The sequence below is a fragment of the Castor canadensis genome, chromosome 16 (genome assembly GCF_047511655.1).
Source record: "Castor canadensis chromosome 16, mCasCan1.hap1v2, whole genome shotgun sequence".
NCBI classification, from domain to species: domain Eukaryota; kingdom Metazoa; phylum Chordata; class Mammalia; order Rodentia; family Castoridae; genus Castor; species Castor canadensis.
The window spans coordinates 33,415,647-33,704,004 of record NC_133401.1 but is presented as its reverse complement, the minus strand read 5'-3'; positions in this window follow the sequence as shown (position 1 = coordinate 33,704,004).

The following is a 288,358-nucleotide window of genomic DNA, read 5'->3' as shown; positions in this document are numbered from 1 at the left end:
AACTAACAGAGTTCTCATAGGTAAACAACATGCTAGAAGCTCCTGATGCTTTCTCAGATGCTTTTCCTGTGAGAGATACATATGTTTCCTCAACCTAGCTGAATAGGCCTATTTGCAAGAAAAGGTGCCTTCCTCCACCTTGAAACCTAAGATTTGGAGGAACTATTCCTTTCAAAAACTACATGAATTCTCAAAAAGAAACCAACTGCGACATGCTGCAACTTCTGTCATAGATGGTTTTCTTTTCAGAGATTTATAGTTTCATCTCCTCAGTTGAATAGGCCTGTCTGGAACCAATGAGCCTTTCTCCCCTTTAACAACTGTGATTAGCAGGAAGGATTTGTTTCAAAACCTAACTCAATTCTCACAGGGAAACAATGTGCTGGTTGCTCCTGCTTCTAACACACATGGTTTTCTTGCCAGAGATACATGTGGTTCAAAAACTCAGCCTAAGATGCCTATTTGAAACCAAAAGATCCTCTCTTCAACTACAAAAATCTGATTTGGAGGCAGTGTTTCAATCACAAACTACCTCAATGTTCACATGGAAACAAAGGGCTAGATGCTCCTTCTTCATTTACACACGGTTTTCTTTTGACAGATAAATGTGTTTCACCAACTTAGCTGAATAGGCCTGTTTGCAACAAAATGAACCTTTCTCAGTCTTGACAACTATGATTTCCAGGAAGCACTCCCTTCCAAACCGAACTGAGATCTCACAAAGGAACAACGTGTGACATTCTGCAAAGCCTAACACAGACGTTTGTTTTCTGAGACCTACATGTGTTTCTTCAACTTGTCTGAATAAGGCCTATTTGGAACAAAACGAGCATTTCTTCACCTTCTCAATTCAGATCGGAAGTAAGTATTCCTTTCAAAAGCTACCTTGATCCTCACAGGGAAACAATGTGCTAGTTGCTCCTGCTCCTGACACAGACGGTTTTCATTTCAGATATACATGTGTTTCTTCAACTAAGCTGCATAGGCCTCTTTGGAACAAAATGAGCCTTTCTCAAAATTGGAAGCTATGAATTCATGGATGCATTACTTTCAAAAACTAACTCACTTCTCACAGGGAATCCATGCCCTAGGTGTTGCAGCTTTGAACACAAATGGTTTTCTTTGGACAGATACAGGAGTTTGCCATCAAGCTGAATAAGTCTATTTACATCAAATTGCGCTTTTCTCCTCCTTGAAAATTCTGATTTGCCAGAATTATACCCTTGAAAGAAGATCTCACTTATCACTGGGGAACAATGTGCTGGATGCTGCAGATCATAACACCCATGGTTCTCTTTTAGTAAAACATGTTTCTTGGCCGTAGAAGATTTGGCCTATTTGGAACCAAAGGAGTGTTATTCCAACTAGAAAGCCATGGTTTTCAGCCAGTATTCCTTTCAAAAAGTACCTCAATTCTCATAAGTAAACAATGTCCTAGATGCTCCTGATTCTGCCACCGAGGGTTTAATTTCGAGAGATACAAGTGTTTAGTCAACTCACCAGAGTAGGCCTATTTGCAGCAAAAGGAGCCATTCTCCACCTGTTAAACTTTGATTTGCAGGAAGTACACCATCCAAAACTCATTGAATTACCACAGGGAAACAATGTGCTAGATGCTCCTGGTTCTAACACACATGCTTTTCTTTGAGAGATACATGTGTTTCTTACCTTACCTGAACAGGCCCATTTGGAACAAAATGAGCATTTCTTCACCTTGAAAACTCAGATAAGAAGAAAGTATTCCTTTCAAAAACCCATCCAATTCTCACAGGTAAACAATGTGCTAGTTGCTCCTGCTGATAACACACACAGTCTTCTTTGCAGAGAGACATGTGCTTCTTCAATTAAGCTGATGAAGCTTATTTGGAGCAAAATGAGCCTTTCTCCAACTTGAAAAGTAGGAATTGAAGGACATATTCCTTTCAAAAACTAACTCAATTATCACAGGGAAATAATATGCTAGATTCTGCAGCATCTAACACAGATGATTTCCTTCTGAGAGATACATGTGTTTCGTCATCTAAGCTGAGTAGGTCTATTTGCTGCAAATTTAGCCTTCTCCACCTTGAAAATTCCGATTTGCTAGAATTATACCCTTCAAAAACTAACACATTTCTCACAATGGATCAATGTAGTAGATGCTGCAGCAGCTAATATAGATGTCTCTCCTTGGAGACATACATGAGTTTCTTGACCATCACTGAATCGGCCCATTTGGAACAAAATGAACCTTATACCAATGCGAAAACTGTGATTGGCAACAAGTATTCCTTCCTAAAAGAACACAGTTCTCATAGCCAACAAGTATTCCTTCCTAAAAGAACACAGTTCTCATAGGTAAACAATGTGCTGGAATCTCTTGATTCTGCCACAGATGCATTTCCTAGGAGAAATATATATGTTTCCTCAACCTAGTTGACTAGGCCTATTTGCAACAAAATGTGCCTTTCTCCACCTTGAAAACTGTGTTTGCAGGAAGTATTCCTTTAAAAAATTAACTGAATTCTCACAAAGCAACCAGGTACCACCTGCTGCAGCTAATAATACAGCCGGTTTTCTTTTCAGAGATTTATGTGCTTCGTCCACTCAGCTGAATAGGCCTATGTGGAACGAACGAGCCTTACTCCAACTTCAAAACTGATTTGCAAAAGGTTTGTCTCTGAAAGCTAACTCAATTCTCACAGGGAAACAAGTTGCTGGTTGCTCTTGCTTCTAATACTGATGGTTTTCTTTCGAGAGATACTTGTGTTTCGTTGACTCAGCATATGATGCATCCAAATTCAAAATCTGATTTGCAGGAAGTGCTCCATTCAAAAACTGCCTCAATTTCCACACGGAAACAATGGGCTCGATACTCCTTCTTCTATTACACACAGTTTTGTCTGGAGAGATAATTGTGTATCATCAACTTAGTTGAATAGGCCTGTTTGTGACAAAATGAGCCATTCTCAACCTTGAAAACTAGGATTAGCAGGAAGTACTCCCTTCCAAAGCGAACTGAGATCTCACAAAGGAACAACGTCTAACACAGACGGTTTGTTTCCGAGACATACGTGTGTTTCTTCACGTTTACTGAGTAGGCCTATTTGGAACAGCAAAAACCTTTCTCCACCTTGAGAAGTTTGATTTGCAGAAATTATTTCTTTCAAAATCTAATCCAATTCCCATAGTTAAGCAATGTGCTAGATGCTCCTGATTCTGTGACAGGTGGTATAATTTCGATAGCTATGTGTGTTTCGCCAAGTCAGCAGAGTAGGTCCATTTGCAACAAACTCAGGCTAAGTCCACCTTGAAAATTCTAATTAGCAGGAAGATTTTCCTTTGACAGCTAACTCTATTCTCCCAGGGAAACAATGTGATCGATGTTGCAGTTTCTCACATAGCTGGTTTTCTATCGAGAGATACATGTGATATTTCAACTCTTCTGAATACGCCTACTTGGAGCAAACAGAGCCTATCTCCACCCTGGAAATTATGATTTGCAAGAAGTGTCCTATGAAAGATTTACTCAATTCTCACAGGGGAACAAAGTGCTTGTGTTCCTGCTGGGAACACAGAAAATTTTCAACCGAGAGAAACATCTGTGTATCACCTTCACAAAACAGTCCTATTTTGAACAAACTGAGTATCTGTTCAACATGAAAATTCAGATTTGAACTATGTATTCCTATCAAAAACTAACTCAATTCTCAAAGGGAAACAGCGTGCTAGTTGCTCCTGCTAATAACATGGACGGATTTTTTGCAGATAGAAATGTGTTTCTTCAACTAAGCTGAATAGGCTTATTTGGAACAAAAGGAGCCACTCTCCACCTTCAAAACTATGAATTGAAGGATATATTCCTTTCAAAAACTAATGCAATTACCACAGGGAAACAATGTGGTAGATGCCACAGCCTCTAACAAAGATGGTTTTCTTTGAAAACCTACATGTGTTTCATTGTTTAAGCTGAACAAGTCTACTTGCTACAAATTTAGACTTCTCCACCATGAAACTTCTGATTTGCCAGAAATACACCCTTCAAAAATTGACTCATTTCTCTCAAGGGAGCAATGTGGTAGGTGATGCAGCTTTAACATACATGCTTGTCTTTGGAGGAGAAGATATATTTGTTTCTTGACTATCGCAGAATAGGCCCATTTGGAACAAAAGGAGCCTTATTGCAACTAGAAAACTATGATTTGCAGTAAGTATTCCTTTCAAAAACTAACAGAGTTCTCATAGGTAAACAACATGCTAGAAGCTCCTGATGCTTTCTCAGATGCTTTTCCTGTGAGAGATACATATGTTTCCTCAACCTAGCTGAATAGGCCTATTTGCAAGAAAAGGTGCCTTCCTCCACCTTGAAACCTAAGATTTGGAGGAACTATTCCTTTCAAAAACTACATGAATTCTCAAAAAGAAACCAACTGCGACATGCTGCAACTTCTGTCATAGATGGTTTTCTTTTCAGAGATTTATAGTTTCATCTCCTCAGTTGAATAGGCCTGTCTGGAACCAATGAGCCTTTCTCCCCCTTAACAACTGTGATTAGCAGGAAGGATTTGTTTCAAAACCTAACTCAATTCTCACAGGGAAACAATGTGCTGGTTGCTCCTGCTTCTAACACACATGGTTTTCTTGCCAGAGATACATGTGGTTCAAAAACTCAGCCTAAGATGCCTATTTGAAACCAAAAGATCCTCTCTTCAACTACAAAAATCTGATTTGGAGGCAGTGTTTCAATCACAAACTACCTCAATGTTCACATGGAAACAAAGGGCTAGATGCTCCTTCTTCATTTACACACGGTTTTCTTTTGACAGATAAATGTGTTTCACCAACTTAGCTGAATAGGCCTGTTTGCAACAAAATGAACCTTTCTCAGTCTTGACAACTATGATTTCCAGGAAGCACTCCCTTCCAAACCGAACTGAGATCTCACAAAGGAACAACGTGTGACATTCTGCAAAGCCTAACACAGACGTTTGTTTTCTGAGACCTACATGTGTTTCTTCAACTTGTCTGAATAAGGCCTATTTGGAACAAAATGAGCATTTCTTCACCTTCTCAATTCAGATCGGAAGTAAGTATTCCTTTCAAAAGCTACCTTGATCCTCACAGGGAAACAATGTGCTAGTTGCTCCTGCTCCTGACACAGACGGTTTTCATTTCAGATATACATGTGTTTCTTCAACTAAGCTGCATAGGCCTCTTTGGAACAAAATGAGCCTTTCTCAAAATTGGAAGCTATGAATTCATGGATGCATTACTTTCAAAAACTAACTCACTTCTCACAGGGAATCCATGCCCTAGGTGTTGCAGCTTTGAACACAAATGGTTTTCTTTGGACAGATACAGGAGTTTGCCATCAAGCTGAATAAGTCTATTTACATCAAATTGCGCTTTTCTCCTCCTTGAAAATTCTGATTTGCCAGAATTATACCCTTGAAAGAAGATCTCACTTATCACTGGGGAACAATGTGCTGGATGCTGCAGATCATAACACCCATGGTTCTCTTTTAGTGAAACATGTTTCTTGGCCGTAGAAGATTTGGCCTATTTGGAACCAAAGGAGTGTTATTCCAACTAGAAAGCCATGGTTTTTAGCCAGTATTCCTTTCAAAAAGTACCTCAATTCTCATAAGTAAACAATGTCCTAGATGCTCCTGATTCTGCCACCGAGGGTTTAATTCCGAGAGATACAAGTGTTTAGTCAACTCACCAGAGTAGGCCTATTTGCAGCAAAAGGAGCCATTCTCCACCTGTTAAACTTTGATTTGCAGGAAGTACACCATCCAAAACTCATTGAATTACCACAGGGAAACAATGTGCTAGATGCTCCTGGTTCTAACACACATGCTTTTCTTTGAGAGATACATGTGTTTCTTACCTTACCTGAACAGGCCCATTTGGAACAAAATGAGCATTTCTTCACCTTGAAAACTCAGATAAGAAGAAAGTATTCCTTTCAAAAACCCATCCAATTCTCACAGGTAAACAATGTGCTAGTTGCTCCTGCTGATAACACACACAGTCTTCTTTGCAGAGAGACATGTGCTTCTTCAATTAAGCTGATGAAGCTTATTTGGAGCAAAATGAGCCTTTCTCCACCTTGAAAAGTAGGAATTGAAGGACATATTCCTTTCAAAAACTAACTCAATTATCACAGGGAAATAATATGCTAGATTCTGCAGCATCTAACACAGATGATTTCCTTCTGAGAGATACATGTGTTTCGTCATCTAAGCTGAGTAGGTCTATTTGCTGCAAATTTAGCCTTCTCCACCTTGAAAATTCCGATTTGCTAGAATTATACCCTTCAAAAACTAACACATTTCTCACAATGGATCAATGTAGTAGATGCTGCAGCAGCTAATATAGATGTCTCTCCTTGGAGACATACATGAGTTTCTTGACCATCACTGAATCGGCCCATTTGGAACAAAATGAACCTTATACCAATGCGAAAACTGTGATTGGCAACAAGTATTCCTTCCTAAAAGAACACAGTTCTCATAGCCAACAAGTATTCCTTCCTAAAAGAACACAGTTCTCATAGGTAAACAATGTGCTGGAATCTCTTGATTCTGCCACAGATGCATTTCCTAGGAGAAATATATATGTTTCCTCAACCTAGTTGACTAGGCCTATTTGCAACAAAATGTGCCTTTCTCCACCTTGAAAACTGTGTTTGCAGGAAGTATTCCTTTAAAAAATTAACTGAATTCTCACAAAGCAACCAGGTACCACCTGCTGCAGCTAATAATACAGCCGGTTTTCTTTTCAGAGATTTATGTGCTTCGTCCACTCAGCTGAATAGGCCTATGTGGAACGAACGAGCCTTACTCCAACTTCAAAACTGATTTGCAAAAGGTTTGTCTCTGAAAGCTAACTCAATTCTCACAGGGAAACAAGTTGCTGGTTGCTCTTGCTTCTAATACTGATGGTTTTCTTTCGAGAGATACTTGTGTTTCGTCGACTCAGAATATGATGCATCCAAATTCAAAATCTGATTTGCAGGAAGTGCTCCATTCAAAAACTGCCTCAATTTCCACACGGAAACAATGGGCTCGATACTCCTTCTTCTATTACACACAGTTTTGTCTGGAGAGATAATTGTGTATCATCAACTTAGTTGAATAGGCCTGTTTGTGACAAAATGAGCCATTCTCAACCTTGAAAACTAGGATTAGCAGGAAGTACTCCCTTCCAAAGCGAACTGAGATCTCACAAAGGAACAACGTCTAACACAGACGGTTTGTTTCCGAGACATACGTGTGTTTCTTCACGTTTACTGAGTAGGCCTATTTGGAACAGCAAAAACCTTTCTCCACCTTGAGAAGTTTGATTTGCAGAAATTATTTCTTTCAAAATCTAATCCAATTCCCATAGTTAAGCAATGTGCTAGATGCTCCTGATTCTGTGACAGGTGGTATAATTTCGATAGCTATGTGTGTTTCGCCAAGTCAGCAGAGTAGGTCCATTTGCAACAAACTCAGGCTAAGTCCACCTTGAAAATTCTAATTAGCAGGAAGATTTTCCTTTGACAGCTAACTCTATTCTCCCAGGGAAACAATGTGATCGATGTTGCAGTTTCTCACATAGCTGGTTTTCTATCGAGAGATACATGTGATATTTCAACTCTTCTGAATACGCCTACTTGGAGCAAACAGAGCCTATCTCCACCCTGGAAATTATGATTTGCAAGAAGTGTCCTATGAAAGATTTACTCAATTCTCACAGGGGAACAAAGTGCTTGTGTTCCTGCTGGGAACACAGAAAATTTTCAACCGAGAGAAACATCTGTGTATCACCTTCACAAAACAGTCCTATTTTGAACAAACTGAGTATCTGTTCAACATGAAAATTCAGATTTGAACTATGTATTCCTATCAAAAACTAACTCAATTCTCAAAGGGAAACAGCGTGCTAGTTGCTCCTGCTAATAACATGGACGGATTTTTTGCAGATAGAAATGTGTTTCTTCAACTAAGCTGAATAGGCTTATTTGGAACAAAAGGAGCCACTCTCCACCTTCAAAACTATGAATTGAAGGATATATTCCTTTCAAAAACTAATGCAATTACCACAGGGAAACAATGTGGTAGATGCCACAGCCTCTAACAAAGATGGTTTTCTTTGAAAACCTACATGTGTTTCATTGTTTAAGCTGAACAAGTCTACTTGCTACAAATTTAGACTTCTCCACCATGAAACTTCTGATTTGCCAGAAATACACCCTTCAAAAATTGACTCATTTCTCTCAAGGGAGCAATGTGGTAGGTGATGCAGCTTTAACATACATGCTTGTCTTTGGAGGAGAAGATATATTTGTTTCTTGACTATCGCAGAATAGGCCCATTTGGAACAAAAGGAGCCTTATTGCAACTAGAAAACTATGATTTGCAGTAAGTATTCCTTTCAAAAACTAACAGAGTTCTCATAGGTAAACAACATGCTAGAAGCTCCTGATGCTTTCTCAGATGCTTTTCCTGTGAGAGATACATATGTTTCCTCAACCTAGCTGAATAGGCCTATTTGCAAGAAAAGGTGCCTTCCTCCACCTTGAAACCTAAGATTTGGAGGAACTATTCCTTTCAAAAACTACATGAATTCTCAAAAAGAAACCAACTGCGACATGCTGCAACTTCTGTCATAGATGGTTTTCTTTTCAGAGATTTATAGTTTCATCTCCTCAGTTGAATAGGCCTGTCTGGAACCAATGAGCCTTTCTCCCCCTTAACAACTGTGATTAGCAGGAAGGATTTGTTTCAAAACCTAACTCAATTCTCACAGGGAAACAATGTGCTGGTTGCTCCTGCTTCTAACACACATGGTTTTCTTGCCAGAGATACATGTGGTTCAAAAACTCAGCCTAAGATGCCTATTTGAAACCAAAAGTTCCTCTCTTCAACTACAAAAATCTGATTTGGAGGCAGTGTTTCAATCACAAACTACCTCAATGTTCACATGGAAACAAAGGGCTAGATGCTCCTTCTTCATTTACACACGGTTTTCTTTTGACAGATAAATGTGTTTCACCAACTTAGCTGAATAGGCCTGTTTGCAACAAAATGAACCTTTCTCAGTCTTGACAACTATGATTTCCAGGAAGCACTCCCTTCCAAACCGAACTGAGATCTCACAAAGGAACAACGTGTGACATTCTGCAAAGCCTAACACAGACGTTTGTTTTCTGAGACCTACATGTGTTTCTTCAACTTGTCTGAATAAGGCCTATTTGGAACAAAATGAGCATTTCTTCACCTTCTCAATTCAGATCGGAAGTAAGTATTCCTTTCAAAAGCTACCTTGATCCTCACAGGGAAACAATGTGCTAGTTGCTCCTGCTCCTGACACAGACGGTTTTCATTTCAGATATACATGTGTTTCTTCAACTAAGCTGCATAGGCCTCTTTGGAACAAAATGAGCCTTTCTCAAAATTGGAAGCTATGAATTCATGGATGCATTACTTTCAAAAACTAACTCACTTCTCACAGGGAATCCATGCCCTAGGTGTTGCAGCTTTGAACACAAATGGTTTTCTTTGGACAGATACAGGAGTTTGCCATCAGGCTGAATAAGTCTATTTACATCAAATTGCGCTTTTCTCCTCCTTGAAAATTCTGATTTGCCAGAATTATACCCTTGAAAGAAGATCTCACTTATCACTGGGGAACAATGTGCTGGATGCTGCAGATCAAAACACCCATGGTTCTCTTTTAGTGAAACATGTTTCTTGGCCGTAGAAGATTTGGCCTATTTGGAACCAAAGGAGTGTTATTCCAACTAGAAAGCCATGGTTTTTAGCCAGTATTCCTTTCAAAAAGTACCTCAATTCTCATAAGTAAACAATGTCCTAGATGCTCCTGATTCTGCCACCGAGGGTTTAATTTCGAGAGATACAAGTGTTTAGTCAACTCACCAGAGTAGGCCTATTTGCAGCAAAAGGAGCCATTCTCCACCTGTTAAACTTTGATTTGCAGGAAGTACACCATCCAAAACTCATTGAATTACCACAGGGAAACAATGTGCTAGATGCTCCTGGTTCTAACACACATGCTTTTCTTTGAGAGATACATGTGTTTCTTACCTTACCTGAACAGGCCCATTTGGAACAAAATGAGCATTTCTTCACCTTGAAAACTCAGATAAGAAGAAAGTATTCCTTTCAAAAACCCATCCAATTCTCACAGGTAAACAATGTGCTAGTTGCTCCTGCTGATAACACACACAGTCTTCTTTGCAGAGAGACATGTGTTTCTTCAATTAAGCTGATGAAGCTTATTTGGAGCAAAATGAGCCTTTCTCCACCTTGAAAAGTAGGAATTGAAGGACATATTCCTTTCAAAAACTAACTCAATTATCACAGGGAAATAATATGCTAGATTCTGCAGCATCTAACACAGATGATTTCCTTCTGAGAGATACATGTGTTTCGTCATCTAAGCTGAGTAGGTCTATTTGCTGCAAATTTAGCCTTCTCCACCTTGAAAATTCCGATTTGCTAGAATTATACCCTTCAAAAACTAACACATTTCTCACAATGGATCAATGTAGTAGATGCTGCAGCAGCTAATATAGATGTCTCTCCTTGGAGACATACATGAGTTTCTTGACCATCACTGAATCGGCCCATTTGGAACAAAATGAACCTTATACCAATGCGAAAACTGTGATTGGCAACAAGTATTCCTTCCTAAAAGAACACAGTTCTCATAGCCAACAAGTATTCCTTCCTAAAAGAACACAGTTCTCATAGGTAAACAATGTGCTGGAATCTCTTGATTCTGCCACAGATGCATTTCCTAGGAGAAATATATATGTTTCCTCAACCTAGTTGACTAGGCCTATTTGCAACAAAATGTGCCTTTCTCCACCTTGAAAACTGTGTTTGCAGGAAGTATTCCTTTAAAAAATTAACTGAATTCTCACAAAGCAACCAGGTACCACCTGCTGCAGCTAATAATACAGCCGGTTTTCTTTTCAGAGATTTATGTGCTTCGTCCACTCAGCTGAATAGGCCTATGTGGAACGAACGAGCCTTACTCCAACTTCAAAACTGATTTGCAAAAGGTTTGTCTCTGAAAGCTAACTCAATTCTCACAGGGAAACAAGTTGCTGGTTGCTCTTGCTTCTAATACTGATGGTTTTCTTTCGAGAGATACTTGTGTTTCGTCGACTCAGAATATGATGCATCCAAATTCAAAATCTGATTTGCAGGAAGTGCTCCATTCAAAAACTGCCTCAATTTCCACACGGAAACAATGGGCTCGATACTCCTTCTTCTATTACACACAGTTTTGTCTGGAGAGATAATTGTGTATCATCAACTTAGTTGAATAGGCCTGTTTGTGACAAAATGAGCCATTCTCAACCTTGAAAACTAGGATTAGCAGGAAGTACTCCCTTCCAAAGCGAACTGAGATCTCACAAAGGAACAACGTCTAACACAGACGGTTTGTTTCCGAGACATACGTGTGTTTCTTCACGTTTACTGAGTAGGCCTATTTGGAACAGCAAAAACCTTTCTCCACCTTGAGAAGTTTGATTTGCAGAAATTATTTCTTTCAAAATCTAATCCAATTCCCATAGTTAAGCAATGTGCTAGATGCTCCTGATTCTGTGACAGGTGGTATAATTTCGATAGCTATGTGTGTTTCGCCAAGTCAGCAGAGTAGGTCCATTTGCAACAAACTCAGGCTAAGTCCACCTTGAAAATTCTAATTAGCAGGAAGATTTTCCTTTGACAGCTAACTCTATTCTCCCAGGGAAACAATGTGATCGATGTTGCAGTTTCTCACATAGCTGGTTTTCTATCGAGAGATACATGTGATATTTCAACTCTTCTGAATACGCCTACTTGGAGCAAACAGAGCCTATCTCCACCCTGGAAATTATGATTTGCAAGAAGTGTCCTATGAAAGATTTACTCAATTCTCACAGGGGAACAAAGTGCTTGTGTTCCTGCTGGGAACACAGAAAATTTTCAACCGAGAGAAACATCTGTGTATCACCTTCACAAAACAGTCCTATTTTGAACAAACTGAGTATCTGTTCAACATGAAAATTCAGATTTGAACTATGTATTCCTATCAAAAACTAACTCAATTCTCAAAGGGAAACAGCGTGCTAGTTGCTCCTGCTAATAACATGGACGGATTTTTTGCAGATAGAAATGTGTTTCTTCAACTAAGCTGAATAGGCTTATTTGGAACAAAAGGAGCCACTCTCCACCTTCAAAACTATGAATTGAAGGATATATTCCTTTCAAAAACTAATGCAATTACCACAGGGAAACAATGTGGTAGATGCCACAGCCTCTAACAAAGATGGTTTTCTTTGAAAACCTACATGTGTTTCATTGTTTAAGCTGAACAAGTCTACTTGCTACAAATTTAGACTTCTCCACCATGAAACTTCTGATTTGCCAGAAATACACCCTTCAAAAATTGACTCATTTCTCTCAAGGGAGCAATGTGGTAGGTGATGCAGCTTTAACATACATGCTTGTCTTTGGAGGAGAAGATATATTTGTTTCTTGACTATCGCAGAATAGGCCCATTTGGAACAAAAGGAGCCTTATTGCAACTAGAAAACTATGATTTGCAGTAAGTATTCCTTTCAAAAACTAACAGAGTTCTCATAGGTAAACAACATGCTAGAAGCTCCTGATGCTTTCTCAGATGCTTTTCCTGTGAGAGATACATATGTTTCCTCAACCTAGCTGAATAGGCCTATTTGCAAGAAAAGGTGCCTTCCTCCACCTTGAAACCTAAGATTTGGAGGAACTATTCCTTTCAAAAACTACATGAATTCTCAAAAAGAAACCAACTGCGACATGCTGCAACTTCTGTCATAGATGGTTTTCTTTTCAGAGATTTATAGTTTCATCTCCTCAGTTGAATAGGCCTGTCTGGAACCAATGAGCCTTTCTCCCCTTTAACAACTTTGATTAGCAGGAAGGATTTGTTTCAAAACCTAACTCAATTCTCACAGGGAAACAATGTGCTGGTTGCTCCTGCTTCTAACACACATGGTTTTCTTGCCAGAGATACATGTGGTTCAAAAACTCAGCCTAAGATGCCTATTTGAAACCAAAAGATCCTCTCTTCAACTACAAAAATCTGATTTGGAGGCAGTGTTTCAATCACAAACTACCTCAATGTTCACATGGAAACAAAGGGCTAGATGCTCCTTCTTCATTTACACACGGTTTTCTTTTGACAGATAAATGTGTTTCACCAACTTAGCTGAATAGGCCTGTTTGCAACAAAATGAACCTTTCTCAGTCTTGACAACTATGATTTCCAGGAAGCACTCCCTTCCAAACCGAACTGAGATCTCACAAAGGAACAACGTGTGACATTCTGCAAAGCCTAACACAGACGTTTGTTTTCTGAGACCTACATGTGTTTCTTCAACTTGTCTGAATAAGGCCTATTTGGAACAAAATGAGCATTTCTTCACCTTCTCAATTCAGATCGGAAGTAAGTATTCCTTTCAAAAGCTACCTTGATCCTCACAGGGAAACAATGTGCTAGTTGCTCCTGCTCCTGACACAGACGGTTTTCATTTCAGATATACATGTGTTTCTTCAACTAAGCTGCATAGGCCTCTTTGGAACAAAATGAGCCTTTCTCAAAATTGGAAGCTATGAATTCATGGATGCATTACTTTCAAAAACTAACTCACTTCTCACAGGGAATCCATGCCCTAGGTGTTGCAGCTTTGAACACAAATGGTTTTCTTTGGACAGATACAGGAGTTTGCCATCAGGCTGAATAAGTCTATTTACATCAAATTGCGCTTTTCTCCTCCTTGAAAATTCTGATTTGCCAGAATTATACCCTTGAAAGAAGATCTCACTTATCACTGGGGAACAATGTGCTGGATGCTGCAGATCAAAACACCCATGGTTCTCTTTTAGTGAAACATGTTTCTTGGCCGTAGAAGATTTGGCCTATTTGGAACCAAAGGAGTGTTATTCCAACTAGAAAGCCATGGTTTTTAGCCAGTATTCCTTTCAAAAAGTACCTCAATTCTCATAAGTAAACAATGTCCTAGATGCTCCTGATTCTGCCACCGAGGGTTTAATTTCGAGAGATACAAGTGTTTAGTCAACTCACCAGAGTAGGCCTATTTGCAGCAAAAGGAGCCATTCTCCACCTGTTAAACTTTGATTTGCAGGAAGTACACCATCCAAAACTCATTGAATTACCACAGGGAAACAATGTGCTAGATGCTCCTGGTTCTAACACACATGCTTTTCTTTGAGAGATACATGTGTTTCTTACCTTACCTGAACAGGCCCATTTGGAACAAAATGAGCATTTCTTCACCTGGAAAACTCAGATAAGAAGAAAGTATTCCTTTCAAAAACCCATCCAATTCTCACAGGTAAACAATGTGCTAGTTGCTCCTGCTGATAACACACACAGTCTTCTTTGCAGAGAGACATGTGTTTCTTCAATTAAGCTGATGAAGCTTATTTGGAGCAAAATGAGCCTTTCTCCACCTTGAAAAGTAGGAATTGAAGGACATATTCCTTTCAAAAACTAACTCAATTATCACAGGGAAATAATATGCTAGATTCTGCAGCATCTAACACAGATGATTTCCTTCTGAGAGATACATGTGTTTCGTCATCTAAGCTGAGTAGGTCTATTTGCTGCAAATTTAGCCTTCTCCACCTTGAAAATTCCGATTTGCTAGAATTATACCCTTCAAAAACTAACACATTTCTCACAATGGATCAATGTAGTAGATGCTGCAGCAGCTAATATAGATGTCTCTCCTTGGAGACATACATGAGTTTCTTGACCATCACTGAATCGGCCCATTTGGAACAAAATGAACCTTATACCAATGCGAAAACTGTGATTGGCAACAAGTATTCCTTCCTAAAACTAACACAGTTCTCATAGGTAAACAATGTGCTGGAATCTCTTGATTCTGCCACAGATGCATTTCCTAGGAGAAATATATATGTTTCCTCAACCTAGTTGACTAGGCCTATTTGCAACAAAATGTGCCTTTCTCCACCTTGAAAACTGTGTTTGCAGGAAGTATTCCTTTAAAAAATTAACTGAATTCTCACAAAGCAACCAGGTACCACCTGCTGCAGCTAATAATACAGCCGGTTTTCTTTTCAGAGATTTATGTGCTTCGTCCACTCAGCTGAATAGGCCTATGTGGAACGAACGAGCCTTACTCCAACTTCAAAACTGATTTGCAAAAGGTTTGTCTCTGAAAGCTAACTCAATTCTCACAGGGGAACAAGTTGCTGGTTGCTCTTGCTTCTAATACTGATGGTTTTCTTTCGAGAGATACTTGTGTTTCGTCGACTCAGCATATGATGCATCCAAATTCAAAATCTGATTTGCAGGAAGTGCTCCATTCAAAAACTGCCTCAATTTCCACACGGAAACAATGGGCTCGATACTCCTTCTTCTATTACACACAGTTTTGTCTGGAGAGATAATTGTGTATCATCAACTTAGTTGAATAGGCCTGTTTGTGACAAAATGAGCCATTCTCAACCTTGAAAACTAGGATTAGCAGGAAGTACTCCCTTCCAAAGCGAACTGAGATCTCACAAAGGAACAACGTCTAACACAGACGGTTTGTTTCCGAGACATACGTGTGTTTCTTCACGTTTACTGAGTAGGCCTATTTGGAACAGCAAAAACCTTTCTCCACCTTGAGAAGTTTGATTTGCAGAAATTATTTCTTTCAAAATCTAATCCAATTCCCATAGTTAAGCAATGTGCTAGATGCTCCTGATTCTGTGACAGGTGGTATAATTTCGATAGCTATGTGTGTTTCGCCAAGTCAGCAGAGTAGGTCCATTTGCAACAAACTCAGGCTAAGTCCACCTTGAAAATTCTAATTAGCAGGAAGATTTTCCTTTGACAGCTAACTCTATTCTCCCAGGGAAACAATGTGATCGATGTTGCAGTTTCTCACATAGCTGGTTTTCTATCGAGAGATACATGTGATATTTCAACTCTTCTGAATACGCCTACTTGGAGCAAACAGAGCCTATCTCCACCCTGGAAATTATGATTTGCAAGAAGTGTCCTATGAAAGATTTACTCAATTCTCACAGGGGAACAAAGTGCTTGTGTTCCTGCTGGGAACACAGAAAATTTTCAACCGAGAGAAACATCTGTGTATCACCTTCACAAAACAGTCCTATTTTGAACAAACTGAGTATCTGTTCAACATGAAAATTCAGATTTGAACTATGTATTCCTATCAAAAACTAACTCAATTCTCAAAGGGAAACAGCGTGCTAGTTGCTCCTGCTAATAACATGGACGGATTTTTTGCAGATAGAAATGTGTTTCTTCAACTAAGCTGAATAGGCTTATTTGGAACAAAAGGAGCCACTCTCCACCTTCAAAACTATGAATTGAAGTATATATTCCTTTCAAAAACTAATGCAATTACCACAGGGAAACAATGTGGTAGATGCCACAGCCTCTAACAAAGATGGTTTTCTTTGAAAACCTACATGTGTTTCATTGTTTAAGCTGAACAAGTCTACTTGCTACAAATTTAGACTTCTCCACCATGAAACTTCTGATTTGCCAGAAATACACCCTTCAAAAATTGACTCATTTCTCTCAAGGGAGCAATGTGGTAGGTGATGCAGCTTTAACATACATGCTTGTCTTTGGAGGAGAAGATATATTTGTTTCTTGACTATCGCAGAATAGGCCCATTTGGAACAAAAGGAGCCTTATTGCAACTAGAAAACTATGATTTGCAGTAAGTATTCCTTTCAAAAACTAACAGAGTTCTCATAGGTAAACAACATGCTAGAAGCTCCTGATGCTTTCTCAGATGCTTTTCCTGTGAGAGATACATATGTTTCCTCAACCTAGCTGAATAGGCCTATTTGCAAGAAAAGGTGCCTTCCTCCACCTTGAAACCTAAGATTTGGAGGAACTATTCCTTTCAAAAACTACATGAATTCTCAAAAAGAAACCAACTGCGACATGCTGCAACTTCTGTCATAGATGGTTTTCTTTTCAGAGATTTATAGTTTCATCTCCTCAGTTGAATAGGCCTGTCTGGAACCAATGAGCCTTTCTCCCCTTTAACAACTTTGATTAGCAGGAAGGATTTGTTTCAAAACCTAACTCAATTCTCACAGGGAAACAATGTGCTGGTTGCTCCTGCTTCTAACACACATGGTTTTCTTTCCAGAGATACATGTGGTTCAAAAACTCAGCCTAAGATGCCTATTTGAAACCAAAAGATCCTCTCTTCAACTACAAAAATCTGATTTGGAGGCAGTGTTTCAATCACAAACTACCTCAATGTTCACATGGAAACAAAGGGCTAGATGCTCCTTCTTCATTTACACACGGTTTTCTTTTGACAGATAAATGTGTTTCACCAACTTAGCTGAATAGGCCTGTTTGCAACAAAATGAACCTTTCTCAGTCTTGACAACTATGATTTCCAGGAAGCACTCCCTTCCAAACCGAACTGAGATCTCACAAAGGAACAACGTGTGACATTCTGCAAAGCCTAACACAGACGTTTGTTTTCTGAGACCTACATGTGTTTCTTCAACTTGTCTGAATAAGGCCTATTTGGAACAAAATGAGCATTTCTTCACCTTCTCAATTCAGATCGGAAGTAAGTATTCCTTTCAAAAGCTACCTTGATCCTCACAGGGAAACAATGTGCTAGTTGCTCCTGCTCCTGACACAGACGGTTTTCATTTCAGATATACATGTGTTTCTTCAACTAAGCTGCATAGGCCTCTTTGGAACAAAATGAGCCTTTCTCAAAATTGGAAGCTATGAATTCATGGATGCATTACTTTCAAAAACTAACTCACTTCTCACAGGGAATCCATGCCCTAGGTGTTGCAGCTTTGAACACAAATGGTTTTCTTTGGACAGATACAGGAGTTTGCCATCAGGCTGAATAAGTCTATTTACATCAAATTGCGCTTTTCTCCTCCTTGAAAATTCTGATTTGCCAGAATTATACCCTTGAAAGAAGATCTCACTTATCACTGGGGAACAATGTGCTGGATGCTGCAGATCAAAACACCCATGGTTCTCTTTTAGTGAAACATGTTTCTTGGCCGTAGAAGATTTGGCCTATTTGGAACCAAAGGAGTGTTATTCCAACTAGAAAGCCATGGTTTTTAGCCAGTATTCCTTTCAAAAAGTACCTCAATTCTCATAAGTAAACAATGTCCTAGATGCTCCTGATTCTGCCACCGAGGGTTTAATTTCGAGAGATACAAGTGTTTAGTCAACTCACCAGAGTAGGCCTATTTGCAGCAAAAGGAGCCATTCTCCACCTGTTAAACTTTGATTTGCAGGAAGTACACCATCCAAAACTCATTGAATTACCACAGGGAAACAATGTGCTAGATGCTCCTGGTTCTAACACACATGCTTTTCTTTGAGAGATACATGTGTTTCTTACCTTACCTGAACAGGCCCATTTGGAACAAAATGAGCATTTCTTCACCTGGAAAACTCAGATAAGAAGAAAGTATTCCTTTCAAAAACCCATCCAATTCTCACAGGTAAACAATGTGCTAGTTGCTCCTGCTGATAACACACACAGTCTTCTTTGCAGAGAGACATGTGTTTCTTCAATTAAGCTGATGAAGCTTATTTGGAGCAAAATGAGCCTTTCTCCACCTTGAAAAGTAGGAATTGAAGGACATATTCCTTTCAAAAACTAACTCAATTATCACAGGGAAATAATATGCTAGATTCTGCAGCATCTAACACAGATGATTTCCTTCTGAGAGATACATGTGTTTCGTCATCTAAGCTGAGTAGGTCTATTTGCTGCAAATTTAGCCTTCTCCACCTTGAAAATTCCGATTTGCTAGAATTATACCCTTCAAAAACTAACACATTTCTCACAATGGATCAATGTAGTAGATGCTGCAGCAGCTAATATAGATGTCTCTCCTTGGAGACATACATGAGTTTCTTGACCATCACTGAATCGGCCCATTTGGAACAAAATGAACCTTATACCAATGCGAAAACTGTGATTGGCAACAAGTATTCCTTCCTAAAACTAACACAGTTCTCATAGGTAAACAATGTGCTGGAATCTCTTGATTCTGCCACAGATGCATTTCCTAGGAGAAATATATATGTTTCCTCAACCTAGTTGACTAGGCCTATTTGCAACAAAATGTGCCTTTCTCCACCTTGAAAACTGTGTTTGCAGGAAGTATTCCTTTAAAAAATTAACTGAATTCTCACAAAGCAACCAGGTACCACCTGCTGCAGCTAATAATACAGCCGGTTTTCTTTTCAGAGATTTATGTGCTTCGTCCACTCAGCTGAATAGGCCTATGTGGAACGAACGAGCCTTACTCCAACTTCAAAACTGATTTGCAAAAGGTTTGTCTCTGAAAGCTAACTCAATTCTCACAGGGGAACAAGTTGCTGGTTGCTCTTGCTTCTAATACTGATGGTTTTCTTTCGAGAGATACTTGTGTTTCGTCGACTCAGCATATGATGCATCCAAATTCAAAATCTGATTTGCAGGAAGTGCTCCATTCAAAAACTGCCTCAATTTCCACACGGAAACAATGGGCTCGATACTCCTTCTTCTATTACACACAGTTTTGTCTGGAGAGATAATTGTGTATCATCAACTTAGTTGAATAGGCCTGTTTGTGACAAAATGAGCCATTCTCAACCTTGAAAACTAGGATTAGCAGGAAGTACTCCCTTCCAAAGCGAACTGAGATCTCACAAAGGAACAACGTCTAACACAGACGGTTTGTTTCCGAGACATACGTGTGTTTCTTCACGTTTACTGAGTAGGCCTATTTGGAACAGCAAAAACCTTTCTCCACCTTGAGAAGTTTGATTTGCAGAAATTATTTCTTTCAAAATCTAATCCAATTCCCATAGTTAAGCAATGTGCTAGATGCTCCTGATTCTGTGACAGGTGGTATAATTTCGATAGCTATGTGTGTTTCGCCAAGTCAGCAGAGTAGGTCCATTTGCAACAAACTCAGGCTAAGTCCACCTTGAAAATTCTAATTAGCAGGAAGATTTTCCTTTGACAGCTAACTCTATTCTCCCAGGGAAACAATGTGATCGATGTTGCAGTTTCTCACATAGCTGGTTTTCTATCGAGAGATACATGTGATATTTCAACTCTTCTGAATACGCCTACTTGGAGCAAACAGAGCCTATCTCCACCCTGGAAATTATGATTTGCAAGAAGTGTCCTATGAAAGATTTACTCAATTCTCACAGGGGAACAAAGTGCTTGTGTTCCTGCTGGGAACACAGAAAATTTTCAACCGAGAGAAACATCTGTGTATCACCTTCACAAAACAGTCCTATTTTGAACAAACTGAGTATCTGTTCAACATGAAAATTCAGATTTGAACTATGTATTCCTATCAAAAACTAACTCAATTCTCAAAGGGAAACAGCGTGCTAGTTGCTCCTGCTAATAACATGGACGGATTTTTTGCAGATAGAAATGTGTTTCTTCAACTAAGCTGAATAGGCTTATTTGGAACAAAAGGAGCCACTCTCCACCTTCAAAACTATGAATTGAAGGATATATTCCTTTCAAAAACTAATGCAATTACCACAGGGAAACAATGTGGTAGATGCCACAGCCTCTAACAAAGATGGTTTTCTTTGAAAACCTACATGTGTTTCATTGTTTAAGCTGAACAAGTCTACTTGCTACAAATTTAGACTTCTCCACCATGAAACTTCTGATTTGCCAGAAATACACCCTTCAAAAATTGACTCATTTCTCTCAAGGGAGCAATGTGGTAGGTGATGCAGCTTTAACATACATGCTTGTCTTTGGAGGAGAAGATATATTTGTTTCTTGACTATCGCAGAATAGGCCCATTTGGAACAAAAGGAGCCTTATTGCAACTAGAAAACTATGATTTGCAGTAAGTATTCCTTTCAAAAACTAACAGAGTTCTCATAGGTAAACAACATGCTAGAAGCTCCTGATGCTTTCTCAGATGCTTTTCCTGTGAGAGATACATATGTTTCCTCAACCTAGCTGAATAGGCCTATTTGCAAGAAAAGGTGCCTTCCTCCACCTTGAAACCTAAGATTTGGAGGAACTATTCCTTTCAAAAACTACATGAATTCTCAAAAAGAAACCAACTGCGACATGCTGCAACTTCTGTCATAGATGGTTTTCTTTTCAGAGATTTATAGTTTCATCTCCTCAGTTGAATAGGCCTGTCTGGAACCAATGAGCCTTTCTCCCCCTTAACAACTGTGATTAGCAGGAAGGATTTGTTTCAAAACCTAACTCAATTCTCACAGGGAAACAATGTGCTGGTTGCTCCTGCTTCTAACACACATGGTTTTCTTGCCAGAGATACATGTGGTTCAAAAACTCAGCCTAAGATGCCTATTTGAAACCAAAAGATCCTCTCTTCAACTACAAAAATCTGATTTGGAGGCAGTGTTTCAATCACAAACTACCTCAATGTTCACATGGAAACAAAGGGCTAGATGCTCCTTCTTCATTTACACACGGTTTTCTTTTGACAGATAAATGTGTTTCACCAACTTAGCTGAATAGGCCTGTTTGCAACAAAATGAACCTTTCTCAGTCTTGACAACTATGATTTCCAGGAAGCACTCCCTTCCAAACCGAACTGAGATCTCACAAAGGAACAACGTGTGACATTCTGCAAAGCCTAACACAGACGTTTGTTTTCTGAGACCTACATGTGTTTCTTCAACTTGTCTGAATAAGGCCTATTTGGAACAAAATGAGCATTTCTTCACCTTCTCAATTCAGATCGGAAGTAAGTATTCCTTTCAAAAGCTACCTTGATCCTCACAGGGAAACAATGTGCTAGTTGCTCCTGCTCCTGACACAGACGGTTTTCATTTCAGATATACATGTGTTTCTTCAACTAAGCTGCATAGGCCTCTTTGGAACAAAATGAGCCTTTCTCAAAATTGGAAGCTATGAATTCATGGATGCATTACTTTCAAAAACTAACTCACTTCTCACAGGGAATCCATGCCCTAGGTGTTGCAGCTTTGAACACAAATGGTTTTCTTTGGACAGATACAGGAGTTTGCCATCAGGCTGAATAAGTCTATTTACATCAAATTGCGCTTTTCTCCTCCTTGAAAATTCTGATTTGCCAGAATTATACCCTTGAAAGAAGATCTCACTTATCACTGGGGAACAATGTGCTGGATGCTGCAGATCATAACACCCATGGTTCTCTTTTAGTGAAACATGTTTCTTGGCCGTAGAAGATTTGGCCTATTTGGAACCAAAGGAGTGTTATTCCAACTAGAAAGCCATGGTTTTCAGCCAGTATTCCTTTCAAAAAGTACCTCAATTCTCATAAGTAAACAATGTCCTAGATGCTCCTGATTCTGCCACCGAGGGTTTAATTTCGAGAGATACAAGTGTTTAGTCAACTCACCAGAGTAGGCCTATTTGCAGCAAAAGGAGCCATTCTCCACCTGTTAAACTTTGATTTGCAGGAAGTACACCATCCAAAACTCATTGAATTACCACAGGGAAACAATGTGCTAGATGCTCCTGGTTCTAACACACATGCTTTTCTTTGAGAGATACATGTGTTTCTTACCTTACCTGAACAGGCCCATTTGGAACAAAATGAGCATTTCTTCACCTGGAAAACTCAGATAAGAAGAAAGTATTCCTTTCAAAAACCCATCCAATTCTCACAGGTAAACAATGTGCTAGTTGCTCCTGCTGATAACACACACAGTCTTCTTTGCAGAGAGACATGTGTTTCTTCAATTAAGCTGATGAAGCTTATTTGGAGCAAAATGAGCCTTTCTCCACCTTGAAAAGTAGGAATTGAAGGACATATTCCTTTCAAAAACTAACTCAATTATCACAGGGAAATAATATGCTAGATTCTGCAGCATCTAACACAGATGATTTCCTTCTGAGAGATACATGTGTTTCGTCATCTAAGCTGAGTAGGTCTATTTGCTGCAAATTTAGCCTTCTCCACCTTGAAAATTCCGATTTGCTAGAATTATACCCTTCAAAAACTAACACATTTCTCACAATGGATCAATGTAGTAGATGCTGCAGCAGCTAATATAGATGTCTCTCCTTGGAGACATACATGAGTTTCTTGACCATCACTGAATCGGCCCATTTGGAACAAAATGAACCTTATACCAATGCGAAAACTGTGATTGGCAACAAGTATTCCTTCCTAAAACTAACACAGTTCTCATAGGTAAACAATGTGCTGGAATCTCTTGATTCTGCCACAGATGCATTTCCTAGGAGAAATATATATGTTTCCTCAACCTAGTTGACTAGGCCTATTTGCAACAAAATGTGCCTTTCTCCACCTTGAAAACTGTGTTTGCAGGAAGTATTCCTTTAAAAAATTAACTGAATTCTCACAAAGCAACCAGGTACCACCTGCTGCAGCTAATAATACAGCCGGTTTTCTTTTCAGAGATTTATGTGCTTCGTCCACTCAGCTGAATAGGCCTATGTGGAACGAACGAGCCTTACTCCAACTTCAAAACTGATTTGCAAAAGGTTTGTCTCTGAAAGCTAACTCAATTCTCACAGGGGAACAAGTTGCTGGTTGCTCTTGCTTCTAATACTGATGGTTTTCTTTCGAGAGATACTTGTGTTTCGTCGACTCAGCATATGATGCATCCAAATTCAAAATCTGATTTGCAGGAAGTGCTCCATTCAAAAACTGCCTCAATTTCCACACGGAAACAATGGGCTCGATACTCCTTCTTCTATTACACACAGTTTTGTCTGGAGAGATAATTGTGTATCATCAACTTAGTTGAATAGGCCTGTTTGTGACAAAATGAGCCATTCTCAACCTTGAAAACTAGGATTAGCAGGAAGTACTCCCTTCCAAAGCGAACTGAGATCTCACAAAGGAACAACGTCTAACACAGACGGTTTGTTTCCGAGACATACGTGTGTTTCTTCACGTTTACTGAGTAGGCCTATTTGGAACAGCAAAAACCTTTCTCCACCTTGAGAAGTTTGATTTGCAGAAATTATTTCTTTCAAAATCTAATCCAATTCCCATAGTTAAGCAATGTGCTAGATGCTCCTGATTCTGTGACAGGTGGTATAATTTCGATAGCTATGTGTGTTTCGCCAAGTCAGCAGAGTAGGTCCATTTGCAACAAACTCAGGCTAAGTCCACCTTGAAAATTCTAATTAGCAGGAAGATTTTCCTTTGACAGCTAACTCTATTCTCCCAGGGAAACAATGTGATCGATGTTGCAGTTTCTCACATAGCTGGTTTTCTATCGAGAGATACATGTGATATTTCAACTCTTCTGAATACGCCTACTTGGAGCAAACAGAGCCTATCTCCACCCTGGAAATTATGATTTGCAAGAAGTGTCCTATGAAAGATTTACTCAATTCTCACAGGGGAACAAAGTGCTTGTGTTCCTGCTGGGAACACAGAAAATTTTCAACCGAGAGAAACATCTGTGTATCACCTTCACAAAACAGTCCTATTTTGAACAAACTGAGTATCTGTTCAACATGAAAATTCAGATTTGAACTATGTATTCCTATCAAAAACTAACTCAATTCTCAAAGGGAAACAGCGTGCTAGTTGCTCCTGCTAATAACATGGACGGATTTTTTGCAGATAGAAATGTGTTTCTTCAACTAAGCTGAATAGGCTTATTTGGAACAAAAGGAGCCACTCTCCACCTTCAAAACTATGAATTGAAGGATATATTCCTTTCAAAAACTAATGCAATTACCACAGGGAAACAATGTGGTAGATGCCACAGCCTCTAACAAAGATGGTTTTCTTTGAAAACCTACATGTGTTTCATTGTTTAAGCTGAACAAGTCTACTTGCTACAAATTTAGACTTCTCCACCATGAAACTTCTGATTTGCCAGAAATACACCCTTCAAAAATTGACTCATTTCTCTCAAGGGAGCAATGTGGTAGGTGATGCAGCTTTAACATACATGCTTGTCTTTGGAGGAGAAGATATATTTGTTTCTTGACTATCGCAGAATAGGCCCATTTGGAACAAAAGGAGCCTTATTGCAACTAGAAAACTATGATTTGCAGTAAGTATTCCTTTCAAAAACTAACAGAGTTCTCATAGGTAAACAACATGCTAGAAGCTCCTGATGCTTTCTCAGATGCTTTTCCTGTGAGAGATACATATGTTTCCTCAACCTAGCTGAATAGGCCTATTTGCAAGAAAAGGTGCCTTCCTCCACCTTGAAACCTAAGATTTGGAGGAACTATTCCTTTCAAAAACTACATGAATTCTCAAAAAGAAACCAACTGCGACATGCTGCAACTTCTGTCATAGATGGTTTTCTTTTCAGAGATTTATAGTTTCATCTCCTCAGTTGAATAGGCCTGTCTGGAACCAATGAGCCTTTCTCCCCCTTAACAACTGTGATTAGCAGGAAGGATTTGTTTCAAAACCTAACTCAATTCTCACAGGGAAACAATGTGCTGGTTGCTCCTGCTTCTAACACACATGGTTTTCTTGCCAGAGATACATGTGGTTCAAAAACTCAGCCTAAGATGCCTATTTGAAACCAAAAGATCCTCTCTTCAACTACAAAAATCTGATTTGGAGGCAGTGTTTCAATCACAAACTACCTCAATGTTCACATGGAAACAAAGGGCTAGATGCTCCTTCTTCATTTACACACGGTTTTCTTTTGACAGATAAATGTGTTTCACCAACTTAGCTGAATAGGCCTGTTTGCAACAAAATGAACCTTTCTCAGTCTTGACAACTATGATTTCCAGGAAGCACTCCCTTCCAAACCGAACTGAGATCTCACAAAGGAACAACGTGTGACATTCTGCAAAGCCTAACACAGACGTTTGTTTTCTGAGACCTACATGTGTTTCTTCAACTTGTCTGAATAAGGCCTATTTGGAACAAAATGAGCATTTCTTCACCTTCTCAATTCAGATCGGAAGTAAGTATTCCTTTCAAAAGCTACCTTGATCCTCACAGGGAAACAATGTGCTAGTTGCTCCTGCTCCTGACACAGACGGTTTTCATTTCAGATATACATGTGTTTCTTCAACTAAGCTGCATAGGCCTCTTTGGAACAAAATGAGCCTTTCTCAAAATTGGAAGCTATGAATTCATGGATGCATTACTTTCAAAAACTAACTCACTTCTCACAGGGAATCCATGCCCTAGGTGTTGCAGCTTTGAACACAAATGGTTTTCTTTGGACAGATACAGGAGTTTGCCATCAGGCTGAATAAGTCTATTTACATCAAATTGCGCTTTTCTCCTCCTTGAAAATTCTGATTTGCCAGAATTATACCCTTGAAAGAAGATCTCACTTATCACTGGGGAACAATGTGCTGGATGCTGCAGATCATAACACCCATGGTTCTCTTTTAGTGAAACATGTTTCTTGGCCGTAGAAGATTTGGCCTATTTGGAACCAAAGGAGTGTTATTCCAACTAGAAAGCCATGGTTTTTAGCCAGTATTCCTTTCAAAAAGTACCTCAATTCTCATAAGTAAACAATGTCCTAGATGCTCCTGATTCTGCCACCGAGGGTTTAATTTCGAGAGATACAAGTGTTTAGTCAACTCACCAGAGTAGGCCTATTTGCAGCAAAAGGAGCCATTCTCCACCTGTTAAACTTTGATTTGCAGGAAGTACACCATCCAAAACTCATTGAATTACCACAGGGAAACAATGTGCTAGATGCTCCTGGTTCTAACACACATGCTTTTCTTTGAGAGATACATGTGTTTCTTACCTTACCTGAACAGGCCCATTTGGAACAAAATGAGCATTTCTTCACCTGGAAAACTCAGATAAGAAGAAAGTATTCCTTTCAAAAACCCATCCAATTCTCACAGGTAAACAATGTGCTAGTTGCTCCTGCTGATAACACACACAGTCTTCTTTGCAGAGAGACATGTGTTTCTTCAATTAAGCTGATGAAGCTTATTTGGAGCAAAATGAGCCTTTCTCCACCTTGAAAAGTAGGAATTGAAGGACATATTCCTTTCAAAAACTAACTCAATTATCACAGGGAAATAATATGCTAGATTCTGCAGCATCTAACACAGATGATTTCCTTCTGAGAGATACATGTGTTTCGTCATCTAAGCTGAGTAGGTCTATTTGCTGCAAATTTAGCCTTCTCCACCTTGAAAATTCCGATTTGCTAGAATTATACCCTTCAAAAACTAACACATTTCTCACAATGGATCAATGTAGTAGATGCTGCAGCAGCTAATATAGATGTCTCTCCTTGGAGACATACATGAGTTTCTTGACCATCACTGAATCGGCCCATTTGGAACAAAATGAACCTTATACCAATGCGAAAACTGTGATTGGCAACAAGTATTCCTTCCTAAAACTAACACAGTTCTCATAGGTAAACAATGTGCTGGAATCTCTTGATTCTGCCACAGATGCATTTCCTAGGAGAAATATATATGTTTCCTCAACCTAGTTGACTAGGCCTATTTGCAACAAAATGTGCCTTTCTCCACCTTGAAAACTGTGTTTGCAGGAAGTATTCCTTTAAAAAATTAACTGAATTCTCACAAAGCAACCAGGTACCACCTGCTGCAGCTAATAATACAGCCGGTTTTCTTTTCAGAGATTTATGTGCTTCGTCCACTCAGCTGAATAGGCCTATGTGGAACGAACGAGCCTTACTCCAACTTCAAAACTGATTTGCAAAAGGTTTGTCTCTGAAAGCTAACTCAATTCTCACAGGGGAACAAGTTGCTGGTTGCTCTTGCTTCTAATACTGATGGTTTTCTTTCGAGAGATACTTGTGTTTCGTCGACTCAGCATATGATGCATCCAAATTCAAAATCTGATTTGCAGGAAGTGCTCCATTCAAAAACTGCCTCAATTTCCACACGGAAACAATGGGCTCGATACTCCTTCTTCTATTACACACAGTTTTGTCTGGAGAGATAATTGTGTATCATCAACTTAGTTGAATAGGCCTGTTTGTGACAAAATGAGCCATTCTCAACCTTGAAAACTAGGATTAGCAGGAAGTACTCCCTTCCAAAGCGAACTGAGATCTCACAAAGGAACAACGTCTAACACAGACGGTTTGTTTCCGAGACATACGTGTGTTTCTTCACGTTTACTGAGTAGGCCTATTTGGAACAGCAAAAACCTTTCTCCACCTTGAGAAGTTTGATTTGCAGAAATTATTTCTTTCAAAATCTAATCCAATTCCCATAGTTAAGCAATGTGCTAGATGCTCCTGATTCTGTGACAGGTGGTATAATTTCGATAGCTATGTGTGTTTCGCCAAGTCAGCAGAGTAGGTCCATTTGCAACAAACTCAGGCTAAGTCCACCTTGAAAATTCTAATTAGCAGGAAGATTTTCCTTTGACAGCTAACTCTATTCTCCCAGGGAAACAATGTGATCGATGTTGCAGTTTCTCACATAGCTGGTTTTCTATCGAGAGATACATGTGATATTTCAACTCTTCTGAATACGCCTACTTGGAGCAAACAGAGCCTATCTCCACCCTGGAAATTATGATTTGCAAGAAGTGTCCTATGAAAGATTTACTCAATTCTCACAGGGGAACAAAGTGCTTGTGTTCCTGCTGGGAACACAGAAAATTTTCAACCGAGAGAAACATCTGTGTATCACCTTCACAAAACAGTCCTATTTTGAACAAACTGAGTATCTGTTCAACATGAAAATTCAGATTTGAACTATGTATTCCTATCAAAAACTAACTCAATTCTCAAAGGGAAACAGCGTGCTAGTTGCTCCTGCTAATAACATGGACGGATTTTTTGCAGATAGAAATGTGTTTCTTCAACTAAGCTGAATAGGCTTATTTGGAACAAAAGGAGCCACTCTCCACCTTCAAAACTATGAATTGAAGTATATATTCCTTTCAAAAACTAATGCAATTACCACAGGGAAACAATGTGGTAGATGCCACAGCCTCTAACAAAGATGGTTTTCTTTGAAAACCTACATGTGTTTCATTGTTTAAGCTGAACAAGTCTACTTGCTACAAATTTAGACTTCTCCACCATGAAACTTCTGATTTGCCAGAAATACACCCTTCAAAAATTGACTCATTTCTCTCAAGGGAGCAATGTGGTAGGTGATGCAGCTTTAACATACATGCTTGTCTTTGGAGGAGAAGATATATTTGTTTCTTGACTATCGCAGAATAGGCCCATTTGGAACAAAAGGAGCCTTATTGCAACTAGAAAACTATGATTTGCAGTAAGTATTCCTTTCAAAAACTAACAGAGTTCTCATAGGTAAACAACATGCTAGAAGCTCCTGATGCTTTCTCAGATGCTTTTCCTGTGAGAGATACATATGTTTCCTCAACCTAGCTGAATAGGCCTATTTGCAAGAAAAGGTGCCTTCCTCCACCTTGAAACCTAAGATTTGGAGGAACTATTCCTTTCAAAAACTACATGAATTCTCAAAAAGAAACCAACTGCGACATGCTGCAACTTCTGTCATAGATGGTTTTCTTTTCAGAGATTTATAGTTTCATCTCCTCAGTTGAATAGGCCTGTCTGGAACCAATGAGCCTTTCTCCCCCTTAACAACTGTGATTAGCAGGAAGGATTTGTTTCAAAACCTAACTCAATTCTCACAGGGAAACAATGTGCTGGTTGCTCCTGCTTCTAACACACATGGTTTTCTTGCCAGAGATACATGTGGTTCAAAAACTCAGCCTAAGATGCCTATTTGAAACCAAAAGATCCTCTCTTCAACTACAAAAATCTGATTTGGAGGCAGTGTTTCAATCACAAACTACCTCAATGTTCACATGGAAACAAAGGGCTAGATGCTCCTTCTTCATTTACACACGGTTTTCTTTTGACAGATAAATGTGTTTCACCAACTTAGCTGAATAGGCCTGTTTGCAACAAAATGAACCTTTCTCAGTCTTGACAACTATGATTTCCAGGAAGCACTCCCTTCCAAACCGAACTGAGATCTCACAAAGGAACAACGTGTGACATTCTGCAAAGCCTAACACAGACGTTTGTTTTCTGAGACCTACATGTGTTTCTTCAACTTGTCTGAATAAGGCCTATTTGGAACAAAATGAGCATTTCTTCACCTTCTCAATTCAGATCGGAAGTAAGTATTCCTTTCAAAAGCTACCTTGATCCTCACAGGGAAACAATGTGCTAGTTGCTCCTGCTCCTGACACAGACGGTTTTCATTTCAGATATACATGTGTTTCTTCAACTAAGCTGCATAGGCCTCTTTGGAACAAAATGAGCCTTTCTCAAAATTGGAAGCTATGAATTCATGGATGCATTACTTTCAAAAACTAACTCACTTCTCACAGGGAATCCATGCCCTAGGTGTTGCAGCTTTGAACACAAATGGTTTTCTTTGGACAGATACAGGAGTTTGCCATCAGGCTGAATAAGTCTATTTACATCAAATTGCGCTTTTCTCCTCCTTGAAAATTCTGATTTGCCAGAATTATACCCTTGAAAGAAGATCTCACTTATCACTGGGGAACAATGTGCTGGATGCTGCAGATCATAACACCCATGGTTCTCTTTTAGTGAAACATGTTTCTTGGCCGTAGAAGATTTGGCCTATTTGGAACCAAAGGAGTGTTATTCCAACTAGAAAGCCATGGTTTTCAGCCAGTATTCCTTTCAAAAAGTACCTCAATTCTCATAAGTAAACAATGTCCTAGATGCTCCTGATTCTGCCACCGAGGGTTTAATTTCGAGAGATACAAGTGTTTAGTCAACTCACCAGAGTAGGCCTATTTGCAGCAAAAGGAGCCATTCTCCACCTGTTAAACTTTGATTTGCAGGAAGTACACCATCCAAAACTCATTGAATTACCACAGGGAAACAATGTGCTAGATGCTCCTGGTTCTAACACACATGCTTTTCTTTGAGAGATACATGTGTTTCTTACCTTACCTGAACAGGCCCATTTGGAACAAAATGAGCATTTCTTCACCTGGAAAACTCAGATAAGAAGAAAGTATTCCTTTCAAAAACCCATCCAATTCTCACAGGTAAACAATGTGCTAGTTGCTCCTGCTGATAACACACACAGTCTTCTTTGCAGAGAGACATGTGTTTCTTCAATTAAGCTGATGAAGCTTATTTGGAGCAAAATGAGCCTTTCTCCACCTTGAAAAGTAGGAATTGAAGGACATATTCCTTTCAAAAACTAACTCAATTATCACAGGGAAATAATATGCTAGATTCTGCAGCATCTAACACAGATGATTTCCTTCTGAGAGATACATGTGTTTCGTCATCTAAGCTGAGTAGGTCTATTTGCTGCAAATTTAGCCTTCTCCACCTTGAAAATTCCGATTTGCTAGAATTATACCCTTCAAAAACTAACACATTTCTCACAATGGATCAATGTAGTAGATGCTGCAGCAGCTAATATAGATGTCTCTCCTTGGAGACATACATGAGTTTCTTGACCATCACTGAATCGGCCCATTTGGAACAAAATGAACCTTATACCAATGCGAAAACTGTGATTGGCAACAAGTATTCCTTCCTAAAACTAACACAGTTCTCATAGGTAAACAATGTGCTGGAATCTCTTGATTCTGCCACAGATGCATTTCCTAGGAGAAATATATATGTTTCCTCAACCTAGTTGACTAGGCCTATTTGCAACAAAATGTGCCTTTCTCCACCTTGAAAACTGTGTTTGCAGGAAGTATTCCTTTAAAAAATTAACTGAATTCTCACAAAGCAACCAGGTACCACCTGCTGCAGCTAATAATACAGCCGGTTTTCTTTTCAGAGATTTATGTGCTTCGTCCACTCAGCTGAATAGGCCTATGTGGAACGAACGAGCCTTACTCCAACTTCAAAACTGATTTGCAAAAGGTTTGTCTCTGAAAGCTAACTCAATTCTCACAGGGGAACAAGTTGCTGGTTGCTCTTGCTTCTAATACTGATGGTTTTCTTTCGAGAGATACTTGTGTTTCGTCGACTCAGCATATGATGCATCCAAATTCAAAATCTGATTTGCAGGAAGTGCTCCATTCAAAAACTGCCTCAATTTCCACACGGAAACAATGGGCTCGATACTCCTTCTTCTATTACACACAGTTTTGTCTGGAGAGATAATTGTGTATCATCAACTTAGTTGAATAGGCCTGTTTGTGACAAAATGAGCCATTCTCAACCTTGAAAACTAGGATTAGCAGGAAGTACTCCCTTCCAAAGCGAACTGAGATCTCACAAAGGAACAACGTCTAACACAGACGGTTTGTTTCCGAGACATACGTGTGTTTCTTCACGTTTACTGAGTAGGCCTATTTGGAACAGCAAAAACCTTTCTCCACCTTGAGAAGTTTGATTTGCAGAAATTATTTCTTTCAAAATCTAATCCAATTCCCATAGTTAAGCAATGTGCTAGATGCTCCTGATTCTGTGACAGGTGGTATAATTTCGATAGCTATGTGTGTTTCGCCAAGTCAGCAGAGTAGGTCCATTTGCAACAAACTCAGGCTAAGTCCACCTTGAAAATTCTAATTAGCAGGAAGATTTTCCTTTGACAGCTAACTCTATTCTCCCAGGGAAACAATGTGATCGATGTTGCAGTTTCTCACATAGCTGGTTTTCTATCGAGAGATACATGTGATATTTCAACTCTTCTGAATACGCCTACTTGGAGCAAACAGAGCCTATCTCCACCCTGGAAATTATGATTTGCAAGAAGTGTCCTATGAAAGATTTACTCAATTCTCACAGGGGAACAAAGTGCTTGTGTTCCTGCTGGGAACACAGAAAATTTTCAACCGAGAGAAACATCTGTGTATCACCTTCACAAAACAGTCCTATTTTGAACAAACTGAGTATCTGTTCAACATGAAAATTCAGATTTGAACTATGTATTCCTATCAAAAACTAACTCAATTCTCAAAGGGAAACAGCGTGCTAGTTGCTCCTGCTAATAACATGGACGGATTTTTTGCAGATAGAAATGTGTTTCTTCAACTAAGCTGAATAGGCTTATTTGGAACAAAAGGAGCCACTCTCCACCTTCAAAACTATGAATTGAAGGATATATTCCTTTCAAAAACTAATGCAATTACCACAGGGAAACAATGTGGTAGATGCCACAGCCTCTAACAAAGATGGTTTTCTTTGAAAACCTACATGTGTTTCATTGTTTAAGCTGAACAAGTCTACTTGCTACAAATTTAGACTTCTCCACCATGAAACTTCTGATTTGCCAGAAATACACCCTTCAAAAATTGACTCATTTCTCTCAAGGGAGCAATGTGGTAGGTGATGCAGCTTTAACATACATGCTTGTCTTTGGAGGAGAAGATATATTTGTTTCTTGACTATCGCAGAATAGGCCCATTTGGAACAAAAGGAGCCTTATTGCAACTAGAAAACTATGATTTGCAGTAAGTATTCCTTTCAAAAACTAACAGAGTTATCATAGGTAAACAACATGCTAGAAGCTCCTGATGCTTTCTCAGATGCTTTTCCTGTGAGAGATACATATGTTTCCTCAACCTAGCTGAATAGGCCTATTTGCAAGAAAAGGTGCCTTCCTCCACCTTGAAACCTAAGATTTGGAGGAACTATTCCTTTCAAAAACTACATGAATTCTCAAAAAGAAACCAACTGCGACATGCTGCAACTTCTGTCATAGATGGTTTTCTTTTCAGAGATTTATAGTTTCATCTCCTCAGTTGAATAGGCCTGTCTGGAACCAATGAGCCTTTCTCCCCCTTAACAACTGTGATTAGCAGGAAGGATTTGTTTCAAAACCTAACTCAATTCTCACAGGGAAACAATGTGCTGGTTGCTCCTGCTTCTAACACACATGGTTTTCTTTCCAGAGATACATGTGGTTCAAAAACTCAGCCTAAGATGCCTATTTGAAACCAAAAGATCCTCTCTTCAACTACAAAAATCTGATTTGGAGGCAGTGTTTCAATCACAAACTACCTCAATGTTCACATGGAAACAAAGGGCTAGATGCTCCTTCTTCATTTACACACGGTTTTCTTTTGACAGATAAATGTGTTTCACCAACTTAGCTGAATAGGCCTGTTTGCAACAAAATGAACCTTTCTCAGTCTTGACAACTATGATTTCCAGGAAGCACTCCCTTCCAAACCGAACTGAGATCTCACAAAGGAACAACGTGTGACATTCTGCAAAGCCTAACACAGACGTTTGTTTTCTGAGACCTACATGTGTTTCTTCAACTTGTCTGAATAAGGCCTATTTGGAACAAAATGAGCATTTCTTCACCTTCTCAATTCAGATCGGAAGTAAGTATTCCTTTCAAAAGCTACCTTGATCCTCACAGGGAAACAATGTGCTAGTTGCTCCTGCTCCTGACACAGACGGTTTTCATTTCAGATATACATGTGTTTCTTCAACTAAGCTGCATAGGCCTCTTTGGAACAAAATGAGCCTTTCTCAAAATTGGAAGCTATGAATTCATGGATGCATTACTTTCAAAAACTAACTCACTTCTCACAGGGAATCCATGCCCTAGGTGTTGCAGCTTTGAACACAAATGGTTTTCTTTGGACAGATACAGGAGTTTGCCATCAAGCTGAATAAGTCTATTTACATCAAATTGCGCTTTTCTCCTCCTTGAAAATTCTGATTTGCCAGAATTATACCCTTGAAAGAAGATCTCACTTATCACTGGGGAACAATGTGCTGGATGCTGCAGATCATAACACCCATGGTTCTCTTTTAGTGAAACATGTTTCTTGGCCGTAGAAGATTTGGCCTATTTGGAACCAAAGGAGTGTTATTCCAACTAGAAAGCCATGGTTTTCAGCCAGTATTCCTTTCAAAAAGTACCTCAATTCTCATAAGTAAACAATGTCCTAGATGCTCCTGATTCTGCCACCGAGGGTTTAATTCCGAGAGATACAAGTGTTTAGTCAACTCACCAGAGTAGGCCTATTTGCAGCAAAAGGAGCCATTCTCCACCTGTTAAACTTTGATTTGCAGGAAGTACACCATCCAAAACTCATTGAATTACCACAGGGAAACAATGTGCTAGATGCTCCTGGTTCTAACACACATGCTTTTCTTTGAGAGATACATGTGTTTCTTACCTTACCTGAACAGGCCCATTTGGAACAAAATGAGCATTTCTTCACCTTGAAAACTCAGATAAGAAGAAAGTATTCCTTTCAAAAACCCATCCAATTCTCACAGGTAAACAATGTGCTAGTTGCTCCTGCTGATAACACACACAGTCTTCTTTGCAGAGAGACATGTGCTTCTTCAATTAAGCTGATGAAGCTTATTTGGAGCAAAATGAGCCTTTCTCCACCTTGAAAAGTAGGAATTGAAGGACATATTCCTTTCAAAAACTAACTCAATTATCACAGGGAAATAATATGCTAGATTCTGCAGCATCTAACACAGATGATTTCCTTCTGAGAGATACATGTGTTTCGTCATCTAAGCTGAGTAGGTCTATTTGCTGCAAATTTAGCCTTCTCCACCTTGAAAATTCCGATTTGCTAGAATTATACCCTTCAAAAACTAACACATTTCTCACAATGGATCAATGTAGTAGATGCTGCAGCAGCTAATATAGATGTCTCTCCTTGGAGACATACATGAGTTTCTTGACCATCACTGAATCGGCCCATTTGGAACAAAATGAACCTTATACCAATGCGAAAACTGTGATTGGCAACAAGTATTCCTTCCTAAAAGAACACAGTTCTCATAGCCAACAAGTATTCCTTCCTAAAAGAACACAGTTCTCATAGGTAAACAATGTGCTGGAATCTCTTGATTCTGCCACAGATGCATTTCCTAGGAGAAATATATATGTTTCCTCAACCTAGTTGACTAGGCCTATTTGCAACAAAATGTGCCTTTCTCCACCTTGAAAACTGTGTTTGCAGGAAGTATTCCTTTAAAAAATTAACTGAATTCTCACAAAGCAACCAGGTACCACCTGCTGCAGCTAATAATACAGCCGGTTTTCTTTTCAGAGATTTATGTGCTTCGTCCACTCAGCTGAATAGGCCTATGTGGAACGAACGAGCCTTACTCCAACTTCAAAACTGATTTGCAAAAGGTTTGTCTCTGAAAGCTAACTCAATTCTCACAGGGAAACAAGTTGCTGGTTGCTCTTGCTTCTAATACTGATGGTTTTCTTTCGAGAGATACTTGTGTTTCGTCGACTCAGCATATGATGCATCCAAATTCAAAATCTGATTTGCAGGAAGTGCTCCATTCAAAAACTGCCTCAATTTCCACACGGAAACAATGGGCTCGATACTCCTTCTTCTATTACACACAGTTTTGTCTGGAGAGATAATTGTGTATCATCAACTTAGTTGAATAGGCCTGTTTGTGACAAAATGAGCCATTCTCAACCTTGAAAACTAGGATTAGCAGGAAGTACTCCCTTCCAAAGCGAACTGAGATCTCACAAAGGAACAACGTCTAACACAGACGGTTTGTTTCCGAGACATACGTGTGTTTCTTCACGTTTACTGAGTAGGCCTATTTGGAACAGCAAAAACCTTTCTCCACCTTGAGAAGTTTGATTTGCAGAAATTATTTCTTTCAAAATCTAATCCAATTCCCATAGTTAAGCAATGTGCTAGATGCTCCTGATTCTGTGACAGGTGGTATAATTTCGATAGCTATGTGTGTTTCGCCAAGTCAGCAGAGTAGGTCCATTTGCAACAAACTCAGGCTAAGTCCACCTTGAAAATTCTAATTAGCAGGAAGATTTTCCTTTGACAGCTAACTCTATTCTCCCAGGGAAACAATGTGATCGATGTTGCAGTTTCTCACATAGCTGGTTTTCTATCGAGAGATACATGTGATATTTCAACTCTTCTGAATACGCCTACTTGGAGCAAACAGAGCCTATCTCCACCCTGGAAATTATGATTTGCAAGAAGTGTCCTATGAAAGATTTACTCAATTCTCACAGGGGAACAAAGTGCTTGTGTTCCTGCTGGGAACACAGAAAATTTTCAACCGAGAGAAACATCTGTGTATCACCTTCACAAAACAGTCCTATTTTGAACAAACTGAGTATCTGTTCAACATGAAAATTCAGATTTGAACTATGTATTCCTATCAAAAACTAACTCAATTCTCAAAGGGAAACAGCGTGCTAGTTGCTCCTGCTAATAACATGGACGGATTTTTTGCAGATAGAAATGTGTTTCTTCAACTAAGCTGAATAGGCTTATTTGGAACAAAAGGAGCCACTCTCCACCTTCAAAACTATGAATTGAAGGATATATTCCTTTCAAAAACTAATGCAATTACCACAGGGAAACAATGTGGTAGATGCCACAGCCTCTAACAAAGATGGTTTTCTTTGAAAACCTACATGTGTTTCATTGTTTAAGCTGAACAAGTCTACTTGCTACAAATTTAGACTTCTCCACCATGAAACTTCTGATTTGCCAGAAATACACCCTTCAAAAATTGACTCATTTCTCTCAAGGGAGCAATGTGGTAGGTGATGCAGCTTTAACATACATGCTTGTCTTTGGAGGAGAAGATATATTTGTTTCTTGACTATCGCAGAATAGGCCCATTTGGAACAAAAGGAGCCTTATTGCAACTAGAAAACTATGATTTGCAGTAAGTATTCCTTTCAAAAACTAACAGAGTTCTCATAGGTAAACAACATGCTAGAAGCTCCTGATGCTTTCTCAGATGCTTTTCCTGTGAGAGATACATATGTTTCCTCAACCTAGCTGAATAGGCCTATTTGCAAGAAAAGGTGCCTTCCTCCACCTTGAAACCTAAGATTTGGAGGAACTATTCCTTTCAAAAACTACATGAATTCTCAAAAAGAAACCAACTGCGACATGCTGCAACTTCTGTCATAGATGGTTTTCTTTTCAGAGATTTATAGTTTCATCTCCTCAGTTGAATAGGCCTGTCTGGAACCAATGAGCCTTTCTCCCCCTTAACAACTGTGATTAGCAGGAAGGATTTGTTTCAAAACCTAACTCAATTCTCACAGGGAAACAATGTGCTGGTTGCTCCTGCTTCTAACACACATGGTTTTCTTGCCAGAGATACATGTGGTTCAAAAACTCAGCCTAAGATGCCTATTTGAAACCAAAAGATCCTCTCTTCAACTACAAAAATCTGATTTGGAGGCAGTGTTTCAATCACAAACTACCTCAATGTTCACATGGAAACAAAGGGCTAGATGCTCCTTCTTCATTTACACACGGTTTTCTTTTGACAGATAAATGTGTTTCACCAACTTAGCTGAATAGGCCTGTTTGCAACAAAATGAACCTTTCTCAGTCTTGACAACTATGATTTCCAGGAAGCACTCCCTTCCAAACCGAACTGAGATCTCACAAAGGAACAACGTGTGACATTCTGCAAAGCCTAACACAGACGTTTGTTTTCTGAGACCTACATGTGTTTCTTCAACTTGTCTGAATAAGGCCTATTTGGAACAAAATGAGCATTTCTTCACCTTCTCAATTCAGATCGGAAGTAAGTATTCCTTTCAAAAGCTACCTTGATCCTCACAGGGAAACAATGTGCTAGTTGCTCCTGCTCCTGACACAGACGGTTTTCATTTCAGATATACATGTGTTTCTTCAACTAAGCTGCATAGGCCTCTTTGGAACAAAATGAGCCTTTCTCAAAATTGGAAGCTATGAATTCATGGATGCATTACTTTCAAAAACTAACTCACTTCTCACAGGGAATCCATGCCCTAGGTGTTGCAGCTTTGAACACAAATGGTTTTCTTTGGACAGATACAGGAGTTTGCCATCAAGCTGAATAAGTCTATTTACATCAAATTGCACTTTTCTCCTCCTTGAAAATTCTGATTTGCCAGAATTATACCCTTGAAAGAAGATCTCACTTATCACTGGGGAACAATGTGCTGGATGCTGCAGATCATAACACCCATGGTTCTCTTTTAGTGAAACATGTTTCTTGGCCGTAGAAGATTTGGCCTATTTGGAACCAAAGGAGTGTTATTCCAACTAGAAAGCCATGGTTTTCAGCCAGTATTCCTTTCAAAAAGTACCTCAATTCTCATAAGTAAACAATGTCCTAGATGCTCCTGATTCTGCCACCGAGGGTTTAATTCCGAGAGATACAAGTGTTTAGTCAACTCACCAGAGTAGGCCTATTTGCAGCAAAAGGAGCCATTCTCCACCTGTTAAACTTTGATTTGCAGGAAGTACACCATCCAAAACTCATTGAATTACCACAGGGAAACAATGTGCTAGATGCTCCTGGTTCTAACACACATGCTTTTCTTTGAGAGATACATGTGTTTCTTACCTTACCTGAACAGGCCCATTTGGAACAAAATGAGCATTTCTTCACCTTGAAAACTCAGATAAGAAGAAAGTATTCCTTTCAAAAACCCATCCAATTCTCACAGGTAAACAATGTGCTAGTTGCTCCTGCTGATAACACACACAGTCTTCTTTGCAGAGAGACATGTGCTTCTTCAATTAAGCTGATGAAGCTTATTTGGAGCAAAATGAGCCTTTCTCCACCTTGAAAAGTAGGAATTGAAGGACATATTCCTTTCAAAAACTAACTCAATTATCACAGGGAAATAATATGCTAGATTCTGCAGCATCTAACACAGATGATTTCCTTCTGAGAGATACATGTGTTTCGTCATCTAAGCTGAGTAGGTCTATTTGCTGCAAATTTAGCCTTCTCCACCTTGAAAATTCCGATGTGCTAGAATTATACCCTTCAAAAACTAACACATTTCTCACAATGGATCAATGTAGTAGATGCTGCAGCAGCTAATATAGATGTCTCTCCTTGGAGACATACATGAGTTTCTTGACCATCACTGAATCGGCCCATTTGGAACAAAATGAACCTTATACCAATGCGAAAACTGTGATTGGCAACAAGTATTCCTTCCTAAAAGAACACAGTTCTCATAGCCAACAAGTATTCCTTCCTAAAAGAACACAGTTCTCATAGGTAAACAATGTGCTGGAATCTCTTGATTCTGCCACAGATGCATTTCCTAGGAGAAATATATATGTTTCCTCAACCTAGTTGACTAGGCCTATTTGCAACAAAATGTGCCTTTCTCCACCTTGAAAACTGTGTTTGCAGGAAGTATTCCTTTAAAAAATTAACTGAATTCTCACAAAGCAACCAGGTACCACCTGCTGCAGCTAATAATACAGCCGGTTTTCTTTTCAGAGATTTATGTGCTTCGTCCACTCAGCTGAATAGGCCTATGTGGAACGAACGAGCCTTACTCCAACTTCAAAACTGATTTGCAAAAGGTTTGTCTCTGAAAGCTAACTCAATTCTCACAGGGAAACAAGTTGCTGGTTGCTCTTGCTTCTAATACTGATGGTTTTCTTTCGAGAGATACTTGTGTTTCGTCGACTCAGCATATGATGCATCCAAATTCAAAATCTGATTTGCAGGAAGTGCTCCATTCAAAAACTGCCTCAATTTCCACACGGAAACAATGGGCTCGATACTCCTTCTTCTATTTCACACAGTTTTGTCTGGAGAGATAATTGTGTATCATCAACTTAGTTGAATAGGCCTGTTTGTGACAAAATGAGCCATTCTCAACCTTGAAAACTAGGATTAGCAGGAAGTACTCCCTTCCAAAGCGAACTGAGATCTCACAAAGGAACAACGTCTAACACAGACGGTTTGTTTCCGAGACATACGTGTGTTTCTTCACGTTTACTGAGTAGGCCTATTTGGAACAGCAAAAACCTTTCTCCACCTTGAGAAGTTTGATTTGCAGAAATTATTTCTTTCAAAATCTAATCCAATTCCCATAGTTAAGCAATGTGCTAGATGCTCCTGATTCTGTGACAGGTGGTATAATTTCGATAGCTATGTGTGTTTCGCCAAGTCAGCAGAGTAGGTCCATTTGCAACAAACTCAGGCTAAGTCCACCTTGAAAATTCTAATTAGCAGGAAGATTTTCCTTTGACAGCTAACTCTATTCTCCCAGGGAAACAATGTGATCGATGTTGCAGTTTCTCACATAGCTGGTTTTCTATCGAGAGATACATGTGATATTTCAACTCTTCTGAATACGCCTACTTGGAGCAAACAGAGCCTATCTCCACCCTGGAAATTATGATTTGCAAGAAGTGTCCTATGAAAGATTTACTCAATTCTCACAGGGGAACAAAGTGCTTGTGTTCCTGCTGGGAACACAGAAAATTTTCAACCGAGAGAAACATCTGTGTATCACCTTCACAAAACAGTCCTATTTTGAACAAACTGAGTATCTGTTCAACATGAAAATTCAGATTTGAACTATGTATTCCTATCAAAAACTAACTCAATTCTCAAAGGGAAACAGCGTGCTAGTTGCTCCTGCTAATAACATGGACGGATTTTTTGCAGATAGAAATGTGTTTCTTCAACTAAGCTGAATAGGCTTATTTGGAACAAAAGGAGCCACTCTCCACCTTCAAAACTATGAATTGAAGGATATATTCCTTTCAAAAACTAATGCAATTACCACAGGGAAACAATGTGGTAGATGCCACAGCCTCTAACAAAGATGGTTTTCTTTGAAAACCTACATGTGTTTCATTGTTTAAGCTGAACAAGTCTACTTGCTACAAATTTAGACTTCTCCACCATGAAACTTCTGATTTGCCAGAAATACACCCTTCAAAAATTGACTCATTTCTCTCAAGGGAGCAATGTGGTAGGTGATGCAGCTTTAACATACATGCTTGTCTTTGGAGGAGAAGATATATTTGTTTCTTGACTATCGCAGAATAGGCCCATTTGGAACAAAAGGAGCCTTATTGCAACTAGAAAACTATGATTTGCAGTAAGTATTCCTTTCAAAAACTAACAGAGTTCTCATAGGTAAACAACATGCTAGAAGCTCCTGATGCTTTCTCAGATGCTTTTCCTGTGAGAGATACATATGTTTCCTCAACCTAGCTGAATAGGCCTATTTGCAAGAAAAGGTGCCTTCCTCCACCTTGAAACCTAAGATTTGGAGGAACTATTCCTTTCAAAAACTACATGAATTCTCAAAAAGAAACCAACTGCGACATGCTGCAACTTCTGTCATAGATGGTTTTCTTTTCAGAGATTTATAGTTTCATCTCCTCAGTTGAATAGGCCTGTCTGGAACCAATGAGCCTTTCTCCCCCTTAACAACTGTGATTAGCAGGAAGGATTTGTTTCAAAACCTAACTCAATTCTCACAGGGAAACAATGTGCTGGTTGCTCCTGCTTCTAACACACATGGTTTTCTTTCCAGAGATACATGTGGTTCAAAAACTCAGCCTAAGATGCCTATTTGAAACCAAAAGATCCTCTCTTCAACTACAAAAATCTGATTTGGAGGCAGTGTTTCAATCACAAACTACCTCAATGTTCACATGGAAACAAAGGGCTAGATGCTCCTTCTTCATTTACACACGGTTTTCTTTTGACAGATAAATGTGTTTCACCAACTTAGCTGAATAGGCCTGTTTGCAACAAAATGAACCTTTCTCAGTCTTGACAACTATGATTTCCAGGAAGCACTCCCTTCCAAACCGAACTGAGATCTCACAAAGGAACAACGTGTGACATTCTGCAAAGCCTAACACAGACGTTTGTTTTCTGAGACCTACATGTGTTTCTTCAACTTGTCTGAATAAGGCCTATTTGGAACAAAATGAGCATTTCTTCACCTTCTCAATTCAGATCGGAAGTAAGTATTCCTTTCAAAAGCTACCTTGATCCTCACAGGGAAACAATGTGCTAGTTGCTCCTGCTCCTGACACAGACGGTTTTCATTTCAGATATACATGTGTTTCTTCAACTAAGCTGCATAGGCCTCTTTGGAACAAAATGAGCCTTTCTCAAAATTGGAAGCTATGAATTCATGGATGCATTACTTTCAAAAACTAACTCACTTCTCACAGGGAATCCATGCCCTAGGTGTTGCAGCTTTGAACACAAATGGTTTTCTTTGGACAGATACAGGAGTTTGCCATCAAGCTGAATAAGTCTATTTACATCAAATTGCGCTTTTCTCCTCCTTGAAAATTCTGATTTGCCAGAATTATACCCTTGAAAGAAGATCTCACTTATCACTGGGGAACAATGTGCTGGATGCTGCAGATCATAACACCCATGGTTCTCTTTTAGTGAAACATGTTTCTTGGCCGTAGAAGATTTGGCCTATTTGGAACCAAAGGAGTGTTATTCCAACTAGAAAGCCATGGTTTTCAGCCAGTATTCCTTTCAAAAAGTACCTCAATTCTCATAAGTAAACAATGTCCTAGATGCTCCTGATTCTGCCACCGAGGGTTTAATTCCGAGAGATACAAGTGTTTAGTCAACTCACCAGAGTAGGCCTATTTGCAGCAAAAGGAGCCATTCTCCACCTGTTAAACTTTGATTTGCAGGAAGTACACCATCCAAAACTCATTGAATTACCACAGGGAAACAATGTGCTAGATGCTCCTGGTTCTAACACACATGCTTTTCTTTGAGAGATACATGTGTTTCTTACCTTACCTGAACAGGCCCATTTGGAACAAAATGAGCATTTCTTCACCTTGAAAACTCAGATAAGAAGAAAGTATTCCTTTCAAAAACCCATCCAATTCTCACAGGTAAACAATGTGCTAGTTGCTCCTGCTGATAACACACACAGTCTTCTTTGCAGAGAGACATGTGCTTCTTCAATTAAGCTGATGAAGCTTATTTGGAGCAAAATGAGCCTTTCTCCACCTTGAAAAGTAGGAATTGAAGGACATATTCCTTTCAAAAACTAACTCAATTATCACAGGGAAATAATATGCTAGATTCTGCAGCATCTAACACAGATGATTTCCTTCTGAGAGATACATGTGTTTCGTCATCTAAGCTGAGTAGGTCTATTTGCTGCAAATTTAGCCTTCTCCACCTTGAAAATTCCGATTTGCTAGAATTATACCCTTCAAAAACTAACACATTTCTCACAATGGATCAATGTAGTAGATGCTGCAGCAGCTAATATAGATGTCTCTCCTTGGAGACATACATGAGTTTCTTGACCATCACTGAATCGGCCCATTTGGAACAAAATGAACCTTATACCAATGCGAAAACTGTGATTGGCAACAAGTATTCCTTCCTAAAAGAACACAGTTCTCATAGCCAACAAGTATTCCTTCCTAAAAGAACACAGTTCTCATAGGTAAACAATGTGCTGGAATCTCTTGATTCTGCCACAGATGCATTTCCTAGGAGAAATATATATGTTTCCTCAACCTAGTTGACTAGGCCTATTTGCAACAAAATGTGCCTTTCTCCACCTTGAAAACTGTGTTTGCAGGAAGTATTCCTTTAAAAAATTAACTGAATTCTCACAAAGCAACCAGGTACCACCTGCTGCAGCTAATAATACAGCCGGTTTTCTTTTCAGAGATTTATGTGCTTCGTCCACTCAGCTGAATAGGCCTATGTGGAACGAACGAGCCTTACTCCAACTTCAAAACTGATTTGCAAAAGGTTTGTCTCTGAAAGCTAACTCAATTCTCACAGGGAAACAAGTTGCTGGTTGCTCTTGCTTCTAATACTGATGGTTTTCTTTCGAGAGATACTTGTGTTTCGTCGACTCAGCATATGATGCATCCAAATTCAAAATCTGATTTGCAGGAAGTGCTCCATTCAAAAACTGCCTCAATTTCCACACGGAAACAATGGGCTCGATACTCCTTCTTCTATTACACACAGTTTTGTCTGGAGAGATAATTGTGTATCATCAACTTAGTTGAATAGGCCTGTTTGTGACAAAATGAGCCATTCTCAACCTTGAAAACTAGGATTAGCAGGAAGTACTCCCTTCCAAAGCGAACTGAGATCTCACAAAGGAACAACGTCTAACACAGACGGTTTGTTTCCGAGACATACGTGTGTTTCTTCACGTTTACTGAGTAGGCCTATTTGGAACAGCAAAAACCTTTCTCCACCTTGAGAAGTTTGATTTGCAGAAATTATTGCTTTCAAAATCTAATCCAATTCCCATAGTTAAGCAATGTGCTAGATGCTCCTGATTCTGTGACAGGTGGTATAATTTCGATAGCTATGTGTGTTTCGCCAAGTCAGCAGAGTAGGTCCATTTGCAACAAACTCAGGCTAAGTCCACCTTGAAAATTCTAATTAGCAGGAAGATTTTCCTTTGACAGCTAACTCTATTCTCCCAGGGAAACAATGTGATCGATGTTGCAGTTTCTCACATAGCTGGTTTTCTATCGAGAGATACATGTGATATTTCAACTCTTCTGAATACGCCTACTTGGAGCAAACAGAGCCTATCTCCACCCTGGAAATTATGATTTGCAAGAAGTGTCCTATGAAAGATTTACTCAATTCTCACAGGGGAACAAAGTGCTTGTGTTCCTGCTGGGAACACAGAAAATTTTCAACCGAGAGAAACATCTGTGTATCACCTTCACAAAACAGTCCTATTTTGAACAAACTGAGTATCTGTTCAACATGAAAATTCAGATTTGAACTATGTATTCCTATCAAAAACTAACTCAATTCTCAAAGGGAAACAGCGTGCTAGTTGCTCCTGCTAATAACATGGACGGATTTTTTGCAGATAGAAATGTGTTTCTTCAACTAAGCTGAATAGGCTTATTTGGAACAAAAGGAGCCACTCTCCACCTTCAAAACTATGAATTGAAGGATATATTCCTTTCAAAAACTAATGCAATTACCACAGGGAAACAATGTGGTAGATGCCACAGCCTCTAACAAAGATGGTTTTCTTTGAAAACCTACATGTGTTTCATTGTTTAAGCTGAACAAGTCTACTTGCTACAAATTTAGACTTCTCCACCATGAAACTTCTGATTTGCCAGAAATACACCCTTCAAAAATTGACTCATTTCTCTCAAGGGAGCAATGTGGTAGGTGATGCAGCTTTAACATACATGCTTGTCTTTGGAGGAGAAGATATATTTGTTTCTTGACTATCGCAGAATAGGCCCATTTGGAACAAAAGGAGCCTTATTGCAACTAGAAAACTATGATTTGCAGTAAGTATTCCTTTCAAAAACTAACAGAGTTCTCATAGGTAAACAACATGCTAGAAGCTCCTGATGCTTTCTCAGATGCTTTTCCTGTGAGAGATACATATGTTTCCTCAACCTAGCTGAATAGGCCTATTTGCAAGAAAAGGTGCCTTCCTCCACCTTGAAACCTAAGATTTGGAGGAACTATTCCTTTCAAAAACTACATGAATTCTCAAAAAGAAACCAACTGCGACATGCTGCAACTTCTGTCATAGATGGTTTTCTTTTCAGAGATTTATAGTTTCATCTCCTCAGTTGAATAGGCCTGTCTGGAACCAATGAGCCTTTCTCCCCCTTAACAACTGTGATTAGCAGGAAGGATTTGTTTCAAAACCTAACTCAATTCTCACAGGGAAACAATGTGCTGGTTGCTCCTGCTTCTAACACACATGGTTTTCTTTCCAGAGATACATGTGGTTCAAAAACTCAGCCTAAGATGCCTATTTGAAACCAAAAGATCCTCTCTTCAACTACAAAAATCTGATTTGGAGGCAGTGTTTCAATCACAAACTACCTCAATGTTCACATGGAAACAAAGGGCTAGATGCTCCTTCTTCATTTACACACGGTTTTCTTTTGACAGATAAATGTGTTTCACCAACTTAGCTGAATAGGCCTGTTTGCAACAAAATGAACCTTTCTCAGTCTTGACAACTATGATTTCCAGGAAGCACTCCCTTCCAAACCGAACTGAGATCTCACAAAGGAACAACGTGTGACATTCTGCAAAGCCTAACACAGACGTTTGTTTTCTGAGACCTACATGTGTTTCTTCAACTTGTCTGAATAAGGCCTATTTGGAACAAAATGAGCATTTCTTCACCTTCTCAATTCAGATCGGAAGTAAGTATTCCTTTCAAAAGCTACCTTGATCCTCACAGGGAAACAATGTGCTAGTTGCTCCTGCTCCTGACACAGACGGTTTTCATTTCAGATATACATGTGTTTCTTCAACTAAGCTGCATAGGCCTCTTTGGAACAAAATGAGCCTTTCTCAAAATTGGAAGCTATGAATTCATGGATGCATTACTTTCAAAAACTAACTCACTTCTCACAGGGAATCCATGCCCTAGGTGTTGCAGCTTTGAACACAAATGGTTTTCTTTGGACAGATACAGGAGTTTGCCATCAGGCTGAATAAGTCTATTTACATCAAATTGCGCTTTTCTCCTCCTTGAAAATTCTGATTTGCCAGAATTATACCCTTGAAAGAAGATCTCACTTATCACTGGGGAACAATGTGCTGGATGCTGCAGATCATAACACCCATGGTTCTCTTTTAGTGAAACATGTTTCTTGGCCGTAGAAGATTTGGCCTATTTGGAACCAAAGGAGTGTTATTCCAACTAGAAAGCCATGGTTTTCAGCCAGTATTCCTTTCAAAAAGTACCTCAATTCTCATAAGTAAACAATGTCCTAGATGCTCCTGATTCTGCCACCGAGGGTTTAATTCCGAGAGATACAAGTGTTTAGTCAACTCACCAGAGTAGGCCTATTTGCAGCAAAAGGAGCCATTCTCCACCTGTTAAACTTTGATTTGCAGGAAGTACACCATCCAAAACTCATTGAATTACCACAGGGAAACAATGTGCTAGATGCTCCTGGTTCTAACACACATGCTTTTCTTTGAGAGATACATGTGTTTCTTACCTTACCTGAACAGGCCCATTTGGAACAAAATGAGCATTTCTTCACCTTGAAAACTCAGATAAGAAGAAAGTATTCCTTTCAAAAACCCATCCAATTCTCACAGGTAAACAATGTGCTAGTTGCTCCTGCTGATAACACACACAGTCTTCTTTGCAGAGAGACATGTGCTTCTTCAATTAAGCTGATGAAGCTTATTTGGAGCAAAATGAGCCTTTCTCCACCTTGAAAAGTAGGAATTGAAGGACATATTCCTTTCAAAAACTAACTCAATTATCACAGGGAAATAATATGCTAGATTCTGCAGCATCTAACACAGATGATTTCCTTCTGAGAGATACATGTGTTTCGTCATCTAAGCTGAGTAGGTCTATTTGCTGCAAATTTAGCCTTCTCCACCTTGAAAATTCCGATTTGCTAGAATTATACCCTTCAAAAACTAACACATTTCTCACAATGGATCAATGTAGTAGATGCTGCAGCAGCTAATATAGATGTCTCTCCTTGGAGACATACATGAGTTTCTTGACCATCACTGAATCGGCCCATTTGGAACAAAATGAACCTTATACCAATGCGAAAACTGTGATTGGCAACAAGTATTCCTTCCTAAAAGAACACAGTTCTCATAGCCAACAAGTATTCCTTCCTAAAAGAACACAGTTCTCATAGGTAAACAATGTGCTGGAATCTCTTGATTCTGCCACAGATGCATTTCCTAGGAGAAATATATATGTTTCCTCAACCTAGTTGACTAGGCCTATTTGCAACAAAATGTGCCTTTCTCCACCTTGAAAACTGTGTTTGCAGGAAGTATTCCTTTAAAAAATTAACTGAATTCTCACAAAGCAACCAGGTACCACCTGCTGCAGCTAATAATACAGCCGGTTTTCTTTTCAGAGATTTATGTGCTTCGTCCACTCAGCTGAATAGGCCTATGTGGAACGAACGAGCCTTACTCCAACTTCAAAACTGATTTGCAAAAGGTTTGTCTCTGAAAGCTAACTCAATTCTCACAGGGAAACAAGTTGCTGGTTGCTCTTGCTTCTAATACTGATGGTTTTCTTTCGAGAGATACTTGTGTTTCGTCGACTCAGCATATGATGCATCCAAATTCAAAATCTGATTTGCAGGAAGTGCTCCATTCAAAAACTGCCTCAATTTCCACACGGAAACAATGGGCTCGATACTCCTTCTTCTATTACACACAGTTTTGTCTGGAGAGATAATTGTGTATCATCAACTTAGTTGAATAGGCCTGTTTGTGACAAAATGAGCCATTCTCAACCTTGAAAACTAGGATTAGCAGGAAGTACTCCCTTCCAAAGCGAACTGAGATCTCACAAAGGAACAACGTCTAACACAGACGGTTTGTTTCCGAGACATACGTGTGTTTCTTCACGTTTACTGAGTAGGCCTATTTGGAACAGCAAAAACCTTTCTCCACCTTGAGAAGTTTGATTTGCAGAAATTATTGCTTTCAAAATCTAATCCAATTCCCATAGTTAAGCAATGTGCTAGATGCTCCTGATTCTGTGACAGGTGGTATAATTTCGATAGCTATGTGTGTTTCGCCAAGTCAGCAGAGTAGGTCCATTTGCAACAAACTCAGGCTAAGTCCACCTTGAAAATTCTAATTAGCAGGAAGATTTTCCTTTGACAGCTAACTCTATTCTCCCAGGGAAACAATGTGATCGATGTTGCAGTTTCTCACATAGCTGGTTTTCTATCGAGAGATACATGTGATATTTCAACTCTTCTGAATACGCCTACTTGGAGCAAACAGAGCCTATCTCCACCCTGGAAATTATGATTTGCAAGAAGTGTCCTATGAAAGATTTACTCAATTCTCACAGGGGAACAAAGTGCTTGTGTTCCTGCTGGGAACACAGAAAATTTTCAACCGAGAGAAACATCTGTGTATCACCTTCACAAAACAGTCCTATTTTGAACAAACTGAGTATCTGTTCAACATGAAAATTCAGATTTGAACTATGTATTCCTATCAAAAACTAACTCAATTCTCAAAGGGAAACAGCGTGCTAGTTGCTCCTGCTAATAACATGGACGGATTTTTTGCAGATAGAAATGTGTTTCTTCAACTAAGCTGAATAGGCTTATTTGGAACAAAAGGAGCCACTCTCCACCTTCAAAACTATGAATTGAAGGATATATTCCTTTCAAAAACTAATGCAATTACCACAGGGAAACAATGTGGTAGATGCCACAGCCTCTAACAAAGATGGTTTTCTTTGAAAACCTACATGTGTTTCATTGTTTAAGCTGAACAAGTCTACTTGCTACAAATTTAGACTTCTCCACCATGAAACTTCTGATTTGCCAGAAATACACCCTTCAAAAATTGACTCATTTCTCTCAAGGGAGCAATGTGGTAGGTGATGCAGCTTTAACATACATGCTTGTCTTTGGAGGAGAAGATATATTTGTTTCTTGACTATCGCAGAATAGGCCCATTTGGAACAAAAGGAGCCTTATTGCAACTAGAAAACTATGATTTGCAGTAAGTATTCCTTTCAAAAACTAACAGAGTTCTCATAGGTAAACAACATGCTAGAAGCTCCTGATGCTTTCTCAGATGCTTTTCCTGTGAGAGATACATATGTTTCCTCAACCTAGCTGAATAGGCCTATTTGCAAGAAAAGGTGCCTTCCTCCACCTTGAAACCTAAGATTTGGAGGAACTATTCCTTTCAAAAACTACATGAATTCTCAAAAAGAAACCAACTGCGACATGCTGCAACTTCTGTCATAGATGGTTTTCTTTTCAGAGATTTATAGTTTCATCTCCTCAGTTGAATAGGCCTGTCTGGAACCAATGAGCCTTTCTCCCCCTTAACAACTGTGATTAGCAGGAAGGATTTGTTTCAAAACCTAACTCAATTCTCACAGGGAAACAATGTGCGGGTTGCTCCTGCTTCTAACACACATGGTTTTCTTTCCAGAGATACATGTGGTTCAAAAACTCAGCCTAAGATGCCTATTTGAAACCAAAAGATCCTCTCTTCAACTACAAAAATCTGATTTGGAGGCAGTGTTTCAATCACAAACTACCTCAATGTTCACATGGAAACAAAGGGCTAGATGCTCCTTCTTCATTTACACACGGTTTTCTTTTGACAGATAAATGTGTTTCACCAACTTAGCTGAATAGGCCTGTTTGCAACAAAATGAACCTTTCTCAGTCTTGACAACTATGATTTCCAGGAAGCACTCCCTTCCAAACCGAACTGAGATCTCACAAAGGAACAACGTGTGACATTCTGCAAAGCCTAACACAGACGTTTGTTTTCTGAGACCTACATGTGTTTCTTCAACTTGTCTGAATAAGGCCTATTTGGAACAAAATGAGCATTTCTTCACCTTCTCAATTCAGATCGGAAGTAAGTATTCCTTTCAAAAGCTACCTTGATCCTCACAGGGAAACAATGTGCTAGTTGCTCCTGCTCCTGACACAGACGGTTTTCATTTCAGATATACATGTGTTTCTTCAACTAAGCTGCATAGGCCTCTTTGGAACAAAATGAGCCTTTCTCAAAATTGGAAGCTATGAATTCATGGATGCATTACTTTCAAAAACTAACTCACTTCTCACAGGGAATCCATGCCCTAGGTGTTGCAGCTTTGAACACAAATGGTTTTCTTTGGACAGATACAGGAGTTTGCCATCAGGCTGAATAAGTCTATTTACATCAAATTGCGCTTTTCTCCTCCTTGAAAATTCTGATTTGCCAGAATTATACCCTTGAAAGAAGATCTCACTTATCACTGGGGAACAATGTGCTGGATGCTGCAGATCATAACACCCATGGTTCTCTTTTAGTGAAACATGTTTCTTGGCCGTAGAAGATTTGGCCTATTTGGAACCAAAGGAGTGTTATTCCAACTAGAAAGCCATGGTTTTCAGCCAGTATTCCTTTCAAAAAGTACCTCAATTCTCATAAGTAAACAATGTCCTAGATGCTCCTGATTCTGCCACCGAGGGTTTAATTCCGAGAGATACAAGTGTTTAGTCAACGAACCAGAGTAGGCCTATTTGCAGCAAAAGGAGCCATTCTCCACCTGTTAAACTTTGATTTGCAGGAAGTACACCATCCAAAACTCATTGAATTACCACAGGGAAACAATGTGCTAGATGCTCCTGGTTCTAACACACATGCTTTTCTTTGAGAGATACATGTGTTTCTTACCTTACCTGAACAGGCCCATTTGGAACAAAATGAGCATTTCTTCACCTTGAAAACTCAGATAAGAAGAAAGTATTCCTTTCAAAAACCCATCCAATTCTCACAGGTAAACAATGTGCTAGTTGCTCCTGCTGATAACACACACAGTCTTCTTTGCAGAGAGACATGTGCTTCTTCAATTAAGCTGATGAAGCTTATTTGGAGCAAAATGAGCCTTTCTCCACCTTGAAAAGTAGGAATTGAAGGACATATTCCTTTCAAAAACTAACTCAATTATCACAGGGAAATAATATGCTAGATTCTGCAGCATCTAACACAGATGATTTCCTTCTGAGAGATACATGTGTTTCGTCATCTAAGCTGAGTAGGTCTATTTGCTGCAAATTTAGCCTTCTCCACCTTGAAAATTCCGATTTGCTAGAATTATACCCTTCAAAAACTAACACATTTCTCACAATGGATCAATGTAGTAGATGCTGCAGCAGCTAATATAGATGTCTCTCCTTGGAGACATACATGAGTTTCTTGACCATCACTGAATCGGCCCATTTGGAACAAAATGAACCTTATACCAATGCGAAAACTGTGATTGGCAACAAGTATTCCTTCCTAAAAGAACACAGTTCTCATAGCCAACAAGTATTCCTTCCTAAAAGAACACAGTTCTCATAGGTAAACAATGTGCTGGAATCTCTTGATTCTGCCACAGATGCATTTCCTAGGAGAAATATATATGTTTCCTCAACCTAGTTGACTAGGCCTATTTGCAACAAAATGTGCCTTTCTCCACCTTGAAAACTGTGTTTGCAGGAAGTATTCCTTTAAAAAATTAACTGAATTCTCACAAAGCAACCAGGTACCACCTGCTGCAGCTAATAATACAGCCGGTTTTCTTTTCAGAGATTTATGTGCTTCGTCCACTCAGCTGAATAGGCCTATGTGGAACGAACGAGCCTTACTCCAACTTCAAAACTGATTTGCAAAAGGTTTGTCTCTGAAAGCTAACTCAATTCTCACAGGGAAACAAGTTGCTGGTTGCTCTTGCTTCTAATACTGATGGTTTTCTTTCGAGAGATACTTGTGTTTCGTCGACTCAGCATATGATGCATCCAAATTCAAAATCTGATTTGCAGGAAGTGCTCCATTCAAAAACTGCCTCAATTTCCACACGGAAACAATGGGCTCGATACTCCTTCTTCTATTACACACAGTTTTGTCTGGAGAGATAATTGTGTATCATCAACTTAGTTGAATAGGCCTGTTTGTGACAAAATGAGCCATTCTCAACCTTGAAAACTAGGATTAGCAGGAAGTACTCCCTTCCAAAGCGAACTGAGATCTCACAAAGGAACAACGTCTAACACAGACGGTTTGTTTCCGAGACATACGTGTGTTTCTTCACGTTTACTGAGTAGGCCTATTTGGAACAGCAAAAACCTTTCTCCACCTTGAGAAGTTTGATTTGCAGAAATTATTTCTTTCAAAATCTAATCCAATTCCCATAGTTAAGCAATGTGCTAGATGCTCCTGATTCTGTGACAGGTGGTATAATTTCGATAGCTATGTGTGTTTCGCCAAGTCAGCAGAGTAGGTCCATTTGCAACAAACTCAGGCTAAGTCCACCTTGAAAATTCTAATTAGCAGGAAGATTTTCCTTTGACAGCTAACTCTATTCTCCCAGGGAAACAATGTGATCGATGTTGCAGTTTCTCACATAGCTGGTTTTCTATCGAGAGATACATGTGATATTTCAACTCTTCTGAATACGCCTACTTGGAGCAAACAGAGCCTATCTCCACCCTGGAAATTATGATTTGCAAGAAGTGTCCTATGAAAGATTTACTCAATTCTCACAGGGGAACAAAGTGCTTGTGTTCCTGCTGGGAACACAGAAAATTTTCAACCGAGAGAAACATCTGTGTATCACCTTCACAAAACAGTCCTATTTTGAACAAACTGAGTATCTGTTCAACATGAAAATTCAGATTTGAACTATGTATTCCTATCAAAAACTAACTCAATTCTCAAAGGGAAACAGCGTGCTAGTTGCTCCTGCTAATAACATGGACGGATTTTTTGCAGATAGAAATGTGTTTCTTCAACTAAGCTGAATAGGCTTATTTGGAACAAAAGGAGCCACTCTCCACCTTCAAAACTATGAATTGAAGGATATATTCCTTTCAAAAACTAATGCAATTACCACAGGGAAACAATGTGGTAGATGCCACAGCCTCTAACAAAGATGGTTTTCTTTGAAAACCTACATGTGTTTCATTGTTTAAGCTGAACAAGTCTACTTGCTACAAATTTAGACTTCTCCACCATGAAACTTCTGATTTGCCAGAAATACACCCTTCAAAAATTGACTCATTTCTCTCAAGGGAGCAATGTGGTAGGTGATGCAGCTTTAACATACATGCTTGTCTTTGGAGGAGAAGATATATTTGTTTCTTGACTATCGCAGAATAGGCCCATTTGGAACAAAAGGAGCCTTATTGCAACTAGAAAACTATGATTTGCAGTAAGTATTCCTTTCAAAAACTAACAGAGTTCTCATAGGTAAACAACATGCTAGAAGCTCCTGATGCTTTCTCAGATGCTTTTCCTGTGAGAGATACATATGTTTCCTCAACCTAGCTGAATAGGCCTATTTGCAAGAAAAGGTGCCTTCCTCCACCTTGAAACCTAAGATTTGGAGGAACTATTCCTTTCAAAAACTACATGAATTCTCAAAAAGAAACCAACTGCGACATGCTGCAACTTCTGTCATAGATGGTTTTCTTTTCAGAGATTTATAGTTTCATCTCCTCAGTTGAATAGGCCTGTCTGGAACCAATGAGCCTTTCTCCCCCTTAACAACTGTGATTAGCAGGAAGGATTTGTTTCAAAACCTAACTCAATTCTCACAGGGAAACAATGTGCTGGTTGCTCCTGCTTCTAACACACATGGTTTTCTTGCCAGAGATACATGTGGTTCAAAAACTCAGCCTAAGATGCCTATTTGAAACCAAAAGATCCTCTCTTCAACTACAAAAATCTGATTTGGAGGCAGTGTTTCAATCACAAACTACCTCAATGTTCACATGGAAACAAAGGGCTAGATGCTCCTTCTTCATTTACACACGGTTTTCTTTTGACAGATAAATGTGTTTCACCAACTTAGCTGAATAGGCCTGTTTGCAACAAAATGAACCTTTCTCAGTCTTGACAACTATGATTTCCAGGAAGCACTCCCTTCCAAACCGAACTGAGATCTCACAAAGGAACAACGTGTGACATTCTGCAAAGCCTAACACAGACGTTTGTTTTCTGAGACCTACATGTGTTTCTTCAACTTGTCTGAATAAGGCCTATTTGGAACAAAATGAGCATTTCTTCACCTTCTCAATTCAGATCGGAAGTAAGTATTCCTTTCAAAAGCTACCTTGATCCTCACAGGGAAACAATGTGCTAGTTGCTCCTGCTCCTGACACAGACGGTTTTCATTTCAGATATACATGTGTTTCTTCAACTAAGCTGCATAGGCCTCTTTGGAACAAAATGAGCCTTTCTCAAAATTGGAAGCTATGAATTCATGGATGCATTACTTTCAAAAACTAACTCACTTCTCACAGGGAATCCATGCCCTAGGTGTTGCAGCTTTGAACACAAATGGTTTTCTTTGGACAGATACAGGAGTTTGCCATCAAGCTGAATAAGTCTATTTACATCAAATTGCGCTTTTCTCCTCCTTGAAAATTCTGATTTGCCAGAATTATACCCTTGAAAGAAGATCTCACTTATCACTGGGGAACAATGTGCTGGATGCTGCAGATCATAACACCCATGGTTCTCTTTTAGTGAAACATGTTTCTTGGCCGTAGAAGATTTGGCCTATTTGGAACCAAAGGAGTGTTATTCCAACTAGAAAGCCATGGTTTTCAGCCAGTATTCCTTTCAAAAAGTACCTCAATTCTCATAAGTAAACAATGTCCTAGATGCTCCTGATTCTGCCACCGAGGGTTTAATTCCGAGAGATACAAGTGTTTAGTCAACGAACCAGAGTAGGCCTATTTGCAGCAAAAGGAGCCATTCTCCACCTGTTAAACTTTGATTTGCAGGAAGTACACCATCCAAAACTCATTGAATTACCACAGGGAAACAATGTGCTAGATGCTCCTGGTTCTAACACACATGCTTTTCTTTGAGAGATACATGTGTTTCTTACCTTACCTGAACAGGCCCATTTGGAACAAAATGAGCATTTCTTCACCTTGAAAACTCAGATAAGAAGAAAGTATTCCTTTCAAAAACCCATCCAATTCTCACAGGTAAACAATGTGCTAGTTGCTCCTGCTGATAACACACACAGTCTTCTTTGCAGAGAGACATGTGCTTCTTCAATTAAGCTGATGAAGCTTATTTGGAGCAAAATGAGCCTTTCTCCACCTTGAAAAGTAGGAATTGAAGGACATATTCCTTTCAAAAACTAACTCAATTATCACAGGGAAATAATATGCTAGATTCTGCAGCATCTAACACAGATGATTTCCTTCTGAGAGATACATGTGTTTCGTCATCTAAGCTGAGTAGGTCTATTTGCTGCAAATTTAGCCTTCTCCACCTTGAAAATTCCGATTTGCTAGAATTATACCCTTCAAAAACTAACACATTTCTCACAATGGATCAATGTAGTAGATGCTGCAGCAGCTAATATAGATGTCTCTCCTTGGAGACATACATGAGTTTCTTGACCATCACTGAATCGGCCCATTTGGAACAAAATGAACCTTATACCAATGCGAAAACTGTGATTGGCAACAAGTATTCCTTCCTAAAAGAACACAGTTCTCATAGCCAACAAGTATTCCTTCCTAAAAGAACACAGTTCTCATAGGTAAACAATGTGCTGGAATCTCTTGATTCTGCCACAGATGCATTTCCTAGGAGAAATATATATGTTTCCTCAACCTAGTTGACTAGGCCTATTTGCAACAAAATGTGCCTTTCTCCACCTTGAAAACTGTGTTTGCAGGAAGTATTCCTTTAAAAAATTAACTGAATTCTCACAAAGCAACCAGGTACCACCTGCTGCAGCTAATAATACAGCCGGTTTTCTTTTCAGAGATTTATGTGCTTCGTCCACTCAGCTGAATAGGCCTATGTGGAACGAACGAGCCTTACTCCAACTTCAAAACTGATTTGCAAAAGGTTTGTCTCTGAAAGCTAACTCAATTCTCACAGGGAAACAAGTTGCTGGTTGCTCTTGCTTCTAATACTGATGGTTTTCTTTCGAGAGATACTTGTGTTTCGTCGACTCAGCATATGATGCATCCAAATTCAAAATCTGATTTGCAGGAAGTGCTCCATTCAAAAACTGCCTCAATTTCCACACGGAAACAATGGGCTCGATACTCCTTCTTCTATTACACACAGTTTTGTCTGGAGAGATAATTGTGTATCATCAACTTAGTTGAATAGGCCTGTTTGTGACAAAATGAGCCATTCTCAACCTTGAAAACTAGGATTAGCAGGAAGTACTCCCTTCCAAAGCGAACTGAGATCTCACAAAGGAACAACGTCTAACACAGACGGTTTGTTTCCGAGACATACGTGTGTTTCTTCACGTTTACTGAGTAGGCCTATTTGGAACAGCAAAAACCTTTCTCCACCTTGAGAAGTTTGATTTGCAGAAATTATTTCTTTCAAAATCTAATCCAATTCCCATAGTTAAGCAATGTGCTAGATGCTCCTGATTCTGTGACAGGTGGTATAATTTCGATAGCTATGTGTGTTTCGCCAAGTCAGCAGAGTAGGTCCATTTGCAACAAACTCAGGCTAAGTCCACCTTGAAAATTCTAATTAGCAGGAAGATTTTCCTTTGACAGCTAACTCTATTCTCCCAGGGAAACAATGTGATCGATGTTGCAGTTTCTCACATAGCTGGTTTTCTATCGAGAGATACATGTGATATTTCAACTCTTCTGAATACGCCTACTTGGAGCAAACAGAGCCTATCTCCACCCTGGAAATTATGATTTGCAAGAAGTGTCCTATGAAAGATTTACTCAATTCTCACAGGGGAACAAAGTGCTTGTGTTCCTGCTGGGAACACAGAAAATTTTCAACCGAGAGAAACATCTGTGTATCACCTTCACAAAACAGTCCTATTTTGAACAAACTGAGTATCTGTTCAACATGAAAATTCAGATTTGAACTATGTATTCCTATCAAAAACTAACTCAATTCTCAAAGGGAAACAGCGTGCTAGTTGCTCCTGCTAATAACATGGACGGATTTTTTGCAGATAGAAATGTGTTTCTTCAACTAAGCTGAATAGGCTTATTTGGAACAAAAGGAGCCACTCTCCACCTTCAAAACTATGAATTGAAGGATATATTCCTTTCAAAAACTAATGCAATTACCACAGGGAAACAATGTGGTAGATGCCACAGCCTCTAACAAAGATGGTTTTCTTTGAAAACCTACATGTGTTTCATTGTTTAAGCTGAACAAGTCTACTTGCTACAAATTTAGACTTCTCCACCATGAAACTTCTGATTTGCCAGAAATACACCCTTCAAAAATTGACTCATTTCTCTCAAGGGAGCAATGTGGTAGGTGATGCAGCTTTAACATACATGCTTGTCTTTGGAGGAGAAGATATATTTGTTTCTTGACTATCGCAGAATAGGCCCATTTGGAACAAAAGGAGCCTTATTGCAACTAGAAAACTATGATTTGCAGTAAGTATTCCTTTCAAAACTAACAGAGTTCTCATAGGTAAACAACATGCTAGAAGCTCCTGATGCTTTCTCAGATGCTTTTCCTGTGAGAGATACATATGTTTCCTCAACCTAGCTGAATAGGCCTATTTGCAAGAAAAGGTGCCTTCCTCCACCTTGAAACCTAAGATTTGGAGGAACTATTCCTTTCAAAAACTACATGAATTCTCAAAAAGAAACCAACTGCGACATGCTGCAACTTCTGTCATAGATGGTTTTCTTTTCAGAGATTTATAGTTTCATCTCCTCAGTTGAATAGGCCTGTCTGGAACCAATGAGCCTTTCTCCCCCTTAACAACTGTGATTAGCAGGAAGGATTTGTTTCAAAACCTAACTCAATTCTCACAGGGAAACAATGTGCTGGTTGCTCCTGCTTCTAACACACATGGTTTTCTTTCCAGAGATACATGTGGTTCAAAAACTCAGCCTAAGATGCCTATTTGAAACCAAAAGATCCTCTCTTCAACTACAAAAATCTGATTTGGAGGCAGTGTTTCAATCACAAACTACCTCAATGTTCACATGGAAACAAAGGGCTAGATGCTCCTTCTTCATTTACACACGGTTTTCTTTTGACAGATAAATGTGTTTCACCAACTTAGCTGAATAGGCCTGTTTGCAACAAAATGAACCTTTCTCAGTCTTGACAACTATGATTTCCAGGAAGCACTCCCTTCCAAACCGAACTGAGATCTCACAAAGGAACAACGTGTGACATTCTGCAAAGCCTAACACAGACGTTTGTTTTCTGAGACCTACATGTGTTTCTTCAACTTGTCTGAATAAGGCCTATTTGGAACAAAATGAGCATTTCTTCACCTTCTCAATTCAGATCGGAAGTAAGTATTCCTTTCAAAAGCTACCTTGATCCTCACAGGGAAACAATGTGCTAGTTGCTCCTGCTCCTGACACAGACGGTTTTCATTTCAGATATACATGTGTTTCTTCAACTAAGCTGCATAGGCCTCCTTGGAACAAAATGAGCCTTTCTCAAAATTGGAAGCTATGAATTCATGGATGCATTACTTTCAAAAACTAACTCACTTCTCACAGGGAATCCATGCCCTAGGTGTTGCAGCTTTGAACACAAATGGTTTTCTTTGGACAGATACAGGAGTTTGCCATCAAGCTGAATAAGTCTATTTACATCAAATTGCGCTTTTCTCCTCCTTGAAAATTCTGATTTGCCAGAATTATACCCTTGAAAGAAGATCTCACTTATCACTGGGGAACAATGTGCTGGATGCTGCAGATCATAACACCCATGGTTCTCTTTTAGTGAAACATGTTTCTTGGCCGTAGAAGATTTGGCCTATTTTGAACCAAAGGAGTGTTATTCCAACTAGAAAGCCATGGTTTTCAGCCAGTATTCCTTTCAAAAAGTACCTCAATTCTCATAAGTAAACAATGTCCTAGATGCTCCTGATTCTGCCACCGAGGGTTTAATTTCGAGAGATACAAGTGTTTAGTCAACTCACCAGAGTAGGCCTATTTGCAGCAAAAGGAGCCATTCTCCACCTGTTAAACTTTGATTTGCAGGAAGTACACCATCCAAAACTCATTGAATTACCACAGGGAAACAATGTGCTAGATGCTCCTGGTTCTAACACACATGCTTTTCTTTGAGAGATACATGTGTTTCTTACCTTACCTGAACAGGCCCATTTGGAACAAAATGAGCATTTCTTCACCTTGAAAACTCAGATAAGAAGAAAGTATTCCTTTCAAAAACCCATCCAATTCTCACAGGTAAACAATGTGCTAGTTGCTCCTGCTGATAACACACACAGTCTTCTTTGCAGAGAGACATGTGCTTCTTCAATTAAGCTGATGAAGCTTATTTGGAGCAAAATGAGCCTTTCTCCACCTTGAAAAGTAGGAATTGAAGGACATATTCCTTTCAAAAACTAACTCAATTATCACAGGGAAATAATATGCTAGATTCTGCAGCATCTAACACAGATGATTTCCTTCTGAGAGATACATGTGTTTCGTCATCTAAGCTGAGTAGGTCTATTTGCTGCAAATTTAGCCTTCTCCACCTTGAAAATTCCGATTTGCTAGAATTATACCCTTCAAAAACTAACACATTTCTCACAATGGATCAATGTAGTAGATGCTGCAGCAGCTAATATAGATGTCTCTCCTTGGAGACATACATGAGTTTCTTGACCATCACTGAATCGGCCCATTTGGAACAAAATGAACCTTATACCAATGCGAAAACTGTGATTGGCAACAAGTATTCCTTCCTAAAAGAACACAGTTCTCATAGCCAACAAGTATTCCTTCCTAAAAGAACACAGTTCTCATAGGTAAACAATGTGCTGGAATCTCTTGATTCTGCCACAGATGCATTTCCTAGGAGAAATATATATGTTTCCTCAACCTAGTTGACTAGGCCTATTTGCAACAAAATGTGCCTTTCTCCACCTTGAAAACTGTGTTTGCAGGAAGTATTCCTTTAAAAAATTAACTGAATTCTCACAAAGCAACCAGGTACCACCTGCTGCAGCTAATAATACAGCCGGTTTTCTTTTCAGAGATTTATGTGCTTCGTCCACTCAGCTGAATAGGCCTATGTGGAACGAACGAGCCTTACTCCAACTTCAAAACTGATTTGCAAAAGGTTTGTCTCTGAAAGCTAACTCAATTCTCACAGGGAAACAAGTTGCTGGTTGCTCTTGCTTCTAATACTGATGGTTTTCTTTCGAGAGATACTTGTGTTTCGTCGACTCAGCATATGATGCATCCAAATTCAAAATCTGATTTGCAGGAAGTGCTCCATTCAAAAACTGCCTCAATTTCCACACGGAAACAATGGGCTCGATACTCCTTCTTCTATTACACACAGTTTTGTCTGGAGAGATAATTGTGTATCATCAACTTAGTTGAATAGGCCTGTTTGTGACAAAATGAGCCATTCTCAACCTTGAAAACTAGGATTAGCAGGAAGTACTGCCTTCCAAAGCGAACTGAGATCTCACAAAGGAACAACGTCTAACACAGACGGTTTGTTTCCGAGACATACGTGTGTTTCTTCACGTTTACTGAGTAGGCCTATTTGGAACAGCAAAAACCTTTCTCCACCTTGAGAAGTTTGATTTGCAGAAATTATTTCTTTCAAAATCTAATCCAATTCCCATAGTTAAGCAATGTGCTAGATGCTCCTGATTCTGTGACAGGTGGTATAATTTCGATAGCTATGTGTGTTTCGCCAAGTCAGCAGAGTAGGTCCATTTGCAACAAACTCAGGCTAAGTCCACCTTGAAAATTCTAATTAGCAGGAAGATTTTCCTTTGACAGCTAACTCTATTCTCCCAGGGAAACAATGTGATCGATGTTGCAGTTTCTCACATAGCTGGTTTTCTATCGAGAGATACATGTGATATTTCAACTCTTCTGAATACGCCTACTTGGAGCAAACAGAGCCTATCTCCACCCTGGAAATTATGATTTGCAAGAAGTGTCCTATGAAAGATTTACTCAATTCTCACAGGGGAACAAAGTGCTTGTGTTCCTGCTGGGAACACAGAAAATTTTCAACCGAGAGAAACATCTGTGTATCACCTTCACAAAACAGTCCTATTTTGAACAAACTGAGTATCTGTTCAACATGAAAATTCAGATTTGAACTATGTATTCCTATCAAAAACTAACTCAATTCTCAAAGGGAAACAGCGTGCTAGTTGCTCCTGCTAATAACATGGACGGATTTTTTGCAGATAGAAATGTGTTTCTTCAACTAAGCTGAATAGGCTTATTTGGAACAAAAGGAGCCACTCTCCACCTTCAAAACTATGAATTGAAGGATATATTCCTTTCAAAAACTAATGCAATTACCACAGGGAAACAATGTGGTAGATGCCACAGCCTCTAACAAAGATGGTTTTCTTTGAAAACCTACATGTGTTTCATTGTTTAAGCTGAACAAGTCTACTTGCTACAAATTTAGACTTCTCCACCATGAAACTTCTGATTTGCCAGAAATACACCCTTCAAAAATTGACTCATTTCTCTCAAGGGAGCAATGTGGTAGGTGATGCAGCTTTAACATACATGCTTGTCTTTGGAGGAGAAGATATATTTGTTTCTTGACTATCGCAGAATAGGCCCATTTGGAACAAAAGGAGCCTTATTGCAACTAGAAAACTATGATTTGCAGTAAGTATTCCTTTCAAAAACTAACAGAGTTCTCATAGGTAAACAACATGCTAGAAGCTCCTGATGCTTTCTCAGATGCTTTTCCTGTGAGAGATACATATGTTTCCTCAACCTAGCTGAATAGGCCTATTTGCAAGAAAAGGTGCCTTCCTCCACCTTGAAACCTAAGATTTGGAGGAACTATTCCTTTCAAAAACTACATGAATTCTCAAAAAGAAACCAACTGCGACATGCTGCAACTTCTGTCATAGATGGTTTTCTTTTCAGAGATTTATAGTTTCATCTCCTCAGTTGAATAGGCCTGTCTGGAACCAATGAGCCTTTCTCCCCCTTAACAACTGTGATTAGCAGGAAGGATTTGTTTCAAAACCTAACTCAATTCTCACAGGGAAACAATGTGCTGGTTGCTCCTGCTTCTAACACACATGGTTTTCTTGCCAGAGATACATGTGGTTCAAAAACTCAGCCTAAGATGCCTATTTGAAACCAAAAGATCCTCTCTTCAACTACAAAAATCTGATTTGGAGGCAGTGTTTCAATCACAAACTACCTCAATGTTCACATGGAAACAAAGGGCTAGATGCTCCTTCTTCATTTACACACGGTTTTCTTTTGACAGATAAATGTGTTTCACCAACTTAGCTGAATAGGCCTGTTTGCAACAAAATGAACCTTTCTCAGTCTTGACAACTATGATTTCCAGGAAGCACTCCCTTCCAAACCGAACTGAGATCTCACAAAGGAACAACGTGTGACATTCTGCAAAGCCTAACACAGACGTTTGTTTTCTGAGACCTACATGTGTTTCTTCAACTTGTCTGAATAAGGCCTATTTGGAACAAAATGAGCATTTCTTCACCTTCTCAATTCAGATCGGAAGTAAGTATTCCTTTCAAAAGCTACCTTGATCCTCACAGGGAAACAATGTGCTAGTTGCTCCTGCTCCTGACACAGACGGTTTTCATTTCAGATATACATGTGTTTCTTCAACTAAGCTGCATAGGCCTCTTTGGAACAAAATGAGCCTTTCTCAAAATTGGAAGCTATGAATTCATGGATGCATTACTTTCAAAAACTAACTCACTTCTCACAGGGAATCCATGCCCTAGGTGTTGCAGCTTTGAACACAAATGGTTTTCTTTGGACAGATACAGGAGTTTGCCATCAGGCTGAATAAGTCTATTTACATCAAATTGCGCTTTTCTCCTCCTTGAAAATTCTGATTTGCCAGAATTATACCCTTGAAAGAAGATCTCACTTATCACTGGGGAACAATGTGCTGGATGCTGCAGATCAAAACACCCATGGTTCTCTTTTAGTGAAACATGTTTCTTGGCCGTAGAAGATTTGGCCTATTTGGAACCAAAGGAGTGTTATTCCAACTAGAAAGCCATGGTTTTCAGCCAGTATTCCTTTCAAAAAGTACCTCAATTCTCATAAGTAAACAATGTCCTAGATGCTCCTGATTCTGCCACCGAGGGTTTAATTTCGAGAGATACAAGTGTTTAGTCAACTCACCAGAGTAGGCCTATTTGCAGCAAAAGGAGCCATTCTCCACCTGTTAAACTTTGATTTGCAGGAAGTACACCATCCAAAACTCATTGAATTACCACAGGGAAACAATGTGCTAGATGCTCCTGGTTCTAACACACATGCTTTTCTTTGAGAGATACATGTGTTTCTTACCTTACCTGAACAGGCCCATTTGGAACAAAATGAGCATTTCTTCACCTGGAAAACTCAGATAAGAAGAAAGTATTCCTTTCAAAAACCCATCCAATTCTCACAGGTAAACAATGTGCTAGTTGCTCCTGCTGATAACACACACAGTCTTCTTTGCAGAGAGACATGTGTTTCTTCAATTAAGCTGATGAAGCTTATTTGGAGCAAAATGAGCCTTTCTCCACCTTGAAAAGTAGGAATTGAAGGACATATTCCTTTCAAAAACTAACTCAATTATCACAGGGAAATAATATGCTAGATTCTGCAGCATCTAACACAGATGATTTCCTTCTGAGAGATACATGTGTTTCGTCATCTAAGCTGAGTAGGTCTATTTGCTGCAAATTTAGCCTTCTCCACCTTGAAAATTCCGATTTGCTAGAATTATACCCTTCAAAAACTAACACATTTCTCACAATGGATCAATGTAGTAGATGCTGCAGCAGCTAATATAGATGTCTCTCCTTGGAGACATACATGAGTTTCTTGACCATCACTGAATCGGCCCATTTGGAACAAAATGAACCTTATACCAATGCGAAAACTGTGATTGGCAACAAGTATTCCTTCCTAAAACTAACACAGTTCTCATAGGTAAACAATGTGCTGGAATCTCTTGATTCTGCCACAGATGCATTTCCTAGGAGAAATATATATGTTTCCTCAACCTAGTTGACTAGGCCTATTTGCAACAAAATGTGCCTTTCTCCACCTTGAAAACTGTGTTTGCAGGAAGTATTCCTTTAAAAAATTAACTGAATTCTCACAAAGCAACCAGGTACCACCTGCTGCAGCTAATAATACAGCCGGTTTTCTTTTCAGAGATTTATGTGCTTCGTCCACTCAGCTGAATAGGCCTATGTGGAACGAACGAGCCTTACTCCAACTTCAAAACTGATTTGCAAAAGGTTTGTCTCTGAAAGCTAACTCAATTCTCACAGGGGAACAAGTTGCTGGTTGCTCTTGCTTCTAATACTGATGGTTTTCTTTCGAGAGATACTTGTGTTTCGTCGACTCAGCATATGATGCATCCAAATTCAAAATCTGATTTGCAGGAAGTGCTCCATTCAAAAACTGCCTCAATTTCCACACGGAAACAATGGGCTCGATACTCCTTCTTCTATTACACACAGTTTTGTCTGGAGAGATAATTGTGTATCATCAACTTAGTTGAATAGGCCTGTTTGTGACAAAATGAGCCATTCTCAACCTTGAAAACTAGGATTAGCAGGAAGTACTCCCTTCCAAAGCGAACTGAGATCTCACAAAGGAACAACGTCTAACACAGGCGGTTTGTTTCCGAGACATACGTGTGTTTCTTCACGTTTACTGAGTAGGCCTATTTGGAACAGCAAAAACCTTTCTCCACCTTGAGAAGTTTGATTTGCAGAAATTATTTCTTTCAAAATCTAATCCAATTCCCATAGTTAAGCAATGTGCTAGATGCTCCTGATTCTGTGACAGGTGGTATAATTTCGATAGCTATGTGTGTTTCGCCAAGTCAGCAGAGTAGGTCCATTTGCAACAAACTCAGGCTAAGTCCACCTTGAAAATTCTAATTAGCAGGAAGATTTTCCTTTGACAGCTAACTCTATTCTCCCAGGGAAACAATGTGATCGATGTTGCAGTTTCTCACATAGCTGGTTTTCTATCGAGAGATACATGTGATATTTCAACTCTTCTGAATACGCCTACTTGGAGCAAACAGAGCCTATCTCCACCCTGGAAATTATGATTTGCAAGAAGTGTCCTATGAAAGATTTACTCAATTCTCACAGGGGAACAAAGTGCTTGTGTTCCTGCTGGGAACACAGAAAATTTTCAACCGAGAGAAACATCTGTGTATCACCTTCACAAAACAGTCCTATTTTGAACAAACTGAGTATCTGTTCAACATGAAAATTCAGATTTGAACTATGTATTCCTATCAAAAACTAACTCAATTCTCAAAGGGAAACAGCGTGCTAGTTGCTCCTGCTAATAACATGGACGGATTTTTTGCAGATAGAAATGTGTTTCTTCAACTAAGCTGAATAGGCTTATTTGGAACAAAAGGAGCCACTCTCCACCTTCAAAACTATGAATTGAAGGATATATTCCTTTCAAAAACTAATGCAATTACCACAGGGAAACAATGTGGTAGATGCCACAGCCTCTAACAAAGATGGTTTTCTTTGAAAACCTACATGTGTTTCATTGTTTAAGCTGAACAAGTCTACTTGCTACAAATTTAGACTTCTCCACCATGAAACTTCTGATTTGCCAGAAATACACCCTTCAAAAATTGACTCATTTCTCTCAAGGGAGCAATGTGGTAGGTGATGCAGCTTTAACATACATGCTTGTCTTTGGAGGAGAAGATATATTTGTTTCTTGACTATCGCAGAATAGGCCCATTTGGAACAAAAGGAGCCTTATTGCAACTAGAAAACTATGATTTGCAGTAAGTATTCCTTTCAAAAACTAACAGAGTTCTCATAGGTAAACAACATGCTAGAAGCTCCTGATGCTTTCTCAGATGCTTTTCCTGTGAGAGATACATATGTTTCCTCAACCTAGCTGAATAGGCCTATTTGCAAGAAAAGGTGCCTTCCTCCACCTTGAAACCTAAGATTTGGAGGAACTATTCCTTTCAAAAACTACATGAATTCTCAAAAAGAAACCAACTGCGACATGCTGCAACTTCTGTCATAGATGGTTTTCTTTTCAGAGATTTATAGTTTCATCTCCTCAGTTGAATAGGCCTGTCTGGAACCAATGAGCCTTTCTCCCCCTTAACAACTGTGATTAGCAGGAAGGATTTGTTTCAAAACCTAACTCAATTCTCACAAGGAAACAATGTGCTGATTGCTCCTGCTTCTAACACACATGGTTTTCTTGCCAGAGATACATGTGGTTCAAAAACTCAGCCTAAGATGCCTATTTGAAACCAAAAGATCCTCTCTTCAACTACAAAAATCTGATTTGGAGGCAGTGTTTCAATCACAAACTACCTCAATGTTCACATGGAAACAAAGGGCTAGATGCTCCTTCTTCATTTACACACGGTTTTCTTTTGACAGATAAATGTGTTTCACCAACTTAGCTGAATAGGCCTGTTTGCAACAAAATGAACCTTTCTCAGTCTTGACAACTATGATTTCCAGGAAGCACTCCCTTCCAAACCGAACTGAGATCTCACAAAGGAACAACGTGTGACATTCTGCAAAGCCTAACACAGACGTTTGTTTTCTGAGACCTACATGTGTTTCTTCAACTTGTCTGAATAAGGCCTATTTGGAACAAAATGAGCATTTCTTCACCTTCTCAATTCAGATCGGAAGTAAGTATTCCTTTCAAAAGCTACCTTGATCCTCACAGGGAAACAATGTGCTAGTTGCTCCTGCTCCTGACACAGACGGTTTTCATTTCAGATATACATGTGTTTCTTCAACTAAGCTGCATAGGCCTCTTTGGAACAAAATGAGCCTTTCTCAAAATTGGAAGCTATGAATTCATGGATGCATTACTTTCAAAAACTAACTCACTTCTCACAGGGAATCCATGCCCTAGGTGTTGCAGCTTTGAACACAAATGGTTTTCTTTGGACAGATACAGGAGTTTGCCATCAGGCTGAATAAGTCTATTTACATCAAATTGCGCTTTTCTCCTCCTTGAAAATTCTGATTTGCCAGAATTATACCCTTGAAAGAAGATCTCACTTATCACTGGGGAACAATGTGCTGGATGCTGCAGATCAAAACACCCATGGTTCTCTTTTAGTGAAACATGTTTCTTGGCCGTAGAAGATTTGGCCTATTTGGAACCAAAGGAGTGTTATTCCAACTAGAAAGCCATGGTTTTTAGCCAGTATTCCTTTCAAAAAGTACCTCAATTCTCATAAGTAAACAATGTCCTAGATGCTCCTGATTCTGCCACCGAGGGTTTAATTTCGAGAGATACAAGTGTTTAGTCAACTCACCAGAGTAGGCCTATTTGCAGCAAAAGGAGCCATTCTCCACCTGTTAAACTTTGATTTGCAGGAAGTACACCATCCAAAACTCATTGAATTACCACAGGGAAACAATGTGCTAGATGCTCCTGGTTCTAACACACATGCTTTTCTTTGAGAGATACATGTGTTTCTTACCTTACCTGAACAGGCCCATTTGGAACAAAATGAGCATTTCTTCACCTGGAAAACTCAGATAAGAAGAAAGTATTCCTTTCAAAAACCCATCCAATTCTCACAGGTAAACAATGTGCTAGTTGCTCCTGCTGATAACACACACAGTCTTCTTTGCAGAGAGACATGTGTTTCTTCAATTAAGCTGATGAAGCTTATTTGGAGCAAAATGAGCCTTTCTCCACCTTGAAAAGTAGGAATTGAAGGACATATTCCTTTCAAAAACTAACTCAATTATCACAGGGAAATAATATGCTAGATTCTGCAGCATCTAACACAGATGATTTCCTTCTGAGAGATACATGTGTTTCGTCATCTAAGCTGAGTAGGTCTATTTGCTGCAAATTTAGCCTTCTCCACCTTGAAAATTCCGATTTGCTAGAATTATACCCTTCAAAAACTAACACATTTCTCACAATGGATCAATGTAGTAGATGCTGCAGCAGCTAATATAGATGTCTCTCCTTGGAGACATACATGAGTTTCTTGACCATCACTGAATCGGCCCATTTGGAACAAAATGAACCTTATACCAATGCGAAAACTGTGATTGGCAACAAGTATTCCTTCCTAAAACTAACACAGTTCTCATAGGTAAACAATGTGCTGGAATCTCTTGATTCTGCCACAGATGCATTTCCTAGGAGAAATATATATGTTTCCTCAACCTAGTTGACTAGGCCTATTTGCAACAAAATGTGCCTTTCTCCACCTTGAAAACTGTGTTTGCAGGAAGTATTCCTTTAAAAAATTAACTGAATTCTCACAAAGCAACCAGGTACCACCTGCTGCAGCTAATAATACAGCCGGTTTTCTTTTCAGAGATTTATGTGCTTCGTCCACTCAGCTGAATAGGCCTATGTGGAACGAACGAGCCTTACTCCAACTTCAAAACTGATTTGCAAAAGGTTTGTCTCTGAAAGCTAACTCAATTCTCACAGGGGAACAAGTTGCTGGTTGCTCTTGCTTCTAATACTGATGGTTTTCTTTCGAGAGATACTTGTGTTTCGTCGACTCAGCATATGATGCATCCAAATTCAAAATCTGATTTGCAGGAAGTGCTCCATTCAAAAACTGCCTCAATTTCCACACGGAAACAATGGGCTCGATACTCCTTCTTCTATTACACACAGTTTTGTCTGGAGAGATAATTGTGTATCATCAACTTAGTTGAATAGGCCTGTTTGTGACAAAATGAGCCATTCTCAACCTTGAAAACTAGGATTAGCAGGAAGTACTCCCTTCCAAAGCGAACTGAGATCTCACAAAGGAACAACGTCTAACACAGGCGGTTTGTTTCCGAGACATACGTGTGTTTCTTCACGTTTACTGAGTAGGCCTATTTGGAACAGCAAAAACCTTTCTCCACCTTGAGAAGTTTGATTTGCAGAAATTATTTCTTTCAAAATCTAATCCAATTCCCATAGTTAAGCAATGTGCTAGATGCTCCTGATTCTGTGACAGGTGGTATAATTTCGATAGCTATGTGTGTTTCGCCAAGTCAGCAGAGTAGGTCCATTTGCAACAAACTCAGGCTAAGTCCACCTTGAAAATTCTAATTAGCAGGAAGATTTTCCTTTGACAGCTAACTCTATTCTCCCAGGGAAACAATGTGATCGATGTTGCAGTTTCTCACATAGCTGGTTTTCTATCGAGAGATACATGTGATATTTCAACTCTTCTGAATACGCCTACTTGGAGCAAACAGAGCCTATCTCCACCCTGGAAATTATGATTTGCAAGAAGTGTCCTATGAAAGATTTACTCAATTCTCACAGGGGAACAAAGTGCTTGTGTTCCTGCTGGGAACACAGAAAATTTTCAACCGAGAGAAACATCTGTGTATCACCTTCACAAAACAGTCCTATTTTGAACAAACTGAGTATCTGTTCAACATGAAAATTCAGATTTGAACTATGTATTCCTATCAAAAACTAACTCAATTCTCAAAGGGAAACAGCGTGCTAGTTGCTCCTGCTAATAACATGGACGGATTTTTTGCAGATAGAAATGTGTTTCTTCAACTAAGCTGAATAGGCTTATTTGGAACAAAAGGAGCCACTCTCCACCTTCAAAACTATGAATTGAAGGATATATTCCTTTCAAAAACTAATGCAATTACCACAGGGAAACAATGTGGTAGATGCCACAGCCTCTAACAAAGATGGTTTTCTTTGAAAACCTACATGTGTTTCATTGTTTAAGCTGAACAAGTCTACTTGCTACAAATTTAGACTTCTCCACCATGAAACTTCTGATTTGCCAGAAATACACCCTTCAAAAATTGACTCATTTCTCTCAAGGGAGCAATGTGGTAGGTGATGCAGCTTTAACATACATGCTTGTCTTTGGAGGAGAAGATATATTTGTTTCTTGACTATCGCAGAATAGGCCCATTTGGAACAAAAGGAGCCTTATTGCAACTAGAAAACTATGATTTGCAGTAAGTATTCCTTTCAAAAACTAACAGAGTTCTCATAGGTAAACAACATGCTAGAAGCTCCTGATGCTTTCTCAGATGCTTTTCCTGTGAGAGATACATATGTTTCCTCAACCTAGCTGAATAGGCCTATTTGCAAGAAAAGGTGCCTTCCTCCACCTTGAAACCTAAGATTTGGAGGAACTATTCCTTTCAAAAACTACATGAATTCTCAAAAAGAAACCAACTGCGACATGCTGCAACTTCTGTCATAGATGGTTTTCTTTTCAGAGATTTATAGTTTCATCTCCTCAGTTGAATAGGCCTGTCTGGAACCAATGAGCCTTTCTCCCCCTTAACAACTGTGATTAGCAGGAAGGATTTGTTTCAAAACCTAACTCAATTCTCACAGGGAAACAATGTGCTGGTTGCTCCTGCTTCTAACACACATGGTTTTCTTGCCAGAGATACATGTGGTTCAAAAACTCAGCCTAAGATGCCTATTTGAAACCAAAAGATCCTCTCTTCAACTACAAAAATCTGATTTGGAGGCAGTGTTTCAATCACAAACTACCTCAATGTTCACATGGAAACAAAGGGCTAGATGCTCCTTCTTCATTTACACACGGTTTTCTTTTGACAGATAAATGTGTTTCACCAACTTAGCTGAATAGGCCTGTTTGCAACAAAATGAACCTTTCTCAGTCTTGACAACTATGATTTCCAGGAAGCACTCCCTTCCAAACCGAACTGAGATCTCACAAAGGAACAACGTGTGACATTCTGCAAAGCCTAACACAGACGTTTGTTTTCTGAGACCTACATGTGTTTCTTCAACTTGTCTGAATAAGGCCTATTTGGAACAAAATGAGCATTTCTTCACCTTCTCAATTCAGATCGGAAGTAAGTATTCCTTTCAAAAGCTACCTTGATCCTCACAGGGAAACAATGTGCTAGTTGCTCCTGCTCCTGACACAGACGGTTTTCATTTCAGATATACATGTGTTTCTTCAACTAAGCTGCATAGGCCTCTTTGGAACAAAATGAGCCTTTCTCAAAATTGGAAGCTATGAATTCATGGATGCATTACTTTCAAAAACTAACTCACTTCTCACAGGGAATCCATGCCCTAGGTGTTGCAGCTTTGAACACAAATGGTTTTCTTTGGACAGATACAGGAGTTTGCCATCAGGCTGAATAAGTCTATTTACATCAAATTGCGCTTTTCTCCTCCTTGAAAATTCTGATTTGCCAGAATTATACCCTTGAAAGAAGATCTCACTTATCACTGGGGAACAATGTGCTGGATGCTGCAGATCATAACACCCATGGTTCTCTTTTAGTGAAACATGTTTCTTGGCCGTAGAAGATTTGGCCTATTTGGAACCAAAGGAGTGTTATTCCAACTAGAAAGCCATGGTTTTTAGCCAGTATTCCTTTCAAAAAGTACCTCAATTCTCATAAGTAAACAATGTCCTAGATGCTCCTGATTCTGCCACCGAGGGTTTAATTTCGAGAGATACAAGTGTTTAGTCAACTCACCAGAGTAGGCCTATTTGCAGCAAAAGGAGCCATTCTCCACCTGTTAAACTTTGATTTGCAGGAAGTACACCATCCAAAACTCATTGAATTACCACAGGGAAACAATGTGCTAGATGCTCCTGGTTCTAACACACATGCTTTTCTTTGAGAGATACATGTGTTTCTTACCTTACCTGAACAGGCCCATTTGGAACAAAATGAGCATTTCTTCACCTGGAAAACTCAGATAAGAAGAAAGTATTCCTTTCAAAAACCCATCCAATTCTCACAGGTAAACAATGTGCTAGTTGCTCCTGCTGATAACACACACAGTCTTCTTTGCAGAGAGACATGTGTTTCTTCAATTAAGCTGATGAAGCTTATTTGGAGCAAAATGAGCCTTTCTCCACCTTGAAAAGTAGGAATTGAAGGACATATTCCTTTCAAAAACTAACTCAATTATCACAGGGAAATAATATGCTAGATTCTGCAGCATCTAACACAGATGATTTCCTTCTGAGAGATACATGTGTTTCGTCATCTAAGCTGAGTAGGTCTATTTGCTGCAAATTTAGCCTTCTCCACCTTGAAAATTCCGATTTGCTAGAATTATACCCTTCAAAAACTAACACATTTCTCACAATGGATCAATGTAGTAGATGCTGCAGCAGCTAATATAGATGTCTCTCCTTGGAGACATACATGAGTTTCTTGACCATCACTGAATCGGCCCATTTGGAACAAAATGAACCTTATACCAATGCGAAAACTGTGATTGGCAACAAGTATTCCTTCCTAAAACTAACACAGTTCTCATAGGTAAACAATGTGCTGGAATCTCTTGATTCTGCCACAGATGCATTTCCTAGGAGAAATATATATGTTTCCTCAACCTAGTTGACTAGGCCTATTTGCAACAAAATGTGCCTTTCTCCACCTTGAAAACTGTGTTTGCAGGAAGTATTCCTTTAAAAAATTAACTGAATTCTCACAAAGCAACCAGGTACCACCTGCTGCAGCTAATAATACAGCCGGTTTTCTTTTCAGAGATTTATGTGCTTCGTCCACTCAGCTGAATAGGCCTATGTGGAACGAACGAGCCTTACTCCAACTTCAAAACTGATTTGCAAAAGGTTTGTCTCTGAAAGCTAACTCAATTCTCACAGGGGAACAAGTTGCTGGTTGCTCTTGCTTCTAATACTGATGGTTTTCTTTCGAGAGATACTTGTGTTTCGTCGACTCAGCATATGATGCATCCAAATTCAAAATCTGATTTGCAGGAAGTGCTCCATTCAAAAACTGCCTCAATTTCCACACGGAAACAATGGGCTCGATACTCCTTCTTCTATTACACACAGTTTTGTCTGGAGAGATAATTGTGTATCATCAACTTAGTTGAATAGGCCTGTTTGTGACAAAATGAGCCATTCTCAACCTTGAAAACTAGGATTAGCAGGAAGTACTCCCTTCCAAAGCGAACTGAGATCTCACAAAGGAACAACGTCTAACACAGACGGTTTGTTTCCGAGACATACGTGTGTTTCTTCACGTTTACTGAGTAGGCCTATTTGGAACAGCAAAAACCTTTCTCCACCTTGAGAAGTTTGATTTGCAGAAATTATTTCTTTCAAAATCTAATCCAATTCCCATAGTTAAGCAATGTGCTAGATGCTCCTGATTCTGTGACAGGTGGTATAATTTCGATAGCTATGTGTGTTTCGCCAAGTCAGCAGAGTAGGTCCATTTGCAACAAACTCAGGCTAAGTCCACCTTGAAAATTCTAATTAGCAGGAAGATTTTCCTTTGACAGCTAACTCTATTCTCCCAGGGAAACAATGTGATCGATGTTGCAGTTTCTCACATAGCTGGTTTTCTATCGAGAGATACATGTGATATTTCAACTCTTCTGAATACGCCTACTTGGAGCAAACAGAGCCTATCTCCACCCTGGAAATTATGATTTGCAAGAAGTGTCCTATGAAAGATTTACTCAATTCTCACAGGGGAACAAAGTGCTTGTGTTCCTGCTGGGAACACAGAAAATTTTCAACCGAGAGAAACATCTGTGTATCACCTTCACAAAACAGTCCTATTTTGAACAAACTGAGTATCTGTTCAACATGAAAATTCAGATTTGAACTATGTATTCCTATCAAAAACTAACTCAATTCTCAAAGGGAAACAGCGTGCTAGTTGCTCCTGCTAATAACATGGACGGATTTTTTGCAGATAGAAATGTGTTTCTTCAACTAAGCTGAATAGGCTTATTTGGAACAAAAGGAGCCACTCTCCACCTTCAAAACTATGAATTGAAGGATATATTCCTTTCAAAAACTAATGCAATTACCACAGGGAAACAATGTGGTAGATGCCACAGCCTCTAACAAAGATGGTTTTCTTTGAAAACCTACATGTGTTTCATTGTTTAAGCTGAACAAGTCTACTTGCTACAAATTTAGACTTCTCCACCATGAAACTTCTGATTTGCCAGAAATACACCCTTCAAAAATTGACTCATTTCTCTCAAGGGAGCAATGTGGTAGGTGATGCAGCTTTAACATACATGCTTGTCTTTGGAGGAGAAGATATATTTGTTTCTTGACTATCGCAGAATAGGCCCATTTGGAACAAAAGGAGCCTTATTGCAACTAGAAAACTATGATTTGCAGTAAGTATTCCTTTCAAAAACTAACAGAGTTCTCATAGGTAAACAACATGCTAGAAGCTCCTGATGCTTTCTCAGATGCTTTTCCTGTGAGAGATACATATGTTTCCTCAACCTAGCTGAATAGGCCTATTTGCAAGAAAAGGTGCCTTCCTCCACCTTGAAACCTAAGATTTGGAGGAACTATTCCTTTCAAAAACTACATGAATTCTCAAAAAGAAACCAACTGCGACATGCTGCAACTTCTGTCATAGATGGTTTTCTTTTCAGAGATTTATAGTTTCATCTCCTCAGTTGAATAGGCCTGTCTGGAACCAATGAGCCTTTCTCCCCCTTAACAACTGTGATTAGCAGGAAGGATTTGTTTCAAAACCTAACTCAATTCTCACAGGGAAACAATGTGCTGGTTGCTCCTGCTTCTAACACACATGGTTTTCTTGCCAGAGATACATGTGGTTCAAAAACTCAGCCTAAGATGCCTATTTGAAACCAAAAGATCCTCTCTTCAACTACAAAAATCTGATTTGGAGGCAGTGTTTCAATCACAAACTACCTCAATGTTCACATGGAAACAAAGGGCTAGATGCTCCTTCTTCATTTACACACGGTTTTCTTTTGACAGATAAATGTGTTTCACCAACTTAGCTGAATAGGCCTGTTTGCAACAAAATGAACCTTTCTCAGTCTTGACAACTATGATTTCCAGGAAGCACTCCCTTCCAAACCGAACTGAGATCTCACAAAGGAACAACGTGTGACATTCTGCAAAGCCTAACACAGACGTTTGTTTTCTGAGACCTACATGTGTTTCTTCAACTTGTCTGAATAAGGCCTATTTGGAACAAAATGAGCATTTCTTCACCTTCTCAATTCAGATCGGAAGTAAGTATTCCTTTCAAAAGCTACCTTGATCCTCACAGGGAAACAATGTGCTAGTTGCTCCTGCTCCTGACACAGACGGTTTTCATTTCAGATATACATGTGTTTCTTCAACTAAGCTGCATAGGCCTCTTTGGAACAAAATGAGCCTTTCTCAAAATTGGAAGCTATGAATTCATGGATGCATTACTTTCAAAAACTAACTCACTTCTCACAGGGAATCCATGCCCTAGGTGTTGCAGCTTTGAACACGAATGGTTTTCTTTGGACAGATACAGGAGTTTGCCATCAGGCTGAATAAGTCTATTTACATCAAATTGCGCTTTTCTCCTCCTTGAAAATTCTGATTTGCCAGAATTATACCCTTGAAAGAAGATCTCACTTATCACTGGGGAACAATGTGCTGGATGCTGCAGATCATAACACCCATGGTTCTCTTTTAGTGAAACATGTTTCTTGGCCGTAGAAGATTTGGCCTATTTGGAACCAAAGGAGTGTTATTCCAACTAGAAAGCCATGGTTTTTAGCCAGTATTCCTTTCAAAAAGTACCTCAATTCTCATAAGTAAACAATGTCCTAGATGCTCCTGATTCTGCCACCGAGGGTTTAATTTCGAGAGATACAAGTGTTTAGTCAACTCACCAGAGTAGGCCTATTTGCAGCAAAAGGAGCCATTCTCCACCTGTTAAACTTTGATTTGCAGGAAGTACACCATCCAAAACTCATTGAATTACCACAGGGAAACAATGTGCTAGATGCTCCTGGTTCTAACACACATGCTTTTCTTTGAGAGATACATGTGTTTCTTACCTTACCTGAACAGGCCCATTTGGAACAAAATGAGCATTTCTTCACCTGGAAAACTCAGATAAGAAGAAAGTATTCCTTTCAAAAACCCATCCAATTCTCACAGGTAAACAATGTGCTAGTTGCTCCTGCTGATAACACACACAGTCTTCTTTGCAGAGAGACATGTGTTTCTTCAATTAAGCTGATGAAGCTTATTTGGAGCAAAATGAGCCTTTCTCCACCTTGAAAAGTAGGAATTGAAGGACATATTCCTTTCAAAAACTAACTCAATTATCACAGGGAAATAATATGCTAGATTCTGCAGCATCTAACACAGATGATTTCCTTCTGAGAGATACATGTGTTTCGTCATCTAAGCTGAGTAGGTCTATTTGCTGCAAATTTAGCCTTCTCCACCTTGAAAATTCCGATTTGCTAGAATTATACCCTTCAAAAACTAACACATTTCTCACAATGGATCAATGTAGTAGATGCTGCAGCAGCTAATATAGATGTCTCTCCTTGGAGACATACATGAGTTTCTTGACCATCACTGAATCGGCCCATTTGGAACAAAATGAACCTTATACCAATGCGAAAACTGTGATTGGCAACAAGTATTCCTTCCTAAAACTAACACAGTTCTCATAGGTAAACAATGTGCTGGAATCTCTTGATTCTGCCACAGATGCATTTCCTAGGAGAAATATATATGTTTCCTCAACCTAGTTGACTAGGCCTATTTGCAACAAAATGTGCCTTTCTCCACCTTGAAAACTGTGTTTGCAGGAAGTATTCCTTTAAAAAATTAACTGAATTCTCACAAAGCAACCAGGTACCACCTGCTGCAGCTAATAATACAGCCGGTTTTCTTTTCAGAGATTTATGTGCTTCGTCCACTCAGCTGAATAGGCCTATGTGGAACGAACGAGCCTTACTCCAACTTCAAAACTGATTTGCAAAAGGTTTGTCTCTGAAAGCTAACTCAATTCTCACAGGGGAACAAGTTGCTGGTTGCTCTTGCTTCTAATACTGATGGTTTTCTTTCGAGAGATACTTGTGTTTCGTCGACTCAGCATATGATGCATCCAAATTCAAAATCTGATTTGCAGGAAGTGCTCCATTCAAAAACTGCCTCAATTTCCACACGGAAACAATGGGCTCGATACTCCTTCTTCTATTACACACAGTTTTGTCTGGAGAGATAATTGTGTATCATCAACTTAGTTGAATAGGCCTGTTTGTGACAAAATGAGCCATTCTCAACCTTGAAAACTAGGATTAGCAGGAAGTACTCCCTTCCAAAGCGAACTGAGATCTCACAAAGGAACAACGTCTAACACAGACGGTTTGTTTCCGAGACATACGTGTGTTTCTTCACGTTTACTGAGTAGGCCTATTTGGAACAGCAAAAACCTTTCTCCACCTTGAGAAGTTTGATTTGCAGAAATTATTTCTTTCAAAATCTAATCCAATTCCCATAGTTAAGCAATGTGCTAGATGCTCCTGATTCTGTGACAGGTGGTATAATTTCGATAGCTATGTGTGTTTCGCCAAGTCAGCAGAGTAGGTCCATTTGCAACAAACTCAGGCTAAGTCCACCTTGAAAATTCTAATTAGCAGGAAGATTTTCCTTTGACAGCTAACTCTATTCTCCCAGGGAAACAATGTGATCGATGTTGCAGTTTCTCACATAGCTGGTTTTCTATCGAGAGATACATGTGATATTTCAACTCTTCTGAATACGCCTACTTGGAGCAAACAGAGCCTATCTCCACCCTGGAAATTATGATTTGCAAGAAGTGTCCTATGAAAGATTTACTCAATTCTCACAGGGGAACAAAGTGCTTGTGTTCCTGCTGGGAACACAGAAAATTTTCAACCGAGAGAAACATCTGTGTATCACCTTCACAAAACAGTCCTATTTTGAACAAACTGAGTATCTGTTCAACATGAAAATTCAGATTTGAACTATGTATTCCTATCAAAAACTAACTCAATTCTCAAAGGGAAACAGCGTGCTAGTTGCTCCTGCTAATAACATGGACGGATTTTTTGCAGATAGAAATGTGTTTCTTCAACTAAGCTGAATAGGCTTATTTGGAACAAAAGGAGCCACTCTCCACCTTCAAAACTATGAATTGAAGGATATATTCCTTTCAAAAACTAATGCAATTACCACAGGGAAACAATGTGGTAGATGCCACAGCCTCTAACAAAGATGGTTTTCTTTGAAAACCTACATGTGTTTCATTGTTTAAGCTGAACAAGTCTACTTGCTACAAATTTAGACTTCTCCACCATGAAACTTCTGATTTGCCAGAAATACACCCTTCAAAAATTGACTCATTTCTCTCAAGGGAGCAATGTGGTAGGTGATGCAGCTTTAACATACATGCTTGTCTTTGGAGGAGAAGATATATTTGTTTCTTGACTATCGCAGAATAGGCCCATTTGGAACAAAAGGAGCCTTATTGCAACTAGAAAACTATGATTTGCAGTAAGTATTCCTTTCAAAAACTAACAGAGTTCTCATAGGTAAACAACATGCTAGAAGCTCCTGATGCTTTCTCAGATGCTTTTCCTGTGAGAGATACATATGTTTCCTCAACCTAGCTGAATAGGCCTATTTGCAAGAAAAGGTGCCTTCCTCCACCTTGAAACCTAAGATTTGGAGGAACTATTCCTTTCAAAAACTACATGAATTCTCAAAAAGAAACCAACTGCGACATGCTGCAACTTCTGTCATAGATGGTTTTCTTTTCAGAGATTTATAGTTTCATCTCCTCAGTTGAATAGGCCTGTCTGGAACCAATGAGCCTTTCTCCCCCTTAACAACTGTGATTAGCAGGAAGGATTTGTTTCAAAACCTAACTCAATTCTCACAGGGAAACAATGTGCTGGTTGCTCCTGCTTCTAACACACATGGTTTTCTTGCCAGAGATACATGTGGTTCAAAAACTCAGCCTAAGATGCCTATTTGAAACCAAAAGATCCTCTCTTCAACTACAAAAATCTGATTTGGAGGCAGTGTTTCAATCACAAACTACCTCAATGTTCACATGGAAACAAAGGGCTAGATGCTCCTTCTTCATTTACACACGGTTTTCTTTTGACAGATAAATGTGTTTCACCAACTTAGCTGAATAGGCCTGTTTGCAACAAAATGAACCTTTCTCAGTCTTGACAACTATGATTTCCAGGAAGCACTCCCTTCCAAACCGAACTGAGATCTCACAAAGGAACAACGTGTGACATTCTGCAAAGCCTAACACAGACGTTTGTTTTCTGAGACCTACATGTGTTTCTTCAACTTGTCTGAATAAGGCCTATTTGGAACAAAATGAGCATTTCTTCACCTTCTCAATTCAGATCGGAAGTAAGTATTCCTTTCAAAAGCTACCTTGATCCTCACAGGGAAACAATGTGCTAGTTGCTCCTGCTCCTGACACAGACGGTTTTCATTTCAGATATACATGTGTTTCTTCAACTAAGCTGCATAGGCCTCTTTGGAACAAAATGAGCCTTTCTCAAAATTGGAAGCTATGAATTCATGGATGCATTACTTTCAAAAACTAACTCACTTCTCACAGGGAATCCATGCCCTAGGTGTTGCAGCTTTGAACACAAATGGTTTTCTTTGGACAGATACAGGAGTTTGCCATCAGGCTGAATAAGTCTATTTACATCAAATTGCGCTTTTCTCCTCCTTGAAAATTCTGATTTGCCAGAATTATACCCTTGAAAGAAGATCTCACTTATCACTGGGGAACAATGTGCTGGATGCTGCAGATCATAACACCCATGGTTCTCTTTTAGTGAAACATGTTTCTTGGCCGTAGAAGATTTGGCCTATTTGGAACCAAAGGAGTGTTATTCCAACTAGAAAGCCATGGTTTTTAGCCAGTATTCCTTTCAAAAAGTACCTCAATTCTCATAAGTAAACAATGTCCTAGATGCTCCTGATTCTGCCACCGAGGGTTTAATTTCGAGAGATACAAGTGTTTAGTCAACTCACCAGAGTAGGCCTATTTGCAGCAAAAGGAGCCATTCTCCACCTGTTAAACTTTGATTTGCAGGAAGTACACCATCCAAAACTCATTGAATTACCACAGGGAAACAATGTGCTAGATGCTCCTGGTTCTAACACACATGCTTTTCTTTGAGAGATACATGTGTTTCTTACCTTACCTGAACAGGCCCATTTGGAACAAAATGAGCATTTCTTCACCTGGAAAACTCAGATAAGAAGAAAGTATTCCTTTCAAAAACCCATCCAATTCTCACAGGTAAACAATGTGCTAGTTGCTCCTGCTGATAACACACACAGTCTTCTTTGCAGAGAGACATGTGTTTCTTCAATTAAGCTGATGAAGCTTATTTGGAGCAAAATGAGCCTTTCTCCACCTTGAAAAGTAGGAATTGAAGGACATATTCCTTTCAAAAACTAACTCAATTATCACAGGGAAATAATATGCTAGATTCTGCAGCATCTAACACAGATGATTTCCTTCTGAGAGATACATGTGTTTCGTCATCTAAGCTGAGTAGGTCTATTTGCTGCAAATTTAGCCTTCTCCACCTTGAAAATTCCGATGTGCTAGAATTATACCCTTCAAAAACTAACACATTTCTCACAATGGATCAATGTAGTAGATGCTGCAGCAGCTAATATAGATGTCTCTCCTTGGAGACATACATGAGTTTCTTGACCATCACTGAATCGGCCCATTTGGAACAAAATGAACCTTATACCAATGCGAAAACTGTGATTGGCAACAAGTATTCCTTCCTAAAACTAACACAGTTCTCATAGGTAAACAATGTGCTGGAATCTCTTGATTCTGCCACAGATGCATTTCCTAGGAGAAATATATATGTTTCCTCAACCTAGTTGACTAGGCCTATTTGCAACAAAATGTGCCTTTCTCCACCTTGAAAACTGTGTTTGCAGGAAGTATTCCTTTAAAAAATTAACTGAATTCTCACAAAGCAACCAGGTACCACCTGCTGCAGCTAATAATACAGCCGGTTTTCTTTTCAGAGATTTATGTGCTTCGTCCACTCAGCTGAATAGGCCTATGTGGAACGAACGAGCCTTACTCCAACTTCAAAACTGATTTGCAAAAGGTTTGTCTCTGAAAGCTAACTCAATTCTCACAGGGGAACAAGTTGCTGGTTGCTCTTGCTTCTAATACTGATGGTTTTCTTTCGAGAGATACTTGTGTTTCGTCGACTCAGCATATGATGCATCCAAATTCAAAATCTGATTTGCAGGAAGTGCTCCATTCAAAAACTGCCTCAATTTCCACACGGAAACAATGGGCTCGATACTCCTTCTTCTATTACACACAGTTTTGTCTGGAGAGATAATTGTGTATCATCAACTTAGTTGAATAGGCCTGTTTGTGACAAAATGAGCCATTCTCAACCTTGAAAACTAGGATTAGCAGGAAGTACTCCCTTCCAAAGCGAACTGAGATCTCACAAAGGAACAACGTCTAACACAGACGGTTTGTTTCCGAGACATACGTGTGTTTCTTCACGTTTACTGAGTAGGCCTATTTGGAACAGCAAAAACCTTTCTCCACCTTGAGAAGTTTGATTTGCAGAAATTATTGCTTTCAAAATCTAATCCAATTCCCATAGTTAAGCAATGTGCTAGATGCTCCTGATTCTGTGACAGGTGGTATAATTTCGATAGCTATGTGTGTTTCGCCAAGTCAGCAGAGTAGGTCCATTTGCAACAAACTCAGGCTAAGTCCACCTTGAAAATTCTAATTAGCAGGAAGATTTTCCTTTGACAGCTAACTCTATTCTCCCAGGGAAACAATGTGATCGATGTTGCAGTTTCTCACATAGCTGGTTTTCTATCGAGAGATACATGTGATATTTCAACTCTTCTGAATACGCCTACTTGGAGCAAACAGAGCCTATCTCCACCCTGGAAATTATGATTTGCAAGAAGTGTCCTATGAAAGATTTACTCAATTCTCACAGGGGAACAAAGTGCTTGTGTTCCTGCTGGGAACACAGAAAATTTTCAACCGAGAGAAACATCTGTGTATCACCTTCACAAAACAGTCCTATTTTGAACAAACTGAGTATCTGTTCAACATGAAAATTCAGATTTGAACTATGTATTCCTATCAAAAACTAACTCAATTCTCAAAGGGAAACAGCGTGCTAGTTGCTCCTGCTAATAACATGGACGGATTTTTTGCAGATAGAAATGTGTTTCTTCAACTAAGCTGAATAGGCTTATTTGGAACAAAAGGAGCCACTCTCCACCTTCAAAACTATGAATTGAAGGATATATTCCTTTCAAAAACTAATGCAATTACCACAGGGAAACAATGTGGTAGATGCCACAGCCTCTAACAAAGATGGTTTTCTTTGAAAACCTACATGTGTTTCATTGTTTAAGCTGAACAAGTCTACTTGCTACAAATTTAGACTTCTCCACCATGAAACTTCTGATTTGCCAGAAATACACCCTTCAAAAATTGACTCATTTCTCTCAAGGGAGCAATGTGGTAGGTGATGCAGCTTTAACATACATGCTTGTCTTTGGAGGAGAAGATATATTTGTTTCTTGACTATCGCAGAATAGGCCCATTTGGAACAAAAGGAGCCTTATTGCAACTAGAAAACTATGATTTGCAGTAAGTATTCCTTTCAAAAACTAACAGAGTTCTCATAGGTAAACAACATGCTAGAAGCTCCTGATGCTTTCTCAGATGCTTTTCCTGTGAGAGATACATATGTTTCCTCAACCTAGCTGAATAGGCCTATTTGCAAGAAAAGGTGCCTTCCTCCACCTTGAAACCTAAGATTTGGAGGAACTATTCCTTTCAAAAACTACATGAATTCTCAAAAAGAAACCAACTGCGACATGCTGCAACTTCTGTCATAGATGGTTTTCTTTTCAGAGATTTATAGTTTCATCTCCTCAGTTGAATAGGCCTGTCTGGAACCAATGAGCCTTTCTCCCCCTTAACAACTGTGATTAGCAGGAAGGATTTGTTTCAAAACCTAACTCAATTCTCACAGGGAAACAATGTGCTGGTTGCTCCTGCTTCTAACACACATGGTTTTCTTGCCAGAGATACATGTGGTTCAAAAACTCAGCCTAAGATGCCTATTTGAAACCAAAAGATCCTCTCTTCAACTACAAAAATCTGATTTGGAGGCAGTGTTTCAATCACAAACTACCTCAATGTTCACATGGAAACAAAGGGCTAGATGCTCCTTCTTCATTTACACACGGTTTTCTTTTGACAGATAAATGTGTTTCACCAACTTAGCTGAATAGGCCTGTTTGCAACAAAATGAACCTTTCTCAGTCTTGACAACTATGATTTCCAGGAAGCACTCCCTTCCAAACCGAACTGAGATCTCACAAAGGAACAACGTGTGACATTCTGCAAAGCCTAACACAGACGTTTGTTTTCTGAGACCTACATGTGTTTCTTCAACTTGTCTGAATAAGGCCTATTTGGAACAAAATGAGCATTTCTTCACCTTCTCAATTCAGATCGGAAGTAAGTATTCCTTTCAAAAGCTACCTTGATCCTCACAGGGAAACAATGTGCTAGTTGCTCCTGCTCCTGACACAGACGGTTTTCATTTCAGATATACATGTGTTTCTTCAACTAAGCTGCATAGGCCTCTTTGGAACAAAATGAGCCTTTCTCAAAATTGGAAGCTATGAATTCATGGATGCATTACTTTCAAAAACTAACTCACTTCTCACAGGGAATCCATGCCCTAGGTGTTGCAGCTTTGAACACAAATGGTTTTCTTTGGACAGATACAGGAGTTTGCCATCAGGCTGAATAAGTCTATTTACATCAAATTGCGCTTTTCTCCTCCTTGAAAATTCTGATTTGCCAGAATTATACCCTTGAAAGAAGATCTCACTTATCACTGGGGAACAATGTGCTGGATGCTGCAGATCATAACACCCATGGTTCTCTTTTAGTGAAACATGTTTCTTGGCCGTAGAAGATTTGGCCTATTTGGAACCAAAGGAGTGTTATTCCAACTAGAAAGCCATGGTTTTTAGCCAGTATTCCTTTCAAAAAGTACCTCAATTCTCATAAGTAAACAATGTCCTAGATGCTCCTGATTCTGCCACCGAGGGTTTAATTTCGAGAGATACAAGTGTTTAGTCAACTCACCAGAGTAGGCCTATTTGCAGCAAAAGGAGCCATTCTCCACCTGTTAAACTTTGATTTGCAGGAAGTACACCATCCAAAACTCATTGAATTACCACAGGGAAACAATGTGCTAGATGCTCCTGGTTCTAACACACATGCTTTTCTTTGAGAGATACATGTGTTTCTTACCTTACCTGAACAGGCCCATTTGGAACAAAACGAGCATTTCTTCACCTGGAAAACTCAGATAAGAAGAAAGTATTCCTTTCAAAAACCTATCCAATTCTCACAGGTAAACAATGTGCTAGTTGCTCCTGCTGATAACACACACAGTCTTCTTTGCAGAGAGACATGTGTTTCTTCAATTAAGCTGATGAAGCTTATTTGGAGCAAAATGAGCCTTTCTCCACCTTGAAAAGTAGGAATTGAAGGACATATTCCTTTCAAAAACTAACTCAATTATCACAGGGAAATAATATGCTAGATTCTGCAGCATCTAACACAGATGATTTCCTTCTGAGAGATACATGTGTTTCGTCATCTAAGCTGAGTAGGTCTATTTGCTGCAAATTTAGCCTTCTCCACCTTGAAAATTCCGATTTGCTAGAATTATACCCTTCAAAAACTAACACATTTCTCACAATGGATCAATGTAGTAGATGCTGCAGCAGCTAATATAGATGTCTCTCCTTGGAGACATACATGAGTTTCTTGACCATCACTGAATCGGCCCATTTGGAACAAAATGAACCTTATACCAATGCGAAAACTGTGATTGGCAACAAGTATTCCTTCCTAAAACTAACACAGTTCTCATAGGTAAACAATGTGCTGGAATCTCTTGATTCTGCCACAGATGCATTTCCTAGGAGAAATATATATGTTTCCTCAACCTAGTTGACTAGGCCTATTTGCAACAAAATGTGCCTTTCTCCACCTTGAAAACTGTGTTTGCAGGAAGTATTCCTTTAAAAAATTAACTGAATTCTCACAAAGCAACCAGGTACCACCTGCTGCAGCTAATAATACAGCCGGTTTTCTTTTCAGAGATTTATGTGCTTCGTCCACTCAGCTGAATAGGCCTATGTGGAACGAACGAGCCTTACTCCAACTTCAAAACTGATTTGCAAAAGGTTTGTCTCTGAAAGCTAACTCAATTCTCACAGGGGAACAAGTTGCTGGTTGCTCTTGCTTCTAATACTGATGGTTTTCTTTCGAGAGATACTTGTGTTTCGTCGACTCAGCATATGATGCATCCAAATTCAAAATCTGATTTGCAGGAAGTGCTCCATTCAAAAACTGCCTCAATTTCCACACGGAAACAATGGGCTCGATACTCCTTCTTCTATTACACACAGTTTTGTCTGGAGAGATAATTGTGTATCATCAACTTAGTTGAATAGGCCTGTTTGTGACAAAATGAGCCATTCTCAACCTTGAAAACTAGGATTAGCAGGAAGTACTCCCTTCCAAAGCGAACTGAGATCTCACAAAGGAACAACGTCTAACACAGACGGTTTGTTTCCGAGACATACGTGTGTTTCTTCACGTTTACTGAGTAGGCCTATTTGGAACAGCAAAAACCTTTCTCCACCTTGAGAAGTTTGATTTGCAGAAATTATTTCTTTCAAAATCTAATCCAATTCCCATAGTTAAGCAATGTGCTAGATGCTCCTGATTCTGTGACAGGTGGTATAATTTCGATAGCTATGTGTGTTTCGCCAAGTCAGCAGAGTAGGTCCATTTGCAACAAACTCAGGCTAAGTCCACCTTGAAAATTCTAATTAGCAGGAAGATTTTCCTTTGACAGCTAACTCTATTCTCCCAGGGAAACAATGTGATCGATGTTGCAGTTTCTCACATAGCTGGTTTTCTATCGAGAGATACATGTGATATTTCAACTCTTCTGAATACGCCTACTTGGAGCAAACAGAGCCTATCTCCACCCTGGAAATTATGATTTGCAAGAAGTGTCCTATGAAAGATTTACTCAATTCTCACAGGGGAACAAAGTGCTTGTGTTCCTGCTGGGAACACAGAAAATTTTCAACCGAGAGAAACATCTGTGTATCACCTTCACAAAACAGTCCTATTTTGAACAAACTGAGTATCTGTTCAACATGAAAATTCAGATTTGAACTATGTATTCCTATCAAAAACTAACTCAATTCTCAAAGGGAAACAGCGTGCTAGTTGCTCCTGCTAATAACATGGACGGATTTTTTGCAGATAGAAATGTGTTTCTTCAACTAAGCTGAATAGGCTTATTTGGAACAAAAGGAGCCACTCTCCACCTTCAAAACTATGAATTGAAGGATATATTCCTTTCAAAAACTAATGCAATTACCACAGGGAAACAATGTGGTAGATGCCACAGCCTCTAACAAAGATGGTTTTCTTTGAAAACCTACATGTGTTTCATTGTTTAAGCTGAACAAGTCTACTTGCTACAAATTTAGACTTCTCCACCATGAAACTTCTGATTTGCCAGAAATACACCCTTCAAAAATTGACTCATTTCTCTCAAGGGAGCAATGTGGTAGGTGATGCAGCTTTAACATACATGCTTGTCTTTGGAGGAGAAGATATATTTGTTTCTTGACTATCGCAGAATAGGCCCATTTGGAACAAAAGGAGCCTTATTGCAACTAGAAAACTATGATTTGCAGTAAGTATTCCTTTCAAAAACTAACAGAGTTCTCATAGGTAAACAACATGCTAGAAGCTCCTGATGCTTTCTCAGATGCTTTTCCTGTGAGAGATACATATGTTTCCTCAACCTAGCTGAATAGGCCTATTTGCAAGAAAAGGTGCCTTCCTCCACCTTGAAACCTAAGATTTGGAGGAACTATTCCTTTCAAAAACTACATGAATTCTCAAAAAGAAACCAACTGCGACATGCTGCAACTTCTGTCATAGATGGTTTTCTTTTCAGAGATTTATAGTTTCATCTCCTCAGTTGAATAGGCCTGTCTGGAACCAATGAGCCTTTCTCCCCCTTAACAACTGTGATTAGCAGGAAGGATTTGTTTCAAAACCTAACTCAATTCTCACAGGGAAACAATGTGCTGGTTGCTCCTGCTTCTAACACACATGGTTTTCTTGCCAGAGATACATGTGGTTCAAAAACTCAGCCTAAGATGCCTATTTGAAACCAAAAGATCCTCTCTTCAACTACAAAAATCTGATTTGGAGGCAGTGTTTCAATCACAAACTACCTCAATGTTCACATGGAAACAAAGGGCTAGATGCTCCTTCTTCATTTACACACGGTTTTCTTTTGACAGATAAATGTGTTTCACCAACTTAGCTGAATAGGCCTGTTTGCAACAAAATGAACCTTTCTCAGTCTTGACAACTATGATTTCCAGGAAGCACTCCCTTCCAAACCGAACTGAGATCTCACAAAGGAACAACGTGTGACATTCTGCAAAGCCTAACACAGACGTTTGTTTTCTGAGACCTACATGTGTTTCTTCAACTTGTCTGAATAAGGCCTATTTGGAACAAAATGAGCATTTCTTCACCTTCTCAATTCAGATCGGAAGTAAGTATTCCTTTCAAAAGCTACCTTGATCCTCACAGGGAAACAATGTGCTAGTTGCTCCTGCTCCTGACACAGACGGTTTTCATTTCAGATATACATGTGTTTCTTCAACTAAGCTGCATAGGCCTCTTTGGAACAAAATGAGCCTTTCTCAAAATTGGAAGCTATGAATTCATGGATGCATTACTTTCAAAAACTAACTCACTTCTCACAGGGAATCCATGCCCTAGGTGTTGCAGCTTTGAACACAAATGGTTTTCTTTGGACAGATACAGGAGTTTGCCATCAGGCTGAATAAGTCTATTTACATCAAATTGCGCTTTTCTCCTCCTTGAAAATTCTGATTTGCCAGAATTATACCCTTGAAAGAAGATCTCACTTATCACTGGGGAACAATGTGCTGGATGCTGCAGATCATAACACCCATGGTTCTCTTTTAGTGAAACATGTTTCTTGGCCGTAGAAGATTTGGCCTATTTGGAACCAAAGGAGTGTTATTCCAACTAGAAAGCCATGGTTTTTAGCCAGTATTCCTTTCAAAAAGTACCTCAATTCTCATAAGTAAACAATGTCCTAGATGCTCCTGATTCTGCCACCGAGGGTTTAATTTCGAGAGATACAAGTGTTTAGTCAACTCACCAGAGTAGGCCTATTTGCAGCAAAAGGAGCCATTCTCCACCTGTTAAACTTTGATTTGCAGGAAGTACACCATCCAAAACTCATTGAATTACCACAGGGAAACAATGTGCTAGATGCTCCTGGTTCTAACACACATGCTTTTCTTTGAGAGATACATGTGTTTCTTACCTTACCTGAACAGGCCCATTTGGAACAAAACGAGCATTTCTTCACCTGGAAAACTCAGATAAGAAGAAAGTATTCCTTTCAAAAACCCATCCAATTCTCACAGGTAAACAATGTGCTAGTTGCTCCTGCTGATAACACACACAGTCTTCTTTGCAGAGAGACATGTGTTTCTTCAATTAAGCTGATGAAGCTTATTTGGAGCAAAATGAGCCTTTCTCCACCTTGAAAAGTAGGAATTGAAGGACATATTCCTTTCAAAAACTAACTCAATTATCACAGGGAAATAATATGCTAGATTCTGCAGCATCTAACACAGATGATTTCCTTCTGAGAGATACATGTGTTTCGTCATCTAAGCTGAGTAGGTCTATTTGCTGCAAATTTAGCCTTCTCCACCTTGAAAATTCCGATTTGCTAGAATTATACCCTTCAAAAACTAACACATTTCTCACAATGGATCAATGTAGTAGATGCTGCAGCAGCTAATATAGATGTCTCTCCTTGGAGACATACATGAGTTTCTTGACCATCACTGAATCGGCCCATTTGGAACAAAATGAACCTTATACCAATGCGAAAACTGTGATTGGCAACAAGTATTCCTTCCTAAAACTAACACAGTTCTCATAGGTAAACAATGTGCTGGAATCTCTTGATTCTGCCACAGATGCATTTCCTAGGAGAAATATATATGTTTCCTCAACCTAGTTGACTAGGCCTATTTGCAACAAAATGTGCCTTTCTCCACCTTGAAAACTGTGTTTGCAGGAAGTATTCCTTTAAAAAATTAACTGAATTCTCACAAAGCAACCAGGTACCACCTGCTGCAGCTAATAATACAGCCGGTTTTCTTTTCAGAGATTTATGTGCTTCGTCCACTCAGCTGAATAGGCCTATGTGGAACGAACGAGCCTTACTCCAACTTCAAAACTGATTTGCAAAAGGTTTGTCTCTGAAAGCTAACTCAATTCTCACAGGGGAACAAGTTGCTGGTTGCTCTTGCTTCTAATACTGATGGTTTTCTTTCGAGAGATACTTGTGTTTCGTCGACTCAGCATATGATGCATCCAAATTCAAAATCTGATTTGCAGGAAGTGCTCCATTCAAAAACTGCCTCAATTTCCACACGGAAACAATGGGCTCGATACTCCTTCTTCTATTACACACAGTTTTGTCTGGAGAGATAATTGTGTATCATCAACTTAGTTGAATAGGCCTGTTTGTGACAAAATGAGCCATTCTCAACCTTGAAAACTAGGATTAGCAGGAAGTACTCCCTTCCAAAGTGAACTGAGATCTCACAAAGGAACAACGTCTAACACAGACGGTTTGTTTCCGAGACATACGTGTGTTTCTTCACGTTTACTGAGTAGGCCTATTTGGAACAGCAAAAACCTTTCTCCACCTTGAGAAGTTTGATTTGCAGAAATTATTTCTTTCAAAATCTAATCCAATTCCCATAGTTAAGCAATGTGCTAGATGCTCCTGATTCTGTGACAGGTGGTATAATTTCGATAGCTATGTGTGTTTCGCCAAGTCAGCAGAGTAGGTCCATTTGCAACAAACTCAGGCTAAGTCCACCTTGAAAATTCTAATTAGCAGGAAGATTTTCCTTTGACAGCTAACTCTATTCTCCCAGGGAAACAATGTGATCGATGTTGCAGTTTCTCACATAGCTGGTTTTCTATCGAGAGATACATGTGATATTTCAACTCTTCTGAATACGCCTACTTGGAGCAAACAGAGCCTATCTCCACCCTGGAAATTATGATTTGCAAGAAGTGTCCTATGAAAGATTTACTCAATTCTCACAGGGGAACAAAGTGCTTGTGTTCCTGCTGGGAACACAGAAAATTTTCAACCGAGAGAAACATCTGTGTATCACCTTCACAAAACAGTCCTATTTTGAACAAACTGAGTATCTGTTCAACATGAAAATTCAGATTTGAACTATGTATTCCTATCAAAAACTAACTCAATTCTCAAAGGGAAACAGCGTGCTAGTTGCTCCTGCTAATAACATGGACGGATTTTTTGCAGATAGAAATGTGTTTCTTCAACTAAGCTGAATAGGCTTATTTGGAACAAAAGGAGCCACTCTCCACCTTCAAAACTATGAATTGAAGGATATATTCCTTTCAAAAACTAATGCAATTACCACAGGGAAACAATGTGGTAGATGCCACAGCCTCTAACAAAGATGGTTTTCTTTGAAAACCTACATGTGTTTCATTGTTTAAGCTGAACAAGTCTACTTGCTACAAATTTAGACTTCTCCACCATGAAACTTCTGATTTGCCAGAAATACACCCTTCAAAAATTGACTCATTTCTCTCAAGGGAGCAATGTGGTAGGTGATGCAGCTTTAACATACATGCTTGTCTTTGGAGGAGAAGATATATTTGTTTCTTGACTATCGCAGAATAGGCCCATTTGGAACAAAAGGAGCCTTATTGCAACTAGAAAACTATGATTTGCAGTAAGTATTCCTTTCAAAAACTAACAGAGTTCTCATAGGTAAACAACATGCTAGAAGCTCCTGATGCTTTCTCAGATGCTTTTCCTGTGAGAGATACATATGTTTCCTCAACCTAGCTGAATAGGCCTATTTGCAAGAAAAGGTGCCTTCCTCCACCTTGAAACCTAAGATTTGGAGGAACTATTCCTTTCAAAAACTACATGAATTCTCAAAAAGAAACCAACTGCGACATGCTGCAACTTCTGTCATAGATGGTTTTCTTTTCAGAGATTTATAGTTTCATCTCCTCAGTTGAATAGGCCTGTCTGGAACCAATGAGCCTTTCTCCCCCTTAACAACTGTGATTAGCAGGAAGGATTTGTTTCAAAACCTAACTCAATTCTCACAGGGAAACAATGTGCTGGTTGCTCCTGCTTCTAACACACATGGTTTTCTTGCCAGAGATACATGTGGTTCAAAAACTCAGCCTAAGATGCCTATTTGAAACCAAAAGATCCTCTCTTCAACTACAAAAATCTGATTTGGAGGCAGTGTTTCAATCACAAACTACCTCAATGTTCACATGGAAACAAAGGGCTAGATGCTCCTTCTTCATTTACACACGGTTTTCTTTTGACAGATAAATGTGTTTCACCAACTTAGCTGAATAGGCCTGTTTGCAACAAAATGAACCTTTCTCAGTCTTGACAACTATGATTTCCAGGAAGCACTCCCTTCCAAACCGAACTGAGATCTCACAAAGGAACAACGTGTGACATTCTGCAAAGCCTAACACAGACGTTTGTTTTCTGAGACCTACATGTGTTTCTTCAACTTGTCTGAATAAGGCCTATTTGGAACAAAATGAGCATTTCTTCACCTTCTCAATTCAGATCGGAAGTAAGTATTCCTTTCAAAAGCTACCTTGATCCTCACAGGGAAACAATGTGCTAGTTGCTCCTGCTCCTGACACAGACGGTTTTCATTTCAGATATACATGTGTTTCTTCAACTAAGCTGCATAGGCCTCTTTGGAACAAAATGAGCCTTTCTCAAAATTGGAAGCTATGAATTCATGGATGCATTACTTTCAAAAACTAACTCACTTCTCACAGGGAATCCATGCCCTAGGTGTTGCAGCTTTGAACACAAATGGTTTTCTTTGGACAGATACAGGAGTTTGCCATCAGGCTGAATAAGTCTATTTACATCAAATTGCGCTTTTCTCCTCCTTGAAAATTCTGATTTGCCAGAATTATACCCTTGAAAGAAGATCTCACTTATCACTGGGGAACAATGTGCTGGATGCTGCAGATCATAACACCCATGGTTCTCTTTTAGTGAAACATGTTTCTTGGCCGTAGAAGATTTGGCCTATTTGGAACCAAAGGAGTGTTATTCCAACTAGAAAGCCATGGTTTTTAGCCAGTATTCCTTTCAAAAAGTACCTCAATTCTCATAAGTAAACAATGTCCTAGATGCTCCTGATTCTGCCACCGAGGGTTTAATTTCGAGAGATACAAGTGTTTAGTCAACTCACCAGAGTAGGCCTATTTGCAGCAAAAGGAGCCATTCTCCACCTGTTAAACTTTGATTTGCAGGAAGTACACCATCCAAAACTCATTGAATTACCACAGGGAAACAATGTGCTAGATGCTCCTGGTTCTAACACACATGCTTTTCTTTGAGAGATACATGTGTTTCTTACCTTACCTGAACAGGCCCATTTGGAACAAAACGAGCATTTCTTCACCTGGAAAACTCAGATAAGAAGAAAGTATTCCTTTCAAAAACCCATCCAATTCTCACAGGTAAACAATGTGCTAGTTGCTCCTGCTGATAACACACACAGTCTTCTTTGCAGAGAGACATGTGTTTCTTCAATTAAGCTGATGAAGCTTATTTGGAGCAAAATGAGCCTTTCTCCACCTTGAAAAGTAGGAATTGAAGGACATATTCCTTTCAAAAACTAACTCAATTATCACAGGGAAATAATATGCTAGATTCTGCAGCATCTAACACAGATGATTTCCTTCTGAGAGATACATGTGTTTCGTCATCTAAGCTGAGTAGGTCTATTTGCTGCAAATTTAGCCTTCTCCACCTTGAAAATTCCGATTTGCTAGAATTATACCCTTCAAAAACTAACACATTTCTCACAATGGATCAATGTAGTAGATGCTGCAGCAGCTAATATAGATGTCTCTCCTTGGAGACATACATGAGTTTCTTGACCATCACTGAATCGGCCCATTTGGAACAAAATGAACCTTATACCAATGCGAAAACTGTGATTGGCAACAAGTATTCCTTCCTAAAACTAACACAGTTCTCATAGGTAAACAATGTGCTGGAATCTCTTGATTCTGCCACAGATGCATTTCCTAGGAGAAATATATATGTTTCCTCAACCTAGTTGACTAGGCCTATTTGCAACAAAATGTGCCTTTCTCCACCTTGAAAACTGTGTTTGCAGGAAGTATTCCTTTAAAAAATTAACTGAATTCTCACAAAGCAACCAGGTACCACCTGCTGCAGCTAATAATACAGCCGGTTTTCTTTTCAGAGATTTATGTGCTTCGTCCACTCAGCTGAATAGGCCTATGTGGAACGAACGAGCCTTACTCCAACTTCAAAACTGATTTGCAAAAGGTTTGTCTCTGAAAGCTAACTCAATTCTCACAGGGGAACAAGTTGCTGGTTGCTCTTGCTTCTAATACTGATGGTTTTCTTTCGAGAGATACTTGTGTTTCGTCGACTCAGCATATGATGCATCCAAATTCAAAATCTGATTTGCAGGAAGTGCTCCATTCAAAAACTGCCTCAATTTCCACACGGAAACAATGGGCTCGATACTCCTTCTTCTATTACACACAGTTTTGTCTGGAGAGATAATTGTGTATCATCAACTTAGTTGAATAGGCCTGTTTGTGACAAAATGAGCCATTCTCAACCTTGAAAACTAGGATTAGCAGGAAGTACTCCCTTCCAAAGCGAACTGAGATCTCACAAAGGAACAACGTCTAACACAGACGGTTTGTTTCCGAGACATACGTGTGTTTCTTCACGTTTACTGAGTAGGCCTATTTGGAACAGCAAAAACCTTTCTCCACCTTGAGAAGTTTGATTTGCAGAAATTATTTCTTTCAAAATCTAATCCAATTCCCATAGTTAAGCAATGTGCTAGATGCTCCTGATTCTGTGACAGGTGGTATAATTTCGATAGCTATGTGTGTTTCGCCAAGTCAGCAGAGTAGGTCCATTTGCAACAAACTCAGGCTAAGTTCACCTTGAAAATTCTAATTAGCAGGAAGATTTTCCTTTGACAGCTAACTCTATTCTCCCAGGGAAACAATGTGATCGATGTTGCAGTTTCTCACATAGCTGGTTTTCTATCGAGAGATACATGTGATATTTCAACTCTTCTGAATACGCCTACTTGGAGCAAACAGAGCCTATCTCCACCCTGGAAATTATGATTTGCAAGAAGTGTCCTATGAAAGATTTACTCAATTCTCACAGGGGAACAAAGTGCTTGTGTTCCTGCTGGGAACACAGAAAATTTTCAACCGAGAGAAACATCTGTGTATCACCTTCACAAAACAGTCCTATTTTGAACAAACTGAGTATCTGTTCAACATGAAAATTCAGATTTGAACTATGTATTCCTATCAAAAACTAACTCAATTCTCAAAGGGAAACAGCGTGCTAGTTGCTCCTGCTAATAACATGGACGGATTTTTTGCAGATAGAAATGTGTTTCTTCAACTAAGCTGAATAGGCTTATTTGGAACAAAAGGAGCCACTCTCCACCTTCAAAACTATGAATTGAAGGATATATTCCTTTCAAAAACTAATGCAATTACCACAGGGAAACAATGTGGTAGATGCCACAGCCTCTAACAAAGATGGTTTTCTTTGAAAACCTACATGTGTTTCATTGTTTAAGCTGAACAAGTCTACTTGCTACAAATTTAGACTTCTCCACCATGAAACTTCTGATTTGCCAGAAATACACCCTTCAAAAATTGACTCATTTCTCTCAAGGGAGCAATGTGGTAGGTGATGCAGCTTTAACATACATGCTTGTCTTTGGAGGAGAAGATATATTTGTTTCTTGACTATCGCAGAATAGGCCCATTTGGAACAAAAGGAGCCTTATTGCAACTAGAAAACTATGATTTGCAGTAAGTATTCCTTTCAAAAACTAACAGAGTTCTCATAGGTAAACAACATGCTAGAAGCTCCTGATGCTTTCTCAGATGCTTTTCCTGTGAGAGATACATATGTTTCCTCAACCTAGCTGAATAGGCCTATTTGCAAGAAAAGGTGCCTTCCTCCACCTTGAAACCTAAGATTTGGAGGAACTATTCCTTTCAAAAACTACATGAATTCTCAAAAAGAAACCAACTGCGACATGCTGCAACTTCTGTCATAGATGGTTTTCTTTTCAGAGATTTATAGTTTCATCTCCTCAGTTGAATAGGCCTGTCTGGAACCAATGAGCCTTTCTCCCCCTTAACAACTGTGATTAGCAGGAAGGATTTGTTTCAAAACCTAACTCAATTCTCACAGGGAAACAATGTGCTGGTTGCTCCTGCTTCTAACACACATGGTTTTCTTGCCAGAGATACATGTGGTTCAAAAACTCAGCCTAAGATGCCTATTTGAAACCAAAAGATCCTCTCTTCAACTACAAAAATCTGATTTGGAGGCAGTGTTTCAATCACAAACTACCTCAATGTTCACATGGAAACAAAGGGCTAGATGCTCCTTCTTCATTTACACACGGTTTTCTTTTGACAGATAAATGTGTTTCACCAACTTAGCTGAATAGGCCTGTTTGCAACAAAATGAACCTTTCTCAGTCTTGACAACTATGATTTCCAGGAAGCACTCCCTTCCAAACCGAACTGAGATCTCACAAAGGAACAACGTGTGACATTCTGCAAAGCCTAACACAGACGTTTGTTTTCTGAGACCTACATGTGTTTCTTCAACTTGTCTGAATAAGGCCTATTTGGAACAAAATGAGCATTTCTTCACCTTCTCAATTCAGATCGGAAGTAAGTATTCCTTTCAAAAGCTACCTTGATCCTCACAGGGAAACAATGTGCTAGTTGCTCCTGCTCCTGACACAGACGGTTTTCATTTCAGATATACATGTGTTTCTTCAACTAAGCTGCATAGGCCTCTTTGGAACAAAATGAGCCTTTCTCAAAATTGGAAGCTATGAATTCATGGATGCATTACTTTCAAAAACTAACTCACTTCTCACAGGGAATCCATGCCCTAGGTGTTGCAGCTTTGAACACAAATGGTTTTCTTTGGACAGATACAGGAGTTTGCCATCAGGCTGAATAAGTCTATTTACATCAAATTGCGCTTTTCTCCTCCTTGAAAATTCTGATTTGCCAGAATTATACCCTTGAAAGAAGATCTCACTTATCACTGGGGAACAATGTGCTGGATGCTGCAGATCATAACACCCATGGTTCTCTTTTAGTGAAACATGTTTCTTGGCCGTAGAAGATTTGGCCTATTTGGAACCAAAGGAGTGTTATTCCAACTAGAAAGCCATGGTTTTTAGCCAGTATTCCTTTCAAAAAGTACCTCAATTCTCATAAGTAAACAATGTCCTAGATGCTCCTGATTCTGCCACCGAGGGTTTAATTTCGAGAGATACAAGTGTTTAGTCAACTCACCAGAGTAGGCCTATTTGCAGCAAAAGGAGCCATTCTCCACCTGTTAAACTTTGATTTGCAGGAAGTACACCATCCAAAACTCATTGAATTACCACAGGGAAACAATGTGCTAGATGCTCCTGGTTCTAACACACATGCTTTTCTTTGAGAGATACATGTGTTTCTTACCTTACCTGAACAGGCCCATTTGGAACAAAATGAGCATTTCTTCACCTGGAAAACTCAGATAAGAAGAAAGTATTCCTTTCAAAAACCCATCCAATTCTCACAGGTAAACAATGTGCTAGTTGCTCCTGCTGATAACACACACAGTCTTCTTTGCAGAGAGACATGTGTTTCTTCAATTAAGCTGATGAAGCTTATTTGGAGCAAAATGAGCCTTTCTCCACCTTGAAAAGTAGGAATTGAAGGACATATTCCTTTCAAAAACTAACTCAATTATCACAGGGAAATAATATGCTAGATTCTGCAGCATCTAACACAGATGATTTCCTTCTGAGAGATACATGTGTTTCGTCATCTAAGCTGAGTAGGTCTATTTGCTGCAAATTTAGCCTTCTCCACCTTGAAAATTCCGATTTGCTAGAATTATACCCTTCAAAAACTAACACATTTCTCACAATGGATCAATGTAGTAGATGCTGCAGCAGCTAATATAGATGTCTCTCCTTGGAGACATACATGAGTTTCTTGACCATCACTGAATCGGCCCATTTGGAACAAAATGAACCTTATACCAATGCGAAAACTGTGATTGGCAACAAGTATTCCTTCCTAAAACTAACACAGTTCTCATAGGTAAACAATGTGCTGGAATCTCTTGATTCTGCCACAGATGCATTTCCTAGGAGAAATATATATGTTTCCTCAACCTAGTTGACTAGGCCTATTTGCAACAAAATGTGCCTTTCTCCACCTTGAAAACTGTGTTTGCAGGAAGTATTCCTTTAAAAAATTAACTGAATTCTCACAAAGCAACCAGGTACCACCTGCTGCAGCTAATAATACAGCCGGTTTTCTTTTCAGAGATTTATGTGCTTCGTCCACTCAGCTGAATAGGCCTATGTGGAACGAACGAGCCTTACTCCAACTTCAAAACTGATTTGCAAAAGGTTTGTCTCTGAAAGCTAACTCAATTCTCACAGGGGAACAAGTTGCTGGTTGCTCTTGCTTCTAATACTGATGGTTTTCTTTCGAGAGATACTTGTGTTTCGTCGACTCAGCATATGATGCATCCAAATTCAAAATCTGATTTGCAGGAAGTGCTCCATTCAAAAACTGCCTCAATTTCCACACGGAAACAATGGGCTCGATACTCCTTCTTCTATTACACACAGTTTTGTCTGGAGAGATAATTGTGTATCATCAACTTAGTTGAATAGGCCTGTTTGTGACAAAATGAGCCATTCTCAACCTTGAAAACTAGGATTAGCAGGAAGTACTCCCTTCCAAAGCGAACTGAGATCTCACAAAGGAACAACGTCTAACACAGACGGTTTGTTTCCGAGACATACGTGTGTTTCTTCACGTTTACTGAGTAGGCCTATTTGGAACAGCAAAAACCTTTCTCCACCTTGAGAAGTTTGATTTGCAGAAATTATTTCTTTCAAAATCTAATCCAATTCCCATAGTTAAGCAATGTGCTAGATGCTCCTGATTCTGTGACAGGTGGTATAATTTCGATAGCTATGTGTGTTTCGCCAAGTCAGCAGAGTAGGTCCATTTGCAACAAACTCAGGCTAAGTCCACCTTGAAAATTCTAATTAGCAGGAAGATTTTCCTTTGACAGCTAACTCTATTCTCCCAGGGAAACAATGTGATCGATGTTGCAGTTTCTCACATAGCTGGTTTTCTATCGAGAGATACATGTGATATTTCAACTCTTCTGAATACGCCTACTTGGAGCAAACAGAGCCTATCTCCACCCTGGAAATTATGATTTGCAAGAAGTGTCCTATGAAAGATTTACTCAATTCTCACAGGGGAACAAAGTGCTTGTGTTCCTGCTGGGAACACAGAAAATTTTCAACCGAGAGAAACATCTGTGTATCACCTTCACAAAACAGTCCTATTTTGAACAAACTGAGTATCTGTTCAACATGAAAATTCAGATTTGAACTATGTATTCCTATCAAAAACTAACTCAATTCTCAAAGGGAAACAGCGTGCTAGTTGCTCCTGCTAATAACATGGACGGATTTTTTGCAGATAGAAATGTGTTTCTTCAACTAAGCTGAATAGGCTTATTTGGAACAAAAGGAGCCACTCTCCACCTTCAAAACTATGAATTGAAGGATATATTCCTTTCAAAAACTAATGCAATTACCACAGGGAAACAATGTGGTAGATGCCACAGCCTCTAACAAAGATGGTTTTCTTTGAAAACCTACATGTGTTTCATTGTTTAAGCTGAACAAGTCTACTTGCTACAAATTTAGACTTCTCCACCATGAAACTTCTGATTTGCCAGAAATACACCCTTCAAAAATTGACTCATTTCTCTCAAGGGAGCAATGTGGTAGGTGATGCAGCTTTAACATACATGCTTGTCTTTGGAGGAGAAGATATATTTGTTTCTTGACTATCGCAGAATAGGCCCATTTGGAACAAAAGGAGCCTTATTGCAACTAGAAAACTATGATTTGCAGTAAGTATTCCTTTCAAAAACTAACAGAGTTCTCATAGGTAAACAACATGCTAGAAGCTCCTGATGCTTTCTCAGATGCTTTTCCTGTGAGAGATACATATGTTTCCTCAACCTAGCTGAATAGGCCTATTTGCAAGAAAAGGTGCCTTCCTCCACCTTGAAACCTAAGATTTGGAGGAACTATTCCTTTCAAAAACTACATGAATTCTCAAAAAGAAACCAACTGCGACATGCTGCAACTTCTGTCATAGATGGTTTTCTTTTCAGAGATTTATAGTTTCATCTCCTCAGTTGAATAGGCCTGTCTGGAACCAATGAGCCTTTCTCCCCCTTAACAACTGTGATTAGCAGGAAGGATTTGTTTCAAAACCTAACTCAATTCTCACAGGGAAACAATGTGCTGGTTGCTCCTGCTTCTAACACACATGGTTTTCTTGCCAGAGATACATGTGGTTCAAAAACTCAGCCTAAGATGCCTATTTGAAACCAAAAGATCCTCTCTTCAACTACAAAAATCTGATTTGGAGGCAGTGTTTCAATCACAAACTACCTCAATGTTCACATGGAAACAAAGGGCTAGATGCTCCTTCTTCATTTACACACGGTTTTCTTTTGACAGATAAATGTGTTTCACCAACTTAGCTGAATAGGCCTGTTTGCAACAAAATGAACCTTTCTCAGTCTTGACAACTATGATTTCCAGGAAGCACTCCCTTCCAAACCGAACTGAGATCTCACAAAGGAACAACGTGTGACATTCTGCAAAGCCTAACACAGACGTTTGTTTTCTGAGACCTACATGTGTTTCTTCAACTTGTCTGAATAAGGCCTATTTGGAACAAAATGAGCATTTCTTCACCTTCTCAATTCAGATCGGAAGTAAGTATTCCTTTCAAAAGCTACCTTGATCCTCACAGGGAAACAATGTGCTAGTTGCTCCTGCTCCTGACACAGACGGTTTTCATTTCAGATATACATGTGTTTCTTCAACTAAGCTGCATAGGCCTCTTTGGAACAAAATGAGCCTTTCTCAAAATTGGAAGCTATGAATTCATGGATGCATTACTTTCAAAAACTAACTCACTTCTCACAGGGAATCCATGCCCTAGGTGTTGCAGCTTTGAACACAAATGGTTTTCTTTGGACAGATACAGGAGTTTGCCATCAGGCTGAATAAGTCTATTTACATCAAATTGCGCTTTTCTCCTCCTTGAAAATTCTGATTTGCCAGAATTATACCCTTGAAAGAAGATCTCACTTATCACTGGGGAACAATGTGCTGGATGCTGCAGATCATAACACCCATGGTTCTCTTTTAGTGAAACATGTTTCTTGGCCGTAGAAGATTTGGCCTATTTGGAACCAAAGGAGTGTTATTCCAACTAGAAAGCCATGGTTTTTAGCCAGTATTCCTTTCAAAAAGTACCTCAATTCTCATAAGTAAACAATGTCCTAGATGCTCCTGATTCTGCCACCGAGGGTTTAATTTCGAGAGATACAAGTGTTTAGTCAACTCACCAGAGTAGGCCTATTTGCAGCAAAAGGAGCCATTCTCCACCTGTTAAACTTTGATTTGCAGGAAGTACACCATCCAAAACTCATTGAATTACCACAGGGAAACAATGTGCTAGATGCTCCTGGTTCTAACACACATGCTTTTCTTTGAGAGATACATGTGTTTCTTACCTTACCTGAACAGGCCCATTTGGAACAAAACGAGCATTTCTTCACCTGGAAAACTCAGATAAGAAGAAAGTATTCCTTTCAAAAACCCATCCAATTCTCACAGGTAAACAATGTGCTAGTTGCTCCTGCTGATAACACACACAGTCTTCTTTGCAGAGAGACATGTGTTTCTTCAATTAAGCTGATGAAGCTTATTTGGAGCAAAATGAGCCTTTCTCCACCTTGAAAAGTAGGAATTGAAGGACATATTCCTTTCAAAAACTAACTCAATTATCACAGGGAAATAATATGCTAGATTCTGCAGCATCTAACACAGATGATTTCCTTCTGAGAGATACATGTGTTTCGTCATCTAAGCTGAGTAGGTCTATTTGCTGCAAATTTAGCCTTCTCCACCTTGAAAATTCCGATTTGCTAGAATTATACCCTTCAAAAACTAACACATTTCTCACAATGGATCAATGTAGTAGATGCTGCAGCAGCTAATATAGATGTCTCTCCTTGGAGACATACATGAGTTTCTTGACCATCACTGAATCGGCCCATTTGGAACAAAATGAACCTTATACCAATGCGAAAACTGTGATTGGCAACAAGTATTCCTTCCTAAAACTAACACAGTTCTCATAGGTAAACAATGTGCTGGAATCTCTTGATTCTGCCACAGATGCATTTCCTAGGAGAAATATATATGTTTCCTCAACCTAGTTGACTAGGCCTATTTGCAACAAAATGTGCCTTTCTCCACCTTGAAAACTGTGTTTGCAGGAAGTATTCCTTTAAAAAATTAACTGAATTCTCACAAAGCAACCAGGTACCACCTGCTGCAGCTAATAATACAGCCGGTTTTCTTTTCAGAGATTTATGTGCTTCGTCCACTCAGCTGAATAGGCCTATGTGGAACGAACGAGCCTTACTCCAACTTCAAAACTGATTTGCAAAAGGTTTGTCTCTGAAAGCTAACTCAATTCTCACAGGGGAACAAGTTGCTGGTTGCTCTTGCTTCTAATACTGATGGTTTTCTTTCGAGAGATACTTGTGTTTCGTCGACTCAGCATATGATGCATCCAAATTCAAAATCTGATTTGCAGGAAGTGCTCCATTCAAAAACTGCCTCAATTTCCACACGGAAACAATGGGCTCGATACTCCTTCTTCTATTACACACAGTTTTGTCTGGAGAGATAATTGTGTATCATCAACTTAGTTGAATAGGCCTGTTTGTGACAAAATGAGCCATTCTCAACCTTGAAAACTAGGATTAGCAGGAAGTACTCCCTTCCAAAGCGAACTGAGATCTCACAAAGGAACAACGTCTAACACAGACGGTTTGTTTCCGAGACATACGTGTGTTTCTTCACGTTTACTGAGTAGGCCTATTTGGAACAGCAAAAACCTTTCTCCACCTTGAGAAGTTTGATTTGCAGAAATTATTTCTTTCAAAATCTAATCCAATTCCCATAGTTAAGCAATGTGCTAGATGCTCCTGATTCTGTGACAGGTGGTATAATTTCGATAGCTATGTGTGTTTCGCCAAGTCAGCAGAGTAGGTCCATTTGCAACAAACTCAGGCTAAGTCCACCTTGAAAATTCTAATTAGCAGGAAGATTTTCCTTTGACAGCTAACTCTATTCTCCCAGGGAAACAATGTGATCGATGTTGCAGTTTCTCACATAGCTGGTTTTCTATCGAGAGATACATGTGATATTTCAACTCTTCTGAATACGCCTACTTGGAGCAAACAGAGCCTATCTCCACCCTGGAAATTATGATTTGCAAGAAGTGTCCTATGAAAGATTTACTCAATTCTCACAGGGGAACAAAGTGCTTGTGTTCCTGCTGGGAACACAGAAAATTTTCAACCGAGAGAAACATCTGTGTATCACCTTCACAAAACAGTCCTATTTTGAACAAACTGAGTATCTGTTCAACATGAAAATTCAGATTTGAACTATGTATTCCTATCAAAAACTAACTCAATTCTCAAAGGGAAACAGCGTGCTAGTTGCTCCTGCTAATAACATGGACGGATTTTTTGCAGATAGAAATGTGTTTCTTCAACTAAGCTGAATAGGCTTATTTGGAACAAAAGGAGCCACTCTCCACCTTCAAAACTATGAATTGAAGGATATATTCCTTTCAAAAACTAATGCAATTACCACAGGGAAACAATGTGGTAGATGCCACAGCCTCTAACAAAGATGGTTTTCTTTGAAAACCTACATGTGTTTCATTGTTTAAGCTGAACAAGTCTACTTGCTACAAATTTAGACTTCTCCACCATGAAACTTCTGATTTGCCAGAAATACACCCTTCAAAAATTGACTCATTTCTCTCAAGGGAGCAATGTGGTAGGTGATGCAGCTTTAACATACATGCTTGTCTTTGGAGGAGAAGATATATTTGTTTCTTGACTATCGCAGAATAGGCCCATTTGGAACAAAAGGAGCCTTATTGCAACTAGAAAACTATGATTTGCAGTAAGTATTCCTTTCAAAAACTAACAGAGTTCTCATAGGTAAACAACATGCTAGAAGCTCCTGATGCTTTCTCAGATGCTTTTCCTGTGAGAGATACATATGTTTCCTCAACCTAGCTGAATAGGCCTATTTGCAAGAAAAGGTGCCTTCCTCCACCTTGAAACCTAAGATTTGGAGGAACTATTCCTTTCAAAAACTACATGAATTCTCAAAAAGAAACCAACTGCGACATGCTGCAACTTCTGTCATAGATGGTTTTCTTTTCAGAGATTTATAGTTTCATCTCCTCAGTTGAATAGGCCTGTCTGGAACCAATGAGCCTTTCTCCCCCTTAACAACTGTGATTAGCAGGAAGGATTTGTTTCAAAACCTAACTCAATTCTCACAGGGAAACAATGTGCTGGTTGCTCCTGCTTCTAACACACATGGTTTTCTTGCCAGAGATACATGTGGTTCAAAAACTCAGCCTAAGATGCCTATTTGAAACCAAAGATCCTCTCTTCAACTACAAAAATCTGATTTGGAGGCAGTGTTTCAATCACAAACTACCTCAATGTTCACATGGAAACAAAGGGCTAGATGCTCCTTCTTCATTTACACACGGTTTTCTTTTGACAGATAAATGTGTTTCACCAACTTAGCTGAATAGGCCTGTTTGCAACAAAATGAACCTTTCTCAGTCTTGACAACTATGATTTCCAGGAAGCACTCCCTTCCAAACCGAACTGAGATCTCACAAAGGAACAACGTGTGACATTCTGCAAAGCCTAACACAGACGTTTGTTTTCTGAGACCTACATGTGTTTCTTCAACTTGTCTGAATAAGGCCTATTTGGAACAAAATGAGCATTTCTTCACCTTCTCAATTCAGATCGGAAGTAAGTATTCCTTTCAAAAGCTACCTTGATCCTCACAGGGAAACAATGTGCTAGTTGCTCCTGCTCCTGACACAGACGGTTTTCATTTCAGATATACATGTGTTTCTTCAACTAAGCTGCATAGGCCTCTTTGGAACAAAATGAGCCTTTCTCAAAATTGGAAGCTATGAATTCATGGATGCATTACTTTCAAAAACTAACTCACTTCTCACAGGGAATCCATGCCCTAGGTGTTGCAGCTTTGAACACAAATGGTTTTCTTTGGACAGATACAGGAGTTTGCCATCAGGCTGAATAAGTCTATTTACATCAAATTGCGCTTTTCTCCTCCTTGAAAATTCTGATTTGCCAGAATTATACCCTTGAAAGAAGATCTCACTTATCACTGGGGAACAATGTGCTGGATGCTGCAGATCATAACACCCATGGTTCTCTTTTAGTGAAACATGTTTCTTGGCCGTAGAAGATTTGGCCTATTTGGAACCAAAGGAGTGTTATTCCAACTAGAAAGCCATGGTTTTTAGCCAGTATTCCTTTCAAAAAGTACCTCAATTCTCATAAGTAAACAATGTCCTAGATGCTCCTGATTCTGCCACCGAGGGTTTAATTTCGAGAGATACAAGTGTTTAGTCAACTCACCAGAGTAGGCCTATTTGCAGCAAAAGGAGCCATTCTCCACCTGTTAAACTTTGATTTGCAGGAAGTACACCATCCAAAACTCATTGAATTACCACAGGGAAACAATGTGCTAGATGCTCCTGGTTCTAACACACATGCTTTTCTTTGAGAGATACATGTGTTTCTTACCTTACCTGAACAGGCCCATTTGGAACAAAATGAGCATTTCTTCACCTGGAAAACTCAGATAAGAAGAAAGTATTCCTTTCAAAAACCCATCCAATTCTCACAGGTAAACAATGTGCTAGTTGCTCCTGCTGATAACACACACAGTCTTCTTTGCAGAGAGACATGTGTTTCTTCAATTAAGCTGATGAAGCTTATTTGGAGCAAAATGAGCCTTTCTCCACCTTGAAAAGTAGGAATTGAAGGACATATTCCTTTCAAAAACTAACTCAATTATCACAGGGAAATAATATGCTAGATTCTGCAGCATCTAACACAGATGATTTCCTTCTGAGAGATACATGTGTTTCGTCATCTAAGCTGAGTAGGTCTATTTGCTGCAAATTTAGCCTTCTCCACCTTGAAAATTCCGATTTGCTAGAATTATACCCTTCAAAAACTAACACATTTCTCACAATGGATCAATGTAGTAGATGCTGCAGCAGCTAATATAGATGTCTCTCCTTGGAGACATACATGAGTTTCTTGACCATCACTGAATCGGCCCATTTGGAACAAAATGAACCTTATACCAATGCGAAAACTGTGATTGGCAACAAGTATTCCTTCCTAAAACTAACACAGTTCTCATAGGTAAACAATGTGCTGGAATCTCTTGATTCTGCCACAGATGCATTTCCTAGGAGAAATATATATGTTTCCTCAACCTAGTTGACTAGGCCTATTTGCAACAAAATGTGCCTTTCTCCACCTTGAAAACTGTGTTTGCAGGAAGTATTCCTTTAAAAAATTAACTGAATTCTCACAAAGCAACCAGGTACCACCTGCTGCAGCTAATAATACAGCCGGTTTTCTTTTCAGAGATTTATGTGCTTCGTCCACTCAGCTGAATAGGCCTATGTGGAACGAACGAGCCTTACTCCAACTTCAAAACTGATTTGCAAAAGGTTTGTCTCTGAAAGCTAACTCAATTCTCACAGGGGAACAAGTTGCTGGTTGCTCTTGCTTCTAATACTGATGGTTTTCTTTCGAGAGATACTTGTGTTTCGTCGACTCAGCATATGATGCATCCAAATTCAAAATCTGATTTGCAGGAAGTGCTCCATTCAAAAACTGCCTCAATTTCCACACGGAAACAATGGGCTCGATACTCCTTCTTCTATTACACACAGTTTTGTCTGGAGAGATAATTGTGTATCATCAACTTAGTTGAATAGGCCTGTTTGTGACAAAATGAGCCATTCTCAACCTTGAAAACTAGGATTAGCAGGAAGTACTCCCTTCCAAAGCGAACTGAGATCTCACAAAGGAACAACGTCTAACACAGACGGTTTGTTTCCGAGACATACGTGTGTTTCTTCACGTTTACTGAGTAGGCCTATTTGGAACAGCAAAAACCTTTCTCCACCTTGAGAAGTTTGATTTGCAGAAATTATTTCTTTCAAAATCTAATCCAATTCCCATAGTTAAGCAATGTGCTAGATGCTCCTGATTCTGTGACAGGTGGTATAATTTCGATAGCTATGTGTGTTTCGCCAAGTCAGCAGAGTAGGTCCATTTGCAACAAACTCAGGCTAAGTCCACCTTGAAAATTCTAATTAGCAGGAAGATTTTCCTTTGACAGCTAACTCTATTCTCCCAGGGAAACAATGTGATCGATGTTGCAGTTTCTCACATAGCTGGTTTTCTATCGAGAGATACATGTGATATTTCAACTCTTCTGAATACGCCTACTTGGAGCAAACAGAGCCTATCTCCACCCTGGAAATTATGATTTGCAAGAAGTGTCCTATGAAAGATTTACTCAATTCTCACAGGGGAACAAAGTGCTTGTGTTCCTGCTGGGAACACAGAAAATTTTCAACCGAGAGAAACATCTGTGTATCACCTTCACAAAACAGTCCTATTTTGAACAAACTGAGTATCTGTTCAACATGAAAATTCAGATTTGAACTATGTATTCCTATCAAAAACTAACTCAATTCTCAAAGGGAAACAGCGTGCTAGTTGCTCCTGCTAATAACATGGACGGATTTTTTGCAGATAGAAATGTGTTTCTTCAACTAAGCTGAATAGGCTTATTTGGAACAAAAGGAGCCACTCTCCACCTTCAAAACTATGAATTGAAGGATATATTCCTTTCAAAAACTAATGCAATTACCACAGGGAAACAATGTGGTAGATGCCACAGCCTCTAACAAAGATGGTTTTCTTTGAAAACCTACATGTGTTTCATTGTTTAAGCTGAACAAGTCTACTTGCTACAAATTTAGACTTCTCCACCATGAAACTTCTGATTTGCCAGAAATACACCCTTCAAAAATTGACTCATTTCTCTCAAGGGAGCAATGTGGTAGGTGATGCAGCTTTAACATACATGCTTGTCTTTGGAGGAGAAGATATATTTGTTTCTTGACTATCGCAGAATAGGCCCATTTGGAACAAAAGGAGCCTTATTGCAACTAGAAAACTATGATTTGCAGTAAGTATTCCTTTCAAAAACTAACAGAGTTCTCATAGGTAAACAACATGCTAGAAGCTCCTGATGCTTTCTCAGATGCTTTTCCTGTGAGAGATACATATGTTTCCTCAACCTAGCTGAATAGGCCTATTTGCAAGAAAAGGTGCCTTCCTCCACCTTGAAACCTAAGATTTGGAGGAACTATTCCTTTCAAAAACTACATGAATTCTCAAAAAGAAACCAACTGCGACATGCTGCAACTTCTGTCATAGATGGTTTTCTTTTCAGAGATTTATAGTTTCATCTCCTCAGTTGAATAGGCCTGTCTGGAACCAATGAGCCTTTCTCCCCCTTAACAACTGTGATTAGCAGGAAGGATTTGTTTCAAAACCTAACTCAATTCTCACAGGGAAACAATGTGCTGGTTGCTCCTGCTTCTAACACACATGGTTTTCTTGCCAGAGATACATGTGGTTCAAAAACTCAGCCTAAGATGCCTATTTGAAACCAAAAGATCCTCTCTTCAACTACAAAAATCTGATTTGGAGGCAGTGTTTCAATCACAAACTACCTCAATGTTCACATGGAAACAAAGGGCTAGATGCTCCTTCTTCATTTACACACGGTTTTCTTTTGACAGATAAATGTGTTTCACCAACTTAGCTGAATAGGCCTGTTTGCAACAAAATGAACCTTTCTCAGTCTTGACAACTATGATTTCCAGGAAGCACTCCCTTCCAAACCGAACTGAGATCTCACAAAGGAAGAACGTGTGACATTCTGCAAAGCCTAACACAGACGTTTGTTTTCTGAGACCTACATGTGTTTCTTCAACTTGTCTGAATAAGGCCTATTTGGAACAAAATGAGCATTTCTTCACCTTCTCAATTCAGATCGGAAGTAAGTATTCCTTTCAAAAGCTACCTTGATCCTCACAGGGAAACAATGTGCTAGTTGCTCCTGCTCCTGACACAGACGGTTTTCATTTCAGATATACATGTGTTTCTTCAACTAAGCTGCATAGGCCTCTTTGGAACAAAATGAGCCTTTCTTAAAATTGGAAGCTATGAATTCATGGATGCATTACTTTCAAAAACTAACTCACTTCTCACAGGGAATCCATGCCCTAGGTGTTGCAGCTTTGAACACAAATGGTTTTCTTTGGACAGATACAGGAGTTTGCCATCAGGCTGAATAAGTCTATTTACATCAAATTGCGCTTTTCTCCTCCTTGAAAATTCTGATTTGCCAGAATTATACCCTTGAAAGAAGATCTCACTTATCACTGGGGAACAATGTGCTGGATGCTGCAGATCATAACACCCATGGTTCTCTTTTAGTGAAACATGTTTCTTGGCCGTAGAAGATTTGGCCTATTTGGAACCAAAGGAGTGTTATTCCAACTAGAAAGCCATGGTTTTTAGCCAGTATTCCTTTCAAAAAGTACCTCAATTCTCATAAGTAAACAATGTCCTAGATGCTCCTGATTCTGCCACCGAGGGTTTAATTTCGAGAGATACAAGTGTTTAGTCAACTCACCAGAGTAGGCCTATTTGCAGCAAAAGGAGCCATTCTCCACCTGTTAAACTTTGATTTGCAGGAAGTACACCATCCAAAACTCATTGAATTACCACAGGGAAACAATGTGCTAGATGCTCCTGGTTCTAACACACATGCTTTTCTTTGAGAGATACATGTGTTTCTTACCTTACCTGAACAGGCCCATTTGGAACAAAATGAGCATTTCTTCACCTGGAAAACTCAGATAAGAAGAAAGTATTCCTTTCAAAAACCCATCCAATTCTCACAGGTAAACAATGTGCTAGTTGCTCCTGCTGATAACACACACAGTCTTCTTTGCAGAGAGACATGTGTTTCTTCAATTAAGCTGATGAAGCTTATTTGGAGCAAAATGAGCCTTTCTCCACCTTGAAAAGTAGGAATTGAAGGACATATTCCTTTCAAAAACTAACTCAATTATCACAGGGAAATAATATGCTAGATTCTGCAGCATCTAACACAGATGATTTCCTTCTGAGAGATACATGTGTTTCGTCATCTAAGCTGAGTAGGTCTATTTGCTGCAAATTTAGCCTTCTCCACCTTGAAAATTCCGATTTGCTAGAATTATACCCTTCAAAAACTAACACATTTCTCACAATGGATCAATGTAGTAGATGCTGCAGCAGCTAATATAGATGTCTCTCCTTGGAGACATACATGAGTTTCTTGACCATCACTGAATCGGCCCATTTGGAACAAAATGAACCTTATACCAATGCGAAAACTGTGATTGGCAACAAGTATTCCTTCCTAAAACTAACACAGTTCTCATAGGTAAACAATGTGCTGGAATCTCTTGATTCTGCCACAGATGCATTTCCTAGGAGAAATATATATGTTTCCTCAACCTAGTTGACTAGGCCTATTTGCAACAAAATGTGCCTTTCTCCACCTTGAAAACTGTGTTTGCAGGAAGTATTCCTTTAAAAAATTAACTGAATTCTCACAAAGCAACCAGGTACCACCTGCTGCAGCTAATAATACAGCCGGTTTTCTTTTCAGAGATTTATGTGCTTCGTCCACTCAGCTGAATAGGCCTATGTGGAACGAACGAGCCTTACTCCAACTTCAAAACTGATTTGCAAAAGGTTTGTCTCTGAAAGCTAACTCAATTCTCACAGGGGAACAAGTTGCTGGTTGCTCTTGCTTCTAATACTGATGGTTTTCTTTCGAGAGATACTTGTGTTTCGTCGACTCAGCATATGATGCATCCAAATTCAAAATCTGATTTGCAGGAAGTGCTCCATTCAAAAACTGCCTCAATTTCCACACGGAAACAATGGGCTCGATACTCCTTCTTCTATTACACACAGTTTTGTCTGGAGAGATAATTGTGTATCATCAACTTAGTTGAATAGGCCTGTTTGTGACAAAATGAGCCATTCTCAACCTTGAAAACTAGGATTAGCAGGAAGTACTCCCTTCCAAAGCGAACTGAGATCTCACAAAGGAACAACGTCTAACACAGACGGTTTGTTTCCGAGACATACGTGTGTTTCTTCACGTTTACTGAGTAGGCCTATTTGGAACAGCAAAAACCTTTCTCCACCTTGAGAAGTTTGATTTGCAGAAATTATTTCTTTCAAAATCTAATCCAATTCCCATAGTTAAGCAATGTGCTAGATGCTCCTGATTCTGTGACAGGTGGTATAATTTCGATAGCTATGTGTGTTTCGCCAAGTCAGCAGAGTAGGTCCATTTGCAACAAACTCAGGCTAAGTCCACCTTGAAAATTCTAATTAGCAGGAAGATTTTCCTTTGACAGCTAACTCTATTCTCCCAGGGAAACAATGTGATCGATGTTGCAGTTTCTCACATAGCTGGTTTTCTATCGAGAGATACATGTGATATTTCAACTCTTCTGAATACGCCTACTTGGAGCAAACAGAGCCTATCTCCACCCTGGAAATTATGATTTGCAAGAAGTGTCCTATGAAAGATTTACTCAATTCTCACAGGGGAACAAAGTGCTTGTGTTCCTGCTGGGAACACAGAAAATTTTCAACCGAGAGAAACATCTGTGTATCACCTTCACAAAACAGTCCTATTTTGAACAAACTGAGTATCTGTTCAACATGAAAATTCAGATTTGAACTATGTATTCCTATCAAAAACTAACTCAATTCTCAAAGGGAAACAGCGTGCTAGTTGCTCCTGCTAATAACATGGACGGATTTTTTGCAGATAGAAATGTGTTTCTTCAACTAAGCTGAATAGGCTTATTTGGAACAAAAGGAGCCACTCTCCACCTTCAAAACTATGAATTGAAGGATATATTCCTTTCAAAAACTAATGCAATTACCACAGGGAAACAATGTGGTAGATGCCACAGCCTCTAACAAAGATGGTTTTCTTTGAAAACCTACATGTGTTTCATTGTTTAAGCTGAACAAGTCTACTTGCTACAAATTTAGACTTCTCCACCATGAAACTTCTGATTTGCCAGAAATACACCCTTCAAAAATTGACTCATTTCTCTCAAGGGAGCAATGTGGTAGGTGATGCAGCTTTAACATACATGCTTGTCTTTGGAGGAGAAGATATATTTGTTTCTTGACTATCGCAGAATAGGCCCATTTGGAACAAAAGGAGCCTTATTGCAACTAGAAAACTATGATTTGCAGTAAGTATTCCTTTCAAAAACTAACAGAGTTCTCATAGGTAAACAACATGCTAGAAGCTCCTGATGCTTTCTCAGATGCTTTTCCTGTGAGAGATACATATGTTTCCTCAACCTAGCTGAATAGGCCTATTTGCAAGAAAAGGTGCCTTCCTCCACCTTGAAACCTAAGATTTGGAGGAACTATTCCTTTCAAAAACTACATGAATTCTCAAAAAGAAACCAACTGCGACATGCTGCAACTTCTGTCATAGATGGTTTTCTTTTCAGAGATTTATAGTTTCATCTCCTCAGTTGAATAGGCCTGTCTGGAACCAATGAGCCTTTCTCCCCCTTAACAACTGTGATTAGCAGGAAGGATTTGTTTCAAAACCTAACTCAATTCTCACAGGGAAACAATGTGCTGGTTGCTCCTGCTTCTAACACACATGGTTTTCTTGCCAGAGATACATGTGGTTCAAAAACTCAGCCTAAGATGCCTATTTGAAACCAAAAGATCCTCTCTTCAACTACAAAAATCTGATTTGGAGGCAGTGTTTCAATCACAAACTACCTCAATGTTCACATGGAAACAAAGGGCTAGATGCTCCTTCTTCATTTACACACGGTTTTCTTTTGACAGATAAATGTGTTTCACCAACTTGGCTGAATAGGCCTGTTTGCAACAAAATGAACCTTTCTCAGTCTTGACAACTATGATTTCCAGGAAGCACTCCCTTCCAAACCGAACTGAGATCTCACAAAGGAACAACGTGTGACATTCTGCAAAGCCTAACACAGACGTTTGTTTTCTGAGACCTACATGTGTTTCTTCAACTTGTCTGAATAAGGCCTATTTGGAACAAAATGAGCATTTCTTCACCTTCTCAATTCAGATCGGAAGTAAGTATTCCTTTCAAAAGCTACCTTGATCCTCACAGGGAAACAATGTGCTAGTTGCTCCTGCTCCTGACACAGACGGTTTTCATTTCAGATATACATGTGTTTCTTCAACTAAGCTGCATAGGCCTCTTTGGAACAAAATGAGCCTTTCTCAAAATTGGAAGCTATGAATTCATGGATGCATTACTTTCAAAAACTAACTCACTTCTCACAGGGAATCCATGCCCTAGGTGTTGCAGCTTTGAACACAAATGGTTTTCTTTGGACAGATACAGGAGTTTGCCATCAAGCTGAATAAGTCTATTTACATCAAATTGCGCTTTTCTCCTCCTTGAAAATTCTGATTTGCCAGAATTATACCCTTGAAAGAAGATCTCACTTATCACTGGGGAACAATGTGCTGGATGCTGCAGATCATAACACCCATGGTTCTCTTTTAGTGAAACATGTTTCTTGGCCGTAGAAGATTTGGCCTATTTGGAACCAAAGGAGTGTTATTCCAACTAGAAAGCCATGGTTTTTAGCCAGTATTCCTTTCAAAAAGTACCTCAATTCTCATAAGTAAACAATGTCCTAGATGCTCCTGATTCTGCCACCGAGGGTTTAATTTCGAGAGATACAAGTGTTTAGTCAACTCACCAGAGTAGGCCTATTTGCAGCAAAAGGAGCCATTCTCCACCTGTTAAACTTTGATTTGCAGGAAGTACACCATCCAAAACTCATTGAATTACCACAGGGAAACAATGTGCTAGATGCTGTTCTAACACACATGCTTTTCTTTGAGAGATACATGTGTTTCTTACCTTACCTGAACAGGCCCATTTGGAACAAAATGAGCATTTCTTCACCTTGAAAACTCAGATAAGAAGAAAGTATTCCTTTCAAAAACCCATCCAATTCTCACAGGTAAACAATGTGCTAGTTGCTCCTGCTGATAACACACACAGTCTTCTTTGCAGAGAGACATGTGCTTCTTCAATTAAGCTGATGAAGCTTATTTGGAGCAAAATGAGCCTTTCTCCACCTTGAAAAGTAGGAATTGAAGGACATATTCCTTTCAAAAACTAACTCAATTATCACAGGGAAATAATATGCTAGATTCTGCAGCATCTAACACAGATGATTTCCTTCTGAGAGATACATGTGTTTCGTCATCTAAGCTGAGTAGGTCTATTTGCTGCAAATTTAGCCTTCTCCACCTTGAAAATTCCGATTTGCTAGAATTATACCCTTCAAAAACTAACACATTTCTCACAATGGATCAATGTAGTAGATGCTGCAGCAGCTAATATAGATGTCTCTCCTTGGAGACATACATGAGTTTCTTGACCATCACTGAATCGGCCCATTTGGAACAAAATGAACCTTATACCAATGCGAAAACTGTGATTGGCAACAAGTATTCCTTCCTAAAACTAACACAGTTCTCATAGGTAAACAATGTGCTGGAATCTCTTGATTCTGCCACAGATGCATTTCCTAGGAGAAATATATATGTTTCCTCAACCTAGTTGACTAGGCCTATTTGCAACAAAATGTGCCTTTCTCCACCTTGAAAACTGTGTTTGCAGGAAGTATTCCTTTAAAAAATTAACTGAATTCTCACAAAGCAACCAGGTACCACCTGCTGCAGCTAATAATACAGCCGGTTTTCTTTTCAGAGATTTATGTGCTTCGTCCACTCAGCTGAATAGGCCTATGTGGAACGAACGAGCCTTACTCCAACTTCAAAACTGATTTGCAAAAGGTTTGTCTCTGAAAGCTAACTCAATTCTCACAGGGGAACAAGTTGCTGGTTGCTCTTGCTTCTAATACTGATGGTTTTCTTTCGAGAGATACTTGTGTTTCGTCGACTCAGCATATGATGCATCCAAATTCAAAATCTGATTTGCAGGAAGTGCTCCATTCAAAAACTGCCTCAATTTCCACACGGAAACAATGGGCTCGATACTCCTTCTTCTATTACACACAGTTTTGTCTGGAGAGATAATTGTGTATCATCAACTTAGTTGAATAGGCCTGTTTGTGACAAAATGAGCCATTCTCAACCTTGAAAACTAGGATTAGCAGGAAGTACTCCCTTCCAAAGCGAACTGAGATCTCACAAAGGAACAACGTCTAACACAGACGGTTTGTTTCCGAGACATACGTGTGTTTCTTCACGTTTACTGAGTAGGCCTATTTGGAACAGCAAAAACCTTTCTCCACCTTGAGAAGTTTGATTTGCAGAAATTATTTCTTTCAAAATCTAATCCAATTCCCATAGTTAAGCAATGTGCTAGATGCTCCTGATTCTGTGACAGGTGGTATAATTTCGATAGCTATGTGTGTTTCGCCAAGTCAGCAGAGTAGGTCCATTTGCAACAAACTCAGGCTAAGTCCACCTTGAAAATTCTAATTAGCAGGAAGATTTTCCTTTGACAGCTAACTCTATTCTCCCAGGGAAACAATGTGATCGATGTTGCAGTTTCTCACATAGCTGGTTTTCTATCGAGAGATACATGTGATATTTCAACTCTTCTGAATACGCCTACTTGGAGCAAACAGAGCCTATCTCCACCCTGGAAATTATGATTTGCAAGAAGTGTCCTATGAAAGATTTACTCAATTCTCACAGGGGAACAAAGTGCTTGTGTTCCTGCTGGGAACACAGAAAATTTTCAACCGAGAGAAACATCTGTGTATCACCTTCACAAAACAGTCCTATTTTGAACAAACTGAGTATCTGTTCAACATGAAAATTCAGATTTGAACTATGTATTCCTATCAAAAACTAACTCAATTCTCAAAGGGAAACAGCGTGCTAGTTGCTCCTGCTAATAACATGGACGGATTTTTTGCAGATAGAAATGTGTTTCTTCAACTAAGCTGAATAGGCTTATTTGGAACAAAAGGAGCCACTCTCCACCTTCAAAACTATGAATTGAAGGATATATTCCTTTCAAAAACTAATGCAATTACCACAGGGAAACAATGTGGTAGATGCCACAGCCTCTAACAAAGATGGTTTTCTTTGAAAACCTACATGTGTTTCATTGTTTAAGCTGAACAAGTCTACTTGCTACAAATTTAGACTTCTCCACCATGAAACTTCTGATTTGCCAGAAATACACCCTTCAAAAATTGACTCATTTCTCTCAAGGGAGCAATGTGGTAGGTGATGCAGCTTTAACATACATGCTTGTCTTTGGAGGAGAAGATATATTTGTTTCTTGACTATCGCAGAATAGGCCCATTTGGAACAAAAGGAGCCTTATTGCAACTAGAAAACTATGATTTGCAGTAAGTATTCCTTTCAAAAACTAACAGAGTTCTCATAGGTAAACAACATGCTAGAAGCTCCTGATGCTTTCTCAGATGCTTTTCCTGTGAGAGATACATATGTTTCCTCAACCTAGCTGAATAGGCCTATTTGCAAGAAAAGGTGCCTTCCTCCACCTTGAAACCTAAGATTTGGAGGAACTATTCCTTTCAAAAACTACATGAATTCTCAAAAAGAAACCAACTGCGACATGCTGCAACTTCTGTCATAGATGGTTTTCTTTTCAGAGATTTATAGTTTCATCTCCTCAGTTGAATAGGCCTGTCTGGAACCAATGAGCCTTTCTCCCCCTTAACAACTGTGATTAGCAGGAAGGATTTGTTTCAAAACCTAACTCAATTCTCACAGGGAAACAATGTGCTGGTTGCTCCTGCTTCTAACACACATGGTTTTCTTGCCAGAGATACATGTGGTTCAAAAACTCAGCCTAAGATGCCTATTTGAAACCAAAAGATCCTCTCTTCAACTACAAAAATCTGATTTGGAGGCAGTGTTTCAATCACAAACTACCTCAATGTTCACATGGAAACAAAGGGCTAGATGCTCCTTCTTCATTTACACACGGTTTTCTTTTGACAGATAAATGTGTTTCACCAACTTGGCTGAATAGGCCTGTTTGCAACAAAATGAACCTTTCTCAGTCTTGACAACTATGATTTCCAGGAAGCACTCCCTTCCAAACCGAACTGAGATCTCACAAAGGAACAACGTGTGACATTCTGCAAAGCCTAACACAGACGTTTGTTTTCTGAGACCTACATGTGTTTCTTCAACTTGTCTGAATAAGGCCTATTTGGAACAAAATGAGCATTTCTTCACCTTCTCAATTCAGATCGGAAGTAAGTATTCCTTTCAAAAGCTACCTTGATCCTCACAGGGAAACAATGTGCTAGTTGCTCCTGCTCCTGACACAGACGGTTTTCATTTCAGATATACATGTGTTTCTTCAACTAAGCTGCATAGGCCTCTTTGGAACAAAATGAGCCTTTCTCAAAATTGGAAGCTATGAATTCATGGATGCATTACTTTCAAAAACTAACTCACTTCTCACAGGGAATCCATGCCCTAGGTGTTGCAGCTTTGAACACAAATGGTTTTCTTTGGACAGATACAGGAGTTTGCCATCAAGCTGAATAAGTCTATTTACATCAAATTGCGCTTTTCTCCTCCTTGAAAATTCTGATTTGCCAGAATTATACCCTTGAAAGAAGATCTCACTTATCACTGGGGAACAATGTGCTGGATGCTGCAGATCATAACACCCATGGTTCTCTTTTAGTGAAACATGTTTCTTGGCCGTAGAAGATTTGGCCTATTTGGAACCAAAGGAGTGTTATTCCAACTAGAAAGCCATGGTTTTCAGCCAGTATTCCTTTCAAAAAGTACCTCAATTCTCATAAGTAAACAATGTCCTAGATGCTCCTGATTCTGCCACCGAGGGTTTAATTTCGAGAGATACAAGTGTTTAGTCAACTCACCAGAGTAGGCCTATTTGCAGCAAAAGGAGCCATTCTCCACCTGTTAAACTTTGATTTGCAGGAAGTACACCATCCAAAACTCATTGAATTACCACAGGGAAACAATGTGCTAGATGCTCCTGGTTCTAACACACATGCTTTTCTTTGAGAGATACATGTGTTTCTTACCTTACCTGAACAGGCCCATTTGGAACAAAATGAGCATTTCTTCACCTTGAAAACTCAGATAAGAAGAAAGTATTCCTTTCAAAAACCCATCCAATTCTCACAGGTAAACAATGTGCTAGTTGCTCCTGCTGATAACACACACAGTCTTCTTTGCAGAGAGACATGTGCTTCTTCAATTAAGCTGATGAAGCTTATTTGGAGCAAAATGAGCCTTTCTCCACCTTGAAAAGTAGGAATTGAAGGACATATTCCTTTCAAAAACTAACTCAATTATCACAGGGAAATAATATGCTAGATTCTGCAGCATCTAACACAGATGATTTCCTTCTGAGAGATACATGTGTTTCGTCATCTAAGCTGAGTAGGTCTATTTGCTGCAAATTTAGCCTTCTCCACCTTGAAAATTCCGATTTGCTAGAATTATACCCTTCAAAAACTAACACATTTCTCACAATGGATCAATGTAGTAGATGCTGCAGCAGCTAATATAGATGTCTCTCTTTGGAGACATACATGAGTTTCTTGACCATCACTGAATCGGCCCATTTGGAACAAAATGAACCTTATACCAATGCGAAAACTGTGATTGGCAACAAGTATTCCTTCCTAAAACTAACACAGTTCTCATAGGTAAACAATGTGCTGGAATCTCTTGATTCTGCCACAGATGCATTTCCTAGGAGAAATATATATGTTTCCTCAACCTAGTTGACTAGGCCTATTTGCAACAAAATGTGCCTTTCTCCACCTTGAAAACTGTGTTTGCAGGAAGTATTCCTTTAAAAAATTAACTGAATTCTCACAAAGCAACCAGGTACCACCTGCTGCAGCTAATAATACAGCCGGTTTTCTTTTCAGAGATTTATGTGCTTCGTCCACTCAGCTGAATAGGCCTATGTGGAACGAACGAGCCTTACTCCAACTTCAAAACTGATTTGCAAAAGGTTTGTCTCTGAAAGCTAACTCAATTCTCACAGGGGAACAAGTTGCTGGTTGCTCTTGCTTCTAATACTGATGGTTTTCTTTCGAGAGATACTTGTGTTTCGTCGACTCAGCATATGATGCATCCAAATTCAAAATCTGATTTGCAGGAAGTGCTCCATTCAAAAACTGCCTCAATTTCCACACGGAAACAATGGGCTCGATACTCCTTCTTCTATTACACACAGTTTTGTCTGGAGAGATAATTGTGTATCATCAACTTAGTTGAATAGGCCTGTTTGTGACAAAATGAGCCATTCTCAACCTTGAAAACTAGGATTAGCAGGAAGTACTCCCTTCCAAAGCGAACTGAGATCTCACAAAGGAACAACGTCTAACACAGACGGTTTGTTTCCGAGACATACGTGTGTTTCTTCACGTTTACTGAGTAGGCCTATTTGGAACAGCAAAAACCTTTCTCCACCTTGAGAAGTTTGATTTGCAGAAATTATTTCTTTCAAAATCTAATCCAATTCCCATAGTTAAGCAATGTGCTAGATGCTCCTGATTCTGTGACAGGTGGTATAATTTCGATAGCTATGTGTGTTTCGCCAAGTCAGCAGAGTAGGTCCATTTGCAACAAACTCAGGCTAAGTCCACCTTGAAAATTCTAATTAGCAGGAAGATTTTCCTTTGACAGCTAACTCTATTCTCCCAGGGAAACAATGTGATCGATGTTGCAGTTTCTCACATAGCTGGTTTTCTATCGAGAGATACATGTGATATTTCAACTCTTCTGAATACGCCTACTTGGAGCAAACAGAGCCTATCTCCACCCTGGAAATTATGATTTGCAAGAAGTGTCCTATGAAAGATTTACTCAATTCTCACAGGGGAACAAAGTGCTTGTGTTCCTGCTGGGAACACAGAAAATTTTCAACCGAGAGAAACATCTGTGTATCACCTTCACAAAACAGTCCTATTTTGAACAAACTGAGTATCTGTTCAACATGAAAATTCAGATTTGAACTATGTATTCCTATCAAAAACTAACTCAATTCTCAAAGGGAAACAGCGTGCTAGTTGCTCCTGCTAATAACATGGACGGATTTTTTGCAGATAGAAATGTGTTTCTTCAACTAAGCTGAATAGGCTTATTTGGAACAAAAGGAGCCACTCTCCACCTTCAAAACTATGAATTGAAGGATATATTCCTTTCAAAAACTAATGCAATTACCACAGGGAAACAATGTGGTAGATGCCACAGCCTCTAACAAAGATGGTTTTCTTTGAAAACCTACATGTGTTTCATTGTTTAAGCTGAACAAGTCTACTTGCTACAAATTTAGACTTCTCCACCATGAAACTTCTGATTTGCCAGAAATACACCCTTCAAAAATTGACTCATTTCTCTCAAGGGAGCAATGTGGTAGGTGATGCAGCTTTAACATACATGCTTGTCTTTGGAGGAGAAGATATATTTGTTTCTTGACTATCGCAGAATAGGCCCATTTGGAACAAAAGGAGCCTTATTGCAACTAGAAAACTATGATTTGCAGTAAGTATTCCTTTCAAAAACTAACAGAGTTCTCATAGGTAAACAACATGCTAGAAGCTCCTGATGCTTTCTCAGATGCTTTTCCTGTGAGAGATACATATGTTTCCTCAACCTAGCTGAATAGGCCTATTTGCAAGAAAAGGTGCCTTCCTCCACCTTGAAACCTAAGATTTGGAGGAACTATTCCTTTCAAAAACTACATGAATTCTCAAAAAGAAACCAACTGCGACATGCTGCAACTTCTGTCATAGATGGTTTTCTTTTCAGAGATTTATAGTTTCATCTCCTCAGTTGAATAGGCCTGTCTGGAACCAATGAGCCTTTCTCCCCCTTAACAACTGTGATTAGCAGGAAGGATTTGTTTCAAAACCTAACTCAATTCTCACAGGGAAACAATGTGCTGGTTGCTCCTGCTTCTAACACACATGGTTTTCTTGCCAGAGATACATGTGGTTCAAAAACTCAGCCTAAGATGCCTATTTGAAACCAAAAGATCCTCTCTTCAACTACAAAAATCTGATTTGGAGGCAGTGTTTCAATCACAAACTACCTCAATGTTCACATGGAAACAAAGGGCTAGATGCTCCTTCTTCATTTACACACGGTTTTCTTTTGACAGATAAATGTGTTTCACCAACTTGGCTGAATAGGCCTGTTTGCAACAAAATGAACCTTTCTCAGTCTTGACAACTATGATTTCCAGGAAGCACTCCCTTCCAAACCGAACTGAGATCTCACAAAGGAACAACGTGTGACATTCTGCAAAGCCTAACACAGACGTTTGTTTTCTGAGACCTACATGTGTTTCTTCAACTTGTCTGAATAAGGCCTATTTGGAACAAAATGAGCATTTCTTCACCTTCTCAATTCAGATCGGAAGTAAGTATTCCTTTCAAAAGCTACCTTGATCCTCACAGGGAAACAATGTGCTAGTTGCTCCTGCTCCTGACACAGACGGTTTTCATTTCAGATATACATGTGTTTCTTCAACTAAGCTGCATAGGCCTCTTTGGAACAAAATGAGCCTTTCTCAAAATTGGAAGCTATGAATTCATGGATGCATTACTTTCAAAAACTAACTCACTTCTCACAGGGAATCCATGCCCTAGGTGTTGCAGCTTTGAACACAAATGGTTTTCTTTGGACAGATACAGGAGTTTGCCATCAAGCTGAATAAGTCTATTTACATCAAATTGCGCTTTTCTCCTCCTTGAAAATTCTGATTTGCCAGAATTATACCCTTGAAAGAAGATCTCACTTATCACTGGGGAACAATGTGCTGGATGCTGCAGATCATAACACCCATGGTTCTCTTTTAGTGAAACATGTTTCTTGGCCGTAGAAGATTTGGCCTATTTGGAACCAAAGGAGTGTTATTCCAACTAGAAAGCCATGGTTTTTAGCCAGTATTCCTTTCAAAAAGTACCTCAATTCTCATAAGTAAACAATGTCCTAGATGCTCCTGATTCTGCCACCGAGGGTTTAATTTCGAGAGATACAAGTGTTTAGTCAACTCACCAGAGTAGGCCTATTTGCAGCAAAAGGAGCCATTCTCCACCTGTTAAACTTTGATTTGCAGGAAGTACACCATCCAAAACTCATTGAATTACCACAGGGAAACAATGTGCTAGATGCTCCTGGTTCTAACACACATGCTTTTCTTTGAGAGATACATGTGTTTCTTACCTTACCTGAACAGGCCCATTTGGAACAAAATGAGCATTTCTTCACCTTGAAAACTCAGATAAGAAGAAAGTATTCCTTTCAAAAACCCATCCAATTCTCACAGGTAAACAATGTGCTAGTTGCTCCTGCTGATAACACACACAGTCTTCTTTGCAGAGAGACATGTGCTTCTTCAATTAAGCTGATGAAGCTTATTTGGAGCAAAATGAGCCTTTCTCCACCTTGAAAAGTAGGAATTGAAGGACATATTCCTTTCAAAAACTAACTCAATTATCACAGGGAAATAATATGCTAGATTCTGCAGCATCTAACACAGATGATTTCCTTCTGAGAGATACATGTGTTTCGTCATCTAAGCTGAGTAGGTCTATTTGCTGCAAATTTAGCCTTCTCCACCTTGAAAATTCCGATTTGCTAGAATTATACCCTTCAAAAACTAACACATTTCTCACAATGGATCAATGTAGTAGATGCTGCAGCAGCTAATATAGATGTCTCTCCTTGGAGACATACATGAGTTTCTTGACCATCACTGAATCGGCCCATTTGGAACAAAATGAACCTTATACCAATGCGAAAACTGTGATTGGCAACAAGTATTCCTTCCTAAAACTAACACAGTTCTCATAGGTAAACAATGTGCTGGAATCTCTTGATTCTGCCACAGATGCATTTCCTAGGAGAAATATATATGTTTCCTCAACCTAGTTGACTAGGCCTATTTGCAACAAAATGTGCCTTTCTCCACCTTGAAAACTGTGTTTGCAGGAAGTATTCCTTTAAAAAATTAACTGAATTCTCACAAAGCAACCAGGTACCACCTGCTGCAGCTAATAATACAGCCGGTTTTCTTTTCAGAGATTTATGTGCTTCGTCCACTCAGCTGAATAGGCCTATGTGGAACGAACGAGCCTTACTCCAACTTCAAAACTGATTTGCAAAAGGTTTGTCTCTGAAAGCTAACTCAATTCTCACAGGGGAACAAGTTGCTGGTTGCTCTTGCTTCTAATACTGATGGTTTTCTTTCGAGAGATACTTGTGTTTCGTCGACTCAGCATATGATGCATCCAAATTCAAAATCTGATTTGCAGGAAGTGCTCCATTCAAAAACTGCCTCAATTTCCACACGGAAACAATGGGCTCGATACTCCTTCTTCTATTACACACAGTTTTGTCTGGAGAGATAATTGTGTATCATCAACTTAGTTGAATAGGCCTGTTTGTGACAAAATGAGCCATTCTCAACCTTGAAAACTAGGATTAGCAGGAAGTACTCCCTTCCAAAGCGAACTGAGATCTCACAAAGAAACAACGTCTAACACAGACGGTTTGTTTCCGAGACATACGTGTGTTTCTTCACGTTTACTGAGTAGGCCTATTTGGAACAGCAAAAACCTTTCTCCACCTTGAGAAGTTTGATTTGCAGAAATTATTTCTTTCAAAATCTAATCCAATTCCCATAGTTAAGCAATGTGCTAGATGCTCCTGATTCTGTGACAGGTGGTATAATTTCGATAGCTATGTGTGTTTCGCCAAGTCAGCAGAGTAGGTCCATTTGCAACAAACTCAGGCTAAGTCCACCTTGAAAATTCTAATTAGCAGGAAGATTTTCCTTTGACAGCTAACTCTATTCTCCCAGGGAAACAATGTGATCGATGTTGCAGTTTCTCACATAGCTGGTTTTCTATCGAGAGATACATGTGATATTTCAACTCTTCTGAATACGCCTACTTGGAGCAAACAGAGCCTATCTCCACCCTGGAAATTATGATTTGCAAGAAGTGTCCTATGAAAGATTTACTCAATTCTCACAGGGGAACAAAGTGCTTGTGTTCCTGCTGGGAACACAGAAAATTTTCAACCGAGAGAAACATCTGTGTATCACCTTCACAAAACAGTCCTATTTTGAACAAACTGAGTATCTGTTCAACATGAAAATTCAGATTTGAACTATGTATTCCTATCAAAAACTAACTCAATTCTCAAAGGGAAACAGCGTGCTAGTTGCTCCTGCTAATAACATGGACGGATTTTTTGCAGATAGAAATGTGTTTCTTCAACTAAGCTGAATAGGCTTATTTGGAACAAAAGGAGCCACTCTCCACCTTCAAAACTATGAATTGAAGGATATATTCCTTTCAAAAACTAATGCAATTACCACAGGGAAACAATGTGGTAGATGCCACAGCCTCTAACAAAGATGGTTTTCTTTGAAAACCTACATGTGTTTCATTGTTTAAGCTGAACAAGTCTACTTGCTACAAATTTAGACTTCTCCACCATGAAACTTCTGATTTGCCAGAAATACACCCTTCAAAAATTGACTCATTTCTCTCAAGGGAGCAATGTGGTAGGTGATGCAGCTTTAACATACATGCTTGTCTTTGGAGGAGAAGATATATTTGTTTCTTGACTATCGCAGAATAGGCCCATTTGGAACAAAAGGAGCCTTATTGCAACTAGAAAACTATGATTTGCAGTAAGTATTCCTTTCAAAAACTAACAGAGTTCTCATAGGTAAACAACATGCTAGAAGCTCCTGATGCTTTCTCAGATGCTTTTCCTGTGAGAGATACATATGTTTCCTCAACCTAGCTGAATAGGCCTATTTGCAAGAAAAGGTGCCTTCCTCCACCTTGAAACCTAAGATTTGGAGGAACTATTCCTTTCAAAAACTACATGAATTCTCAAAAAGAAACCAACTGCGACATGCTGCAACTTCTGTCATAGATGGTTTTCTTTTCAGAGATTTATAGTTTCATCTCCTCAGTTGAATAGGCCTGTCTGGAACCAATGAGCCTTTCTCCCCCTTAACAACTGTGATTAGCAGGAAGGATTTGTTTCAAAACCTAACTCAATTCTCACAGGGAAACAATGTGCTGGTTGCTCCTGCTTCTAACACACATGGTTTTCTTGCCAGAGATACATGTGGTTCAAAAACTCAGCCTAAGATGCCTATTTGAAACCAAAAGATCCTCTCTTCAACTACAAAAATCTGATTTGGAGGCAGTGTTTCAATCACAAACTACCTCAATGTTCACATGGAAACAAAGGGCTAGATGCTCCTTCTTCATTTACACACGGTTTTCTTTTGACAGATAAATGTGTTTCACCAACTTGGCTGAATAGGCCTGTTTGCAACAAAATGAACCTTTCTCAGTCTTGACAACTATGATTTCCAGGAAGCACTCCCTTCCAAACCGAACTGAGATCTCACAAAGGAACAACGTGTGACATTCTGCAAAGCCTAACACAGACGTTTGTTTTCTGAGACCTACATGTGTTTCTTCAACTTGTCTGAATAAGGCCTATTTGGAACAAAATGAGCATTTCTTCACCTTCTCAATTCAGATCGGAAGTAAGTATTCCTTTCAAAAGCTACCTTGATCCTCACAGGGAAACAATGTGCTAGTTGCTCCTGCTCCTGACACAGACGGTTTTCATTTCAGATATACATGTGTTTCTTCAACTAAGCTGCATAGGCCTCTTTGGAACAAAATGAGCCTTTCTCAAAATTGGAAGCTATGAATTCATGGATGCATTACTTTCAAAAACTAACTCACTTCTCACAGGGAATCCATGCCCTAGGTGTTGCAGCTTTGAACACAAATGGTTTTCTTTGGACAGATACAGGAGTTTGCCATCAAGCTGAATAAGTCTATTTACATCAAATTGCGCTTTTCTCCTCCTTGAAAATTCTGATTTGCCAGAATTATACCCTTGAAAGAAGATCTCACTTATCACTGGGGAACAATGTGCTGGATGCTGCAGATCATAACACCCATGGTTCTCTTTTAGTGAAACATGTTTCTTGGCCGTAGAAGATTTGGCCTATTTGGAACCAAAGGAGTGTTATTCCAACTAGAAAGCCATGGTTTTCAGCCAGTATTCCTTTCAAAAAGTACCTCAATTCTCATAAGTAAACAATGTCCTAGATGCTCCTGATTCTGCCACCGAGGGTTTAATTTCGAGAGATACAAGTGTTTAGTCAACTCACCAGAGTAGGCCTATTTGCAGCAAAAGGAGCCATTCTCCACCTGTTAAACTTTGATTTGCAGGAAGTACACCATCCAAAACTCATTGAATTACCACAGGGAAACAATGTGCTAGATGCTCCTGGTTCTAACACACATGCTTTTCTTTGAGAGATACATGTGTTTCTTACCTTACCTGAACAGGCCCATTTGGAACAAAATGAGCATTTCTTCACCTTGAAAACTCAGATAAGAAGAAAGTATTCCTTTCAAAAACCCATCCAATTCTCACAGGTAAACAATGTGCTAGTTGCTCCTGCTGATAACACACACAGTCTTCTTTGCAGAGAGACATGTGCTTCTTCAATTAAGCTGATGAAGCTTATTTGGAGCAAAATGAGCCTTTCTCCACCTTGAAAAGTAGGAATTGAAGGACATATTCCTTTCAAAAACTAACTCAATTATCACAGGGAAATAATATGCTAGATTCTGCAGCATCTAACACAGATGATTTCCTTCTGAGAGATACATGTGTTTCGTCATCTAAGCTGAGTAGGTCTATTTGCTGCAAATTTAGCCTTCTCCACCTTGAAAATTCCGATTTGCTAGAATTATACCCTTCAAAAACTAACACATTTCTCACAATGGATCAATGTAGTAGATGCTGCAGCAGCTAATATAGATGTCTCTCCTTGGAGACATACATGAGTTTCTTGACCATCACTGAATCGGCCCATTTGGAACAAAATGAACCTTATACCAATGCGAAAACTGTGATTGGCAACAAGTATTCCTTCCTAAAACTAACACAGTTCTCATAGGTAAACAATGTGCTGGAATCTCTTGATTCTGCCACAGATGCATTTCCTAGGAGAAATATATATGTTTCCTCAACCTAGTTGACTAGGCCTATTTGCAACAAAATGTGCCTTTCTCCACCTTGAAAACTGTGTTTGCAGGAAGTATTCCTTTAAAAAATTAACTGAATTCTCACAAAGCAACCAGGTACCACCTGCTGCAGCTAATAATACAGCCGGTTTTCTTTTCAGAGATTTATGTGCTTCGTCCACTCAGCTGAATAGGCCTATGTGGAACGAACGAGCCTTACTCCAACTTCAAAACTGATTTGCAAAAGGTTTGTCTCTGAAAGCTAACTCAATTCTCACAGGGGAACAAGTTGCTGGTTGCTCTTGCTTCTAATACTGATGGTTTTCTTTCGAGAGATACTTGTGTTTCGTCGACTCAGCATATGATGCATCCAAATTCAAAATCTGATTTGCAGGAAGTGCTCCATTCAAAAACTGCCTCAATTTCCACACGGAAACAATGGGCTCGATACTCCTTCTTCTATTACACACAGTTTTGTCTGGAGAGATAATTGTGTATCATCAACTTAGTTGAATAGGCCTGTTTGTGACAAAATGAGCCATTCTCAACCTTGAAAACTAGGATTAGCAGGAAGTACTCCCTTCCAAAGCGAACTGAGATCTCACAAAGGAACAACGTCTAACACAGACGGTTTGTTTCCGAGACATACGTGTGTTTCTTCACGTTTACTGAGTAGGCCTATTTGGAACAGCAAAAACCTTTCTCCACCTTGAGAAGTTTGATTTGCAGAAATTATTTCTTTCAAAATCTAATCCAATTCCCATAGTTAAGCAATGTGCTAGATGCTCCTGATTCTGTGACAGGTGGTATAATTTCGATAGCTATGTGTGTTTCGCCAAGTCAGCAGAGTAGGTCCATTTGCAACAAACTCAGGCTAAGTCCACCTTGAAAATTCTAATTAGCAGGAAGATTTTCCTTTGACAGCTAACTCTATTCTCCCAGGGAAACAATGTGATCGATGTTGCAGTTTCTCACATAGCTGGTTTTCTATCGAGAGATACATGTGATATTTCAACTCTTCTGAATACGCCTACTTGGAGCAAACAGAGCCTATCTCCACCCTGGAAATTATGATTTGCAAGAAGTGTCCTATGAAAGATTTACTCAATTCTCACAGGGGAACAAAGTGCTTGTGTTCCTGCTGGGAACACAGAAAATTTTCAACCGAGAGAAACATCTGTGTATCACCTTCACAAAACAGTCCTATTTTGAACAAACTGAGTATCTGTTCAACATGAAAATTCAGATTTGAACTATGTATTCCTATCAAAAACTAACTCAATTCTCAAAGGGAAACAGCGTGCTAGTTGCTCCTGCTAATAACATGGACGGATTTTTTGCAGATAGAAATGTGTTTCTTCAACTAAGCTGAATAGGCTTATTTGGAACAAAAGGAGCCACTCTCCACCTTCAAAACTATGAATTGAAGGATATATTCCTTTCAAAAACTAATGCAATTACCACAGGGAAACAATGTGGTAGATGCCACAGCCTCTAACAAAGATGGTTTTCTTTGAAAACCTACATGTGTTTCATTGTTTAAGCTGAACAAGTCTACTTGCTACAAATTTAGACTTCTCCACCATGAAACTTCTGATTTGCCAGAAATACACCCTTCAAAAATTGACTCATTTCTCTCAAGGGAGCAATGTGGTAGGTGATGCAGCTTTAACATACATGCTTGTCTTTGGAGGAGAAGATATATTTGTTTCTTGACTATCGCAGAATAGGCCCATTTGGAACAAAAGGAGCCTTATTGCAACTAGAAAACTATGATTTGCAGTAAGTATTCCTTTCAAAAACTAACAGAGTTCTCATAGGTAAACAACATGCTAGAAGCTCCTGATGCTTTCTCAGATGCTTTTCCTGTGAGAGATACATATGTTTCCTCAACCTAGCTGAATAGGCCTATTTGCAAGAAAAGGTGCCTTCCTCCACCTTGAAACCTAAGATTTGGAGGAACTATTCCTTTCAAAAACTACATGAATTCTCAAAAAGAAACCAACTGCGACATGCTGCAACTTCTGTCATAGATGGTTTTCTTTTCAGAGATTTATAGTTTCATCTCCTCAGTTGAATAGGCCTGTCTGGAACCAATGAGCCTTTCTCCCCCTTAACAACTGTGATTAGCAGGAAGGATTTGTTTCAAAACCTAACTCAATTCTCACAGGGAAACAATGTGCTGGTTGCTCCTGCTTCTAACACACATGGTTTTCTTGCCAGAGATACATGTGGTTCAAAAACTCAGCCTAAGATGCCTATTTGAAACCAAAAGATCCTCTCTTCAACTACAAAAATCTGATTTGGAGGCAGTGTTTCAATCACAAACTACCTCAATGTTCACATGGAAACAAAGGGCTAGATGCTCCTTCTTCATTTACACACGGTTTTCTTTTGACAGATAAATGTGTTTCACCAACTTGGCTGAATAGGCCTGTTTGCAACAAAATGAACCTTTCTCAGTCTTGACAACTATGATTTCCAGGAAGCACTCCCTTCCAAACCGAACTGAGATCTCACAAAGGAACAACGTGTGACATTCTGCAAAGCCTAACACAGACGTTTGTTTTCTGAGACCTACATGTGTTTCTTCAACTTGTCTGAATAAGGCCTATTTGGAACAAAATGAGCATTTCTTCACCTTCTCAATTCAGATCGGAAGTAAGTATTCCTTTCAAAAGCTACCTTGATCCTCACAGGGAAACAATGTGCTAGTTGCTCCTGCTCCTGACACAGACGGTTTTCATTTCAGATATACATGTGTTTCTTCAACTAAGCTGCATAGGCCTCTTTGGAACAAAATGAGCCTTTCTCAAAATTGGAAGCTATGAATTCATGGATGCATTACTTTCAAAAACTAACTCACTTCTCACAGGGAATCCATGCCCTAGGTGTTGCAGCTTTGAACACAAATGGTTTTCTTTGGACAGATACAGGAGTTTGCCATCAGGCTGAATAAGTCTATTTACATCAAATTGCGCTTTTCTCCTCCTTGAAAATTCTGATTTGCCAGAATTATACCCTTGAAAGAAGATCTCACTTATCACTGGGGAACAATGTGCTGGATGCTGCAGATCATAACACCCATGGTTCTCTTTTAGTGAAACATGTTTCTTGGCCGTAGAAGATTTGGCCTATTTGGAACCAAAGGAGTGTTATTCCAACTAGAAAGCCATGGTTTTCAGCCAGTATTCCTTTCAAAAAGTACCTCAATTCTCATAAGTAAACAATGTCCTAGATGCTCCTGATTCTGCCACCGAGGGTTTAATTTCGAGAGATACAAGTGTTTAGTCAACTCACCAGAGTAGGCCTATTTGCAGCAAAAGGAGCCATTCTCCACCTGTTAAACTTTGATTTGCAGGAAGTACACCATCCAAAACTCATTGAATTACCACAGGGAAACAATGTGCTAGATGCTCCTGGTTCTAACACACATGCTTTTCTTTGAGAGATACATGTGTTTCTTACCTTACCTGAACAGGCCCATTTGGAACAAAATGAGCATTTCTTCACCTTGAAAACTCAGATAAGAAGAAAGTATTCCTTTCAAAAACCCATCCAATTCTCACAGGTAAACAATGTGCTAGTTGCTCCTGCTGATAACACACACAGTCTTCTTTGCAGAGAGACATGTGCTTCTTCAATTAAGCTGATGAAGCTTATTTGGAGCAAAATGAGCCTTTCTCCACCTTGAAAAGTAGGAATTGAAGGACATATTCCTTTCAAAAACTAACTCAATTATCACAGGGAAATAATATGCTAGATTCTGCAGCATCTAACACAGATGATTTCCTTCTGAGAGATACATGTGTTTCGTCATCTAAGCTGAGTAGGTCTATTTGCTGCAAATTTAGCCTTCTCCACCTTGAAAATTCCGATTTGCTAGAATTATACCCTTCAAAAACTAACACATTTCTCACAATGGATCAATGTAGTAGATGCTGCAGCAGCTAATATAGATGTCTCTCCTTGGAGACATACATGAGTTTCTTGACCATCACTGAATCGGCCCATTTGGAACAAAATGAACCTTATACCAATGCGAAAACTGTGATTGGCAACAAGTATTCCTTCCTAAAACTAACACAGTTCTCATAGGTAAACAATGTGCTGGAATCTCTTGATTCTGCCACAGATGCATTTCCTAGGAGAAATATATATGTTTCCTCAACCTAGTTGACTAGGCCTATTTGCAACAAAATGTGCCTTTCTCCACCTTGAAAACTGTGTTTGCAGGAAGTATTCCTTTAAAAAATTAACTGAATTCTCACAAAGCAACCAGGTACCACCTGCTGCAGCTAATAATACAGCCGGTTTTCTTTTCAGAGATTTATGTGCTTCGTCCACTCAGCTGAATAGGCCTATGTGGAACGAACGAGCCTTACTCCAACTTCAAAACTGATTTGCAAAAGGTTTGTCTCTGAAAGCTAACTCAATTCTCACAGGGGAACAAGTTGCTGGTTGCTCTTGCTTCTAATACTGATGGTTTTCTTTCGAGAGATACTTGTGTTTCGTCGACTCAGCATATGATGCATCCAAATTCAAAATCTGATTTGCAGGAAGTGCTCCATTCAAAAACTGCCTCAATTTCCACACGGAAACAATGGGCTCGATACTCCTTCTTCTATTACACACAGTTTTGTCTGGAGAGATAATTGTGTATCATCAACTTAGTTGAATAGGCCTGTTTGTGACAAAATGAGCCATTCTCAACCTTGAAAACTAGGATTAGCAGGAAGTACTCCCTTCCAAAGCGAACTGAGATCTCACAAAGGAACAACGTCTAACACAGACGGTTTGTTTCCGAGACATACGTGTGTTTCTTCACGTTTACTGAGTAGGCCTATTTGGAACAGCAAAAACCTTTCTCCACCTTGAGAAGTTTGATTTGCAGAAATTATTTCTTTCAAAATCTAATCCAATTCCCATAGTTAAGCAATGTGCTAGATGCTCCTGATTCTGTGACAGGTGGTATAATTTCGATAGCTATGTGTGTTTCGCCAAGTCAGCAGAGTAGGTCCATTTGCAACAAACTCAGGCTAAGTCCACCTTGAAAATTCTAATTAGCAGGAAGATTTTCCTTTGACAGCTAACTCTATTCTCCCAGGGAAACAATGTGATCGATGTTGCAGTTTCTCACATAGCTGGTTTTCTATCGAGAGATACATGTGATATTTCAACTCTTCTGAATACGCCTACTTGGAGCAAACAGAGCCTATCTCCACCCTGGAAATTATGATTTGCAAGAAGTGTCCTATGAAAGATTTACTCAATTCTCACAGGGGAACAAAGTGCTTGTGTTCCTGCTGGGAACACAGAAAATTTTCAACCGAGAGAAACATCTGTGTATCACCTTCACAAAACAGTCCTATTTTGAACAAACTGAGTATCTGTTCAACATGAAAATTCAGATTTGAACTATGTATTCCTATCAAAAACTAACTCAATTCTCAAAGGGAAACAGCGTGCTAGTTGCTCCTGCTAATAACATGGACGGATTTTTTGCAGATAGAAATGTGTTTCTTCAACTAAGCTGAATAGGCTTATTTGGAACAAAAGGAGCCACTCTCCACCTTCAAAACTATGAATTGAAGGATATATTCCTTTCAAAAACTAATGCAATTACCACAGGGAAACAATGTGGTAGATGCCACAGCCTCTAACAAAGATGGTTTTCTTTGAAAACCTACATGTGTTTCATTGTTTAAGCTGAACAAGTCTACTTGCTACAAATTTAGACTTCTCCACCATGAAACTTCTGATTTGCCAGAAATACACCCTTCAAAAATTGACTCATTTCTCTCAAGGGAGCAATGTGGTAGGTGATGCAGCTTTAACATACATGCTTGTCTTTGGAGGAGAAGATATATTTGTTTCTTGACTATCGCAGAATAGGCCCATTTGGAACAAAAGGAGCCTTATTGCAACTAGAAAACTATGATTTGCAGTAAGTATTCCTTTCAAAAACTAACAGAGTTCTCACAGGTAAACAACATGCTAGAAGCTCCTGATGCTTTCTCAGATGCTTTTCCTGTGAGAGATACATATGTTTCCTCAACCTAGCTGAATAGGCCTATTTGCAAGAAAAGGTGCCTTCCTCCACCTTGAAACCTAAGATTTGGAGGAACTATTCCTTTCAAAAACTACATGAATTCTCAAAAAGAAACCAACTGCGACATGCTGCAACTTCTGTCATAGATGGTTTTCTTTTCAGAGATTTATAGTTTCATCTCCTCAGTTGAATAGGCCTGTCTGGAACCAATGAGCCTTTCTCCCCCTTAACAACTGTGATTAGCAGGAAGGATTTGTTTCAAAACCTAACTCAATTCTCACAGGGAAACAATGTGCTGGTTGCTCCTGCTTCTAACACACATGGTTTTCTTGCCAGAGATACATGTGGTTCAAAAACTCAGCCTAAGATGCCTATTTGAAACCAAAAGATCCTCTCTTCAACTACAAAAATCTGATTTGGAGGCAGTGTTTCAATCACAAACTACCTCAATGTTCACATGGAAACAAAGGGCTAGATGCTCCTTCTTCATTTACACACGGTTTTCTTTTGACAGATAAATGTGTTTCACCAACTTAGCTGAATAGGCCTGTTTGCAACAAAATGAACCTTTCTCAGTCTTGACAACTATGATTTCCAGGAAGCACTCCCTTCCAAACCGAACTGAGATCTCACAAAGGAACAACGTGTGACATTCTGCAAAGCCTAACACAGACGTTTGTTTTCTGAGACCTACATGTGTTTCTTCAACTTGTCTGAATAAGGCCTATTTGGAACAAAATGAGCATTTCTTCACCTTCTCAATTCAGATCGGAAGTAAGTATTCCTTTCAAAAGCTACCTTGATCCTCACAGGGAAACAATGTGCTAGTTGCTCCTGCTCCTGACACAGACGGATTTCATTTCAGATATACATGTGTTTCTTCAACTAAGCTGCATAGGCCTCTTTGGAACAAAATGAGCCTTTCTCAAAATTGGAAGCTATGAATTCATGGATGCATTACTTTCAAAAACTAACTCACTTCTCACAGGGAATCCATGCCCTAGGTGTTGCAGCTTTGAACACAAATGGTTTTCTTTGGACAGATACAGGAGTTTGCCTTCAGGCTGAATAAGTCTATTTACATCAAATTGCGCTTTTCTCCTCCTTGAAAATTCTGATTTGCCAGAATTATACCCTTGAAAGAAGATCTCACTTATCACTGGGGAACAATGTGCTGGATGCTGCAGATCATAACACCCATGGTTCTCTTTTAGTGAAACATGTTTCTTGGCCGTAGAAGATTTGGCCTATTTGGAACCAAAGGAGTGTTATTCCAACTAGAAAGCCATGGTTTTTAGCCAGTATTCCTTTCAAAAAGTACCTCAATTCTCATAAGTAAACAATGTCCTAGATGCTCCTGATTCTGCCACCGAGGGTTTAATTTCGAGAGATACAAGTGTTTAGTCAACTCACCAGAGTAGGCCTATTTGCAGCAAAAGGAGCCATTCTCCACCTGTTAAACTTTGATTTGCAGGAAGTACACCATCCAAAACTCATTGAATTACCACAGGGAAACAATGTGCTAGATGCTCCTGGTTCTAACACACATGCTTTTCTTTGAGAGATACATGTGTTTCTTACCTTACCTGAACAGGCCCATTTGGAACAAAATGAGCATTTCTTCACCTTGAAAACTCAGATAAGAAGAAAGTATTCCTTTCAAAAACCCATCCAATTCTCACAGGTAAACAATGTGCTAGTTGCTCCTGCTGATAACACACACAGTCTTCTTTGCAGAGAGACATGTGTTTCTTCAATTAAGCTGATGAAGCTTATTTGGAGCAAAATGAGCCTTTCTCCACCTTGAAAAGTAGGAATTGAAGGACATATTCCTTTCAAAAACTAACTCAATTATCACAGGGAAATAATATGCTAGATTCTGCAGCATCTAACACAGATGATTTCCTTCTGAGAGATACATGTGTTTCGTCATCTAAGCTGAGTAGGTCTATTTGCTGCAAATTTAGCCTTCTCCACCTTGAAAATTCCGATTTGCTAGAATTATACCCTTCAAAAACTAACACATTTCTCACAATGGATCAATGTAGTAGATGCTGCAGCAGCTAATATAGATGTCTCTCCTTGGAGACATACATGAGTTTCTTGACCATCACTGAATCGGCCCATTTGGAACAAAATGAACCTTATACCAATGCGAAAACTGTGATTGGCAACAAGTATTCCTTCCTAAAACTAACACAGTTCTCATAGGTAAACAATGTGCTGGAATCTCTTGATTCTGCCACAGATGCATTTCCTAGGAGAAATATATATGTTTCCTCAACCTAGTTGACTAGGCCTATTTGCAACAAAATGTGCCTTTCTCCACCTTGAAAACTGTGTTTGCAGGAAGTATTCCTTTAAAAAATTAACTGAATTCTCACAAAGCAACCAGGTACCACCTGCTGCAGCTAATAATACAGCCGGTTTTCTTTTCAGAGATTTATGTGCTTCGTCCACTCAGCTGAATAGGCCTATGTGGAACGAACGAGCCTTACTCCAACTTCAAAACTGATTTGCAAAAGGTTTGTCTCTGAAAGCTAACTCAATTCTCACAGGGGAACAAGTTGCTGGTTGCTCTTGCTTCTAATACTGATGGTTTTCTTTCGAGAGATACTTGTGTTTCGTCGACTCAGCATATGATGCATCCAAATTCAAAATCTGATTTGCAGGAAGTGCTCCATTCAAAAACTGCCTCAATTTCCACACGGAAACAATGGGCTCGATACTCCTTCTTCTATTACACACAGTTTTGTCTGGAGAGATAATTGTGTATCATCAACTTAGTTGAATAGGCCTGTTTGTGACAAAATGAGCCATTCTCAACCTTGAAAACTAGGATTAGCAGGAAGTACTCCCTTCCAAAGCGAACTGAGATCTCACAAAGGAACAACGTCTAACACAGACGGTTTGTTTCCGAGACATTCGTGTGTTTCTTCACGTTTACTGAGTAGGCCTATTTGGAACAGCAAAAACCTTTCTCCACCTTGAGAAGTTTGATTTGCAGAAATTATTTCTTTCAAAATCTAATCCAATTCCCATAGTTAAGCAATGTGCTAGATGCTCCTGATTCTGTGACAGGTGGTATAATTTCGATAGCTATGTGTGTTTCGCCAAGTCAGCAGAGTAGGTCCATTTGCAACAAACTCAGGCTAAGTCCACCTTGAAAATTCTAATTAGCAGGAAGATTTTCCTTTGACAGCTAACTCTATTCTCCCAGGGAAACAATGTGATCGATGTTGCAGTTTCTCACATAGCTGGTTTTCTATCGAGAGATACATGTGATATTTCAACTCTTCTGAATACGCCTACTTGGAGCAAACAGAGCCTATCTCCACCCTGGAAATTATGATTTGCAAGAAGTGTCCTATGAAAGATTTACTCAATTCTCACAGGGGAACAAAGTGCTTGTGTTCCTGCTGGGAACACAGAAAATTTTCAACCGAGAGAAACATCTGTGTATCACCTTCACAAAACAGTCCTATTTTGAACAAACTGAGTATCTGTTCAACATGAAAATTCAGATTTGAACTATGTATTCCTATCAAAAACTAACTCAATTCTCAAAGGGAAACAGCGTGCTAGTTGCTCCTGCTAATAACATGGACGGATTTTTTGCAGATAGAAATGTGTTTCTTCAACTAAGCTGAATAGGCTTATTTGGAACAAAAGGAGCCACTCTCCACCTTCAAAACTATGAATTGAAGGATATATTCCTTTCAAAAACTAATGCAATTACCACAGGGAAACAATGTGGTAGATGCCACAGCCTCTAACAAAGATGGTTTTCTTTGAAAACCTACATGTGTTTCATTGTTTAAGCTGAACAAGTCTACTTGCTACAAATTTAGACTTCTCCACCATGAAACTTCTGATTTGCCAGAAATACACCCTTCAAAAATTGACTCATTTCTCTCAAGGGAGCAATGTGGTAGGTGATGCAGCTTTAACATACATGCTTGTCTTTGGAGGAGAAGATATATTTGTTTCTTGACTATCGCAGAATAGGCCCATTTGGAACAAAAGGAGCCTTATTGCAACTAGAAAACTATGATTTGCAGTAAGTATTCCTTTCAAAAACTAACAGAGTTCTCATAGGTAAACAACATGCTAGAAGCTCCTGATGCTTTCTCAGATGCTTTTCCTGTGAGAGATACATATGTTTCCTCAACCTAGCTGAATAGGCCTATTTGCAAGAAAAGGTGCCTTCCTCCACCTTGAAACCTAAGATTTGGAGGAACTATTCCTTTCAAAAACTACATGAATTCTCAAAAAGAAACCAACTGCGACATGCTGCAACTTCTGTCATAGATGGTTTTCTTTTCAGAGATTTATAGTTTCATCTCAGTTGAATAGGCCTGTCTGGAACCAATGAGCCTTTCTCCCCCTTAACAACTGTGATTAGCAGGAAGGATTTGTTTCAAAACCTAACTCAATTCTCACAGGGAAACAATGTGCTGGTTGCTCCTGCTTCTAACACACATGGTTTTCTTGCCAGAGATACATGTGGTTCAAAAACTCAGCCTAAGATGCCTATTTGAAACCAAAAGATCCTCTCTTCAACTACAAAAATCTGATTTGGAGGCAGTGTTTCAATCACAAACTACCTCAATGTTCACATGGAAACAAAGGGCTAGATGCTCCTTCTTCATTTACACACGGTTTTCTTTTGACAGATAAATGTGTTTCACCAACTTAGCTGAATAGGCCTGTTTGCATCAAAATGAACCTTTCTCAGTCTTGACAACTATGATTTCCAGGAAGCACTCCCTTCCAAACCGAACTGAGATCTCACAAAGGAACAACGTGTGACATTCTGCAAAGCCTAACACAGACGTTTGTTTTCTGAGACCTACATGTGTTTCTTCAACTTGTCTGAATAAGGCCTATTTGGAACAAAATGAGCATTTCTTCACCTTCTCAATTCAGATCGGAAGTAAGTATTCCTTTCAAAAGCTACCTTGATCCTCACAGGGAAACAATGTGCTAGTTGCTCCTGCTCCTGACACAGACGGATTTCATTTCAGATATACATGTGTTTCTTCAACTAAGCTGCATAGGCCTCTTTGGAACAAAATGAGCCTTTCTCAAAATTGGAAGCTATGAATTCATGGATGCATTACTTTCAAAAACTAACTCACTTCTCACAGGGAATCCATGCCCTAGGTGTTGCAGCTTTGAACACAAATGGTTTTCTTTGGACAGATACAGGAGTTTGCCTTCAGGCTGAATAAGTCTATTTACATCAAATTGCGCTTTTCTCCTCCTTGAAAATTCTGATTTGCCAGAATTATACCCTTGAAAGAAGATCTCACTTATCACTGGGGAACAATGTGCTGGATGCTGCAGATCATAACACCCATGGTTCTCTTTTAGTGAAACATGTTTCTTGGCCGTAGAAGATTTGGCCTATTTGGAACCAAAGGAGTGTTATTCCAACTAGAAAGCCATGGTTTTTAGCCAGTATTCCTTTCAAAAAGTACCTCAATTCTCATAAGTAAACAATGTCCTAGATGCTCCTGATTCTGCCACCGAGGGTTTAATTTCGAGAGATACAAGTGTTTAGTCAACTCACCAGAGTAGGCCTATTTGCAGCAAAAGGAGCCATTCTCCACCTGTTAAACTTTGATTTGCAGGAAGTACACCATCCAAAACTCATTGAATTACCACAGGGAAACAATGTGCTAGATGCTCCTGGTTCTAACACACATGCTTTTCTTTGAGAGATACATGTGTTTCTTACCTTACCTGAACAGGCCCATTTGGAACAAAATGAGCATTTCTTCACCTTGAAAACTCAGATAAGAAGAAAGTATTCCTTTCAAAAACCCATCCAATTCTCACAGGTAAACAATGTGCTAGTTGCTCCTGCTGATAACACACACAGTCTTCTTTGCAGAGAGACATGTGTTTCTTCAATTAAGCTGATGAAGCTTATTTGGAGCAAAATGAGCCTTTCTCCACCTTGAAAAGTAGGAATTGAAGGACATATTCCTTTCAAAAACTAACTCAATTATCACAGGGAAATAATATGCTAGATTCTGCAGCATCTAACACAGATGATTTCCTTCTGAGAGATACATGTGTTTCGTCATCTAAGCTGAGTAGGTCTATTTGCTGCAAATTTAGCCTTCTCCACCTTGAAAATTCCGATTTGCTAGAATTATACCCTTCAAAAACTAACACATTTCTCACAATGGATCAATGTAGTAGATGCTGCAGCAGCTAATATAGATGTCTCTCCTTGGAGACATACATGAGTTTCTTGACCATCACTGAATCGGCCCATTTGGAACAAAATGAACCTTATACCAATGCGAAAACTGTGATTGGCAACAAGTATTCCTTCCTAAAACTAACACAGTTCTCATAGGTAAACAATGTGCTGGAATCTCTTGATTCTGCCACAGATGCATTTCCTAGGAGAAATATATATGTTTCCTCAACCTAGTTGACTAGGCCTATTTGCAACAAAATGTGCCTTTCTCCACCTTGAAAACTGTGTTTGCAGGAAGTATTCCTTTAAAAAATTAACTGAATTCTCACAAAGCAACCAGGTACCACCTGCTGCAGCTAATAATACAGCCGGTTTTCTTTTCAGAGATTTATGTGCTTCGTCCACTCAGCTGAATAGGCCTATGTGGAACGAACGAGCCTTACTCCAACTTCAAAACTGATTTGCAAAAGGTTTGTCTCTGAAAGCTAACTCAATTCTCACAGGGGAACAAGTTGCTGGTTGCTCTTGCTTCTAATACTGATGGTTTTCTTTCGAGAGATACTTGTGTTTCGTCGACTCAGCATATGATGCATCCAAATTCAAAATCTGATTTGCAGGAAGTGCTCCATTCAAAAACTGCCTCAATTTCCACACGGAAACAATGGGCTCGATACTCCTTCTTCTATTACACACAGTTTTGTCTGGAGAGATAATTGTGTATCATCAACTTAGTTGAATAGGCCTGTTTGTGACAAAATGAGCCATTCTCAACCTTGAAAACTAGGATTAGCAGGAAGTACTCCCTTCCAAAGCGAACTGAGATCTCACAAAGGAACAACGTCTAACACAGACGGTTTGTTTCCGAGACATACGTGTGTTTCTTCACGTTTACTGAGTAGGCCTATTTGGAACAGCAAAAACCTTTCTCCACCTTGAGAAGTTTGATTTGCAGAAATTATTTCTTTCAAAATCTAATCCAATTCCCATAGTTAAGCAATGTGCTAGATGCTCCTGATTCTGTGACAGGTGGTATAATTTCGATAGCTATGTGTGTTTCGCCAAGTCAGCAGAGTAGGTCCATTTGCAACAAACTCAGGCTAAGTCCACCTTGAAAATTCTAATTAGCAGGAAGATTTTCCTTTGACAGCTAACTCTATTCTCCCAGGGAAACAATGTGATCGATGTTGCAGTTTCTCACATAGCTGGTTTTCTATCGAGAGATACATGTGATATTTCAACTCTTCTGAATACGCCTACTTGGAGCAAACAGAGCCTATCTCCACCCTGGAAATTATGATTTGCAAGAAGTGTCCTATGAAAGATTTACTCAATTCTCACAGGGGAACAAAGTGCTTGTGTTCCTGCTGGGAACACAGAAAATTTTCAACCGAGAGAAACATCTGTGTATCACCTTCACAAAACAGTCCTATTTTGAACAAACTGAGTATCTGTTCAACATGAAAATTCAGATTTGAACTATGTATTCCTATCAAAAACTAACTCAATTCTCAAAGGGAAACAGCGTGCTAGTTGCTCCTGCTAATAACATGGACGGATTTTTTGCAGATAGAAATGTGTTTCTTCAACTAAGCTGAATAGGCTTATTTGGAACAAAAGGAGCCACTCTCCACCTTCAAAACTATGAATTGAAGGATATATTCCTTTCAAAAACTAATGCAATTACCACAGGGAAACAATGTGGTAGATGCCACAGCCTCTAACAAAGATGGTTTTCTTTGAAAACCTACATGTGTTTCATTGTTTAAGCTGAACAAGTCTACTTGCTACAAATTTAGACTTCTCCACCATGAAACTTCTGATTTGCCAGAAATACACCCTTCAAAAATTGACTCATTTCTCTCAAGGGAGCAATGTGGTAGGTGATGCAGCTTTAACATACATGCTTGTCTTTGGAGGAGAAGATATATTTGTTTCTTGACTATCGCAGAATAGGCCCATTTGGAACAAAAGGAGCCTTATTGCAACTAGAAAACTATGATTTGCAGTAAGTATTCCTTTCAAAAACTAACAGAGTTCTCACAGGTAAACAACATGCTAGAAGCTCCTGATGCTTTCTCAGATGCTTTTCCTGTGAGAGATACATATGTTTCCTCAACCTAGCTGAATAGGCCTATTTGCAAGAAAAGGTGCCTTCCTCCACCTTGAAACCTAAGATTTGGAGGAACTATTCCTTTCAAAAACTACATGAATTCTCAAAAAGAAACCAACTGCGACATGCTGCAACTTCTGTCATAGATGGTTTTCTTTTCAGAGATTTATAGTTTCATCTCCTCAGTTGAATAGGCCTGTCTGGAACCAATGAGCCTTTCTCCCCCTTAACAACTGTGATTAGCAGGAAGGATTTGTTTCAAAACCTAACTCAATTCTCACAGGGAAACAATGTGCTGGTTGCTCCTGCTTCTAACACACATGGTTTTCTTGCCAGAGATACATGTGGTTCAAAAACTCAGCCTAAGATGCCTATTTGAAACCAAAAGATCCTCTCTTCAACTACAAAAATCTGATTTGGAGGCAGTGTTTCAATCACAAACTACCTCAATGTTCACATGGAAACAAAGGGCTAGATGCTCCTTCTTCATTTACACACGGTTTTCTTTTGACAGATAAATGTGTTTCACCAACTTAGCTGAATAGGCCTGTTTGCAACAAAATGAGCCTTTCTCAGTCTTGACAACTATGATTTCCAGGAAGCACTCCCTTCCAAACCGAACTGAGATCTCACAAAGGAACAACGTGTGACATTCTGCAAAGCCTAACACAGACGTTTGTTTTCTGAGACCTACATGTGTTTCTTCAACTTGTCTGAATAAGGCCTATTTGGAACAAAATGAGCATTTCTTCGCCTTCTCAGTTCAGATCGGAAGTAAGTATTCCTTTCAAAAGCTACCTTGATCCTCACAGGGAAACAATGTGCTAGTTGCTCCTGCTCCTGACACAGACGGTTTTCATTTCAGATATACATGTGTTTCTTCAACTAAGCTGCATAGGCCTCTTTGGAACAAAATGAGCCTTTCTCAAAATTGGAAGCTATGAATTCATGGATGCATTACTTTCAAAAACTAACTCACTTCTCACAGGGAATCCATGCCCTAGGTGTTGCAGCTTTGAACACAAATGGTTTTCTTTGGACAGATACAGGAGTTTGCCTTCAGGCTGAATAAGTCTATTTACATCAAATTGCGCTTTTCTCCTCCTTGAAAATTCTGATTTGCCAGAATTATACCCTTGAAAGAAGATCTCACTTATCACTGGGGAACAATGTGCTGGATGCTGCAGATCATAACACCCATGGTTCTCTTTTAGTGAAACATGTTTCTTGGCCGTAGAAGATTTGGCCTATTTGGAACCAAAGGAGTGTTATTCCAACTAGAAAGCCATGGTTTTTAGCCAGTATTCCTTTCAAAAAGTACCTCAATTCTCATAAGTAAACAATGTCCTAGATGCTCCTGATTCTGCCACCGAGGGTTTAATTTCGAGAGATACAAGTGTTTAGTCAACTCACCAGAGTAGGCCTATTTGCAGCAAAAGGAGCCATTCTCCACCTGTTAAACTTTGATTTGCAGGAAGTACACCATCCAAAACTCATTGAATTACCACAGGGAAACAATGTGCTAGATGCTCCTGGTTCTAACACACATGCTTTTCTTTGAGAGATACATGTGTTTCTTACCTTACCTGAACAGGCCCATTTGGAACAAAACGAGCATTTCTTCACCTGGAAAACTCAGATAAGAAGAAAGTATTCCTTTCAAAAACCCATCCAATTCTCACAGGTAAACAATGTGCTAGTTGCTCCTGCTGATAACACACACAGTCTTCTTTGCAGAGAGACATGTGTTTCTTCAATTAAGCTGATGAAGCTTATTTGGAGCAAAATGAGCCTTTCTCCACCTTGAAAAGTAGGAATTGAAGGACATATTCCTTTCAAAAACTAACTCAATTATCACAGGGAAATAATATGCTAGATTCTGCAGCATCTAACACAGATGATTTCCTTCTGAGAGATACATGTGTTTCGTCATCTAAGCTGAGTAGGTCTATTTGCTGCAAATTTAGCCTTCTCCACCTTGAAAATTCCGATTTGCTAGAATTATACCCTTCAAAAACTAACACATTTCTCACAATGGATCAATGTAGTAGATGCTGCAGCAGCTAATATAGATGTCTCTCCTTGGAGACATACATGAGTTTCTTGACCATCACTGAATCGGCCCATTTGGAACAAAATGAACCTTATACCAATGCGAAAACTGTGATTGGCAACAAGTATTCCTTCCTAAAACTAACACAGTTCTCATAGGTAAACAATGTGCTGGAATCTCTTGATTCTGCCACAGATGCATTTCCTAGGAGAAATATATATGTTTCCTCAACCTAGTTGACTAGGCCTATTTGCAACAAAATGTGCCTTTCTCCACCTTGAAAACTGTGTTTGCAGGAAGTATTCCTTTAAAAAATTAACTGAATTCTCACAAAGCAACCAGGTACCACCTGCTGCAGCTAATAATACAGCCGGTTTTCTTTTCAGAGATTTATGTGCTTCGTCCACTCAGCTGAATAGGCCTATGTGGAACGAACGAGCCTTACTCCAACTTCAAAACTGATTTGCAAAAGGTTTGTCTCTGAAAGCTAACTCAATTCTCACAGGGGAACAAGTTGCTGGTTGCTCTTGCTTCTAATACTGATGGTTTTCTTTCGAGAGATACTTGTGTTTCGTCGACTCAGCATATGATGCATCCAAATTCAAAATCTGATTTGCAGGAAGTGCTCCATTCAAAAACTGCCTCAATTTCCACACGGAAACAATGGGCTCGATACTCCTTCTTCTATTACACACAGTTTTGTCTGGAGAGATAATTGTGTATCATCAACTTAGTTGAATAGGCCTGTTTGTGACAAAATGAGCCATTCTCAACCTTGAAAACTAGGATTAGCAGGAAGTACTCCCTTCCAAAGCGAACTGAGATCTCACAAAGGAACAACGTCTAACACAGACGGTTTGTTTCCGAGACATACGTGTGTTTCTTCACGTTTACTGAGTAGGCCTATTTGGAACAGCAAAAACCTTTCTCCACCTTGAGAAGTTTGATTTGCAGAAATTATTTCTTTCAAAATCTAATCCAATTCCCATAGTTAAGCAATGTGCTAGGTGCTCCTGATTCTGTGACAGGTGGTATAATTTCGATAGCTATGTGTGTTTCGCCAAGTCAGCAGAGTAGGTCCATTTGCAACAAACTCAGGCTAAGTCCACCTTGAAAATTCTAATTAGCAGGAAGATTTTCCTTTGACAGCTAACTCTATTCTCCCAGGGAAACAATGTGATCGATGTTGCAGTTTCTCACATAGCTGGTTTTCTATCGAGAGATACATGTGATATTTCAACTCTTCTGAATACGCCTACTTGGAGCAAACAGAGCCTATCTCCACCCTGGAAATTATGATTTGCAAGAAGTGTCCTATGAAAGATTTACTCAATTCTCACAGGGGAACAAAGTGCTTGTGTTCCTGCTGGGAACACAGAAAATTTTCAACCGAGAGAAACATCTGTGTATCACCTTCACAAAACAGTCCTATTTTGAACAAACTGAGTATCTGTTCAACATGAAAATTCAGATTTGAACTATGTATTCCTATCAAAAACTAACTCAATTCTCAAAGGGAAACAGCGTGCTAGTTGCTCCTGCTAATAACATGGACGGATTTTTTGCAGATAGAAATGTGTTTCTTCAACTAAGCTGAATAGGCTTATTTGGAACAAAAGGAGCCACTCTCCACCTTCAAAACTATGAATTGAAGGATATATTCCTTTCAAAAACTAATGCAATTACCACAGGGAAACAATGTGGTAGATGCCACAGCCTCTAACAAAGATGGTTTTCTTTGAAAACCTACATGTGTTTCATTGTTTAAGCTGAACAAGTCTACTTGCTACAAATTTAGACTTCTCCACCATGAAACTTCTGATTTGCCAGAAATACACCCTTCAAAAATTGACTCATTTCTCTCAAGGGAGCAATGTGGTAGGTGATGCAGCTTTAACATACATGCTTGTCTTTGGAGGAGAAGATATATTTGTTTCTTGACTATCGCAGAATAGGCCCATTTGGAACAAAAGGAGCCTTATTGCAACTAGAAAACTATGATTTGCAGTAAGTATTCCTTTCAAAAACTAACAGAGTTCTCATAGGTAAACAACATGCTAGAAGCTCCTGATGCTTTCTCAGATGCTTTTCCTGTGAGAGATACATATGTTTCCTCAACCTAGCTGAATAGGCCTATTTGCAAGAAAAGGTGCCTTCCTCCACCTTGAAACCTAAGATTTGGAGGAACTATTCCTTTCAAAAACTACATGAATTCTCAAAAAGAAACCAACTGCGACATGCTGCAACTTCTGTCATAGATGGTTTTCTTTTCAGAGATTTATAGTTTCATCTCCTCAGTTGAATAGGCCTGTCTGGAACCAATGAGCCTTTCTCCCCCTTAACAACTGTGATTAGCAGGAAGGATTTGTTTCAAAACCTAACTCAATTCTCACAGGGAAACAATGTGCTGGTTGCTCCTGCTTCTAACACACATGGTTTTCTTGCCAGAGATACATGTGGTTCAAAAACTCAGCCTAAGATGCCTATTTGAAACCAAAAGATCCTCTCTTCAACTACAAAAATCTGATTTGGAGGCAGTGTTTCAATCACAAACTACCTCAATGTTCACATGGAAACAAAGGGCTAGATGCTCCTTCTTCATTTACACACGGTTTTCTTTTGACAGATAAATGTGTTTCACCAACTTAGCTGAATAGGCCTGTTTGCAACAAAATGAACCTTTCTCAGTCTTGACAACTATGATTTCCAGGAAGCACTCCCTTCCAAACCGAACTGAGATCTCACAAAGGAACAACGTGTGACATTCTGCAAAGCCTAACACAGACGTTTGTTTTCTGAGACCTACATGTGTTTCTTCAACTTGTCTGAATAAGGCCTATTTGGAACAAAATGAGCATTTCTTCACCTTCTCAATTCAGATCAGAAGTAAGTATTCCTTTCAAAAGCTACCTTGATCCTCACAGGGAAACAATGTGCTAGTTGCTCCTGCTCCTGACACAGACGGTTTTCATTTCAGATATACATGTGTTTCTTCAACTAAGCTGCATAGGCCTCTTTGGAACAAAATGAGCCTTTCTCAAAATTGGAAGCTATGAATTCATGGATGCATTACTTTCAAAAACTAACTCACTTCTCACAGGGAATCCATGCCCTAGGTGTTGCAGCTTTGAACACAAATGGTTTTCTTTGGACAGATACAGGAGTTTGCCATCAGGCTGAATAAGTCTATTTAAATCAAATTGCGCTTTTCTCCTCCTTGAAAATTCTGATTTGCCAGAATTATACCCTTGAAAGAAGATCTCACTTATCACTGGGGAACAATGTGCTGGATGCTGCAGATCATAACACCCATGGTTCTCTTTTAGTGAAACATGTTTCTTGGCCGTAGAAGATTTGGCCTATTTGGAACCAAAGGAGTGTTATTCCAACTAGAAAGCCATGGTTTTTAGCCAGTATTCCTTTCAAAAAGTACCTCAATTCTCATAAGTAAACAATGTCCTAGATGCTCCTGATTCTGCCACCGAGGGTTTAATTTCGAGAGATACAAGTGTTTAGTCAACTCACCAGAGTAGGCCTATTTGCAGCAAAAGGAGCCATTCTCCACCTGTTAAACTTTGATTTGCAGGAAGTACACCATCCAAAACTCATTGAATTACCACAGGGAAACAATGGGCTAGATGCTCCTGGTTCTAACACACATGCTTTTCTTTGAGAGATACATGTGTTTCTTACCTTACCTGAACAGGCCCATTTGGAACAAAATGAGCATTTCTTCACCTGGAAAACTCAGATAAGAAGAAAGTATTCCTTTCAAAAACCCATCCAATTCTCACAGGTAAACAATGTGCTAGTTGCTCCTGCTGATAACACACACAGTCTTCTTTGCAGAGAGACATGTGCTTCTTCAATTAAGCTGATGAAGCTTATTTCGAGCAAAATGAGCCTTTCTCCACCTTGAAAAGTAGGAATTGAAGGACATATTCCTTTCAAAAACTAACTCAATTATCACAGGGAAATAATATGCTAGATTCTGCAGCATCTAACACAGATGATTTCCTTCTGAGAGATACATGTGTTTCGTCATCTAAGCTGAGTAGGTCTATTTGCTGCAAATTTAGCCTTCTCCACCTTGAAAATTCCGATTTGCTAGAATTATACCCTTCAAAAACTAACACATTTCTCACAATGGATCAATGTAGTAGATGCTGCAGCAGCTAATATAGATGTCTCTCCTTGGAGACATACATGAGTTTCTTGACCATCACTGAATCGGCCCATTTGGAACAAAATGAACCTTATACCAATGCGAAAACTGTGATTGGCAACAAGTATTCCTTCCTAAAACTAACACAGTTCTCATAGGTAAACAATGTGCTGGAATCTCTTGATTCTGCCACAGATGCATTTCCTAGGAGAAATATATATGTTTCCTCAACCTAGTTGACTAGGCCTATTTGCAACAAAATGTGCCTTTCTCCACCTTGAAAACTGTGTTTGCAGGAAGTATTCCTTTAAAAAATTAACTGAATTCTCACAAAGCAACCAGGTACCACCTGCTGCAGCTAATAATACAGCCGGTTTTCTTTTCAGAGATTTATGTGCTTCGTCCACTCAGCTGAATAGGCCTATGTGGAACGAACGAGCCTTACTCCAACTTCAAAACTGATTTGCAAAAGGTTTGTCTCTGAAAGCTAACTCAATTCTCACAGGGAAACAAGTTGCTGGTTGCTCTTGCTTCTAATACTGATGGTTTTCTTTCGAGAGATACTTGTGTTTCGTCGACTCAGCATATGATGCATCCAAATTCAAAATCTGATTTGCAGGAAGTGCTCCATTCAAAAACTGCCTCAATTTCCACACGGAAACAATGGGCTCGATACTCCTTCTTCTATTACACACAGTTTTGTCTGGAGAGATAATTGTGTATCATCAACTTAGTTGAATAGGCCTGTTTGTGACAAAATGAGCCATTCTCAACCTTGAAAACTAGGATTAGCAGGAAGTACTCCCTTCCAAAGCGAACTGAGATCTCACAAAGGAACAACGTCTAACACAGACGGTTTGTTTCCGAGACATACGTGTGTTTCTTCACGTTTACTGAGTAGGCCTATTTGGAACAGCAAAAACCTTTCTCCACCTTGAGAAGTTTGATTTGCAGAAATTATTTCTTTCAAAATCTAATCCAATTCCCATAGTTAAGCAATGTGCTAGATGCTCCTGATTCTGTGACAGGTGGTATAATTTCGATAGCTATGTGTGTTTCGCCAAGTCAGCAGAGTAGGTCCATTTGCAACAAACTCAGGCTAAGTCCACCTTGAAAATTCTAATTAGCAGGAAGATTTTCCTTTGACAGCTAACTCTATTCTCCCAGGGAAACAATGTGATCGATGTTGCAGTTTCTCACATAGCTGGTTTTCTATCGAGAGATACATGTGATATTTCAACTCTTCTGAATACGCCTACTTGGAGCAAACAGAGCCTATCTCCACCCTGGAAATTATGATTTGCAAGAAGTGTCCTATGAAAGATTTACTCAATTCTCACAGGGGAACAAAGTGCTTGTGTTCCTGCTGGGAACACAGAAAATTTTCAACCGAGAGAAACATCTGTGTATCACCTTCACAAAACAGTCCTATTTTGAACAAACTGAGTATCTGTTCAACATGAAAATTCAGATTTGAACTATGTATTCCTATCAAAAACTAACTCAATTCTCAAAGGGAAACAGCGTGCTAGTTGCTCCTGCTAATAACATGGACGGATTTTTTGCAGATAGAAATGTGTTTCTTCAACTAAGCTGAATAGGCTTATTTGGAACAAAAGGAGCCACTCTCCACCTTCAAAACTATGAATTGAAGGATATATTCCTTTCAAAAACTAATGCAATTACCACAGGGAAACAATGTGGTAGATGCCACAGCCTCTAACAAAGATGGTTTTCTTTGAAAACCTACATGTGTTTCATTGTTTAAGCTGAACAAGTCTACTTGCTACAAATTTAGACTTCTCCACCATGAAACTTCTGATTTGCCAGAAATACACCCTTCAAAAATTGACTCATTTCTCTCAAGGGAGCAATGTGGTAGGTGATGCAGCTTTAACATACATGCTTGTCTTTGGAGGAGAAGATATATTTGTTTCTTGACTATCGCAGAATAGGCCCATTTGGAACAAAAGGAGCCTTATTGCAACTAGAAAACTATGATTTGCAGTAAGTATTCCTTTCAAAAACTAACAGAGTTCTCATAGGTAAACAACATGCTAGAAGCTCCTGATGCTTTCTCAGATGCTTTTCCTGTGAGAGATACATATGTTTCCTCAACCTAGCTGAATAGGCCTATTTGCAAGAAAAGGTGCCTTCCTCCACCTTGAAACCTAAGATTTGGAGGAACTATTCCTTTCAAAAACTACATGAATTCTCAAAAAGAAACCAACTGCGACATGCTGCAACTTCTGTCATAGATGGTTTTCTTTTCAGAGATTTATAGTTTCATCTCCTCAGTTGAATAGGCCTGTCTGGAACCAATGAGCCTTTCTCCCCCTTAACAACTGTGATTAGCAGGAAGGATTTGTTTCAAAACCTAACTCAATTCTCACAGGGAAACAATGTGCTGGTTGCTCCTGCTTCTAACACACATGGTTTTCTTGCCAGAGATACATGTGGTTCAAAAACTCAGCCTAAGATGCCTATTTGAAACCAAAAGATCCTTTCTTCAACTACAAAAATCTGATTTGGAGGCAGTGTTTCAATCACAAACTACCTCAATGTTCACATGGAAACAAAGGGCTAGATGCTCCTTCTTCATTTACACACGGTTTTCTTTTGACAGATAAATGTGTTTCACCAACTTAGCTGAATAGGCCTGTTTGCAACAAAATGAACCTTTCTCAGTCTTGACAACTATGATTTCCAGGAAGCACTCCCTTCCAAACCAAACTGAGATCTCACAAAGGAACAACGTGTGACATTCTGCAAAGCCTAACACAGACGTTTGTTTTCTGAGACCTACATGTGTTTCTTCAACTTGTCTGAATAAGGCCTATTTGGAACAAAATGAGCATTTCTTCACCTTCTCAATTCAGATCGGAAGTAAGTATTCCTTTCAGAAGCTACCTTGATCCTCACAGGGAAACAATGTGCTAGTTGCTCCTGCTCCTGACACAGACGGTTTTCATTTCAGATATACATGTGTTTCTTCAACTAAGCTGCATAGGCCTCTTTGGAACAAAATGAGCCTTTCTCAAAATTGGAAGCTATGAATTCATGGATGCATTACTTTCAAAAACTAACTCACTTCTCACAGGGAATCCATGCCCTAGGTGTTGCAGCTTTGAACACAAATGGTTTTCTTTGGACAGATACAGGAGTTTGCCTTCAGGCTGAATAAGTCTATTTACATCAAATTGCGCTTTTCTCCTCCTTGAAAATTCTGATTTGCCAGAATTATACCCTTGAAAGAAGATCTCACTTATCACTGGGGAACAATGTGCTGGATGCTGCAGATCATAACACCCATGGTTCTCTTTTAGTGAAACATGTTTCTTGGCCGTAGAAGATTTGGCCTATTTGGAACCAAAGGAGTGTTATTCCAACTAGAAAGCCATGGTTTTTAGCCAGTATTCCTTTCAAAAAGTACCTCAATTCTCATAAGTAAACAATGTCCTAGATGCTCCTGATTCTGCCACCGAGGGTTTAATTTCGAGAGATACAAGTGTTTAGTCAACTCACCAGAGTAGGCCTATTTGCAGCAAAAGGAGCCATTCTCCACCTGTTAAACTTTGATTTGCAGGAAGTACACCATCCAAAACTCATTGAATTACCACAGGGAAACAATGTGCTAGATGCTCCTGGTTCTAACACACATGCTTTTCTTTGAGAGATACATGTGTTTCTTACCTTACCTGAACAGGCCCATTTGGAACAAAACGAGCATTTCTTCACCTGGAAAACTCAGATAAGAAGAAAGTATTCCTTTCAAAAACCCATCCAATTCTCACAGGTAAACAATGTGCTAGTTGCTCCTGCTGATAACACACACAGTCTTCTTTGCAGAGAGACATGTGTTTCTTCAATTAAGCTGATGAAGCTTATTTGGAGCAAAATGAGCCTTTCTCCACCTTGAAAAGTAGGAATTGAAGGACATATTCCTTTCAAAAACTAACTCAATTATCACAGGGAAATAATATGCTAGATTCTGCAGCATCTAACACAGATGATTTCCTTCTGAGAGATACATGTGTTTCGTCATCTAAGCTGAGTAGGTCTATTTGCTGCAAATTTAGCCTTCTCCACCTTGAAAATTCCGATTTGCTAGAATTATACCCTTCAAAAACTAACACATTTCTCACAATGGATCAATGTAGTAGATGCTGCAGCAGCTAATATAGATGTCTCTCCTTGGAGACATACATGAGTTTCTTGACCATCACTGAATCGGCCCATTTGGAACAAAATGAACCTTATACCAATGCGAAAACTGTGATTGGCAACAAGTATTCCTTCCTAAAACTAACACAGTTCTCATAGGTAAACAATGTGCTGGAATCTCTTGATTCTGCCACAGATGCATTTCCTAGGAGAAATATATATGTTTCCTCAACCTAGTTGACTAGGCCTATTTGCAACAAAATGTGCCTTTCTCCACCTTGAAAACTGTGTTTGCAGGAAGTATTCCTTTAAAAAATTAACTGAATTCTCACAAAGCAACCAGGTACCACCTGCTGCAGCTAATAATACAGCCGGTTTTCTTTTCAGAGATTTATGTGCTTCGTCCACTCAGCTGAATAGGCCTATGTGGAACGAACGAGCCTTACTCCAACTTCAAAACTGATTTGCAAAAGGTTTGTCTCTGAAAGCTAACTCAATTCTCACAGGGGAACAAGTTGCTGGTTGCTCTTGCTTCTAATACTGATGGTTTTCTTTCGAGAGATACTTGTGTTTCGTCGACTCAGCATATGATGCATCCAAATTCAAAATCTGATTTGCAGGAAGTGCTCCATTCAAAAACTGCCTCAATTTCCACACGGAAACAATGGGCTCGATACTCCTTCTTCTATTACACACAGTTTTGTCTGGAGAGATAATTGTGTATCATCAACTTAGTTGAATAGGCCTGTTTGTGACAAAATGAGCCATTCTCAACCTTGAAAACTAGGATTAGCAGGAAGTACTCCCTTCCAAAGCGAACTGAGATCTCACAAAGGAACAACGTCTAACACAGACGGTTTGTTTCCGAGACATACGTGTGTTTCTTCACGTTTACTGAGTAGGCCTATTTGGAACAGCAAAAACCTTTCTCCACCTTGAGAAGTTTGATTTGCAGAAATTATTTCTTTCAAAATCTAATCCAATTCCCATAGTTAAGCAATGTGCTAGATGCTCCTGATTCTGTGACAGGTGGTATAATTTCGATAGCTATGTGTGTTTCGCCAAGTCAGCAGAGTAGGTCCATTTGCAACAAACTCAGGCTAAGTCCACCTTGAAAATTCTAATTAGCAGGAAGATTTTCCTTTGACAGCTAACTCTATTCTCCCAGGGAAACAATGTGATCGATGTTGCAGTTTCTCACATAGCTGGTTTTCTATCGAGAGATACATGTGATATTTCAACTCTTCTGAATACGCCTACTTGGAGCAAACAGAGCCTATCTCCACCCTGGAAATTATGATTTGCAAGAAGTGTCCTATGAAAGATTTACTCAATTCTCACAGGGGAACAAAGTGCTTGTGTTCCTGCTGGGAACACAGAAAATTTTCAACCGAGAGAAACATCTGTGTATCACCTTCACAAAACAGTCCTATTTTGAACAAACTGAGTATCTGTTCAACATGAAAATTCAGATTTGAACTATGTATTCCTATCAAAAACTAACTCAATTCTCAAAGGGAAACAGCGTGCTAGTTGCTCCTGCTAATAACATGGACGGATTTTTTGCAGATAGAAATGTGTTTCTTCAACTAAGCTGAATAGGCTTATTTGGAACAAAAGGAGCCACTCTCCACCTTCAAAACTATGAATTGAAGGATATATTCCTTTCAAAAACTAATGCAATTACCACAGGGAAACAATGTGGTAGATGCCACAGCCTCTAACAAAGATGGTTTTCTTTGAAAACCTACATGTGTTTCATTGTTTAAGCTGAACAAGTCTACTTGCTACAAATTTAGACTTCTCCACCATGAAACTTCTGATTTGCCAGAAATACACCCTTCAAAAATTGACTCATTTCTCTCAAGGGAGCAATGTGGTAGGTGATGCAGCTTTAACATACATGCTTGTCTTTGGAGGAGAAGATATATTTGTTTCTTGACTATCACAGAATAGGCCCATTTGGAACAAAAGGAGCCTTATTGCAACTAGAAAACTATGATTTGCAGTAAGTATTCCTTTCAAAAACTAACAGAGTTCTCATAGGTAAACAACATGCTAGAAGCTCCTGATGCTTTCTCAGATGCTTTTCCTGTGAGAGATACATATGTTTCCTCAACCTAGCTGAATAGGCCTATTTGCAAGAAAAGGTGCCTTCCTCCACCTTGAAACCTAAGATTTGGAGGAACTATTCCTTTCAAAAACTACATGAATTCTCAAAAAGAAACCAACTGCGACATGCTGCAACTTCTGTCATAGATGGTTTTCTTTTCAGAGATTTATAGTTTCATCTCCTCAGTTGAATAGGCCTGTCTGGAACCAATGAGCCTTTCTCCCCCTTAACAACTGTGATTAGCAGGAAGGATTTGTTTCAAAACCTAACTCAATTCTCACAGGGAAACAATGTGCTGGTTGCTCCTGCTTCTAACACACATGGTTTTCTTGCCAGAGATACATGTGGTTCAAAAACTCAGCCTAAGATGCCTATTTGAAACCAAAAGATCCTCTCTTCAACTACAAAAATCTGATTTGGAGGCAGTGTTTCAATCACAAACTACCTCAATGTTCACATGGAAACAAAGGGCTAGATGCTCCTTCTTCATTTACACACGGTTTTCTTTTGACAGATAAATGTGTTTCACCAACTTAGCTGAATAGGCCTGTTTGCAACAAAATGAACCTTTCTCAGTCTTGACAACTATGATTTCCAGGAAGCACTCCCTTCCAAACCGAACTGAGATCTCACAAAGGAACAACGTGTGACATTCTGCAAAGCCTAACACAGACGTTTGTTTTCTGAGACCTACATGTGTTTCTTCAACTTGTCTGAATAAGGCCTATTTGGAACAAAATGAGCATTTCTTCGCCTTCTCAGTTCAGATCGGAGTAAGTATTCCTTTCAAAAGCTACCTTGATCCTCACAGGGAAACAATGTGCTAGTTGCTCCTGCTCCTGACACAGACGGTTTTCATTTCAGATATACATGTGTTTCTTCAACTAAGCTGCATAGGCCTCTTTGGAACAAAATGAGCCTTTCTCAAAATTGGAAGCTATGAATTCATGGATGCATTACTTTCAAAAACTAACTCCCTTCTCACAGGGAATCCATGCCCTAGGTGTTGCAGCTTTGAACACAAATGGTTTTCTTTGGACAGATACAGGAGTTTGCCATCAAGCTGAATAAGTCTATTTACATCAAATTGCGCTTTTCTCCTCCTTGAAAATTCTGATTTGCCAGAATTATACCCTTGAAAGAAGATCTCACTTATCACTGGGGAACAATGTGCTGGATTTTGCAGATCATAACACCCATGGTTCTCTTTTAGTGAAACATGTTTCTTGGCCGTAGAAGATTTGGCCTGTTTGGAACCAAAGGAGTGTTATTCCAACTAGAAAGCCATGGTTTTTAGCCAGTATTCCTTTCAAAAAGTACCTCAATTCTCATAAGTAAACAATGTCCTAGATGCTCCTGATTCTGCCACCGAGGGTTTAATTTCGAGAGATACAAGTGTTTAGTCAACTCACCAGAGTAGGCCTATTTGCAGCAAAAGGAGCCATTCTCCACCTGTTAAACTTTGATTTGCAGGAAGTACACCATCCAAAACTCATTGAATTACCACAGGGAAACAATGTGCTAGATGCTCCTGGTTCTAACACACATGCTTTTCTTTGAGAGATACATGTGTTTCTTACCTTACCTGAACAGGCCCATTTGGAACAAAATGAGCATTTCTTCACCTTGAAAACTCAGATAAGAAGAAAGTATTCCTTTCAAAAACCCATCCAATTCTCACAGGTAAACAATGTGCTAGTTGCTCCTGCTGATAACACACACAGTCTTCTTTGCAGAGAGACATGTGTTTCTTCAATTAAGCTGATGAAGCTTATTTGGAGCAAAATGAGCCTTTCTCCACCTTGAAAAGTAGGAATTGAAGGACATATTCCTTTCAAAAACTAACTCAATTATCACAGGGAAATAATATGCTAGATTCTGCAGCATCTAACACAGATGATTTCCTTCTGAGAGATACATGTGTTTCGTCATCTAAGCTGAGTAGGTCTATTTGCTGCAAATTTAGCCTTCTCCACCTTGAAAATTCCGATGTGCTAGAATTATACCCTTCAAAAACTAACACATTTCTCACAATGGATCAATGTAGTAGATGCTGCAGCAGCTAATATAGATGTCTCTCCTTGGAGACATACATGAGTTTCTTGACCATCACTGAATCGGCCCATTTGGAACAAAATGAACCTTATACCAATGCGAAAACTGTGATTGGCAACAAGTATTCCTTCCTAAAACTAACACAGTTCTCATAGGTAAACAATGTGCTGGAATCTCTTGATTCTGCCACAGATGCATTTCCTAGGAGAAATATATATGTTTCCTCAACCTAGTTGACTAGGCCTATTTGCAACAAAATGTGCCTTTCTCCACCTTGAAAACTGTGTTTGCAGGAAGTATTCCTTTAAAAAATTAACTGAATTCTCACAAAGCAACCAGGTACCACCTGCTGCAGCTAATAATACAGCCGGTTTTCTTTTCAGAGATTTATGTGCTTCGTCCACTCAGCTGAATAGGCCTATGTGGAACGAACGAGCCTTACTCCAACTTCAAAACTGATTTGCAAAAGGTTTGTCTCTGAAAGCTAACTCAATTCTCACAGGGGAACAAGTTGCTGGTTGCTCTTGCTTCTAATACTGATGGTTTTCTTTCGAGAGATACTTGTGTTTCGTCGACTCAGCATATGATGCATCCAAATTCAAAATCTGATTTGCAGGAAGTGCTCCATTCAAAAACTGCCTCAATTTCCACACGGAAACAATGGGCTCGATACTCCTTCTTCTATTACACACAGTTTTGTCTGGAGAGATAATTGTGTATCATCAACTTAGTTGAATAGGCCTGTTTGTGACAAAATGAGCCATTCTCAACCTTGAAAACTAGGATTAGCAGGAAGTACTCCCTTCCAAAGCGAACTGAGATCTCACAAAGGAACAACGTCTAACACAGACGGTTTGTTTCCGAGACATACGTGTGTTTCTTCACGTTTACTGAGTAGGCCTATTTGGAACAGCAAAAACCTTTCTCCACCTTGAGAAGTTTGATTTGCAGAAATTATTTCTTTCAAAATCTAATCCAATTCCCATAGTTAAGCAATGTGCTAGATGCTCCTGATTCTGTGACAGGTGGTATAATTTCGATAGCTATGTGTGTTTCGCCAAGTCAGCAGAGTAGGTCCATTTGCAACAAACTCAGGCTAAGTCCACCTTGAAAATTCTAATTAGCAGGAAGACTTTCCTTTGACAGCTAACTCTATTCTCCCAGGGAAACAATGTGATCGATGTTGCAGTTTCTCACATAGCTGGTTTTCTATCGAGAGATACATGTGATATTTCAACTCTTCTGAATACGCCTACTTGGAGCAAACAGAGCCTATCTCCACCCTGGAAATTATGATTTGCAAGAAGTGTCCTATGAAAGATTTACTCAATTCTCACAGGGGAACAAAGTGCTTGTGTTCCTGCTGGGAACACAGAAAATTTTCAACCGAGAGAAACATCTGTGTATCACCTTCACAAAACAGTCCTATTTTGAACAAACTGAGTATCTGTTCAACATGAAAATTCAGATTTGAACTATGTATTCCTATCAAAAACTAACTCAATTCTCAAAGGGAAACAGCGTGCTAGTTGCTCCTGCTAATAACATGGACGGATTTTTTGCAGATAGAAATGTGTTTCTTCAACTAAGCTGAATAGGCTTATTTGGAACAAAAGGAGCCACTCTCCACCTTCAAAACTATGAATTGAAGGATATATTCCTTTCAAAAACTAATGCAATTACCACAGGGAAACAATGTGGTAGATGCCACAGCCTCTAACAAAGATGGTTTTCTTTGAAAACCTACATGTGTTTCATTGTTTAAGCTGAACAAGTCTACTTGCTACAAATTTAGACTTCTCCACCATGAAACTTCTGATTTGCCAGAAATACACCCTTCAAAAATTGACTCATTTCTCTCAAGGGAGCAATGTGGTAGGTGATGCAGCTTTAACATACATGCTTGTCTTTGGAGGAGAAGATATATTTGTTTCTTGACTATCGCAGAATAGGCCCATTTGGAACAAAAGGAGCCTTATTGCAACTAGAAAACTATGATTTGCAGTAAGTATTCCTTTCAAAAACTAACAGAGTTCTCATAGGTAAACAACATGCTAGAAGCTCCTGATGCTTTCTCAGATGCTTTTCCTGTGAGAGATACATATGTTTCCTCAACCTAGCTGAATAGGCCTATTTGCAAGAAAAGGTGCCTTCCTCCACCTTGAAACCTAAGATTTGGAGGAACTATTCCTTTCAAAAACTACATGAATTCTCAAAAAGAAACCAACTGCGACATGCTGCAACTTCTGTCATAGATGGTTTTCTTTTCAGAGATTTATAGTTTCATCTCCTCAGTTGAATAGGCCTGTCTGGAACCAATGAGCCTTTCTCCCCCTTAACAACTGTGATTAGCAGGAAGGATTTGTTTCAAAACCTAACTCAATTCTCACAGGGAAACAATGTGCTGGTTGCTCCTGCTTCTAACACACATGGTTTTCTTGCCAGAGATACATGTGGTTCAAAAACTCAGCCTAAGATGCCTATTTGAAACCAAAAGATCCTCTCTTCAACTACAAAAATCTGATTTGGAGGCAGTGTTTCAATCACAAACTACCTCAATGTTCACATGGAAACAAAGGGCTAGATGCTCCTTCTTCATTTACACACGGTTTTCTTTTGACAGATAAATGTGTTTCACCAACTTAGCTGAATAGGCCTGTTTGCAACAAAATGAGCCTTTCTCAGTCTTGACAACTATGATTTCCAGGAAGCACTCCCTTCCAAACCGAACTGAGATCTCACAAAGGAACAACGTGTGACATTCTGCAAAGCCTAACACAGACGTTTGTTTTCTGAGACCTACATGTGTTTCTTCAACTTGTCTGAATAAGGCCTATTTGGAACAAAATGAGCATTTCTTCGCCTTCTCAGTTCAGATCGGAGTAAGTATTCCTTTCAAAAGCTACCTTGATCCTCACAGGGAAACAATGTGCTAGTTGCTCCTGCTCCTGACACAGACGGTTTTCATTTCAGATATACATGTGTTTCTTCAACTAAGCTGCATAGGCCTCTTTGGAACAAAATGAGCCTTTCTCAAAATTGGAAGCTATGAATTCATGGATGCATTACTTTCAAAAACTAACTCCCTTCTCACAGGGAATCCATGCCCTAGGTGTTGCAGCTTTGAACACAAATGGTTTTCTTTGGACAGATACAGGAGTTTGCCATCAAGCTGAATAAGTCTATTTACATCAAATTGCGCTTTTCTCCTCCTTGAAAATTCTGATTTGCCAGAATTATACCCTTGAAAGAAGATCTCACTTATCACTGGGGAACAATGTGCTGGATTTTGCAGATCATAACACCCATGGTTCTCTTTTAGTGAAACATGTTTCTTGGCCGTAGAAGATTTGGCCTGTTTGGAACCAAAGGAGTGTTATTCCAACTAGAAAGCCATGGTTTTTAGCCAGTATTCCTTTCAAAAAGTACCTCAATTCTCATAAGTAAACAATGTCCTAGATGCTCCTGATTCTGCCACCGAGGGTTTAATTTCGAGAGATACAAGTGTTTAGTCAACTCACCAGAGTAGGCCTATTTGCAGCAAAAGGAGCCATTCTCCACCTGTTAAACTTTGATTTGCAGGAAGTACACCATCCAAAACTCATTGAATTACCACAGGGAAACAATGTGCTAGATGCTCCTGGTTCTAACACACATGCTTTTCTTTGAGAGATACATGTGTTTCTTACCTTACCTGAACAGGCCCATTTGGAACAAAATGAGCATTTCTTCACCTTGAAAACTCAGATAAGAAGAAAGTATTCCTTTCAAAAACCCATCCAATTCTCACAGGTAAACAATGTGCTAGTTGCTCCTGCTGATAACACACACAGTCTTCTTTGCAGAGAGACATGTGTTTCTTCAATTAAGCTGATGAAGCTTATTTGGAGCAAAATGAGCCTTTCTCCACCTTGAAAAGTAGGAATTGAAGGACATATTCCTTTCAAAAACTAACTCAATTATCACAGGGAAATAATATGCTAGATTCTGCAGCATCTAACACAGATGATTTCCTTCTGAGAGATACATGTGTTTCGTCATCTAAGCTGAGTAGGTCTATTTGCTGCAAATTTAGCCTTCTCCACCTTGAAAATTCCGATGTGCTAGAATTATACCCTTCAAAAACTAACACATTTCTCACAATGGATCAATGTAGTAGATGCTGCAGCAGCTAATATAGATGTCTCTCCTTGGAGACATACATGAGTTTCTTGACCATCACTGAATCGGCCCATTTGGAACAAAATGAACCTCATACCAATGCGAAAACTGTGATTGGCAACAAGTATTCCTTCCTAAAACTAACACAGTTCTCATAGGTAAACAATGTGCTGGAATCTCTTGATTCTGCCACAGATGCATTTCCTAGGAGAAATATATATGTTTCCTCAACCTAGTTGACTAGGCCTATTTGCAACAAAATGTGCCTTTCTCCACCTTGAAAACTGTGTTTGCAGGAAGTATTCCTTTAAAAAATTAACTGAATTCTCACAAAGCAACCAGGTACCACCTGCTGCAGCTAATAATACAGCCGGTTTTCTTTTCAGAGATTTATGTGCTTCGTCCACTCAGCTGAATAGGCCTATGTGGAACGAACGAGCCTTACTCCAACTTCAAAACTGATTTGCAAAAGGTTTGTCTCTGAAAGCTAACTCAATTCTCACAGGGGAACAAGTTGCTGGTTGCTCTTGCTTCTAATACTGATGGTTTTCTTTCGAGAGATACTTGTGTTTCGTCGACTCAGCATATGATGCATCCAAATTCAAAATCTGATTTGCAGGAAGTGCTCCATTCAAAAACTGCCTCAATTTCCACACGGAAACAATGGGCTCGATACTCCTTCTTCTATTACACACAGTTTTGTCTGGAGAGATAATTGTGTATCATCAACTTAGTTGAATAGGCCTGTTTGTGACAAAATGAGCCATTCTCAACCTTGAAAACTAGGATTAGCAGGAAGTACTCCCTTCCAAAGCGAACTGAGATCTCACAAAGGAACAACGTCTAACACAGACGGTTTGTTTCCGAGACATACGTGTGTTTCTTCACGTTTACTGAGTAGGCCTATTTGGAACAGCAAAAACCTTTCTCCACCTTGAGAAGTTTGATTTGCAGAAATTATTTCTTTCAAAATCTAATCCAATTCCCATAGTTAAGCAATGTGCTAGATGCTCCTGATTCTGTGACAGGTGGTATAATTTCGATAGCTATGTGTGTTTCGCCAAGTCAGCAGAGTAGGTCCATTTGCAACAAACTCAGGCTAAGTCCACCTTGAAAATTCTAATTAGCAGGAAGACTTTCCTTTGACAGCTAACTCTATTCTCCCAGGGAAACAATGTGATCGATGTTGCAGTTTCTCACATAGCTGGTTTTCTATCGAGAGATACATGTGATATTTCAACTCTTCTGAATACGCCTACTTGGAGCAAACAGAGCCTATCTCCACCCTGGAAATTATGATTTGCAAGAAGTGTCCTATGAAAGATTTACTCAATTCTCACAGGGGAACAAAGTGCTTGTGTTCCTGCTGGGAACACAGAAAATTTTCAACCGAGAGAAACATCTGTGTATCACCTTCACAAAACAGTCCTATTTTGAACAAACTGAGTATCTGTTCAACATGAAAATTCAGATTTGAACTATGTATTCCTATCAAAAACTAACTCAATTCTCAAAGGGAAACAGCGTGCTAGTTGCTCCTGCTAATAACATGGACGGATTTTTTGCAGATAGAAATGTGTTTCTTCAACTAAGCTGAATAGGCTTATTTGGAACCAAAGGAGCCACTCTCCACCTTCAAAACTATGAATTGAAGGATATATTCCTTTCAAAAACTAATGCAATTACCACAGGGAAACAATGTGGTAGATGCCACAGCCTCTAACAAAGATGGTTTTCTTTGAAAACCTACATGTGTTTCATTGTTTAAGCTGAACAAGTCTACTTGCTACAAATTTAGACTTCTCCACCATGAAACTTCTGATTTGCCAGAAATACACCCTTCAAAAATTGACTCATTTCTCTCAAGGGAGCAATGTGGTAGGTGATGCAGCTTTAACATACATGCTTGTCTTTGGAGGAGAAGATATATTTGTTTCTTGACTATCGCAGAATAGGCCCATTTGGAACAAAAGGAGCCTTATTGCAACTAGAAAACTATGATTTGCAGTAAGTATTCCTTTCAAAAACTAACAGAGTTCTCATAGGTAAACAACATGCTAGAAGCTCCTGATGCTTTCTCAGATGCTTTTCCTGTGAGAGATACATATGTTTCCTCAACCTAGCTGAATAGGCCTATTTGCAAGAAAAGGTGCCTTCCTCCACCTTGAAACCTAAGATTTGGAGGAACTATTCCTTTCAAAAACTACATGAATTCTCAAACAGAAACCAACTGCGACATGCTGCAACTTCTGTCATAGATGGTTTTCTTTTCAGAGATTTATAGTTTCATCTCCTCAGTTGAATAGGCCTGTCTGGAACCAATGAGCCTTTCTCCCCCTTAACAACTGTGATTAGCAGGAAGGATTTGTTTCAAAACCTAACTCAATTCTCACAGGGAAACAATGTGCTGGTTGCTCCTGCTTCTAACACACATGGTTTTCTTTCCAGAGATACATGTGGTTCAAAAACTCAGCCTAAGATGCCTATTTGAAACCAAAAGATCCTCTCTTCAACTACAAAAATCTGATTTGGAGGCAGTGTTTCAATCACAAACTACCTCAATGTTCACATGGAAACAAAGGGCTAGATGCTCCTTCTTCATTTACACACGGTTTTCTTTTGACAGATAAATGTGTTTCACCAACTTAGCTGAATAGGCCTGTTTGCAACAAAATGAACCTTTCTCAGTCTTGACAACTATGATTTCCAGGAAGCACTCCCTTCCAAACCGAACTGAGATCTCACAAAGGAACAACGTGTGACATTCTGCAAAGCCTAACACAGACGTTTGTTTTCTGAGACCTACATGTGTTTCTTCAACTTGTCTGAATAAGGCCTATTTGGAACAAAATGAGCATTTCTTCACCTTCTCAATTCAGATCGGAAGTAAATATTCCTTTCAAAAGCTACCTTGATCCTCACAGGGAAACAATGTGCTAGTTGCTCCTGCTCCTGACACAGACGGTTTTCATTTCAGATATACATGTGTTTCTTCAACTAAGCTGCATAGGCCTCTTTGGAACAAAATGAGCCTTTCTCAAAATTGGAAGCTATGAATTCATGGATGCATTACTTTCAAAAACTAACTCACTTCTCACAGGGAATCCATGCCCTAGGTGTTGCAGCTTTGAACACAAATGGTTTTCTTTGGACAGATACAGGAGTTTGCCATCAGGCTGAATAAGTCTATTTACATCAAATTGCGCTTTTCTCCTCCTTGAAAATTCTGATTTGCCAGAATTATACCCTTGAAAGAAGATCTCACTTGTCACTGGGGAACAATGTGCTGGATGCTGCAGATCATAACACCCATGGTTCTCTTTTAGTGAAACATGTTTCTTGGCCGTAGAAGATTTGGCCTATTTGGAACCAAAGGAGTGTTATTCCAACTAGAAAGCCATGGTTTTTAGCCAGTATTCCTTTCAAAAAGTACCTCAATTCTCATAAGTAAACAATGTCCTAGATGCTCCTGATTCTGCCACCGAGGGTTTAATTTCGAGAGATACAAGTGTTTAGTCAACTCACCAGAGTAGGCCTATTTGCAGCAAAAGGAGCCATTCTCCACCTGTTAAACTTTGATTTGCAGGAAGTACACCATCCAAAACTCATTGAATTACCACAGGGAAACAATGTGCTAGATGCTCCTGGTTCTAACACACATGCTTTTCTTTGAGAGATACATGTGTTTCTTACCTTACCTGAACAGGCCCATTTGGAACAAAATGAGCATTTCTTCACCTTGAAAACTCAGATAAGAAGAAAGTATTCCTTTCAAAAACCCATCCAATTCTCACAGGTAAACAATGTGCTAGTTGCTCCTGCTGATAACACACACAGTCTTCTTTGCAGAGAGACATGTGTTTCTTCAATTAAGCTGATGAAGCTTATTTGGAGCAAAATGAGCCTTTCTCCACCTTGAAAAGTAGGAATTCAAGGACATATTCCTTTCAAAAACTAACTCAATTATCACAGGGAAATAATATGCTAGATTCTGCAGCATCTAACACAGATGATTTCCTTCTGAGAGATACATGTGTTTCGTCATCTAAGCTGAGTAGGTCTATTTGCTGCAAATTTAGCCTTCTCCACCTTGAAAATTCCGATGTGCTAGAATTATACCCTTCAAAAACTAACACATTTCTCACAATGGATCAATGTAGTAGATGCTGCAGCAGCTAATATAGATGTCTCTCCTTGGAGACATACATGAGTTTCTTGACCATCACTGAATCGGCCCATTTGGAACAAAATGAACCTTATACCAATGCGAAAACTGTGATTGGCAACAAGTATTCCTTCCTAAAACTAACACAGTTCTCATAGGTAAACAATGTGCTGGAATCTCTTGATTCTGCCACAGATGCATTTCCTAGGAGAAATATATATGTTTCCTCAACCTAGTTGACTAGGCCTATTTGCAACAAAATGTGCCTTTCTCCACCTTGAAAACTGTGTTTGCAGGAAGTATTCCTTTAAAAAATTAACTGAATTCTCACAAAGCAACCAGGTACCACCTGCTGCAGCTAATAATACAGCCGGTTTTCTTTTCAGAGATTTATGTGCTTCGTCCACTCAGCTGAATAGGCCTGTGTGGAACGAACGAGCCTTACTCCAACTTCAAAACTGATTTGCAAAAGGTTTGTCTCTGAAAGCTAACTCAATTCTCACAGGGGAACAAGTTGCTGGTTGCTCTTGCTTCTAATACTGATGGTTTTCTTTCGAGAGATACTTGTGTTTCGTCGACTCAGCATATGATGCATCCAAATTCAAAATCTGATTTGCAGGAAGTGCTCCATTCAAAAACTGCCTCAATTTCCACACGGAAACAATGGACTCGATACTCCTTCTTCTATTACACACAGTTTTGTCTGGAGAGATAATTGTGTATCATCAACTTAGTTGAATAGGCCTGTTTGTGACAAAATGAGCCATTCTCAACCTTGAAAACTAGGATTAGCAGGAAGTACTCCCTTCCAAAGCGAACTGAGATCTCACAAAGGAACAACGTCTAACACAGACGGTTTGTTTCCGAGACATACGTGTGTTTCTTCACGTTTACTGAGTAGGCCTATTTGGAACAGCAAAAACCTTTCTCCACCTTGAGAAGTTTGATTTGCAGAAATTATTTCTTTCAAAATCTAATCCAATTCCCATAGTTAAGCAATGTGCTAGATGCTCCTGATTCTGTGACAGGTGGTATAATTTCGATAGCTATGTGTGTTTCGCCAAGTCAGCAGAGTAGGTCCATTTGCAACAAACTCAGGCTAAGTCCACCTTGAAAATTCTAATTAGCAGGAAGACTTTCCTTTGACAGCTAACTCTATTCTCCCAGGGAAACAATGTGATCGATGTTGCAGTTTCTCACATAGCTGGTTTTCTATCGAGAGATACATGTGATATTTCAACTCTTCTGAATACGCCTACTTGGAGCAAACAGAGCCTATCTCCACCCTGGAAATTATGATTTGCAAGAAGTGTCCTATGAAAGATTTACTCAATTCTCACAGGGGAACAAAGTGCTTGTGGTCCTGCTGGGAACACAGAAAATTTTCAACCGAGAGAAACATCTGTGTATCACCTTCACAAAACAGTCCTATTTTGAACAAACTGAGTATCTGTTCAACATGAAAATTCAGATTTGAACTATGTATTCCTATCAAAAACTAACTCAATTCTCAAAGGGAAACAGCGTGCTAGTTGCTCCTGCTAATAACATGGACGGATTTTTTGCAGATAGAAATGTGTTTCTTCAACTAAGCTGAATAGGCTTATTTGGAACCAAAGGAGCCACTCTCCACCTTCAAAACTATGAATTGAAGGATATATTCCTTTCAAAAACTAATGCAATTACCACAGGGAAACAATGTGGTAGATGCCACAGCCTCTAACAAAGATGGTTTTCTTTGAAAACCTACATGTGTTTCATTGTTTAAGCTGAACAAGTCTACTTGCTACAAATTTAGACTTCTCCACCATGAAACTTCTGATTTGCCAGAAATACACCCTTCAAAAATTGACTCATTTCTCTCAAGGGAGCAATGTGGTAGGTGATGCAGCTTTAACATACATGCTTGTCTTTGGAGGAGAAGATATATTTGTTTCTTGACTATCGCAGAATAGGCCCATTTGGAACAAAAGGAGCCTTATTGCAACTAGAAAACTATGATTTGCAGTAAGTATTCCTTTCAAAAACTAACAGAGTTCTCATAGGTAAACAACATGCTAGAAGCTCCTGATGCTTTCTCAGATGCTTTTCCTGTGAGAGATACATATGTTTCCTCAACCTAGCTGAATAGGCCTATTTGCAAGAAAAGGTGCCTTCCTCCACCTTGAAACCTAAGATTTGGAGGAACTATTCCTTTCAAAAACTACATGAATTCTCAAAAAGAAACCAACTGCGACATGCTGCAACTTCTGTCATAGATGGTTTTCTTTTCAGAGATTTATAGTTTCATCTCCTCAGTTGAATAGGCCTGTCTGGAACCAATGAGCCTTTCTCCCCCTTAACAACTGTGATTAGCAGGAAGGATTTGTTTCAAAACCTAACTCAATTCTCACAGGGAAACAATGTGCTGGTTGCTCCTGCTTCTAACACACATGGTTTTCTTGCCAGAGATACATGTGGTTCAAAAACTCAGCCTAAGATGCCTATTTGAAACCAAAAGATCCTCTCTTCAACTACAAAAATCTGATTTGGAGGCAGTGTTTCAATCACAAACTACCTCAATGTTCACATGGAAACAAAGGGCTAGATGCTCCTTCTTCATTTACACACGGTTTTCTTTTGACAGATAAATGTGTTTCACCAACTTAGCTGAATAGGCCTGTTTGCAACAAAATGAACCTTTCTCAGTCTTGACAACTATGATTTCCAGGAAGCACTCCCTTCCAAACTGAACTGAGATCTCACAAAGGAACAACGTGTGACATTCTGCAAAGCCTAACACAGACGTTTGTTTTCTGAGACCTACATGTGTTTCTTCAACTTGTCTGAATAAGGCCTATTTGGAACAAAATGAGCATTTCTTCACCTTCTCAATTCAGATCGGAAGTAAGTATTCCTTTCAAAAGCTACATTGATCCTCACAGGGAAACAATGTGCTAGTTGCTCCTGCTCCTGACACAGACGGTTTTCATTTCAGATATACATGTGTTTCTTCAACTAAGCTGCATAGGCCTCTTTGGAACAAAATGAGCCTTTCTCAAAATTGGAAGCTATGAATTCATGGATGCATTACTTTCAAAAACTAACTCCCTTCTCACAGGGAATCCATGCCCTAGGTGTTGCAGCTTTGAACACAAATGGTTTTCTTTGGACAGATACAGGAGTTTGCCATCAGGCTGAATAAGTCTATTTACATCAAATTGCGCTTTTCTCCTCCTTGAAAATTCTGATTTGCCAGAATTATACCCTTGAAAGAAGATCTCACTTGTCACTGGGGAACAATGTGCTGGATGCTGCAGATCATAACACCCATGGTTCTCTTTTAGTGAAACATGTTTCTTGGCCGTAGAAGATTTGGCCTATTTGGAACCAAAGGAGTGTTATTCCAACTAGAAAGCCATGGTTTTTAGCCAGTATTCCTTTCAAAAAGTACCTCAATTCTCATAAGTAAACAATGTCCTAGATGCTCCTGATTCTGCCACCGAGGGTTTAATTTCGAGAGATACAAGTGTTTAGTCAACTCACCAGAGTAGGCCTATTTGCAGCAAAAGGAGCCATTCTCCACCTGTTAAACTTTGATTTGCAGGAAGTACACCATCCAAAACTCATTGAATTACCACAGGGAAACAATGTGCTAGATGCTCCTGGTTCTAACACACATGCTTTTCTTTGAGAGATACATGTGTTTCTTACCTTACCTGAACAGGCCCATTTGGAACAAAATGAGCATTTCTTCACCTTGAAAACTCAGATAAGAAGAAAGTATTCCTTTCAAAAACCCATCCAATTCTCACAGGTAAACAATGTGCTAGTTGCTCCTGCTGATAACACACACAGTCTTCTTTGCAGAGAGACATGTGTTTCTTCAATTAAGCTGATGAAGCTTATTTGGAGCAAAATGAGCCTTTCTCCACCTTGAAAAGTAGGAATTGAAGGACATATTCCTTTCAAAAACTAACTCAATTATCACAGGGAAATAATATGCTAGATTCTGCAGCATCTAACACAGATGATTTCCTTCTGAGACATACATGTGTTTCGTCATCTAAGCTGAGTAGGTCTATTTGCTGCAAATTTAGCCTTCTCCACCTTGAAAATTCCGATTTGCTAGAATTATACCCTTCAAAAACTAACACATTTCTCACAATGGATCAATGTAGTAGATGCTGCAGCAGCTAATATAGATGTCTCTCCTTGGAGACATACATGAGTTTCTTGACCATCACTGAATCGGCCCATTTGGAACAAAATGAACCTTATACCAATGCGAAAACTGTGATTGGCAACAAGTATTCCTTCCTAAAACTAACACAGTTCTCATAGGTAAACAATGTGCTGGAATCTCTTGATTCTGCCACAGATGCATTTCCTAGGAGAAATATATATGTTTCCTCAACCTAGTTGACTAGGCCTATTTGCAACAAAATGTGCCTTTCTCCACCTTGAAAACTGTGTTTGCAGGAAGTATTCCTTTAAAAAATTAACTGAATTCTCACAAAGCAACCAGGTACCACCTGCTGCAGCTAATAATACAGCCGGTTTTCTTTTCAGAGATTTATGTGCTTCGTCCACTCAGCTGAATAGGCCTGTGTGGAACGAACGAGCCTTACTCCAACTTCAAAACTGATTTGCAAAAGGTTTGTCTCTGAAAGCTAACTCAATTCTCACAGGGGAACAAGTTGCTGGTTGCTCTTGCTTCTAATACTGATGGTTTTCTTTCGAGAGATACTTGTGTTTCGTCGACTCAGCATATGATGCATCCAAATTCAAAATCTGATTTGCAGGAAGTGCTCCATTCAAAAACTGCCTCAATTTCCACACGGAAACAATGGGCTCGATACTCCTTCTTCTATTACACACAGTTTTGTCTGGAGAGATAATTGTGTATCATCAACTTAGTTGAATAGGCCTGTTTGTGACAAAATGAGCCATTCTCAACCTTGAAAACTAGGATTAGCAGGAAGTACTCCCTTCCAAAGCGAACTGAGATCTCACAAAGGAACAACGTCTAACACAGACGGTTTGTTTCCGAGACATACGTGTGTTTCTTCACGTTTACTGAGTAGGCCTATTTGGAACAGCAAAAACCTTTCTCCACCTTGAGAAGTTTGATTTGCAGAAATTATTTCTTTCAAAATCTAATCCAATTCCCATAGTTAAGCAATGTGCTAGATGCTCCTGATTCTGTGACAGGTGGTATAATTTCGATAGCTATGTGTGTTTCGCCAAGTCAGCAGAGTAGGTCCATTTGCAACAAACTCAGGCTAAGTCCACCTTGAAAATTCTAATTAGCAGGAAGATTTTCCTTTGATAGCTAACTCTATTCTCCCAGGGAAACAATGTGATCGATGTTGCAGTTTCTCACATAGCTGGTTTTCTATCGAGAGATACATGTGATATTTCAACTCTTCTGAATACGCCTACTTGGAGCAAACAGAGCCTATCTCCACCCTGGAAATTATGATTTGCAAGAAGTGTCCTATGAAAGATTTACTCAATTCTCACAGGGGAACAAAGTGCTTGTGTTCCTGCTGGGAACACAGAAAATTTTCAACCGAGAGAAACATCTGTGTATCACCTTCACAAAACAGTCCTATTTTGAACAAACTGAGTATCTGTTCAACATGAAAATTCAGATTTGAACTATGTATTCCTATCAAAAACTAACTCAATTCTCAAAGGGAAACAGCGTGCTAGTTGCTCCTGCTAATAACATGGACGGATTTTTTGCAGATAGAAATGTGTTTCTTCAACTAAGCTGAATAGGCTTATTTGGAACAAAAGGAGCCACTCTCCACCTTCAAAACTATGAATTGAAGGATATATTCCTTTCAAAAACTAATGCAATTACCACAGGGAAACAATGTGGTAGATGCCACAGCCTCTAACAAAGATGGTTTTCTTTGAAAACCTACATGTGTTTCATTGTTTAAGCTGAACAAGTCTACTTGCTACAAATTTAGACTTCTCCACCATGAAACTTCTGATTTGCCAGAAATACACCCTTCAAAAATTGACTCATTTCTCTCAAGGGAGCAATGTGGTAGGTGATGCAGCTTTAACATACATGCTTGTCTTTGGAGGAGAAGATATATTTGTTTCTTGACTATCGCAGAATAGGCCCATTTGGAACAAAAGGAGCCTTATTGCAACTAGAAAACTATGATTTGCAGTAAGTATTCCTTTCAAAAACTAACAGAGTTCTCATAGGTAAACAACATGCTAGAAGCTCCTGATGCTTTCTCAGATGCTTTTCCTGTGAGAGATACATATGTTTCCTCAACCTAGCTGAATAGGCCTATTTGCAAGAAAAGGTGCCTTCCTCCACCTTGAAACCTAAGATTTGGAGGAACTATTCCTTTCAAAAACTACATGAATTCTCAAACAGAAACCAACTGCGACATGCTGCAACTTCTGTCATAGATGGTTTTCTTTTCAGAGATTTATAGTTTCATCTCCTCAGTTGAATAGGCCTGTCTGGAACCAATGAGCCTTTCTCCCCCTTAACAACTGTGATTAGCAGGAAGGATTTGTTTCAAAACCTAACTCAATTCTCACAGGGAAACAATGTGCTGGTTGCTCCTGCTTCTAACACACATGGTTTTCTTGCCAGAGATACATGTGGTTCAAAAACTCAGCCTAAGATGCCTATTTGAAACCAAAAGATCCTCTCTTCAACTACAAAAATCTGATTTGGAGGCAGTGTTTCAATCACAAACTACCTCAATGTTCACATGGAAACAAAGGGCTAGATGCTCCTTCTTCATTTACACACGGTTTTCTTTTGACAGATAAATGTGTTTCACCAACTTAGCTGAATAGGCCTGTTTGCAACAAAATGAGCCTTTCTCAGTCTTGACAACTATGATTTCCAGGAAGCACTCCCTTCCAAACCGAACTGAGATCTCACAAAGGAACAACGTGTGACATTCTGCAAAGCCTAACACAGACGTTTGTTTTCTGAGACCTACATGTGTTTCTTCAACTTGTCTGAATACGGCCTATTTGGAACAAAATGAGCATTTCTTCACCTTCTCAATTCAGATCGGAAGTAAGTATTCCTTTCAAAAGCTACCTTGATCCTCACAGGGAAACAATGTGCTAGTTGCTCCTGCTCCTGACACAGACGGTTTTCATTTCAGATATACATGTGTTTCTTCAACTAAGCTGCATAGGCCTCTTTGGAACAAAATGAGCCTTTCTCAAAATTGGAAGCTATGAATTCATGGATGCATTACTTTCAAAAACTAACTCACTTCTCACAGGGAATCCATGCCCTAGGTGTTGCAGCTTTGAACACAAATGGTTTTCTTTGGACAGATACAGGAGTTTGCCATCAGGCTGAATAAGTCTATTTACATCAAATTGCGCTTTTCTCCTCCTTGAAAATTCTGATTTGCCAGAATTATACCCTTGAAAGAAGATCTCACTTATCACTGGGGAACAATGTGCTGGATGCTGCAGATCATAACACCCATGGTTCTCTTTTAGTGAAACATGTTTCTTGGCCGTAGAAGATTTGGCCTATTTGGAACCAAAGGAGTGTTATTCCAACTAGAAAGCCATGGTTTTTAGCCAGTATTCCTTTCAAAAAGTACCTCAATTCTCATAAGTAAACAATGTCCTAGATGCTCCTGATTCTGCCACCGAGGGTTTAATTTCGAGAGATACAAGTGTTTAGTCAACTCACCAGAGTAGGCCTATTTGCAGCAAAAGGAGCCATTCTCCACCTGTTAAACTTTGATTTGCAGGAAGTACACCATCCAAAACTCATTGAATTACCACAGGGAAACAATGTGCTAGATGCTCCTGGTTCTAACACACATGCTTTTCTTTGAGAGATACATGTGTTTCTTACCTTACCTGAACAGGCCCATTTGGAACAAAATGAGCATTTCTTCACCTTGAAAACTCAGATAAGAAGAAAGTATTCCTTTCAAAAACCCATCCAATTCTCACAGGTAAACAATGTGCTAGTTGCTCCTGCTGATAACACACACAGTCTTCTTTGCAGAGAGACATGTGTTTCTTCAATTAAGCTGATGAAGCTTATTTGGAGCAAAATGAGCCTTTCTCCACCTTGAAAAGTAGGAATTGAATTACATATTCCTTTCAAAAACTAACTCAATTATCACAGGGAAATAATATGCTAGATTCTGCAGCATCTAACACAGATGATTTCCTTCTGAGAGATACATGTGTTTCGTCATCTAAGCTGAGTAGGTCTATTTGCTGCAAATTTAGCCTTCTCCACCTTGAAAATTCCGATGTGCTAGAATTATACCCTTCAAAAACTAACACATTTCTCACAATGGATCAATGTAGTAGATGCTGCAGCAGCTAATATAGATGTCTCTCCTTGGAGACATACATGAGTTTCTTGACCATCACTGAATCGGCCCATTTGGAACAAAATGAACCTTATACCAATGCGAAAACTGTGATTGGCAACAAGTATTCCTTCCTAAAACTAACACAGTTCTCATAGGTAAACAATGTGCTGGAATCTCTTGATTCTGCCACAGATGCATTTCCTAGGAGAAATATATATGTTTCCTCAACCTAGTTGACTAGGCCTATTTGCAACAAAATGTGCCTTTCTCCACCTTGAAAACTGTGTTTGCAGGAAGTATTCCTTTAAAAAATTAACTGAATTCTCACAAAGCAACCAGGTACCACCTGCTGCAGCTAATAATACAGCCGGTTTTCTTTTCAGAGATTTATGTGCTTCGTCCACTCAGCTGAATAGGCCTATGTGGAACGAACGAGCCTTACTCCAACTTCAAAACTGATTTGCAAAAGGTTTGTCTCTGAAAGCTAACTCAATTCTCACAGGGAAACAAGTTGCTGGTTGCTCTTGCTTCTAATACTGATGGTTTTCTTTCGAGAGATACTTGTGTTTCGTCGACTCAGCATATGATGCATCCAAATTCAAAATCTGATTTGCAGGAAGTGCTCCATTCAAAAACTGCCTCAATTTCCACACGGAAACAATGGGCTCGATACTCCTTCTTCTATTACACACAGTTTTGTCTGGAGAGATAATTGTGTATCATCAACTTAGTTGAATAGGCCTGTTTGTGACAAAATGAGCCATTCTCAACCTTGAAAACTAGGATTAGCAGGAAGTACTCCCTTCCAAAGCGAACTGAGATCTCACAAAGGAACAACGTCTAACACAGACGGTTTGTTTCCGAGACATACGTGTGTTTCTTCACGTTTACTGAGTAGGCCTATTTGGAACAGCAAAAACCTTTCTCCACCTTGAGAAGTTTGATTTGCAGAAATTATTTCTTTCAAAATCTAATCCAATTCCCATAGTTAAGCAATGTGCTAGATGCTCCTGATTCTGTGACAGGTGGTATAATTTCGATAGCTATGTGTGTTTCGCCAAGTCAGCAGAGTAGGTCCATTTGCAACAAACTCAGGCTAAGTCCACCTTGAAAATTCTAATTAGCAGGAAGATTTTCCTTTGACAGCTAACTCTATTCTCCCAGGGAAACAATGTGATCGATGTTGCAGTTTCTCACATAGCTGGTTTTCTATCGAGAGATACATGTGATATTTCAACTCTTCTGAATACGCCTACTTGGAGCAAACAGAGCCTATCTCCACCCTGGAAATTATGATTTGCAAGAAGTGTCCTATGAAAGATTTACTCAATTCTCACAGGGGAACAAAGTGCTTGTGTTCCTGCTGGGAACACAGAAAATTTTCAACCGAGAGAAACATCTGTGTATCACCTTCACAAAACAGTCCTATTTTGAACAAACTGAGTATCTGTTCAACATGAAAATTCAGATTTGAACTATGTATTCCTATCAAAAACTAACTCAATTCTCAAAGGGAAACAGCGTGCTAGTTGCTCCTGCTAATAACATGGACGGATTTTTTGCAGATAGAAATGTGTTTCTTCAACTAAGCTGAATAGGCTTATTTGGAACAAAAGGAGCCACTCTCCACCTTCAAAACTATGAATTGAAGGATATATTCCTTTCAAAAACTAATGCAATTACCACAGGGAAACAATGTGGTAGATGCCACAGCCTCTAACAAAGATGGTTTTCTTTGAAAACCTACATGTGTTTCATTGTTTAAGCTGAACAAGTCTACTTGCTACAAATTTAGACTTCTCCACCATGAAACTTCTGATTTGCCAGAAATACACCCTTCAAAAATTGACTCATTTCTCTCAAGGGAGCAATGTGGTAGGTGATGCAGCTTTAACATACATGCTTGTCTTTGGAGGAGAAGATATATTTGTTTCTTGACTATCGCAGAATAGGCCCATTTGGAACAAAAGGAGCCTTATTGCAACTAGAAAACTATGATTTGCAGTAAGTATTCCTTTCAAAAACTAACAGAGTTCTCATAGGTAAACAACATGCTAGAAGCTCCTGATGCTTTCTCAGATGCTTTTCCTGTGAGAGATACATATGTTTCCTCAACCTAGCTGAATAGGCCTATTTGCAAGAAAAGGTGCCTTCCTCCACCTTGAAACCTAAGATTTGGAGGAACTATTCCTTTCAAAAACTACATGAATTCTCAAAAAGAAACCAACTGCGACATGCTGCAACTTCTGTCATAGATGGTTTTCTTTTCAGAGATTTATAGTTTCATCTCCTCAGTTGAATAGGCCTGTCTGGAACCAATGAGCCTTTCTCCCCCTTAACAACTGTGATTAGCAGGAAGGATTTGTTTCAAAACCTAACTCAATTCTCACAGGGAAACAATGTGCTGGTTGCTCCTGCTTCTAACACACATGGTTTTCTTGCCAGAGATACATGTGGTTCAAAAACTCAGCCTAAGATGCCTATTTGAAACCAAAAGATCCTCTCTTCAACTACAAAAATCTGATTTGGAGGCAGTGTTTCAATCACAAACTACCTCAATGTTCACATGGAAACAAAGGGCTAGATGCTCCTTCTTCATTTACACACGGTTTTCTTTTGACAGATAAATGTGTTTCACCAACTTAGCTGAATAGGCCTGTTTGCAACAAAATGAGCCTTTCTCAGTCTTGACAACTATGATTTCCAGGAAGCACTCCCTTCCAAACCGAACTGAGATCTCACAAAGGAACAACGTGTGACATTCTGCAAAGCCTAACACAGACGTTTGTTTTCTGAGACCTACATGTGTTTCTTCAACTTGTCTGAATAAGGCCTATTTGGAACAAAATGAGCATTTCTTCACCTTCTCAATTCAGATCGGAAGTAAGTATTCCTTTCAAAAGCTACCTTGATCCTCACAGGGAAACAATGTGCTAGTTGCTCCTGCTCCTGACACAGACGGTTTTCATTTCAGATATACATGTGTTTCTTCAACTAAGCTGCATAGGCCTCTTTGGAACAAAATGAGCCTTTCTCAAAATTGGAAGCTATGAATTCATGGATGCATTACTTTCAAAAACTAACTCACTTCTCACAGGGAATCCATGCCCTAGGTGTTGCAGCTTTGAACACGAATGGTTTTCTTTGGACAGATACAGGAGTTTGCCATCAAGCTGAATAAGTCTATTTACATCAAATTGCGCTTTTCTCCTCCTTGAAAATTCTGATTTGCCAGAATTATACCCTTGAAAGAAGATCTCACTTATCACTGGGGAACAATGTGCTGGATGCTGCAGATCATAACACCCATGGTTCTCTTTTAGTGAAACATGTTTCCTGGCCGTAGAAGATTTGGCCTATTTGGAACCAAAGGAGTGTTATTCCAACTAGAAAGCCATGGTTTTTAGCCAGTATTCCTTTCAAAAAGTACCTCAATTCTCATAAGTAAACAATGTCCTAGATGCTCCTGATTCTGCCACCGAGGGTTTAATTTCGAGAGATACAAGTGTTTAGTCAACTCACCAGAGTAGGCCTATTTGCAGCAAAAGGAGCCATTCTCCACCTGTTAAACTTTGATTTGCAGGAAGTACACCATCCAAAACTCATTGAATTACCACAGGGAAACAATGTGCTAGATGCTCCTGGTTCTAACACACATGCTTTTCTTTGAGAGATACATGTGTTTCTTACCTTACCTGAACAGGCCCATTTGGAACAAAATGAGCATTTCTTCACCTTGAAAACTCAGATAAGAAGAAAGTATTCCTTTCAAAAACCCATCCAATTCTCACAGGTAAACAATGTGCTAGTTGCTCCTGCTGATAACACACACAGTCTTCTTTGCAGAGAGACATGTGCTTCTTCAATTAAGCTGATGAAGCTTATTTGGAGCAAAATGAGCCTTTCTCCACCTTGAAAAGTAGGAATTCAAGGACATATTCCTTTCAAAAACTAACTCAATTATCACAGGGAAATAATATGCTAGATTCTGCAGCATCTAACACAGATGATTTCCTTCTGAGAGATACATGTGTTTCGTCATCTAAGCTGAGTAGGTCTATTTGCTGCAAATTTAGCCTTCTCCACCTTGAAAATTCCGATGTGCTAGAATTATACCCTTCAAAAACTAACACATTTCTCACAATGGATCAATGTAGTAGATGCTGCAGCAGCTAATATAGATGTCTCTCCTTGGAGACATACATGAGTTTCTTGACCATCACTGAATCGGCCCATTTGGAACAAAATGAACCTTATACCAATGCGAAAACTGTGATTGGCAACAAGTATTCCTTCCTAAAACTAACACAGTTCTCATAGGTAAACAATGTGCTGGAATCTCTTGATTCTGCCACAGATGCATTTCCTAGGAGAAATATATATGTTTCCTCAACCTAGTTGACTAGGCCTATTTGCAACAAAATGTGCCTTTCTCCACCTTGAAAACTGTGTTTGCAGGAAGTATTCCTTTAAAAAATTAACTGAATTCTCACAAAGCAACCAGGTACCACCTGCTGCAGCTAATAATACAGCCGGTTTTCTTTTCAGAGATTTATGTGCTTCGTCCACTCAGCTGAATAGGCCTATGTGGAACGAACGAGCCTTACTCCAACTTCAAAACTGATTTGCAAAAGGTTTGTCTCTGAAAGCTAACTCAATTCTCACAGGGGAACAAGTTGCTGGTTGCTCTTGCTTCTAATACTGATGGTTTTCTTTCGAGAGATACTTGTGTTTCGTCGACTCAGCATATGATGCATCCAAATTCAAAATCTGATTTGCAGGAAGTGCTCCATTCAAAAACTGCCTCAATTTCCACACGGAAACAATGGACTCGATACTCCTTCTTCTATTACACACAGTTTTGTCTGGAGAGATAATTGTGTATCATCAACTTAGTTGAATAGGCCTGTTTGTGACAAAATGAGCCATTCTCAACCTTGAAAACTAGGATTAGCAGGAAGTACTCCCTTCCAAAGCGAACTGAGATCTCACAAAGGAACAACGTCTAACACAGACGGTTTGTTTCCGAGACATACGTGTGTTTCTTCACGTTTACTGAGTAGGCCTATTTGGAACAGCAAAAACCTTTCTCCACCTTGAGAAGTTTGATTTGCAGAAATTATTTCTTTCAAAATCTAATCCAATTCCCATAGTTAAGCAATGTGCTAGATGCTCCTGATTCTGTGACAGGTGGTATAATTTCGATAGCTATGTGTGTTTCGCCAAGTCAGCAGAGTAGGTCCATTTGCAACAAACTCAGGCTAAGTCCACCTTGAAAATTCTAATTAGCAGGAAGACTTTCCTTTGACAGCTAACTCTATTCTCCCAGGGAAACAATGTGATCGATGTTGCAGTTTCTCACATAGCTGGTTTTCTATCGAGAGATACATGTGATATTTCAACTCTTCTGAATACGCCTACTTGGAGCAAACAGAGCCTATCTCCACCCTGGAAATTATGATTTGCAAGAAGTGTCCTATGAAAGATTTACTCAATTCTCACAGGGGAACAAAGTGCTTGTGGTCCTGCTGGGAACACAGAAAATTTTCAACCGAGAGAAACATCTGTGTATCACCTTCACAAAACAGTCCTATTTTGAACAAACTGAGTATCTGTTCAACATGAAAATTCAGATTTGAACTATGTATTCCTATCAAAAACTAACTCAATTCTCAAAGGGAAACAGCGTGCTAGTTGCTCCTGCTAATAACATGGACGGATTTTTTGCAGATAGAAATGTGTTTCTTCAACTAAGCTGAATAGGCTTATTTGGAACCAAAGGAGCCACTCTCCACCTTCAAAACTATGAATTGAAGGATATATTCCTTTCAAAAACTAATGCAATTACCACAGGGAAACAATGTGGTAGATGCCACAGCCTCTAACAAAGATGGTTTTCTTTGAAAACCTACATGTGTTTCATTGTTTAAGCTGAACAAGTCTACTTGCTACAAATTTAGACTTCTCCACCATGAAACTTCTGATTTGCCAGAAATACACCCTTCAAAAATTGACTCATTTCTCTCAAGGGAGCAATGTGGTAGGTGATGCAGCTTTAACATACATGCTTGTCTTTGGAGGAGAAGATATATTTGTTTCTTGACTATCGCAGAATAGGCCCATTTGGAACAAAAGGAGCCTTATTGCAACTAGAAAACTATGATTTGCAGTAAGTATTCCTTTCAAAAACTAACAGAGTTCTCATAGGTAAACAACATGCTAGAAGCTCCTGATGCTTTCTCAGATGCTTTTCCTGTGAGAGATACATATGTTTCCTCAACCTAGCTGAATAGGCCTATTTGCAAGAAAAGGTGCCTTCCTCCACCTTGAAACCTAAGATTTGGAGGAACTATTCCTTTCAAAAACTACATGAATTCTCAAAAAGAAACCAACTGCGACATGCTGCAACTTCTGTCATAGATGGTTTTCTTTTCAGAGATTTATAGTTTCATCTCCTCAGTTGAATAGGCCTGTCTGGAACCAATGAGCCTTTCTCCCCCTTAACAACTGTGATTAGCAGGAAGGATTTGTTTCAAAACCTAACTCAATTCTCACAGGGAAACAATGTGCTGGTTGCTCCTGCTTCTAACACACATGGTTTTCTTGCCAGAGATACATGTGGTTCAAAAACTCAGCCTAAGATGCCTATTTGAAACCAAAAGATCCTCTCTTCAACTACAAAAATCTGATTTGGAGGCAGTGTTTCAATCACAAACTACCTCAATGTTCACATGGAAACAAAGGGCTAGATGCTCCTTCTTCATTTACACACGGTTTTCTTTTGACAGATAAATGTGTTTCACCAACTTAGCTGAATAGGCCTGTTTGCAACAAAATGAACCTTTCTCAGTCTTGACAACTATGATTTCCAGGAAGCACTCCCTTCCAAACTGAACTGAGATCTCACAAAGGAACAACGTGTGACATTCTGCAAAGCCTAACACAGACGTTTGTTTTCTGAGACCTACATGTGTTTCTTCAACTTGTCTGAATAAGGCCTATTTGGAACAAAATGAGCATTTCTTCACCTTCTCAATTCAGATCGGAAGTAAGTATTCCTTTCAAAAGCTACATTGATCCTCACAGGGAAACAATGTGCTAGTTGCTCCTGCTCCTGACACAGACGGTTTTCATTTCAGATATACATGTGTTTCTTCAACTAAGCTGCATAGGCCTCTTTGGAACAAAATGAGCCTTTCTCAAAATTGGAAGCTATGAATTCATGGATGCATTACTTTCAAAAACTAACTCCCTTCTCACAGGGAATCCATGCCCTAGGTGTTGCAGCTTTGAACACAAATGGTTTTCTTTGGACAGATACAGGAGTTTGCCATCAGGCTGAATAAGTCTATTTACATCAAATTGCGCTTTTCTCCTCCTTGAAAATTCTGATTTGCCAGAATTATACCCTTGAAAGAAGATCTCACTTGTCACTGGGGAACAATGTGCTGGATGCTGCAGATCATAACACCCATGGTTCTCTTTTAGTGAAACATGTTTCTTGGCCGTAGAAGATTTGGCCTATTTGGAACCAAAGGAGTGTTATTCCAACTAGAAAGCCATGGTTTTTAGCCAGTATTCCTTTCAAAAAGTACCTCAATTCTCATAAGTAAACAATGTCCTAGATGCTCCTGATTCTGCCACCGAGGGTTTAATTTCGAGAGATACAAGTGTTTAGTCAACTCACCAGAGTAGGCCTATTTGCAGCAAAAGGAGCCATTCTCCACCTGTTAAACTTTGATTTGCAGGAAGTACACCATCCAAAACTCATTGAATTACCACAGGGAAACAATGTGCTAGATGCTCCTGGTTCTAACACACATGCTTTTCTTTGAGAGATACATGTGTTTCTTACCTTACCTGAACAGGCCCATTTGGAACAAAATGAGCATTTCTTCACCTTGAAAACTCAGATAAGAAGAAAGTATTCCTTTCAAAAACCCATCCAATTCTCACAGGTAAACAATGTGCTAGTTGCTCCTGCTGATAACACACACAGTCTTCTTTGCAGAGAGACATGTGTTTCTTCAATTAAGCTGATGAAGCTTATTTGGAGCAAAATGAGCCTTTCTCCACCTTGAAAAGTAGGAATTGAAGGACATATTCCTTTCAAAAACTAACTCAATTATCACAGGGAAATAATATGCTAGATTCTGCAGCATCTAACACAGATGATTTCCTTCTGAGACATACATGTGTTTCGTCATCTAAGCTGAGTAGGTCTATTTGCTGCAAATTTAGCCTTCTCCACCTTGAAAATTCCGATTTGCTAGAATTATACCCTTCAAAAACTAACACATTTCTCACAATGGATCAATGTAGTAGATGCTGCAGCAGCTAATATAGATGTCTCTCCTTGGAGACATACATGAGTTTCTTGACCATCACTGAATCGGCCCATTTGGAACAAAATGAACCTTATACCAATGCGAAAACTGTGATTGGCAACAAGTATTCCTTCCTAAAACTAACACAGTTCTCATAGGTAAACAATGTGCTGGAATCTCTTGATTCTGCCACAGATGCATTTCCTAGGAGAAATATATATGTTTCCTCAACCTAGTTGACTAGGCCTATTTGCAACAAAATGTGCCTTTCTCCACCTTGAAAACTGTGTTTGCAGGAAGTATTCCTTTAAAAAATTAACTGAATTCTCACAAAGCAACCAGGTACCACCTGCTGCAGCTAATAATACAGCCGGTTTTCTTTTCAGAGATTTATGTGCTTCGTCCACTCAGCTGAATAGGCCTGTGTGGAACGAACGAGCCTTACTCCAACTTCAAAACTGATTTGCAAAAGGTTTGTCTCTGAAAGCTAACTCAATTCTCACAGGGGAACAAGTTGCTGGTTGCTCTTGCTTCTAATACTGATGGTTTTCTTTCGAGAGATACTTGTGTTTCGTCGACTCAGCATATGATGCATCCAAATTCAAAATCTGATTTGCAGGAAGTGCTCCATTCAAAAACTGCCTCAATTTCCACACGGAAACAATGGGCTCGATACTCCTTCTTCTATTACACACAGTTTTGTCTGGAGAGATAATTGTGTATCATCAACTTAGTTGAATAGGCCTGTTTGTGACAAAATGAGCCATTCTCAACCTTGAAAACTAGGATTAGCAGGAAGTACTCCCTTCCAAAGCGAACTGAGATCTCACAAAGGAACAACGTCTAACACAGACGGTTTGTTTCCGAGACATACGTGTGTTTCTTCACGTTTACTGAGTAGGCCTATTTGGAACAGCAAAAACCTTTCTCCACCTTGAGAAGTTTGATTTGCAGAAATTATTTCTTTCAAAATCTAATCCAATTCCCATAGTTAAGCAATGTGCTAGATGCTCCTGATTCTGTGACAGGTGGTATAATTTCGATAGCTATGTGTGTTTCGCCAAGTCAGCAGAGTAGGTCCATTTGCAACAAACTCAGGCTAAGTCCACCTTGAAAATTCTAATTAGCAGGAAGATTTTCCTTTGATAGCTAACTCTATTCTCCCAGGGAAACAATGTGATCGATGTTGCAGTTTCTCACATAGCTGGTTTTCTATCGAGAGATACATGTGATATTTCAACTCTTCTGAATACGCCTACTTGGAGCAAACAGAGCCTATCTCCACCCTGGAAATTATGATTTGCAAGAAGTGTCCTATGAAAGATTTACTCAATTCTCACAGGGGAACAAAGTGCTTGTGTTCCTGCTGGGAACACAGAAAATTTTCAACCGAGAGAAACATCTGTGTATCACCTTCACAAAACAGTCCTATTTTGAACAAACTGAGTATCTGTTCAACATGAAAATTCAGATTTGAACTATGTATTCCTATCAAAAACTAACTCAATTCTCAAAGGGAAACAGCGTGCTAGTTGCTCCTGCTAATAACATGGACGGATTTTTTGCAGATAGAAATGTGTTTCTTCAACTAAGCTGAATAGGCTTATTTGGAACAAAAGGAGCCACTCTCCACCTTCAAAACTATGAATTGAAGGATATATTCCTTTCAAAAACTAATGCAATTACCACAGGGAAACAATGTGGTAGATGCCACAGCCTCTAACAAAGATGGTTTTCTTTGAAAACCTACATGTGTTTCATTGTTTAAGCTGAACAAGTCTACTTGCTACAAATTTAGACTTCTCCACCATGAAACTTCTGATTTGCCAGAAATACACCCTTCAAAAATTGACTCATTTCTCTCAAGGGAGCAATGTGGTAGGTGATGCAGCTTTAACATACATGCTTGTCTTTGGAGGAGAAGATATATTTGTTTCTTGACTATCGCAGAATAGGCCCATTTGGAACAAAAGGAGCCTTATTGCAACTAGAAAACTATGATTTGCAGTAAGTATTCCTTTCAAAAACTAACAGAGTTCTCATAGGTAAACAACATGCTAGAAGCTCCTGATGCTTTCTCAGATGCTTTTCCTGTGAGAGATACATATGTTTCCTCAACCTAGCTGAATAGGCCTATTTGCAAGAAAAGGTGCCTTCCTCCACCTTGAAACCTAAGATTTGGAGGAACTATTCCTTTCAAAAACTACATGAATTCTCAAACAGAAACCAACTGCGACATGCTGCAACTTCTGTCATAGATGGTTTTCTTTTCAGAGATTTATAGTTTCATCTCCTCAGTTGAATAGGCCTGTCTGGAACCAATGAGCCTTTCTCCCCCTTAACAACTGTGATTAGCAGGAAGGATTTGTTTCAAAACCTAACTCAATTCTCACAGGGAAACAATGTGCTGGTTGCTCCTGCTTCTAACACACATGGTTTTCTTGCCAGAGATACATGTGGTTCAAAAACTCAGCCTAAGATGCCTATTTGAAACCAAAAGATCCTCTCTTCAACTACAAAAATCTGATTTGGAGGCAGTGTTTCAATCACAAACTACCTCAATGTTCACATGGAAACAAAGGGCTAGATGCTCCTTCTTCATTTACACACGGTTTTCTTTTGACAGATAAATGTGTTTCACCAACTTAGCTGAATAGGCCTGTTTGCAACAAAATGAGCCTTTCTCAGTCTTGACAACTATGATTTCCAGGAAGCACTCCCTTCCAAACCGAACTGAGATCTCACAAAGGAACAACGTGTGACATTCTGCAAAGCCTAACACAGACGTTTGTTTTCTGAGACCTACATGTGTTTCTTCAACTTGTCTGAATACGGCCTATTTGGAACAAAATGAGCATTTCTTCACCTTCTCAATTCAGATCGGAAGTAAGTATTCCTTTCAAAAGCTACCTTGATCCTCACAGGGAAACAATGTGCTAGTTGCTCCTGCTCCTGACACAGACGGTTTTCATTTCAGATATACATGTGTTTCTTCAACTAAGCTGCATAGGCCTCTTTGGAACAAAATGAGCCTTTCTCAAAATTGGAAGCTATGAATTCATGGATGCATTACTTTCAAAAACTAACTCACTTCTCACAGGGAATCCATGCCCTAGGTGTTGCAGCTTTGAACACAAATGGTTTTCTTTGGACAGATACAGGAGTTTGCCATCAGGCTGAATAAGTCTATTTACATCAAATTGCGCTTTTCTCCTCCTTGAAAATTCTGATTTGCCAGAATTATACCCTTGAAAGAAGATCTCACTTATCACTGGGGAACAATGTGCTGGATGCTGCAGATCATAACACCCATGGTTCTCTTTTAGTGAAACATGTTTCTTGGCCGTAGAAGATTTGGCCTATTTGGAACCAAAGGAGTGTTATTCCAACTAGAAAGCCATGGTTTTTAGCCAGTATTCCTTTCAAAAAGTACCTCAATTCTCATAAGTAAACAATGTCCTAGATGCTCCTGATTCTGCCACCGAGGGTTTAATTTCGAGAGATACAAGTGTTTAGTCAACTCACCAGAGTAGGCCTATTTGCAGCAAAAGGAGCCATTCTCCACCTGTTAAACTTTGATTTGCAGGAAGTACACCATCCAAAACTCATTGAATTACCACAGGGAAACAATGTGCTAGATGCTCCTGGTTCTAACACACATGCTTTTCTTTGAGAGATACATGTGTTTCTTACCTTACCTGAACAGGCCCATTTGGAACAAAATGAGCATTTCTTCACCTTGAAAACTCAGATAAGAAGAAAGTATTCCTTTCAAAAACCCATCCAATTCTCACAGGTAAACAATGTGCTAGTTGCTCCTGCTGATAACACACACAGTCTTCTTTGCAGAGAGACATGTGTTTCTTCAATTAAGCTGATGAAGCTTATTTGGAGCAAAATGAGCCTTTCTCCACCTTGAAAAGTAGGAATTGAATTACATATTCCTTTCAAAAACTAACTCAATTATCACAGGGAAATAATATGCTAGATTCTGCAGCATCTAACACAGATGATTTCCTTCTGAGAGATACATGTGTTTCGTCATCTAAGCTGAGTAGGTCTATTTGCTGCAAATTTAGCCTTCTCCACCTTGAAAATTCCGATGTGCTAGAATTATACCCTTCAAAAACTAACACATTTCTCACAATGGATCAATGTAGTAGATGCTGCAGCAGCTAATATAGATGTCTCTCCTTGGAGACATACATGAGTTTCTTGACCATCACTGAATCGGCCCATTTGGAACAAAATGAACCTTATACCAATGCGAAAACTGTGATTGGCAACAAGTATTCCTTCCTAAAACTAACACAGTTCTCATAGGTAAACAATGTGCTGGAATCTCTTGATTCTGCCACAGATGCATTTCCTAGGAGAAATATATATGTTTCCTCAACCTAGTTGACTAGGCCTATTTGCAACAAAATGTGCCTTTCTCCACCTTGAAAACTGTGTTTGCAGGAAGTATTCCTTTAAAAAATTAACTGAATTCTCACAAAGCAACCAGGTACCACCTGCTGCAGCTAATAATACAGCCGGTTTTCTTTTCAGAGATTTATGTGCTTCGTCCACTCAGCTGAATAGGCCTATGTGGAACGAACGAGCCTTACTCCAACTTCAAAACTGATTTGCAAAAGGTTTGTCTCTGAAAGCTAACTCAATTCTCACAGGGAAACAAGTTGCTGGTTGCTCTTGCTTCTAATACTGATGGTTTTCTTTCGAGAGATACTTGTGTTTCGTCGACTCAGCATATGATGCATCCAAATTCAAAATCTGATTTGCAGGAAGTGCTCCATTCAAAAACTGCCTCAATTTCCACACGGAAACAATGGGCTCGATACTCCTTCTTCTATTACACACAGTTTTGTCTGGAGAGATAATTGTGTATCATCAACTTAGTTGAATAGGCCTGTTTGTGACAAAATGAGCCATTCTCAACCTTGAAAACTAGGATTAGCAGGAAGTACTCCCTTCCAAAGCGAACTGAGATCTCACAAAGGAACAACGTCTAACACAGACGGTTTGTTTCCGAGACATACGTGTGTTTCTTCACGTTTACTGAGTAGGCCTATTTGGAACAGCAAAAACCTTTCTCCACCTTGAGAAGTTTGATTTGCAGAAATTATTTCTTTCAAAATCTAATCCAATTCCCATAGTTAAGCAATGTGCTAGATGCTCCTGATTCTGTGACAGGTGGTATAATTTCGATAGCTATGTGTGTTTCGCCAAGTCAGCAGAGTAGGTCCATTTGCAACAAACTCAGGCTAAGTCCACCTTGAAAATTCTAATTAGCAGGAAGATTTTCCTTTGACAGCTAACTCTATTCTCCCAGGGAAACAATGTGATCGATGTTGCAGTTTCTCACATAGCTGGTTTTCTATCGAGAGATACATGTGATATTTCAACTCTTCTGAATACGCCTACTTGGAGCAAACAGAGCCTATCTCCACCCTGGAAATTATGATTTGCAAGAAGTGTCCTATGAAAGATTTACTCAATTCTCACAGGGGAACAAAGTGCTTGTGTTCCTGCTGGGAACACAGAAAATTTTCAACCGAGAGAAACATCTGTGTATCACCTTCACAAAACAGTCCTATTTTGAACAAACTGAGTATCTGTTCAACATGAAAATTCAGATTTGAACTATGTATTCCTATCAAAAACTAACTCAATTCTCAAAGGGAAACAGCGTGCTAGTTGCTCCTGCTAATAACATGGACGGATTTTTTGCAGATAGAAATGTGTTTCTTCAACTAAGCTGAATAGGCTTATTTGGAACAAAAGGAGCCACTCTCCACCTTCAAAACTATGAATTGAAGGATATATTCCTTTCAAAAACTAATGCAATTACCACAGGGAAACAATGTGGTAGATGCCACAGCCTCTAACAAAGATGGTTTTCTTTGAAAACCTACATGTGTTTCATTGTTTAAGCTGAACAAGTCTACTTGCTACAAATTTAGACTTCTCCACCATGAAACTTCTGATTTGCCAGAAATACACCCTTCAAAAATTGACTCATTTCTCTCAAGGGAGCAATGTGGTAGGTGATGCAGCTTTAACATACATGCTTGTCTTTGGAGGAGAAGATATATTTGTTTCTTGACTATCGCAGAATAGGCCCATTTGGAACAAAAGGAGCCTTATTGCAACTAGAAAACTATGATTTGCAGTAAGTATTCCTTTCAAAAACTAACAGAGTTCTCATAGGTAAACAACATGCTAGAAGCTCCTGATGCTTTCTCAGATGCTTTTCCTGTGAGAGATACATATGTTTCCTCAACCTAGCTGAATAGGCCTATTTGCAAGAAAAGGTGCCTTCCTCCACCTTGAAACCTAAGATTTGGAGGAACTATTCCTTTCAAAAACTACATGAATTCTCAAAAAGAAACCAACTGCGACATGCTGCAACTTCTGTCATAGATGGTTTTCTTTTCAGAGATTTATAGTTTCATCTCCTCAGTTGAATAGGCCTGTCTGGAACCAATGAGCCTTTCTCCCCCTTAACAACTGTGATTAGCAGGAAGGATTTGTTTCAAAACCTAACTCAATTCTCACAGGGAAACAATGTGCTGGTTGCTCCTGCTTCTAACACACATGGTTTTCTTGCCAGAGATACATGTGGTTCAAAAACTCAGCCTAAGATGCCTATTTGAAACCAAAAGATCCTCTCTTCAACTACAAAAATCTGATTTGGAGGCAGTGTTTCAATCACAAACTACCTCAATGTTCACATGGAAACAAAGGGCTAGATGCTCCTTCTTCATTTACACACGGTTTTCTTTTGACAGATAAATGTGTTTCACCAACTTAGCTGAATAGGCCTGTTTGCAACAAAATGAGCCTTTCTCAGTCTTGACAACTATGATTTCCAGGAAGCACTCCCTTCCAAACCGAACTGAGATCTCACAAAGGAACAACGTGTGACATTCTGCAAAGCCTAACACAGACGTTTGTTTTCTGAGACCTACATGTGTTTCTTCAACTTGTCTGAATAAGGCCTATTTGGAACAAAATGAGCATTTCTTCACCTTCTCAATTCAGATCGGAAGTAAGTATTCCTTTCAAAAGCTACCTTGATCCTCACAGGGAAACAATGTGCTAGTTGCTCCTGCTCCTGACACAGACGGTTTTCATTTCAGATATACATGTGTTTCTTCAACTAAGCTGCATAGGCCTCTTTGGAACAAAATGAGCCTTTCTCAAAATTGGAAGCTATGAATTCATGGATGCATTACTTTCAAAAACTAACTCACTTCTCACAGGGAATCCATGCCCTAGGTGTTGCAGCTTTGAACACGAATGGTTTTCTTTGGACAGATACAGGAGTTTGCCATCAAGCTGAATAAGTCTATTTACATCAAATTGCGCTTTTCTCCTCCTTGAAAATTCTGATTTGCCAGAATTATACCCTTGAAAGAAGATCTCACTTATCACTGGGGAACAATGTGCTGGATGCTGCAGATCATAACACCCATGGTTCTCTTTTAGTGAAACATGTTTCCTGGCCGTAGAAGATTTGGCCTATTTGGAACCAAAGGAGTGTTATTCCAACTAGAAAGCCATGGTTTTTAGCCAGTATTCCTTTCAAAAAGTACCTCAATTCTCATAAGTAAACAATGTCCTAGATGCTCCTGATTCTGCCACCGAGGGTTTAATTTCGAGAGATACAAGTGTTTAGTCAACTCACCAGAGTAGGCCTATTTGCAGCAAAAGGAGCCATTCTCCACCTGTTAAACTTTGATTTGCAGGAAGTACACCATCCAAAACTCATTGAATTACCACAGGGAAACAATGTGCTAGATGCTCCTGGTTCTAACACACATGCTTTTCTTTGAGAGATACATGTGTTTCTTACCTTACCTGAACAGGCCCATTTGGAACAAAATGAGCATTTCTTCACCTTGAAAACTCAGATAAGAAGAAAGTATTCCTTTCAAAAACCCATCCAATTCTCACAGGTAAACAATGTGCTAGTTGCTCCTGCTGATAACACACACAGTCTTCTTTGCAGAGAGACATGTGTTTCTTCAATTAAGCTGATGAAGCTTATTTGGAGCAAAATGAGCCTTTCTCCACCTTGAAAAGTAGGAATTGAATTACATATTCCTTTCAAAAACTAACTCAATTATCACAGGGAAATAATATGCTAGATTCTGCAGCATCTAACACAGATGATTTCCTTCTGAGAGATACATGTGTTTCGTCATCTAAGCTGAGTAGGTCTATTTGCTGCAAATTTAGCCTTCTCCACCTTGAAAATTCCGATGTGCTAGAATTATACCCTTCAAAAACTAACACATTTCTCACAATGGATCAATGTAGTAGATGCTGCAGCAGCTAATATAGATGTCTCTCCTTGGAGACATACATGAGTTTCTTGACCATCACTGAATCGGCCCATTTGGAACAAAATGAACCTTATACCAATGCGAAAACTGTGATTGGCAACAAGTATTCCTTCCTAAAACTAACACAGTTCTCATAGGTAAACAATGTGCTGGAATCTCTTGATTCTGCCACAGATGCATTTCCTAGGAGAAATATATATGTTTCCTCAACCTAGTTGACTAGGCCTATTTGCAACAAAATGTGCCTTTCTCCACCTTGAAAACTGTGTTTGCAGGAAGTATTCCTTTAAAAAATTAACTGAATTCTCACAAAGCAACCAGGTACCACCTGCTGCAGCTAATAATACAGCCGGTTTTCTTTTCAGAGATTTATGTGCTTCGTCCACTCAGCTGAATAGGCCTATGTGGAACCAACGAGCCTTACTCCAACTTCAAAACTGATTTGCAAAAGGTTTGTCTCTGAAAGCTAACTCAATTCTCACAGGGAAACAAGTTGCTGGTTGCTCTTGCTTCTAATACTGATGGTTTTCTTTCGAGAGATACTTGTGTTTCGTCGACTCAGCATATGATGCATCCAAATTCAAAATCTGATTTGCAGGAAGTGCTCCATTCAAAAACTGCCTCAATTTCCACACAGAAACAATGGGCTCGATACTCCTTCTTCTATTACACACAGTTTTGTCTGGAGAGATAATTGTGTATCATCAACTTAGTTGAATAGGCCTGTTTGTGACAAAATGAGCCATTCTCAACCTTGAAAACTAGGATTAGCAGGAAGTACTCCCTTCCAAAGCGAACTGAGATCTCACAAAGGAACAACGTCTAACACAGACGGTTTGTTTCCGAGACATACGTGTGTTTCTTCACGTTTACTGAGTAGGCCTATTTGGAACAGCAAAAACCTTTCTCCACCTTGAGAAGTTTGATTTGCAGAAATTATTTCTTTCAAAATCTAATCCAATTCCCATAGTTAAGCAATGTGCTAGATGCTCCTGATTCTGTGACAGGTGGTATAATTTCGATAGCTATGTGTGTTTCGCCAAGTCAGCAGAGTAGGTCCATTTGCAACAAACTCAGGCTAAGTCCACCTTGAAAATTCTAATTAGCAGGAAGATTTTCCTTTGACAGCTAACTCTATTCTCCCAGGGAAACAATGTGATCGATGTTGCAGTTTCTCACATAGCTGGTTTTCTATCGAGAGATACATGTGATATTTCAACTCTTCTGAATACGCCTACTTGGAGCAAACAGAGCCTATCTCCACCCTGGAAATTATGATTTGCAAGAAGTGTCCTATGAAAGATTTACTCAATTCTCACAGGGGAACAAAGTGCTTGTGTTCCTACTGGGAACACAGAAAATTTTCAACCGAGAGAAACATCTGTGTATCACCTTCACAAAACAGTCCTATTTTGAACAAACTGAGTATCTGTTCAACATGAAAATTCAGATTTGAACTATGTATTCCTATCAAAAACTAACTCAATTCTCAAAGGGAAACAGCGTGCTAGTTGCTCCTGCTAATAACATGGACGGATTTTTTGCAGATAGAAATGTGTTTCTTCAACTAAGCTGAATAGGCTTATTTGGAACAAAAGGAGCCACTCTCCACCTTCAAAACTATGAATTGAAGGATATATTCCTTTCAAAAACTAATGCAATTACCACAGGGAAACAATGTGGTAGATGCCACAGCCTCTAACAAAGATGGTTTTCTTTGAAAACCTACATGTGTTTCATTGTTTAAGCTGAACAAGTCTACTTGCTACAAATTTAGACTTCTCCACCATGAAACTTCTGATTTGCCAGAAATACACCCTTCAAAAATTGACTCATTTCTCTCAAGGGAGCAATGTGGTAGGTGATGCAGCTTTAACATACATGCTTGTCTTTGGAGGAGAAGATATATTTGTTTCTTGACTATCGCAGAATAGGCCCATTTGGAACAAAAGGAGCCTTATTGCAACTAGAAAACTATGATTTGCAGTAAGTATTCCTTTCAAAAACTAACAGAGTTCTCATAGGTAAACAACATGCTAGAAGCTCCTGATGCTTTCTCAGATGCTTTTCCTGTGAGAGATACATATGTTTCCTCAACCTAGCTGAATAGGCCTATTTGCAAGAAAAGGTGCCTTCCTCCACCTTGAAACCTAAGATTTGGAGGAACTATTCCTTTCAAAAACTACATGAATTCTCAAAAAGAAACCAACTGCGACATGCTGCAACTTCTGTCATAGATGGTTTTCTTTTCAGAGATTTATAGTTTCATCTCCTCAGTTGAATAGGCCTGTCTGGAACCAATGAGCCTTTCTCCCCCTTAACAACTGTGATTAGCAGGAAGGATTTGTTTCAAAACCTAACTCAATTCTCACAGGGAAACAATGTGCTGGTTGCTCCTGCTTCTAACACACATGGTTTTCTTTCCAGAGATACATGTGGTTCAAAAACTCAGCCTAAGATGCCTATTTGAAACCAAAAGATCCTCTCTTCAACTACAAAAATCTGATTTGGAGGCAGTGTTTCAATCACAAACTACCTCAATGTTCACATGGAAACAAAGGGCTAGATGCTCCTTCTTCATTTACACACGGTTTTCTTTTGACAGATAAATGTGTTTCACCAACTTAGCTGAATAGGCCTGTTTGCAACAAAATGAGCCTTTCTCAGTCTTGACAACTATGATTTCCAGGAAGCACTCCCTTCCAAACCGAACTGAGATCTCACAAAGGAACAACGTGTGACATTCTGCAAAGCCTAACACAGACGTTTGTTTTCTGAGACCTACATGTGTTTCTTCAACTTGTCTGAATAAGGCCTATTTGGAACAAAATGAGCATTTCTTCACCTTCTCAATTCAGATCGGAAGTAAGTATTCCTTTCAAAAGCTACCTTGATCCTCACAGGGAAACAATGTGCTAGTTGCTCCTGCTCCTGACACAGACGGTTTTCATTTCAGATATACATGTGTTTCTTCAACTAAGCTGCATAGGCCTCTTTGGAACAAAATGAGCCTTTCTCAAAATTGGAAGCTATGAATTCATGGATGCATTACTTTCAAAAACTAACTCACTTCTCACAGGGAATCCATGCCCTAGGTGTTGCAGCTTTGAACACAAATGGTTTTCTTTGGACAGATACAGGAGTTTGCCATCAAGCTGAATAAGTCTATTTACATCAAATTGCGCTTTTCTCCTCCTTGAAAATTCTGATTTGCCAGAATTATACCCTTGAAAGAAGATCTCACTTATCACTCGATGCTGCAGATCATAACACCCATGGTTCTCTTTTAGTGAAACATGTTTCCTGGCCGTAGAAGATTTGGCCTATTTGGAACCAAAGGAGTGTTATTCCAACTAGAAAGCCATGGTTTTTAGCCAGTATTCCTTTCAAAAAGTACCTCAATTCTCATAAGTAAACAATGTCCTAGATGCTCCTGATTCTGCCACCGAGGGTTTAATTTCGAGAGATACAAGTGTTTAGTCAACTCACCAGAGTAGGCCTATTTGCAGCAAAAGGAGCCATTCTCCACCTGTTAAACTTTGATTTGCAGGAAGTACACCATCCAAAACTCATTGAATTACCACAGGGAAACAATGTGCTAGATGCTCCTGGTTCTAACACACATGCTTTTCTTTGAGAGATACATGTGTTTCTTACCTTACCTGAACAGGCCCATTTGGAACAAAATGAGCATTTCTTCACCTTGAAAACTCAGATAAGAAGAAAGTATTCCTTTCAAAAACCCATCCAATTCTCACAGGTAAACAATGTGCTAGTTGCTCCTGCTGATAACACACACAGTCTTCTTTGCAGAGAGACATGTGTTTCTTCAATTAAGCTGATGAAGCTTATTTGGAGCAAAATGAGCCTTTCTCCACCTTGAAAAGTAGGAATTGAAGGACATATTCCTTTCAAAAACTAACTCAATTATCACAGGGAAATAATATGCTAGATTCTGCAGCATCTAACACAGATGATTTCCTTCTGAGAGATACATGTGTTTCGTCATCTAAGCTGAGTAGGTCTATTTGCTGCAAATTTAGCCTTCTCCACCTTGAAAATTCCGATTTGCTAGAATTATACCCTTCAAAAACTAACACATTTCTCACAATGGATCAATGTAGTAGATGCTGCAGCAGCTAATATAGATGTCTCTCCTTGGAGACATACATGAGTTTCTTGACCATCACTGAATCGGCCCATTTGGAACAAAATGAACCTTATACCAATGCGAAAACTGTGATTGGCAACAAGTATTCCTTCCTAAAACTAACACAGTTCTCATAGGTAAACAATGTGCTGGAATCTCTTGATTCTGCCACAGATGCACACAGTTCTCATGGGTAAACAATGTGCTGGAATCTCTTGATTCTGCCACAGATGCATTTCCTAGGAGAAATATATATGTTTCCTCAACCTAGTTGACTAGGCCTATTTGCAACAAAATGTGCCTTTCTCCACCTTGAAAACTGTGTTTGCAGGAAGTATTCCTTTAAAAAATTAACTGAATTCTCACAAAGCAACCAGGTACCACCTGCTGCAGCTAATAATACAGCCGGTTTTCTTTTCAGAGATTTATGTGCTTCGTCCACTCAGCTGAATAGGCCTATGTGGAACGAACGAGCCTTACTCCAACTTCAAAACTGATTTGCAAAAGGTTTGTCTCTGAATGCTAACTCAATTCTCACAGGGAAACAAGTTGCTGGTTGCTCTTGCTTCTAATACTGATGGTTTTCTTTCGAGAGATACTTGTGTTTCGTCGACTCAGCATATGATGCATCCAAATTCAAAATCTGATTTGCAGGAAGTGCTCCATTCAAAAACTGCCTCAATTTCCACACGGAAACAATGGGCTCGATACTCCTTCTTCTATTACACACAGTTTTGTCTGGAGAGATAATTGTGTATCATCAACTTAGTTGAATAGGCCTGTTTGTGACAAAATGAGCCATTCTCAACCTTGAAAACTAGGATTAGCAGGAAGTACTCCCTTCCAAAGTGAACTGAGATCTCACAAAGGAACAACGTCTAACACAGACGGTTTGTTTCCGAGACATACGTGTGTTTCTTCACGTTTACTGAGTAGGCCTATTTGGAACAGCAAAAACCTTTCTCCACCTTGAGAAGTTTGATTTGCAGAAATTATTTCTTTCAAAATCTAATCCAATTCCCATAGTTAAGCAATGTGCTAGATGCTCCTGATTCTGTGACAGGTGGTATAATTTCGATAGCTATGTGTGTTTCGCCAAGTCAGCAGAGTAGGTCCATTTGCAACAAACTCAGGCTAAGTCCACCTTGAAAATTCTAATTAGCAGGAAGATTTTCCTTTGACAGCTAACTCTATTCTCCCAGGGAAACAATGTGATCGATGTTGCAGTTTCTCACATAGCTGGTTTTCTATCGAGAGATACATGTGATATTTCAACTCTTCTGAATACGCCTACTTGGAGCAAACAGAGCCTATCTCCACCCTGGAAATTATGATTTGCAAGAAGTGTCCTATGAAAGATTTACTCAATTCTCACAGGGGAACAAAGTGCTTGTGTTCCTGCTGGGAACACAGAAAATTTTCAACCGAGAGAAACATCTGTGTATCACCTTCACAAAACAGTCCTATTTTGAACAAACTGAGTATCTGTTCAACATGAAAATTCAGATTTGAACTATGTATTCCTATCAAAAACTAACTCAATTCTCAAAGGGAAACAGCGTGCTAGTTGCTCCTGCTAATAACATGGACGGATTTTTTGCAGATAGAAATGTGTTTCTTCAACTAAGCTGAATAGGCTTATTTGGAACAAAAGGAGCCACTCTCCACCTTCAAAACTATGAATTGAAGGATATATTCCTTTCAAAAACTAATGCAATTACCACAGGGAAACAATGTGGTAGATGCCACAGCCTCTAACAAAGATGGTTTTCTTTGAAAACCTACATGTGTTTCATTGTTTAAGCTGAACAAGTCTACTCGCTACAAATTTAGACTTCTCCACCATGAAACTTCTGATTTGCCAGAAATACACCCTTCAAAAATTGACTCATTTCTCTCAAGGGAGCAATGTGGTAGGTGATGCAGCTTTAACATACATGCTTGTCTTTGGAGGAGAAGATATATTTGTTTCTTGACTATCGCAGAATAGGCCCATTTGGAACAAAAGGAGCCTTATTGCAACTAGAAAACTATGATTTGCAGTAAGTATTCCTTTCAAAAACTAACAGAGTTCTCATAGGTAAACAACATGCTAGAAGCTCCTGATGCTTTCTCAGATGCTTTTCCTGTGAGAGATACATATGTTTCCTCAACCTAGCTGAATAGGCCTATTTGCAAGAAAAGGTGCCTTCCTCCACCTTGAAACCTAAGATTTGGAGGAACTATTCCTTTCAAAAACTACATGAATTCTCAAAAAGAAACCAACTGCGACATGCTGCAACTTCTGTCATAGATGGTTTTCTTTTCAGAGATTTATAGTTTCATCTCCTCAGTTGAATAGGCCTGTCTGGAACCAATGAGCCTTTCTCCCCCTTAACAACTGTGATTAGCAGGAAGGATTTGTTTCAAAACCTAACTCAATTCTCACAGGGAAACAATGTGCTGGTTGCTCCTGCTTCTAACACACATGGTTTTCTTGCCAGAGATACATGTGGTTCAAAAACTCAGCCTAAGATGCCTATTTGAAACCAAAAGATCCTCTCTTCAACTACAAAAATCTGATTTGGAGGCAGTGTTTCAATCACAAACTACCTCAATGTTCACATGGAAACAAAGGGCTAGATGCTCCTTCTTCATTTACACACGGTTTTCTTTTGACAGATAAATGTGTTTCACCAACTTAGCTGAATAGGCCTGTTTGCAACAAAATGAGCCTTTCTCAGTCTTGACAACTATGACTTCCAGGAAGCACTCCCTTCCAAACCGAACTGAGATCTCACAAAGGAACAACGTGTGACATTCTGCAAAGCCTAACACAGACGTTTGTTTTCTGAGACCTACATGTGTTTCTTCAACTTGTCTGAATAAGGCCTATTTGGAACAAAATGAGCATTTCTTCACCTTCTCAATTCAGATCGGAAGTAAGTATTCCTTTCAAAAGCTACCTTGATCCTCACAGGGAAACAATGTGCTAGTTGCTCCTGCTCCTGACACAGACGGTTTTCATTTCAGATATACATGTGTTTCTTCAACTAAGCTGCATAGGCCTCTTTGGAACAAAATGAGCCTTTCTCAAAATTGGAAGCTATGAATTCATGGATGCATTACTTTCAAAAACTAACTCACTTCTCACAGGGAATCCATGCCCTAGGTGTTGCAGCTTTGAACACAAATGGTTTTCTTTGGACAGATACAGGAGTTTGCCATCAAGCTGAATAAGTCTATTTACATCAAATTGCGCTTTTCTCCTCCTTGAAAATTCTGATTTGCCAGAATTATACCCTTGAAAGAAGATCTCACTTATCACTGGATGCTGCAGATCATAACACCCATGGTTCTCTTTTAGTGAAACATGTTTCTTGGCCGTAGAAGATTTGGCCTATTTGGAACCAAAGGAGTGTTATTCCAACTAGAAAGCCATGGTTTTTAGCCAGTATTCCTTTCAAAAAGTACCTCAATTCTCATAAGTAAACAATGTCCTAGATGCTCCTGATTCTGCCACCGAGGGTTTAATTTCGAGAGATACAAGTGTTTAGTCAACTCACCAGAGTAGGCCTATTTGCAGCAAAAGGAGCCATTCTCCACCTGTTAAACTTTGATTTGCAGCAAGTACACCATCCAAAACTCATTGAATTACCACAGGGAAACAATGTGCTAGATTCTCCTGGTTCTAACACACATGCTTTTCTTTGAGAGATACATGTGTTTCTTACCTTACCTGAACAGGCCCATTTGGAACAAAATGAGCATTTCTTCACCTTGAAAACTCAGATAAGAAGAAAGTATTCCTTTCAAAAACCCATCCAATTCTCACAGGTAAACAATGTGCTAGTTGCTCCTGCTGATAACACACACAGTCTTCTTTGCAGAGAGACATGTGCTTCTTCAATTAAGCTGATGAAGCTTATTTGGAGCAAAATGAGCCTTTCTCCACCTTGAAAAGTAGGAATTGAAGGACATATTCCTTTCAAAAACTAACTCAATTATCATAGGGAAATAATATGCTAGATTCTGCAGCATCTAACACAGATGATTTCCTTCTGAGAGATACATGTGTTTCGTCATCTAAGCTGAGTAGGTCTATTTGCTGCAAATTTAGCCTTCTCCACCTTGAAAATTCCGATTTGCTAGAATTATACCCTTCAAAAACTAACACATTTCTCACAATGGATCAATGTAGTAGATGCTGCAGCAGCTAATATAGATGTCTCTCCTTGGAGACATACATGAGTTTCTTGACCATCACTGAATCGGCCCATTTGGAACAAAATGAACCTTATACCAATGCGAAAACTGTGATTGGCAACAAGTATTCCTTCCTAAAACTAACACAGTTCTCATAGGTAAACAATGTGCTGGAATCTCTTGATTCTGCCACAGATGCATTTCCTAGGAGAAATATATATGTTTCCTCAACCTAGTTGACTAGGCCTATTTGCAACAAAATGTGCCTTTCTCCACCTTGAAAACTGTGTTTGCAGGAAGTATTCCTTTAAAAAATTAACTGAATTCTCACAAAGCAACCAGGTACCACCTGCTGCAGCTAATAATACAGCCGGTTTTCTTTTCAGAGATTTATGTGCTTCGTCCACTCAGCTGAATAGGCCTATGTGGAACGAACGAGCCTTACTCCAACTTCAAAACTGATTTGCAAAAGGTTTGTCTCTGAAAGCTAACTCAATTCTCACAGGGAAACAAGTTGCTGGTTGCTCTTGCTTCTAATACTGATGGTTTTCTTTCGAGAGATACTTGTGTTTCGTCGACTCAGCATATGATGCATCCAAATTCAAAATCTGATTTGCAGGAAGTGCTCCATTCAAAAACTGCCTCAATTTCCACACAGAAACAATGGGCTCGATACTCCTTCTTCTATTACACACAGTTTTGTCTGGAGAGATAATTGTGTATCATCAACTTAGTTGAATAGGCCTGTTTGTGACAAAATGAGCCATTCTCAACCTTGAAAACTAGGATTAGCAGGAAGTACTCCCTTCCAAAGCGAACTGAGATCTCACAAAGGAACAACGTCTAACACAGACGGTTTGTTTCCGAGACATACGTGTGTTTCTTCACGTTTACTGAGTAGGCCTATTTGGAACAGCAAAAACCTTTCTCCACCTTGAGAAGTTTGATTTGCAGAAATTATTTCTTTCAAAATCTAATCCAATTCCCATAGTTAAGCAATGTGCTAGATGCTCCTGATTCTGTGACAGGTGGTATAATTTCGATAGCTATGTGTGTTTCGCCAAGTCAGCAGAGTAGGTCCATTTGCAACAAACTCAGGCTAAGTCCACCTTGAAAATTCTAATTAGCAGGAAGATTTTCCTTTGACAGCTAACTCTATTCTCCCAGGGAAACAATGTGATCGATGTTGCAGTTTCTCACATAGCTGGTTTTCTATCGAGAGATACATGTGATATTTCAACTCTTCTGAATACGCCTACTTGGAGCAAACAGAGCCTATCTCCACCCTGGAAATTATGATTTGCAAGAAGTGTCCTATGAAAGATTTACTCAATTCTCACAGGGGAACAAAGTGCTTGTGTACCTGCTGGGAACACAGAAAATTTTCAACCGAGAGAAACATCTGTGTATCACCTTCACAAAACAGTCCTATTTTGAACAAACTGAGTATCTGTTCAACATGAAAATTCAGATTTGAACTATGTATTCCTATCAAAAACTAACTCAATTCTCAAAGGGAAACAGCGTGCTAGTTGCTCCTGCTAATAACATGGATGGATTTTTCGCAGATAGAAATGTGTTTCTTCAACTAAGCTGAATAGGCTTATTTGGAACAAAAGGAGCCACTCTCCACCTTCAAAACTATGAATTGAAGGATATATTCCTTTCAAAAACTAATGCAATTACCACAGGGAAACAATGTGGTAGATGCCACAGCCTCTAACAAAGATGGTTTTCTTTGAAAACCTACATGTGTTTCATTGTTTAAGCTGAACAAGTCTACTTGCTACAAATTTAGACTTCTCCACCATGAAACTTCTGATTTGCCAGAAATACACCCTTCAAAAATTGACTCATTTCTCTCAAGGGAGCAATGTGGTAGGTGATGCAGCTTTAACATACATGCTTGTCTTTGGAGGAGAAGATATATTTGTTTCTTGACTATCGCAGAATAGGCCCATTTGGAACAAAAGGAGCCTTATTGCAACTAGAAAACTATGATTTGCAGTAAATATTCCTTTCAAAAACTAACAGAGTTCTCATAGGTAAACAACATGCTAGAAGCTCCTGATGCTTTCTCAGATGCTTTTCCTGTGAGAGATACATATGTTTCCTCAACCTAGCTGAATAGGCCTATTTGCAAGAAAAGGTGCCTTCCTCCACCTTGAAACCTAAGATTTGGAGGAACTATTCCTTTCAAAAACTACATGAATTCTCAAAAAGAAACCAACTGCGACATGCTGCAACTTCTGTCATAGATGGTTTTCTTTTCAGAGATTTATAGTTTCATCTCCTCAGTTGAATAGGCCTGTCTGGAACCAATGAGCATTTCTCCCCCTTAACAACTGTGATTAGCAGGAAGGATTTGTTTCAAAACCTAACTCAATTCTCACAGGGAAACAATGTGCTGGTTGCTCCTGCTTCTAACACACATGGTTTTCTTGCCAGAGATACATGTGGTTCAAAAACTCAGCCTAAGATGCCTATTTGAAACCAAAAGATCCTCTCTTCAACTACAAAAATCTGATTTGGAGGCAGTGTTTCAATCACAAACTACCTCAATGTTCACATGGAAACAAAGGGCTAGATGCTCCTTCTTCATTTACACACGGTTTTCTTTTGACAGATAAATGTGTTTCACCAACTTAGCTGAATAGGCCTGTTTGCAACAAAATGAGCCTTTCTCAGTCTTGACAACTATGATTTCCAGGAAGCACTCCCTTCCAAACCGAACTGAGATCTCACAAAGGAACAACGTGTGACATTCTGCAAAGCCTAACACAGACGTTTGTTTTCTGAGACCTACATGTGTTTCTTCAACTTGTCTGAATAAGGCCTATTTGGAACAAAATGAGCATTTCTTCACCTTCTCAATTCAGATCGGAAGTAAGTATTCCTTTCAAAAGCTACCTTGATCCTCACAGGGAAACAATGTGCTAGTTGCTCCTGCTCCTGACACAGACGGTTTTCATTTCAGATATACATGTGTTTCTTCAACTAAGCTGCATAGGCCTCTTTGGAACAAAATGAGCCTTTCTCAAAATTGGAAGCTATGAATTCATGGATGCATTACTTTCAAAAACTAACTCACTTCTCACAGGGAATCCATGCCCTAGGTGTTGCAGCTTTGAACACAAATGGTTTTCTTTGGACAGATACAGGAGTTTGCCATCAAGCTGAATAAGTCTATTTACATCAAATTGCGCTTTTCTCCTCCTTGAAAATTCTGATTTGCCAGAATTATACCCTTGAAAGAAGATCTCACTTATCACTGGGGAACAATGTGCTGGATGCTGCAGATCATAACACCCATGGTTCTCTTTTAGTGAAACATGTTTCTTGGCCGTAGAAGATTTGGCCTATTTGGAACCAAAGGAGTGTTATTCCAACTAGAAAGCCATGGTTTTTAGCCAGTATTCCTTTCAAAAAGTACCTCAATTCTCATAAGTAAACAATGTCCTAGATGCTCCTGATTCTGCCACCGAGGGTTTAATTTCGAGAGATACAAGTGTTTAGTCAACTCACCAGAGTAGGCCTATTTGCAGCAAAAGGAGCCATTCTCCACCTGTTAAACTTTGATTTGCAGGAAGTACACCATCCAAAACTCATTGAATTACCACAGGGAAACAATGTGCTAGATGCTCCTGGTTCTAACACACATGCTTTTCTTTGAGAGATACATGTGTTTCTTACCTTACCTGAACAGGCCCATTTGGAACAAAATGAGCATTTCTTCACCTTGAAAACTCAGATAAGAAGAAAGTATTCCTTTCAAAAACCCATCCAATTCTCACAGGTAAACAATGTGCTAGTTGCTCCTGCTGATAACACACACAGTCTTCTTTGCAGAGAGACATGTGCTTCTTCAATTAAGCTGATGAAGCTTATTTGGAGCAAAATGAGCCTTTCTCCACCTTGAAAAGTAGGAATTGAAGGACATATTCCTTTCAAAAACTAACTCAATTATCACAGGGAAATAATATGCTAGATTCTGCAGCATCTAACACAGATGATTTCCTTCTGAGAGATACATGTGTTTCGTCCTCTAAGCTGAGTAGGTCTATTTGCTGCAAATTTAGCCTTCTCCACCTTGAAAATTCCGATGTGCTAGAATTATACCCTTCAAAAACTAGCACATTTCTCACAATGGATCAATGTAGTAGATGCTGCAGCAGCTAATATAGATGTCTCTCCTTGGAGACATACATGAGTTTCTTGACCATCACTGAATCGGCCCATTTGGAACAAAATGAACCTTATACCAATGCGAAAACTGTGATTGGCAACAAGTATTCCTTCCTAAAACTAACACAGTTCTCATAGGTAAACAATGTGCTGGAATCTCTTGATTCTGCCACAGATGCATTTCCTAGGAGAAATATATATGTTTCCTCAACCTAGTTGACTAGGCCTATTTGCAACAAAATGTGCCTTTCTCCACCTTGAAAACTGTGTTTGCAGGAAGTAATCCTTTAAAAAATTAACTGAATTCTCACAAAGCAACCAGGTACCACCTGCTGCAGCTAATAATACAGCCGGTTTTCTTTTCAGAGATTTATGTGCTTCGTCCACTCAGCTGAATAGGCCTATGTGGAACGAACGAGCCTTACTCCAACTTCAAAACTGATTTGCAAAAGGTTTGTCTCTGAAAGCTAACTCAATTCTCACAGGGAAACAAGTTGCTGGTTGCTCTTGCTTCTAATACTGATGGTTTTCTTTCGAGAGATACTTGTGTTTCGTCGACTCAGCATATGATGCATCCAAATTCAAAATCTGATTTGCAGGAAGTGCTCCATTCAAAAACTGCCTCAATTTCCACACGGAAACAATGGGCTCGATACTCCTTCTTCTATTACACACAGTTTTGTCTGGAGAGATAATTGTGTATCATCAACTTAGTTGAATAGGCCTGTTTGTGACAAAATGAGCCATTCTCAACCTTGAAAACTAGGATTAGCAGGAAGTACTCCCTTCCAAAGCGAACTGAGATCTCACAAAGGAACAACGTCTAACACAGACGGTTTGTTTCCGAGACATACGTGTGTTTCTTCACGTTTACTGAGTAGGCCTATTTGGAACAGCAAAAACCTTTCTCCACCTTGAGAAGTTTGATTTGCAGAAATTATTTCTTTCAAAATCTAATCCAATTCCCATAGTTAAGCAATGTGCTAGATGCTCCTGATTCTGTGACAGGTGGTATAATTTCGATAGCTATGTGTGTTTCGCCATGTCAGCAGAGTAGGTCCATTTGCAACAAACTCAGGCTAAGTCCACCTTGAAAATTCTAATTAGCAGGAAGATTTTCCTTTGACAGCTAACTCTATTCTCCCAGGGAAACAATGTGATCGATGTTGCAGTTTCTCACATAGCTGGTTTTCTATCGAGAGATACATGTGATATTTCAACTCTTCTGAATACGCCTACTTGGAGCAAACAGAGCCTATCTCCACCCTGGAAATTATGATTTGCAAGAAGTGTCCTATGAAAGATTTACTCAATTCTCACAGGGGAACAAAGTGCTTGTGTTCCTGCTGGGAACACAGAAAATTTTCAACCGAGAGAAACATCTGTGTATCACCTTCACAAAACAGTCCTATTTTGAACAAACTGAGTATCTGTTCAACATGAAAATTCAGATTTGAACTATGTATTCCTATCAAAAACTAACTCAATTCTCAAAGGGAAACAGCGTGCTAGTTGCTCCTGCTAATAACATGGACGGATTTTTTGCAGATAGAAATGTGTTTCTTCAACTAAGCTGAATAGGCTTATTTGGAACAAAAGGAGCCACTCTCCACCTTCAAAACTATGAATTGAAGGATATATTCCTTTCAAAAACTAATGCAATTACCACAGGGAAACAATGTGGTAGATGCCACAGCCTCTAACAAAGATGGTTTTCTTTGAAAACCTACATGTGTTTCATTGTTTAAGCTGAACAAGTCTACTTGCTACAAATTTAGACTTCTCCACCATGAAACTTCTGATTTGCCAGAAATACACCCTTCAAAAATTGACTCATTTCTCTCAAGGGAGCAATGTGGTAGGTGATGCAGCTTTAACATACATGCTTGTCTTTGGAGGAGAAGATATATTTGTTTCTTGACTATCGCAGAATAGGCCCATTTGGAACAAAAGGAGCCTTATTGCAACTAGAAAACTATGATTTGCAGTAAGTATTCCTTTCAAAAACTAACAGAGTTCTCATAGGTAAACAACATGCTAGAAGCTCCTGATGCTTTCTCAGATGCTTTTCCTGTGAGAGATACATATGTTTCCTCAACCTAGCTGAATAGGCCTATTTGCAAGAAAAGGTGCCTTCCTCCACCTTGAAACCTAAGATTTGGAGGAACTATTCCTTTCAAAAACTACATGAATTCTCAAAAAGAAACCAACTGCGACATGCTGCAACTTCTGTCATAGATGGTTTTCTTTTCAGAGATTTATAGTTTCATCTCCTCAGTTGAATAGGCCTGTCTGGAACCAATGAGCCTTTCTCCCCCTTAACAACTGTGATTAGCAGGAAGGATTTGTTTCAAAACCTAACTCAATTCTCACAGGGAAACAATGTGCTGGTTGCTCCTGCTTCTAACACACATGGTTTTCTTGCCAGAGATACATGTGGTTCAAAAACTCAGCCTAAGATGCCTATTTGAAACCAAAAGATCCTCTCTTCAACTACAAAAATCTGATTTGGAGGCAGTGTTTCAATCACAAACTACCTCAATGTTCACATGGAAACAAAGGGCTAGATGCTCCTTCTTCATTTACACACGGTTTTCTTTTGACAGATAAATGTGTTTCACCAACTTAGCTGAATAGGCCTGTTTGCAACAAAATGAACCTTTCTCAGTCTTGACAACTATGATTTCCAGGAAGCACTCCCTTCCAAACCGAACTGAGATCTCACAAAGGAACAACCTGTGACATTCTGCAAAGCCTAACACAGACGTTTGTTTTCTGAGACCTACATGTGTTTCTTCAACTTGTCTGAATAAGCCCTATTTGGAACAAAATGAGCATTTCTTCACCTTCTCAATTCAGATAGGAAGTAAGTATTCCTTTCAAAAGCTACCTTGATCCTCACAGGGAAACAATGTGCTAGTTGCTCCTGCTCCTGACACAGACGGTTTTCATTTCAGATATACATGTGTTTCTTCAACTAAGCTGCATAGGCCTCTTTGGAACAAAATGAGCCTTTCTCAAAATTGGAAGCTATGAATTCATGGATGCATTACTTTCAAAAACTAACCCACTTCTCACAGGGAATCCAGGCCCTAGGTGTTGCAGCTTTGAACACAAATGGTTTTCTTTGGACAGATACAGGAGTTTGCCATCAAGCTGAATAAGTCTATTTACATCAAATTGCGCTTTTCTCCTCCTTGAAAATTCTGATTTGCCAGAATTATACCCTTGAAAGAAGATCTCACTTATCACTGGGAAACAATGTGCTGGATGCTGCAGATCATAACACCCATGGTTCTCTTTTAGTGAAACATGTTTCTTGGCCGTAGAAGATTTGGCCTATTTGGAACCAAAGGAGTGTTATTCCAACTGGAAAGCCATGGTTTTTAGCCAGTATTCCTTTCAAAAAGTACCTCAATTCTCATAAGTAAACAATGTCCTAGATGCTCCTGATTCTGCCACCGAGGGTTTAATTTCGAGAGATACAAGTGTTTAGTCAACTCACCAGAGTAGGCCTATTTGCAGCAAAAGGAGCCATTCTCCACCTGTTAAACTTTGATTTGCAGGAAGTACACCATCCAAAACTTATTGAATTACCACAGGGAAACAATGTGCTAGATGCTCCTGGTTCTAACACACATGCTTTTCTTTGAGAGATACATGTGTTTCTTACCTTACCTGAACAGGCCCATTTGGAACAAAATGAGCATTTCTTCACCTTGAAAACTCAGATAAGAAGAAAGTATTCCTTTCAAAAACCCATCCAATTCTCACAGGTAAACAATGTGCTAGTTGCTCCTGCTGATAACACACACAGTCTTCTTTGCAGAGAGACATGTGCTTCTTCAATTAAGCTGATGAAGCTTATTTGGAGCAAAATGAGCCTTTCTCCACCTTGAAAAGTAGGAATTGAAGGACATATTCCTTTCAAAAACTAACTCAATTATCACAGGGAAATAATATGCTAGATTCTGCAGCATCTAACACAGATGATTTCCTTCTGAGAGATACATGTGTTTCGTCATCTAAGCTGAGTAGTTCTATTTGCTGCAAATTTAGCCTTCTCCACCTTGAAAATTCCGATTTGCTAGAATTATACCCTTCAAAAACTAACACATTTCTCACAATGGATCAATGTAGTAGATGCTGCAGCAGCTAATATAGATGTCTCTCCTTGGAGACATACATGAGTTTCTTGACCATCACTGAATCGGCCCATTTGGAACAAAATGAACCTTATACCAATGCGAAAACTGTGATTGGCAACAAGTATTCCTTCATAAAACTAACACAGTTCTCATAGGTAAACAATGTGCTGGAATCTCTTGATTCTGCCACAGATGCATTTCCTAGGAGAAATATATATGTTTCCTCAACCTAGTTGACTAGGCCTATTTGCAACAAAATGTGCCTTTCTCCACCTTGAAAACTGTGTTTGCAGGAAGTATTCCTTTAAAAAATTAACTGAATTCTCACAAAGCAACCAGGTACCACCTGCTGCAGCTAATAATACAGCCGGTTTTCTTTTCAGAGATTTATGTGCTTCGTCCACTCAGCTGAATAGGCCTATGTGGAACGAACGAGCCTTACTCCAACTTCAAAACTGATTTGCAAAAGGTTTGTCTCTGAATGCTAACTCAATTCTCACAGGGAAACAAGTTGCTGGTTGCTCTTGCTTCTAATACTGATGGTTTTCTTTCGAGAGATACTTGTGTTTCGTCGACTCAGCATATGATGCATCCAAATTCAAAATCTGATTTGCAGGAAGTGCTCCATTCAAAAACTGCCTCAATTTCCACACGGAAACAATGGGCTCGATACTCCTTCTTCTATTACACACAGTTTTGTCTGGAGAGATAATTGTGTATCATCAACTTAGTTGAATAGGCCTGTTTGTGACAAAATGAGCCATTCTCAACCTTGAAAACTAGGATTAGCAGGAAGTACTCCCTTCCAAAGCGAACTGAGATCTCACAAAGGAACAACGTCTAACACAGACGGTTTGTTTCCGAGACATACGTGTGTTTCTTCACGTTTACTGAGTAGGCCTATTTGGAACAGCAAAAACCTTTCTCCACCTTGAGAAGTTTGATTTGCAGAAATTATTTCTTTCAAAATCTAATCCAATTCCCATAGTTAAGCAATGTGCTAGATGCTCCTGATTCTGTGACAGGTGGTATAATTTCGATAGCTATGTGTGTTTCGCCAAGTCAGCAGAGTAGGTCCATTTGCAACAAACTCAGGCTAAGTCCACCTTGAAAATTCTAATTAGCAGGAAGATTTTCCTTTGACAGCTAACTCTATTCTCCCAGGGAAACAATGTGATCGATGTTGCAGTTTCTCACATAGCTGGTTTTCTATCGAGAGATACATGTGATATTTCAACTCTTCTGAATACGCCTACTTGGAGCAAACAGAGCCTATCTCCACCCTGGAAATTATGATTTGCAAGAAGTGTCCTATGAAAGATTTACTCAATTCTCACAGGGGAACAAAGTGCTTGTGTTCCTGCTGGGAACACAGAAAATTTTCAACCGAGAGAAACATCTGTGTATCACCTTCACAAAACAGTCCTATTTTGAACAAACTGAGTATCTGTTCAACATGAAAATTCAGATTTGAACTATGTATTCCTATCAAAAACTAACTCAATTCTCAAAGGGAAACAGCGTGCTAGTTGCTCCTGCTAATAACATGGACGGATTTTTTGCAGATAGAAATGTGTTTCTTCAACTAAGCTGAATAGGCTTATTTGGAACCAAAGGAGCCACTCTCCACCTTCAAAACTATGAATTGAAGGATATATTCCTTTCAAAAACTAATGCAATTACCACAGGGAAACAATGTGGTAGATGCCACAGCCTCTAACAAAGATGGTTTTCTTTGAAAACCTACATGTGTTTCATTGTTTAAGCTGAACAAGTCTACTTGCTACAAATTTAGACTTCTCCACCATGAAACTTCTGATTTGCCAGAAATACACCCTTCAAAAATTGACTCATTTCTCTCAAGGGAGCAATGTGGTAGGTGATGCAGCTTTAACATACATGCTTGTCTTTGGAGGAGAAGATATATTTGTTTCTTGACTATCGCAGAATAGGCCCATTTGGAACAAAAGGAGCCTTATTGCAACTAGAAAACTATGATTTGCAGTAAGTATTCCTTTCAAAAACTAACAGAGTTCTCATAGGTAAACAACATGCTAGAAGCTCCTGATGCTTTCTCAGATGCTTTTCCTGTGAGAGATACATATGTTTCCTCAACCTAGCTGAATAGGCCTATTTGCAAGAAAAGGTGCCTTCCTCCACCTTGAAACCTAAGATTTGGAGGAACTATTCCTTTCAAAAACTACATGAATTCTCAAAAAGAAACCAACTGCGACATGCTGCAACTTCTGTCATAGATGGTTTTCTTTTCAGAGATTTATAGTTTCATCTCCTCAGTTGAATAGGCCTGTCTGGAACCAATGAGCCTTTCTCCCCCTTAACAACTGTGATTAGCAGGAAGGATTTGTTTCAAAACCTAACTCAATTCTCACAGGGAAACAATGTGCTGGTTGCTCCTGCTTCTAACACACATGGTTTTCTTGCCAGAGATACATGTGGTTCAAAAACTCAGCCTAAGATGCCTATTTGAAACCAAAAGATCCTCTCTTCAACTACAAAAATCTGATTTGGAGGCAGTGTTTCAATCACAAACTACCTCAATGTTCACATGGAAACAAAGGGCTAGATGCTCCTTCTTCATTTACACACGGTTTTCTTTTGACAGATAAATGTGTTTCACCAACTTAGCTGAATAGGCCTGTTTGCAACAAAATGAACCTTTCTCAGTCTTGACAACTATGATTTCCAGGAAGCACTCCCTTCCAAACCGAACTGAGATCTCACAAAGGAACAACCTGTGACATTCTGCAAAGCCTAACACAGACGTTTGTTTTCTGAGACCTACATGTGTTTCTTCAACTTGTCTGAATAAGCCCTATTTGGAACAAAATGAGCATTTCTTCACCTTCTCAATTCAGATAGGAAGTAAGTATTCCTTTCAAAAGCTACCTTGATCCTCACAGGGAAACAATGTGCTAGTTGCTCCTGCTCCTGACACAGACGGTTTTCATTTCAGATATACATGTGTTTCTTCAACTAAGCTGCATAGGCCTCTTTGGAACAAAATGAGCCTTTCTCAAAATTGGAAGCTATGAATTCATGGATGCATTACTTTCAAAAACTAACCCACTTCTCACAGGGAATCCATGCCCTAGGTGTTGCAGCTTTGAACACAAATGGTTTTCTTTGGACAGATACAGGAGTTTGCCATCAAGCTGAATAAGTCTATTTACATCAAATTGCGCTTTTCTCCTCCTTGAAAATTCTGATTTGCCAGAATTATACCCTTGAAAGAAGATCTCACTTATCACTGGGGAACAATGTGCTGGATGCTGCAGATCATAACACCCATGGTTCTCTTTTAGTGAAACATGTTTCTTGGCCGTAGAAGATTTGGCCTATTTGGAACCAAAGGAGTGTTATTCCAACTGGAAAGCCATGGTTTTTAGCCAGTATTCCTTTCAAAAAGTACCTCAATTCTCATAAGTAAACAATGTCCTAGATGCTCCTGATTCTGCCACCGAGGGTTTAATTTCGAGAGATACAAGTGTTTAGTCAACTCACCAGAGTAGGCCTATTTGCAGCAAAAGGAGCCATTCTCCACCTGTTAAACTTTGATTTGCAGGAAGTACACCATCCAAAACTCATTGAATTACCACAGGGAAACAATGTGCTAGATGCTCCTGGTTCTAACACACATGCTTTTCTTTGAGAGATACATGTGTTTCTTACCTTACCTGAACAGGCCCATTTGGAACAAAATGAGCATTTCTTCACCTTGAAAACTCAGATAAGAAGAAAGTATTCCTTTCAAAAACCCATCCAATTCTCACAGGTAAACAATGTGCTAGTTGCTCCTGCTGATAACACACACAGTCTTCTTTGCAGAGAGACATGTGCTTCTTCAATTAAGCTGATGAAGCTTATTTGGAGCAAAATGAGCCTTTCTCCACCTTGAAAAGTAGGAATTGAAGGACATATTCCTTTCAAAAACTAACTCAATTATCACAGGGAAATAATATGCTAGATTCTACAGCATCTAACACAGATGATTTCCTTCTGAGAGATACATGTGTTTCGTCATCTAAGCTGAGTAGTTCTATTTGCTGCAAATTTAGCCTTCTCCACCTTGAAAATTCCGATTTGCTAGAATTATACCCTTCAAAAACTAACACATTTCTCACAATGGATCAATGTAGTAGATGCTGCAGCAGCTAATATAGATGTCTCTCCTTGGAGACATACATGAGTTTCTTGACCATCACTGAATCGGCCCATTTGGAACAAAATGAACCTTATACCAATGCGAAAACTGTGATTGGCAACAAGTATTCCTTCCTAAAACTAACACAGTTCTCATAGGTAAACAATGTGCTGGAATCTCTTGATTCTGCCACAGATGCATTTCCTAGGAGAAATATATATGTTTCCTCAACCTAGTTGACTAGGCCTATTTGCAACAAAATGTGCCTTTCTCCACCTTGAAAACTGTGTTTGCAGGAAGTATTCCTTTAAAAAATTAACTGAATTCTCACAAAGCAACCAGGTACCACCTGCTGCAGCTAATAATACAGCCGGTTTTCTTTTCAGAGATTTATGTGCTTCGTCCACTCAGCTGAATAGGCCTATGTGGAACGAACGAGCCTTACTCCAACTTCAAAACTGATTTGCAAAAGGTTTGTCTCTGAATGCTAACTCAATTCTCACAGGGAAACAAGTTGCTGGTTGCTCTTGCTTCTAATACTGATGGTTTTCTTTCGAGAGATACTTGTGTTTCGTCGACTCAGCATATGATGCATCCAAATTCAAAATCTGATTTGCAGGAAGTGCTCCATTCAAAAACTGCCTCAATTTCCACACGGAAACAATGGGCTCGATACTCCTTCTTCTATTACACACAGTTTTGTCTGGAGAGATAATTGCGTATCATCAACTTAGTTGAATAGGCCTGTTTGTGACAAAATGAGCCATTCTCAACCTTGAAAACTAGGATTAGCAGGAAGTACTCCCTTCCAAAGCGAACTGAGATCTCACAAAGGAACAACGTCTAACACAGACGGTTTGTTTCCGAGACATACGTGTGTTTCTTCACGTTTACTGAGTAGGCCTATTTGGAACAGCAAAAACCTTTCTCCACCTTGAGAAGTTTGATTTGCAGAAATTATTTCTTTCAAAATCTAATCCAATTCCCATAGTTAAGCAATGTGCTAGATGCTCCTGATTCTGTGACAGGTGGTATAATTTCGATAGCTATGTGTGTTTCGCCAAGTCAGCAGAGTAGGTCCATTTGCAACAAACTCAGGCTAAGTCCACCTTGAAAATTCTGATTAGCAGGAAGATTTTCCTTTGACAGCTAACTCTATTCTCCCAGGGAAACAATGTGATCGATGTTGCAGTTTCTCACATAGCTGGTTTTCTATCGAGAGATACATGTGATATTTCAACTCTTCTGAATACGCCTACTTGGAGCAAACAGAGCCTATCTCCACCCTGGAAATTATGATTTGCAAGAAGTGTCCTATGAAAGATTTACTCAATTCTCACAGGGGAACAAAGTGCTTGTGTTCCTGCTGGGAACACAGAAAATTTTCAACCGAGAGAAACATCTGTGTATCACCTTCACAAAACAGTCCTATTTTGAACAAACTGAGTATCTGTTCAACATGAAAATTCAGATTTGAACTATGTATTCCTATCAAAAACTAACTCAATTCTCAAAGGGAAACAGCGTGCTAGTTGCTCCTGCTAATAACATGGACGGATTTTTTGCAGATAGAAATGTGTTTCTTCAACTAAGCTGAATAGGCTTATTTGGAACCAAAGGAGCCACTCTCCACCTTCAAAACTATGAATTGAAGGATATATTCCTTTCAAAAACTAATGCAATTACCACAGGGAAACAATGTGGTAGATGCCACAGCCTCTAACAAAGATGGTTTTCTTTGAAAACCTACATGTGTTTCATTGTTTAAGCTGAACAAGTCTACTTGCTACAAATTTAGACTTCTCCACCATGAAACTTCTGATTTGCCAGAAATACACCCTTCAAAAATTGACTCATTTCTCTCAAGGGAGCAATGTGGTAGGTGATGCAGCTTTAACATACATGCTTGTCTTTGGAGGAGAAGATATATTTGTTTCTTGACTATCGCAGAATAGGCCCATTTGGAACAAAAGGAGCCTTATTGCAACTAGAAAACTATGATTTGCAGTAAGTATTCCTTTCAAAAACTAACAGAGTTCTCATAGGTAAACAACATGCTAGAAGCTCCTGATGCTTTCTCAGATGCTTTTCCTGTGAGAGATACATATGTTTCCTCAACCTAGCTGAATAGGCCTATTTGCAAGAAAAGGTGCCTTCCTCCACCTTGAAACCTAAGATTTGGAGGAACTATTCCTTTCAAAAACTACATGAATTCTCAAAAAGAAACCAACTGCGACATGCTGCAACTTCTGTCATAGATGGTTTTCTTTTCAGAGATTTATAGTTTCATCTCCTCAGTTGAATAGGCCTGTCTGGAACCAATGAGACTTTCTCCCCCTTAACAACTGTGATTAGCAGGAAGGATTTGTTTCAAAACCTAACTCAATTCTCACAGGGAAACAATGTGCTGGTTGCTCCTGCTTCTAACACACATGGTTTTCTTTCCAGAGATACATGTGGTTCAAAAACTCAGCCTAAGATGCCTATTTGAAACCAAAAGATCCTCTCTTCAACTACAAAAATCTGATTTGGAGGCAGTGTTTCAATCACAAACTACCTCAATGTTCACATGGAAACAAAGGGCTAGATGCTCCTTCTTCATTTACACACGGTTTTCTTTTGACAGATAAATGTGTTTCACCAACTTAGCTGAATAGGCCTGTTTGCAACAAAATGAACCTTTCTCAGTCTTGACAACTATGATTTCCAGGAAGCACTCCCTTCCAAACCGAACTGAGATCTCACAAAGGAACAACGTGTGACATTCTGCAAAGCCTAACACAGACGTTTGTTTTCTGAGACCTACATGTGTTTCTTCAACTTGTCTGAATAAGGCCTATTTGGAACAAAATGAGCATTTCTTCACCTTCTCAATTCAGATCGGAAGTAAGTATTCCTCTCAAAAGCTACCTTGGTCCTCACAGGGAAACAATGTGCTAGTTGCTCCTGCTCCTGACACAGACGGTTTTCATTTCAGATATACATGTGTTTCTTCAACTAAGCTGCATAGGCCTCTTTGGAACAAAATGAGCCTTTCTCAAAATTGGAAGCTATGAATTCATGGATGCATTACTTTCAAAAACTAACTCACTTCTCACAGGGAATCCATGCCCTAGGTGTTGCAGCTTTGAACACGAATGGTTTTCTTTGGACAGATACAGGAGTTTGCCATCAAGCTGAATAAGTCTATTTACATCAAATTGCGCTTTTCTCCTCCTTGAAAATTCTGATTTGCCAGAATTATACCCTTGAAAGAAGATCTCACTTATCACTGGGGAACAATGTGCTGGATGCTGCAGATCATAACACCCATGGTTCTCTTTTAGTGAAACATGTTTCTTGGCCGTAGAAGATTTGGCCTATTTGGAACCAAAGGAGTGTTATTCCAACTAGAAAGCCATGGTTTTTAGCCAGTATTCCTTTCAAAAAGTACCTCAATTCTCATAAGTAAACAATGTCCTAGATGCTCCTGATTCTGCCACCGAGGGTTTAATTTCGAGAGATACAAGTGTTTAGTCAACTCACCAGAGTAGGCCTATTTGCAGCAAAAGGAGCCATTCTCCACCTGTTAAACTTTGATTTGCAGGAAGTACACCATCCAAAACTCATTGAATTACCACAGGGAAACAATGTGCTAGATGCTCCTGGTTCTAACACACATGCTTTTCTTTGAGAGATACATGTGTTTCTTACCTTACCTGAACAGGCCCATTTGGAACAAAACGAGCATTTCTTCACCTGGAAAACTCAGATAAGAAGAAAGTATTCCTTTCAAAAACCCATCCAATTCTCACAGGTAAACAATGTGCTAGTTGCTCCTGCTGATAACACACACAGTCTTCTTTGCAGAGAGACATGTGTTTCTTCAATTAAGCTGATGAAGCTTATTTGGAGCAAAATGAGCCTTTCTCCACCTTGAAAAGTAGGAATTGAAGGACATATTCCTTTCAAAAACTAACTCAATTATCACAGGGAAATAATATGCTAGATTCTGCAGCATCTAACACAGATGATTTCCTTCTGAGAGATACATGTGTTTCGTCATCTAAGCTGAGTAGGTCTATTTGCTGCAAATTTAGCCTTCTCCACCTTGAAAATTCCGATTTGCTAGAATTATACCCTTCAAAAACTAACACATTTCTCACAATGGATCAATGTAGTAGATGCTGCAGCAGCTAATATAGATGTCTCTCCTTGGAGACATACATGAGTTTCTTGACCATCACTGAATCGGCCCATTTGGAACAAAATGAACCTTATACCAATGCGAAAACTGTGATTGGCAACAAGTATTCCTTCCTAAAACTAACACAGTTCTCATAGGTAAACAATGTGCTGGAATCTCTTGATTCTGCCACAGATGCATTTCCTAGGAGAAATATATATGTTTCCTCAACCTAGTTGACTAGGCCTATTTGCAACAAAATGTGCCTTTCTCCACCTTGAAAACTGTGTTTGCAGGAAGTATTCCTTTAAAAAATTAACTGAATTCTCACAAAGCAACCAGGTACCACCTGCTGCAGCTAATAATACAGCCGGTTTTCTTTTCAGAGATTTATGTGCTTCGTCCACTCAGCTGAATAGGCCTATGTGGAACGAACGAGCCTTACTCCAACTTCAAAACTGATTTGCAAAAGGTTTGTCTCTGAAAGCTAACTCAATTCTCACAGGGAAACAAGTTGCTGGTTGCTCTTGCTTCTAATACTGATGGTTTTCTTTCGAGAGATACTTGTGTTTCGTCGACTCAGCATATGATGCATCCAAATTCAAAATCTGATTTGCAGGAAGTGCTCCATTCAAAAACTGCCTCAATTTCCACACGGAAACAATGGGCTCGATACTCCTTCTTCTATTACACACAGTTTTGTCTGGAGAGATAATTGTGTATCATCAACTTAGTTGAATAGGCCTGTTTGTGACAAAATGAGCCATTCTCAACCTTGAAAACTAGGATTAGCAGGAAGTACTCCCTTCCAAAGCGAACTGAGATCTCACAAAGGAACAACGTCTAACACAGACGGTTTGTTTCCGAGACATACGTGTGTTTCTTCACGTTTACTGAGTAGGCCTATTTGGAACAGCAAAAACCTTTCTCCACCTTGAGAAGTTTGATTTGCAGAAATTATTTCTTTCAAAATCTAATCCAATTCCCATAGTTAAGCAATGTGCTAGATGCTCCTGATTCTGTGACAGGTGGTATAATTTCGATAGCTATGTGTGTTTCGCCAAGTCAGCAGAGTAGGTCCATTTGCAACAAACTCAGGCTAAGTCCACCTTGAAAATTCTAATTAGCAGGAAGATTTTCCTTTGACAGCTAACTCTATTCTCCCAGGGAAACAATGTGATCGATGTTGCAGTTTCTCACATAGCTGGTTTTCTATCGAGAGATACATGTGATATTTCAACTCTTCTGAATACGCCTACTTGGAGCAAACAGAGCCTATCTCCACCCTGGAAATTATGATTTGCAAGAAGTGTCCTATGAAAGATTTACTCAATTCTCACAGGGGAACAAAGTGCTTGTGTTCCTGCTGGGAACACAGAAAATTTTCAACCGAGAGAAACATCTGTGTATCACCTTCACAAAACAGTCCTATTTTGAACAAACTGAGTATCTGTTCAACATGAAAATTCAGATTTGAACTATGTATTCCTATCAAAAACTAACTCAATTCTCAAAGGGAAACAGCGTACTAGTTGCTCCTGCTAATAACATGGACGGATTTTTTGCAGATAGAAATGTGTTTCTTCAACTAAGCTGAATAGGCTTATTTGGAACAAAAGGAGCCACTCTCCACCTTCAAAACTATGAATTGAAGGATATATTCCTTTCAAAAACTAATGCAATTACCACAGGGAAACAATGTGGTAGATGCCACAGCCTCTAACAAAGATGGTTTTCTTTGAAAACCTACATGTGTTTCATTGTTTAAGCTGAACAAGTCTACTTGCTACAAATTTAGACTTCTCCACCATGAAACTTCTGATTTGCCAGAAAAACACCCTTCAAAAATTGACTCATTTCTCTCAAGGGAGCAATGTGGTAGGTGATGCAGCTTTAACATACATGCTTGTCTTTGGAGGAGAAGATATATTTGTTTCTTGACTATCGCAGAATAGGCCCATTTGGAACAAAAGGAGCCTTATTGCAACTAGAAAACTATGATTTGCAGTAAGTATTCCTTTCAAAAACTAACAGAGTTCTCATAGGTAAACAACATGCTAGAAGCTCCTGATGCTTTCTCAGATGCTTTTCCTGTGAGAGATACATATGTTTCCTCAACCTAGCTGAAAAGGCCTATTTGCAAGAAAAGGTGCCTTCCTCCACCTTGAAACCTAAGATTTGGAGGAACTATTCCTTTCAAAAACTACATGAATTCTCAAACAGAAACCAACTGCGACATGCTGCAACTTCTGTCATAGATGGTTTTCTTTTCAGAGATTTATAGTTTCATCTCCTCAGTTGAATAGGCCTGTCTGGAACCAATGAGCCTTTCTCCCCCTTAACAACTGTGATTAGCAGGAAGGATTTGTTTCAAAACCTAACTCAATTCTCATAGGGAAACAATGTGCGGGTTGCTCCTGCTTCTAACACACATGGTTTTCTTGCCAGAGATACATGTGGTTCAAAAACTCAGCCTAAGATGCCTATTTGAAACCAAAAGATCCTCTCTTCAACTACAAAAATCTGATTTGGAGGCAGTGTTTCAATCACAAACTACCTCAATGTTCACATGGAAACAAAGGGCTAGATGCTCCTTCTTCATTTACACACGGTTTTCTTTTGACAGATAAATGTGTTTCACCAACTTAGCTGAATAGGCCTGTTTGCAACAAAATGAACCTTTCTCAGTCTTGACAACTATGATTTCCAGGAAGCACTCCCTTCCAAACCGAACTGAGATCTCACAAAGGAACAACGTGTGACATTCTGCAAAGCCTAACACAGACGTTTGTTTTCTGAGACCTACATGTGTTTCTTCAACTTGTCTGAATAAGGCCTATTTGGAACAAAATGAGCATTTCTTCACCTTCTCAATTCAGATCGGAAGTAAGTATTCCTCTCAAAAGCTACCTTGGTCCTCACAGGGAAACAATGTGCTAGTTGCTCCTGCTCCTGACACAGACGGTTTTCATTTCAGATATACATGTGTTTCTTCAACTAAGCTGCATAGGCCTCTTTGGAACAAAATGAGCCTTTCTCAAAATTGGAAGCTATGAATTCATGGATGCATTACTTTCAAAAACTAACTCACTTCTCACAGGGAATCCATGCCCGAGGTGTTGCAGCTTTGAACACGAATGGTTTTCTTTGGACAGATACAGGAGTTTGCCATCAAGCTGAATAAGTCTATTTACATCAAATTGCGCTTTTCTCCTCCTTGAAAATTCTGATTTGCCAGAATTATACCCTTGAAAGAAGATCTCACTTATCACTGGGGAACAATGTGCTGGATGCTGCAGATCATAACACCCATGGTTCTCTTTTAGTGAAACATGTTTCTTGGCCGTAGAAGATTTGGCCTATTTGGAACCAAAGGAGTGTTATTCCAACTAGAAAGCCATGGTTTTTAGCCAGTATTCCTTTCAAAAAGTACCCCAATTCTCATAAGTAAACAATGTCCTAGATGCTCCTGATTCTGCCACCGAGGGTTTAATTTCGAGAGATACAAGTGTTTAGTCAACTCACCAGAGTAGGCCTATTTGCAGCAAAAGGAGCCATTCTCCACCTGTTAAACTTTGATTTGCAGGAAGTACACCATCCAAAACTCATTGAATTACCACAGGGAAACAATGTGCTAGATGCTCCTGGTTCTAACACACATGCTTTTCTTTGAGAGATACATGTGTTTCTTACCTTACCTGAACAGGCCCATTTGGAACAAAATGAGCATTTCTTCACCTTGAAAACTCAGATAAGAAGAAAGTATTCCTTTCAAAAACCCATCCAATTCTCACAGGTAAACAATGTGCTAGTTGCTCCTGCTGATAACACACACAGTCTTCTTTGCAGAGAGACATGTGCTTCTTCAATTAAGTTGATGAAGCTTATTTGGAGCAAAATGAGCCTTTCTCCACCTTGAAAAGTAGGAATTGAAGGACATATTCCTTTCAAAAACTAACTCAATTATCACAGGGAAATAATATGCTAGATTCTGCAGCATCTAACACAGATGATTTCCTTCTGAGAGATACATGTGTTTCGTCATCTAAGCTGAGTAGGTCTATTTGCTGCAAATTTAGCCTTCTCCACCTTGAAAATTCCGATTTGCTAGAATTATACCCTTCAAAAACTAACACATTTCTCACAATGGATCAATGTAGTAGATGCTGCAGCAGCTAATATAGATGTCTCTCCTTGGAGACATACATGAGTTTCTTGACCATCACTGAATCGGCCCATTTGGAACAAAATGAACCTTATACCAATGCGAAAACTGTGATTGGCAACAAGTATTCCTTCCTAAAACTAACACAGTTCTCATAGGTAAACAATGTGCTGGAATCTCTTGATTCTGCCACAGATGCATTTCCTAGGAGAAATATATATGTTTCCTCAACCTAGTTGACTAGGCCTATTTGCAACAAAATGTGCCTTTCTCCACCTTGAAAACTGTGTTTGCAGGAAGTATTCCTTTAAAAAATTAACTGAATTCTCACAAAGCAACCAGGTACCACCTGCTGCAGCTAATAATACAGCCGGTTTTCTTTTCAGAGATTTATGTGCTTCGTCCACTCAGCTGAATAGGCCTATGTGGAACGAACGAGCCTTACTCCAACTTCAAAACTGATTTGCAAAAGGTTTGTCTCTGAAAGCTAACTCAATTCTCACAGGGAAACAAGTTGCTGGTTGCTCTTGCTTCTAATACTGATGGTTTTCTTTCGAGAGATACTTGTGTTTCGTCGACTCAGCATATGATGCATCCAAATTCAAAATCTGATTTGCAGGAAGTGCTCCATTCAAAAACTGCCTCAATTTCCACACGGAAACAATGGGCTCGATACTCCTTCTTCTATTACACACAGTTTTGTCTGGAGAGATAATTGTGTATCATCAACTTAGTTGAATAGGCCTGTTTGTGACAAAATGAGCCATTCTCAACCTTGAAAACTAGGATTAGAAGGAAGTACTCCCTTCCAAAGCGAACTGAGATCTCACAAAGGAACAACGTCTAACACAGACGGTTTGTTTCCGAGACATACGTGTGTTTCTTCACGTTTACTGAGTAGGCCTATTTGGAACAGCAAAAACCTTTCTCCACCTTGAGAAGTTTGATTTGCAGAAATTATTTCTTTCAAAATCTAATCCAATTCCCATAGTTAAGCAATGTGCTAGATGCTCCTGATTCTGTGACAGGTGGTATAATTTCGATAGCTATGTGTGTTTCGCCAAGTCAGCAGAGTAGGTCCATTTGCAACAAACTCAGGCTAAGTCCACCTTGAAAATTCTAATTAGCAGGAAGATTTTCCTTTGACAGCTAACTCTATTCTCCCAGGGAAACAATGTGATCGATGTTGCAGTTTCTCACATAGCTGGTTTTCTATCGAGAGATACATGTGATATTTCAACTCTTCTGAATAGGCCTACTTGGAGCAAACAGAGCCTATCTCCACCCTGGAAATTATGATTTGCAAGAAGTGTCCTATGAAAGATTTACTCAATTCTCACAGGGGAACAAAGTGCTTGTGTTCCTGCTGGGAACACAGAAAATTTTCAACCGAGAGAAACATCTGTGTATCACCTTCACAAAACAGTCCTATTTTGAACAAACTGAGTATCTGTTCAACATGAAAATTCAGATTTGAACTATGTATTCCTATCAAAAACTAACTCAATTCTCAAAGGGAAACAGCGTGCTAGTTGCTCCTGCTAATAACATGGACGGATTTTTTGCAGATAGAAATGTGTTTCTTCAACTAAGCTGAATAGGCTTATTTGGAACAAAAGGAGCCACTCTCCACCTTCAAAACTATGAATTGAAGGATATATTCCTTTCAAAAACTAATGCAATTACCACAGGGAAACAATGTGGTAGATGCCACAGCCTCTAGCAAAGATGGTTTTCTTTGAAAACCTACATGTGTTTCATTGTTTAAGCTGAACAAGTCTACTTGCTACAAATTTAGACTTCTCCACCATGAAACTTCTGATTTGCCAGAAATACACCCTTCAAAAATTGACTCATTTCTCTCAAGGGAGCAATGTGGTAGGTGATGCAGCTTTAACATACATGCTTGTCTTTGGAGGAGAAGATATATTTGTTTCTTGACTATCGCAGAATAGGCCCATTTGGAACAAAAGGAGCCTTATTGCAACTAGAAAACTATGATTTGCAGTAAGTATTCCTTTCAAAAACTAACAGAGTTCTCATAGGTAAACAACATGCTAGAAGCTCCTGATGCTTTCTCAGATGCTTTTCCTGTGAGAGATACATATGTTTCCTCAACCTAGCTGAATAGGCCTATTTGCAAGAAAAGGTGCCTTCCTCCACCTTGAAACCTAAGATTTGGAGGAACTATTCCTTTCAAAAACTACATGAATTCTCAAAAAGAAACCAACTGCGACATGCTGCAACTTCTGTCATAGATGGTTTTCTTTTCAGAGATTTATAGTTTCATCTCCTCAGTTGAATAGGCCTGTCTGGAACCAATGAGCCTTTCTCCCCCTTAACAACTGTGATTAGCAGGAAGGATTTGTTTCAAAACCTAACTCAATTCTCACAGGGAAACAATGTGCTGGTTTTTCCTGCTTCTAACACACATGGTTTTCTTGCCAGAGATACATGTGGCTCAAAAACTCAGCCTAAGATGCCTATTTGAAACCAAAAGATCCTCTCTTCAACTACAAAAATCTGATTTGGAGGCAGTGTTTCAATCACAAACTACCTCAATGTTCACATGGAAACAAAGGGCTAGATGCTCCTTCTTCATTTACACACGGTTTTCTTTTGACAGATAAATGTGTTTCACCAACTTAGCTGAATAGGCCTGTTTGCAACAAAATGAACCTTTCTCAGTCTTGACAACTATGATTTCCAGGAAGCACTCCCTTCCAAACCGAACTGAGATCTCACAAAGGAACAACCTGTGACATTCTGCAAAGCCTAACACAGACGTTTGTTTTCTGAGACCTACATGTGTTTCTTCAACTTGTCTGAATAAGGCCTATTTGGAACAAAATGAGTATTTCTTCACCTTCTCAATTCAGATCGGAAGTAAGTATTCCTCTCAAAAGCTACCTTGGTCCTCACAGGGAAACAATGTGCTAGTTGCTCCTGCTCCTGACACAGACGGTTTTCATTTCAGATATACATGAGTTTCTTCAACTAAGCTGCATAGGCCTCTTTGGAACAAAATGAGCCTTTCTCAAAATTGGAAGCTATGAATTCATGGATGCATTACTTTCAAAAACTAACTCACTTCTCACAGGGAATCCATGCCCTAGGTGTTGCAGCTTTGAACACGAATGGTTTTCTTTGGGCAGATACAGGAGTTTGCCATCAAGCTGAATAAGTCTATTTACATCAAATTGCGCTTTTCTCCTCCTTGAAAATTCTGATTTGCCAGAATTATACCCTTGAAAGAAGATCTCACTTATCACTGGGGAACAATGTGCTGGATGCTGCAGATCATAACACCCATGGTTCTCTTTTAGTGAAACATGTTTCTTGGCCGTAGAAGATTTGGCCTATTTGGAACCAAAGGAGTGTTATTCCAACTAGAAAGCCATGGTTTTTAGCCAGTATTCCTTTCAAATGTACCCCAATTCTCATAAGTAAACAATGTCCTAGATGCTCCTGATTCTGCCACCGAGGGTTTAATTTCGAGAGATACAAGTGTTTAGTCAACTCACCAGAGTAGGCCTATTTGCAGCAAAAGGAGCCATTCTCCACCTGTTAAACTTTGATTTGCAGGAAGTACACCATCCAAAACTCATTGAATTACCACAGGGAAACAATGTGCTAGATGCTCCTGGTTCTAATACACATGCTTTTCTTTGAGAGATACATGTGTTTCTTACCTTACCTGAACAGGCCCATTTGGAACAAAACGAGCATTTTTTCACCTTGAAAACTCAGATAAGAAGAAAGTATTCCTTTCAAAAACCCATCCAATTCTCACAGGTAAACAATGTGCTAGTTGCTCCTGCTGATAACACACACAGTCTTCTTTGCAGAGAGACATGTGCTTCTTCAATTAAGCTGATGAAGCTTATTTGGAGCAAAATGAGCCTTTCTCCCCCTTGAAAAGTAGGAATTGAAGGACATATTCCTTTCAAAAACTAACTCAATTATCACAGGGAAATAATATGCTAGATTCTGCAGCATCTAACACAGATGATTTCCTTCTGAGACATACATGTGTTTCGTCATCTAAGCTGAGTAGGTCTATTTGCTGCAAATTTAGCCTTCTCCACCTTGAAAATTCCGATTTGCTAGAATTATACCCTTCAAAAACTAACACATTTCTCACAATGGATCAATGTAGTAGATGCTGCAGCAGCTAATATAGATGTCTCTCCTTGGAGACATACATGAGTTTCTTGACCATCACTGAATCGGCCCATTTGGAACAAAATGAACCTTATACCAATGCGAAAACTGTGATTGGCAACAAGTATTCCTTCCTAAAACTAACACAGTTCTCATAGGTAAACAATGTGCTGGAATCTCTTGATTCTGCCACAGATGCATTTCCTAGGAGAAATATATATGTTTCCTCAACCTAGTTGACTAGGCCTATTTGCAACAAAATGTGCCTTTCTCCACCTTGAAAACTGTGTTTGCAGGAAGTATTCCTTTAAAAAATTAACTGAATTCTCACAAAGCAACCAGGTACCACCTGCTGCAGCTAATAATACAGCCGGTTTTCTTTTCAGAGATTTATGTGCTTCGTCCACTCAGCTGAATAGGCCTATGTGGAACGAACGAGCCTTACTCCAACTTCAAAACTGATTTGCAAAAGGTTTGTCTCTGAAAGCTAACTCAATTCTCACAGGGAAACAAGTTGCTGGTTGCTCTTGCTTCTAATACTGATGGTTTTCTTTCGAGAGATACTTGTGTTTCGTCGACTCAGCATATGATGCATCCAAATTCAAAATCTGATTTGCAGGAAGTGCTCCATTCAAAAACTGCCTCAATTTCCACACGGAAACAATGGGCTCGATACTCCTTCTTCTATTACACACAGTTTTGTCTGGAGAGATAATTGTGTATCATCAACTTAGTTGAATAGGCCTGTTTGTGACAAAATGAGCCATTCTCAACCTTGAAAACTAGGATTAGCAGGAAGTACTCCCTTCCAAAGCGAACTGAGATCTCACAAAGGAACAACGTCTAACACAGACGGTTTGTTTCCGAGACATACGTGTGTTTCTTCACGTTTACTGAGTAGGCCTATTTGGAACAGCAAAAACCTTTCTCCACCTTGAGAAGTTTGATTTGCAGAAATTATTTCTTTCAAAATCTAATCCAATTCCCATAGTTAAGCAATGTGCTAGATGCTCCTGATTCTGTGACAGGTGGTATAATTTCGATAGCTATGTGTGTTTCGCCAAGTCAGCAGAGTAGGTCCATTTGCAACAAACTCAGGCTAAGTCCACCTTGAAAATTCTAATTAGCAGGAAGATTTTCCTTTGACAGCTAACTCTATTCTCCCAGGGAAACAATGTGATCGATGTTGCAGTTTCTCACATAGCTGGTTTTCTATCGAGAGATACATGTGATATTTCAACTCTTCTGAATAGGCCTACTTGGAGCAAACAGAGCCTATCTCCACCCTGGAAATTATGATTTGCAAGAAGTGTCCTATGAAAGATTTACTCAATTCTCACAGGGGAACAAAGTGCTTGTGTTCCTGCTGGGAACACAGAAAATTTTCAACCGAGAGAAACATCTGTGTATCACCTTCACAAAACAGTCCTATTTTGAACAAACTGAGTATCTGTTCAACATGAAAATTCAGATTTGAACTATGTATTCCTATCAAAAACTAACTCAATTCTCAAAGGGAAACAGCGTGCTAGTTGCTCCTGCTAATAACATGGACGGATTTTTTGCAGATAGAAATGTGTTTCTTCAACTAAGCTGAATAGGCTTATTTGGAACCAAAGGAGCCACTCTCCACCTTCAAAACTATGAATTGAAGGATATATTCCTTTCAAAAACTAATGCAATTACCACAGGGAAACAATGTGGTAGATGCCACAGCCTCTAACAAAGATGGTTTTCTTTGAAAACCTACATGTGTTTCATTGTTTAAGCTGAACAAGTCTACTTGCTACAAATTTAGACTTCTCCACCATGAAACTTCTGATTTGCCAGAAATACACCCTTCAAAAATTGACTCATTTCTCTCAAGGGAGCAATGTGGTAGGTGATGCAGCTTTAACATACATGCTTGTCTTTGGAGGAGAAGATATATTTGTTTCTTGACTATCGCAGAATAGGCCCATTTGGAACAAAAGGAGCCTTATTGCAACTAGAAAACTATGATTTGCAGTAAGTATTCCTTTCAAAAACTAACAGAGTTCTCATAGGTAAACAACATGCTAGAAGCTCCTGATGCTTTCTCAGATGCTTTTCCTGTGAGAGATACATATGTTTCCTCAACCTAGCTGAATAGGCCTATTTGCAAGAAAAGGTGCCTTCCTCCACCTTGAAACCTAAGATTTGGAGGAACTATTCCTTTCAAAAACTACATGAATTCTCAAACAGAAACCAACTGCGACATGCTGCAACTTCTGTCATAGATGGTTTTCTTTTCAGAGATTTATAGTTTCATCTCCTCAGTTGAATAGGCCTGTCTGGAACCAATGAGCCTTTCTCCCCCTTAACAACTGTGATTAGCAGGAAGGATTTGTTTCAAAACCTAACTCAATTCTCACAGGGAAACAATGTGCTGGTTGTTCCTGCTTCTAACACACATGGTTTTCTTGCCAGAGATACATGTGGTTCAAAAACTCAGCCTAAGATGCCTATTTGAAACCAAAAGATCCTCTCTTCAACTACAAAAATCTGATTTGGAGGCAGTGTTTCAATCACAAACTACCTCAATGTTCACATGGAAACAAAGGGCTAGATGCTCCTTCTTCATTTACACACGGTTTTCTTTTGACAGATAAATGTGTTTCACCAACTTAGCTGAATAGGCCTGTTTGCAACAAAATGAACCTTTCTCAGTCTTGACAACTATGATTTCCAGGAAGCACTCCCTTCCAAACCGAACTGAGATCTCACAAAGGAACAACGTGTGACATTCTGCAAAGCCTAACACAGACGTTTGTTTTCTGAGACCTACATGTGTTTCTTCAACTTGTCTGAATAAGGCCTATTTGGAACAAAATGAGCATTTCTTCACCTTCTCAATTCAGATCGGAAGTAAGTATTCCTCTCAAAAGCTACCTTGGTCCTCACAGGGAAACAATGTGCTAGTTGCTCCTGCTCCTGACACAGACGGTTTTCATTTCAGATATACATGTGTTTCTTCAACTAAGCTGCATAGGCCTCTTTGGAACAAAATGAGCCTTTCTCAAAATTGGAAGCTATGAATTCATGGATGCATTACTTTCAAAAACTAACTCACTTCTCACAGGGAATCCATGCCCTAGGTGTTGCAGCTTTGAACACGAATGGTTTTCTTTGGGCAGATACAGGAGTTTGCCATCAAGCTGAATAAGTCTATTTACATCAAATTGCGCTTTTCTCCTCCTTGAAAATTCTGATTTGCCAGAATTATACCCTTGAAAGAAGATCTCACTTATCACTGGGGAACAATGTGCTGGATGCTGCAGATCATAACACCCATGGTTCTCTTTTAGTGAAACATGTTTCTTGGCCGTAGAAGATTTGGCCTATTTGGAACCAAAGGAGTGTTATTCCAACTAGAAAGCCATGGTTTTTAGCCAGTATACCTTTCAAAAAGTACCTCAATTCTCATAAGTAAACAATGTCCTAGATGCTCCTGATTCTGCCACCGAGGGTTTAATTTCGAGAGATACAAGTGTTTAGTCAACTCACCAGAGTAGGCCTATTTGCAGCAAAAGGAGCCATTCTCCACCTGTTAAACTTTGATTTGCAGGAAGTACACCATCCAAAACTCATTGAATTACCACAGGGAAACAATGTGCTAGATGCTCCTGGTTCTAACACACATGCTTTTCTTTGAGAGATACATGTGTTTCTTACCTTACCTGAACAGGCCCATTTGGAACAAAACGAGCATTTCTTCACCTTGAAAACTCAGATAAGAAGAAAGTATTCCTTTCAAAAACCCATCCAATTCTCACAGGTAAACAATGTGCTAGTTGCTCCTGCTGATAACACACACAGTCTTCTTTGCAGAGAGACATGTGCTTCTTCAATTAAGCTGATGAAGCTTATTTGGAGCAAAATGAGCCTTTCTCCACCTTGAAAAGTAGGAATTGAAGGACATATTCCTTTCAAAAACTAACTCAATTATCACAGGGAAATAATATGCTAGATTCTGCAGCATCTAACACAGATGATTTCCTTCTGAGAGATACATGTGTTTCGTCATCTAAGCTGAGTAGGTCTATTTGCTGCAAATTTAGCCTTCTCCACCTTGAAAATTCCGATTTGCTAGAATTATACCCTTCAAAAACTAACACATTTCTCACAATGGATCAATGTAGTAGATGCTGCAGCAGCTAATATAGATGTCTCTCCTTGGAGACATACATGAGTTTCTTGACCATCACTGAATCGGCCCATTTGGAACAAAATGAACCTTATACCAATGCGAAAACTGTGATTGGCAACAAGTATTCCTTCCTAAAACTAACACAGTTCTCATAGGTAAACAATGTGCTGGAATCTCTTGATTCTGCCACAGATGCATTTCCTAGGAGAAATATATATGTTTCCTCAACCTAGTTGACTAGGCCTATTTGCAACAAAATGTGCCTTTCTCCACCTTGAAAACTGTGTTTGCAGGAAGTATTCCTTTAAAAAATTAACTGAATTCTCACAAAGCAACCAGGTACCACCTGCTGCAGCTAATAATACAGCCGGTTTTCTTTTCAGAGATTTATGTGCTTCGTCCACTCAGCTGAATAGGCCTATGTGGAACGAACGAGCCTTACTCCAACTTCAAAACTGATTTGCAAAAGGTTTGTCTCTGAAAGCTAACTCAATTCTCACAGGGAAACAAGTTGCTGGTTGCTCTTGCTTCTAATACTGATGGTTTTCTTTCGAGAGATACTTGTGTTTCGTCGACTCAGCATATGATGCATCCAAATTCAAAATCTGATTTGCAGGAAGTGCTCCATTCAAAAACTGCCTCAATTTCCACACGGAAACAATGGGCTCGATACTCCTTCTTCTATTACACACAGTTTTGTCTGGAGAGATAATTGTGTATCATCAACTTAGTTGAATAGGCCTGTTTGTGACAAAATGAGCCATTCTCAACCTTGAAAACTAGGATTAGCAGGAAGTACTCCCTTCCAAAGCGAACTGAGATCTCACAAAGGAACAACGTCTAACACAGACGGTTTGTTTCCGAGACATACGTGTGTTTCTTCACGTTTACTGAGTAGGCCTATTTGGAACAGCAAAAACCTTTCTCCACCTTGAGAAGTTTGATTTGCAGAAATTATTTCTTTCAAAATCTAATCCAATTCCCATAGTTAAGCAATGTGCTAGATGCTCCTGATTCTGTGACAGGTGGTATAATTTCGATAGCTATGTGTGTTTCGCCAAGTCAGCAGAGTAGGTCCATTTGCAACAAACTCAGGCTAAGTCCACCTTGAAAATTCTAATTAGCAGGAAGATTTTCCTTTGACAGCTAACTCTATTCTCCCAGGGAAACAATGTGATCGATGTTGCAGTTTCTCACATAGCTGGTTTTCTATCGAGAGATACATGTGATATTTCAACTCTTCTGAATACGCCTACTTGGAGCAAACAGAGCCTATCTCCACCCTGGAAATTATGATTTGCAAGAAGTGTCCTATGAAAGATTTACTCAATTCTCACAGGGGAACAAAGTGCTTGTGTTCCTGCTGGGAACACAGAAAATTTTCAACCGAGAGAAACATCTGTGTATCACCTTCACAAAACAGTCCTATTTTGAACAAACTGAGTATCTGTTCAACATGAAAATTCAGATTTGAACTATGTATTCCTATCAAAAACTAACTCAATTCTCAAAGGGAAACAGCGTGCTAGTTGCTCCTGCTAATAACATGGACGGATTTTTTGCAGATAGAAATGTGTTTCTTCAACTAAGCTGAATAGGCTTATTTGGAACAAAAGGAGCCACTCTCCACCTTCAAAACTATGAATTGAAGGATATATTCCTTTCAAAAACTAATGCAATTACCACAGGGAAACAATGTGGTAGATGCCACAGCCTCTAACAAAGATGGTTTTCTTTGAAAACCTACATGTGTTTCATTGTTTAAGCTGAACAAGTCTACTTGCTACAAATTTAGACTTCTCCACCATGAAACTTCTGATTTGCCAGAAATACACCCTTCAAAAATTGACTCATTTCTCTCAAGGGAGCAATGTGGTAGGTGATGCAGCTTTAACATACATGCTTGTCTTTGGAGGAGAAGATATATTTGTTTCTTGACTATCGCAGAATAGGCCCATTTGGAACAAAAGGAGCCTTATTGCAACTAGAAAACTATGATTTGCAGTAAGTATTCCTTTCAAAAACTAACAGAGTTCTCATAGGTAAACAACATGCTAGAAGCTCCTGATGCTTTCTCAGATGCTTTTCCTGTGAGAGATACATATGTTTCCTCAACCTAGCTGAATAGGCCTATTTGCAAGAAAAGGTGCCTTCCTCCACCTTGAAACCTAAGATTTGGAGGAACTATTCCTTTCAAAAACTACATGAATTCTCAAACAGAAACCAACTGCGACATGCTGCAACTTCTGTCATAGATGGTTTTCTTTTCAGAGATTTATAGTTTCATCTCCTCAGTTGAATAGGCCTGTCTGGAACCAATGAGCCTTTCTCCCCCTTAACAACTGTGATTAGCAGGAAGGATTTGTTTCAAAACCTAACTCAATTCTCACAGGGAAACAATGTGCTGGTTGCTCCTGCTTCTAACACACATGGTTTTCTTGCCAGAGATACATGTGGTTCAAAAACTCAGCCTAAGATGCCTATTTGAAACCAAAAGATCCTCTCTTCAACTACAAAAATCTGATTTGGAGGCAGTGTTTCAATCACAAACTACCTCAATGTTCACATGGAAACAAAGGGCTAGATGCTCCTTCTTCATTTACACACGGTTTTCTTTTGACAGATAAATGTGTTTCACCAACTTAGCTGAATAGGCCTGTTTGCAACAAAATGAACCTTTCTCAGTCTTGACAACTATGATTTCCAGGAAGCACTCCCTTCCAAACCGAACTGAGATCTCACAAAGGAACAACGTGTGACATTCTGCAAAGCCTAACACAGACGTTTGTTTTCTGAGACCTACATGTGTTTCTTCAACTTGTCTGAATAAGGCCTATTTGGAACAAAATGAGCATTTCTTCACCTTCTCAATTCAGATCGGAAGTAAGTATTCCTCTCAAAAGCTACCTTGGTCCTCACAGGGAAACAATGTGCTAGTTGCTCCTGCTCCTGACACAGACGGTTTTCATTTCAGATATACATGTGTTTCTTCAACTAAGCTGCATAGGCCTCTTTGGAACAAAATGAGCCTTTCTCAAAATTGGAAGCTATGAATTCATGGATGCATTACTTTCAAAAACTAACTCACTTCTCACAGGGAATCCATGCCCTAGGTGTTGCAGCTTTGAACACGAATGGTTTTCTTTGGACAGATACAGGAGTTTGCCATCAAGCTGAATAAGTCTATTTACATCAAATTGCGCTTTTCTCCTCCTTGAAAATTCTGATTTGCCAGAATTATACCCTTGAAAGAAGATCTCACTTATCACTGGGGAACAATGTGCTGGATGCTGCAGATCATAACACCCATGGTTCTCTTTTAGTGAAACATGTTTCTTGGCCGTAGAAGATTTGGCCTATTTGGAACCAAAGGAGTGTTATTCCAACTAGAAAGCCATGGTTTTTAGCCAGTATTCCTTTCAAAAAGTACCCCAATTCTCATAAGTAAACAATGTCCTAGATGCTCCTGATTCTGCCACCGAGGGTTTAATTTCGAGAGATACAAGTGTTTAGTCAACTCACCAGAGTAGGCCTATTTGCAGCAAAAGGAGCCATTCTCCACCTGTTAAACTTTGATTTGCAGGAAGTACACCATCCAAAACTCATTGAATTACCACAGGGAAACAATGTGCTAGATGCTCCTGGTTCTAACACACATGCTTTTCTTTGAGAGATACATGTGTTTCTTACCTTACCTGAACAGGCCCATTTGGAACAAAACGAGCATTTCTTCACCTGGAAAACTCAGATAAGAAGAAAGTATTCCTTTCAAAAACCCATCCAATTCTCACAGGTAAACAATGTGCTAGTTGCTCCTGCTGATAACACACACAGTCTTCTTTGCAGAGAGACATGTGTTTCTTCAATTAAGCTGATGAAGCTTATTTGGAGCAAAATGAGCCTTTCTCCACCTTGAAAAGTAGGAATTGAAGGACATATTCCTTTCAAAAACTAACTCAATTATCACAGGGAAATAATATGCTAGATTCTGCAGCATCTAACACAGATGATTTCCTTCTGAGAGATACATGTGTTTCGTCATCTAAGCTGAGTAGGTCTATTTGCTGCAAATTTAGCCTTCTCCACCTTGAAAATTCCGATTTGCTAGAATTATACCCTTCAAAAACTAACACATTTCTCACAATGGATCAATGTAGTAGATGCTGCAGCAGCTAATATAGATGTCTCTCCTTGGAGACATACATGAGTTTCTTGACCATCACTGAATCGGCCCATTTGGAACAAAATGAACCTTATACCAATGCGAAAACTGTGATTGGCAACAAGTATTCCTTCCTAAAACTAACACAGTTCTCATAGGTAAACAATGTGCTGGAATCTCTTGATTCTGCCACAGATGCATTTCCTAGGAGAAATATATATGTTTCCTCAACCTAGTTGACTAGGCCTATTTGCAACAAAATGTGCCTTTCTCCACCTTGAAAACTGTGTTTGCAGGAAGTATTCCTTTAAAAAATTAACTGAATTCTCACAAAGCAACCAGGTACCACCTGCTGCAGCTAATAATACAGCCGGTTTTCTTTTCAGAGATTTATGTGCTTCGTCCACTCAGCTGAATAGGCCTATGTGGAACGAACGAGCCTTACTCCAACTTCAAAACTGATTTGCAAAAGGTTTGTCTCTGAAAGCTAACTCAATTCTCACAGGGAAACAAGTTGCTGGTTGCTCTTGCTTCTAATACTGATGGTTTTCTTTCGAGAGATACTTGTGTTTCGTCGACTCAGCATATGATGCATCCAAATTCAAAATCTGATTTGCAGGAAGTGCTCCATTCAAAAACTGCCTCAATTTCCACACGGAAACAATGGGCTCGATACTCCTTCTTCTATTACACACAGTTTTGTCTGGAGAGATAATTGTGTATCATCAACTTAGTTGAATAGGCCTGTTTGTGACAAAATGAGCCATTCTCAACCTTGAAAACTAGGATTAGCAGGAAGTACTCCCTTCCAAAGCGAACTGAGATCTCACAAAGGAACAACGTCTAACACAGACGGTTTGTTTCCGAGACATACGTGTGTTTCTTCACGTTTACTGAGTAGGCCTATTTGGAACAGCAAAAACCTTTCTCCACCTTGAGAAGTTTGATTTGCAGAAATTATTTCTTTCAAAATCTAATCCAATTCCCATAGTTAAGCAATGTGCTAGATGCTCCTGATTCTGTGACAGGTGGTATAATTTCGATAGCTATGTGTGTTTCGCCAAGTCAGCAGAGTAGGTCCATTTGCAACAAACTCAGGCTAAGTCCACCTTGAAAATTCTAATTAGCAGGAAGATTTTCCTTTGACAGCTAACTCTATTCTCCCAGGGAAACAATGTGATCGATGTTGCAGTTTCTCACATAGCTGGTTTTCTATCGAGAGATACATGTGATATTTCAACTCTTCTGAATACGCCTACTTGGAGCAAACAGAGCCTATCTCCACCCTGGAAATTATGATTTGCAAGAAGTGTCCTATGAAAGATTTACTCAATTCTCACAGGGGAACAAAGTGCTTGTGTTCCTGCTGGGAACACAGAAAATTTTCAACCGAGAGAAACATCTGTGTATCACCTTCACAAAACAGTCCTATTTTGAACAAACTGAGTATCTGTTCAACATGAAAATTCAGATTTGAACTATGTATTCCTATCAAAAACTAACTCAATTCTCAAAGGGAAACAGCGTACTAGTTGCTCCTGCTAATAACATGGACGGATTTTTTGCAGATAGAAATGTGTTTCTTCAACTAAGCTGAATAGGCTTATTTGGAACAAAAGGAGCCACTCTCCACCTTCAAAACTATGAATTGAAGGATATATTCCTTTCAAAAACTAATGCAATTACCACAGGGAAACAATGTGGTAGATGCCACAGCCTCTAACAAAGATGGTTTTCTTTGAAAACCTACATGTGTTTCATTGTTTAAGCTGAACAAGTCTACTTGCTACAAATTTAGACTTCTCCACCATGAAACTTCTGATTTGCCAGAAAAACACCCTTCAAAAATTGACTCATTTCTCTCAAGGGAGCAATGTGGTAGGTGATGCAGCTTTAACATACATGCTTGTCTTTGGAGGAGAAGATATATTTGTTTCTTGACTATCGCAGAATAGGCCCATTTGGAACAAAAGGAGCCTTATTGCAACTAGAAAACTATGATTTGCAGTAAGTATTCCTTTCAAAAACTAACAGAGTTCTCATAGGTAAACAACATGCTAGAAGCTCCTGATGCCTTCTCAGATGCTTTTCCTGTGAGAGATACATATGTTTCCTCAACCTAGCTGAAAAGGCCTATTTGCAAGAAAAGGTGCCTTCCTCCACCTTGAAACCTAAGATTTGGAGGAACTATTCCTTTCAAAAACTACATGAATTCTCAAACAGAAACCAACTGCGACATGCTGCAACTTCTGTCATAGATGGTTTTCTTTTCAGAGATTTATAGTTTCATCTCCTCAGTTGAATAGGCCTGTCTGGAACCAATGAGCCTTTCTCCCCCTTAACAACTGTGATTAGCAGGAAGGATTTGTTTCAAAACCTAACTCAATTCTCACAGGGAAACAATGTGCGGGTTGCTCCTGCTTCTAACACACATGGTTTTCTTGCAAGAGATACATGTGGTTCAAAAACTCAGCCTAAGATGCCTATTTGAAACCAAAAGATCCTCTCTTCAACTACAAAAATCTGATTTGGAGGCAGTGTTTCAATCACAAACTACCTCAATGTTCACATGGAAACAAAGGGCTAGATGCTCCTTCTTCATTTACACACGGTTTTCTTTTGACAGATAAATGTGTTTCACCAACTTAGCTGAATAGGCCTGTTTGCAACAAAATGAACCTTTCTCAGTCTTGACAACTATGATTTCCAGGAAGCACTCCCTTCCAAACCGAACTGAGATCTCACAAAGGAACAACGTGTGACATTCTGCAAAGCCTAACACAGACGTTTGTTTTCTGAGACCTACATGTGTTTCTTCAACTTGTCTGAATAAGGCCTATTTGGAACAAAATGAGCATTTCTTCACCTTCTCAATTCAGATCGGAAGTAAGTATTCCTCTCAAAAGCTACCTTGGTCCTCACAGGGAAACAATGTGCTAGTTGCTCCTGCCCCTGACACAGACGGTTTTCATTTCAGATATACATGTGTTTCTTCAACTAAGCTGCATAGGCCTCTTTGGAACAAAATGAGCCTTTCTCAAAATTGGAAGCTATGAATTCATGGATGCATTACTTTCAAAAACTAACTCACTTCTCACAGGGAATCCATGCCCGAGGTGTTGCAGCTTTGAACACGAATGGTTTTCTTTGGACAGATACAGGAGTTTGCCATCAAGCTGAATAAGTCTATTTACATCAAATTGCGCTTTTCTCCTCCTTGAAAATTCTGATTTGCCAGAATTATACCCTTGAAAGAAGATCTCACTTATCACTGGGGAACAATGTGCTGGATGCTGCAGATCATAACACCCATGGTTCTCTTTTAGTGAAACATGTTTCTTGGCCGTAGAAGATTTGGCCTATTTGGAACCAAAGGAGTGTTATTCCAACTAGAAAGCCATGGTTTTTAGCCAGTATTCCTTTCAAAAAGTACCCCAATTCTCATAAGTAAACAATGTCCTAGATGCTCCTGATTCTGCCACCGAGGGTTTAATTTCGAGAGATACAAGTGTTTAGTCAACTCACCAGAGTAGGCCTATTTGCAGCAAAAGGAGCCATTCTCCACCTGTTAAACTTTGATTTGCAGGAAGTACACCATCCAAAACTCATTGAATTACCACAGGGAAACAATGTGCTAGATGCTCCTGGTTCTAACACACATGCTTTTCTTTGAGAGATACATGTGTTTCTTACCTTACCTGAACAGGCCCATTTGGAACAAAATGAGCATTTCTTCACCTTGAAAACTCAGATAAGAAGAAAGTATTCCTTTCAAAAACCCATCCAATTCTCACAGGTAAACAATGTGCTAGTTGCTCCTGCTGATAACACACACAGTCTTCTTTGCAGAGAGACATGTGCTTCTTCAATTAAGTTGATGAAGCTTATTTGGAGCAAAATGAGCCTTTCTCCACCTTGAAAAGTAGGAATTGAAGGACATATTCCTTTCAAAAACTAACTCAATTATCACAGGGAAATAATATGCTAGATTCTGCAGCATCTAACACAGATGATTTCCTTCTGAGAGATACATGTGTTTCGTCATCTAAGCTGAGTAGGTCTATTTGCTGCAAATTTAGCCTTCTCCACCTTGAAAATTCCGATTTGCTAGAATTATACCCTTCAAAAACTAACACATTTCTCACAATGGATCAATGTAGTAGATGCTGCAGCAGCTAATATAGATGTCTCTCCTTGGAGACATACATGAGTTTCTTGACCATCACTGAATCGGCCCATTTGGAACAAAATGAACCTTATACCAATGCGAAAACTGTGATTGGCAACAAGTATTCCTTCCTAAAACTAACACAGTTCTCATAGGTAAACAATGTGCTGGAATCTCTTGATTCTGCCACAGATGCATTTCCTAGGAGAAATATATATGTTTCCTCAACCTAGTTGACTAGGCCTATTTGCAACAAAATGTGCCTTTCTCCACCTTGAAAACTGTGTTTGCAGGAAGTATTCCTTTAAAAAATTAACTGAATTCTCACAAAGCAACCAGGTACCACCTGCTGCAGCTAATAATACAGCCGGTTTTCTTTTCAGAGATTTATGTGCTTCGTCCACTCAGCTGAATAGGCCTATGTGGAACGAACGAGCCTTACTCCAACTTCAAAACTGATTTGCAAAAGGTTTGTCTCTGAAAGCTAACTCAATTCTCACAGGGAAACAAGTTGCTGGTTGCTCTTGCTTCTAATACTGATGGTTTTCTTTCGAGAGATACTTGTGTTTCGTCGACTCAGCATATGATGCATCCAAATTCAAAATCTGATTTGCAGGAAGTGCTCCATTCAAAAACTGCCTCAATTTCCACACGGAAACAATGGGCTCGATACTCCTTCTTCTATTACACACAGTTTTGTCTGGAGAGATAATTGTGTATCATCAACTTAGTTGAATAGGCCTGTTTGTGACAAAATGAGCCATTCTCAACCTTGAAAACTAGGATTAGCAGGAAGTACTCCCTTCCAAAGCGAACTGAGATCTCACAAAGGAACAACGTCTAACACAGACGGTTTGTTTCCGAGACATACGTGTGTTTCTTCACGTTTACTGAGTAGGCCTATTTGGAACAGCAAAAACCTTTCTCCACCTTGAGAAGTTTGATTTGCAGAAATTATTTCTTTCAAAATCTAATCCAATTCCCATAGTTAAGCAATGTGCTAGATGCTCCTGATTCTGTGACAGGTGGTATAATTTCGATAGCTATGTGTGTTTCGCCAAGTCAGCAGAGTAGGTCCATTTGCAACAAACTCAGGTTAAGTCCACCTTGAAAATTCTAATTAGCAGGAAGATTTTCCTTTGACAGCTAACTCTATTCTCCCAGGGAAACAATGTGATCGATGTTGCAGTTTCTCACATAGCTGGTTTTCTATCGAGAGATACATGTGATATTTCAACTCTTCTGAATAGGCCTACTTGGAGCAAACAGAGCCTATCTCCACCCTGGAAATTATGATTTGCAAGAAGTGTCCTATGAAAGATTTACTCAATTCTCACAGGGGAACAAAGTGCTTGTGTTCCTGCTGGGAACACAGAAAATTTTCAACCGAGAGAAACATCTGTGTATCACCTTCACAAAACAGTCCTATTTTGAACAAACTGAGTATCTGTTCAACATGAAAATTCAGATTTGAACTATGTATTCCTATCAAAAACTAACTCAATTCTCAAAGGGAAACAGCGTGCTAGTTGCTCCTGCTAATAACATGGACGGATTTTTTGCAGATAGAAATGTGTTTCTTCAACTAAGCTGAATAGGCTTATTTGGAACAAAAGGAGCCACTCTCCACCTTCAAAACTATGAATTGAAGGATATATTCCTTTCAAAAACTAATGCAATTACCACAGGGAAACAATGTGGTAGATGCCACAGCCTCTAGCAAAGATGGTTTTCTTTGAAAACCTACATGTGTTTCATTGTTTAAGCTGAACAAGTCTACTTGCTACAAATTTAGACTTCTCCACCATGAAACTTCTGATTTGCCAGAAATACACCCTTCAAAAATTGACTCATTTCTCTCAAGGGAGCAATGTGGTAGGTGATGCAGCTTTAACATACATGCTTGTCTTTGGAGGAGAAGATATATTTGTTTCTTGACTATCGCAGAATAGGCCCATTTGGAACAAAAGGAGCCTTATTGCAACTAGAAAACTATGATTTGCAGTAAGTATTCCTTTCAAAAACTAACAGAGTTCTCATAGGTAAACAACATGCTAGAAGCTCCTGATGCTTTCTCAGATGCTTTTCCTGTGAGAGATACATATGTTTCCTCAACCTAGCTGAATAGGCCTATTTGCAAGAAAAGGTGCCTTCCTCCACCTTGAAACCTAAGATTTGGAGGAACTATTCCTTTCAAAAACTACATGAATTCTCAAAAAGAAACCAACTGCGACATGCTGCAACTTCTGTCATAGATGGTTTTCTTTTCAGAGATTTATAGTTTCATCTCCTCAGTTGAATAGGCCTGTCTGGAACCAATGAGCCTTTCTCCCCCTTAACAACTGTGATTAGCAGGAAGGATTTGTTTCAAAACCTAACTCAATTCTCACAGGGAAACAATGTGCTGGTTGTTCCTGCTTCTAACACACATGGTTTTCTTGCCAGAGATACATGTGGCTCAAAAACTCAGCCTAAGATGCCTATTTGAAACCAAAAGATCCTCTCTTCAACTACAAAAATCTGATTTGGAGGCAGTGTTTCAATCACAAACTACCTCAATGTTCACATGGAAACAAAGGGCTAGATGCTCCTTCTTCATTTACACACGGTTTTCTTTTGACAGATAAATGTGTTTCACCAACTTAGCTGAATAGGCCTGTTTGCAACAAAATGAACCTTTCTCAGTCTTGACAACTATGATTTCCAGGAAGCACTCCCTTCCAAACCGAACTGAGATCTCACAAAGGAACAACCTGTGACATTCTGCAAAGCCTAACACAGACGTTTGTTTTCTGAGACCTACATGTGTTTCTTCAACTTGTCTGAATAAGGCCTATTTGGAACAAAATGAGCATTTCTTCACCTTCTCAATTCAGATCGGAAGTAAGTATTCCTCTCAAAAGCTACCTTGGTCCTCACAGGGAAACAATGTGCTAGTTGCTCCTGCTCCTGACACAGACGGTTTTCATTTCAGATATACATGAGTTTCTTCAACTAAGCTGCATAGGCCTCTTTGGAACAAAATGAGCCTTTCTCAAAATTGGAAGCTATGAATTCATGGATGCATTACTTTCAAAAACTAACTCACTTCTCACAGGGAATCCATGCCCTAGGTGTTGCAGCTTTGAACACGAATGGTTTTCTTTGGGCAGATACAGGAGTTTGCCATCAAGCTGAATAAGTCTATTTACATCAAATTGCGCTTTTCTCCTCCTTGAAAATTCTGATTTGCCAGAATTATACCCTTGAAAGAAGATCTCACTTATCACTGGGGAACAATGTGCTGGATGCTGCAGATCATAACACCCATGGTTCTCTTTTAGTGAAACATGTTTCTTGGCCGTAGAAGATTTGGCCTATTTGGAACCAAAGGAGTGTTATTCCAACTAGAAAGCCATGGTTTTTAGCCAGTATTCCTTTCAAATGTACCCCAATTCTCATAAGTAAACAATGTCCTAGATGCTCCTGATTCTGCCACCGAGGGTTTAATTTCGAGAGATACAAGTGTTTAGTCAACTCACCAGAGTAGGCCTATTTGCAGCAAAAGGAGCCATTCTCCACCTGTTAAACTTTGATTTGCAGGAAGTACACCATCCAAAACTCATTGAATTACCACAGGGAAACAATGTGCTAGATGCTCCTGGTTCTAATACACATGCTTTTCTTTGAGAGATACATGTGTTTCTTACCTTACCTGAACAGGCCCATTTGGAACAAAACGAGCATTTCTTCACCTTGAAAACTCAGATAAGAAGAAAGTATTCCTTTCAAAAACCCATCCAATTCTCACAGGTAAACAATGTGCTAGTTGCTCCTGCTGATAACACACACAGTCTTCTTTGCAGAGAGACATGTGCTTCTTCAATTAAGCTGATGAAGCTTATTTGGAGCAAAATGAGCCTTTCTCCACCTTGAAAAGTAGGAATTGAAGGACATATTCCTTTCAAAAACTAACTCAATTATCACAGGGAAATAATATGCTAGATTCTGCAGCATCTAACACAGATGATTTCCTTCTGAGACATACATGTGTTTCATCATCTAAGCTGAGTAGGTCTATTTGCTGCAAATTTAGCCTTCTCCACCTTGAAAATTCCGATTTGCTAGAATTATACCCTTCAAAAACTAACACATTTCTCACAATGGATCAATGTAGTAGATGCTGCAGCAGCTAATATAGATGTCTCTCCTTGGAGACATACATGAGTTTCTTGACCATCACTGAATCGGCCCATTTGGAACAAAATGAACCTTATACCAATGCGAAAACTGTGATTGGCAACAAGTATTCCTTCCTAAAACTAACACAGTTCTCATAGGTAAACAATGTGCTGGAATCTCTTGATTCTGCCACAGATGCATTTCCTAGGAGAAATATATATGTTTCCTCAACCTAGTTGACTAGGCCTATTTGCAACAAAATGTGCCTTTCTCCACCTTGAAAACTGTGTTTGCAGGAAGTATTCCTTTAAAAAATTAACTGAATTCTCACAAAGCAACCAGGTACCACCTGCTGCAGCTAATAATACAGCCGGTTTTCTTTTCAGAGATTTATGTGCTTCGTCCACTCAGCTGAATAGGCCTATGTGGAACGAACGAGCCTTACTCCAACTTCAAAACTGATTTGCAAAAGGTTTGTCTCTGAAAGCTAACTCAATTCTCACAGGGAAACAAGTTGCTGGTTGCTCTTGCTTCTAATACTGATGGTTTTCTTTCGAGAGATACTTGTGTTTCGTCGACTCAGCATATGATGCATCCAAATTCAAAATCTGATTTGCAGGAAGTGCTCCATTCAAAAACTGCCTCAATTTCCACACGGAAACAATGGGCTCGATACTCCTTCTTCTATTACACACAGTTTTGTCTGGAGAGATAATTGTGTATCATCAACTTAGTTGAATAGGCCTGTTTGTGACAAAATGAGCCATTCTCAACCTTGAAAACTAGGATTAGCAGGAAGTACTCCCTTCCAAAGCGAACTGAGATCTCACAAAGGAACAACGTCTAACACAGACGGTTTGTTTCCGAGACATACGTGTGTTTCTTCACGTTTACTGAGTAGGCCTATTTGGAACAGCAAAAACCTTTCTCCACCTTGAGAAGTTTGATTTGCAGAAATTATTTCTTTCAAAATCTAATCCAATTCCCATAGTTAAGCAATGTGCTAGATGCTCCTGATTCTGTGACAGGTGGTATAATTTCGATAGCTATGTGTGTTTCGCCAAGTCAGCAGAGTAGGTCCATTTGCAACAAACTCAGGCTAAGTCCACCTTGAAAATTCTAATTAGCAGGAAGATTTTCCTTTGACAGCTAACTCTATTCTCCCAGGGAAACAATGTGATCGATGTTGCAGTTTCTCACATAGCTGGTTTTCTATCGAGAGATACATGTGATATTTCAACTCTTCTGAATACGCCTACTTGGAGCAAACAGAGCCTATCTCCACCCTGGAAATTATGATTTGCAAGAAGTGTCCTATGAAAGATTTACTCAATTCTCACAGGGGAACAAAGTGCTTGTGTTCCTGCTGGGAACACAGAAAATTTTCAACCGAGAGAAACATCTGTGTATCACCTTCACAAAACAGTCCTATTTTGAACAAACTGAGTATCTGTTCAACATGAAAATTCAGATTTGAACTATGTATTCCTATCAAAAACTAACTCAATTCTCAAAGGGAAACAGCGTGCTAGTTGCTCCTGCTAATAACATGGACGGATTTTTTGCAGATAGAAATGTGTTTCTTCAACTAAGCTGAATAGGCTTATTTGGAACAAAAGGAGCCACTCTCCACCTTCAAAACTATGAATTGAAGGATATATTCCTTTCAAAAACTAATGCAATTACCACAGGGAAACAATGTGGTAGATGCCACAGCCTCTAACAAAGATGGTTTTCTTTGAAAACCTACATGTGTTTCATTGTTTAAGCTGAACAAGTCTACTTGCTACAAATTTAGACTTCTCCACCATGAAACTTCTGATTTGCCAGAAATACACCCTTCAAAAATTGACTCATTTCTCTCAAGGGAGCAATGTGGTAGGTGATGCAGCTTTAACATACATGCTTGTCTTTGGAGGAGAAGATATATTTGTTTCTTGACTATCGCAGAATAGGCCCATTTGGAACAAAAGGAGCCTTATTGCAACTAGAAAACTATGATTTGCAGTAAGTATTCCTTTCAAAAACTAACAGAGTTCTCATAGGTAAACAACATGCTAGAAGCTCCTGATGCTTTCTCAGATGCTTTTCCTGTGAGAGATACATATGTTTCCTCAACCTAGCTGAATAGGCCTATTTGCAAGAAAAGGTGCCTTCCTCCACCTTGAAACCTAAGATTTGGAGGAACTATTCCTTTCAAAAACTACATGAATTCTCAAACAGAAACCAACTGCGACATGCTGCAACTTCTGTCATAGATGGTTTTCTTTTCAGAGATTTATAGTTTCATCTCCTCAGTTGAATAGGCCTGTCTGGAACCAATGAGCCTTTCTCCCCCTTAACAACTGTGATTAGCAGGAAGGATTTGTTTCAAAACCTAACTCAATTCTCACAGGGAAACAATGTGCTGGTTGCTCCTGCTTCTAACACACATGGTTTTCTTGCCAGAGATACATGTGGTTCAAAAACTCAGCCTAAGATGCCTATTTGAAACCAAAAGATCCTCTCTTCAACTACAAAAATCTGATTTGGAGGCAGTGTTTCAATCACAAACTACCTCAATGTTCACATGGAAACAAAGGGCTAGATGCTCCTTCTTCATTTACACACGGTTTTCTTTTGACAGATAAATGTGTTTCACCAACTTAGCTGAATAGGCCTGTTTGCAACAAAATGAACCTTTCTCAGTCTTGACAACTATGATTTCCAGGAAGCACTCCCTTCCAAACCGAACTGAGATCTCACAAAGGAACAACGTGTGACATTCTGCAAAGCCTAACACAGACGTTTGTTTTCTGAGACCTACATGTGTTTCTTCAACTTGTCTGAATAAGGCCTATTTGGAACAAAATGAGCATTTCTTCACCTTCTCAATTCAGATCGGAAGTAAGTATTCCTCTCAAAAGCTACCTTGGTCCTCACAGGGAAACAATGTGCTAGTTGCTCCTGCTCCTGACACAGACGGTTTTCATTTCAGATATACATGTGTTTCTTCAACTAAGCTGCATAGGCCTCTTTAGAACAAAATGAGCCTTTCTCAAAATTGGAAGCTATGAATTCATGGATGCATTACTTTCAAAAACTAACTCACTTCTCACAGGGAATCCATGCCCTAGGTGTTGCAGCTTTGAACACGAATGGTTTTCTTTGGGCAGATACAGGAGTTTGCCATCAAGCTGAATAAGTCTATTTACATCAAATTGCGCTTTTCTCCTCCTTGAAAATTCTGATTTGCCAGAATTATACCCTTGAAAGAAGATCTCACTTATCACTGGGGAACAATGTGCTGGATGCTGCAGATCATAACACCCATGGTTCTCTTTTAGTGAAACATGTTTCTTGGCCGTAGAAGATTTGGCCTATTTGGAACCAAAGGAGTGTTATTCCAACTAGAAAGCCATGGTTTTTAGCCAGTATACCTTTCAAAAAGTACCTCAATTCTCATAAGTAAACAATGTCCTAGATGCTCCTGATTCTGCCACCGAGGGTTTAATTTCGAGAGATACAAGTGTTTAGTCAACTCACCAGAGTAGGCCTATTTGCAGCAAAAGGAGCCATTCTCCACCTGTTAAACTTTGATTTGCAGGAAGTACACCATCCAAAACTCATTGAATTACCACAGGGAAACAATGTGCTAGATGCTCCTGGTTCTAACACACATGCTTTTCTTTGAGAGATACATGTGTTTCTTACCTTACCTGAACAGGCCCATTTGGAACAAAACGAGCATTTCTTCACCTTGAAAACTCAGATAAGAAGAAAGTATTCCTTTCAAAAACCCATCCAATTCTCACAGGTAAACAATGTGCTAGTTGCTCCTGCTGATAACACACACAGTCTTCTTTGCAGAGAGACATGTGCTTCTTCAATTAAGCTGATGAAGCTTATTTGGAGCAAAATGAGCCTTTCTCCACCTTGAAAAGTAGGAATTGAAGGACATATTCCTTTCAAAAACTAACTCAATTATCACAGGGAAATAATATGCTAGATTCTGCAGCATCTAACACAGATGATTTCCTTCTGAGACATACATGTGTTTCATCATCTAAGCTGAGTAGGTCTATTTGCTGCAAATTTAGCCTTCTCCACCTTGAAAATTCCGATTTGCTAGAATTATACCCTTCAAAAACTAACACATTTCTCACAATGGATCAATGTAGTAGATGCTGCAGCAGCTAATATAGATGTCTCTCCTTGGAGACATACATGAGTTTCTTGACCATCACTGAATCGGCCCATTTGGAACAAAATGAACCTTATACCAATGCGAAAACTGTGATTGGCAACAAGTATTCCTTCCTAAAACTAACACAGTTCTCATAGGTAAACAATGTGCTGGAATCTCTTGATTCTGCCACAGATGCATTTCCTAGGAGAAATATATATGTTTCCTCAACCTAGTTGACTAGGCCTATTTGCAACAAAATGTGCCTTTCTCCACCTTGAAAACTGTGTTTGCAGGAAGTATTCCTTTAAAAAATTAACTGAATTCTCACAAAGCAACCAGGTACCACCTGCTGCAGCTAATAATACAGCCGGTTTTCTTTTCAGAGATTTATGTGCTTCGTCCACTCAGCTGAATAGGCCTATGTGGAACGAACGAGCCTTACTCCAACTTCAAAACTGATTTGCAAAAGGTTTGTCTCTGAAAGCTAACTCAATTCTCACAGGGAAACAAGTTGCTGGTTGCTCTTGCTTCTAATACTGATGGTTTTCTTTCGAGAGATACTTGTGTTTCGTCGACTCAGCATATGATGCATCCAAATTCAAAATCTGATTTGCAGGAAGTGCTCCATTCAAAAACTGCCTCAATTTCCACACGGAAACAATGGGCTCGATACTCCTTCTTCTATTACACACAGTTTTGTCTGGAGAGATAATTGTGTATCATCAACTTAGTTGAATAGGCCTGTTTGTGACAAAATGAGCCATTCTCAACCTTGAAAACTAGGATTAGCAGGAAGTACTCCCTTCCAAAGCGAACTGAGATCTCACAAAGGAACAACGTCTAACACAGACGGTTTGTTTCCGAGACATACGTGTGTTTCTTCACGTTTACTGAGTAGGCCTATTTGGAACAGCAAAAACCTTTCTCCACCTTGAGAAGTTTGATTTGCAGAAATTATTTCTTTCAAAATCTAATCCAATTCCCATAGTTAAGCAATGTGCTAGATGCTCCTGATTCTGTGACAGGTGGTATAATTTCGATAGCTATGTGTGTTTCGCCAAGTCAGCAGAGTAGGTCCATTTGCAACAAACTCAGGCTAAGTCCACCTTGAAAATTCTAATTAGCAGGAAGATTTTCCTTTGACAGCTAACTCTATTCTCCCAGGGAAACAATGTGATCGATGTTGCAGTTTCTCACATAGCTGGTTTTCTATCGAGAGATACATGTGATATTTCAACTCTTCTGAATACGCCTACTTGGAGCAAACAGAGCCTATCTCCACCCTGGAAATTATGATTTGCAAGAAGTGTCCTATGAAAGATTTACTCAATTCTCACAGGGGAACAAAGTGCTTGTGTTCCTGCTGGGAACACAGAAAATTTTCAACCGAGAGAAACATCTGTGTATCACCTTCACAAAACAGTCCTATTTTGAACAAACTGAGTATCTGTTCAACATGAAAATTCAGATTTGAACTATGTATTCCTATCAAAAACTAACTCAATTCTCAAAGGGAAACAGCGTGCTAGTTGCTCCTGCTAATAACATGGACGGATTTTTTGCAGATAGAAATGTGTTTCTTCAACTAAGCTGAATAGGCTTATTTGGAACAAAAGGAGCCACTCTCCACCTTCAAAACTATGAATTGAAGGATATATTCCTTTCAAAAACTAATGCAATTACCACAGGGAAACAATGTGGTAGATGCCACAGCCTCTAACAAAGATGGTTTTCTTTGAAAACCTACATGTGTTTCATTGTTTAAGCTGAACAAGTCTACTTGCTACAAATTTAGACTTCTCCACCATGAAACTTCTGATTTGCCAGAAATACACCCTTCAAAAATTGACTCATTTCTCTCAAGGGAGCAATGTGGTAGGTGATGCAGCTTTAACATACATGCTTGTCTTTGGAGGAGAAGATATATTTGTTTCTTGACTATCGCAGAATAGGCCCATTTGGAACAAAAGGAGCCTTATTGCAACTAGAAAACTATGATTTGCAGTAAGTATTCCTTTCAAAAACTAACAGAGTTCTCATAGGTAAACAACATGCTAGAAGCTCCTGATGCTTTCTCAGATGCTTTTCCTGTGAGAGATACATATGTTTCCTCAACCTAGCTGAATAGGCCTATTTGCAAGAAAAGGTGCCTTCCTCCACCTTGAAACCTAAGATTTGGAGGAACTATTCCTTTCAAAAACTACATGAATTCTCAAACAGAAACCAACTGCGACATGCTGCAACTTCTGTCATAGATGGTTTTCTTTTCAGAGATTTATAGTTTCATCTCCTCAGTTGAATAGGCCTGTCTGGAACCAATGAGCCTTTCTCCCCCTTAACAACTGTGATTAGCAGGAAGGATTTGTTTCAAAACCTAACTCAATTCTCACAGGGAAACAATGTGCTGGTTGCTCCTGCTTCTAACACACATGGTTTTCTTGCCAGAGATACATGTGGTTCAAAAACTCAGCCTAAGATGCCTATTTGAAACCAAAAGATCCTCTCTTCAACTACAAAAATCTGATTTGGAGGCAGTGTTTCAATCACAAACTACCTCAATGTTCACATGGAAACAAAGGGCTAGATGCTCCTTCTTCATTTACACACGGTTTTCTTTTGACAGATAAATGTGTTTCACCAACTTAGCTGAATAGGCCTGTTTGCAACAAAATGAACCTTTCTCAGTCTTGACAACTATGATTTCCAGGAAGCACTCCCTTCCAAACCGAACTGAGATCTCACAAAGGAACAACGTGTGACATTCTGCAAAGCCTAACACAGACGTTTGTTTTCTGAGACCTACATGTGTTTCTTCAACTTGTCTGAATAAGGCCTATTTGGAACAAAATGAGCATTTCTTCACCTTCTCAATTCAGATCGGAAGTAAGTATTCCTCTCAAAAGCTACCTTGGTCCTCACAGGGAAACAATGTGCTAGTTGCTCCTGCTCCTGACACAGACGGTTTTCATTTCAGATATACATGTGTTTCTTCAACTAAGCTGCATAGGCCTCTTTGGAACAAAATGAGCCTTTCTCAAAATTGGAAGCTATGAATTCATGGATGCATTACTTTCAAAAACTAACTCACTTCTCACAGGGAATCCATGCCCTAGGTGTTGCAGCTTTGAACACGAATGGTTTTCTTTGGGCAGATACAGGAGTTTGCCATCAAGCTGAATAAGTCTATTTACATCAAATTGCGCTTTTCTCCTCCTTGAAAATTCTGATTTGCCAGAATTATACCCTTGAAAGAAGATCTCACTTATCACTGGGGAACAATGTGCTGGATGCTGCAGATCATAACACCCATGGTTCTCTTTTAGTGAAACATGTTTCTTGGCCGTAGAAGATTTGGCCTATTTGGAACCAAAGGAGTGTTATTCCAACTAGAAAGCCATGGTTTTTAGCCAGTATACCTTTCAAAAAGTACCTCAATTCTCATAAGTAAACAATGTCCTAGTTGCTCCTGATTCTGCCACCGAGGGTTTAATTTCGAGAGATACAAGTGTTTAGTCAACTCACCAGAGTAGGCCTATTTGCAGCAAAAGGAGCCATTCTCCACCTGTTAAACTTTGATTTGCAGGAAGTACACCATCCAAAACTCATTGAATTACCACAGGGAAACAATGTGCTAGATGCTCCTGGTTCTAACACACATGCTTTTCTTTGAGAGATACATGTGTTTCTTACCTTACCTGAACAGGCCCATTTGGAACAAAACGAGCATTTCTTCACCTTGAAAACTCAGATAAGAAGAAAGTATTCCTTTCAAAAACCCATCCAATTCTCACAGGTAAACAATGTGCTAGTTGCTCCTGCTGATAACACACACAGTCTTCTTTGCAGAGAGACATGTGCTTCTTCAATTAAGCTGATGAAGCTTATTTGGAGCAAAATGAGCCTTTCTCCACCTTGAAAAGTAGGAATTGAAGGACATATTCCTTTCAAAAACTAACTCAATTATCACAGGGAAATAATATGCTAGATTCTGCAGCATCTAACACAGATGATTTCCTTCTGAGAGATACATGTGTTTCGTCATCTAAGCTGAGTAGGTCTATTTGCTGCAAATTTAGCCTTCTCCACCTTGAAAATTCCGATTTGCTAGAATTATACCCTTCAAAAACTAACACATTTCTCACAATGGATCAATGTAGTAGATGCTGCAGCAGCTAATATAGATGTCTCTCCTTGGAGACATACATGAGTTTCTTGACCATCACTGAATCGGCCCATTTGGAACAAAATGAACCTTATACCAATGCGAAAACTGTGATTGGCAACAAGTATTCCTTCCTAAAACTAACACAGTTCTCATAGGTAAACAATGTGCTGGAATCTCTTGATTCTGCCACAGATGCATTTCCTAGGAGAAATATATATGTTTCCTCAACCTAGTTGACTAGGCCTATTTGCAACAAAATGTGCCTTTCTCCACCTTGAAAACTGTGTTTGCAGGAAGTATTCCTTTAAAAAATTAACTGAATTCTCACAAAGCAACCAGGTACCACCTGCTGCAGCTAATAATACAGCCGGTTTTCTTTTCAGAGATTTATGTGCTTCGTCCACTCAGCTGAATAGGCCTATGTGGAACGAACGAGCCTTACTCCAACTTCAAAACTGATTTGCAAAAGGTTTGTCTCTGAAAGCTAACTCAATTCTCACAGGGAAACAAGTTGCTGGTTGCTCTTGCTTCTAATACTGATGGTTTTCTTTCGAGAGATACTTGTGTTTCGTCGACTCAGCATATGATGCATCCAAATTCAAAATCTGATTTGCAGGAAGTGCTCCATTCAAAAACTGCCTCAATTTCCACACGGAAACAATGGGCTCGATACTCCTTCTTCTATTACACACAGTTTTGTCTGGAGAGATAATTGTGTATCATCAACTTAGTTGAATAGGCCTGTTTGTGACAAAATGAGCCATTCTCAACCTTGAAAACTAGGATTAGCAGGAAGTACTCCCTTCCAAAGCGAACTGAGATCTCACAAAGGAACAACGTCTAACACAGACGGTTTGTTTCCGAGACATACGTGTGTTTCTTCACGTTTACTGAGTAGGCCTATTTGGAACAGCAAAAACCTTTCTCCACCTTGAGAAGTTTGATTTGCAGAAATTATTTCTTTCAAAATCTAATCCAATTCCCATAGTTAAGCAATGTGCTAGATGCTCCTGATTCTGTGACAGGTGGTATAATTTCGATAGCTATGTGTGTTTCGCCAAGTCAGCAGAGTAGGTCCATTTGCAACAAACTCAGGCTAAGTCCACCTTGAAAATTCTAATTAGCAGGAAGATTTTCCTTTGACAGCTAACTCTATTCTCCCAGGGAAACAATGTGATCGATGTTGCAGTTTCTCACATAGCTGGTTTTCTATCGAGAGATACATGTGATATTTCAACTCTTCTGAATAGGCCTACTTGGAGCAAACAGAGCCTATCTCCACCCTGGAAATTATGATTTGCAAGAAGTGTCCTATGAAAGATTTACTCAATTCTCACAGGGGAACAAAGTGCTTGTGTTCCTGCTGGGAACACAGAAAATTTTCAACCGAGAGAAACATCTGTGTATCACCTTCACAAAACAGTCCTATTTTGAACAAACTGAGTATCTGTTCAACATGAAAATTCAGATTTGAACTATGTATTCCTATCAAAAACTAACTCAATTCTCAAAGGGAAACAGCGTGCTAGTTGCTCCTGCTAATAACATGGACGGATTTTTTGCAGATAGAAATGTGTTTCTTCAACTAAGCTGAATAGGCTTATTTGGAACAAAAGGAGCCACTCTCCACCTTCAAAACTATGAATTGAAGGATATATTCCTTTCAAAAACTAATGCAATTACCACAGGGAAACAATGTGGTAGATGCCACAGCCTCTAACAAAGATGGTTTTCTTTGAAAACCTACATGTGTTTCATTGTTTAAGCTGAACAAGTCTACTTGCTACAAATTTAGACTTCTCCACCATGAAACTTCTGATTTGCCAGAAATACACCCTTCAAAAATTGACTCATTTCTCTCAAGGGAGCAATGTGGTAGGTGATGCAGCTTTAACATACATGCTTGTCTTTGGAGGAGAAGATATATTTGTTTCTTGACTATCGCAGAATAGGCCCATTTGGAACAAAAGGAGCCTTATTGCAACTAGAAAACTATGATTTGCAGTAAGTATTCCTTTCAAAAACTAACAGAGTTCTCATAGGTAAACAACATGCTAGAAGCTCCTGATGCTTTCTCAGATGCTTTTCCTGTGAGAGATACATATGTTTCCTCAACCTAGCTGAATAGGCCTATTTGCAAGAAAAGGTGCCTTCCTCCACCTTGAAACCTAAGATTTGGAGGAACTATTCCTTTCAAAAACTACATGAATTCTCAAACAGAAACCAACTGCGACATGCTGCAACTTCTGTCATAGATGGTTTTCTTTTCAGAGATTTATAGTTTCATCTCCTCAGTTGAATAGGCCTGTCTGGAACCAATGAGCCTTTCTCCCCCTTAACAACTGTGATTAGCAGGAAGGATTTGTTTCAAAACCTAACTCAATTCTCACAGGGAAACAATGTGCTGGTTGCTCCTGCTTCTAACACACATGGTTTTCTTGCCAGAGATACATGTGGTTCAAAAACTCAGCCTAAGATGCCTATTTGAAACCAAAAGATCCTCTCTTCAACTACAAAAATCTGATTTGGAGGCAGTGTTTCAATCACAAACTACCTCAATGTTCACATGGAAACAAAGGGCTAGATGCTCCTTCTTCATTTACACACGGTTTTCTTTTGACAGATAAATGTGTTTCACCAACTTAGCTGAATAGGCCTGTTTGCAACAAAATGAACCTTTCTCAGTCTTGACAACTATGATTTCCAGGAAGCACTCCCTTCCAAACCGAACTGAGATCTCACAAAGGAACAACGTGTGACATTCTGCAAAGCCTAACACAGACGTTTGTTTTCTGAGACCTACATGTGTTTCTTCAACTTGTCTGAATAAGGCCTATTTGGAACAAAATGAGCATTTCTTCACCTTCTCAATTCAGATCGGAAGTAAGTATTCCTCTCAAAAGCTACCTTGGTCCTCACAGGGAAACAATGTGCTAGTTGCTCCTGCTCCTGACACAGACGGTTTTCATTTCAGATATACATGTGTTTCTTCAACTAAGCTGCATAGGCCTCTTTGGAACAAAATGAGCCTTTCTCAAAATTGGAAGCTATGAATTCATGGATGCATTACTTTCAAAAACTAACTCACTTCTCACAGGGAATCCATGCCCTAGGTGTTGCAGCTTTGAACACGAATGGTTTTCTTTGGGCAGATACAGGAGTTTGCCATCAAGCTGAATAAGTCTATTTACATCAAATTGCGCTTTTCTCCTCCTTGAAAATTCTGATTTGCCAGAATTATACCCTTGAAAGAAGATCTCACTTATCACTGGGGAACAATGTGCTGGATGCTGCAGATCATAACACCCATGGTTCTCTTTTAGTGAAACATGTTTCTTGGCCGTAGAAGATTTGGCCTATTTGGAACCAAAGGAGTGTTATTCCAACTAGAAAGCCATGGTTTTTAGCCAGTATACCTTTCAAAAAGTACCTCAATTCTCATAAGTAAACAATGTCCTAGATGCTCCTGATTCTGCCACCGAGGGTTTAATTTCGAGAGATACAAGTGTTTAGTCAACTCACCAGAGTAGGCCTATTTGCAGCAAAAGGAGCCATTCTCCACCTGTTAAACTTTGATTTGCAGGAAGTACACCATCCAAAACTCATTGAATTACCACAGGGAAACAATGTGCTAGATGCTCCTGGTTCTAACACACATGCTTTTCTTTGAGAGATACATGTGTTTCTTACCTTACCTGAACAGGCCCATTTGGAACAAAACGAGCATTTCTTCACCTTGAAAACTCAGATAAGAAGAAAGTATTCCTTTCAAAAACCCATCCAATTCTCACAGGTAAACAATGTGCTAGTTGCTCCTGCTGATAACACACACAGTCTTCTTTGCAGAGAGACATGTGCTTCTTCAATTAAGCTGATGAAGCTTATTTGGAGCAAAATGAGCCTTTCTCCACCTTGAAAAGTAGGAATTGAAGGACATATTCCTTTCAAAAACTAACTCAATTATCACAGGGAAATAATATGCTAGATTCTGCAGCATCTAACACAGATGATTTCCTTCTGAGACATACATGTGTTTCATCATCTAAGCTGAGTAGGTCTATTTGCTGCAAATTTAGCCTTCTCCACCTTGAAAATTCCGATTTGCTAGAATTATACCCTTCAAAAACTAACACATTTCTCACAATGGATCAATGTAGTAGATGCTGCAGCAGCTAATATAGATGTCTCTCCTTGGAGACATACATGAGTTTCTTGACCATCACTGAATCGGCCCATTTGGAACAAAATGAACCTTATACCAATGCGAAAACTGTGATTGGCAACAAGTATTCCTTCCTAAAACTAACACAGTTCTCATAGGTAAACAATGTGCTGGAATCTCTTGATTCTGCCACAGATGCATTTCCTAGGAGAAATATATATGTTTCCTCAACCTAGTTGACTAGGCCTATTTGCAACAAAATGTGCCTTTCTCCACCTTGAAAACTGTGTTTGCAGGAAGTATTCCTTTAAAAAATTAACTGAATTCTCACAAAGCAACCAGGTACCACCTGCTGCAGCTAATAATACAGCCGGTTTTCTTTTCAGAGATTTATGTGCTTCGTCCACTCAGCTGAATAGGCCTATGTGGAACGAACGAGCCTTACTCCAACTTCAAAACTGATTTGCAAAAGGTTTGTCTCTGAAAGCTAACTCAATTCTCACAGGGAAACAAGTTGCTGGTTGCTCTTGCTTCTAATACTGATGGTTTTCTTTCGAGAGATACTTGTGTTTCGTCGACTCAGCATATGATGCATCCAAATTCAAAATCTGATTTGCAGGAAGTGCTCCATTCAAAAACTGCCTCAATTTCCACACGGAAACAATGGGCTCGATACTCCTTCTTCTATTACACACAGTTTTGTCTGGAGAGATAATTGTGTATCATCAACTTAGTTGAATAGGCCTGTTTGTGACAAAATGAGCCATTCTCAACCTTGAAAACTAGGATTAGCAGGAAGTACTCCCTTCCAAAGCGAACTGAGATCTCACAAAGGAACAACGTCTAACACAGACGGTTTGTTTCCGAGACATACGTGTGTTTCTTCACGTTTACTGAGTAGGCCTATTTGGAACAGCAAAAACCTTTCTCCACCTTGAGAAGTTTGATTTGCAGAAATTATTTCTTTCAAAATCTAATCCAATTCCCATAGTTAAGCAATGTGCTAGATGCTCCTGATTCTGTGACAGGTGGTATAATTTCGATAGCTATGTGTGTTTCGCCAAGTCAGCAGAGTAGGTCCATTTGCAACAAACTCAGGCTAAGTCCACCTTGAAAATTCTAATTAGCAGGAAGATTTTCCTTTGACAGCTAACTCTATTCTCCCAGGGAAACAATGTGATCGATGTTGCAGTTTCTCACATAGCTGGTTTTCTATCGAGAGATACATGTGATATTTCAACTCTTCTGAATACGCCTACTTGGAGCAAACAGAGCCTATCTCCACCCTGGAAATTATGATTTGCAAGAAGTGTCCTATGAAAGATTTACTCAATTCTCACAGGGGAACAAAGTGCTTGTGTTCCTGCTGGGAACACAGAAAATTTTCAACCGAGAGAAACATCTGTGTATCACCTTCACAAAACAGTCCTATTTTGAACAAACTGAGTATCTGTTCAACATGAAAATTCAGATTTGAACTATGTATTCCTATCAAAAACTAACTCAATTCTCAAAGGGAAACAGCGTGCTAGTTGCTCCTGCTAATAACATGGACGGATTTTTTGCAGATAGAAATGTGTTTCTTCAACTAAGCTGAATAGGCTTATTTGGAACAAAAGGAGCCACTCTCCACCTTCAAAACTATGAATTGAAGGATATATTCCTTTCAAAAACTAATGCAATTACCACAGGGAAACAATGTGGTAGATGCCACAGCCTCTAACAAAGATGGTTTTCTTTGAAAACCTACATGTGTTTCATTGTTTAAGCTGAACAAGTCTACTTGCTACAAATTTAGACTTCTCCACCATGAAACTTCTGATTTGCCAGAAATACACCCTTCAAAAATTGACTCATTTCTCTCAAGGGAGCAATGTGGTAGGTGATGCAGCTTTAACATACATGCTTGTCTTTGGAGGAGAAGATATATTTGTTTCTTGACTATCGCAGAATAGGCCCATTTGGAACAAAAGGAGCCTTATTGCAACTAGAAAACTATGATTTGCAGTAAGTATTCCTTTCAAAAACTAACAGAGTTCTCATAGGTAAACAACATGCTAGAAGCTCCTGATGCTTTCTCAGATGCTTTTCCTGTGAGAGATACATATGTTTCCTCAACCTAGCTGAATAGGCCTATTTGCAAGAAAAGGTGCCTTCCTCCACCTTGAAACCTAAGATTTGGAGGAACTATTCCTTTCAAAAACTACATGAATTCTCAAACAGAAACCAACTGCGACATGCTGCAACTTCTGTCATAGATGGTTTTCTTTTCAGAGATTTATAGTTTCATCTCCTCAGTTGAATAGGCCTGTCTGGAACCAATGAGCCTTTCTCCCCCTTAACAACTGTGATTAGCAGGAAGGATTTGTTTCAAAACCTAACTCAATTCTCACAGGGAAACAATGTGCTGGTTGCTCCTGCTTCTAACACACATGGTTTTCTTGCCAGAGATACATGTGGTTCAAAAACTCAGCCTAAGATGCCTATTTGAAACCAAAAGATCCTCTCTTCAACTACAAAAATCTGATTTGGAGGCAGTGTTTCAATCACAAACTACCTCAATGTTCACATGGAAACAAAGGGCTAGATGCTCCTTCTTCATTTACACACGGTTTTCTTTTGACAGATAAATGTGTTTCACCAACTTAGCTGAATAGGCCTGTTTGCAACAAAATGAACCTTTCTCAGTCTTGACAACTATGATTTCCAGGAAGCACTCCCTTCCAAACCGAACTGAGATCTCACAAAGGAACAACGTGTGACATTCTGCAAAGCCTAACACAGACGTTTGTTTTCTGAGACCTACATGTGTTTCTTCAACTTGTCTGAATAAGGCCTATTTGGAACAAAATGAGCATTTCTTCACCTTCTCAATTCAGATCGGAAGTAAGTATTCCTCTCAAAAGCTACCTTGGTCCTCACAGGGAAACAATGTGCTAGTTGCTCCTGCTCCTGACACAGACGGTTTTCATTTCAGATATACATGTGTTTCTTCAACTAAGCTGCATAGGCCTCTTTAGAACAAAATGAGCCTTTCTCAAAATTGGAAGCTATGAATTCATGGATGCATTACTTTCAAAAACTAACTCACTTCTCACAGGGAATCCATGCCCTAGGTGTTGCAGCTTTGAACACGAATGGTTTTCTTTGGGCAGATACAGGAGTTTGCCATCAAGCTGAATAAGTCTATTTACATCAAATTGCGCTTTTCTCCTCCTTGAAAATTCTGATTTGCCAGAATTATACCCTTGAAAGAAGATCTCACTTATCACTGGGGAACAATGTGCTGGATGCTGCAGATCATAACACCCATGGTTCTCTTTTAGTGAAACATGTTTCTTGGCCGTAGAAGATTTGGCCTATTTGGAACCAAAGGAGTGTTATTCCAACTAGAAAGCCATGGTTTTTAGCCAGTATACCTTTCAAAAAGTACCTCAATTCTCATAAGTAAACAATGTCCTAGATGCTCCTGATTCTGCCACCGAGGGTTTAATTTCGAGAGATACAAGTGTTTAGTCAACTCACCAGAGTAGGCCTATTTGCAGCAAAAGGAGCCATTCTCCACCTGTTAAACTTTGATTTGCAGGAAGTACACCATCCAAAACTCATTGAATTACCACAGGGAAACAATGTGCTAGATGCTCCTGGTTCTAACACACATGCTTTTCTTTGAGAGATACATGTGTTTCTTACCTTACCTGAACAGGCCCATTTGGAACAAAACGAGCATTTCTTCACCTTGAAAACTCAGATAAGAAGAAAGTATTCCTTTCAAAAACCCATCCAATTCTCACAGGTAAACAATGTGCTAGTTGCTCCTGCTGATAACACACACAGTCTTCTTTGCAGAGAGACATGTGCTTCTTCAATTAAGCTGATGAAGCTTATTTGGAGCAAAATGAGCCTTTCTCCACCTTGAAAAGTAGGAATTGAAGGACATATTCCTTTCAAAAACTAACTCAATTATCACAGGGAAATAATATGCTAGATTCTGCAGCATCTAACACAGATGATTTCCTTCTGAGACATACATGTGTTTCATCATCTAAGCTGAGTAGGTCTATTTGCTGCAAATTTAGCCTTCTCCACCTTGAAAATTCCGATTTGCTAGAATTATACCCTTCAAAAACTAACACATTTCTCACAATGGATCAATGTAGTAGATGCTGCAGCAGCTAATATAGATGTCTCTCCTTGGAGACATACATGAGTTTCTTGACCATCACTGAATCGGCCCATTTGGAACAAAATGAACCTTATACCAATGCGAAAACTGTGATTGGCAACAAGTATTCCTTCCTAAAACTAACACAGTTCTCATAGGTAAACAATGTGCTGGAATCTCTTGATTCTGCCACAGATGCATTTCCTAGGAGAAATATATATGTTTCCTCAACCTAGTTGACTAGGCCTATTTGCAACAAAATGTGCCTTTCTCCACCTTGAAAACTGTGTTTGCAGGAAGTATTCCTTTAAAAAATTAACTGAATTCTCACAAAGCAACCAGGTACCACCTGCTGCAGCTAATAATACAGCCGGTTTTCTTTTCAGAGATTTATGTGCTTCGTCCACTCAGCTGAATAGGCCTATGTGGAACGAACGAGCCTTACTCCAACTTCAAAACTGATTTGCAAAAGGTTTGTCTCTGAAAGCTAACTCAATTCTCACAGGGAAACAAGTTGCTGGTTGCTCTTGCTTCTAATACTGATGGTTTTCTTTCGAGAGATACTTGTGTTTCGTCGACTCAGCATATGATGCATCCAAATTCAAAATCTGATTTGCAGGAAGTGCTCCATTCAAAAACTGCCTCAATTTCCACACGGAAACAATGGGCTCGATACTCCTTCTTCTATTACACACAGTTTTGTCTGGAGAGATAATTGTGTATCATCAACTTAGTTGAATAGGCCTGTTTGTGACAAAATGAGCCATTCTCAACCTTGAAAACTAGGATTAGCAGGAAGTACTCCCTTCCAAAGCGAACTGAGATCTCACAAAGGAACAACGTCTAACACAGACGGTTTGTTTCCGAGACATACGTGTGTTTCTTCACGTTTACTGAGTAGGCCTATTTGGAACAGCAAAAACCTTTCTCCACCTTGAGAAGTTTGATTTGCAGAAATTATTTCTTTCAAAATCTAATCCAATTCCCATAGTTAAGCAATGTGCTAGATGCTCCTGATTCTGTGACAGGTGGTATAATTTCGATAGCTATGTGTGTTTCGCCAAGTCAGCAGAGTAGGTCCATTTGCAACAAACTCAGGCTAAGTCCACCTTGAAAATTCTAATTAGCAGGAAGATTTTCCTTTGACAGCTAACTCTATTCTCCCAGGGAAACAATGTGATCGATGTTGCAGTTTCTCACATAGCTGGTTTTCTATCGAGAGATACATGTGATATTTCAACTCTTCTGAATACGCCTACTTGGAGCAAACAGAGCCTATCTCCACCCTGGAAATTATGATTTGCAAGAAGTGTCCTATGAAAGATTTACTCAATTCTCACAGGGGAACAAAGTGCTTGTGTTCCTGCTGGGAACACAGAAAATTTTCAACCGAGAGAAACATCTGTGTATCACCTTCACAAAACAGTCCTATTTTGAACAAACTGAGTATCTGTTCAACATGAAAATTCAGATTTGAACTATGTATTCCTATCAAAAACTAACTCAATTCTCAAAGGGAAACAGCGTGCTAGTTGCTCCTGCTAATAACATGGACGGATTTTTTGCAGATAGAAATGTGTTTCTTCAACTAAGCTGAATAGGCTTATTTGGAACAAAAGGAGCCACTCTCCACCTTCAAAACTATGAATTGAAGGATATATTCCTTTCAAAAACTAATGCAATTACCACAGGGAAACAATGTGGTAGATGCCACAGCCTCTAACAAAGATGGTTTTCTTTGAAAACCTACATGTGTTTCATTGTTTAAGCTGAACAAGTCTACTTGCTACAAATTTAGACTTCTCCACCATGAAACTTCTGATTTGCCAGAAATACACCCTTCAAAAATTGACTCATTTCTCTCAAGGGAGCAATGTGGTAGGTGATGCAGCTTTAACATACATGCTTGTCTTTGGAGGAGAAGATATATTTGTTTCTTGACTATCGCAGAATAGGCCCATTTGGAACAAAAGGAGCCTTATTGCAACTAGAAAACTATGATTTGCAGTAAGTATTCCTTTCAAAAACTAACAGAGTTCTCATAGGTAAACAACATGCTAGAAGCTCCTGATGCTTTCTCAGATGCTTTTCCTGTGAGAGATACATATGTTTCCTCAACCTAGCTGAATAGGCCTATTTGCAAGAAAAGGTGCCTTCCTCCACCTTGAAACCTAAGATTTGGAGGAACTATTCCTTTCAAAAACTACATGAATTCTCAAACAGAAACCAACTGCGACATGCTGCAACTTCTGTCATAGATGGTTTTCTTTTCAGAGATTTATAGTTTCATCTCCTCAGTTGAATAGGCCTGTCTGGAACCAATGAGCCTTTCTCCCCCTTAACAACTGTGATTAGCAGGAAGGATTTGTTTCAAAACCTAACTCAATTCTCACAGGGAAACAATGTGCTGGTTGCTCCTGCTTCTAACACACATGGTTTTCTTGCCAGAGATACATGTGGTTCAAAAACTCAGCCTAAGATGCCTATTTGAAACCAAAAGATCCTCTCTTCAACTACAAAAATCTGATTTGGAGGCAGTGTTTCAATCACAAACTACCTCAATGTTCACATGGAAACAAAGGGCTAGATGCTCCTTCTTCATTTACACACGGTTTTCTTTTGACAGATAAATGTGTTTCACCAACTTAGCTGAATAGGCCTGTTTGCAACAAAATGAACCTTTCTCAGTCTTGACAACTATGATTTCCAGGAAGCACTCCCTTCCAAACCGAACTGAGATCTCACAAAGGAACAACGTGTGACATTCTGCAAAGCCTAACACAGACGTTTGTTTTCTGAGACCTACATGTGTTTCTTCAACTTGTCTGAATAAGGCCTATTTGGAACAAAATGAGCATTTCTTCACCTTCTCAATTCAGATCGGAAGTAAGTATTCCTCTCAAAAGCTACCTTGGTCCTCACAGGGAAACAATGTGCTAGTTGCTCCTGCTCCTGACACAGACGGTTTTCATTTCAGATATACATGTGTTTCTTCAACTAAGCTGCATAGGCCTCTTTGGAACAAAATGAGCCTTTCTCAAAATTGGAAGCTATGAATTCATGGATGCATTACTTTCAAAAACTAACTCACTTCTCACAGGGAATCCATGCCCTAGGTGTTGCAGCTTTGAACACGAATGGTTTTCTTTGGGCAGATACAGGAGTTTGCCATCAAGCTGAATAAGTCTATTTACATCAAATTGCGCTTTTCTCCTCCTTGAAAATTCTGATTTGCCAGAATTATACCCTTGAAAGAAGATCTCACTTATCACTGGGGAACAATGTGCTGGATGCTGCAGATCATAACACCCATGGTTCTCTTTTAGTGAAACATGTTTCTTGGCCGTAGAAGATTTGGCCTATTTGGAACCAAAGGAGTGTTATTCCAACTAGAAAGCCATGGTTTTTAGCCAGTATACCTTTCAAAAAGTACCTCAATTCTCATAAGTAAACAATGTCCTAGATGCTCCTGATTCTGCCACCGAGGGTTTAATTTCGAGAGATACAAGTGTTTAGTCAACTCACCAGAGTAGGCCTATTTGCAGCAAAAGGAGCCATTCTCCACCTGTTAAACTTTGATTTGCAGGAAGTACACCATCCAAAACTCATTGAATTACCACAGGGAAACAATGTGCTAGATGCTCCTGGTTCTAACACACATGCTTTTCTTTGAGAGATACATGTGTTTCTTACCTTACCTGAACAGGCCCATTTGGAACAAAACGAGCATTTCTTCACCTTGAAAACTCAGATAAGAAGAAAGTATTCCTTTCAAAAACCCATCCAATTCTCACAGGTAAACAATGTGCTAGTTGCTCCTGCTGATAACACACACAGTCTTCTTTGCAGAGAGACATGTGCTTCTTCAATTAAGCTGATGAAGCTTATTTGGAGCAAAATGAGCCTTTCTCCACCTTGAAAAGTAGGAATTGAAGGACATATTCCTTTCAAAAACTAACTCAATTATCACAGGGAAATAATATGCTAGATTCTGCAGCATCTAACACAGATGATTTCCTTCTGAGAGATACATGTGTTTCGTCATCTAAGCTGAGTAGGTCTATTTGCTGCAAATTTAGCCTTCTCCACCTTGAAAATTCCGATTTGCTAGAATTATACCCTTCAAAAACTAACACATTTCTCACAATGGATCAATGTAGTAGATGCTGCAGCAGCTAATATAGATGTCTCTCCTTGGAGACATACATGAGTTTCTTGACCATCACTGAATCGGCCCATTTGGAACAAAATGAACCTTATACCAATGCGAAAACTGTGATTGGCAACAAGTATTCCTTCCTAAAACTAACACAGTTCTCATAGGTAAACAATGTGCTGGAATCTCTTGATTCTGCCACAGATGCATTTCCTAGGAGAAATATATATGTTTCCTCAACCTAGTTGACTAGGCCTATTTGCAACAAAATGTGCCTTTCTCCACCTTGAAAACTGTGTTTGCAGGAAGTATTCCTTTAAAAAATTAACTGAATTCTCACAAAGCAACCAGGTACCACCTGCTGCAGCTAATAATACAGCCGGTTTTCTTTTCAGAGATTTATGTGCTTCGTCCACTCAGCTGAATAGGCCTATGTGGAACGAACGAGCCTTACTCCAACTTCAAAACTGATTTGCAAAAGGTTTGTCTCTGAAAGCTAACTCAATTCTCACAGGGAAACAAGTTGCTGGTTGCTCTTGCTTCTAATACTGATGGTTTTCTTTCGAGAGATACTTGTGTTTCGTCGACTCAGCATATGATGCATCCAAATTCAAAATCTGATTTGCAGGAAGTGCTCCATTCAAAAACTGCCTCAATTTCCACACGGAAACAATGGGCTCGATACTCCTTCTTCTATTACACACAGTTTTGTCTGGAGAGATAATTGTGTATCATCAACTTAGTTGAATAGGCCTGTTTGTGACAAAATGAGCCATTCTCAACCTTGAAAACTAGGATTAGCAGGAAGTACTCCCTTCCAAAGCGAACTGAGATCTCACAAAGGAACAACGTCTAACACAGACGGTTTGTTTCCGAGACATACGTGTGTTTCTTCACGTTTACTGAGTAGGCCTATTTGGAACAGCAAAAACCTTTCTCCACCTTGAGAAGTTTGATTTGCAGAAATTATTTCTTTCAAAATCTAATCCAATTCCCATAGTTAAGCAATGTGCTAGATGCTCCTGATTCTGTGACAGGTGGTATAATTTCGATAGCTATGTGTGTTTCGCCAAGTCAGCAGAGTAGGTCCATTTGCAACAAACTCAGGCTAAGTCCACCTTGAAAATTCTAATTAGCAGGAAGATTTTCCTTTGACAGCTAACTCTATTCTCCCAGGGAAACAATGTGATCGATGTTGCAGTTTCTCACATAGCTGGTTTTCTATCGAGAGATACATGTGATATTTCAACTCTTCTGAATACGCCTACTTGGAGCAAACAGAGCCTATCTCCACCCTGGAAATTATGATTTGCAAGAAGTGTCCTATGAAAGATTTACTCAATTCTCACAGGGGAACAAAGTGCTTGTGTTCCTGCTGGGAACACAGAAAATTTTCAACCGAGAGAAACATCTGTGTATCACCTTCACAAAACAGTCCTATTTTGAACAAACTGAGTATCTGTTCAACATGAAAATTCAGATTTGAACTATGTATTCCTATCAAAAACTAACTCAATTCTCAAAGGGAAACAGCGTGCTAGTTGCTCCTGCTAATAACATGGACGGATTTTTTGCAGATAGAAATGTGTTTCTTCAACTAAGCTGAATAGGCTTATTTGGAACAAAAGGAGCCACTCTCCACCTTCAAAACTATGAATTGAAGGATATATTCCTTTCAAAAACTAATGCAATTACCACAGGGAAACAATGTGGTAGATGCCACAGCCTCTAACAAAGATGGTTTTCTTTGAAAACCTACATGTGTTTCATTGTTTAAGCTGAACAAGTCTACTTGCTACAAATTTAGACTTCTCCACCATGAAACTTCTGATTTGCCAGAAATACACCCTTCAAAAATTGACTCATTTCTCTCAAGGGAGCAATGTGGTAGGTGATGCAGCTTTAACATACATGCTTGTCTTTGGAGGAGAAGATATATTTGTTTCTTGACTATCGCAGAATAGGCCCATTTGGAACAAAAGGAGCCTTATTGCAACTAGAAAACTATGATTTGCAGTAAGTATTCCTTTCAAAAACTAACAGAGTTCTCATAGGTAAACAACATGCTAGAAGCTCCTGATGCTTTCTCAGATGCTTTTCCTGTGAGAGATACATATGTTTCCTCAACCTAGCTGAATAGGCCTATTTGCAAGAAAAGGTGCCTTCCTCCACCTTGAAACCTAAGATTTGGAGGAACTATTCCTTTCAAAAACTACATGAATTCTCAAACAGAAACCAACTGCGACATGCTGCAACTTCTGTCATAGATGGTTTTCTTTTCAGAGATTTATAGTTTCATCTCCTCAGTTGAATAGGCCTGTCTGGAACCAATGAGCCTTTCTCCCCCTTAACAACTGTGATTAGCAGGAAGGATTTGTTTCAAAACCTAACTCAATTCTCACAGGGAAACAATGTGCTGGTTGCTCCTGCTTCTAACACACATGGTTTTCTTGCCAGAGATACATGTGGTTCAAAAACTCAGCCTAAGATGCCTATTTGAAACCAAAAGATCCTCTCTTCAACTACAAAAATCTGATTTGGAGGCAGTGTTTCAATCACAAACTACCTCAATGTTCACATGGAAACAAAGGGCTAGATGCTCCTTCTTCATTTACACACGGTTTTCTTTTGACAGATAAATGTGTTTCACCAACTTAGCTGAATAGGCCTGTTTGCAACAAAATGAACCTTTCTCAGTCTTGACAACTATGATTTCCAGGAAGCACTCCCTTCCAAACCGAACTGAGATCTCACAAAGGAACAACGTGTGACATTCTGCAAAGCCTAACACAGACGTTTGTTTTCTGAGACCTACATGTGTTTCTTCAACTTGTCTGAATAAGGCCTATTTGGAACAAAATGAGCATTTCTTCACCTTCTCAATTCAGATCGGAAGTAAGTATTCCTCTCAAAAGCTACCTTGGTCCTCACAGGGAAACAATGTGCTAGTTGCTCCTGCTCCTGACACAGACGGTTTTCATTTCAGATATACATGTGTTTCTTCAACTAAGCTGCATAGGCCTCTTTGGAACAAAATGAGCCTTTCTCAAAATTGGAAGCTATGAATTCATGGATGCATTACTTTCAAAAACTAACTCACTTCTCACAGGGAATCCATGCCCTAGGTGTTGCAGCTTTGAACACGAATGGTTTTCTTTGGGCAGATACAGGAGTTTGCCATCAAGCTGAATAAGTCTATTTACATCAAATTGCGCTTTTCTCCTCCTTGAAAATTCTGATTTGCCAGAATTATACCCTTGAAAGAAGATCTCACTTATCACTGGGGAACAATGTGCTGGATGCTGCAGATCATAACACCCATGGTTCTCTTTTAGTGAAACATGTTTCTTGGCCGTAGAAGATTTGGCCTATTTGGAACCAAAGGAGTGTTATTCCAACTAGAAAGCCATGGTTTTTAGCCAGTATACCTTTCAAAAAGTACCTCAATTCTCATAAGTAAACAATGTCCTAGATGCTCCTGATTCTGCCACCGAGGGTTTAATTTCGAGAGATACAAGTGTTTAGTCAACTCACCAGAGTAGGCCTATTTGCAGCAAAAGGAGCCATTCTCCACCTGTTAAACTTTGATTTGCAGGAAGTACACCATCCAAAACTCATTGAATTACCACAGGGAAACAATGTGCTAGATGCTCCTGGTTCTAACACACATGCTTTTCTTTGAGAGATACATGTGTTTCTTACCTTACCTGAACAGGCCCATTTGGAACAAAACGAGCATTTCTTCACCTTGAAAACTCAGATAAGAAGAAAGTATTCCTTTCAAAAACCCATCCAATTCTCACAGGTAAACAATGTGCTAGTTGCTCCTGCTGATAACACACACAGTCTTCTTTGCAGAGAGACATGTGCTTCTTCAATTAAGCTGATGAAGCTTATTTGGAGCAAAATGAGCCTTTCTCCACCTTGAAAAGTAGGAATTGAAGGACATATTCCTTTCAAAAACTAACTCAATTATCACAGGGAAATAATATGCTAGATTCTGCAGCATCTAACACAGATGATTTCCTTCTGAGAGATACATGTGTTTCGTCATCTAAGCTGAGTAGGTCTATTTGCTGCAAATTTAGCCTTCTCCACCTTGAAAATTCCGATTTGCTAGAATTATACCCTTCAAAAACTAACACATTTCTCACAATGGATCAATGTAGTAGATGCTGCAGCAGCTAATATAGATGTCTCTCCTTGGAGACATACATGAGTTTCTTGACCATCACTGAATCGGCCCATTTGGAACAAAATGAACCTTATACCAATGCGAAAACTGTGATTGGCAACAAGTATTCCTTCCTAAAACTAACACAGTTCTCATAGGTAAACAATGTGCTGGAATCTCTTGATTCTGCCACAGATGCATTTCCTAGGAGAAATATATATGTTTCCTCAACCTAGTTGACTAGGCCTATTTGCAACAAAATGTGCCTTTCTCCACCTTGAAAACTGTGTTTGCAGGAAGTATTCCTTTAAAAAATTAACTGAATTCTCACAAAGCAACCAGGTACCACCTGCTGCAGCTAATAATACAGCCGGTTTTCTTTTCAGAGATTTATGTGCTTCGTCCACTCAGCTGAATAGGCCTATGTGGAACGAACGAGCCTTACTCCAACTTCAAAACTGATTTGCAAAAGGTTTGTCTCTGAAAGCTAACTCAATTCTCACAGGGAAACAAGTTGCTGGTTGCTCTTGCTTCTAATACTGATGGTTTTCTTTCGAGAGATACTTGTGTTTCGTCGACTCAGCATATGATGCATCCAAATTCAAAATCTGATTTGCAGGAAGTGCTCCATTCAAAAACTGCCTCAATTTCCACACGGAAACAATGGGCTCGATACTCCTTCTTCTATTACACACAGTTTTGTCTGGAGAGATAATTGTGTATCATCAACTTAGTTGAATAGGCCTGTTTGTGACAAAATGAGCCATTCTCAACCTTGAAAACTAGGATTAGCAGGAAGTACTCCCTTCCAAAGCGAACTGAGATCTCACAAAGGAACAACGTCTAACACAGACGGTTTGTTTCCGAGACATACGTGTGTTTCTTCACGTTTACTGAGTAGGCCTATTTGGAACAGCAAAAACCTTTCTCCACCTTGAGAAGTTTGATTTGCAGAAATTATTTCTTTCAAAATCTAATCCAATTCCCATAGTTAAGCAATGTGCTAGATGCTCCTGATTCTGTGACAGGTGGTATAATTTCGATAGCTATGTGTGTTTCGCCAAGTCAGCAGAGTAGGTCCATTTGCAACAAACTCAGGCTAAGTCCACCTTGAAAATTCTAATTAGCAGGAAGATTTTCCTTTGACAGCTAACTCTATTCTCCCAGGGAAACAATGTGATCGATGTTGCAGTTTCTCACATAGCTGGTTTTCTATCGAGAGATACATGTGATATTTCAACTCTTCTGAATACGCCTACTTGGAGCAAACAGAGCCTATCTCCACCCTGGAAATTATGATTTGCAAGAAGTGTCCTATGAAAGATTTACTCAATTCTCACAGGGGAACAAAGTGCTTGTGTTCCTGCTGGGAACACAGAAAATTTTCAACCGAGAGAAACATCTGTGTATCACCTTCACAAAACAGTCCTATTTTGAACAAACTGAGTATCTGTTCAACATGAAAATTCAGATTTGAACTATGTATTCCTATCAAAAACTAACTCAATTCTCAAAGGGAAACAGCGTGCTAGTTGCTCCTGCTAATAACATGGACGGATTTTTTGCAGATAGAAATGTGTTTCTTCAACTAAGCTGAATAGGCTTATTTGGAACAAAAGGAGCCACTCTCCACCTTCAAAACTATGAATTGAAGGATATATTCCTTTCAAAAACTAATGCAATTACCACAGGGAAACAATGTGGTAGATGCCACAGCCTCTAACAAAGATGGTTTTCTTTGAAAACCTACATGTGTTTCATTGTTTAAGCTGAACAAGTCTACTTGCTACAAATTTAGACTTCTCCACCATGAAACTTCTGATTTGCCAGAAATACACCCTTCAAAAATTGACTCATTTCTCTCAAGGGAGCAATGTGGTAGGTGATGCAGCTTTAACATACATGCTTGTCTTTGGAGGAGAAGATATATTTGTTTCTTGACTATCGCAGAATAGGCCCATTTGGAACAAAAGGAGCCTTATTGCAACTAGAAAACTATGATTTGCAGTAAGTATTCCTTTCAAAAACTAACAGAGTTCTCATAGGTAAACAACATGCTAGAAGCTCCTGATGCTTTCTCAGATGCTTTTCCTGTGAGAGATACATATGTTTCCTCAACCTAGCTGAATAGGCCTATTTGCAAGAAAAGGTGCCTTCCTCCACCTTGAAACCTAAGATTTGGAGGAACTATTCCTTTCAAAAACTACATGAATTCTCAAACAGAAACCAACTGCGACATGCTGCAACTTCTGTCATAGATGGTTTTCTTTTCAGAGATTTATAGTTTCATCTCCTCAGTTGAATAGGCCTGTCTGGAACCAATGAGCCTTTCTCCCCCTTAACAACTGTGATTAGCAGGAAGGATTTGTTTCAAAACCTAACTCAATTCTCACAGGGAAACAATGTGCTGGTTGCTCCTGCTTCTAACACACATGGTTTTCTTGCCAGAGATACATGTGGTTCAAAAACTCAGCCTAAGATGCCTATTTGAAACCAAAAGATCCTCTCTTCAACTACAAAAATCTGATTTGGAGGCAGTGTTTCAATCACAAACTACCTCAATGTTCACATGGAAACAAAGGGCTAGATGCTCCTTCTTCATTTACACACGGTTTTCTTTTGACAGATAAATGTGTTTCACCAACTTAGCTGAATAGGCCTGTTTGCAACAAAATGAACCTTTCTCAGTCTTGACAACTATGATTTCCAGGAAGCACTCCCTTCCAAACCGAACTGAGATCTCACAAAGGAACAACGTGTGACATTCTGCAAAGCCTAACACAGACGTTTGTTTTCTGAGACCTACATGTGTTTCTTCAACTTGTCTGAATAAGGCCTATTTGGAACAAAATGAGCATTTCTTCACCTTCTCAATTCAGATCGGAAGTAAGTATTCCTCTCAAAAGCTACCTGGGTCCTCACAGGGAAACAATGTGCTAGTTGCTCCTGCTCCTGACACAGACGGTTTTCATTTCAGATATACATGTGTTTCTTCAACTAAGCTGCATAGGCCTCTTTGGAACAAAATGAGCCTTTCTCAAAATTGGAAGCTATGAATTCATGGATGCATTACTTTCAAAAACTAACTCACTTCTCACAGGGAATCCATGCCCTAGGTGTTGCAGCTTTGAACACGAATGGTTTTCTTTGGACAGATACAGGAGTTTGCCATCAAGCTGAATAAGTCTATTTACATCAAATTGCGCTTTTCTCCTCCTTGAAAATTCTGATTTGCCAGAATTATACCCTTGAAAGAAGATCTCACTTATCACTGGGGAACAATGTGCTGGATGCTGCAGATCATAACACCCATGGTTCTCTTTTAGTGAAACATGTTTCTTGGCCGTAGAAGATTTGGCCTATTTGGAACCAAAGGAGTGTTATTCCAACTAGAAAGCCATGGTTTTTAGCCAGTATTCCTTTCAAAAAGTACCCCAATTCTCATAAGTAAACAATGTCCTAGATGCTCCTGATTCTGCCACCGAGGGTTTAATTTCGAGAGATACAAGTGTTTAGTCAACTCACCAGAGTAGGCCTATTTGCAGCAAAAGGAGCCATTCTCCACCTGTTAAACTTTGATTTGCAGGAAGTACACCATCCAAAACTCATTGAATTACCACAGGGAAACAATGTGCTAGATGCTCCTGGTTCCAACACACGCTTTTCTTTGAGAGATACATGTGTTTCTTACCTTACCTGAACAGGCCCATTTGGAACAAAACGAGCATTTCTTCACCTGGAAAACTCAGATAAGAAGAAAGTATTCCTTTCAAAAACCCATCCAATTCTCACAGGTAAACAATGTGCTAGTTGCTCCTGCTGATAACACACACAGTCTTCTTTGCAGAGAGACATGTGTTTCTTCAATTAAGCTGATGAAGCTTATTTGGAGCAAAATGAGCCTTTCTCCACCTTGAAAAGTAGGAATTGAAGGACATATTCCTTTCAAAAACTAACTCAATTATCACAGGGAAATAATATGCTAGATTCTGCAGCATCTAACACAGATGATTTCCTTCTGAGAGATACATGTGTTTCGTCATCTAAGCTGAGTAGGTCTATTTGCTGCAAATTTAGCCTTCTCCACCTTGAAAATTCCGATTTGCTAGAATTATACCCTTCAAAAACTAACACATTTCTCACAATGGATCAATGTAGTAGATGCTGCAGCAGCTAATATAGATGTCTCTCCTTGGAGACATACATGAGTTTCTTGACCATCACTGAATCGGCCCATTTGGAACAAAATGAACCTTATACCAATGCGAAAACTGTGATTGGCAACAAGTATTCCTTCCTAAAACTAACACAGTTCTCATAGGTAAACAATGTGCTGGAATCTCTTGATTCTGCCACAGATGCATTTCCTAGGAGAAATATATATGTTTCCTCAACCTAGTTGACTAGGCCTATTTGCAACAAAATGTGCCTTTCTCCACCTTGAAAACTGTGTTTGCAGGAAGTATTCCTTTAAAAAATTAACTGAATTCTCACAAAGCAACCAGGTACCACCTGCTGCAGCTAATAATACAGCCGGTTTTCTTTTCAGAGATTTATGTGCTTCGTCCACTCAGCTGAATAGGCCTATGTGGAACGAACGAGCCTTACTCCAACTTCAAAACTGATTTGCAAAAGGTTTGTCTCTGAAAGCTAACTCAATTCTCACAGGGAAACAAGTTGCTGGTTGCTCTTGCTTCTAATACTGATGGTTTTCTTTCGAGAGATACTTGTGTTTCGTCGACTCAGCATATGATGCATCCAAATTCAAAATCTGATTTGCAGGAAGTGCTCCATTCAAAAACTGCCTCAATTTCCACACGGAAACAATGGGCTCGATACTCCTTCTTCTATTACACACAGTTTTGTCTGGAGAGATAATTGTGTATCATCAACTTAGTTGAATAGGCCTGTTTGTGACAAAATGAGCCATTCTCAACCTTGAAAACTAGGATTAGCAGGAAGTACTCCCTTCCAAAGCGAACTGAGATCTCACAAAGGAACAACGTCTAACACAGACGGTTTGTTTCCGAGACATACGTGTGTTTCTTCACGTTTACTGAGTAGGCCTATTTGGAACAGCAAAAACCTTTCTCCACCTTGAGAAGTTTGATTTGCAGAAATTATTTCTTTCAAAATCTAATCCAATTCCCATAGTTAAGCAATGTGCTAGATGCTCCTGATTCTGTGACAGGTGGTATAATTTCGATAGCTATGTGTGTTTCGCCAAGTCAGCAGAGTAGGTCCATTTGCAACAAACTCAGGCTAAGTCCACCTTGAAAATTCTAATTAGCAGGAAGATTTTCCTTTGACAGCTAACTCTATTCTCCCAGGGAAACAATGTGATCGATGTTGCAGTTTCTCACATAGCTGGTTTTCTATCGAGAGATACATGTGATATTTCAACTCTTCTGAATACGCCTACTTGGAGCAAACAGAGCCTATCTCCACCCTGGAAATTATGATTTGCAAGAAGTGTCCTATGAAAGATTTACTCAATTCTCACAGGGGAACAAAGTGCTTGTGTTCCTGCTGGGAACACAGAAAATTTTCAACCGAGAGAAACATCTGTGTATCACCTTCACAAAACAGTCCTATTTTGAACAAACTGAGTATCTGTTCAACATGAAAATTCAGATTTGAACTATGTATTCCTATCAAAAACTAACTCAATTCTCAAAGGGAAACAGCGTGCTAGTTGCTCCTGCTAATAACATGGACGGATTTTTTGCAGATAGAAATGTGCTTCTTCAACTAAGCTGAATAGGCTTATTTGGAACCAAAGGAGCCACTCTCCACCTTCAAAACTATGAATTGAAGGATATATTCCTTTCAAAAACTAATGCAATTACCACAGGGAAACAATGTGGTAGATGCCACAGCCTCTAGCAAAGATGGTTTTCTTTGAAAACCTACATGTGTTTCATTGTTTAAGCTGAACAAGTCTACTTGCTACAAATTTAGACTTCTCCACCATGAAACTTCTGATTTGCCAGAAATACACCCTTCAAAAATTGACTCATTTCTCTCAAGGGAGCAATGTGGTAGGTGATGCAGCTTTAACATACATGCTTGTCTTTGGAGGAGAAGATATATTTGTTTCTTGACTATCGCAGAATAGGCCCATTTGGAACAAAAGGAGCCTTATTGCAACTAGAAAACTATGATTTGCAGTAAGTATTCCTTTCAAAAACTAACAGAGTTCTCATAGGTAAACAACATGCTAGAAGCTCCTGATGCTTTCTCAGATGCTTTTCCTGTGAGAGATACATATGTTTCCTCAACCTAGCTGAATAGGCCTATTTGCAAGAAAAGGTGCCTTCCTCCACCTTGAAACCTAAGATTTGGAGGAACTATTCCTTTCAAAAACTACATGAATTCTCAAACAGAAACCAACTGCGACATGCTGCAACTTCTGTCATAGATGGTTTTCTTTTCAGAGATTTATAGTTTCATCTCCTCAGTTGAATAGGCCTGTCTGGAACCAATGAGCCTTTCTCCCCCTTAACAACTGTGATTAGCAGGAAGGATTTGTTTCAAAACCTAACTCAATTCTCACAGGGAAACAATGTGCTGGTTGCTCCTGCTTCTAACACACATGGTTTTCTTGCCAGAGATACATGTGGTTCAAAAACTCAGCCTAAGATGCCTATTTGAAACCAAAAGATCCTCTCTTCAACTACAAAAATCTGATTTGGAGGCAGTGTTTCAATCACAAACTACCTCAATGTTCACATGGAAACAAAGGGCTAGATGCTCCTTCTTCATTTACACACGGTTTTCTTTTGACAGATAAATGTGTTTCACCAACTTAGCTGAATAGGCCTGTTTGCAACAAAATGAACCTTTCTCAGTCTTGACAACTATGATTTCCAGGAAGCACTCCCTTCCAAACCGAACTGAGATCTCACAAAGGAACAACGTGTGACATTCTGCAAAGCCTAACACAGACGTTTGTTTTCTGACACCTACATGTGTTTCTTCAACTTGTCTGAATAAGGCCTATTTGGAACAAAATGAGCATTTCTTCACCTTCTCAATTCAGATCGGAAGTAAATATTCCTTTCAAAAGCTACCTTGATCCTCACAGGGAAACAATGTGCTAGTTGCTCCTGCTCCTGACACAGACGGTTTTCATTTCAGATATACATGTGTTTCTTCAACTAAGCTGCATAGGCCTCTTTGGAACAAAATGAGCCTTTCTCAAAATTGGAAGCTATGAATTCATGGATGCATTACTTTCAAAAACTAACTCACTTCTCACAGGGAATCCATGCCCTAGGTGTTGCAGCTTTGAACACGAATGGTTTTCTTTGGGCAGATACAGGAGTTTGCCATCAAGCTGAATAAGTCTATTTACATCAAATTGCGCTTTTCTCCTCCTTGAAAATTCTGATTTGCCAGAATTATACCCTTGAAAGAAGATCTCACTTATCACTGGGGAACAATGTGCTGGATGCTGCAGATCATAACACCCATGGTTCTCTTTTAGTGAAACATGTTTCTTGGCCGTAGAAGATTTGGCCTATTTGGAACCAAAGGAGTGTTATTCCAACTAGAAAGCCATGGTTTTTAGCCAGTATTCCTTTCAAAAAGTACCCCAATTCTCATAAGTAAACAATGTCCTAGATGCTCCTGATTCTGCCACCGAGGGTTTAATTTCGAGAGATACAAGTGTTTAGTCAACTCACCAGAGTAGGCCTATTTGCAGCAAAAGGAGCCATTCTCCACCTGTTAAACTTTGATTTGCAGGAAGTACACCATCCAAAACTCATTGAATTACCACAGGGAAACAATGTGCTAGATGCTCCTGGTTCTAACACACATGCTTTTCTTTGAGAGATACATGTGTTTCTTACCTTACCTGAACAGGCCCATTTGGAACAAAACGAGCATTTCTTCACCTTGAAAACTCAGATAAGAAGAAAGTATTCCTTTCAAAAACCCATCCAATTCTCACAGGTAAACAATGTGCTAGTTGCTCCTGCTGATAACACACACAGTCTTCTTTGCAGAGAGACATGTGCTTCTTCAATTAAGCTGATGAAGCTTATTTGGAGCAAAATGAGCCTTTCTCCACCTTGAAAAGTAGGAATTGAAGGACATATTCCTTTCAAAAACTAACTCAATTATCACAGGGAAATAATATGCTAGATTCTGCAGCATCTAACACAGATGATTTCCTTCTGAGAGATACATGTGTTTCGTCATCTAAGCTGAGTAGGTCTATTTGCTGCAAATTTAGCCTTCTCCACCTTGAAAATTCCGATTTGCTAGAATTATACCCTTCAAAAACTAACACATTTCTCACAATGGATCAATGTAGTAGATGCTGCAGCAGCTAATATAGATGTCTCTCCTTGGAGACATACATGAGTTTCTTGACCATCACTGAATCGGCCCATTTGGAACAAAATGAACCTTATACCAATGCGAAAACTGTGATTGGCAACAAGTATTCCTTCCTAAAACTAACACAGTTCTCATAGGTAAACAATGTGCTGGAATCTCTTGATTCTGCCACAGATGCATTTCCTAGGAGAAATATATATGTTTCCTCAACCTAGTTGACTAGGCCTATTTGCAACAAAATGTGCCTTTCTCCACCTTGAAAACTGTGTTTGCAGGAAGTATTCCTTTAAAAAATTAACTGAATTCTCACAAAGCAACCAGGTACCACCTGCTGCAGCTAATAATACAGCCGGTTTTCTTTTCAGAGATTTATGTGCTTCGTCCACTCAGCTGAATAGGCCTATGTGGAACGAACGAGCCTTACTCCAACTTCAAAACTGATTTGCAAAAGGTTTGTCTCTGAAAGCTAACTCAATTCTCACAGGGAAACAAGTTGCTGGTTGCTCTTGCTTCTAATACTGATGGTTTTCTTTCGAGAGATACTTGTGTTTCGTCGACTCAGCATATGATGCATCCAAATTCAAAATCTGATTTGCAGGAAGTGCTCCATTCAAAAACTGCCTCAATTTCCACACGGAAACAATGGGCTCGATACTCCTTCTTCTATTACACACAGTTTTGTCTGGAGAGATAATTGTGTATCATCAACTTAGTTGAATAGGCCTGTTTGTGACAAAATGAGCCATTCTCAACCTTGAAAACTAGGATTAGCAGGAAGTACTCCCTTCCAAAGCGAACTGAGATCTCACAAAGGAACAACGTCTAACACAGACGGTTTGTTTCCGAGACATACGTGTGTTTCTTCACGTTTACTGAGTAGGCCTATTTGGAACAGCAAAAACCTTTCTCCACCTTGAGAAGTTTGATTTGCAGAAATTATTTCTTTCAAAATCTAATCCAATTCCCATAGTTAAGCAATGTGCTAGATGCTCCTGATTCTGTGACAGGTGGTATAATTTCGATAGCTATGTGTGTTTCGCCAAGTCAGCAGAGTAGGTCCATTTGCAACAAACTCAGGCTAAGTCCACCTTGAAAATTCTAATTAGCAGGAAGATTTTCCTTTGACAGCTAACTCTATTCTCCCAGGGAAACAATGTGATCGATGTTGCAGTTTCTCACATAGCTGGTTTTCTATCGAGAGATACATGTGATATTTCAACTCTTCTGAATACGCCTACTTGGAGCAAACAGAGCCTATCTCCACCCTGGAAATTATGATTTGCAAGAAGTGTCCTATGAAAGATTTACTCAATTCTCACAGGGGAACAAAGTGCTTGTGTTCCTGCTGGGAACACAGAAAATTTTCAACCGAGAGAAACATCTGTGTATCACCTTCACAAAACAGTCCTATTTTGAACAAACTGAGTATCTGTTCAACATGAAAATTCAGATTTGAACTATGTATTCCTATCAAAAACTAACTCAATTCTCAAAGGGAAACAGCGTGCTAGTTGCTCCTGCTAATAACATGGACGGATTTTTTGCAGATAGAAATGTGTTTCTTCAACTAAGCTGAATAGGCTTATTTGGAACCAAAGGAGCCACTCTCCACCTTCAAAACTATGAATTGAAGGATATATTCCTTTCAAAAACTAATGCAATTACCACAGGGAAACAATGTGGTAGATGCCACAGCCTCTAACAAAGATGGTTTTCTTTGAAAACCTACATGTGTTTCATTGTTTAAGCTGAACAAGTCTACTTGCTACAAATTTAGACTTCTCCACCATGAAACTTCTGATTTGCCAGAAATACACCCTTCAAAAATTGACTCATTTCTCTCAAGGGAGCAATGTGGTAGGTGATGCAGCTTTAACATACATGCTTGTCTTTGGAGGAGAAGATATATTTGTTTCTTGACTATCGCAGAATAGGCCCATTTGGAACAAAAGGAGCCTTATTGCAACTAGAAAACTATGATTTGCAGTAAGTATTCCTTTCAAAAACTAACAGAGTTCTCATAGGTAAACAACATGCTAGAAGCTCCTGATGCTTTCTCAGATGCTTTTCCTGTGAGAGATACATATGTTTCCTCAACCTAGCTGAATAGGCCTATTTGCAAGAAAAGGTGCCTTCCTCCACCTTGAAACCTAAGATTTGGAGGAACTATTCCTTTCAAAAACTACATGAATTCTCAAACAGAAACCAACTGCGACATGCTGCAACTTCTGTCATAGATGGTTTTCTTTTCAGAGATTTATAGTTTCATCTCCTCAGTTGAATAGGCCTGTCTGGAACCAATGAGCCTTTCTCCCCCTTAACAACTGTGATTAGCAGGAAGGATTTGTTTCAAAACCTAACTCAATTCTCACAGGGAAACAATGTGCTGGTTGTTCCTGCTTCTAACACACATGGTTTTCTTGCCAGAGATACATGTGGTTCAAAAACTCAGCCTAAGATGCCTATTTGAAACCAAAAGATCCTCTCTTCAACTACAAAAATCTGATTTGGAGGCAGTGTTTCAATCACAAACTACCTCAATGTTCACATGGAAACAAAGGGCTAGATGCTCCTTCTTCATTTACACACGGTTTTCTTTTGACAGATAAATGTGTTTCACCAACTTAGCTGAATAGGCCTGTTTGCAACAAAATGAACCTTTCTCAGTCTTGACAACTATGATTTCCAGGAAGCACTCCCTTCCAAACCGAACTGAGATCTCACAAAGGAACAACGTGTGACATTCTGCAAAGCCTAACACAGACGTTTGTTTTCTGAGACCTACATGTGTTTCTTCAACTTGTCTGAATAAGGCCTATTTGGAACAAAATGAGCATTTCTTCACCTTCTCAATTCAGATCGGAAGTAAGTATTCCTCTCAAAAGCTACCTTGGTCCTCACAGGGAAACAATGTGCTAGTTGCTCCTGCTCCTGACACAGACGGTTTTCATTTCAGATATACATGTGTTTCTTCAACTAAGCTGCATAGGCCTCTTTGGAACAAAATGAGCCTTTCTCAAAATTGGAAGCTATGAATTCATGGATGCATTACTTTCAAAAACTAACTCACTTCTCACAGGGAATCCATGCCCTAGGTGTTGCAGCTTTGAACACGAATGGTTTTCTTTGGGCAGATACAGGAGTTTGCCATCAAGCTGAATAAGTCTATTTACATCAAATTGCGCTTTTCTCCTCCTTGAAAATTCTGATTTGCCAGAATTATACCCTTGAAAGAAGATCTCACTTATCACTGGGGAACAATGTGCTGGATGCTGCAGATCATAACACCCATGGTTCTCTTTTAGTGAAACATGTTTCTTGGCCGTAGAAGATTTGGCCTATTTGGAACCAAAGGAGTGTTATTCCAACTAGAAAGCCATGGTTTTTAGCCAGTATTCCTTTCAAAAAGTACCTCAATTCTCATAAGTAAACAATGTCCTAGATGCTCCTGATTCTGCCACCGAGGGTTTAATTTCGAGAGATACAAGTGTTTAGTCAACTCACCAGAGTAGGCCTATTTGCAGCAAAAGGAGCCATTCTCCACCTGTTAAACTTTGATTTGCAGGAAGTACACCATCCAAAACTCATTGAATTACCACAGGGAAACAATGTGCTAGATGCTCCTGGTTCTAACACACATGCTTTTCTTTGAGAGATACATGTGTTTCTTACCTTAATTGAACAGGCCCATTTGGAACAAAACGAGCATTTCTTCACCTTGAAAACTCAGATAAGAAGAAAGTATTCCTTTCAAAAACCCATCCAATTCTCACAGGTAAACAATGTGCTAGTTGCTCCTGCTGATAACACACACAGTCTTCTTTGCAGAGAGACATGTGCTTCTTCAATTAAGCTGATGAAGCTTATTTGGAGCAAAATGAGCCTTTCTCCACCTTGAAAAGTAGGAATTGAAGGACATATTCCTTTCAAAAACTAACTCAATTATCACAGGGAAATAATATGCTAGATTCTGCAGCATCTAACACAGATGATTTCCTTCTGAGAGATACATGTGTTTCGTCATCTAAGCTGAGTAGGTCTATTTGCTGCAAATTTAGCCTTCTCCACCTTGAAAATTCCGATTTGCTAGAATTATACCCTTCAAAAACTAACACATTTCTCACAATGGATCAATGTAGTAGATGCTGCAGCAGCTAATATAGATGTCTCTCCTTGGAGACATACATGAGTTTCTTGACCATCACTGAATCGGCCCATTTGGAACAAAATGAACCTTATACCAATGCGAAAACTGTGATTGGCAACAAGTATTCCTTCCTAAAACTAACACAGTTCTCATAGGTAAACAATGTGCTGGAATCTCTTGATTCTGCCACAGATGCATTTCCTAGGAGAAATATATATGTTTCCTCAACCTAGTTGACTAGGCCTATTTGCAACAAAATGTGCCTTTCTCCACCTTGAAAACTGTGTTTGCAGGAAGTATTCCTTTAAAAAATTAACTGAATTCTCACAAAGCAACCAGGTACCACCTGCTGCAGCTAATAATACAGCCGGTTTTCTTTTCAGAGATTTATGTGCTTCGTCCACTCAGCTGAATAGGCCTATGTGGAACGAACGAGCCTTACTCCAACTTCAAAACTGATTTGCAAAAGGTTTGTCTCTGAAAGCTAACTCAATTCTCACAGGGAAACAAGTTGCTGGTTGCTCTTGCTTCTAATACTGATGGTTTTCTTTCGAGAGATACTTGTGTTTCGTCGACTCAGCATATGATGCATCCAAATTCAAAATCTGATTTGCAGGAAGTGCTCCATTCAAAAACTGCCTCAATTTCCACACGGAAACAATGGGCTCGATACTCCTTCTTCTATTACACACAGTTTTGTCTGGAGAGATAATTGTGTATCATCAACTTAGTTGAATAGGCCTGTTTGTGACAAAATGAGCCATTCTCAACCTTGAAAACTAGGATTAGCAGGAAGTACTCCCTTCCAAAGCGAACTGAGATCTCACAAAGGAACAACGTCTAACACAGACGGTTTGTTTCCGAGACATACGTGTGTTTCTTCACGTTTACTGAGTAGGCCTATTTGGAACAGCAAAAACCTTTCTCCACCTTGAGAAGTTTGATTTGCAGAAATTATTTCTTTCAAAATCTAATCCAATTCCCATAGTTAAGCAATGTGCTAGATGCTCCTGATTCTGTGACAGGTGGTATAATTTCGATAGCTATGTGTGTTTCGCCAAGTCAGCAGAGTAGGTCCATTTGCAACAAACTCAGGCTAAGTCCACCTTGAAAATTCTAATTAGCAGGAAGATTTTCCTTTGACAGCTAACTCTATTCTCCCAGGGAAACAATGTGATCGATGTTGCAGTTTCTCACATAGCTGGTTTTCTATCGAGAGATACATGTGATATTTCAACTCTTCTGAATACGCCTACTTGGAGCAAACAGAGCCTATCTCCACCCTGGAAATTATGATTTGCAAGAAGTGTCCTATGAAAGATTTACTCAATTCTCACAGGGGAACAAAGTGCTTGTGTTCCTGCTGGGAACACAGAAAATTTTCAACCGAGAGAAACATCTGTGTATCACCTTCACAAAACAGTCCTATTTTGAACAAACTGAGTATCTGTTCAACATGAAAATTCAGATTTGAACTATGTATTCCTATCAAAAACTAACTCAATTCTCAAAGGGAAACAGCGTGCTAGTTGCTCCTGCTAATAACATGGACGGATTTTTTGCAGATAGAAATGTGTTTCTTCAACTAAGCTGAATAGGCTTATTTGGAACAAAAGGAGCCACTCTCCACCTTCAAAACTATGAATTGAAGGATATATTCCTTTCAAAAACTAATGCAATTACCACAGGGAAACAATGTGGTAGATGCCACAGCCTCTAACAAAGATGGTTTTCTTTGAAAACCTACATGTGTTTCATTGTTTAAGCTGAACAAGTCTACTTGCTACAAATTTAGACTTCTCCACCATGAAACTTCTGATTTGCCAGAAATACACCCTTCAAAAATTGACTCATTTCTCTCAAGGGAGCAATGTGGTAGGTGATGCAGCTTTAACATACATGCTTGTCTTTGGAGGAGAAGATATATTTGTTTCTTGACTATCGCAGAATAGGCCCATTTGGAACAAAAGGAGCCTTATTGCAACTAGAAAACTATGATTTGCAGTAAGTATTCCTTTCAAAAACTAACAGAGTTCTCATAGGTAAACAACATGCTAGAAGCTCCTGATGCTTTCTCAGATGCTTTTCCTGTGAGAGATACATATGTTTCCTCAACCTAGCTGAATAGGCCTATTTGCAAGAAAAGGTGCCTTCCTCCACCTTGAAACCTAAGATTTGGAGGAACTATTCCTTTCAAAAACTACATGAATTCTCAAACAGAAACCAACTGCGACATGCTGCAACTTCTGTCATAGATGGTTTTCTTTTCAGAGATTTATAGTTTCATCTCCTCAGTTGAATAGGCCTGTCTGGAACCAATGAGCCTTTCTCCCCCTTAACAACTGTGATTAGCAGGAAGGATTTGTTTCAAAACCTAACTCAATTCTCACAGGGAAACAATGTGCTGGTTGCTCCTGCTTCTAACACACATGGTTTTCTTGCCAGAGATACATGTGGTTCAAAAACTCAGCCTAAGATGCCTATTTGAAACCAAAAGATCCTCTCTTCAACTACAAAAATCTGATTTGGAGGCAGTGTTTCAATCACAAACTACCTCAATGTTCACATGGAAACAAAGGGCTAGATGCTCCTTCTTCATTTACACACGGTTTTCTTTTGACAGATAAATGTGTTTCACCAACTTAGCTGAATAGGCCTGTTTGCAACAAAATGAACCTTTCTCAGTCTTGACAACTATGATTTCCAGGAAGCACTCCCTTCCAAACCGAACTGAGATCTCACAAAGGAACAACGTGTGACATTCTGCAAAGCCTAACACAGACGTTTGTTTTCTGAGACCTACATGTGTTTCTTCAACTTGTCTGAATAAGGCCTATTTGGAACAAAATGAGCATTTCTTCACCTTCTCAATTCAGATCGGAAGTAAGTATTCCTCTCAAAAGCTACCTTGGTCCTCACAGGGAAACAATGTGCTAGTTGCTCCTGCTCCTGACACAGACGGTTTTCATTTCAGATATACATGTGTTTCTTCAACTAAGCTGCATAGGCCTCTTTGGAACAAAATGAGCCTTTCTCAAAATTGGAAGCTATGAATTCATGGATGCATTACTTTCAAAAACTAACTCACTTCTCACAGGGAATCCATGCCCTAGGTGTTGCAGCTTTGAACACGAATGGTTTTCTTTGGACAGATACAGGAGTTTGCCATCAAGCTGAATAAGTCTATTTACATCAAATTGCGCTTTTCTCCTCCTTGAAAATTCTGATTTGCCAGAATTATACCCTTGAAAGAAGATCTCACTTATCACTGGGGAACAATGTGCTGGATGCTGCAGATCATAACACCCATGGTTCTCTTTTAGTGAAACATGTTTCTTGGCCGTAGAAGATTTGGCCTATTTGGAACCAAAGGAGTGTTATTCCAACTAGAAAGCCATGGTTTTTAGCCAGTATTCCTTTCAAAAAGTACCCCAATTCTCATAAGTAAACAATGTCCTAGATGCTCCTGATTCTGCCACCGAGGGTTTAATTTCGAGAGATACAAGTGTTTAGTCAACTCACCAGAGTAGGCCTATTTGCAGCAAAAGGAGCCATTCTCCACCTGTTAAACTTTGATTTGCAGGAAGTACACCATCCAAAACTCATTGAATTACCACAGGGAAACAATGTGCTAGATGCTCCTGGTTCTAACACACATGCTTTTCTTTGAGAGATACATGTGTTTCTTACCTTACCTGAACAGGCCCATTTGGAACAAAATGAGCATTTCTTCACCTTGAAAACTCAGATAAGAAGAAAGTATTCCTTTCAAAAACCCATCCAATTCTCACAGGTAAACAATGTGCTAGTTGCTCCTGCTGATAACACACACAGTCTTCTTTGCAGAGAGACATGTGCTTCTTCAATTAAGCTGATGAAGCTTATTTGGAGCAAAATGAGCCTTTCTCCACCTTGAAAAGTAGGAATTGAAGGACATATTCCTTTCAAAAACTAACTCAATTATCACAGGGAAATAATATGCTAGATTCTGCAGCATCTAACACAGATGATTTCCTTCTGAGAGATACATGTGTTTCGTCATCTAAGCTGAGTAGGTCTATTTGCTGCAAATTTAGCCTTCTCCACCTTGAAAATTCCGATTTGCTAGAATTATACCCTTCAAAAACTAACACATTTCTCACAATGGATCAATGTAGTAGATGCTGCAGCAGCTAATATAGATGTCTCTCCTTGGAGACATACATGAGTTTCTTGACCATCACTGAATCGGCCCATTTGGAACAAAATGAACCTTATACCAATGCGAAAACTGTGATTGGCAACAAGTATTCCTTCCTAAAACTAACACAGTTCTCATAGGTAAACAATGTGCTGGAATCTCTTGATTCTGCCACAGATGCATTTCCTAGGAGAAATATATATGTTTCCTCAACCTAGTTGACTAGGCCTATTTGCAACAAAATGTGCCTTTCTCCACCTTGAAAACTGTGTTTGCAGGAAGTATTCCTTTAAAAAATTAACTGAATTCTCACAAAGCAACCAGGTACCACCTGCTGCAGCTAATAATACAGCCGGTTTTCTTTTCAGAGATTTATGTGCTTCGTCCACTCAGCTGAATAGGCCTATGTGGAACGAACGAGCCTTACTCCAACTTCAAAACTGATTTGCAAAAGGTTTGTCTCTGAAAGCTAACTCAATTCTCACAGGGAAACAAGTTGCTGGTTGCTCTTGCTTCTAATACTGATGGTTTTCTTTCGAGAGATACTTGTGTTTCGTCGACTCAGCATATGATGCATCCAAATTCAAAATCTGATTTGCAGGAAGTGCTCCATTCAAAAACTGCCTCAATTTCCACACGGAAACAATGGGCTCGATACTCCTTCTTCTATTACACACAGTTTTGTCTGGAGAGATAATTGTGTATCATCAACTTAGTTGAATAGGCCTGTTTGTGACAAAATGAGCCATTCTCAACCTTGAAAACTAGGATTAGCAGGAAGTACTCCCTTCCAAAGCGAACTGAGATCTCACAAAGGAACAACGTCTAACACAGACGGTTTGTTTCCGAGACATACGTGTGTTTCTTCACGTTTACTGAGTAGGCCTATTTGGAACAGCAAAAACCTTTCTCCACCTTGAGAAGTTTGATTTGCAGAAATTATTTCTTTCAAAATCTAATCCAATTCCCATAGTTAAGCAATGTGCTAGATGCTCCTGATTCTGTGACAGGTGGTATAATTTCGATAGCTATGTGTGTTTCGCCAAGTCAGCAGAGTAGGTCCATTTGCAACAAACTCAGGCTAAGTCCACCTTGAAAATTCTAATTAGCAGGAAGATTTTCCTTTGACAGCTAACTCTATTCTCCCAGGGAAACAATGTGATCGATGTTGCAGTTTCTCACATAGCTGGTTTTCTATCGAGAGATACATGTGATATTTCAACTCTTCTGAATACGCCTACTTGGAGCAAACAGAGCCTATCTCCACCCTGGAAATTATGATTTGCAAGAAGTGTCCTATGAAAGATTTACTCAATTCTCACAGGGGAACAAAGTGCTTGTGTTCCTGCTGGGAACACAGAAAATTTTCAACCGAGAGAAACATCTGTGTATCACCTTCACAAAACAGTCCTATTTTGAACAAACTGAGTATCTGTTCAACATGAAAATTCAGATTTGAACTATGTATTCCTATCAAAAACTAACTCAATTCTCAAAGGGAAACAGCGTGCTAGTTGCTCCTGCTAATAACATGGACGGATTTTTTGCAGATAGAAATGTGTTTCTTCAACTAAGCTGAATAGGCTTATTTGGAACAAAAGGAGCCACTCTCCACCTTCAAAACTATGAATTGAAGGATATATTCCTTTCAAAAACTAATGCAATTACCACAGGGAAACAATGTGGTAGATGCCACAGCCTCTAACAAAGATGGTTTTCTTTGAAAACCTACATGTGTTTCATTGTTTAAGCTGAACAAGTCTACTTGCTACAAATTTAGACTTCTCCACCATGAAACTTCTGATTTGCCAGAAATACACCCTTCAAAAATTGACTCATTTCTCTCAAGGGAGCAATGTGGTAGGTGATGCAGCTTTAACATACATGCTTGTCTTTGGAGGAGAAGATATATTTGTTTCTTGACTATCGCAGAATAGGCCCATTTGGAACAAAAGGAGCCTTATTGCAACTAGAAAACTATGATTTGCAGTAAGTATTCCTTTCAAAAACTAACAGAGTTCTCATAGGTAAACAACATGCTAGAAGCTCCTGATGCTTTCTCAGATGCTTTTCCTGTGAGAGATACATATGTTTCCTCAACCTAGCTGAATAGGCCTATTTGCAAGAAAAGGTGCCTTCCTCCACCGTGAAACCTAAGATTTGGAGGAACTATTCCTTTCAAAAACTACATGAATTCTCAAACAGAAACCAACTGCGACATGCTGCAACTTCTGTCATAGATGGTTTTCTTTTCAGAGATTTATAGTTTCATCTCCTCAGTTGAATAGGCCTGTCTGGAACCAATGAGCCTTTCTCCCCCTTAACAACTGTGATTAGCAGGAAGGATTTGTTTCAAAACCTAACTCAATTCTCACAGGGAAACAATGTGCTGGTTGCTCCTGCTTCTAACACACATGGTTTTCTTGCCAGAGATACATGTGGTTCAAAAACTCAGCCTAAGATGCCTATTTGAAACCAAAAGATCCTCTCTTCAACTACAAAAATCTGATTTGGAGGCAGTGTTTCAATCACAAACTACCTCAATGTTCACATGGAAACAAAGGGCTAGATGCTCCTTCTTCATTTACACACGGTTTTCTTTTGACAGATAAATGTGTTTCACCAACTTAGCTGAATAGGCCTGTTTGCAACAAAATGAACCTTTCTCAGTCTTGACAACTATGATTTCCAGGAAGCACTCCCTTCCAAACCGAACTGAGATCTCACAAAGGAACAACGTGTGACATTCTGCAAAGCCTAACACAGACGTTTGTTTTCTGAGACCTACATGTGTTTCTTCAACTTGTCTGAATAAGGCCTATTTGGAACAAAATGAGCATTTCTTCACCTTCTCAATTCAGATCGGAAGTAAGTATTCCTCTCAAAAGCTACCTTGGTCCTCACAGGGAAACAATGTGCTAGTTGCTCCTGCTCCTGACACAGACGGTTTTCATTTCAGATATACATGTGTTTCTTCAACTAAGCTGCATAGGCCTCTTTGGAACAAAATGAGCCTTTCTCAAAATTGGAAGCTATGAATTCATGGATGCATTACTTTCAAAAACTAACTCACTTCTCACAGGGAATCCATGCCCTAGGTGTTGCAGCTTTGAACACGAATGGTTTTCTTTGGACAGATACAGGAGTTTGCCATCAAGCTGAATAAGTCTATTTACATCAAATTGCGCTTTTCTCCTCCTTGAAAATTCTGATTTGCCAGAATTATACCCTTGAAAGAAGATCTCACTTATCACTGGGGAACAATGTGCTGGATGCTGCAGATCATAACACCCATGGTTCTCTTTTAGTGAAACATGTTTCTTGGCCGTAGAAGATTTGGCCTATTTGGAACCAAAGGAGTGTTATTCCAACTAGAAAGCCATGGTTTTTAGCCAGTATTCCTTTCAAAAAGTACCCCAATTCTCATAAGTAAACAATGTCCTAGATGCTCCTGATTCTGCCACCGAGGGTTTAATTTCGAGAGATACAAGTGTTTAGTCAACTCACCAGAGTAGGCCTATTTGCAGCAAAAGGAGCCATTCTCCACCTGTTAAACTTTGATTTGCAGGAAGTACACCATCCAAAACTCATTGAATTACCACAGGGAAACAATGTGCTAGATGCTCCTGGTTCTAACACACATGCTTTTCTTTGAGAGATACATGTGTTTCTTACCTTACCTGAACAGGCCCATTTGGAACAAAATGAGCATTTCTTCACCTTGAAAACTCAGATAAGAAGAAAGTATTCCTTTCAAAAACCCATCCAATTCTCACAGGTAAACAATGTGCTAGTTGCTCCTGCTGATAACACACACAGTCTTCTTTGCAGAGAGACATGTGCTTCTTCAATTAAGCTGATGAAGCTTATTTGGAGCAAAATGAGCCTTTCTCCACCTTGAAAAGTAGGAATTGAAGGACATATTCCTTTCAAAAACTAACTCAATTATCACAGGGAAATAATATGCTAGATTCTGCAGCATCTAACACAGATGATTTCCTTCTGAGAGATACATGTGTTTCGTCATCTAAGCTGAGTAGGTCTATTTGCTGCAAATTTAGCCTTCTCCACCTTGAAAATTCCGATTTGCTAGAATTATACCCTTCAAAAACTAACACATTTCTCACAATGGATCAATGTAGTAGATGCTGCAGCAGCTAATATAGATGTCTCTCCTTGGAGACATACATGAGTTTCTTGACCATCACTGAATCGGCCCATTTGGAACAAAATGAACCTTATACCAATGCGAAAACTGTGATTGGCAACAAGTATTCCTTCCTAAAACTAACACAGTTCTCATAGGTAAACAATGTGCTGGAATCTCTTGATTCTGCCACAGATGCATTTCCTAGGAGAAATATATATGTTTCCTCAACCTAGTTGACTAGGCCTATTTGCAACAAAATGTGCCTTTCTCCACCTTGAAAACTGTGTTTGCAGGAAGTATTCCTTTAAAAAATTAACTGAATTCTCACAAAGCAACCAGGTACCACCTGCTGCAGCTAATAATACAGCCGGTTTTCTTTTCAGAGATTTATGTGCTTCGTCCACTCAGCTGAATAGGCCTATGTGGAACGAACGAGCCTTACTCCAACTTCAAAACTGATTTGCAAAAGGTTTGTCTCTGAAAGCTAACTCAATTCTCACAGGGAAACAAGTTGCTGGTTGCTCTTGCTTCTAATACTGATGGTTTTCTTTCGAGAGATACTTGTGTTTCGTCGACTCAGCATATGATGCATCCAAATTCAAAATCTGATTTGCAGGAAGTGCTCCATTCAAAAACTGCCTCAATTTCCACACGGAAACAATGGGCTCGATACTCCTTCTTCTATTACACACAGTTTTGTCTGGAGAGATAATTGTGTATCATCAACTTAGTTGAATAGGCCTGTTTGTGACAAAATGAGCCATTCTCAACCTTGAAAACTAGGATTAGCAGGAAGTACTCCCTTCCAAAGCGAACTGAGATCTCACAAAGGAACAACGTCTAACACAGACGGTTTGTTTCCGAGACATACGTGTGTTTCTTCACGTTTACTGAGTAGGCCTATTTGGAACAGCAAAAACCTTTCTCCACCTTGAGAAGTTTGATTTGCAGAAATTATTTCTTTCAAAATCTAATCCAATTCCCATAGTTAAGCAATGTGCTAGATGCTCCTGATTCTGTGACAGGTGGTATAATTTCGATAGCTATGTGTGTTTCGCCAAGTCAGCAGAGTAGGTCCATTTGCAACAAACTCAGGCTAAGTCCACCTTGAAAATTCTAATTAGCAGGAAGATTTTCCTTTGACAGCTAACTCTATTCTCCCAGGGAAACAATGTGATCGATGTTGCAGTTTCTCACATAGCTGGTTTTCTATCGAGAGATACATGTGATATTTCAACTCTTCTGAATAGGCCTACTTGGAGCAAACAGAGCCTATCTCCACCCTGGAAATTATGATTTGCAAGAAGTGTCCTATGAAAGATTTACTCAATTCTCACAGGGGAACAAAGTGCTTGTGTTCCTGCTGGGAACACAGAAAATTTTCAACCGAGAGAAACATCTGTGTATCACCTTCACAAAACAGTCCTATTTTGAACAAACTGAGTATCTGTTCAACATGAAAATTCAGATTTGAACTATGTATTCCTATCAAAAACTAACTCAATTCTCAAAGGGAAACAGCGTGCTAGTTGCTCCTGCTAATAACATGGACGGATTTTTTGCAGATAGAAATGTGTTTCTTCAACTAAGCTGAATAGGCTTATTTGGAACAAAAGGAGCCACTCTCCACCTTCAAAACTATGAATTGAAGGATATATTCCTTTCAAAAACTAATGCAATTACCACAGGGAAACAATGTGGTAGATGCCACAGCCTCTAACAAAGATGGTTTTCTTTGAAAACCTACATGTGTTTCATTGTTTAAGCTGAACAAGTCTACTTGCTACAAATTTAGACTTCTCCACCATGAAACTTCTGATTTGCCAGAAATACACCCTTCAAAAATTGACTCATTTCTCTCAAGGGAGCAATGTGGTAGGTGATGCAGCTTTAACATGCATGCTTGTCTTTGGAGGAGAAGATATATTTGTTTCTTGACTATCGCAGAATAGGCCCATTTGGAACAAAAGGAGCCTTATTGCAACTAGAAAACTATGATTTGCAGTAAGTATTCCTTTCAAAAACTAACAGAGTTCTCATAGGTAAACAACATGCTAGAAGCTCCTGATGCTTTCTCAGATGCTTTTCCTGTGAGAGATACATATGTTTCCTCAACCTAGCTGAATAGGCCTATTTGCAAGAAAAGGTGCCTTCCTCCACCTTGAAACCTAAGATTTGGAGGAACTATTCCTTTCAAAAACTACATGAATTCTCAAACAGAAACCAACTGCGACATGCTGCAACTTCTGTCATAGATGGTTTTCTTTTCAGAGATTTATAGTTTCATCTCCTCAGTTGAATAGGCCTGTCTGGAACCAATGAGCCTTTCTCCCCCTTAACAACTGTGATTAGCAGGAAGGATTTGTTTCAAAACCTAACTCAATTCTCACAGGGAAACAATGTGCTGGTTGCTCCTGCTTCTAACACACATGGTTTTCTTGCCAGAGATACATGTGGTTCAAAAACTCAGCCTAAGATGCCTATTTGAAACCAAAAGATCCTCTCTTCAACTACAAAAATCTGATTTGGAGGCAGTGTTTCAATCACAAACTACCTCAATGTTCACATGGAAACAAAGGGCTAGATGCTCCTTC